We start from the raw sequence: 288,358 nt of genomic DNA on the forward strand, positions 1-288,358 counted from the left end.
CACTGATCCTGACAGTGTGTGTTTGTATGCGTGAATATAGCAGATGGTGAGATGATGTGAGAAACAATCTGGGCTGCCTTATCTACTGTGTGTGTGTGTGTGGGTGTGGGTGTGTGCATGTATAGTCTGTGTATGTGGTAATGTTTATGTTTGAATGTTTAGTTCACAATCATTTTTTCAGAGATTTAAGGTGTAATCATAGACCATAAGCTCTCTTGGAAACCTCACAACTTACAGAAAGAAAAACATTTCTGTAATTCTGTACAAAGCAAGCAAAGTATGTCACACCACCTTACTTTCTTCACTTATTTGACCTTTGACTTTTGCTGCTATGCAGTGTGGGGCAAAACATAGTCAACTGATGTGAATCTATTCTGTACATTATTGAAACAAACTATGATGTTTGCAGATAAGATTCAAGCAAACAGAACAAAAGTGCTTCATGAAGTCACGGGTAATTAGATCGGGTTGTTTGTATAGATGTGTCTTAAAAGATGATGCTACTGGCAGACAATCTAAGGCAGACCAATTACTGTGTATTGTTTATTTACTGTGAGAAGCGAAGAGAATACAATGTTTTCTTCTCCTTGCTCCTGGAATGATTTTGTTACAAACTGCAACTTATAAAGTGCTTTATGTGAAGCAACATGGGGAAAGAAACATTAACATGTCACTCCCCTGCTCTTCAAAATTCAAGATAGCTGCTGTGACTGAACGTACTTGTACCTTCCACTTATCAGCCCTATTTAGGGCACTGAAATGTTAGGTTTTGCCACAACAATAATTCGTCATATAAAGTTGAAACCAAGATGATGAGTCATCATCCTCATTTTTCTCCATCTTTAAAGCTCAAGTGTACATTTTTGCAATTCTCCCAAACTGAACAAATACAATCTACGATCTAGACATAGTGAACCTGGCTCAGGTGTATCCAGTGCACATTTGGTCCCATCATTACGGTAATACATTCATTAGGGGACATTAACTCCCTTTCTCTCCATGCACCTTTTGTCCTCTCGCTGCTTCATCAAGAGTGACCTATTTAGTTCTTCAGTGTTTGGTGGCACACACATGAACTAAGCATGCTGTTACTTTATGCTCGCATTATAAATGTTTTACATCAAAGGGCAAGTGATGAATATGTATGATCAGGACAGCAAAGGCGGTCACATGCTTCATGGAAACAGTGGAAACGTTGAACTGGAAAGACCATGCCGTGCGTTTGTATGCAGGTGCATGTGTGTGTGCGTGTGTGTGCGTGTGTGTGTGTGTGTGTGTGTGTGTGTGTGTGTGCTTTGCCCTCTAGTGCTTCTGGTTTCGGTTGATAAATAGGTATTTGGCTTGGATAACTGGTACCCACCAGAGAATATACCAAATGGGTCCATCTATCATGTAGAAAATGGACTGCTGCCTGGCTTTTACTGAAGTCTGAATCATTAGAACAGGGCAGCTTACCCTCATTGAAATTCATATTGGTATTAAGGTCCATAAAAAAATATGTTTTTTTCCATCGTCTTTTGAGGATTCTTCTGCCAGTTTCGAGTGAGAGGTGGCGAGGGGAGGAGATTAGCGGCATGGCTATGACCGGTGGTTTTCAAATGGCTGTGACGGCCACCTGGTGACAGACAGCGTGGCTTCAATTCGGTTTCCTGAGTGGAATTCGGAAGAGGGCGTGTAATGATTAGAGAATAGCCGGTGGGAGGTTTGTAGCTTTGCTGTGGAAAATGTTTCCTTGAAGGCTGGACTCAGTGTGAGTGTGAAATGGTTTTGTTAGTGTGAAGGCTTGTTTTTTATTTCCTCTCACCTACACCACTTTTGCATTTGTGTTGCTTGCTCTGATGTGCAATAAAAACTCATTTTATTAGGGATTTTCTCTAATTCGTCATGTGAATGTGTTTACATGCAGCAAGAAAAGAAATTCTAGTTTGGCACAACTCAAACTGATATTATGAAACGTATGGGCTTGGCACAAATTTAGACAACTCTTCCAAATATCAGCCACCATCACAAAGTTGGAGCAAACTTCATTTTAACATCAATTATCTGCAGCTCACAACTGATTGTGAGGAGTCCAGGGAGTGATGTTGTATATTGGTTTTAAATTCACAGGAAAACCTATGAGAAAAGTTTATTCGGCTTTTAGCCCAGCATTACTACAATGTTTCTATAATGGGCTGTGCTTATTCTGGGAGGATGCATTTGGCAAATGTGTTTTCTCCTCCGAGGCTAAACAAGTGTGAGGTGTTTAATCTTCACTCATTGTGCTTCTGCACCTCCCACACAATGAGATCAGCCGTTATGGCGGGTCGGCACTAAATTGTTGTCTTTCATCCACCAAACGGCCGGAGCACTATGGTGCATATTTTAGGCCCCGTACACACGAAGCAAAACAAACTTTTTTTCTCCGTTTTGCCTTGGCGTCGTTTCAAGAAAATCCGCGTCCAGACGAATCCACTGAAAACGACTCATCGCGCTGTAGTACATATTCCAGGCCTATATGTGGCGCTGTTTCTGCTACAAAAATGCAGAAGAAGAGACGGAGTGTGACCGGATGTTTGCCGTTGCTATGGCAACACGTGAGAGCTGGCTAAATATCCACCCGACCACCCGATCAATAAACACCCATAAGATGACAATTTGTCCCGTATAAATAAAACCAACAATAAGCACCAACAGCCGTCACCCTAAGGACCTTGACGAGGCGTTGTCACATGTTGGGATGGATTAATTAGACAAATAAATGCCTACATTCATGGGAAGTTAGCTAGCGGTTGTTTGTTAGCATCGTAATAAAGTAGCTTTTTCCCCGGAATATCGCCCCCTCTCTCGGCTCCGTTTTTTTTTTTCATACAGCGGCCCTGATACGCCGTCGTACAGACGAGCAGAATATCTGCTACGAGCACGGAGGCCGCCGTTATTGTTGTTGTTAGGAGACGTCGCGGGGGAAGAAGTCAGGCTCGAGGGTCGAGGAGCGGGGCGATGACGTCAGCGTATTCGTTTTCGCCGTCCACACGAAAACGATCACGAAACGGAGGGGTGCCGTTTTTTTCTTTTCCAACCTGAGAGCTGGTTTCAAAAAAGTGTGTTTTCACGCCGCGAAAACGCCGGATTCGGATGGACGGCAGGGCGAAACGCACAAGACTTCTGCGTTAACGCACTGAAAACGTTTTCGTGTGGACAGGCCCTTAAAGGGTCCAGGGAAATGGTATGTGCTGATGGCTCATGACTAATGGGCCTTTCCAATCCGACCTGTTTACAGTGCTGCGTGTGCACATATGCTATTTTTTTTTGTGAAGTATCAAATCTTTTAATTTATTTTAGAATCTAAAAATATTTGAAGCTCTATTTCATGATTTGTCACTGCAGCAATTTAAATAATAACCCATTTTGATACATACATGTTTTACTTTTAATCATACTAGCCACTGTTTGCTGTCGAATCAGCAAATAACCAGGACAGGTATCAAGGGTTTTGATACTCTATGTAGTTTCACTTCCCACTGTTAAAATATCTCCTTTTGGTTACAGATTTAACAAACATCCAAATAAATCACTAGATCCTGGTTTAATTCAGGGGTTGAAGCCACAATAACTGCTTGTCACAACATTCATCCATAATAAATCGTTTAAGGCCCTGTTGCCTACTATCAAATATACATTTTTTATTCATCTTCAGACAGAGAGTGTGAGTGGAAAACAAAACGTTAAAGGTCCCATATTATACTGTTTTTCTTCAATTCCACACAGCTGTCAGAGGTCCAACAACACTGTATTCGATATGCATTGCCTGAAACCCATCCGTGGTCCTGAATTTCAGCTGTCTAAAAGTTGCTCAAATGAGCTCTGCTGAGCATTTAAAGGTGCCTGCACCTTTAAATGCTAATGAGCTCCGTCTGTCATCGCCTACTTGGAGAGCCATGAGAGGATGCCGCTTATGCTAGCGGTAGCATGCGCCGATGTTAACAGTGGATGTATCGCTATGACTCGCCTATGTGGCTCAGGTGAAGTTGCTGGTCCCGTATGGTTAGGAGAGATCCTTTTACGAGGGTCAATGTCGAGGCAAAGCCAGCTTTATACTAACCCTTGTTACTGAAGCAGTCCGGTGTGAAGTAGTTAGCACACACATACAAGCTAACACAGACCGTAGCCGGCACATTGTCATTAAAAATGAAATCAACCACTGTCTCTTCTGTTCTTCTGTAGCTGGGACAGAATATAAGCACTTATGTTGATTTGTACAACCAACAACAGAGCAGTTCGCGTGTCTAGCTCTGAGCGACGACTTTGTGAAACACCGCTATCTCACTGCTATTACACCGCAGGACACACCAAACTTCACCTTGGTGATGAACGCCCCCTCTCGGATATCTCGTATCATCGGGCAGAGGAGTTCGGCCTATGCAAATGACTCCCTTTGTTACGTAACGACGGGAGCTGAATCTGAACAGCCTGTAGGAGCGCCGTTGTACCAGTGGGGGCGCTGCAGAGACCATGCAGGAGTCGCTTGTTTTCCTCATTCTGGGAGTTGACAGGCTCAGGGAGGACCAGTTTATAGGTGTAGAGACCAGAGAAAACCTGTTTTTCATAATATGGGACCTTTAAAGAATCTGTCACTATAAACAATGACCTCCACATCATATAGTGTAATCTCCCCCTGCTACACCCGACGTGGACGTCTCATTCCTTCTTATAGCGAGTGATTTCAAGCTAAATATCTCTGCCTGCCATAAATTAATCTAATCTTCGCAGTTCAATCTTCGGCGCATACATCAATGCTCGCATCAATCACGGCATGCATACTTCACCAGAGTCATTTGTGAAGGCACATAGTGAGTGGTTTTTCTATTCAGAGAAGCTCCCTCCACAGAGGAGCGTCACTCTTTCTTACAACCTACACATGGATCCGTGCTTCATCTTCACGAGGCACATGGCCCAGCATGTGGGCAATGCTGCAGAAAAGCAACTGGAGTATATATATATATATATATATGACGAAACACGTGTTGAAGAGAAATAAAAGGGAGGAGGGAAGACAGACAGAAAGAGAGTTTGATTCACATGAAGAGAAACGGTGCAAAAGGCAAGACAAAGACAGACAAAAGGAATTGTTAATGTGGCTCTTTTTTTGGCTCTTGTCAATACGCTGTTGCTATGGTGGATGTAGCCTACAACATGAAGGAGAAATCTTGTATTTTCTTGCAGCAGGAAAAAAAACCCCACACATAAACTGCCTGTACACTATCGCAGCAAGGTTTAAAATGACACACAGTTCTCTGCCTGAATAAGTTCAGGAAGGCCCCCTGTTTTTTTTAATGGAGTGGTAATTCACCATTATGACAAACAATTTCATTTTCTCACCGGAGAACAAACAGATGCAGTACATGGTGTTATCGGTTCATAGACGGCGGGTTAGAGCTGCGGCGCTTTCCTTGACAAGCCAGCAGCAAGACGCACACAATCACACAATCTCTCTCTCTCTCTCTCTCTCTCACACACACACACACACACACACACAATCTCCTCTCTAATCAGAATCTTAATTAGTCTGCTTGCAGCATCCCATTAACATATATTCCTCCTAATTAACTAGAGGCGCACACATACAGACGGAGCAGGAGGCTGAGACAGAGAAATTGAAGATGTTTCTTGAAGTCTCATAAGATGAGAAAATAAATTAACAAAGCAGAATAACAAAAGTAAAGCTTTAATCTGTCAACCTCGTTCTTCCACACTGATGGAAGGAAAAAATAAAAAAAAAGAAGCTCAGCTCGATTAGCTGTAGCGAGCAAAGTCAACAGAAATGAAGGTTTATCATTATAGCATGTTCCTGGCCTTGTCAAGTCGGCCATCTAGTCAGTTCATGTGTCGAGATGTAAAAGCAAAACAGACGGAAACAAATGCCAGTGTTGACTGAAAGGCCCAGGAGTAGGTGGACAGGTTAACATACCTTTTAACATGCCACAGGTGTCTTTTCAAAATAAGTGTCTGTCTTGGAAGTGTAGGTGTAGGCAACAAGACCACTTAGTTAAGTTAAGGAGAAGAGTGTAGTTGAGTCAACCACACTCACACATGACTACCGACTGACTCATGACTAACGGCGGAGGTGACAAAATGTCAACATATGCTTTTAATTTTGTATGGGACACAAACAGCGTTCTCCTGGTCTCCCGCTGTCTTGTAGGCTGTTCTGGACAAGGGAGGGTCTTCAGCCTGATTAAGCCCACCTCGGCCTTCCCAGCTGTTCCATATGCTCTCTCTCTCTCTCTCACACACCAAAATTAAATTTTTCTTTTACTGGAATCTTAGCTTCTTCAATTGCATCAGATGCAATTTCTGACAAGGTCACGCTTTTATATTGCAAGGATCCTTCCCAGGTGAGTCACCCTCCACCATAAAGCTGTTGTGATATCTTGGCTGAACAAACACCGCTTCCTTTTGTCGGCTTAATCTGAAACACTGGCTGATTTAGAAAACAAAAAAATGGCCATGTTCACAGACACACACGCTCACAGGCTGTGGGTGATGGCCACAAAGAGTGTTGTGGGTGAACGATGAAAAGGAGCAATTTGCATTAGACTTTAATGTCTTTGTTGTAATGCCAGGGTTGCCTACAGTTCTGTGTCATGACTCATGTCCTATTCGGAGCCACCAGAGCTGTGTTTCTACTCGCTGGCTTGGTTTCAAATTCAGCATCTCATGTTTGTCTGAAAAAGGCAATCCAAATTTGAAAAGATCTTTGTTGCTATGGGACCCAGATTCTTTGATTAAGCTGGCTTACGCTGAGCTACGTATGCATTTTGAAAATACATTAGAAGCTGCAGATGGCACAATATCTGCCAACAAACAACTTCCACTGGGAACTTTGAACTGTTTTTCATGCTTTGCCCGAAGGCACTCCAGTTTTTTTGTTTAAATCTCATTCATCCCCATTTCTTTAGAAGCAGAATTCTGTCAGATATTTAAAAATATGCTTCATATCAGCAGTCCATAGTGATAGCTGTCTTCCAGAAACCACATTCTCTCATTAACAGCGCCATGTCAGGAGCAGGATTTGAAGAGCACCGGGGCACGGATCTCTCATCACACTTTCACAAGGCCAAAACAAGCCGATTTTGGTTATGCATTATTCCCATTTGTCATACTGGGAATTGATCATGATTAGCATGGAGGATGGCCTCGCATGAATGTTGCACTCTTAAACAGACATAACTCCATCTTCTATTCGGCAATGTTGTTATTTGCGGCACTGCATTTTCTTTTAAATTATATTCTAACGAAGCAGCCGGAATTCACACTGCACCTTTATACACGTTCGCCTCTCTAACCACACTACCGTCTTCCTGCTGTGCAGGCAGATGACGTATGTCACAGCAAACTGTAATCTTATTAGTAACAGAATAAAGCAGAATAATATGAAGAATGCTTGCTTAATGGAAATATAATGAAATTAAAATATTTCCGCTTTGAGCACTTTATCTATTATAGCTCCATTAAAATGCACAGCGTCTCAAATGTTTCCAGGTTGCAACATGAAAAACACAGTTATGAACTTTTCATCTTGGAGGTCAACTCTCTAAATTGTTTCAATAAATGGACATATTTGTATACAATTATGCTATATTCTTATAGATTTAAATGAACCAGGCTCTGACAAGATTCCTTGTTCACAGCCCAAATCATGTTTTGTTCAAAGCTGCACTTCTCCTTTGACCTTAGACAGCCCAAAGTACACTAAATATTTAACCTTTGGTTCGCTGTAAAGCAAATGATGCTATAATGATGAGCTACTGTTGACGGGGCTAAATACTTGGAGTAATTTATTTATTTTTTGTTATAAAAGATTTTCTACGGCCGTTGGTGCAGCACAGAAAAGGTTTGGTACTAAAATAAATGTGTGGCAGGTCACAAGCTTCACCTTCAGCCCAATGAAAGGAATTTGTAGAGAACATTGCTCAAAAAGTTCAGCTAAATACAGATCAACTTGTGCGAGACAATTTGCTCTGTGACTGCTGCCCCTTTAATTATTAAGAGCATTACCAGGTTGCGTTTATTTGAACTGTTCCCATGCAAACTGTTAGGAATGTGCTGATCTAACACAACTCCAGCAGTAGCATCTCTCAGCACCAGATAAGCATTATTTCCCTTGACATTTTAATGTGTGTTACTGATCTGTGCTACATGAAGCCCTCAAATTGAAATGCAAATGCTTGAGCAGTGGTTTGGAAAATGTAGCCACTCGCTGCCAGCGAGTCAGTAGAAGTAACCTTGAAGCTACTGAGCTTTGGAATGAACTTATTTGAAAATCAGACAAACTTTGGCCATCAGCATCACATCCACAAATCATATAAGCACATTTAAACACTGACTGAACCAGAATGTGGTCTGTGGCCATATTACAAATGTTTTCCCATTAAAAAATAAAAATAAATAAAAAGCTTAATTTATGCTTAATGACATTTTAATCACAAATGTACAACAGCTTGTACAAAAACCTACATGTGCTTAATAGAAACATATTTTCTGCATATCGTTTTGGTAACGCTTCCTCCCAAGGGGATATGAAGGAGGGGAGACACATTGTATGTTGAACCACTTGTACAGATGAATAATGAGTAAGTGTCAGCTAAGACTATGAATTGACCTCAATTAATTGTGTTATTGGAAGTTTTTCAACCGTGCTACATTCTAGTTTTGGGTTCTGTTCTTAATGAGATTTTCTGCTGAGAAACAAATGCTGAATATAAATGTTCTCACATAAACCACATTTTTTAGAAACATTGTCACACCAATCAAAAGTTTGTTAACTTTTATTCTCAGTTTACTCTTCCTATACTTTAGTGCAACAATAAGCACTCAAAGATTTAGAACTGTATACAATATTTATTGACAATGTAATCATTTCCATAGGTTTTTCATAGTAAAGACAGACACTGACTTGTACAGGGCTTATCTTTGAGGAAGGTACAGCTCTGGGTTTTTCTGGGAATGTTCTCGTGAGTGGCACATACAAGGATTTTTTCAAGTTGGAGGGTGTTGAGAGGGTAAAAAGGATTGATGCTCCTTGGAGTGAAGTCCAGGGTAGCAGGAGGCTAAGGCTTCTTTTGTGAGTGTGTGCAAACATACACTGTCACCAAGATGTGTCATTTAGGCTTTTAAGATGTCAGTCTGTCCTTGCTCTCCAGAGAAGACTCTGCTGTCTGATGAAAACCTTGCATTTCCAAAAAAAAATCTTTCCAGGAATGAAGAGAAGAAAAAGCCATTTTCAAACCACGGACAACCATGTGTTTTTTTGTTGTTTTTTGTTGTTGTTTTTTTACTTTATACAAGGGATCTTGACAGGATTTTGTAAGCATACCTGTCATTAAGTTCCCTAAAGGACAATGTCATAATTCTGTATAGTATAAATGTGAAAATTGCCAAAATTGGATTTACAAGGTTTTGCCAAACAACAGTTTGCAGTTATTCTTTTTTTTTTTTACATGGGATTATAGAAGTATAAAAATATTTGAAACAAAAAAAGCGTTGTGAAGTACAAACATATATTCAAAGTGTGAACTTATGAAGCAGAGACTTTTTCGCCAGTTGTCAGTGTGCTTTGGAAACACATTACTGTCTGGCCAACATACATCCACGAACACACTCTCACACTCAAACACACCAAGTCATACCACATACAGCATTATTTGGAAGATTCCGAAATATATTTATATTGGGTCGGTTGAGACATATCCTATGGCTGAGGTGGATTAAGTACCTTAATGACTTTTTGAAATATTTTCGGTTTAGGTTCCAATGCTGAAAAAGTGTGCCATACTGCTAGTACTGTAAATGTGTACTGTGTACAGTATTATGAAGCTCTTTAAATGAACATTTCAGAGAAAACATCTGAAACAAGCCTATAAGGTACTTTTTCTTAGGTACAATTACTGAGTTGAAGTTGTACTTTGTGGTTGTGGTGTTGTAGTGTGAATTGTGCTGACCTGAGATGGTTGAATTCCGGGCTGATACAAAGGCGTCGCTAGCCTCGTTATCACCTGACCCTTTGTTAGTGTGTACATTTGTGTGTGTGTGTGTGTGTGTTTGGAAAGGTGGTGTACATTAAGCCATATTTAGCTGATCATTGGTACAAGAAATTGTAGTACTTTTGCTGACACATTGCAGCAAATACATGCTGCAAAAGAATATCAACTACATTCATGAATACAGTATACATTTTGGCAAAAACCATGAAATGTGCTTGGACAAGTAGAGAAACAAAGAAAGAAAAAGTGATCGAGTAACACTGTAAAATAGACTACTTACATCGTTTAACAACAGCCTTTGCATTCTCTTAACATTATAGTATAAATTATATTGAAATCTCCTTTTTTGTCTTTTCAGTTTAAAGCTTGTATGTATTTATTTACAAGAATAATACGTTCCAATTGATGATTTTTAATATATTATCTGATATATACACATTTTTTTCAATAGGTTTGTTTTGGGACATGATCCCAAATTTGAGTTCAACTCATCCTAATCTATAGAAAAATGTACAATGCCAATAACCAATAAGATTTCAGCATCTATCTGGATCTCTTTGTGTATGGTTTTTAAAACAAACAAACAAACATTCAAAACAAGAGAGATGAGCAGAATTTTGTTTGACGACCAGAACTATTAAAAAATCTCCAAAAGCAAAATAGAATAATTTACTTATTATGCGCAATTCTCAATACGGAGATCAACACAATGTGGACAATAGTTCATTTTGATGAGTAACATGTAAACACCAGTGAGGTTGTTAATAAATAACAACAATGCACAATGTTCAATCAAAATTTACATTTCAGTTGCTGGGCAGTGAAAATGCATCATTGTGTCAATCTTGAAACTTGTAACTGTTCCGTAAATGCTCTTTTATAAAAAAAAATGTAAATATTCTTAATAACATCATAAAGATTTAAAATACCAATCTGACATACTTTTTAAAAATTGTAATTACAGACGTATGTATGCTCATTAGTGAAGTGAATTTAAATGAACTTAGACAAAAGGGCAACGTACAAAATTAAACGATTCAGTGAGAAAGGAGAAAGTGTGCAAAACGGAATATAGTTACTACTGTACAAAGCATGCAGTGGGACGTAATTGTGTGTGGCTACATTTGAAATAAACTACAATATTAATGTTTCACGGCAACACACCTCCACAATCCAAATGGCAAACAAGGTCAAATTTAACCCTTTGAGTTAGATATTTGTTGTGAGGTAAACTCAAAAGAACAACATGAGACAAAGGCTCTTTTAAGGGTATTTGCAGTCAACATCTCTTCCTTTCTGTGTCTTCAGCAATGTTCTCGTAGGTACAATTTCACTTCTGAGCAGCGACTAAGTCCTTTTTGGAATGATTTTGGTACTTTGTGTAGAAAAGAGTTTGATGCCAGAGTTCATCCATTCGGACGGCAAATCTATGAGGAGAGGGATAGACACTTGTTACCGTATATTAATAAAGCTCCTCTTTTTAAGACAGCCCCCTTAAGCACCAGGTATTAGAAGAACTATGGTACAGCCTCTATGGCTTTTAAGAACTTGTGTGCAAAATGTTTTTTTTATAAAATCTACCTTGTTTACATGAAGTCCAAAGCACAGCATTGTTAGTAAATCATCTGTAATTCTCTCTTAATTATCTGTAATGTTTGTTTAGGATTTATGGATATGTCCTTTGTGATAATCAACCCATCTTTTTAATCTGGAAACAATTCACTACTGAATACATTAGCTGATATTTGAAGGCTTTTTTGTGCTTTTTATGAATTCTGGCCTTTCTGTGGATCTTTAGAGTCCTTTTAGCTTTATCACCTGTGTTTTTGTTGAACCAAGAAAGAATAACCAGAGCTAATAAAGTGCCTTTTCAGCAGTTGTGTTTTTCTTTTTCTTTTTCTATCTATCTGTAGTGGATATATATCCGAGAATGTGAGTACATACAGGGCTGAAAGTGGAGTTGTGTAGCTGACATTATACCTATAATAAATGCTATACATGTGATATTTTCTTACATAAACAAATAAAGTCTGAATTACTTTCTTCAGATACAGACACATACATCCATCCTGTGTATATGTGATTTGAGTAGAATCCAATATTAATAGTTATAACAATGCATTTGACTTAAAACTACTATTTCATGTTTTATTTCTTAAATATCTTTGTCTGATACTCTCAACATTTAGACCTAGTACACAATAATGACAATCCAAATTGGTTGTTATAGCTTTATGTTATTATTATTCATCATACCATTTTGGAACTTCAACAGACGTCTTGAGTGCAACATGATTATTATTTTTTTTGGAATGCTCTAAGTTGATAGTACTTAATGATGCTATATTAAAACGGTTCTGAACTGAGAAGTTGCTTAGAAATAAACTGTATAGTGCTCCCAGTATATTGAAGTAGAAAAAGATGGATCTGAAATTTCTCCCACACAACATTATATTGTAAATTGTGAACTTCAGGCCCAATATTAGTAGGAAATTAATTTGAGTAACAATACATATTGTGTCCGTATCTTAGAAAACCCTGCTGACCTGAAACTTGCTACAGCACTTTTAGTGCTAAGTAGTGTCAGTGAAAGGAAAAAGCTAATTTTATGTCAATTGGTTTCTAACTGAAATGATATTTTGGCAATGAATCATGTATGATGTAGATCTAACATAATAAAAACATAAAAAATATATGCAAACTCACATTTAAAAAAATGTCAAGATACACAATTCACAAAGTATGTACAATTTAAACAATGTCAGGAATAGGCACCTTATATGTTTGTAATCTCTCTTCTATAAGGTTTTTATGTGTTAGCCAGCAAATGTGGTATCCAAAGATGGATGGATACCGTCTTGGATATAGTAATTCAGTCCAGTTTTACAAGATCACAAAAAAATGAAACAAAACCAGATACAAAAAACAAAAAACAAAAAAAACAGATGAGCAACATATTTTGCTGTTTGTTCTTGCCCCCACTGTTGTCCTTTGTTTATTTTAATTGACGTAGTAAAGCCAGTAAACGATGTTGAAGAAGGAGAAGACGGTTGGGAAGATCACCCTCGACCATTTGTCAATAGAGTTTACATCAGTCAAGTCTGGGATGTTGATCTTTAGCTGCGAAGCGCGCCTCCGTAGCCGGCTCTTCTTTTGAGTCATGTGGCACTCCAGTGTGTTTCGGCCAAAGTTGTGCCTGGCCAACCCAGCTTTGCGATACTGCAGAGTCGAGCTGTCATACGTCAGCATGGTATTTCGGGGGTCATTGAGACCCAGAGCCAGCTCTGAAACGCCCATGTCGTTCTTGATGTCCAGGGTACCCAGAAGGATGTTTTCATGGGGGTCCATCTGCCCAAGACAAAAAGGAGTCAAGTTTGTCTTGTGTATTAATATCATGCAACAACATGTTTTTCCCTCTGAAACATTTTCCTAAAATTAACCCATAGAGAAACATTATTTATGGGGTTTTTGAAGACTGAGAATTGGACTTATACCTATGTTAACGTATAGCAGCAGTTTTAACCCTGTAAGACCCAAATATAGAAAAACCTAAAAAAAATGTACACTATCTACCTTATTCTTTTGATCACCGAGTCCAATTGCTGCGTCATCCACAAAGATCGGTTCCCACATCGAGTCGTGTCCATCGAGATCCCTTTGCTTCATTCTTGCATACAGGGTATCATCTCTGCCGACCACATTCCCCACAAGCCACTGCACGCAAACAGAAGCACAATGGTTTTGCAGTGAATCCTGGACAAGAACTGCAGTACATTTATTGCACTCATTTTTCCACACAGTATGGACAGTGTTTTGTATTCAACTAGCATGTCCCTGTTATGGTGGCCATTTTGCATCTCTGCTTCTAAGTATTTGGTTCATGTCATTTGGGAACACAAAACTAGGGAAGCGAATGCAACTCCGTCTATCAAGACAAAGAGCCAAGTGGCTCTGAGACCTTCTTTCCCTCCTGTTTCAGCTGGCAACAAGTCTCATTTGGATTTCAAACGGGGCTAGTACAAGCTTATTAGGCTGGTGTTCCTTGGCACAGTGAAGGAAAGAAACATTAGGTCAACCCTCCATTTGAAGTGGTGACATTTCTTTTCTTTGCTCGTAAATATTCTGAGCTCCTTAGACAGCTTTATGAATAATTAAATTAAAATGTCCCTGCAAAGTAAAGAAAATATGTGATTTTGTGAATCTAGTGCAAAGAAATCTGCTTTCACTTGAAAAAGTGAAAATGCGGAAACTCATTTTTTCAGTATAAATGGGGGCATTTTTCGAAAAAGTATCCTGAATTTGAGAAAAAATACTGGTGGACAAACAGAGGCAAGCTAAGATATTCTTACTTTGTTTGGATCCATCCTCATCTTTTCATTGTTGGCCGTAGTTAGTTTCTCAGCTGCCCTTTTCTGACGCTGAGGGCCCCGTCCAAAGAATATGTAGTTTACTAGCGCATACTCCAGCAGGGCCAGGAAGACAAAGACGAAGCAGCCCATGAGATACATGTCTATGGCCTTGACATAGGGGATTTTGGGGAGGGTCTCTCTCAGGTGGGTGTTAATGGTGGTCATTGTGAGCACCGTGGTAATACCTGGAAGAGAAAGACCATATTCATTCTTTTTTTTTTTTTTTTTTGGTTTTACTGTTGAAATATTTTATATGATACACATACAATTTTACTTCTTGCATTGTTCTGCTCATTACGTTGTGGTAGCACATTATTACATGCCACCACCATAAAACAACAAAGCATCCGTAATTCAAAATAACAGTGACTGGTTGTTTCACACGGGACACAAATTCTGGTGTCCTGGGTGAAAGTCCTGTATTTGCCATTCACCCAACCGCCTCCCTACGCAGACTTTGATTAAGATATTTCATGTTGAACCTGGGAATTCTGTGCCCACCATCATAATGTAATTTCCATCGGCATCGTTTAAGACATTCTGTGCCACCACCACGTCAACAGGTCATGGTCATTTCACGTAGTTCTGTGATATCGGCTGCAAGCATTTCTGTCCTTGTTAGTATTAATCACCTGAATTACTAAATGTGTGACCATGTTACATGTTTTAAGGCTTCTGACTGCAAGATATCTACGTGATCTACTTGTAACAACGCCTGTGCTTGATTAGGTCTGCCAGTAGTATCAATGAACCCAAGGAGGCTTTCACCCCATGACTTCAAACCCACCATCGGGAGACGAGCTAAAAGACGTGCACCTGAAGCGCTGCGGCAATTTGAAATTCAAATGTCAACCTTGGTCTTGTTCATTAGCAGAGAACTCCAACTGAGAAAAGTTGTAGACAGTTTTTAAAAAATCCTCGCCCAGCAAGCTGTGGGGATAGTTGCTGTCAGATTGACTGTGCATATCAATGCGTTGAGCTTCTGCTTATTATGAGTGACATGCTAACTCTCGCAGGTAGTGATTTCATTGCATAGTCTTGTCGCTTTCGCACTGGCTCTTGGATGCAGTGTGCTTATAATAGTGTGTGTGTGTGTGTGTGTGTGTGTGTGTGTGTGGTATTATCTATATGCAGGAATTATACATGGCATGAGAGGACTGATTCTAAAGCTTAAACGTGATTTTCTTTCCATGATTAAATAATTGTATTCTCAGCTCCTATAGCACTCACAAATCCACCCACGTGTACCTGTACGTTCAACTGTGAAAGCACACAAAGCACCATTATTTAAGGCAATTTCTATCGAGTCTCAGCAAACAATTACTAAATTATTTTTACAGCTGTCACAAAGCTGTCAGGTGACCACTGCTCAAAATAGGATTCAGGCAATTTCCCCAAGCTGTTGCTCCAAGAGCTTAACAATAACAACACATGATTCTGGCAGCACAGTGGCCATGTGATTCAGCCATTACAGGTCCACTTTAATGCCTGAAACCAGGTCAGAGTAAAGTGGTTCCTGAATCTAGTGTAGATCGGGGGGTGACCAAACATTTCCCAACTCTGCTGACCCTCCTCCATTATGGAGAATTACCTTTTTTTCATTAAATCCCATGCATGCCTTCCCCCCCTCCGGATCACTAAATGCAGCTCAGTCGTCAATCAGTGAAATTGCCTTGTCGACTAAAGCGAGGGATGTGTTGAAGGATGGATGAAGCTGGGTGGATGGTAAAAAGAAGACAGGGTGCTTCCAGTAAACATGGGTTAAGCTACAAGCTCAATATACCTCACAGGCTACATGGGGTTTACATAATAAAGCATGACAGGGGGAGAAATAGTGACTTCCAGAAAAAGCCCAGAGGCTCTGGAATCCGAGTGGAAACAAATCAAACGTGTCATCCATCATAATACAACAGTGGGATGCAGCAACATTTGTTGTGCTGATTAAAATGTGCTTTTCTGGTTAAGCCAGGAACATTTTCCAGATTTTTATAATTATGTATTTTCCTTGTCAAGTAAAGTGATAAAATACACTTGTAATACATATTTGTTGTTGTGGATCAGTGCAGTGTTATTATTTAATGACTAATTAATAAATAATTAATGTATTTATTTTATTTAATTGTTACACTTGATTTATTTATGGTAAAAAATGTATATAGAAATAGTTATATTTGCAATAAACTTCCACAGCTCGACAAAGTTAATGTGATCATGAATATTACAGGAAAAGCTGTAGCTATTACCCAGAAAGTTCCGATGCTACAGATGTTCTTGCCTGATTTAATGTGAAATACTATAATAAATCTTTTTTTTCCCTCAACTTGTCATTCCCAAGGTACCTTGTTTCTATTTCCCCTTCTAGCTAATGGCATGAGTTAAACTTGTGTGTTTTGGGAGTGTGTGGGGGGGAGATACCTCAATACCCTGCCAACCTGTCTATATTGGTAATGCAGGCCTCACCTAGAGCCACTCTGGCTGCAGAGGCATCGTAGTTGATCCAGAAGGAGACCCAGGAGAGGATGGTGATGAGTATAGAAGGCATGTATGTCTGCAGGATGAAGTACCCAATGTTTCTCTTCAGTTTAAAACTCAGGGACAGACGAGGGTAAGCGCCTACAGGGAAGAAACAAAAAACAAACGAGCAGACGTCATCTTAGGTGATGAATTTCCACCGTATTTGCCAAAACTACCAGACTGTGTCTGATTGTCCTAAAACCTCAGCTTTAGTTCAACAGAACATTTGTCAGAGAACATAGATGGCTTCTTCTCTAAAAGGTACAATGTACACACTAAACATTATTTGTTTAAGGTTTAGGAACATTATTTTTGATTATTAATAGCAACCAAAGATGGCCATTGTTAGGAGAAGGAGTGTGAATGCTATTTACTTGTGTTGTAGTCAGCTATTTTTGTACTCCTCAGTAATCATAGGTTCATAAATCGTGTACATGTCTTTTAATTTGTGAGCATGACTTATTGATTTCAGGTCCAGATTTTGAAATGCTTCCCTCAAAACTCCGTCCACAAACACAAACAGCCCTGATTGTGCTTAGATTTGCTCTGCTACTGCTCAAACTGTATTCTTGCACTCAGATATATTGTTGATTTCCTACGATCCAATTTCAGCCCTTCTCTTCAAACTCAGGCTTCTTCTGTGTGCTTGTCAAACGTCTCATATTTTTTATGCTTGAACTTTGACAGAATTCCCCAAACAATAGAATTCCAGGTGTAGTGTTGACCAATGAAATAACTTTGTTTCCTTCTTATAGCTTCCCTGAAAGGTAGAACTGGGTTTAGCCCTTCAGTTTTGAAATAAAATTACACTTTTTCTTTTAGTATATCAATGTCAAAAAGATGCCATTACTCAACCATGTCAGATTGCTCGACCACAGCTGGAAACAGAGAGCTAGCCATTAGCTTTTAAATGCTTAGCTTAACCCTGTAACGCCCCTTGTTGTAAAATTACAACGTTACCTTTAGCCATCCTAAAAAACAATCTGGTATATTTTATTTTGTTTTTTACCACATATACATAGTCATTGGGTTCTATTGTTCAGTCTCACAATGCTATTGGATCATACATTTGTTTATAAGTCCCGTTTTATGGCCATGAACTCACACAACCTCTCAACAACATCTCTCTGTTTCATTGGACTGGATTCATCAGATTCAAGTAAGTAAAATATATTTTAGTGTAGTAAGTAATCAACCTTGCAAATGAACCCTTAGTTGTTCTGAATTGTTGTTCAGACAACGTGAGCACAAATACAGGAATTCTGCTCCCATCTAAGCCCACTTTTTGCAATATTATTATTTATTATTATTATTCTCTAAAATCATACATAAATATATATATTTTTTAAACTCTTTAATTTCTGCATCAAAGGCCTCCTACAACAACATCTGAAAGGTAAAATAACTTTTTTTTTTAGGTTTTTCTATATCTGGGTCTTACAGGGTTAAAACCTATATGGTGATCTACCCTGTCTTCGTAATACATGATTATATTAAAGTTCCAAAGTCATAAAGGAAGCAAGGGAAGTAAACCTTGGAGGGCGAAAATGGATGAACCTGGTTAAAGAGACCATCCGTCAAGGACGTTTGTGTATGAGCTACATCTGTCATTCCGTAGGTTGGGGAATTTTGACATGATTATGGCACAGAAACTCAGAGACCAGAGGACGCTTCACAAGCACACAGAAGGAGCCTGAGTGTGAGGAGAAGGGCTGAAAGTGGAGCGCAGGAAATCTGTGCAAGCAAATCTGAGTGCAAGCATTCAGTTTGAGCAGCTAGCAGAGCAAATCCAAGTGCAAACGGAGGCTATTTGAGTGTGAAGGTTTCTGCTCAGACCATCACAAAATCGGAATGTGAAATCGGTGAGTCATTCTCTTAAATTGCAAGACCAGACTCTTGAATAAAGATGGGGGGAAAAAACTCCAAAAAGAAGCAACTCAGTAAAAAGCCATAGGTGTGTCCACTGAACTGAAGCATCTTGCTCTAGATTGCCTGTGTTTATAAAAAATAATGCAAGATGTTTGATGGTTGAGGGTCCTCTTTTCATGCTGATCTTGCTCTTTTTAAAATAAGGGCATTGGTTTTGGGTAGGGCAAATTGTATCAGTACACATATTTGGCTCCTCTTGGAATTTTGGTTCCAGTTGCCTTACAACTGAATGGGGGAAACGCTGCATTATACAGTGTATTGGGGAGTCATGCAGAAACAGCGGAGGGGCGATGGAGGAATATTAAGTCTTTCTAATGAAAGCACCGACAAACCCACCAGCCTCAGCTCCTCGTGGAACCTTACCACTTAGATCTGCTATTTCATTCAGCTAATCTTAGCATGAATCACCGAGAGAATCCCTGAAATTATTTCTTCATGGAGCGAGGGAAACAGCTCGGTTAGAAATGACAGGACGGAGGTGCAACGCTAAGTGTTCATTATTCATGAGGGCGGCAATGACATTGCTTATCCTTGGAGGGGAAACATGACACTTGTATCGAGTAAATGCCAAGGCACTTGTGCTGATGTTTGCATCTACGGCTGCCCCGTAGGTCATCCACTCTATATCGCAATTGGCAGCACATGAAAAGGGAATCCCCGTTAACCATATCTCTGCAGGGACACACTCGGCCAGTTAACAAACACATACACACACAAGCATTAAGAATTCATCAGAAAGTATTATGTTATATTATTAGGGTTACGCAGAACGTGTGACCCTGCAGACATAACGAGCCCCTCTTCTTGGTGGAGTCTCTATTTTCTTATTGCATTAGTGTTCTGCTCTTAGTATCCAGGAACTGTATTCAGCAGAACCGCTGTCCCGCTTACGATTGCTTGCTTGCATGACAAATTCATGAATATGAAAATGCGGAAAAGATTAATATTTCATTGTATCTGACAGCATTCTTTTTGTTTATTGCTGTTAAATAAATCATGGTGTCTTCTGTCTCCCAGGCCGGCACTTCATTTGATGGTTTGTGTGAGTGTACATTTACATAAGATTTTTGCATTTCCGGGAAATTAGTGGGTGCTATTGTTCTTATCAATCAAGTGCAAATTGTTAAAAGTGTTAATATTTATGAATTGGCATATTGCCCTCTGTGCAGCAGCATGATGATAATAAAATAAACCTGAGAGATAACAATATTAAAAAGGATATTTTAATGGAGAAAAAGTACAGTTGATTTGTGGTATTTATCTAAAATGGACAAACAGAGGAGATAATCTTTATTTTAGTGCTGGCTAAATGTTTTTGTGTTTAACCCTGTACATTGAACTATGATTACTGCTTTTTAACCTGTGCATTAGCATTACCTGTGGAGAAGACGACATTCTTGGAGATGAGCTTATGGTCCACGATAGAGAACTGGGGCAGTTCGATCTTGTCCACCCCTGTCACAGCGTTGTCTCCGCCTCGCCAGTGGAACTCAATGTCATCTGTAGTGTAGCCATCTGGGGAAGCGGACAGAGCACAGGCATTATTGAGGATTACAAATGGTCAGTACAGTACAGTATATATTTACATAATCATGTCCCATTGTCCCGTCTGAATCCTGTATATTCCAGTTAATTAATCACGTTGCGTGATTAGGTTTGCGTTTGTCAACATCTGCGTTCAGCTGACACCAAACACAGTAACTGGTCTTTGGTTGGCTCCAAAACAGTTCTATGCCTTCGTTAAGTGCACCATGAAACCAACTTCTGAGGTACCCACTAGCAAGGCACATGCTGATGTGTTGGTACTGTAAACAATAACTGAATTGTTTAAAGTATAAATTATGAAATTATGTTAAACATATGACATGATGGCTGACGGAAATCATCATAATTGAATTGCTCATGGGACAAAACATAATAAATGTATATATACTTTATATATATATGAGTCAACTTTATTATGTTTTGTCATGAGCAACTCAATTATTAAATACCAAGGCCAAGAATGATTAAATAACCAGGCCTGGAATCCATTTTCATCTCTAAAACCCAGTAAAATATGTAAAGAGACAAGAAGCAAGTCCATTAATATTAATCTGAACCAAAGCTACTCGCTCTTTTGCTCTCATTTTGGCCCAATCAGTGGAGACATGGACAGCAAGGCGGCTAGCGGGCAGGAGCAATAAATGATTGAGTAACTACTACTCTGTAGTTATAGCTGAAGACAAGTGCTCTTAAAAAAAAGCCAAGAAGAAAAGTAGAACATTTTCATTAGACCATGAAACTTGGCTCTTGCATAATCCACTGCCTACTGTCTGCTCTGGTGCAGCTGACATGTCTGCTGACTTCGGGGCATGAGAGTGTTGGTCTCGGAGAGGAGAGGGAGACGTGGAGGAGAGGAGGGACGGGAGACAGCCGGGCGACTGGCTCACCATCAAAGACGAGCTAAATCTATGTAAAATGCAATTAAAACAGCAGCAAAATAATTCATAAAAAGGGTATGTATTTTTTACCACGTGAACCTGCGTGCGTGCCTTTGAATGCCTCTTTCAATAATTAAGTTCTTTGAGGCCTTCCTTCGCCACAGCAGAAGTCATCATGATAATAAACCCTGGCAGAACACTGGAGGAAAAAAACCCCTCATGTACAGAAGACAAGCTTGTTTTTATCTGATTTCTGGAAACGTGTTTCACAAGGACTCACACCGTCACATTCACAGTCTATTGGGCCTCTGAGCAGCTCCACAGCAGTTCTGTGCTGATGGCCTTATTGCTTTTTCCATATTGGCATTCTTTAGGGCGACAAAAGGTTTGAGAAGTGACACAGAGCTAATTTTGAATTAGAATGCTATATTTGTACATAGCAAGCTAGCAGCGCGAGATTGCCTCTGACAGCTCATCACGATGAGTGTACCGAAGTGTGAACTCGCTCAGCGGAGAGGCAAGAGGCCGAGACTCGCAACACACTTTGCTACTTGAAGACAAACAACTGAATAATGTGGTATTTCTTCATAAACCATGATAGAGCTGCTTCGGTCTCTCCCATCGTGCATGTGTAGTTTTGCGTTTAGGTAACAGCATGAGATCTGCAATATTTTTCAGTAACTCTGCATGCAACATATTAATCAGTTGTGATGGTTGCAACAACTGCATGTTTGCTGCAATGGGGATTTGTATGCACGTTATTAGAATTAGCCTGAGCGATTATTGTTATAGAGACTCATTTGATTGAGTGCATGGAAGTTTTTCTCCACTTGTGTGTGTGACCATTACTGTCAGCGGGTGATGATGGGCAGATGTAGCAGGTAGAAAGTGAATTAAAATGTTTGAATTGCACGAATATGTATATATGTATATATATATATATATATATATATATATATATATATATATATATATATATACATGCATATCATTTGAGTGAACAATTTTCAGGAAACTCTCACACAGAAATGGTCCGTTTTGCCACACCTCCTCACTTTCCTACCGATTTTTCCACCTGATTACATCCCTCTCCTTCCCTCCTCTTCAAAATGTCTCTGTTATAACTAGTATTACGTGTCTGTCTTTCACATACCTTGCACCCTAGACCCCCCCTCCTCCCTTTGTCATACCCTGCTCTGCTTAATTAATACTTGTGTGACCTATTTAGTTGCTCTGAATTATTAACACAGACTCCAGTGGCTGCTCTCAACACATTCACACTCTGACATCTCTTGGTCCTCTTGAGTCGGGCGCCCACTCCATTCAGATATACTCCCTTGTTTCTCTCAAACATAATACATTTCCAAAACATTTACAGGAGCTGGGTGGGTACTCATAGGACATCATCATCATCATCATCATCATCATCATCATCATCACGAAACATAAGAGGTAATCAAGGATTCTCAAAATGTATTTCAAAGGAAATAAGTAGCCAAAGGAGGGATGGGAAAATAAGATTAATGTGTTCTCTTTTCTCAGTTCCAGTAAAAAAGCCTGGCAATGGAATTTTGAAACAACTTGCAGACAATGAAGTGCTTCTCGACTAAGTGCAGCGTACAAGGAAATTATATTAGTCGAGATGGGATGGAATAAAGGCAGGTCAGGTCAGGGGCAGACAGAAATAACTTAATTTTGGATACATTTCTTAAGTGATGAAACTGCGACTGAACACCCTCCTCCCTACGTGAGATTTAAATTTCAAATTTGAGTCAATGTGTTCAGCTCCAGAGGAACCTCCCCAGACCATGAAAGCTAATTATTTTATTGCTGCCCCCCCCTTATCTTTCCTCTTGTGTCACCACCAGGACCAAACACAGGAAACATCCATATGTAAGAACGATTGCCATTACTTTTACGACAATAATTCTCCCCAGAGGATGAACCATTTCTGTTTTGCGCCAAAATGTCAACTCTTCCAATGACCTCAAGATCTAGCAGGCTGAATGTAATGTGTTTTGTCCCAACGGGGTAAAACATTTTGATATTAATGACCCCGTGGCACCTCAGGAGAAGCAATTTACGCAAAGAGCAAATTTGTCAAAATACTATAGATTCCAACCAACATTGTTTCTATCATGGGGTGTAATGCACATAGCAGCCTCTCTGGGGGCATCTGGAGAGAACTGTACACAAATCAGAGTCAATGACTTCATCTCGCCCACATATGTTATATATATGTTCAGCCAATCCACTTCAATTCATTGTTTCTACGTCACTGAGGCAGAATTTGGAATTTTGCGTCATCTTGCTTTCATACTAAAGTTATTGTGTCTCTGTCTTTGGCACAAAAAGATCGTCCTGATTCCTATTGCATGAAATTGCATTGAAAACTGAAATGGCTAAGACTAAAAAAAAAAAAAGACACAATCTGCAATACATGACAGACAAGAGAGAGTCGACTGTAAAACGATTAACTATGAGACAATGAAATGAGAAAAGAGGGTATTAGCTCCTTGATTCCTCGGTGCCATGAGAGGAAAACTCATCCCTTCAGTACCACATATGTGTGACAATATGTATCTTACATTCGCACAAAGGCCTCTCTCATATATTCAAAGTCTGGGAGCGTTGGCAGTCCAAAAATAAATGAAATGTTCATGATAGCATCAGAGGAGATAGCAATACAATACTAAAGCTATTTAACTGGGACTCTGGCTTATCTCCCTGACCAAATCTGACTCCAGGCTTTTTTTATCAAGCTTATGAAATAATGTCTCAGTTGATTTGTTTTAATGGGCAAAGGCGAATTTTGGAGGGAGATAAAAGAAAAAAAACGGGAAAAAAACACCACTGGCTTTGATATTGCTGTGAGAAATATATATCAGGGAAAACAAAGTTTTTTGTTTGTTTTTTTTTTACTTCACCAACAATGAAACATTATTTTCCCAGTAATAAAACATAGAAAATAGCATGCAGTAATAGCACGTTTGTACCACTAACAACAATTACTAAAATTCCTTTTAACTGATTTTCTCCCCATCTTTGAGAATGGCTTTTTTACGACTGTAAAATAAAAAGATGTAACAACAGATGTCTAATTGAATCACCATGAATTTTGAGAAGTTTGGATGCAGCATCACCCAAGGACTTTGGAAGAGTTTGTGTAAATGATGAGACATGTAGTGTCTATTGAAAATCAAACTACACCGTTGTACCTAACTAGACCTGTAAAGTTTACAATGGATGCTTTGGGATAATTTCCATAGTTTACAGGAGCGAATGCATGTTAATACACTTTGTGGTGCATATCTACAAATACAGGCAAATTCATTATCACACAAGCCTACAAATGCTCGCATGGACACACAAAGACATCCTCCCACACAGGGATGTCAAATCAAACCCCGGAACAACTGCCTGCCTCCCGCGCTCCCCTGTGAGCTGAGAAGGCTACTCCACTCATAAATATGTCTCAGATGAATTTTTGATTCCACACAGTTCAAAGTGACTTTAATGTTATTCCTGGTGTCCAATTAAAAATGTCTTCGAAACTTTTGCGGTACACAGAAATGCTGCAGCTGACTGTGTGCCTGGACGGGGACAGAACATCTAAAGATAAGATAAATAAATAAGCCATGCAGGCCCAAGTGTAGAGAAACCATTCACACCCCAGAGGATGTGTGCGGTTTCTAAAAATGGGCTCTGATGGGCGTGTATAGCGAGAGAGAGATAAACTGAGGAAGTGGCTCCGTCCATACGATGTGGACCGCTGGTGCAGAAAATTTAACTATTACTTGGTAGAGATGCTGTAATGAAATGATAGTTTCATTGTGAGTGCACAGCAACTGTGTGAAATAACAGTTGTAATGTGCCCCCCCCTGCACAGAAATAAACAGGGGGATGTATTGTTGTTGGGGCTTGCATGTGTGCGGATGTGATTGTATCAGTGACTGCAAGTTTGTCTTAATCTGTGTTCCCTCTCAGTGCTTTTTCAGAGCACTTAAATTCCCAATTGTGTTATCTCCCGACGAGCCATCTGCAGTCACACATATGCTAAAGCAGCTAAACGGGGCATAATGCAACAATAGAGTATTCAATGTTTAACGACTCAGTGACCCTACTATCGTTATGATTTATTGAAAAGGTGCACGGCTACTGTACTTGTAAAGTCAATGTTACATCTTAAACTAGAATCATCTTGCTGTGAAAGGTAGGGCAACTGCAAGCAACGCACAAACTGTACAGTGTAAACTGCATTGCCGTAACCGTGACCCAGAAACATCAGGAGGTTTAACCCTTTTAAATAATGCACAGAAAGGTATTTCCTTGCATTGAGGTAAAACCTTGTGTGGCCTGCAAGGCCTGGATTACACATGCATTATACAGATGCTGAGCAAGTAGTAACAAAACAAATGCAGGGTGACGGGCCTTGGTTGAAGTGGCTACAACCCAACCCTATCCAATACTGCTGAACGTGAGGTTAAAGTAGTGTGATGTTCAAGTTGTGGCCTATGTTTTTATAGCTCTGGATGCATGGGCAAAGAGTTAACATACTGTCTGGACCAGTTGCAGAGTGGTCGAACCTGGAGGAGACTAAGGAGAACTTTGCTGTGCTCATAACACAGGATGTTGCTCAGAAATCTGATTACAGCAACTCATTAAACTCTCTGTCCGGATGTGAAAGTCGATATTGCTAGGCAACATACATTAACTGAGTAAAATCTTTCATTTGGCTTACTTTTTCCATTCAGTGTCAGATTCCCTCTCTCTCACTGTTGTGCAATGTTTATATTTTTACTTGTTCCTCTTTCTCATCCTTTTATATTTGCAAAACTCGCAAACAAAATTGTGGGTAAGCAATTTGTGATGCCACTAAACCATTAGTCACAGGCAGGGCGGGCAAAGTCCCTGGGCTTTCCAAAATGAATAATTTACATCACCAGCCCAGCCACTATAACCATAAGTTGTTTTTTGTTGTTGCTGTTTTTTCCCTTCCCTTCTGTGTGAACCTCAAATTCATGTCAAACGTGCTGCAAATGACAAACGCGACCCCAGTTCAAGCATCACGCCGTGATGTGACAGAAAATCATGAACGAGAATAAAATGCTACAAGGTGGAATTGCAAGGACTGGATTTCTGCATATTTTTGAATTGTGCGTTTGACAAAGGAAACTCTGCATGTAAACAGATACATTTGATGCTATTTCCCCCTCAGAGCCTCTGGAATATCCCGTGTATTCAGAAATGTTTGTAATATTGCTTCTATTCTTTATTCAACAAGTAAATATAAGTGGGCGACCAAGATGAGTTTCAAAAATATTCATTCTCCATTGAGATTTTCGGAGAGCATGAAATGAATGAATTTACTTTTACAATAGGAAACAATATGGTGGCTCCATCCCTCTTTGCATAAAATAACCATGCTGATACAGCAACCACCAAACTGAAAAAGCTCGTTATTGAGTGATTCAAAATTGGTAATTAAACCAGGGTCAGCAATTGAACTTTTGCCAGAATAATTAGACAAGCTCAGCTTGAAGGGATGAAAGCCTGATCCATAAAATTTCTTGGACGTTATTTTTCCACCTGTCAAATCTTAAATCACAGGTGGTCCAATGGTGGCGATAGTATCGACTGGAAACAAGCCAACACAGGAAAAAAACAGATTGAAGTTATGACACTGGCAAATGTGTGAAAAAAGATAAGCTGTTTAAAACTTTAAGCCTGTCACCACATTAAAAGAGAAGGCTGTATGCTGGGGCTGCCGATGAATAGCTGGTGAGCATACTCATTTGTAAACAGCCAATGTCCCTCTCCGTCTCCCCCTCACTTGCCTACTGTCATTCCCTGAACCATGTTCAAACAAGTAGTTTGAATGGACATTGCACAGCATGAGGTAACATTTGCAGTTGCAAGCTCTTTATCTTACCAGAGGCACACCAAGGCCCCAATTAAGTTTGATGAAGGCATTTTGAGAAAATATGAAACTACAGATGACAAGTGAGCATTCATGTTGGCATGACGGTCATCCTCTCGCAAGCAGCAGAAATGCACTACTCCTGCAATACTTTCCTTATTCCTCCATAGTGCAGCAATGGTGTTTTAGTTTTTTCCCTACCGATTATGAGAAAAAAACAATTGTTCTTTCACATATAGACAATGGAAATTACTTTTATATGTTAAATATTATACAAAATTGGAAAAACGTGTGTCATAGATGTATTATTTGTGCTCTGCCAAATATCCTTTTTGCATTTTGGAAGATCCCTAGTCTGTGTCTGGCAGTTAATCAATTATCCAAGTATTCCTGACACTGTCCATCATGTCTGACATCCCACTTCAAACAGAAAAGGTTAAATATTTGGAGAAATCAACTAGAAATGTTTGCTCAGAGGCCTCAGTGGTCCCTAATTTCAGGTTCACTGGGGGGATTAAAGATACGCGGGTGAGGTCACAAGCAGGAGTTCAGTGATGTTGTATATTTCACGGACCATTTCGATTTGATAAGGAGCTGTGATGTCAACTGTTATCGGAAATGAGAGGAGGCCTATGTAGCTGCCCTGAGGTCACCCTGTCAAACCTGCTGAAAAACAGGTTTGATTGGTTCCCTTCAACCATTTGGCCTTACAGCTTACACAATAATGGTTCTCATCCTATTTCACATCTCTTTCACACTAATGTCACACAACTTGATTTCAATTCCCTTTCTATTGACGTTTTCGTCCCTCTTCATTTCCACCTAACTGTACCTATCTCAAGGCCCAGATGTCCTCAATTGTTCCTATGGGGAATAGAGAATTTGGGGAAATATGTAATACAGTTGGTCCAATTGGTTTATGTGCAAGCACCAAATAAAACATATTCTAGTCCATTAGCAACTGTACACTAGAGCCTTCATGCTTCCCTGTGACCACCCTCTCAACTCAGCAGGCTGCTGCTGGACAAATGGCCTGTATCTGGGTACAGCACATTTTGTAATAGAGCTGCATGCATCCTTAGCTTTGCATCCAGAACGTACCAGGTTTTATTCTAACATTTAGTGAAGAGTTATATCTCCATAACCAAAAAATGACATGTGGACATTCTCAACGCAGGTACTGTTACTACAAGCACATTACTGGTAGCGTCACAACTCTGCAAACATTCACTACTCTACTGTGCAATCTCAGTTAAAAAGGAAAAATAACTCCTGAATCACCTCCTTTGCTCCTTATGCCTTATTTCCTTTTGTACACCAGCACCAGCTGTAGGCTTTCCAGCCCACTCACACAGGAACATTATAGATCTCAAGATAGGAAATGCAATTCACGAAAGAAGTAACAGAAGAGGAAAGTTTATAGTGAACGATTTCAGCACTCAGATTCAATGATGTCAGAGATTTTAGAGATTATTGTTGCCATCTAGACCATATTTTTCAATTTACAATCTCAATTTACAATTCCTAAATGGTCATTTGGTTGTCTATAAACTGGTTCTGAACTAATCTGTCTTTCACATCCATCACAATCCACAGTACGCTTTCACACCCTTTATCCTCTCCAGATGAAAACTACATTTGCAGTTATCAAGTTGAATTATGACTAAGCATGAGTAAGTTTATCTTTGCGCACAAATGTGATTTCCCCTGCGATGGTTGATGAACGTCCCTGCCTTCTACGCAATTCCAGACGATGACATTCATTTCAGAAATATAAACCATAAAGCTCTTGTAATGTAATGTGGAAAAACTGAAAAGTCCTGGGATGCAGTCACACAGCCTTACACCCAGCATGCTGTGGTTACCTAACCCTAAACCTAATGTGGTTATGTATGCAGTAGATGTGCCACATCACTTTTTATGATCTCTTCAATTATTATACTTTCAGCTTTGGACAGCATTAGCTACTTTATAATTTCAGCATAACAGACTTAAATGTTACCTGAATTCCCACAACTTTTTGGAAAGTGTGCCACAACAGTGGAGTTGAAAAAGACATTTCTATTTGGAACAGACAAAAAAAGGATTTATCTGAATAGGTGTAATATATGTTTCCTAGAGGAGCAAACTCTGCAGAGGGTATATTTAGGAAGGATATAATGCCTCTACTTTTACGAAGGGGAAATACAGTAAATTGGATGGGAAGGATTATGTTGAAAATATTAAAATTCTGCTTAAATCCTTGTACTACAGTAGAGCACAAATTGTTAGGGCCCAGTGTGGGCCCACTCACACTTAGCTCCTGACAGCTGACTGAAAAAAAAGAAGAAGCTGAGGTTATGCCAGGGAATAATGGTACAAACACTTGCGGCAGTCCAAAGATTTATAGTGTTGACAAGGAACAAATTAATGCATGACAGAAGAAATAATGAATGAATGAGGGGAGGAATTACTCACAACTCTCTATCTCGAGTGTGCAGTTCTGCTCATCCAGTGGATACCTTCTCAGGTCCATCATACAAGCAGCGGTGGTCGTGATCCTGAAAACATACAAACACGACATAATATGTTCAGTTCATGTCATTGCAGTACAATTTGATATATATTTGTAGGAGAAGCAAGGGTTCAGTTGTCGTCTTTACAGTGAACACAAATTAAAGTTTATACTTTTGTTAATTTCAATCACCTAAGCACTTATAATGACATCTTACAGAATTCAGATGAGCTTGTGTTAACGGCCGTGAGAAACTAAAGAATTTTCAAAACGTCTACATGTAAAAGCAGGAGCCTTCGGGGGTTTGGGGGGTGGTGGCAGCCTTGGTGGGAACTCCACTGGGGATTACAGGGCCAAAGCTAATCCTTATGTCCCAGTTTTAGCGTTGTTTGGATAATCCTGTGGGTCCTCTGTCAGGCCCCACCTGAGATGTGAGTCACAGCGGGGATCAAACTCTGTGGGACGGTGGTGGCAGCAAAAGGCCAAAGTCAACAGTGGTAGTGTATATTCTCTGAAGAGTACAATTTTTCGGGAAACACGTGTTTTACAAGCTGATGACAGTCCAAATACTTTACAACTCAAGACTATTGTTTGTGGTTAACACTACTACTACTCATAAGACTATAGGAAGAACAAAACATAAGATTGCTTCCATTTTTTATATGTATTATTCCTAAACAAAGCTGTCACACCAAATATACAAAAATACACTAAAAGCCTTATTATAGTATGTGATGTACAAGTTTTTTTATGGGTGTAGGTTTGACAGTTGTCCATCCCTCTCTCTGTTGATTTGACTGACAGTGCTTTGCCTGTGAACATTTTTGCCGAGTGTGAAACGTTGCACAACTAAACAAGGATAAAAGAGATTGAGGAAGCCGTTTTTATGTTTGTCTCCACATAGAATCAAAGGACTTTTCATGTTTTAACGTCTAACCCCTGAAATGTGACTTGAGAGGGTGTTTAGGTGCTGGCAGAATCCCATTTTAACATTAAAAACAAGTCATCAAAACAGCTACGGTAAACTCTTATTTCTGTCCTGCCAGTGTTGAATAGTTCTTTAGCATGGAAGAAGCTCAGTGGTGATTTATTTAGTGGTTTTTTTTCTCGATTTAGTGTTTATTTACAATGTTATTACAAATAGAAGTGGCCGAGGAATACCCTTCTGCTTTACTACCACTATCATACATCGTGTTTTAAATTTTCAGCATAATAGCATTTAGCGTTCCAATCTCTGTCAAAACAAATAGACAGGGATGGATAATACGAGATAACACCAGCAAGCCAACCGCGAGTCAATAGATAAGGAAACGTTGTCCATCAGACTTTGTGAGGGGAACATAAGGACGAGGCTTTGAGTAATGCACTGCCATCCTTCCCTGGCTCTGGTTTTGTGTGAGAACTTGACTCCCACTGAGGGAGTTGCCACAGAGCAGCACAGCATGGTGGGTAATCGTCTAGGAACACCTGACAACATAGATAAATTTGTGCCAGAGGAGAGGCTCATCTTGAGTCCAATCCTCTATGTTACACAGCAGAGATAATCACCCTTGTGTGTCTCGCTGCCTCTCTCTCTCTCTCTGTTGCTCTCTTGGATCTCTCTTTGTCACGTCATCATTCAGACCAACAACCACTGCAATGCCAATCTTTCTGCATCTCCTAATCTCATTGTTTTCTCAAATCCCAATACAACCAAGATTCACACAATTACATACTGGACAATATTTGCCAGCAAACTTCTGAAATGATGATGCAGCAATACTTTCACGAAGCTGTTATGGACAGTGTTCTATAGAGGCATCCCAATCTGTCTGTACATCATCATCTGTTCATCAGTGTCTCCAAGCAACCCGGCTCACCACAGGCAACATATGGCAACCAGGTGGGACCACACCTACCCCACATACCCAAAACAGTCCATGTGTTCAAACCAATATAAAGCACAAATCAAAGGTATATATTGTACAGGTATTTTTGTTGATGTTGTTTAAAGGAGTTCTGGGATTCACAAAAAAGGATTTGTCACCCTCATGGTTGGTTGTCTGTGTCCTCCTGTGCTAGAATTCAGTAAGCCGAACTCAGTATAAACTGCATTTGCATTTTTTTCACCTTGAGATCTATAATTTTTTCAGGTTTGGACAAACTGTTCCACATCATTGCTTTTGCTGGTGTTCTTTTAGAATAGTGGAAAAGCTGCAGTTGGTCATAATAAAATGTTGGGGACATTACACAGATTACAGTGCGTCACCATAAAGTCTTCTAAAATGGAAAACATTTAAATAAATAAATTGTGCTGGGAATTAAGAGACTTTACATTAAACATGTTCGTGTTTTCAGAGCAAGCAACCTCAAATAATGAATGTCCGCTGGCTGTTTGTTCAAAGGGCTTGTGCTTATATCAAGTGTCAGCAACTTCATGTCCCTTTCCTACCAACAGGTCACGCTGGTTTGTTTTATGATCCTTTTTTTAATTTATATATATTTTGATATGTTTACTGACAAACAGCCTATTCTGTTGTTTTGGTATGATGACTTGGGGGTCTGTAAATATCCACACGGTGGGAGGGCAGACAGGTAAAAGAGACCATGGGAGGAAAATGATGAAAAGAGAGGAGATGAGAGAAAATTAGAGGATGTCAGGTAAGACAGTGAGGGGACTATCATCACAGCGCCTTTTAATAGCAATAAAGAAGTTCAAAGGGAAGAGTTCTAGCATTAACATGCTGTTTCATATAACACACCTCAGGGGTTTCCACCTCCTAGAGTGAGACGAGGAGGTTGTTTGAGCCTAAGAGGTTTAGATGGATCCTCCTTTTTCTTTCATTCTTGTCCCCTGTCTTTGTCAGCATTTATTTCTCTCTGAAGGATTTGATGCCAGTGATGGGTCTCCGTGGCTTCCAAGTGTTTAACCAAGGAGTAAATTGCTGGTTACTTTCTGGCAACTTTCTGATCTCTGTGTCAAGATGGATTCAGCGGTGTAGAACTGAGAGCAAGAGCCTCTGGCAGCGTCTTTAAAAAGACTGTGTTGGAGAGGTAAAGGTTATGCATGTTTGTGTGTGGGCTTTTTTTGTGCTGCTGTGCATGTCTGTTATGTTTTTTTCACTCTGTGGATGCATGTGTGTGTGTGTGTGTGTGTGTGTGTGTTTGCAGCTGTCTCGCTCTCAATTTACCCTCACACACTTTCCCACTTCTCCCATCCATTAAATGATGCACAGCCACATTTTCTCACTTGTTCATAGTCCTTGGTTGCTTGGTTTCTGCCCGAGGACACTGCCAACCACAACAACTGAGCCCCATATGTTGCATCACCTGCAGTGACCCTCAATATATAACAGATTGTGCTCGAAGATTCTGTCTCTGAATGGATCAAACTTGTGAGGTCAAATCGGGGCCAAGTAGTCTTAAAGGGTTCCAGCAGTCATTGGGATTCAGCCCAAGTAAATTTGTTGACTGTTTATCACATACTCGGGGCAGACATGTAACAAGGTATAGGTAGATAGTGCTCATTGCAAAGGTTGTTATGTTCTTTTCCCAGAAAAATCGAATAATGCTACCCCATAGATATCTGTTTGAATACCAGTTTTTTTTTTTTTTTTACATATTTTCACTTTAATTTAGTAGTATTGTATGATACTTCATACCATTATTTCTACATTTTACAGTTATTTGAAAGCAATCTAATCTAGTTGTTTAGATTCTGATCTTACATATAATAACTAACCTATATCATGACACTTTAATCCCAGCTCACATTCCCCATTGTTCCCTATAACGTGTACTTTCAATGCAATATTTGTTTAAACTATTCATTTTCATAAACAATCTAAATACCTCTCCTCCAATGCTGGCATATTTTACATGTTTCATTCACACAATGTGTCATGCACCAGAGTTGCATTATTTGATATTTAAGATAATGATAGCATTCAGAGAGCACTCATCCCACATAGCCAGCTGCCTCACACCTACAGTTTACAACACATAGGGAGTAGAATGCCCGGATTCACAAATGAGTTGGATGCTTTCACATTGACATTTGAAAAAAAGTCACTCCTATTAAATGATGGAAGGCATATTCTTTTTGGCATTTACTGTAAATGTTTAGTCAGTTCATTGCTTGTTAGCTTTTGCACTGTTATCATTCTTCCTGCAGTCAATATCTCCTATTTGTTACTTCAGCTTTAGTTTTGAAGATCAACGTGGGGGTGTTGTTTGGGAAAAGAGTGAACACTAGTTTGCATGCCAACAGATATGTGCAAATAAATATCCGCCCACAAAAAACGAGTGGTCCACCACCACAATGAATCCCTGCCATGCAGTCAGGTAATACACAGTTTGCTTGACTAAGGACCCCACAATTCAGCAAAAGAATGAGGACCCCTAAAGGGAGGAAAACGTGTGTGTGTGTGTCTGCCTCTTGTTTTCTCTACTATCCCATTTCCTTTCCACTGTGATTCGTTTTTCCCTTTCAAAACGTCTCTGTTTGTCCAGTCAAAATAAATCTTAAAAACATTCAGGAACTTGGTTTCTTTAAAGTTGAGCTGACATGAAAAATGTCATTCTAAACTTTTTGGATCACATCCTCCATCATATTTGGAACTAATGACTTAACAATACATGACCCCAAAAATAAAACAATTTTAAATTCAATGTTTTATCCTTTCAAGAAAACAAAATATGACACATGCTTGCTCATATTAGCTAGTACCAATCAATTTCAACCAACAATATAATGATATTAATCCATCAATCAATAATTTTTCAATATGGATCTGCAGAGACCTTGAGAAAGTAACAGAATGGAAAGCAAAATACTCTTGAAATTCCATTTCAGCTTGACTTTAAGTTCTGAACAATATTCACTAGGTCTAGTCTGAGGTTGCTTCATAAAGTAACATTGTTGTCTACAAATCTATCATTAAATCTGTTACATTTTGTTAAACGTCTACAGAAAGTGACAAGATCAAGTTTCACATTGCCTTATTATAAGTTAAATGTAAGTTAATGCTCGTCATCACATTGGACATTTATTTTTCAGAGCACCCAGACAGCACTTGTTTCGGGGAGAGTTAGAGGCTGTAACTATTTCTTGATGAATAACAGTTTGTCCATCCGCCCACCACTTCTGTGCAGTGTCTCTGCTGGTTACCTGGCAACAGCATAGTGACAAGTGTGACTCTTGGGAGTCAAGATGCGTGACTGTTATTCGCCTAGAAATAGTTACAGCACACAACTCCTTATAAAACCACAGCTTGGATTTAATGGTTGTTTTTATGGTTGTATTTCTTTATGTACAGACTAAACAAACAAGACACAATGTGTGTGTGTGTGTGTGTGTGTGTGTGTGTGTGTGAGCCTTGGAGATGTGAAATTCAATCTGGTTCTAGCTTCATGCTGATGCACTGACGTGAGTGTGGCATTGATCTTCTCGTGTAATTCTCAACAAATAGGTGTATATGTTGAGAACACAATACAGCTTTTCCCCTGAGTTATAATACTCCATACATCTAATATTAATTGTAAATATTTTTATTCACATTTGTATATGTAAGAGTATAATTATACTTTGCATTACTCCTGGTATTGTGCATACTTTCTTTGGTGCATGGTTTAACCACTGTCTTCTGCAATAACCAAATTTTAATTTCATGGACCATTAAAATGTAATGTAGTCTATTCTAATTTATTGGCATAAGAAATTTAATAACTACATAATTTGTATTCGGATTTCAGTGGAGGGTAATATGCTGTATCTCCATGTGCTGTGTGGTTCTGTGTACACACAGACATGTGCAAGATCCCATGACCCAATTTAGGATTTGTAAAAAGTGAGTCATCCTACTTACATGGCATTGAGTGTAAAGGGTGATGGATTTCTTCTTCCAGTTTCAAATTTAATCCCACCTCATCCGAAGTAATATTTGTGCTGATTTACTGTGTAATAACTTCTGCAATGCACGCAAAATGTGTAAACCCATATTCCAAGTGATTATATTTTTTTCATTTGCATATTGAATTCAATGATACTGTAGGTTATCCGTTTTGACTCAAATGCTCACTGGAATTATTCTACTATTTGAGTTCTATTTCAGCATAATCTGACCCTCCCAATCTGCTGGTGCTTTATTAGATTTCAATGAGCACATTGTTTTTGACATAAAAGGGCAAAACTGCAAGGCAATGATCGTTCACTATTCTTATGAAATGAACAGCAGAAGCTGTGATACTATTAAATGTCATCTATTTCCTAAGGAACTAACAATATTTTGGTCACAGATTGTATATTTAATTTATTTCCGAACAGTTGCTTGATGCTGTGTTTATTGTCTGAAGGAATATGGCTGCGTAATGCTTTGCTTTTTTCATAAAATCAAGTGAATTACTTTAAACCCACGGATGATTAAGGAAGCATGGTTGTATCAGTAAACCAATTTTAAGTTTGACTGCAGTTTTTGTTTGTTATCAGGGGATTTCTAATTTAATCTGAAGGCAATAAAATGTATCGCAGCGTAAAAAATAATTTAAAAAAATCGGATTCTAATTCACTTTGCACTTGTGAATTCTCTGGCATAATTGGACACCCCGCTCAAGGGAAAGTCCCTTGCCCCCTGCAATAAAACACTTCAGAACTCTGCCTTTGTTTGGCAGAACATTTCGCAAGTGATTGATTTTAGTCAAGGGTATAGTGATAAAAGTAAAATGTGACTTATTTTTGCTATAAGATAGCGATCAGGATTTATATGAAGAAAATGTAATCTTCAGAGGGCAAGTAGCCGCCAGTAGGATTTTGTGTTGCACTTGTTTTCTATCCTTTATACTTATCACTTTCTTCATCTCCTGCTTTTCTCCATCCCTAAAGACTATCATTGCTCTTCCTACATCTCCCCTCCCCCTATTCTTGCTGTAAATAACACTCACAAAATCCCTTTTGTTGCCATTTAAGTGTTCAGAATCAGAAACACTTAGGCATTGGCCGAGATGTTTCTTTGCTTGACATAAAGGTAATTAAAGTAACATCATGTAATCTTATATGAAAAATCCGAGCAAATTACAACATGCGGAATACTATTATAGGGCAGTGGCTGAGTAATGAAGATGGACAACATTGATGATGATGACCGAAGAGAGCAATACTGACAAGACGTCTTTCTAATTTGCTCCCCTCAACAGCGCTCTCTCTCTCCTTCCATGTTTCATTGTCTCTCTCTATATTTATTTAATTTCATTCTCCCGCAGCACTGCCAATGTGCTACCATGATAGCCATAAAGATGTTATGGTTTTCAATAACTTTTTATAGTTTGGGCATCAGAGGCCTATTTTCAAAATGAACTGATGAGACATCAGTGAGGTGTGAGAAGTGCACTGTAATCATGTTAACTTTGAGTGGTTGAAACTCAGTGGGATGGGTCAATCAATTTATATTGTACATAAGGGGGTTTTGTTTCTGGCAACTGAAAAACAGATGGGACATGTCATTAACATATCAAACATGTAAAAGTCTCAACGTGGGGTAATATTCAGAACAGTTTCTAAAGTGGCCCTCAACAATATTTAAAAAGAAAACATCAACCTGAGGTTTTGTAAAAGTAATACTGAAGTCTTTGTGGTCTGAAAGTGTTAAATTACTTGATTTCATTGTTTGAATCCAACTCATCCATCACACTGAGTTCGAGAATATTGTAAAAAATGACAGCCGTATGCTGTTTAATTGTTCTTCGGTAGGAAACATGACTAAGATGAATGGGTGTTTCAATCACCTCACAGGATTTTACTCAAAGTCCATTTAAAATTGCAATTATTGATCACATTTTGCAGTCGAAGATAATGTCAGAGTTGATGTTAACAGTTTTTTTTTATAATTGAATAAAAGACAAGATATCTGTGAGGCAATAACAAAAATGTTATTTGTATTTGGAGGAGCGTGTCGGTGAATGCAATCACAGGGTAACAGAGAGATATTGAAGGCCAAGTGGTATAGAATAATCATAATAATCTGGAACTCGAAATATAAAAAACATAGCCTTAGATTCCCTCTCTCAAGTTGTGGTTCTGTTCTCCAAGGAGAAATTATACAGACACTTTGTCAAAGAGCTTAATTGAGTGTTACAGACTGTTTTAGTAGTCTATAAGGACATAAGTTAGCCTCTACATTATTCTAATTTTCATCTGGCTCTAATTACTTAATTCCTGACAGAGTCTGATGCTGCAATCATTGACTCAGTGCTCCATTAATGTTAGATTAAGTAAGATTTGTTCTTTTTTTCTGGGTTGTTTGATTTTTTAAAATAGAAAGTTCACTGTCAAACGACTATCTGTGAAGTGTTTGTCAACATGAAGTGAAATTACTACAATTTGTGCACCGTAGTCTATCATTATCTGGTGCCGTACTCATCCAGCATGTGGGAGATATTATGTCTTTTTTGGGTTTATTTGCACTTGTAAAACATCTCACACCTCTTGCTGTGTCGTACCAAATGTTATTTCGAGAGATTAAATCTCACCTTAGACCGTACAGTACAGTACCGTCCGGGTGCAGTCGGATCATTCTATTTTTCACCGTGACACCATGGACAAACGATTTCTTGTCATTGAGGAAGTAGGTGTCGGGGACCCAGAGCTGGTCAGCCACCCGGTTATCTAAGGTCAGGTTGAGGGGGATCTCAGAGTAGGACAGCCGTTTGTCTCGCCATGCCTGCTGAAAGTACATCGTCAATGTGTAGTCCTGGAAGAGCACATAGAGCGAGAAAGGAGGGCAGAGAGAGGGGGGAGTGAAAGAGGTGTAAAATCCATGGGGGGAAGGACGGGGTAAAGCAGAGGAGAAATGGGGAGAAGAGAGAGAGAAGACAATGTTATTCCAAGAAGAGACCATTTTACACAGCTGCTCTGTGATACACACTCTCAGATTAGACCAGACTAGGTTTCAATATTGAATGAAGTTCACTTAAAAGCAAATGGAACAGTAGGAGTACAGGCCAAAAAACTCTCGGTACAAAGCAATGGGAAATCCTTCTTTTCATAGAAGCATGAGGCTCAGACGGACGATGTTTGTGTGAGAGAGAGAGAGAGAGACAGAAACAGAGAAAGAGAGAGACAGGAAGAGAGAGAGCACATGTTCCAGACAAATGAAAATAACCTCCAAGCAACCTCAAAAAAACTGTTTTACAAAATATCTCCTATATGCTCTATTTGCTTTGACAGTAAGTGTCTTTCTAGGATTAAGTATTGCTTGTGAAATGAGCTCCCTATGCATAACATATTCACCCATTTTCCTCTGTTCCTGCATCACATCAAGTCATGCACGTAGCCCATAGCCTTTGAAGAACCGTATATGTCTGCAGTGGTGTCAGACATCAAAGTGTGTTCGGCATAATATGCATATTTTTCTTCATCATATGGATGGATGGAACGGAGAGGAAGCTTGTCTGTGCGGTGGTGTTACTGAGGCGAGCGTGTGGATTGATTTTATTTGCACTGCTTTGAGGTTTGGGAGTTTTTGTCCACTAGTTGTGCTATAGAGCAATGTTTTGATTGTTTTTCTGTATTATACTTCAAAGATATGTGCATGCGGGCTTTTCAATACACATTCATGCTCATGCCGTCATGCAGTTCTGCTGATTAACAGCTGGTGGCAAGAAATGTAGGCTAACACTGTGCCAGCAAAACATGGAGAACAAGGCTAAATTATTATTATGAAATTCAATCTTTTGGACTATACAAGGATACATTATCTCTTGTTATGATGACATACACACAAAATATGAAACATATAGGTTAGTCATGTATAAACAAATGCAGGACGTTTGATAATGTGCAGCAAAATTCCCAGATGCTAAATCTAGGACACGATAAAACAGTCCAGCCGGCAGTCAGATGCTCATGTAGCTCGCTGAAGTACGAAGCTACCAATCATCCATGAAAAAACTAAGTCAAATAAACTTGCTGTCTCTGGGAACTTTTTTGTCATGACTGGCACATCCATTTCCTGGCAAAGAGGCTGAACATGCATTTTTGAATATGCCCGTCGGCTACAGATCTGACATCCCACTGCACCTTGGGAACTGGAGGCTTGGATATTGACTGGATGGAGTCAGGAAAACAGGATCTCAGTGAAGCCCTTGTTTGACTTAAATAGCGTTGTTATTTTGTAGTTGTTGTTGTTTGTAGCTCATTTGGCTGCAGGTGCAGTTTGAGACATAAATAGTACGGTGGCAATCCTAGCATTAACGACTGTAATTGGATTTGTAATGGGAATAGACTGATTTCACTAAATCTAGGCTAAAAAAAACAGCATATTTTTCATATATGAAAGAACCGCTGCCTTATTTAAGTCAAATTTAACAAAAAAAAAAAAACATTTGAAAGGGTGTGTTGAGGCTTAATGACACACTATAAAAACATAGAAATAGCAGAATAAGCTCCTATTTATCCACTTCTAAACTGTAAAGATCGATAAATCTGGGTTGCTTTACAATTGCCACAATGGGTCCTCGGCTGCACACGCTGCCCTCCCCACGCTTTCATCAGTGGTTATGTAACGGCTCACACTCCTCTTTCTGACGCGCTGTGCAACGCAGCACATGTGGCTGAAGAGACGCTTGTTGCCATGTCGTCCTCCTAGACTACCGTTGCTGCACATCAGCCAACAGGAGGCTTTACTGTGATGTATGAAACATCAGATGGGCTTCTCTACATTTCTTTGATGTGGGCACACACACACCCACACACACACACACACACACACACACACACACACACACACACACAAACACACACACACACGCACACACACACACACACACACACACACACACACACACACACACACACACACACACACACATAAAGGAAATCGCAAACAGACAGAAAATCCAAATGAAATTCTTCATTATAATATCAGCTAGCAGCTTGCATTAGGACACACAACAGGTTGCTTATTGTAGCAGCCCTGAAGGACTGTTAATGGCGGGTTAGGGAGAATTAGCTTGGACGTAGAGGCGCAGCAGTGGCAGGATGTCCGCCAGGGAGTGGATGGAGAGCTCTGCTCTTCTGGCTCAGACTCCCAACAGCGGGACTACGGGAGCATGTGCCGGCCCGACACGCTGCTGCACTCGGCTCACCCGGGATTCTGTCCTGGGTGAGCGGATGTGGGCAACAGACTGACGCACGGACTAGACATGCTTCTGGTGACACATTATGCACACACGCAGTTCATTCCCATCCAGAGCCTGCAGTGATGGTCTTGTAAGCCGTTGTTTAACTGTTTAATTTTTCATTGAACATAAAGTGGAGATAAGTAGCCAACTAGTGAGGAATAACACAAAGCCACTGGTTGGCTGTCCTCCTTTACTCCCCTTGTTTTGAGTCAGCATTTTGGGTTATTGTTTGTTGTTAAACGTGAAATAATATATCATCTCTAGGCTCTAGCATAGGTGTCATTATGGTGTTTATTATGCTCTTAAAGGAGTCATCACCTGGTTTTATACGTATCCAGCCCCCCTTGGATCGCTTTGGATCAATTCGTAAAACTTATTAGAAAAAAAAAAAAAAAATTTAATCAAACATTGAGCTTGTTCTGACCCTTTTTCGTACCGCGATTTTATCACGCGAGATTACGCGCGAGGTTTTGACTGGTCCGGATGTGCATTGTATAATATGTAATGAGGCGCGCGTTGATTCGCCGCAGGAAGGACAGAGCCGGGGGGGCTTGCCTGCATGCAGACTCCAAAACATAATGGCGGCGCTTCGGCGATTTCAGGTAGCGGACGGGGCGGGGTTGGGTGGTGAAAGAGGGGTGGGCTTATGCAAGTAGCCGCCACGGTGACGTCACCGAAGGCGCAGAATCAAAATCTCGTGCTTTAGGAATGCACACCCTTGTGTGCTATTCCTGTTCGGAAAAAGAGCAGAAGCGAAAAAACGGCGCCACTTTCAAACTCCAGCCTTTCAGGCAAGTTTCAACTGAGGTCAAACACAGATATGCATGTTTTAACAAGAGAAATTGCGATTTCCAGGTGATGACTCCTTTAAGAGAATCCCTAACTTCTGTTTGCCATGTTTGCAGTCAAGGTGAAACAGAGTGGGACAGAGGCGGGAGTTGGTCCAGGATAAGCTAAATGTGTCTTTAACGACGACATAGCAAATGAAAGTGCTAGCCCAAGACAAACAGAGTAGCTACAAGCTAACAGCATACTGGAGTTGAAGCCCAGCATCCAAAGCAGAGTTGATTGAGTATGATTAGCAGCTTGTCACCCAACACCCACACCTGTACCCACTCTAATCAAGCACACACACACACACACACACACACACACACACACACACACACACACACACACACAAACGCACACACAGCACCTCTTCCTTTCTTGCTAGTGATATTAATTAGTTAGTTTATTTTTGTAGTAATTATTCATTGCTGATTTACTCTTTACAAATGCTGCAGAAAATTACATCTGCAGTCTGTCTTAGTACATCCCTCCTATAGATACTGTGTGTGTGTGTGTGTGTGTGTGTGTGTGTGTGTGTGTGTGGGTGTTGTGCTTCACAGATCACAGCCAGGGTTGAATAAAAGCAAACAATGCAGCTGTCATTTGTAAATTTCGCCGGACTACCATGAATGCAATATGAAATATTGTAATATGCACTTAATTGGCATCCTTTGTAAAAAAGCCATCACCCATCCTGGCTTTTGGACAGCTCTCCTCACAACAGAGTCCACTTTTTGAATTTGTATTATTCTTAAGTAGCTGTGAGATGTTAAAAAAAAAAACAGCTGACAGCCATGATGGAGTAAGAAGGTAGGCCAGTGTGCGACGTGGGGCGTAATTATTAAAGAGTGAATGTTTCCATTGTCATCCCTGAGAGCCTATTATTGCAGGCCCATCTACTTGAAGAACGTTGCGCTTTGCTTTGTGGGACGAGCTCTGTGGAGGTGCTATCGCGGCTAGTTTACAGTGAACATAAAGCGCTTGTCAGAGACAGCTATAGTGTGCCCCTCTTTTTCCTCTCTCTGCGGGAGGAGGAGGTTGTAAATCACCAGAATAACTGCAGCGGCTGTGTGCATGTAAGTGCAAGGGAGGCTGTCATAACAGCAGTCATAATGAGCATCAGTACATAAACCATGTTGGGGAGAGAGAGAGAGAGAGAGAGAGAGAGAGAGAGAAAGAGAGAGATGGAAAGAGAAAGCAAAGGAGACAGAGAGTGATGCAGGAAGAATGATGTTAGAGTGCAGGATATGCTGTGCAATACAAAGTGACACTCACACTCGAAAGCCATTACAGGATGCCGAGTCCATTATCCCTAATAACTAATATTCAGTTCCACAGCACGCCTCCCACTGTGTTAACGTTTCCTCATTTTTCATTATGTTTTTTTGTTAAATATATGTCTTACTGATCGTGTTAGGAACACAAACTATCTCATACAAGTCAGTCAATCGTTCCTTGAGGAGGTAGATTGACAATACAGTTCTGAATAAACACAAGAAAACAAGTACATCCTTTCTGTAAGCACCTGCAGACAGGACAGTTAATGTCACAGTTAATGACACATGTGCTGCAGCTGCATCTTCATCTTCATCAAACGCCTGCAAGGGTGCGCTCCAGGGGAGAATCTGGCACTCTAAGATCATCTGACATCGCTTACCTGACCCATTGCCGAAGCACCGTAATCACCACTCTGCACTAGCTGTTAGCTATCTGAGCGAGCGTGAGGAAAAAAATGAAACAGCCTGCAATTATTTGCCAACATGTATTGAAATTCTGACCTTGTCATCTCAAGTCATCTTACCCCGAGCTGCAACACGGGTGAAAAACCTCAATTAGTCATAATGACCAGGGTCCCTCCTGATATGAAAGCAGTCTGGGGCCAAATGTAAGCCTGTAGTATTTATATTGATTGGGAAATAGTTAGTATGCAAATCGTGGCCCATATATGAAAGACTGCTTAGTGAATGCACCTTTAGGCAGAGATGTTCAAGTTCAGCTGGAAAACTACACTCTGAAAGAGGTCTGAAGTATAACCTTTTTACTGAAAAATACACATTGGATGAAAGAACCTAAAAGCTAAAAGAATCAGTGTTCAAAGGAAATCAAATAAACAACAAAATCTGAACTGGTGAGTGGTGAATATCAGCTTAAAATGCAGCAACGGACAGGAAATAACAGTTAGATGTGTGGAGGTGATGTGTATCCGAAAGTATGACTAGTCCTGCTAACTTCAAGTTTGTGTTTTATTGCTGAAAGGGCACATTTTACCGCCAGAGTCACTGTGTGGGCAAATTTGTCAGACAGACGCAAATATTAAAGACCAATATATATGCTTGGCCAGTCAGCCTTCAGGCAACCAAATTGTGTGAAATCTCTTATTGGTATTCCATAACAAGGACGCTCAAATCTGAGTTAACTGCCAGGGAGACTAAAGAATGCCAAAAGTGTTCATAAATGACCATGACACATTGCAGGGATGAATGACAAGTTGCATGGTTTGTGTTCATCAAGACTAGTTTGTTTGTAGCATTATTGTCTCAGTATTGTTTCAATTCCAGAAGGATGAACTGCGATCAGTATAAACTGTGGAGAAAAACAAACAATTGGAAATCAAACCAAAAAGAAAGACTTTCCAGTTGCCCAGTCTGACCTGGTCAACCCCACTCATCCTCCGAGCTGCCTGTCCGTTAACCCCCAACATCTCACCTCCACCCTCCCACCACATGGTTTCTCTGGGGCTAGAACAGTATGAAGACTTATAGACTTATTTAGTTGGACTGTTTGAGCCCTTCTGACCCTACTTTGTCTATGATTTTATGTTCCAACTATGTTTCTGTCAATGGATTACATCACTATGAATACTGTGAAATGGGTCACCCATAATGACCAACCCAATTATAATGACTCTGCAGTTACCTTTAACTCTACATAGAGATTTGTTTGTTCTCAAAGCATCATTTTGAACCCACAGCAGGCCGTTGTTATGAGCAAACAGGCTGAAAACACAGACTGTGGACTACCTGTCCAACACAGATGGCAGACAGGCAAAGCAACTAGCTGGTGAACATAATGGAGCATGTCGATACTGAAGAACCAGATTTCCATCCGTAGTTAGCGGAGAGCAAAGACAGAGAGTGACTATTGGCCTTACATTCACCAGATGGCCAGAAACACAACGTAATGCTCACGTTGCTCTGTGTCTGCTGGATGTGGAGACGAACAACATACCAACCTAAAATGTGATGATATACAGATATTGTGTTCACAGCTTGTTTCCTGTGCCCCCAAGTGACCCGACAATATTATTTTTGCAGATTTATAGTTAGGTAAAGCTCAGCATTTGAGTGAAAAACAAATTGATTCAGCTCAGGAAATATTTATGGTCATATTTAAAAGAAAAAGCCTGTGAACTATCCGGTCCAACCTCTTGGATTGTAATTCTGTAACTCACTATTCTACTGCCACGTTTACTCCTGACAGGCATGGGTCGTACTTTTAGTTATTTTCAATTAAACATAAAGATTGTCACATTAAGCCTTTGAACAAATGATAATTTGTTGTTGTTCTTGGGAGGCAGCACAGGCAGAGCATGGGGAGGGCAATAAATTGGAGGAAAGGCAGAAAACGCTGAGGGACAGACAGGATAACAAAGATTTAGAACAACTGGGGAGCGATGGGTACAATGGGAGGACGACGGCAATAGTGGAAAGAGAATGGAGGATCGAGTCAATAAGGAGAGAGAAAAGAGAGAGGGTTCAACTTGAAGACTAGGGAGCACAGGTTATATATCTCTTTCTTCCCACTACCCTTGAAGCCAGTTTTCCATTTGAGAGCTGGAATGGTGAGTTTGTTGGAGGTGGGGGCTGGGGGAGGTTTTTAGAGGAGGAGTAAATGAGAGGCACTGGAAAGCTCAGTGGAGCAGTGATGCAAATTGCTTTTATTCTCGGGGCTCTCCACTTCTAGTCTCTGATTTCAGCACCAGCAATGACCTCCCTCTGCTACTTCCTCTCCCATCTCTTTCATTCCTCCTTCATCCTCTACCCTGTGCATTTTTTTTCTATTTCGTCTCCCATTTTCCCTTCATTCCTTTACATGAATCTCATTCCATCTACTTCTGCCTATAGCTTCTGCCCATTCCCTCTCCGTCTATCCATCTCAGTCTCAGAGGATCTCCTGTTGCATCTATTTGCATGTGGTAAAAAAATAACGGGAGGCAGGAACACATTAGGTGGCGAGTGTCAATGGCTTAGATAGTTCCCACTATACAGACACACGGGAATGAGCCATCTAGAGAACAAGACAGGTGTTGGATCGACCCCAGAGGTGCTTTTATGAGTGCTGAAGAGCCCTCTCCAGATTTGATTATCTACTCCTCAAAGCTCACCAACATGAAGCTTCCAAAAGTGGCCTTTTTTCATTCAGGTTGATTGATGAATGAATGATTGATTGGCAAAAACATGTCCTTATTATTTTAGAAATAATGACAAACTAGGTGATTGTCATGCGATTCTGATCTTGAATATTGACAGTTGCTTTAAGTATTTCCATCGTGTAGCGACCTTGAAAGGTAGCACTCGATCCAAAAGCAATCCCTGAAGCCTCTGAATGCACCTCTACCGCCATCTTTTCTGTGCCCGTCTTCCTCTCTTCATCTCTTTGAAATACCTTTGAGGAAATTTGATCCCTCCACCACTCAGTCATTCGTCCATAGCCCACTCTACCACCCCCATTTCAGTGCCTCCAAAAAAGCCCTCCAACAACAAGTGGCTTTCGATTTCCTGCCTCACACGGTCCTCATGCCGCCAGCGACAGGGTATGAGGAACCTGGCAGAGGGCACAGCATTTCCAAAGAGGCCTAATAATAAACATGCCTACCCCCTCCTCTCCCCCCAGAACTGACTGACATATATTCTCCAGTCTCTGGGGATCTGTGTATGGACTCCTTAGGATTCAGCCCTGTATCTGGAACAGATTGTGCGCTGCATGTAGTAAATCTGCAACAGGAAGGCATACAGGGGCTGCTGCAGGGGTTTCATTTGGCCTGTTTGCTCCAGAATAAATGATGTTGATATCTTTTATCCCAACAGTCAGCCTAAAGGTGGAGCATATTTTTCGCACAACGCTATTACATACAAAGTCAATGCAATGGCAATGAAGCGATGCTAAGGCATTATTTGCGTGAGTGGAAATATTTGAATTTGCGTGGTGCGAAATCCTTCCAGCGTTGATATTCTCGTTCTGTCATCATGGAATCAGAAATGGAGACAAAACATACTGTAGAGGTCTGTGGTCTCCCAGAGCTCTACGATAGAAGCTCACATTAGTAGAGACCAAACAAAACGATCTATATAGACTTTATACGGTACAAATTACACGGTGGCTGCTGAAATAATGCCTATATGATGTTATTTTAAGTGTTTATGCAGCAGCTGCGGTTCGTGCTTCATGTTTGTTGTGAACGAACCTTGAGAGCTTCAACGACATCTAAACTAAATAAAAAGAAAACATTTAAAGATTAAATGCTATGAGAGATATGTTTGAATTCACATAACTTTAAATAGCAACTATACTGGGTCAATATTTTGTATTTGTCTTCCCTCAAGACCATTTTCTTATTTTACAGCATGTCAGGACTAGATGAAGGTGTCAATAACCCCCGATTCTTGTTTTTTCATGTGTACTTTGTCTAACCTTTCCATCACACTGCTCCTCTCTCTTATACCTTTTTCTTTATATTTTACTCTGGACGTTGATTTCAAGACAGCTTGCTGCTGAAGGTGAATCACATTTAGAGGAACCATTTTCCCCCCTTTCTCAGAGCGCTGCCCAAGCAGAGGTTCACAGCATTGCCAGTTGGCAGTTGTGCAGCTTAACTGACTACACACCTTTTATTAGAGTCGATTGGAGCATCTGCAGGCGCTTTTGTGTCCTCAGAGAGGAGGAGAGTGGAGTCGCAATTCCAAGAGTGGAGCGGTCGGTGACGATGGGGAAGAGAAGAGAGGGCAGAGCCGAAAGCAAATTATATCAGGGTGCCTTTTGAATTCCAGCGGAAGACAGGGAGGAAGTAGATGGGGGTTACACTCTCAGTTGTCAGTCAAACTAGATAGGAGGTTAGCTGGCCAGCTAAAGATGTTTATGTTTCACCATCAACCAAATGTCCGTCTTGCTGGTTCTGTTAAAACAACAGCTGGCCTTTATCCCCACGTACATAATTCTCATATATACACATTGATCCACTAGAGGAGTCCCACATCTCATGCATTATGGAGGTCTGGGGAACAGAGGAAGAAGCTGATTGATATTCAAACAGAGTACCAAGAAGCACACACCACATACTGTATGTACACATTGTCAACAATGACATAATGCAATCTATAGACATCTGCAGATCGATTGTGTGCATACAGCCTCAGTGAGTACAGAAAAAAACGGTTATCAACATAAATCTGAACGTACGCAATTCATGCATGTGTCTCAATTCCATGTCTTTTTTCTTTAAGGAGTTTTGTGAGCCCAGATTTGATGCCCTGTATACAGCATCTCCTTCAGCAAGGACACCCTTGAAGAAGCAATATCTCCTCACAGTCGGCCTGACCTACAAGAGACACGGGGGTGGTCTTCAGCATGTGTGTGTGTGTGTGTGTGTGTGTGTGTGTGTGTGTGTGTGTGTGTGTGAATGGGGTATTCAACAGGCAACATACTGAAGCAACCTGTCTCCTTAAGATGATTTTTATGATCTGGATGTCGACGTCCTGTGTAGGGTACTGAAATCAAAGGCTACAAATGTGACAGAGGAATACATTTTTAAATGGTTGAACTACTCCTGAACCTTCAATTTCACATTGTACTCGTGATCTCAATCTACTCGTGGAGCAACATTCAATGAACCCTGAAATCTCCAGATATAAGATAAATTGTTGAGGGGGCAAGTGAGATACAGTCAGTGTAAGCATTAGCAAAACTTACCATGAGACATAGTCTAAATGGAGAAAGTTATCCCGATACTTACTTCCAGTGTTTTCAGAAGAAAGAAGTCCTTTTTTATAATTGTCGTTTAAAGTTTAATATTGGCAGACCGGCTACATTAAGTGCAGAATATGTACAATGTATAAATAAATGTTACCCCACAGAGGAAGAGAGGGTAATAAAACACAGGAGTTGGCTACCTCTCCCGCCTGTTCCTGTCGAGCTCTCCCACTACTTACCAAGCAATAAAACACTTAGTACCGCAATGCCACCAACAGTGCACAGCATATATAAACACAAGTACAAAAGGAGAGACATTTGTTCTATGCAATCTCCATGTTTGGGAGATGCACAAAAGGGAGGAACCTAACTAACCTCTCGTCCATGTTTTCTCTAATCTTTATCTTTTCCTTGAATTAACTCCCACAGCTGACAATATAGGGCTGACTAAAAAAAGGTTACATCAATAGCAGCGATGCTGATGTTGAACTAACAACATATTTTACTCTTGGCTTAATTTTCCAAACTGTACCCCTTCATGAAATCAAAAGACAAACTACAAAAGAAGCTCTCACTTAGCACCCAGAGCAACAGGGCTGTAAAGATAAAGGTTTTATTTTTTTCACGTTTTATTTTCTGGTTACACTGTAAGAAAGCACCTTTACAATGTAGCTCACATTGTGCTGTTAAATCACGGGTTTAAGTGCCGACAACTCGCCGCGACCCATTATCAGCTTTCACTGTCTTGTTCAGCTGCTGCGAAAAACCAATCCACACCTGCCGTCTCTCCTGTTTGGCCGTTATCAACTTCTTGTATTTTGACAAGCTGTGACAAAGCAGAATGTAATCTTGTGCTCACCTGACAAGCACCGTTAAATCTGTGTGATCGTTCCTAACATAAGTCAAACCACGGCGACCCACAAGACCAATTACCAGGCTTTAATGACGAAACACAACAGCAGAACAATGCTAGTAAATCCATTCAGCTTGTAAGAAACACACACTCTCACACTCACACTTTCAAAACTCCTGGCAACATTTAAATTGAAATGAATAATATTATTTCATAACGCATCGTTGGCTGTGTAATAAAATACATTTTCAAAATGTTCCCTATAAAATCTGCCATTATAACAATGATTGCGTTCATGAGATTTATTTTCGAGAGTTACTTTTGAAAACATTTGCATAAACAGACTCTGCCACAGTCTACATTTCATTGTCTGTGTGTGTGTGTGTGTGTGTGTGTGTGTGTGCTTGATTAGAGTGGGTTCAGGTGTGGGTGTTGGGTGACAAGCTGCTAATCATACTCAATCAACTCTGCTTTGGATGCTGGGCTTCAACTCCAGTATGCTGTTAGCTTGTAGCTACTCTGTTTGTCTTGGGCTAGCACTTTCATTTGCTATGTCGTCGTTAAAGACAAATCTTATCCTGGACCAACTCCCGCCTCTGTCCCACTCTGTTTCACCTTGACTGCAAACATGGCAAACAGAAGTTAGGGATTCTCTTAAGAGCATAATAAACACCATAATGACACCTATGCTAGAGCCTAGAGATGATATATTATTTCACGTTTAACAACAAACAATAACCCAAAATGCTGACTCAAAACAAGGGGAGTAAAGGAGGCCAGCCAACCAGTGGCTTTGTGTTATTCCTCACTAGTTGGCTACTTATCTCCACTTTATGTTCAATGAAAAATTAAACAGTTAAACAACGGCTTACAAGACCATCACTGCAGGCTCTGGATGGGAATGAACTGCGTTTGTGCATAATGTGTCACCAGAAGCATGTCTAGTCCGTGCGTCAGTCTGTTGCCCACATCCGCTCACCCAGGACAGAATCCCGGGTGAGCCGAGTGCAGCAGCGTGTCGGGCCGGCACATGCTCCCGTAGTCCCGCTGTTGGGAGTCTGAGCCAGAAGAGCAGAGCTCTCTATCCACTCCCTGGCGGACATCCTGCCACTGCTGCGCCTCTACGTCCAAGCTAATTCTCCCTAACCCGCCATTAACAGTCCTTCAGGGCTGCTACAATAAGCAACCTGTTGTGTGTCCTAATGCAAGCTGCTAGCTGATATTATAATGAAGAATCTCATTTGGATTTTCTGTCTGTTTGCGATTTCCTTTATTGGCCTGATGACTGTGCTGGTGGTTTATTTTGAAATCTGCTTTTTATGTTCCCTTTTTTATTTGACCTTCCTGTGCCCTGTTTTCTTGTATGATTTATGATTTTTTCCCCCTGTGTGTCAGCTATTGTGTGTCGATGATATTGTCAAGATTCATTATTGACTTGATTATTGATTTTGTTTCATCTACAATATAAATGATTGCCTTTCCCTCACACCTGGGTGTGGGCTCGACATCTCAAGTTGTTGTGGTGTTTTTATTGTGTGTCTTAAGATTGTTAATAAAACGTATTCCTTATTTATGGAATATCGTCTCTGATACTTGTCAGTGTTCTGTATATGATCCTGTGTGTCCTCACTTCATTTACATCTTCACTCATATCTTTTTAGTGCCAGGTTGTCACACTCGCGTACAACACAGTGGGAAAGAAATTGGAGATGAAATTTGGAAATGACCAAACACAGTGAGACCACCTCAATATTGTATTTTGGGTTTTGATTGGCTATCAGGGATGGCCTCCATTGGAGCATCATGTTTACATGGTTTGACCAACAGATGAGCATAATAAAATGAATTTTGATACAAGAGATCTGGCCCTAAGAAGGACTGCAGGAGCCTATTGCTGTTGAACCTTTGAGATCAGAATTTCAATGTTTTCTTGCCAAAGAAGAGTCAAACTATTTTATGAATGCTACTTACCATTTTTTAAAGCATAAAAGCTTATTTTAAACATTTTAAAAACAAATTCTAAATATAATTTTTTATATAATAGAGGCAAAAAGTGCCCCTCCTCTGCTGCATGCACACTCGTACACTACACCATGAATTTGACCTCTGTTAGGTCATTGCGGGTGGATGAGCCGGAATGAAGCAATCTCACTCTACTCACACTTTATGGGATATCATACTGAGTGTGTCAGTCTGAACATGTTACCTTGATTAACAATCTAAAAATAAGTCCCCATAATGAATGTTATCCATTCAACACAACACGGAGCAGTTGCTTACACTCAGGAGGAGGAAGGAGTGTTTACTGGTTTAACTTTGCTGGAAATAATGGGCTTTGGACTTTATGAAAAGCAGATCATTGTAATTAAAGTCGTCAATCGTGTCTCCTTCGTCTTTGCTCTGTCCCGGACTCTCACTGATCTCTATGTACTTCATGTTCTTTCTATTCAACTAATTAACACATTCATAAGGGTTTGTGAACAATAGAGTGGGTAAACTACAATCGATATATGTATATCAATATATTTTGACCTAAATGACGTACTGCACTTTCAAGTTATCATCCATGGTAATAACTATGCAGCAAACTGTGAGTGTCTAAGATAATGCACCACTATTCATACATAAATAAGCACCTGGATCAGAGCCATATGGCTCTATGACTGGAAAAAAGACCCCAGTCAGCACTTGTCAAAGCCATATAGCTGTCAGTGAATATTTAACACATATCAACACTGTATATGATGCTGTTTACAGAGACAATGAGCCTTTGGTTTAAGGCATTTGGGTTGTGTTTTTGTTCAGATGTTTATGGTAATGTGTGGGTTTACAATGATGACCATCATATAGTTCAGGAAGTGTGACTGGTTTTGTTCAAACTGGTCTCACAGCTTAGTCAGAGCCCCTCAACATCTGAAACTGTTGCACCCAACAACAGACTGGACCGCTCAAACAAACAGCACTTTTACCCAGAAGACCACTGTCTTTACCAAGCCTAACCAGGTGGTTTTGTTGCATAAACCTAACCAATTATTATTGTTGAAACTTTATTTATCCAGCAAAACAGCTAGTTATGTGTGAATCCAATGTTATATAAGACACACTCACCATTTTTTACAGTGTAGCAATCAGCACAAGGCAACATGCAAATAGGGGTGCACCGATAGGACAGCCAAAAAAAACTGTCAAAACCCTTGTTGCAGGAAGAAATGGCTGCTGCATACATATAACAGTGGCATAAGACTTAAACCTGTAAATCTGCGACTTTACGATGATGGTAGTGAACCAATAGCACCATTGAAACGGCTTCAGTCTGGCAGACAAACTGGTTTAGGATCTAAAGATCTGTTTTTGTAACACATCTTGGATCCCTGCTGAGAGGTAATCCATCTCCTTCTCGGAGGATGGATTCACCTCCTTGACAACCAAATGGGGCAGGAAAGCTGTAGAGCTGGAGAAAATATTGCAGTCAGAGTCCTATCCATCCCACAACTAAGTTAGAGGACAAGCAACAGCTGTGGGGCTGTACTTTCTTGCCTCAGAGCCGCCAGACCCTCCATAAATGGAAGGTTGGCCCATGGGGGACCGATATGAAAAAGTTGGAAAAGTAAAGAGAACTGGCCACTGAACACGTCACCGTTTGGCCCGCTTGAAAAGTTTACACTTCCAACACTATGGAACAGCACAAGCACAGCATTGTTCTTTTTTTACATTAACATTAACGAGCATGAGGAAGGGGTCGGAAAACCTCACCATGACAATGGGGGTCTTCGGCTATAATTGATAACCATTCAGATGCTATGGCTCCCAGATATGAACTATAGACAATATAACCAACAGGCAGCTTCCAGTCGGTTCAGTAATTGCTTTGATAACGACACTTTACAAAATGAGTCTCAGGTTATAATTGCCACTTTGTTGCTTTTACATATCCATCCTAGTTTTATTTCCTGCTTTTATCATCATGATCATCCCGGCAACACAGCCCCCACCTTCATTCACATTGACTTAATTGGTTCTGCTAATGAGTAAACACGTTCCCATATGTGATGTATTGTCATTGGTGACATAGAAATCCTCTTTTCGGTATACAAACAACCCACTTAATGTCTGTCCTTTTACTGCATTCAAGTGGCACACACTGTAATCTAAATGGATTACAAAAACTCTATAGGGAGCCACATGTATCTAAACCTACCAGCATGAATAATGCAAGTTTGGGGCATGAGTTGTTTCAGTACTCCACTCACACAATTCACCCACTCCTCCTTCGCTCCCTCCAACATCCCTTGTGACTTCCCTCTACTCAAGCTTCCTGTACTTTCAGTATTCGTAATGTAGACGACATGTGTGTATGCTTCATGTTTTTCTGTTGGTGATTAGCAAGTGGGAAAAACTAAGAGAAGCTTACCCCTCGGCAGAGATCTACACAGAGTCTACACTTCCTTGCACTGTACAAAAGTCAATCCAAAATATCCTGAATTCAGGTGCCACCAATTTGGGCTTTTGCCATCAATGGGAAGGAGTCTATGCAGTATGTGTTGATGTGCAAGGTAACATCAGGCTTGAATTAAACATTTCTTTCTTAACATTGTAACACAATATGACAAATAATTGGATATGCATAAATGCACTAAATTGTTATTTATTCAAATAATGGAATTCAATACCAGATTGGCCCATTGTCTGTCAAGATGTTTCAGTCAGTATCAGACCGATATCTGATCAGTATCAGTATTTTTAGAGCCTCACATTTCTAATCAAAAGCAAACTTGTCAGAAAAATTAACAAACTTCAGCATGATAAGAACTATCTGACATGACATAAGCCATATTTGGGAGAAAATCTGTTTTTGACGTGTTAACATGGAGGGGCCTTAATGACCTGTACTACTGCAACCAGTCACCAGGGTGGCGATGAAGATATTTTGGCTTCACTTTTCTTGACCGTCATGTCATCCATTTTTATTTACCATCGATGGTTTATAATAAAGAAAACCAATTCAGGTTACCCAAGTATCCCACTGTATGACATCCATGGTGGACTCACCAGACAATGTGCTACCATTCCCTTGACCTTGCTGTGCATACATACAGTATACACAGCAACCAAGCAGGACTTGCTGGATATAGGAAAATCAGTACCTCGTTCACAATGCAATCTTAACTATGTCCAATGCATTCAAAGTAGTTTAATTACATTAATTAAAAATCTACATATTGTGTATTTAAGTTGACCGCTTAAAGCTGTACTATCAACATCCGTTTAATCTTAAAAATAGGTCAAATGACTACGTGTAATGTGAAACGTGTCGCTCATAATGATAAATATGATCCCCCAACTCTGCGCTTTCCCTCAGCTCAAGGGAGAATTTGAGCATCAGCATTTTGGATTTACATTAATTGGATGCCCAGAGAAAGGACTCTAAATGAATGCTAATGCTGCTTTGTGTCTGTTTAATGTTAATCAGTCAACTGTTTGCCAACACATTTACCATATCAACTTTTGTTACGCAACAATACGTTGTGTTTTCAGGTTATTCTGCTGTGAAAGAAGAAAGAAAATAAACTTATTGAAGTTGAACATGTGTCTGTGCTTCCAGTTGGACATTAACTCTTGAGTATGTCCTACAGCTTTGCATCCTTGTGGCAGCGGAGTCAATATAGTGATTATATCAAGTTGACAGTTCCTCTAATCTTTCAAAAATAGGTGATTGTGTTCCTCCCTAAACTGTAATTCTTTTGGTAACATGCAGTGATTGCTTATGCAATGAGGTCCATTCTTTAGTGCACTGCACCACAAGTCAACTGATCTATTTCAAATCCTGTTCAAGCCTCTGATGAAACAGTCAAGGAGCAGGGGCTCTGAGATGAGTCTTATAAGTCAGACTGGTGTATCATCTATCCTAAGCAATGAAAACAAATCAATACCGTTATCATTAGAGCCGGGCTTTCTTCGAACATTACGTTCGCTCCAGCTCTCTCTCCATTGGAACAGCAAGTCAAATCCTCGCTGAAGCCCCGGTTCAGTTTGTCTCTGTTCTGTCTGTTACGTAATTCTAACAGCTACTTTCCTGGAGATTACATTTAGATACCAGTTTATGAGGAAGCATGAAGGAAAATAGCAAGGGATTAGGATTTTGAAACTGCGTGTACATACATGAGAGACAGAGAGTGAGTGTACATCCTCACTAGAGACATTCTAAGTGCAAGTATGCCCATGTCTGCCCTATATGGTGGCAGGCTTAATATAGACTGTGGGTAAGAAAAGAGACACTGCAAAAGAACACCCTGAAACTTTTAATGTAGCAGTTTTGAGTAATATAATAACCTTTTATAGTCAACTCAAGAATTTGGTTGGTATTGGTCGGTTTGGGTATCATGATTCACAATACCCAAACCGACCATCTACAGCTTTGTGTGTTACAAAAATACAAAAATTAAACTTTTCCAATAAATGTTTCATCACCCAGGATCCCATCCGGGGACTGAGGTCAACCCCTGTGTGCATATTAACTAGTTATGAGTTTTAAATATAGAGTGGAGATAATTTCAATAGTTTGACACTTCATTTACAATAGAAAACAAAAGGTTGTTTTGTATTTATTTCTCCCCACAATTGGGATGTATTTGTGACTCTTCACATATTGCCTCTACACTCTCATTAGTTACTATGCAACCATCATGGAGCAAGAGTTTAGAGATAATTTCTGCACTGACAAAGACTGCCTTGATGAGCCCTCGTGCATAATGTCGGTGAAACATGGCCAAACAAAAGTGTGTGCAGGGATAAAAGAGACAATAGTGTCTCTGTTTCCTTAAAAAGAAAATTACATTGCAGTAATAATCTTCAAAGATTAATTGTATCGTCCATCTGTTAATTAATGACATTAGCATTACTATGAGCTGATTAAGGTGGGGTTTCCCCCCATATTGCGATGATAAACTGGGCGTTAAATGTTTGAATCTCTGCCATAAAAAATCTATTTAAAAGGTATTGACTTACCATTTTTGACTGATGTCTCCTACTCATCAATTTGCAATTCTGCCCACATCAGCAATAGACTATTGAAGGCTGCTGTGAAATAGATCCAGACATGAGATGCAAACGTAATATCATTTTAAAGCTCTCAGGTATGGATGAGATATTTTGCAATGCCACCTAAGTGCTTCCACAATCTTCCTCTGCTGTTATTATCAAATAGAAAGCAGTAATCTCTTACCTTTCAGCCAACATCCATTTTAATGTAACCATGTGTGTAATATATAGTATAGACCTAGTTTTCAGTGTGATCTTGATGCATTTAAAGCAGACTTCCCATCACAGACATCTTCTAATGAGGTGGAAATAACTGGGTATAAAATTGGAGGGGAGCTCTGAACAGTCCTTCTCCAACGATCTATAAGCTCCTCTTGACCTTTGTGTTCATCAATAATGGAATTTCTGCCTTTTTGGAGGAGGATAAGAACTTTAGTTCATCCTCAGACAGGAGTATTTCTTCCCCTGCAAAAACTGTTGGCTTAAGTTTCGAGTGCTCAGGAGCTCAACCAAAAGCAAATATTGAAACTTAAATGGCAGTGGAAGAAAGTGCACAAAGGAGAATTGCTGGAAAGAAGGACAAAGAAAGAAATCATCCAATTCCTCTTTATGGCTAGTATACATCTCCATTATTCCTCTGACCAGTGGATGAATTAAGGCATGCCACGCTACTTTCCTTGGGTTGAATGTCTGACATGACATTGGTATTCAGTGTGTGTGTGTGTGTGTGTGTGTGTGTGTGTGTGTGTGCGTGTGCGTATCTGTACGTCCATTTCTGACTCATGCAGATTGAATCCTCAGCAGCACTCGGTACATGACCTTCTCTCCAGTACCAGCACTGCCTCTGGCCTTGCACATGGTAACTTGTTAATGTCAGAGCACGCTCTCTCCCTCCTATCTATCTCTGTCTCTCTCTGTCACATACATACAGAGGTGAAAAACTTGACTCCTAGGCTTTACACAATCAAATGGTATCACTTTTCTCCCTTGTAGGCTTTGGACTCTGGCCCTGACACCCAGGAACCAGTGACCTTTCATGGGTATGTAATGAACACCAGCCACAGCCTCCTCATACAGTCACTGGCTCCAGGCCTAACTGACATGTAATGTAGTTTTTTCTACATGTTATATGACTCGGTTGAGCCAGCTAATGGTGCACAGTTTTAACCTTAGATCATCTAAAAAGTAAACGGTTGCTAACTTTTTATCTTATAACTAAGAAAAGGTAGGATGGGATTTCAGGGTAAGGCCCTGCCAGGTCCAGGTTGCACATTTGGACAATCAGAAATGGTTATGGGACAGGAGAGGACTTCCTGTCCTCTGGGCCACTCACGCTTGAAGGCTTGCATACTTAGTTTGGTGACTCATCTAAAGTGAGCTTGAGGCCTGTTTTTGTTTCTAAATGGGCTTCTGCTCTGTGACATAGGCAACAAAGTACCAAAACAGATGGTTGAAGACAAAACTCCTAGTAGTTCCTTATTTTAATGGGCCCTCTGGTAAAATCAAGTATTCACTATGTTCTCGCTCAGTCATGTCACTGCTTTAAATGCGAGGCCTTCAACAGAGAGCAGTGGTGGGTGACACAAGAATCTATTTCTATTACACACCAAAGCATGGGTGTCCTGCTCAGCCATAATGGCTAATAGGACACTGCTGGATACTTCCCTCTGTGACATCTCTCCATTATCCTCAACCCTGTTTTTCATCTGCTCCCTAAAGAATGTACACAGGATGGTTCCATCCCCACACCAATATAAGTGGCAGACAGAGAGCCAGATGGGGGAGAGGAAATGGGGGGGAAAAAGGAAAGTGCTCCTACACCAGCTGCTATCCTGAAAAGTGGTTACATTTATAGAAAGGGGAGCAGATCAAAGATGCTGAAACCATTATGCGCACATGTGGCCCCTTCTTTTCATGAGACTCCAGTGGGTCAGGTGGTAATGACTCCCCTTTCACATTAGAGGGTGTTCCGTGGGCCAAAGCTGACAAAGGAATGGGATGATCAAAGAGGCGGCGCCGCATCGGCTTTGTGTGTTTGGTTTGGCCATGTGTGTGGGTGTGTATGGATACAAACCCCCAACCCTGACTCACTTCTGGGTGGGAGTAATGAAGCTGAGATAAACTCTACGTTTTTATCTCAAAACTGTAGCCCAGAGGAGAAGATAGCGGCCGAGAAAATAGGAAACAAACACAACAAACTTGGGAGTGTCCCATTGGCTCAGTCGTAGGAAATGTACTGCTGAATATGCAACACCATAGCTATTGCTTGTGCACTCTTCCTTCACTGTCTTTTTGATTTCACTCTACTTCATACTATCTAAAGAGAACAAATATCAATATTAATTGGTTTGACAGAAGTAAATTACTACATTCCTTTCTGCTTTGAAAAGCTATATATAAATTGCATGTCTCATATGCATTAGGTAATTGGGATACACATTTCATCTTACGTAATACTTCAGGATTTGATTCCTGGAAATGCATCCCGTGTCCACAATTACCATATATACATACCATACTTGCAGGCTCTTGTTAACACGCACACACGTGCACAATCACGATGCAAGGCCGCTTTGAAGCTCTCGCATCGGTTACACAGAGAGAACATTCCTGTTAATTAGGAATGTGAGGCCACTGGGGCTCTGTCGACCTGCATTGTGTATGTGTGTGTGTGTGTGTGGTTGTGCAGGTCTTCTGGGTAAATACATTATAGACATCAGTTCACTCGTCTCATCTCTACACGTCAACATAGTCCACAAGAGCACAACGATAACAATATGAGCAACAGCCTTTGGGTGCTGCTGCCAAAAATATTCCAGCACGTAACCATTCCCTGAGATCACAACATGACTCAGATCACAGCTCGAAACACCAAAACAACTGCAACAGCAGGAAGCAACTGTGCACAATGGGAAGAAGTTGAAAACAGAGGGTGTCAGCCACAGAATGAGACAATGTTACAAAAAAACAACAACATAGAGCTATTAAAATATAATGCATGTGTTCATAAATATACATTCTGGCTCCCCTTGTCAAATGTGACATCAGTGCCAACAGCCAACCTTCCATGATGATAAAATGCAGCCTTGAGTTCCTCCTGGAAACTCAGGTGCAGTTCTGTCATGTCATCACTAGGAGGTGCACTTGCATGAAGCAAAACTGAATCTCCACTCATAACCACAGCTCTCAAGTTCCTTCCACTGTCACCATCTCTAGTTAAACGTTATGAACCAACTATAACAGACAATATCAGACATCCAACATGAAGACACATACACGTCAGTGTGAAATATCACCAGGGGGAGACTAATCCTGTAACGTTCCCAATAATAAAGTGGTGATTGGATCGAGATGTTATTTCCCCAAATCGTGTTTTTGTAAAGTTAATGATGCTTGAATGTGTGCCAGCTCAGCAGATTTAGTAGCAATCAATTAAGGGGACCGAAAACAAGGGGGGGTAGGTTGAACTGAAATAAAACGACTGTTCCCTCTGAGTTCTGAAACCCAGAAATCCAGTGATCGGGGAAGAGCCACAAAAAGGGGTTTCCCCGGTGGCTTGGGAGGGTATTCCCCGGGTAGGTTCACGCTTAGCGGGGATCATTAGTCATGAATGGCCACCCATTGTCAAAGTAGAGGTGATAATGGCCTACTTACCATATTGACTTCTGATACCATGTCTATGCTGGCTATGTCTATATTCATCCCCACTCCAACCGGAGCACCTGGAACAGATCAAAACAACACTCAGCAACAGAGAGACAGGCTGCCGGGTGCAGTCTATGTGATGGACTGACATATTCCGCGATGTACGGTGGATAATGTGTGTGTGCTTGATGAAAACAAAGATTAACACTCTGGCAAATTGGGCTGTTGTCAGTCGGATAATAGTTTACAGTGTTCATTGTGCGCGCTGAGCTGCGGTGGGAGTGCTGGTGATTCCCCTAAAAGTTGACATGAAATCAACCTAGCCTCTAAACATGATTCGGTTGCAGCGAACCGCTCGATGGGACGCGGATATAAACAAGAATAATCTATTTGTTTAACATTTCAACAGGCGTGCGCTGGCTGTTGACAGCCACCCTTGCCCTTTTTTTCCATTCAAATAAATAAGCTAGTGCACTGTATCGTTTACTTTCATCCCTCGACCACATCACTCATGTCGCCACTCTCGGACTGTTTTGACACATATAGCCTCGACTATATCATATGAAATGTCACAGACCGTGGCGGAAACGTCTCTTTTACTTATGGAAATTGTAAATATCATTGAGTTGCCGAAGATTGAAACACTGTACTGTTATGCTGGCTGACAAGGCGCAAACTCGGACAGAGTTGGCGATGATACGAGTTCATTTACCTCCGAAATCTGGCCTCAATCGTATATCATAACCTTTCAACAGTCTATCCACCGTTTCTTTAACCAAAGACATATTGCTAGGGTCAGTGGCACCGGCGCTATGGAAGGAAGAGAGAGAGAGAGAGGCACACAGCAGGTTTTAAACACGAGACATTCTTCAACCACAAAGTGTCCAAGTATTTTGCATTCCGCCTGTAACACAGTCACACTTAGAAAAAAAACGAGTGGAGCATCCTCCGACCATGTCACTTACCTTTGGGCGCACGCCACGGCCGCTACGAGAGGCAACAACCAGGCGCAAAAGCACCTCATTCTTCGTATTCTGAACACTGCCATACTTATATTATGTGTGTGTTTCTTTTAGTGAAGGCAGACGAGGTCCAACTTATTCTTGCCAGTGCAGTAATTCCAATGCCGGGCGCATGCGTATTCCCGACCACAACATCAAGAAGCAGCGCTGCCGCTGCTGCTGATGGTAGTGGCAGATGTAGTATACCCAGCCACGGAGAGATTTAAAGGAGAACCAAGACTACGAGTTACCCAGGGGCACACGGGGGTCTCCCTGGTTCCTTTACACACACACACACACACACACGGTGTGACCGTTTCTAGAAGCGGTCACCGTGACGGGAAAGTTGTCGGTTCGAATCCACGGGGACGAGGAGGGAAATATGGGTGGAGTTTCCCTCTCTCGCTTCGCTCTTCAGACACCCGTCAGCCAAGTCATCTAGCAGTCCCTGAGCAAGGCACTTAACCCCGCTGCTCCAGCAGAGCTGCTCAGGGGCTCCCGGTTGAAATCTCTTCTCGACAGCTCTTACTGTAAATGTGTGTAACTTCTTGAGCGTGAAACGGGGAAGTACTAGAGCATTCAGCTTAACTTCATGACTCAATACGGTTTAATGCTGAGCAGCAAAGTGAATATCAATGTCTTCAAGTGAAATGCCTACGTCAGACGGTGAAGAGATGGATAAAGATCGTATCATTATTAGGCTTTAGGTCATATTCTGCATTTAGTTTGCATTTATTGCAGAATATTGCTTAGTGACATCACCCTCATGGGTGTGAACTTACACGTGATTCAGAAACAGAGCCAGGGAGATAAAACTGTTCTTAGATTGTAGTTCTTCTGAGTACTGCCAGGCGGTTCATACGTGAAAGCTGAGGGAACAGAACAGATTCACTGCTTGTTCACTCCTTTACAAAAAAAAACGGGGTTAAACTTATCTTTAATATTAGTTGGCGGCTCTCTCTATGGTGCTGAAATGTGTGCATTCAGTCACCCCCTCTCTCTGACTCTATCCATGGTGCTGAAATGAGTGAATTCAGTCACCCCCTCTCTCTGACTCTGTCCATGGTGCTGAAATGAGTGAATTCAGTCACCCCCTCTCTCTGACTCTGTCCATGGTGCTGAAATGAGTGAATTCAGTCACCCCCTCTCTCTGACTCTGTCCATGGTGCTGAAATGAGTGAATTCAGTCACCCCCTCTCTCTGACTCTGTCCATGGTGCTGAAATGAGTGAATTCAGTCACCCCCTCTCTCTGACTCTGTCCATGGTGCTGAAATGAGTGAATTCAGTCACCCCCTCTCTCTGACTCTATCCATGGTGCTGAAATGCATGCATTCCGTCACCCCCTCTCTCTGACTCTCTGTCCATTGTGCTGAATGTGCTCTCCTCTCTCACTGTCACGTTCCCTCCAGACAAAAGGGGGATTCCGTGCTATGAATGCATCCCCGCACACCAACAGTTGCTCACGCATCGATCACCAAGAATTCGGGCCTCTGACGATTAAATGAGAAGCGTGGCTTAATACTCTGAGCGGCGCAGCGCCAGTGGAATGCCTCGGGGCTGGAAGCAGGAATGCATGGAGCAGAGCGGAGCAGAGCAGTATGCACTGAAGCCTGCACTCAGCACATGCACGCTTGTGGCTCCGAGCTCTGGTAAGCAGGATATACACCACTGTGTAAACTCGCACACGAATCGTCATGGATATGTTGGGATCAGGGGCGGATGTTAAAACAGTGAGCCCTGTGTAGGAGTCCTATCTACTGCCTGAGAGAGGAGGGGGACAGAGGCGATCCCACCACGACGATGCTACTGTATTGTAAAAGCACAATTGGGACTTGAAATCTGTCCATTATATGATTCTGCACATGTTGGGTTTTATAGATTTGTTCACATAAAAAAAAAAAAAAATACATAATGAAATAAAATTCTGCACCCAATTCAACCTGATGGGGGCACTGTAAAATGTGAAGAATTTAAATGGTGAAGATAAAGATAAAACGAAGTTTGATTGGGTAATCAATATTTTATTTGCAGCCCCATTGCACAAATTGCCTCTGCAGGGGGTTGATATGAAATTGTTGAGAGGCAAATGATAGATTTGCAGCTGAATTTTTGGTTTTGAATTCATTTTTAAGCCCCCACACATATCCAATTAAAATGCATGTAAATTATATTTACAGTTGAATTCTATTACCTGTTTTTTTGTTTTTTTTGCATTGGTTTGAGATTCAAAAGTGTGTCATGTGTTTCTTCCAATAGTGTTATGCATAGCAATAGAGTGATTTAACCTAAGGACACAGAAAACAGTGTTTACTGTCTTGAAAATGCAGTTCGTCTTGGGTATATTGTTGTGTTTTCCAGTCTGCTTTCCTTGATTGATTAAGTCATTTTGTACATTCAAATGTATGCTCCTTCACAGAGGATTTGGCCCCTGCGTTGCTTTGAACACTCACATAAATGTGTGTGATATCAGACCTCTTTTGTACTTGAAAGTTGGCATTAAGCCCAATATGGCCTATCTCTGTATTGTTTGTTTTTGTGATTGAATTATTTGAGAGCTTAAGTACAATTTTACAATGATTAAATTACCCGTAGGCCTATATTCTGCTAATTACAAACTGCTGTAGTTATGTCAATTGTGTTGCACTCCATCCTCATAACTAGATTGAAAAACATGATGTATTTATTAGGCATTTCTAAACATTTGTTAATCAATTCGGCACACACTTTTAGCATTCCGTCCCTCTAAATACACCAATAAGATTTATTTTCTACACTCTGCCATGGTTTTACAATCAGGGCTTTTCAAGACAAAGTGGTGCATAGAGACAACACAGCAGTAATAAAGTGTGCATTCGGGATGAAGCTCTTAACCACAGTAAGTGTAGTGACTGTCGGAGGTGCTTCCTGATTACCTGCTGTCAAGAATAACGAGAACTCTGGAATGTTCTTTAGGACGTGCCTTTTGTCAGCTCCGGTGCGTGCGGTTAGGTCAGCACCACGGATAACAATCATGACATTTGGTACATCATGTCCTCCTTGGCCTACATCCATGTTTTATATTAGTTGTGTCACCAGCAAGTTTGGTTGTGTGGTACAGGTAGGACATGATCACTATCCGTCAACGCTTTTCATATCATGCATGACCTGTTTTAGCTTGTATTTCATAACTCACTAATATTCCTCCGAGGGCAAACCATAGAGGTCTTTACCAATCCCAATATTGTGAGTTTAGTAAAAAGTTGTTTTGTAACTGTTCAATGTCAGTGGGTAGATGTTCACATTCCCTCAAAACTGGCACTGAGGCAAGCAAAGAAATAGTCAGACCTGCTATGCTGTTCTAAATGCCTGATTTACTGACTTGTTAAACATTCCCAAAAGGGCTCTAGCTCTCCTATTTTCTCTCTCTATCTACGTCGTTCTGCATCTTTGCACTAAGAGGGAATATAAAGACTGCTTTTCTGAGTAAAACACCAAGTATTTCCAGCAGTGCAATATTCAGGTTTTTGTGTGCCGATGAACAAAAAAGGATGTCCGCAATGTCTGAAAAAAATGCATTTGTGTTGTTTCACATCAGTAAATGGGTCTGTTTGCTGGCATCTTTGCAAGATGATGGAAAATGTGCATGTGGAGAGAAGCTTGGTCTCTCTCTCTCTCTCTCTCTCTCTCTCTCTCTCTCTCTCTCTCTCTCTCTCTCTCTCTCTCTCTCTCTCTCTCTTTCATTCTGTGTGTGTGTGTGTGTGTGTGTGTGTGTGTGCCTGAGTACACAGATAACACATCTCAGTCCATTGTGTGTCATGACATTGACTTGATGTTGCAATAAATAACCAACATGATGTGGAAGAAAAACAACCCCCAAAAAAACTCAAATATTGGCACACAATGTCACACACTGAGTGTTTAGTTGGGCAGAGCATTTGATGTCAGCTTTAGTTCCTCGCACACATATACATATACACGTGGACACACTTTGTCGTGGTTTACCTTTGGCAGGCATTGTGAGTACTGAAGGTAAACACGCACACACATGCACATACTGCATAGTTCTAAAACCCTCAAAGTAAAATGTAAATTTCAATAAGAATTAAACTCACTTTTTATTCTTTTGGTCAAATATTTGGGGGCGAAGTGTTGAGACAGTGTTCATCTTATACATTTCTAAAAAAGAAACAATTTAATTACAAGAACATTTTCATATCTCTTATGATGTGAAATTTATCCTTGTTAAATGATGTGGCTATAATTCTACCTCTACATGTCTCATTTATGACTGTTTCTCCAGCTAAATCTATTGTAAAACCTCACCAAATATTGGAAAAACTAATAAAGCCACTGTAATCAGCTTTTATTTATTTAGCCATTGCAGGCGAATCCAGAGGGAAGGTGGTGAGAGAAGTGTGAGGATTAAGATGCAGTGCTTAATAAACCGCTACAGCTTGTGGTCTTAGTGGGGAGTTTGCACCTGGTCTGTTCTCAGCAGGTAACACCTCCCTTGGATCGACTGTCTGATATCCGTCCAGTCACACAGAGATGGAGCGGCAATATGCCAAAGCACATGGGCAAAATATAAAAGCGTCATTTCACCCACTTACTCTCAAGGCTGTGTCTATGAAATGGCCTTCAACAGTGTGGAGACACAATAGATATATAAATACATATACTGTATGCAAACATATATCATACATGTGGATTGAAGGTTGGATGTCCGATAACAATGACCAAACAACAAAAGCACCAACTGTTAACATAATATGTGTGGTATAATTGAACACACTGTTCCACTCTGCCTTTGTCTGTACTGTAATTAGAGCATTGACATCACTGATTAGAGCTCCTTAACTCTGCAGGAAAGCTCTATTAGAGGCCTGTGGAAGGCACATTCAAATGATGTCCTAATGATGTCCTAATGATTGACCCGGTGAGGATTTTAGGCATTCGAGACACAAAAGCACTTCAGAAACCACCCCCTCAAAAAAGTGTAGTGCAATTATAGATGTCTGGAAAATGATTGATTTTATTTATGAATTTACTTTTTTTCTAAATGTGCTTTTCCCTGGACAGGATATACACCTAACCATACATTTACAGCCATGTGGTGGTGGCAGAAATATACAATTACTTGGTCTCATGGTTGCAACTCTACATTGTAAAAATACCCCATCTCTAGTGCAACCTTACATTTAAAAAAAGAACAACTCAACTCAGAAGTAAGTTTTAATAGGAGAATGTAATTCAAGCATCAAAAGCAAAATAGTGAGTGCCCTCTATCAAACGTTGGGGGGTCATTGATGCATAACATAACTAAAATGTAAAATCCTACTTTGCAAATGAACTACAATACAATTTTCACATAAAAGATGTAAACTATTTTCTTTAAAATGTAATAGAAATGTAAAGGGGCATATGCAAATACAGTGCTAACTATCTCAAATTTATACTTAAAGGACAACTAGTTAAACATAGGTTTGGCTTAATAAATTATTTTGTTTCTGTAACTGCCTGAGGTGATTTGGCACCAAATAACTTTAAAAAGCTTTGTTTAGGAACCCAGTCGATAAGCAGGAATAGTGCAAACAAAGTGGCATTTACTTAAAAAAAATGTTTACTGAAACAAAGGACAAAATAAATGAAACCTGGCAACGTCAATAAAACGAAATTAAACTTACCGAAAAGAACACCAAACAAAAGTAAACATTCCAATAATTCAAAATCGCTCAGTTACTGCCGACATCTCAATCTATGGGCACCCATCCATAATGATGAGCAAACCAAATATAGAATTTCATTAACTGAAGAACTATGTTACCTATCTTCCTCCATCTTAACAATGCCCAGCCCTGCTCTGCTCTGAGGACATTAGCAAACAGCACTTTGCTTAATTGGGAGCCAATTTACGCCGACATCCCTGGCAGAACTTCAACAAAGAATACTATGAACCGGGCCTAGTGAAAAAGGAGAAACACTTAAGTAAATTACATTCTGAGATGTCAGGTTGTGTTGACATTGCTAAAAAAATTAATGGGGCAACAAACAAGGGTGGTCAAACAATCAGAGAGGTTGTAAACAAATTGACATGTAAACCACTTGATTTGGATGTAAGACAAAAATGATGTGCAGTGATTTGTCATCATCGCACGGGAAAACAGTGAGTGTCTGTGAGTTGAGTCGGACAATCCCGTCAGCTTGTTTGCAAGCTGTCTGATTGTTGCCCTGTCGGACCTGTTCGTTGTTGCTGTGTTACTGTATGTTACAAGATCTCCCCAATTACTTTGGACAGTTGTTGTAATAACCGAGAGAACCGATGAGTAATGCATGATATTACATCAAAGCACCTGAAACCCCTGAAAGCTCTCATTCAACCCAATTTCTTGAAAAATAATACAATTTAAGGGTAAAAAATAATAATAATCTTCTTAATCAGGACTGTGTCGATGTAGGTTGATCAGATTATTATGACAACTATTATTATTATAATTATAACTAACTTCATTAGTTCGCAGAATAATTGTAAATCTCCCACTGAAGAATCAGGATGCCAAAACAAGGCTTTGACCCCTGCATCCAGGCTGTGAGGATGTGACACTCTTAGCTTCAGTTAGGGTGATGACTTTGTCACCATGCATCATAGGTCCACAGTTGCACTCCATCCATCACTATTCACCTTTACTGGAGAATGTGGCCTCAAAATGCCCCTGGATGTGTCCTGACTGCAGGGTTTCCACACAAGCCCTAGCACCAGCAGAGGGCTGCCGTTGGCCAGGATCTCCACCTGTCCCTGGCAGAATGGCATGGTGGTGCTTCCGACCTCTGAGGTGTAGATAAGCAGGACAAACGAAGTCCATCAGCCAACCTTTATGCCTCATTACCCTCCCCCGACCAGAGGAGGCGCCACCTGCTACCTCCTCAAGGTCGTGGTGTCCTTCCTCACATAGTGACCACCAAAAAAACAGCAGATAGTTGGCATGTGCCTTGACTACATTCTCTCTCTCTCTCTCAGCTTTTCACTCTGTCCCTGACAGACGTTGGTCATCACTGCCAGAACTGCTGACAGGAGTCCAGGGTGAGTGTCAGCTTTAGCCACAGTTGGAACGGGTGGAAAGATGGAGGGAGTGGTGGAAGGAGGCGAACGATAGGAGGATTATATCGAGGGCCTCTGCCAATAGCCCCCCTTTTTGGTGTCTTGGCATCAGAAATTATGATTTAAAAGATGACACAGGATGATAACGCAGCAGTTGGCCCCTCGTGTCGCCGTTTCACCATGCCACCTGCAGATTGCAAAGATCAAGAGCTACTGTGACACAGCGAGGCCGATACTTGATGCCATTCAACGCGGCCCTTGAGTTTCAACTTGGCATCCAGTTGAGGAAGAAATGATACTATGTAGATAGTACAAAATGGAGACTTTAATCTCTCACTGGATAGGAAAACTCAATAAGCAATAAGCAGTTCAGTGGTGAACTGCCCCCCCCCCCCCCCCCCACACACACACACACACACACACACACACACACACCCTGCATGTATTCAGGTAATAAACCAGCTGTTTCTCCCAGACCAGGCTGTATCGGATCAACTCAGTTTGACACGACACCACAGAGTTGGCAAAGTACCACCTCTGCAGGCTCCCTGACTTTAACTTGACATTGATTTCATTTCCATAACTACAAGTGGTAACCATAGAGACTGAATACTAACGCTCTATTCTTACATCCGCTGAAGGATGGATATCTTATGCACAGCACAAATTTAGCATCGGCTAAATGATTTGTGTGATTTTTATAAAGAACAGGTGTTGAAAGAACTAAACTTTTAATTCAAAGGACCTCTCCTGGTAGCCCATCATTGAGTGTGTGTGTGTGTGTGTGTGTGTGTGTGTGTGTGTGTGTATGTGTCCAAGGGCACTTTTTGTTTCTCTCTTTAGCTTTGAGGTTGAATTTTAGATTTCATACTCGGGTTGTTTTGTGTCCATTCCAATGTCATTAACAGTTGCGATTTCCTTGACTTTTCTTGACTTCAGCTATGAAACGTGGACGTGTCATGTCGGTGGCAGTGATGCAGTCATTAATGAATTTCTGTATTTTGACACAATTAATATTTGTTTGTCATGCTGTACATTATGAATTCATGCAGCCATAGTGTTCCAAAAAGGAAAATGGTAAGCAGATTTTCATCCCAAACTGAAATGAAAATGTAGTGGTTACACCCACATCTTTCTAATTCATTCACACATTTTTACACATACATGCAGTGCAAACATATACACTATGTTAACTACATATAAAAACCCATGTGACACATGTCAAGTTTAAACGTGAAATGAAACTGAACGATAAATATATGAGCTGTAAAGTTGAAGATCCTAATCCTGAAGTACATTATCGTTGTTTATTTCAACTTGTGTTTTGTCTTCTTTGTGTATTTCACTGGAGGCTGTTGGCCTGGTTTCATGCTGCTGAAGTTTTCCTTCCCTGTTCGTTCTTTTTCTTCTAAAGTTTACAGGTCAACTCAGAAAGTAAGAAAATAAAGTTGTCTTAACAAATTGTGTTGCAGATAAAATGAATCAGTTGCCATAGAAATCTGATCTGATGTGTGTACGGGAATACATCTGTGCAATGTTGTGTGTGTGTGTGTGTGTGTGTGTGCGTTGACCGTTCTGTGCCATTTGGAGAAAAGATCAATTGTTCTGCATAAAATTTATATTGATAAACCTTGAGGCAATAAAGTTGATTAAGTTGACTTCCCTGTGTGTTGCGCTGCCTTCCCTCTCTGTGTTCTGCAGGCTGTTGGCAGATGTCCAGCACAGTTCAGTGTGAAGCCCTTTGGTTGCAGTCAGGCATAAGGTCAACCGAGGCATTGAGGACAACTGTTTTCTCCAAATCAACATTTATTTTATCTTACTATGATATGGTTTGGTCTCCATGGAAACTGCAGTGGATTCATTTTTTTCTTTTTCTTTTTTTCAAATCCACTGGAGGAGAAGCAGCACATCATGTCTGAGGAGTAGGGATTTTAGAGAACGCTGGTATATTGTATTATATGCGCCTATGGGGGAGTGGAAAGGGCTGTCCAAAAGTTTTCAAGCTCCTGAGTTTAATGTGGGTCTTAAACAATGAGGTCACTGATGTGGAAGCACTTACAAACATATACTGCAGCCAGCCACTAACCCATGCACAATGCATAACCTCCACATTTAAGTGGGGATCTGCATCATCAACATTTATCTTCCAACTCCTCTCCCCTCTCAAACTTTCTACCGAACCCTCACTCCTAAAAACATCACCAAATACAAGTCTTAACCCTAAAGCTTTTTGACCACCAGGTACAGACTGAACCTCAACACTAACATTCATTTTTACTGCTACACATGATTCACGTCACTTTCAGAAGCAATGTCCAAAAAATCTTCACCTTTCTATTCCAATGGAACACATTTAGTTGTTAATAGTCTAGAAATACACACACATTCCACCGCACATGCTGAGCTTCTTCTTCTGTAAGTGGTTACCATAGATACCACATGGTGAGGCTCATGAAGTACAGTGGGTCCATCTCACGTGGGAGCTATCGTGTATTTATAGAAGCACTGTGGTGTGGCCAGAAATGAGTTTAGACAATGCAATTTTTTTTGGGCAATAACAAGCAATGAAGTGCTGTAGTGTGTAAGAGTTAAAGTGAGTGAGGACGTACTCGTATGTTAGCGGTGACTTTGGATCGTCATTGCTTGTAGCGCTTCAGCGCAATAAGAATAAGTTGGATGTCGGAACTGACCGTGGTGCTGAAAGGATGGCGAGGCATTCAGAATATTCATATCTCCAACAAAAGGGCTCTTTCATCCGTCAGTTTCTTTCTCTTTTTTGTCATCAATTTGTGCAGCTTTTTTCTCTCTACCTCATGCATGTCTTTGCATATGTCAGCATCAGTCTGTCCACAGAAAGAATTAGAATGAGTAGCACTGAGCAAACAGCTTAACAAAAAAATCTCTTTCTAGTTCTACCATCTGAGAGCTCCTCTTCTTCAAAAGGTCAGCACATTTTTGAGAGATTCTTGCAATAATCTGCTAGCTCTGCACCAAGCTGCTGTTATGGGGAATCAAATACAGAGTACATATCATGATATGTTTAATTAAATCCTATTTTGTTGAATAATGAACTAATTAACAAACTCGTACTGAAGGCTTTTTTTTTTTCTCTCTTCTGCGAAACACGCTGGATTTCGAAGTATGTCCCCTTATCTTCCCGAAGTAATTGTACTTCCCAAACTGACATAATTGAATTGCTACCCATCCTGGCATGTGAGGTGTATTGTTCTCAAGGAATGAAGCAAACCCTAATTGCAATACATCACAATCACTGCGCCTTTTTCATCTCAACTCAGACTCAAGTCTAATGAATGGTTCAGTGGTTATAGTTTGTGGAAATATTGTCCATTATATATAATGACCTCCTTGTATATAACATTGTCTCATTGACATGGCCTTTTAAAAAACGAATGACCAATTACATAGAGGTATGAATTGGGCCGTATGGAATAGGACGGCTACAGCAAGATTATCAATAAAACTGGAAAAAAGGATTCACATGAGCTTACTATTATCTCCGTTGACTTTCAGTTAGCAGAGTTATTATTATCCGTCTTATATGATGATCTGCATTTACACAGCTTGCAGTGTATCCATTCAAACCATCTGCTTCTCTGCTCTCTGAAGCACTTATGTTTGGCTGGGTGCCTGACACTTCAAGACTTGGTAACCAGGAAGACAGTCATCCAGTCAGGAAGACGGTATTGCATTTTAATAGATCTTTTAATACTCACTTAATAGTCTCTAAGTCTTCCAGCCCTTTCAAGAGATGCATCTATAGCTGAAAAAAAATCTAAAAATAATCTATTGACAGGAAATCAGGTGGACTAACAGACCAAAGGTACACAGATGCATGCAATAATTCATATGTCAAATAGGTGACATGTCTAACAAGTAGAGATTAATGATCACATGGGTGCGTCCAGTGTGTGATTCCTACCAGCTATAGAGGTGGATTAATGGCATGGTGTGTCCACTATACATCTGCTTGCATGTGGTGTTACGGGCCATCACAAGGGGCGCTAAGCTGCACATTTGCACCAATGAGAGGTTCATTCTCTTCCTGGCTGATCTGTGACCTCATCTATTGCCAGCAAAGTGAATCAGGTCAGGGGCCTCTCATGGTCGGCGCGCTGTAGTTGGTCACATGAGCTGACCTCACGCTGGATAAGATGTAGTTGATCATAGCATTAGGGTCAGATTGTCTACCAACAGCAACTGAAACATCAACATGTTCAAACATGATATTAGAGTAATTCACAACTGCTACTACTCCAGTACTTATGTATTATTACTGTTGTTTCTCCTACTTGCTTGCTCCTGCTACTGCGTCTACCATTCCTACTGCTATTCTCCCAATACTGCTACTCCTCCTCCATCTATTGGTGCAACTCTTAGATTGTAGGTTGAAGTGGATCCTGGGGAAATATATATACAGTATGTTTTTTTTATTTGATCCCACAGCACATCCAACAAGGTCACATATCCCCCCGCACAACACACCACCATCGAGCAACTTTACCTTATGCAAACGTAAAATCTTACTGAAACTTCCACTTTTACTATAACTATAGAGATAAATCTGTCATTACCATCTCTGAAGAAGAAGAATCTTTCCATTCAGGCTGTAACGTCTAATCTTTGACAGGACTCACTCTGGATGTGCTTGATCCATTGTTTTACTATGTGATTTCAATCTTGTGTTTTGAGTACAAAGAGACCAGCGTTGAAAGATTAGCTTGCGTAATCTCCACATTTGAATGCTGTTTGAAGAATATCCTATATTTTTTTCCCTCACCTAAATTATGGATAACATGACTATGATAGTACTTATAATGAAAAAGTAATGAAACACAATAGAGTGGAATTACTTGCTGAAGTTGTCAGAAATCATTTGATCTTGATTATTATTATTTCATTTTTGATTGCAGGAAATGTTTTTGTTTTTTTGCTGTTGAAAGAGTCCGGTTAGGTTACTGTAAGTTTTGTGAAGTGCATGAGTAACAATCAATTTACAATTAATTAAGTCACACACTGTAGTGCTGTTAAAAGGTCCCTCCCACACAGTGTTTGCTTTAACGCTTCCTTGTTCACCAACCATTTTTTAGAAAAAGCTTCCCACTGAATGTACCGCTAGTGCATTTATTTTCACCCAACATTTACAAAAAATAAATACATAAAAAATATGACAAATTCCCCTTTAGCACTTGGCCAGCATTCCCCTGTACCTTCACCTGTCAGTTGATGCTTGTGCACAGTCGAGGTGTGCCACTGAAAGATCAACTTTACGAGCACCGGTGGCGAAATGATGCAATATTTCTTGAATTTGTGTGTTTTTTTTTTGTACATTTATAAACCTCATGTCAGTGCTGCAGGAATAGCTGCCTTTGTGTTTCCCCCTTGCTCCCTGTCTATGGATAGTGTGAGTTTGAAGTTGCACTAAATGTATCTACCACCTACTCCACTCAACCACCCAACCACTATATGAATCACAGTTCATCATGCTTTATCTCTAGTAGCAATTTTCTGTCTTTCTATGGCCAAGGCTTGTGCTTTCTCGCACACACACGTGCACGCACACACGTGCGCGCACACACAAGGGGAGAGTAACACACAGGGATAACAAAAGCTCAGAGGGTGGTCGATAAAAAAAATGACACTGGATTCAAAAGGTCACTTGTTTCTACTGTCCATTGATATTATAGTGTTGTGCACCCCCCCCCCTCTCTCTATTTCTCTCCATCGCGCCTTTTCTCCTCCTTTACTCAAACGCGCACAGTTGCCGTCATCATCATCATCATCTCCATCAAACAGAAACATGTTCGAAATATCCAAGTTGCTCTTGAGAGCGATGCATTCCTTGTAAAAAAAGAAAAAGAAAAAAAAGATGCCTTGTTCGGTTAATGTTAAAGCCCCCCAATCGTCCCTCCTCTTCACTCTCTTAAAAACTCTTCAGGTTTTTCCAACTGAGCGATTCTGAGGCGGGCGCAACCGCACTAGAGGGGGAAGTCAAGTCGTGCTGGACTGGCGCGGTATCCTCGCACGGTTCGCAACTCAAAGAAATACTTGACCCGCGTTTAATCATGCCGTTAAACGATGGAATATGCTGATTTTAAAAGTTGACCAGGGATTTCTAGTTGTGGGGTGCTTGCGAGGCATGGCTTTCCTTTTAACTTGCTTATTTCTGTCTTGGTGAGTATGACAACTCTTTTCTCTGCATGTTCTGCGACTTTTACGCACAGGGAAACCTGGACGGATGTGCGATTTGAGAAACTATGTGCTTTTGTTTTATCATCTGTTGGAACGAGATTGCATTAGTGCATATATCTGCTTTAGTTACAGTGTGAGCAGCGTTTGGGGAAATCAGCCCGGTGATACCAATATCTATTTGGATAACATCACGCGCATATTGGATAGATTACTGGATGGTTATGACAACAGGCTGCGACCTGGATTTGGAGGTATGCTGATGACCGTTTCACATTATATTTCACCGCCTCGTGCATGATTAGATTATAATGTATTCCATCATAAGGTCAACTTTAACTCCAGTAGCTGTGTGTGCCTCGTTTTCATTTAGTTTTTGTGATCTAATAGTTCGATATTACATTTTATTTTCTGGTCTACAATTAAGACAAAACTGCCAGCTGAAAACTGAGTTTGAGAATCAACTTGAATCACTTTAATTCTTATTGTCTGTGGTTATTTTGCTGTACATTTCATATAGCTTTATTTTTTCATTGCTTTATATTTTGAAAAACATTTAAATGTCTGATCCAAAATGGTTGTTTTTGTCTATATCAAGACAACTACTTATCTCTTTGCTGTAGGTCCCGTTACAGAGGTCAAAACTGACATCTTTGTCACCAGCTTTGGACCTGTGTCAGATGTTGAGATGGTATGTAAACCACGCTGACCACCGAGACGCTGATACGGGATGCACAGGATTAGTATCTGTCTGTTATACAAGTGCATGTGTTTCCTCACTTTTTAAAGTAAATGCCAATGTGTGCACACTAAAGAGAATATGTTCAGTTTTCCCGGTGCATATAGCATCAAGTCACTCTCCCAGCCTTCATTATTCCAGCATTTGGGCAGGCCGTCATTAGTGCAGCTTAGGATTTTAATCTGGTTGACAATCCCCCCGCCGGGGAAGGCAGAGAGACAGATATGTGGCTGATGTTGGGAGGGGATAGGTTTGCTACTCCTGTCATGGGATAGGCTGAGCGCTGAATGTCTGTTGTACTCCACGCTGTTCAGGCTTTAGGCTTTCAATGCATCTAAAGCCCTCTTGAACTGCCATGTGATACGCTGGTGGCGGTTCTACAGAGACGCATGTAAAAGCCTCTTCAGGGCAACATGGCCGTCCACTTGATATGAAAGCATACTAGACTTTATGATGACTCTGTGGATAAAATAAACTGTATTCACGTTTGTATGAGGCATCATCATGCAGCCAACAAACTCCCATAATTTCCATGAATGTCAGTCCATAGAAAATATGATAAAAGATAAGTTCCTTATAACATTGGAAATTATGTTTTATGTATTGGCATCTGCTGAATTTATTCAACACGACAAAGAAACATCATCTTGGGGCTATTTTGAGAAGAAAACAATAAATGTCTTGATTCTATATTTTTAATTGTGTTAGTATTGGCAGCAAGAGTACAATAGTGCAGAAATTAAAACAACAACTACATTGCCACCGCTCTACCCAGCAGGTCCAGCAAAAACCATGGCTCACAAACCCATCTGCCATGTCTCCGGGGGTAGTGGAGATGGTAGCGGGAGGAGCAGAAGCAGCACTGGAATTGGTAGGAATAGTTAAAAAAAAACCCTCTAACCTCCATCCAGGAATACACCATGGACGTGTTCTTCCGTCAGACATGGATCGACGAGCGGCTGAAATTCGAGGGCCCCATTGAGATCCTGCGGCTCAACAACCTGATGGTCAGCAAGATCTGGACGCCGGACACCTTTTTCCGGAATGGCAAGAGGTCGATCTCTCACAACATGACCACCCCCAACAAGCTGTTCCGCATCATGCAGAACGGAACTATCCTCTACACCATGAGGTAAGAGTGCTGGACGGTGAGCTCCAAACCCAGCCAAGACCGGAATAGAGCACAGGCCTGGAAAGCAAACCAAACAAACATGCGTCCAAGAATGTGCACAGACATGAAAAGAAATGAAGAGTGCCCACCCCCCCCCCAAAAACTGAAAAAAAAAAAACAAGATATGTGCCATCTGATAATGAAAACAGGCCTGGAAAGCAATTAAAACAAACATGACTCCAGCTCTGTTCCAATACAGCACGGGGGAAAAAGAAATCTGTTCGAGTTACTGATGGCACAAAAACTGTCTTTTAAGATAATTACAACTTTATTAAAAAATACTGAATGTATAAGTTCAAGACCTGTATTTTATCCATATTGTAAAATATTGTTTTGAACAATTCTTTTCTTTCTCCAGGATATTATATATAGATCTCTACAGAAATCATTGTTTTTTCCCCCTAGGGGGGTTGTAAGCCTGCAAGGCACCACAATGACTGGATCCAGCTCAAAAACACTAATTGCTGAGCAAGCAACAGTGTATGAAATATAAATCAAACACCCCTTCCAACCCATTCTCCATTCTGACAGATTAACTATAAATGCGGAGTGTCCCATGCGTCTGATGAACTTCCCGATGGATGGCCATGCCTGCCCGCTCAAGTTTGGGAGTTGTGAGTTTGTTCTCCGTTAAGCTTTACTGCTCTGACAGATGGTGTCATTCTCATATGATCGCTCTGTCACCGAGCAACTGACTGTCTGACAGCATACTGTATATTCAACCATTTCAGTTTGACACCAATGCAAGTTTGTTGCATGCTTGTTTATTTATTTGATTTGTTACTTTTGAGAACGCAGATAATCAGGTCAGTTGTGAAAAGCAGAAACCAGGCAGCAGTGATCATCGTTGTCCCTTTTGTCTGTTATGTAGTGTGAAAGATTCTTTAAGCTTTTGTTTTTAATGAAATAGTTCTATGGTGGATGTCTAAGTTTTAACACAGTCCTTCATCCATCCTGGCTAGATGCTTACCCCATCAGTGAGATCGTGTACACTTGGAAGAAAGGTCCTCTGTCCTCCGTGGAGGTTCCACAGGAATCCTCTAGTCTGCTGCAGTACGACCTCATCGGTCAGACGGTGTCAAGCGAGAGGCTGAAATCCAACACAGGTGAGGAAATCTTAGAAACCTGCAGTGTGTGATTAGACTATCATCGTTTTAAGAGTCTGTCTCTGGAGTTAGAGAACAATTGTGTTACATTAAAATACTTGTGGGTGTATGAGTTACTGATTTGCCACTCATAAAAATACAACTGTCTCCGGTGTTTACTCTTTCAGGGGAATATGTCATCATGACAGTCCACTTCCACTTGCAAAGGAAAATGGGCTTCTTCCTGATCCAGACTTACATCCCCTGTATTATGACCGTCATCTTGGCCCAAGTCTCTTTCTGGATTAATAAAGAATCTGTTCCAGCGCGGACTGTGTTCGGTAAGATTTATTTATTTATTTACTCATTCCAGTGGAAGTTTCAAGTTCATATTCAAGTGAAAAGCAGTGTTAATGCAGTCTGAAGCTAATGGAAGAAGAACACATGCTGCCATTGCCGTCCTGCTGGGATGAATTCATTTGGAAAATTCAAGAATCTTCTTGCTTTAGCTGCCAAAAATTGTAATACAACGGCTTGCCCATGATAGGGGGTTTTCTTCTAAAGCATTCTCACTTGTTAATTCCCTGAGTAGAAGCATCATCTCTAAAGCTGTACATGCATCATTCAGTCTGGTGCAGTTCTGCTCGTCCTGATTAATCTTAGTTTTCTATGTTGCAGGAGTTCATATTGAGTCCTTGTTTTGCACAAACTTTATATATTTTTTTGAGTATCCAAAAACTCAAATGAGAATGTATCGACTCACCACCCACTGCTCGACCCGAGTGTAAGTCTAGCTGTGCAAACTTTTAGCAAGCACAGTTATCTACTTACTGTGCTGTGAGTGGTTTGAACTGCACGGAGTGCTCCTTAAGATACAACCATCTGGGAAGAGAACAAAGACAGACACAGTCACTGCGATATATTTGAACCTTTTCTTCATTAGCCCTCTTCCTCCTTCACTGTGGTGCAGCTGAATTAATTGGGATGAACGTCCTTTTTTTTTTCAAATTGGTCATGCAAGGGCGGTAAGAGGGAGGATGTTTACTTGGCCCTCTCCCGAGCACTCACAGGTTCCGCTTGGTCACATTACATTACGCTACAGTTGCCACCGAGCTCTAGCCTCGGGAGCAGAGAGGGCGAGAGACACTGGAGAGAGTCAGAGCATGAGACTGAGGGGAATGAGAGACAAAAAAAGACAGAGACAAAGCAAAGAGGAAATACGTGGGCAAAGTGTGTCGCAATTCCTCTCCTTTTTTAATTCAATTCCCTCTTAGGTTAATTTTTCAACAAGCTGCAGCTGAGCGGAGTGACGCTGCCGGCCCTTGTAGATCATGCTTCTGTGCTCGCCTTTTGGAAGCGAGCCAGCGCTCCGACGAGCCTGTTCGCTTCTTCGGAGAATAGATCCCCATCATTAGTGTGAGCGTGGAAGTTAAGGCCCCATGCGGGAAGCACATCTGTGGCAACCCATCAACCTCACTCATCCTGCTGTTTTCATTTCACTCGTTGAGTAGAGGATAAAAAAAAGAACTAAAAACAAAAATCAAATACAATATATTGTATTTTTTATGATGAGTCTAAAACTCTAAAACTTGATCTGAAGTTTGTTTCTCAGATTAAAGTTCATGAGCTCTGGAAGTACTTGGAGTGACATTTTGTCGTTGCTCTCGATGGTGGACGTGAGGCAGAAAGCTGAAAATGAGTGAAAAGAAAATAGACAACGAAGCTCTATATGGAAGTGCTCCACCCCGGCAGTACATTAAGTCATAGTATGCTGTGAGCTGGATTGTCAACAACCTCTCTAAGAGCTGAAAGTCCCCTGAGCCAAAGTCTCACAGACTTAATTGAGTGTGGCCTAATTTGTACCTTGCTTTTTTCATATAAAAGCACATAAATGCCCCAAGCATTTCATTTTTATCCTGTCTTTATACTTCACCCCCCTCTCTCCTACACTCTTTCTTTCTTTCTCTTTCCCATTGCTTCTCCCTCCTACCCTCACAGGCTTTCTTCCCATGTGCCCCCCCCTCCCCCCCCTTGCGATCATTTAACTTGTGCTTGAGCATGAGACAGTCAGCGTTGGCTGGCTGGTTGTATTTGAGAGGTGAATTAAATCCCCCCATAAGTTCCTTTACGCTGCTAATAAAACGTACAAGAGTGCACATTTGGTAAAAGCACAGGCAGCAGCGTTCAATGGGCCCTTCTTCCCTGCTTGCTTTAGCTTGATGAAAGTGAATTAGATATGTACTTTGTTAATGGGCCATTAAAGGATATGATCAATGTCAGCATCTTTATCTCTCTCTCTCTTAACAAGGTTGGAATCTAGGTGAGACAGAGGAAAATCCTTTTCTAGTGATTAAAATCCATTTTTCTAGAGACACCTCATATTGATTCTTGTTAAGTTTTGATAGTTTGACACTTGAAACGTGTCTCTTAAATCAACCTGCCACGGACCTTTTGTAAATGTTTCTCAGAGAACTTATGAATGGCCTCAGTATCCCTTCTCTACTATGTTTTTCTTTACTTTGACTTGGTGTTCAAAGTCACTCCTGCACTCTGTGCTTCCATCTGGAGCCAGTAGTTTAGAAGACAGTCCACTTCACCTGGGAAAGATATAAAAAAGCATGTTTTCCCTCTCCTCACCAATCCAATGATGTATCATTTTTACCACACATCTTCTTAATCTGTTTATCTTTCTGTCATCTGACCCGTAGCTTGTACTGTGAGGTACAAATATTTGCTCTGTGGCTTGTGTCTGGGTCATCTTACTGGATGGATTTCTTGAGAATGTTTACTGACATTTGGTCTCTTTTATTGGCGTGCCAGTGTGGGGGCACGGGTTAGTCTGTTTATGGACAGATTAGCATCCGCTGAAGTGACTTTTTGGCAAAGCCTGCTGGGCTGAAATGCCACATGGCCTGATATTCTAGTTATATGCCATCAAACAGAGTTGCTGCCATGTGTCGAAGATAATCCCTGGGAAAACCAATTGTGTAAACATTATAATTCTTTTTTTTGTCAAATAAAATTACGTTAAATTGTGCAACATACGGGATTGGGAGCATTTCGAGTGCAGGCTCTCTTCATGGTGGCAGCTCACAGCTGACAATGCTAACAGCCCTAAAAGTGCTGACAGAGCTAATACTGTGTACCTGAGGGTGAACCAAAGGGTGGGTGTGCGATGATGCTGTCGGGCGGGACGTTTATCAGCTGTAACCGCTGTGTGAGGGCAGTACAGAGCAGAAACAAAACAAGGAGAATCTCTCATAACAACACACACAGAGGGAGAGCAAATTACTTCTCTGCTCAGGTCGACATCACTATCTTTTTACAGAGCAAAGTTGTTTGACACTGTATTAAAGCTAATGCTATAAATGCATGTTATACTATAAACAGCTTGGCTGTTGTGTTACTTTACATGTAACATAAAATTATATTAATACATTGCCTTCAAATGTATATTTTTTGTGTGCATGGATGTTTAAATCTCTATTTGAATCTGTCTTGAATGTAACACAGCGTATTGTATTTTATCGTACTCACTCAATCCAAAGCTCCATTTTGTATGTGATTACATTGTCCAAGCCGTGGTACTTCAACATGAGTAGGCATGACAACTTGAATGTAACCCTTATAAGAAGAGGTTATGAATGGTACGGATTCACCTGTGCATCTTGTTCATTTGTATTCACAAACTGATCACATCATAGTGTGTATAGCTGTCAGACCTGTATGTCAATGATTCAATATAGTACACTAAGACCTCATGTGGAAGTATAGCTTTGAATCATCTCTGCAGCATTTTGATCAAATACACATTGAAGCCACAATGTCTTCATCTGCTGCCGTCTAAGTGATCACAGGCGTTATTTGCCAGATGGTATATTTTGCTAAGAGAGTTAAAATAGCCTTTTTTCCCAAAGAGATGCTGCAAAATAACTTTGATGAGAAAGCCTGCTCCATGTGATCTATTGCTTTGAGTAAAGTAATGGGAGCTATTTATCCCTAATTTGTTTTCTATTATATATTACATTTGTTTGCAAGTGGCTTTGAGCATCTAAAACAGCGATATAAGTCCTATGAATTATTATTATTATAATTATTATTATTATTATTATGTGTGTGGAAACCAAATATAAATATGAGTCTTTAACAGTATAGCAGACAGTAGACAAACAAATAGAGACAAGCCTATCGGCCTCTCCCACAGTACGATGACAATGTCTCCTCCATGCAGGTATCACCACTGTGTTGACCATGACAACCCTCAGTATCAGCGCCCGCCACTCCCTCCCCAAAGTTTCTTACGCCACAGCCATGGATTGGTTCATCGCCGTCTGCTTTGCCTTCGTCTTCTCTGCCCTGATTGAGTTTGCGGCCGTCAACTACTTCTCCACCCTGCAGGCCAACCGGGAGCTGAGGAAGGCAGCCGCCATGAAGGTGGCGGCTCAGGAGGCAGCAGCTGCAGCTGCAGCTCCGACCGCCACCACGGGGATCGACGGAGACGTCTCCTCAGTAAGTCTGATCCACTGTTTCACTCTTATTCTGTTCACATGCAGTGACCAATCAGTTGTTGTAACCAGCGTAAACTCACACTTTAGAAAGAGAACCAGGATTTCAGCAACCTTTGTTGTCAAAGACATGCAAACCTTTCAAATATCCATCCAAATATCCATGCACCATCACATTGTTTCAGTCACAGGATGATTCCAGACAAAAATGAGGGCCAGTTTCTGAGCATAAATACCTTTTTTCTCAATTATTAAATCTGTAAACATGTCATGTTTCCTTTCAATCGTCATTTTATTTTTGTAGAACTTTTGGAAGATAATTTAATGCATTTCCATCAACTGGTTTTGGTGAATAACCAAGGCTGCATTGCTTCTCCAGATATTGGCGGTATAGACTATGATTAACGTATGGTTGTGTCTGTAAAAAGAGTAAAAGAAGTCAAAGTAGAGGCTGTAGAGGTGGGGATGATGCAACAACCCCTATATCCATTGGCTATGGCTATATACAGTGGTAGGAGTACTGGTTTTACAGATGCAGACCTTACAAATTGAGTTCCTGTGATAAATGATGATCAGAGCTGATGCTGCACTCACAGGAAATGAAAGGGCTTCACTTGGCCTCATTACATGAATCTACATCTCTTCATCAAACCACTCCACTGGCTCCACCACCTCTTTTTTTCTCACAAATCCAAACCGAGGTGCTAAAATTCTATGCAGGACTTTTTGGTCCATTTGTTGAAAGTGTGTCGTGCGTCCGTACCTTTCTCTCTAAAATGTATTTTGACTGTTTTGGAACAGCTCAAAAAATTAGAAAAGGGTTGAGTTGAGTCCAATTTGGGTAATGTTAGGTGACCGCCTAACACTTCTAGTTACACATCAATGTCGTACCATTGCCTTTACATTAAGAGCCAGTGAATCACATTCAGAAAGTGGTGGTTTTATTATCGACTATAGCTTTGCACAACAAAATCATTGAGTCCTCGGAAATTACCAGGAAATCGTTCTGTTTTTATGTGGATCACATCTGTTTTTTTTGTGAGGTTAAAGTCAATTGGTTATATTTTTGGGGAAATTGCACAATGAAAGGAGGTCCTGATTATTATTATGGTTGGACTGAGTTATGACTTGGAGAAGATGCTATGCTATTTCTGAGGCAATATGTGTCATTTTGGTGGCAAGGAAATTCACCCAATAAGGCAGCAGGCTGCCAATTAAGCCTGCAGAGGTTGGATACTATTCTGGATTTCTACATGTAATATTTCTGTCACTATCATCTCTCTACATATCTGGTTTCCATCTTGCCTTCAGTCTTTCTCTGGCTAAGCGTGTTTGTATTTCGCCTCCTGTTTGTCTTCTTCTGTTTGTCTCTCCTCCTTGTAAATCCATTCACAGCTCTTTGCTTTTAAAATAACAATTTCAATGTTCTCCTGGGTTTCTTTCTCCGTTTTCAATTAGCTTCATTAGCATAGCATGTTAACTAGCTGTGTTGCAAGTGCATGTGAAATAAATAGTGGATCAAGAAAAAGAAATCTATTAAAAATGTAGATATGGACAGTTAAATAAAATATCTTGTGCAAAGGCAGCCACTGTGACTGTACAAATACATGCATGTAACCAGCTCCATGCCGGGTTCATTTCATACATTATACATATGTGACTGTATAGGTTTTAAAAGGCAAATGTATGTTGACAGGCTCGTTATTATCAGTCTGTCTTGTGTTGCAGTATCAGGGAACAAACTGAGCTGCTGAGTCATGAAACAGATAAATTATAGCAGGGTCATAATTCCATAAGGGCTGGAATAGCTTTGACAAAACTTCTAGGATATTGATCTCTTGTGTTATTTTACTTTGGACACGAACAGAAGCAATCGGCTTCCACGTGTGGCAGTGGTTCCAGCATTTCAACCTATTGCAATTTAATCTTTCTCAATCGCTGTTGTTATTTTTACAGACCTTACCAGTTGTATACATTTGAGCCATCTGTGCTTTGTGATTTGTTTTCTTTTCTCTATTGTGCATTGTTCTTTAAAGTGTTCGGACCGGACCTTGGAGCTCCAAGGTCGACTTGTTGTACTCGTCACTGTGGCGAAGGTCACAGCCGGCTGCCTCAGTGGTTCCACGTCCACATATCACAGATTACTCAGAGCATTGCTGTATGAAATTACATTCTGCCTGGTTTTGATGATTTATATTCTTTAAAAAAAATCGATTTCCTTTTCTCTTATTTGAAGTCACATGTGTGTAAACAATGCACACAATTCGTCATCCTCCACCTCATCATTATCTGGCTTACATCCTATCCATACATCCACCCCAATTTCCTTTCTTCCCCCTGAAACACACACACACACACACACACACACACACACACACACACACACACACACACACACACACACACACACAAAACTGTACCAACATGTAACCATATCCCGCTTTTTTGAGGCTCTTCTCTAGCCCCCCTACTGTGCTATTCATGTGAACCCTCTATTCTTGACACTTACTCTCTCTCTCTCTCTCACACACACACACATCTCTTGGTCATCCCTCTCTCATTGCTTGGATGTGCTGTCCACATATAAACACTGAAACCTCTCCACTTTATCCACGCTCGTCCTCACACGCGTGTCCACACATAATCTGCAGCACACACTCAAACCCATATACCGACGCGTGTGACTGCAAACACGTAATCTGCAGCAAAAGATGCCCTCCACATCTATACAACGCACTCATCACTCTATGTGATGCCTTGTCCATCCATCCATCCATGTCATCGGCATATCTATCATCCGGCCATCCCTCCCTCTCCCCCGGTCCTCCATTCTGCCCTGTAACTGTGTGATAGCCACAGAGTGACGCGAGGAGACAGCCAGTGGCTCTGTGAACGATGTTGCTGCAGATTATGTAAGAGCCATAGATTAAGGGAATATCCAGCAGATCACTGCGGGCTCATGTGAAGGAGGGCAGCCAGTGGAGTGGGGGCCGAGAAAAAGCTGGCCCGGTCCAGTTTTGTGAAGCAAGACGGAGACGTGGATGTGAGGGGCCAGTGTGGATGGTTTTTGTGTTGTGTGTGTGTGTGTGAGAGAGAGAGAGAGAGAGAGAGAGAGAGAGAGACACAGTGAGAGAACGAGAGTGGGAGGGATGCATCATGGAAAATGACTGCTTTCACCAAATCTGTAGGAGGAAAGACTCTTCATTACACAGAGAAAAGGGGGGGAAAGCACAATGGTGCATCGTTGGGAGTAGAAACAGGCATCCGGCGGTCACGATTCACAACACTACGACCCGTTATGACGGCGGGGTAAAGCCACTACACGAATGGTCGAACGAGATAGATCTTTCCGTTTAATGGGTTGGATAAACAACTGTAAACACAAAGGGGAAGCGGGGTGTTTATCGGTGTGTGGAAAGGGTGCTGCATGCATTGTCGGTGGCGTGTGTGAGTAGGCGGTGCAGTATGTGGTGCAGGAAATAAACAATAATAAAAGAATAAAATATTGGTGGGAGGAAAAACAGGAGAACAGAGAGAGAGAGAGAGAGAGAGAGAGAGAGAGAGGGGACCTTTATTTATAGACCCAGCAACAGTTGCAGGCAATCACAGGATTGGGGATCACTGGGAGATGTCCCTTCGTCCCGGCGTCCTGATAATTAGTGCTTAGTTTTATGATTGTCAACCTCTGGTGTGTTTGTGTTTTGTCAGCAGACGATGTAATTTGTTGCACCCAGAGTTAAACCGTTGCGTTTTCTTGTTTACGTTCCCCGTGTGTCACAAACACATCGTGTTTCCTCGACGACTACAACTTTAACTGTGCTGCAGCTCAGTGGACTGGAGTGAAACAAAGAGACAGAGACAAAATGCCGGTTTGTCTCTGTCATCTTGGTGATTGATGGCCTGCACACACTACACATTTGCATCATAGACCCCAGCAATCAGCAGGAAAGGGTATTATGTCAGCCACCTGCTCATGCACATAATCACGCGTCTCCGACTGTGTCGTAGTAGAGAATGAGTTTTGAATAAAACGTGGAAACGCTCATCAGAAATAGCTCCATGACCTCAGAAGCTCCACGGGGTCTCTTTAATTTGCATACACATTCAAGAGTTGGGTTTTTAGCGATACACTGTGATAGACAGCACACATACATTCATCTCAGAAAGCATTAAACAGCAGGAGGCTGCAGCTTTTGAGGGTATGTTCATGGTTTCATAAGAAGCCATAATTAACGTTTTGATTCAGCATCATTTCAACGAGCGTTTGTCCAGCGAAGAAAAGGAGCAGAGTGGAGTGGCTCAGGCTGTGGAAATGGACTTAAATGCTGGTTTAGCCCTGAGCTATCACTTTATCATTCCAAATAGAGAGAAGGCATTTGTGAAATGTTTTGACTTTTCCTCTAAGCTTTGTGTAAGGAAGCTTATATGATGGCAAAAAGGGAAATGTTAATACTTATGAGGGCCTTAGCATTTTTATTTATAGCTCCCATGGACAAGTCACAGAGGAAGCTTGCGGCTACTGTTATACGACGGGTTAGAATTGGTGTATGAACTTATATAACAAAGAGGCAACATGTTTTCTTTTTCTTTTTGCATATTAATCAACAATCCTGAACGTTTTCCACTGTAGATGTTGAGAATATAGTGTAATATTTGAAGGATGTTGTAACAGTGTAACATTACATTTTATTTTTATGGTCCTGGTTCAACTCGTATTCTTGCAGCACTTATGAATTAAAACAATGACAAAGAAACACAAATTCATCAAATAATCTGTGTATTTTGCATTTTTACTCCCAAACAGTAATAAGTATAATTCACTTACTTTCTAAACCAAAAAAAGAAGATAATAAAAACTAGGGGTGAATATTGGCAAGAACCTCACGATACGATACATATCACGATACTTTGGTCACGATACGTATCACGATATCACAATATAAATAAAGATGAAAACACAAGAACCTGTATATGTACATCAGATGATATTGATCAGAGGAAAAATTCAGTCAAAACTATTTAATTCAAAACAGCCTCTCCATTTTATCAATTCCCATGAAATTCACTGGAATAAATATTGAAAATAAAATGAAAAAGGATAAAGTACTGCATTCACAACGCATCTAAACATTAATCTTTTTTTTAAATCGATCTTTGGAGTTGAAAAATCGATATTGTATTCGGCAGCAAAGTATCGCGATATATTGCCATATCGATATTTTTACCCACCCCTAATAAAAACCAAACATATCAAGCTGATATATTCAGGATCCATATTGCTTACAGTTCACTTCAAATGCATTAATACATTTACATCCACATCTCCACCGCCTAATGATCATCCACATCTGTATACACACCCACTCAACACCCACGTAGATGAACCTCCGTGCACTTATTCTCATGCCATATTGGTAGTGCACAGCGAGAGTAACCTTATTTCACACACATGCACATACAAAGAAGCTTCCACACACCCACACATATGAATACACGCACCCAAACAGCATCCATACATCAGTGCCCATCCTCCCCGTGTCAAAGTGGGTCTGATGAAAAATCTAGAGCAGTGGATAAAGAGAAGAGGAGCTGATCCCTCTGGGATTTGACCAGGAAGAAGCTAAGCAAGCACTGTTGTCATTATCAAAAATAGCATATCGGATCAGCTGGGCATAAGTACAGTATGCTGCACACGTTTAGTCACAGCATCATTAGATTGTGTATAAATGAATGCTCTCATAAACGGACACGATGGTGGAGTTGTCTCCTACTTCAGGGCCGTTCACTTCAGCATGTGGCTGACAAGCAGGACGCAGGAACGTGGCTTGGGTCTCGAGAAGTTGTCGCATTTATTCACCTACAAATTAATTGCACACATATTGCATTGCTACATCCATTGCTACATACTGGGTGTTCTGTTAGGCACTTCAACCGGAGCACTGCTTTGTGCAAGGCACTAATCCTCTCAGTTTACGGTTAATGATCAGATAACGAGGGTCGGCTATAGGTCAGAAAAAACGAGAAAAAGAAAAAGAAATTGGCATCCCTTCTCAAGAGAAAGTGTTATAGTGCACCAGAGGGCTGGTGTTGTGGGAGATTTTGCCTCCAACCAAACAAATAGATCTCATACCCTGTAGATGTCTAACAGCAGCCTGCAGTTTAACTCTCGCTGGTGTCATAAGTGTAATGCTGATTATTTTTAGATTGTTTTACAGTGGATTGCATTCTCTTAAAGAAACTGTCTCACACTAATGAAGCCTGAAGAGAATTGAATATATATATATATATATATATATATATATATATATATATATATATATATATATATATATATATACTATCATAGTACAACATTCTTCCTTCTCTTTCCCCTCTCTCTCTCTGTCCCTTTGTACTTGTCAACTATCAGTGCTATACCACAGGGAAGGATGATGTTGTGTTTTATGGATACCATGGATTATTTACCGTCATGGCAACATCTTTTATATCAGATTCACTTGTATGGCCAAGCATGTACAGGAGTTGATTTGATTCTGTCTTTTTTCAGATCACTTTTATTGCTATACCTATCACAAATCAAAGGTTTATCTCAAGGGGCTTCTCAGTCTGTACATCAACACACATCCTCTATCCTTAGCCCCTCGGCTCGGATGAGGAACAACTCCCAGGCTTTAATCTTGTCCTGCAACGTTCTCTGCCAATCTGCCGCCGCTCGTTCTAGATAGGATGAGAAGGTTTATCCAAGATGGCGTCGATTTTTTTTATCTTGCCCCCTTCCGCGCCACTGCCTCCACACTGCCAAGTTGAAACCTGATCACCTAGCTGGCCTTCCTTTACAGCTGGTTGAGTCTGCTAACATCCAAGCCTTGATCCCACCATCTCAGCATGTCACCGTGAAGAATAGAGCACCGGCTACTAAACACAGAACTGAGACCTGCAGCAACTTGTTGCATACAACCGGGCACAGAGGAGGTGTTGAGTCCATGCTTCCATCAAGGTCTACACTATTTTATATGAGCCTGGACAGAAATGAATGGCAACTGTATGAGGTGGACATTCTAGTTCAGTATAAAATATGAAATATGAAACATCTTAAAAAAGAAAAGCTTATCAACATGCAGTCTTGCAATCATAAGGTTTTCATATAATATGGCAAATAGATGATTCTTATGTTAGCATTCCCATAAAATGCTAATTTCCATAAAAACATAACTGTTTATGTGGTGGTTCAGGTTAATACAATCATTGAAAGAGTTTTTTTTATAAAAAGGGAATGCCGCTCTCTCTTTGCGTCTCTCCCAGGCAGCATGGTGTTGCCTGACCCATTTCCCAGATGTATCCTCCCTTCCTCTCCGTACATACTGCAGCTGATTTACAACTATTGGAGCAGGGAGCATGTGCTGAGATCACATCGCTTTACTGGAAGTTGATGAGACATGGCCATAACCATTTGTCGATATAGTGCAGGCCTCTATTGTTTAATATGTTTTGTTTGCTTCCCACAACTTGATCAATCTTCATGGAATGGTTTGATTGAAATTATGTAAAACCATAAACAAAATACCATTGATCCCCTTTGTTGAGCTTAATGACTTGTGTACTCATTGATGTTCTAGACAGTTCTTTGTACAAACACATTCCCCACATGCACCGATCAAGTCACAGCTGTGCAAATATGCCATTGATATCTGGTTGCATATTTATGATTTTATTTCTATTAATTATCTGTGTTGATATACATTCCATGATAACGTCCTTTTATATGCAGAATCAGTTTCTTCTACAGTATTAACATGATTAGCACATAATATATGACTGTTTTATGACTCTGGAAACAGCACAGCGGCCGTTTCATTATTAATACCCTCATATTACATCCCGCGCTATTCTCTTTAATGCCAATTTCCTCGTACCAATTATATGCATTTCCCTTTTCCCCTCTCCAAGCTGGATGCCAGCAGTGTGCTGAAGAAGAGGATGAACTCTGCTCCGCTGTTTGACCGGCCTGCCAAAACATTTCCCAACCCACCTGTCAATGCCCAGGCCTTCCTGCAGCAGGGCTCGGCCGTACCGGCCAACAACGTTCTGACCGGCACCAGCATCATTGACAAGTACTCCCGCATCCTCTTCCCACTCTCCTTCGGCGCTTTCAACCTGGTCTACTGGATCGTCTATCTCACCAAGGACACGATGGAGATGTCCAGGTGAACAGATGGCTTGTTTGTTACCAATCATTTGCTTGGGTAAATATTGCACAAACATATCCATAATTGCAGTACTATTTGTATATTAAGTAATAGAATGGTTATAACCCATCATTCCTACAGCACAACAGTATCTGTGGTTGTTTAAAAATGAATCAAAACCAACTGAAACAACTGCCTGGCCTATTTTCCCACTTAACATGTTTACAGAGATAGTTTTTAAAGGATTGCTTGGATGGAAAAGTTTCCAAAATGTGCTGACATAGTTATTTTTTGTCAGCTTACAAAGTTGGTGCTGGTGTTGATGAGCTGCACTAGTGTGTTTCTTCTCATTTAACATAATTATAGTGGAATGCCCACAGAGAGGTAGGCATGCAGTTGATTATCAGTGTATATATGATATTGCAGTTTGTACTTTTGGGCAAAAAAGGCCACATCATACATATACATATATATGAGTTTGAATTCTGAGCACAACGGTGCATTTAAAGACATTTTAAATCATACCACATGGTTCATTGTGTGTGTGTGTGTGTGTGTGTGTGATGGGGGGTAGTATGGGAATGTAAAGTATGCATTTATCCCCAGTATATATATATATATATATATATATATATATATATATTTATATGTTGTTTTGTTTTTGTGTGTTTGTCTGAGACTTAATATATTATTCAGCAGCCACACAAAGCTTCTACACTTTCAGCACTAATTATTTACCATATGGCTTTTCCAAATGCGTCAACACAGTTGACGAGTTGGTCACAGGCTCGAGGCTCAGAGTTCTAATTGCGATACGAGACCACCTCGCAACACTGGCATGCTCTGTATTTGTCATTCAATGCGTTCCAATATGTCCAGGACTGTGCAGTGCCAACGGGCTGCTGTACTCATGGCTGGTGGGCGTCAGGGCTCCTCATGTACAGTGTACTATAGCCTTGATGATGGCAAGAAAACTGAGTCGCGTTAGAAAAACAACGTTTTTCTCTTTGAGGCACCATTTGGGGAATGACTTAATGCACTAGCATACTAATATACAACTAGCTAGATATGATAATAAAATGCTATCACCCCAACTGGCCACATCCCTATCCACCAACACATTCTCACCCTAAGGTGTCAACTTACACAGCTTCAAGCTATGACGCTCCATGTACCCCTCTAGCATCAGTTTTACATGTGTAAGTGATGGCGTGTCAGAATAAGCTTGTTACATGGTGTCTTTTCAAAATAAACCTCCGTCTTCACCTAATACTTCAAGTAAGCTTTAGGCAACAAAATCACTTAGATTTTGGACTCATCCACCTCCACTCCCACGAGCCTTGGTTGAACTACCGTGCATGTCATACTACGTCAGTTGCTCTGCCCTTAATATCGCATGTGGGTGCATCGCATACACCTGCTAAATAAGCTTCAAGAGCACTGACCGAGCTGTGCTGTTTGACACGTTGGGAGTGAGAATGGTTGGTATCTACCGTGTGCTGCGGAACTGTATTTGTTGCATAATATGTAATAGCATACAATTCAAGGAATGCCACTTGGAACAGCACACAAACAAGATAGCTACTGCTGTTGCTGAGGTGAATTGTGAGGGCAGCGGGGCACATTAATATCATTTTCACATGTGGTGTCTTTCAAATGCGCATGATAAACTGAGCCATTTATTTGATTCACAGTTGTGATGCACAGCATCCGTTGTGGCGTTGTTATTGCCAAAGCACTATGTCTGTCAACAGACGGAATGCAGTGTTCTTATGACATCAAGAGATATACGTTACTCTCATACATCACCTCTGTGGATCCTATATGGTCTGACACTTTGACTGAGTGCTGATGCTTGAAGGAGAAAGCTCTATTGCTGCTGCAGGTTTGTGAGTTTGTTCTTCTTCAATCTTATGCTCTAAACAGATGCACGTGTCTGGTTGTGCATTTTTGTGCATGGCTATGGATGTGCTTCTCAACTCCTAACTCCAGGCCTTTTCATGTGGGTTCAGCTCTTTTCATTCCATGCCTGGCTCTTTCTCTAAAAAGGGAATATCCCCGAGGCCTGAGCTGAGACAAGTTAGATGACATGGCAGCGTTGGCAGGCATCAGGACAGCTCTGTGTGACTAACCTTCTTAGTGACACTGTCTCAATTGTTTCTATTAATTGATAGGGACTGTAAGCGAGAAGGCAGATCCTGACAGACCTAATGTAGGGAGGCAGCAGAGTGGTGGACCTTCAGGCCGTGGGAATCAGCAGGAATTAGAAATAAGGAAATAACACACAATTTAGTTTGCATGCGTGTTTCTGTATGAATTTGTGTACAAAACACAGGAATGTCGACATACATTCAAATGGCCTCTATGAGTGAAGAAGTGCAGTGAGTGGGGGGAGTGATGAAAGGAAAGAGGAGGTGACAACATGCCCCATGGCTGGTAACTGTAAATCCCAGTGGTGTTTGAACCTGTCGCTAGTGCAAAGAACAAGGTGGTGACATCATTCTCACTGTAAAAATCAAATCTAACATAAACAAACGACAAATGTCACGATGAGTTTGTTTTAATTTACTGCGTAACAACAAGCCTAAGAATCCAACAAATGAGTCTGCTTACTGCCCATCAGGACCAAAATCAATAAATGGCAACCTTTACTGACCAGATAGCACTGGCAATAGCCAGCATCCTTCCAGTCACATATGGACATAACATAATTCATACAGGAGGCGTAACGTACTAATGATCCGTCTCCCCTGATCTCTGATCAGTGCAACCCCCTGAATGATCTGTATGCATAAGGGACTAGGAATCTGCCTTGTGAGGGAGTTGTGTTAACCTGTGATGATGAGCAAAAACAGCTTCTGGTGCATTACCACATCCCTCCAGACTGGAGGATGGCTTGCCCTGATTTGCATATAGCCCAATTTGCATGTGATGAATTTGAGAGACTGGCTGCACACTAGAGTTAAGATCATAATAATGCACATATGATTGAGCTGAACGGTGAATCTGCACATAGTTTTGTAACAACCAGCTCTTGTGAAATTGAAAGTGTTCCTGCTCAATAATGTGGACCACAGCTGAATCACAGTCCACCATAAACTCTTCCATAATTAACACTTTCATTTCATAGTTTTTTTAGCTATTTTTTTAAATGCAGCACCACCCACACAAGTGACCCCTTGATTCTGCATTTAGAGCCACCATAAATCACATATCACATCCATTAAATGTCCAAATATCACATCCATTAAAGCCGTCCTTTTTACTCCGGAGACACGAATACACAGCTGAATTGCTCCCAACTGAAAGCAGGTATAGCAGCGCATACAACAGAGCACTTCTTCTCCTTTGTAGCTTTGCTTTTAATACAGCGGGCCCTCCTGCAAAGATGAGCTGGACCAGAAGAAAAGGGTATCTGTTTGTGCAAGTGTGTGTGCAGGTGGATGTGTATACTTCTGTGAGGACACAGGCGAACAAGTATATAAATGTGCCGTGGCAGCAGTGCCTACCGACTGGGGGCTATTTTTATGAATAGCACCATTCAGGGTGAGACAAGGAGGAAACAAATTTGCTAAAAACACTTCCTTCCATGAAGGGCCCCAGCTGTTTGGCTGACTGGTTGCAGGCCGGCTGGCTGACTGGTGTTCGTGTGTCAGAGTGGGTACAGTAGGTGATAAGACTTGCCCCCTCTTTATTGCCCGTCAGAGTGCCCCGGCGAGGAGAAACAGCTTCCCCATCGTTGCTCATAAATCAAAGCCACTAAATGCTCTTTCCAACTCAATTCCTATTTTCGACTGCGGGGCAGTAGCCATAACTTTGGTGTAATGATGATTCAATTACAGGCCGTTCAGACGGGGAGCGAAGAAGACCGATACAAGCAGCGATCCCCTATCTATCATATTTCCCGTGGGAATTGCTACGTCCGCCTTTGTCACCTAGCTTGCGCGTTTGCATGGATGCATTTGTCACACATCTACCTGTGTTTACTGTGTGCCTGCTCAAGCGTAGAAACTATTCCTTATAAGATAAATTATCACACAAGAAAAATGCCCTCTGCCCCTACTTTCCCTTCACGTATACATGCATTCTCTCCTCCACCATCCCTCACGCTCAATGGCTTTCTTCTTATTCCACACTTTATCTTAGTGTCACTCTCTCAGACCCCCCTAGACCCCCCAACCCCCTCTCTCTCTCCCATGGTGAACTGCCTGTACTCTGCTTCTTTGATAAGATGGGACAGCCCAACAGGCTAAGCAGAGTGATGTCCCTCCAACTCATCTACTCAGCATTAATCATCCAGTCATTCCAAAGCAAAGAGGAATCTCGTCTGCCGAGGACTTTGCAAATGTCTCTCGTCTATCAGCCTTGTTTACCGACTGAATAGATGCATATTGGCCATCCGGTTACTTTGGCAAATACAGTTAATGCAGCAGGGAGAAGAGAAACGATCCCATCGCCATAAGGTCACAAGTTCAGTTACTGCAAGGACTGTTTTTCCGTGGTTTCCTCTGCATAGGAAACCACAGAAACAACTTATGCTCATGCTTACACTTGAGTTTATCACTACGGAAACCGAGTATACTGCTAGTTAACAGCATAGCCTTGTGGATTAGTGTTTGAGATAACTTGGCCTGTCTCGGAGTTGGGTCTGGCACCCACCTTGAATGCAGGTTGTAGGTTACCACAAGAAAGCGCTGATGCTGGGGGATACCATAGAGTTCCCAACAGATCTCCACCTTGATGTATTCCTAAGGTGTGGGTGGCCACCTCAAAGGCTGTAGTGGTGGCGGCGGGACAATCTTCCCACAGATAAGGCAAGCAGTGCAGTCTTTTACCATAGTCTCTATGTCACTATCAATACTCCGTCACCATACTCCATAAGCCCCTGCAGCGTTGCTTCCCCTTCACAATGCATTGATGACCTTTGTTTGCCATACACATGCCGCAAGCTCTCAGGGTGTTGGGGACAACAGAGTTCCTGGGAAACAGACGTTGTTCCAGCAGGATATAGGTTGGTCCTGACTCAACAGAAAAGCTGAAGCTCTTATGGGACTTCTGAAGACCAACCCTCCTGCTTGAGCTGGGAAAGCATCGGGGAGCTTAGTTAATGCGAGCTGGAGGGCCTGAAGGGACACTGTGGCCTAGAGTGTATTGTGAAGCATATGAATAACCTCTCGTGCAGTTGTTCCTGGGCCCAGGTCTAGTGTGGTTTTGAGGGGCAGCTTGATAGAGCAGGTCCGCTGCCACATTCTCTCTGCCGGGAGGAAACACTGTGGTGAATTGATAACGTGGAGCCCCTCCAATGAGCAGTAGCTCTCAGTTTGTGCCCTGCCCCAGTACAACCATAGCTGTGAGAGTGTGGTGGTCCGTCCCCAGTGTGCAGTCTTGTCCATGTACATACATGTGCCACCACTCACATGTCCAGACGCAGTTCAGCGCCTCTGGGTACTGCCTCTGGGCGTCACTGAGTACTTGTTCACTTGTTGGCTAGGACCAAGAGGCCAAACAGGAAATGGGATGGTGGTCAGGTCAGGTGAAAATCCACAATTTAGCTCACAGGCACCCATTACATTTCCCCATTTAGGGTGTAGTTGTGGCCCTAGTCTAGGGCTTGTCATGGAGGGCCAGTGCCACGCCAGTCATCCAGGTAGATGCCCACTCCTGGAATGCCAGCAATGATGGTGGCCATAATGTTTAAACAAAAAACAGGGCAGAGTTTTCCCATGGATGGCCCCACCGTCTGCGGGTGAGAGGTGGGAACGGAAACTCCCCCCTCATCGCCAATGTTGTGTCCAATAACTTCGGACCACTGCTTAAGTTCACATGTTTAGCTCTATTGTAGGTTGTGACTGCTGCATCTGTAGTAAAACCACCATGGTTACCACAGCAACAGCCATGAACGGTGTGGCTCATACACAACGCTGCATACATCATGTACAATATGTACACTATTAAGCATATGGCCATAGCTACAAACGCACATATTCTGCAAACATTTGACAATTCATTTGTAAATTCAATTTAATTTTAGTATCTATTCTATGCCAAAATGTCTCTTTACCTACTCACCAACCGACACAGAAAGTTGTCTTTTTTTGCCACCAGCTATGTAAGTTCTCTGGCTGGAAATGACTCTCGATGCTGTCAAAAGTGTCTCCTGCTTTAACACATCTGGCTGAGGAGGTGGAGGTGTGAACTACCTGGCAGAGGTTTCTAGACGAGTCCCACAAGGTCTCTTTGAGCAGCATTGGCAGCGAGGGAGTGAATAAATTCAAATTTTAAATTCAGCCTTGCGTGGATGCCAACCTTCTTAGCAACACTGAAACGGAGCATGTCGTTACATCATACCAGTGTGCATTGTGCGGGCAGATGTGGACGCGTGTTAGATGGAGTAGGTGTGTGCGGAGGTGTATGCATATCGGTATGCTTGAATATGATCAAATATAAAATCCATATTCAAGGAGAAAATGTTTTTTTTAAGGCAGAATACCAGGGTGCCCCTCTTTCTCTCACTGTCTATCTATAACATACACACACACACACACACACACACAGTGTACGCAGCTGCATTTTTTTCACTAATTCCACCTTTATTTCTCTTCTTTCTGTCTTCCAGGGATACCGTTTAAGGCAAGAGTCGTCTTCCTGGGAATGATACATTCGGACACATTTCATACACCTGCACAGGCACACACACACACACACATATGCACAAAAAGTAGATGACAGATGCTTGCCAAGCACTCTTTTATGCCGCCTCAGTGCATTGTATTTCTTTTAAAGTACTCCCCTGGAAAGTGTGTGTTTTCAGAGCAGATGCACCAGCTCCTGTTGCCAACTTGACCCGGGCGCTCACAGTCTGTGCACCCCAAGTCTCTAGACTCATTTCAAACTATATAGCCCCATCTCTTCCCAATATACATTTTTTTTTAAGTTATAGGACACTTTTTCAGTGTCCATCCTGCATCCCCCTGGTCGAGTGGAAGGGGCAAAATGCAGCTAGGCTGCAGAACCAGAGGCAGAGCCACTACTTTGTTTTATTTATCTATTTCTGTATGCGTCCAAAGTGCATGCAGTTTCACACATAGTGATTTTGAATGTTTGTGTGAAATGACACTTTCCCTGCCATGATATTTAGAACACACTTGAGGGAATGAGTGTCTCTTGACTGACTGAACTCCCAGCCCCCCCACTCATAATGTTTTGGTTCATTGGCTTCATTTCCATCTGCTGATGGAGTACAGAAGATGTGAGACCAAATCTTCAAAGAGTTTTTATGGTATGTTCCACTGATACATTGGCCTGGTTGATATTCACTCACACGCACATGTGGATGGAGAAACGTGTACATATGGAATTATTTTCACAATGACAGGATTTTATGTCCTGGGCACTCTATAGAGGGAATTAAATATAATAATTAAACATTTGTGCATGATTGAATGACTATCATAAAATAATATCTGAAAGCTGTAATCCATCTGGTCTAATATTTAGAGAAGAAAATATCACAGAAATAGTACTTGCCTATGGGAACAATAGAGGAAGATGGCGAAAACAAATGTTCAAGTTTCAGTTTGCCAGACATTTTTTTACATTTGCCAGAGGAGGGATTTGACTTTACAAAATGTATGACATGCACAATACTTAATCACAATGATGGAAGTCAACACAATGGATGGAACGTGTGGGAAAAGAAAGAAAGAAAACATACGGTTACCCACTACTGCTCCTACACTCGCTAGCGTAATACAGTAGCCTGTATCCTGGCAACAACTAATCTTTCCCTCGAGAAGATTTAGGCCATTATATGCTGACATTGTTACCATTCTCTCTCTTTTGTATTGTTTCTATTTAATTTAGCGGTTTTAATTGAAGTTAAAAGCTGCCTACGTTGGTTGCCAATTATTTCTCGCGACGACAGCTCTGGCTTCTGCTTTTCTTTTTTTTTAAAAAGCAGCAAAAAATAGACACCTAAACCTATCATCATCAATTATATAAAAGGCCAAACATATTCATAAATAATCCACTTGTGTGGATTTGCATATGATTATGCACAGTTTCTAATTAAGCAGAGATTGTAACATGTTAAAGTGGCGTCTAAATATATTGTGTGTTTGCTTCCTCATGACATCCATCAACCGTGAGGATGTTCTCATTAAAGGTGTCTCTTATTTACACAGGCATCCTTTGAAATGGAAGGAGAAACTGCACGTTGTGCCAAAAGATTAGAGTAGTCATGAAAACTGTACACTTCCTGTGGTTGTGTAGGGGATATCAGAATTAATGGTACAAAAGCTGTACAATCAGTAGAAAAATACCCCTGTGTTCTCATTCAGTCTTGCCCTATTTATAGAAGTTGTTGAACAGCAAGCAACGCACTTCCCTGGTTCTTTAATATTGTGTTATGTTTTTTTTGTTTTCATTCTGGTTTGAAAAGAAGCTCTAACTCGTAATTTTGTGTTTTATGAGCACTTTTTATTTGTGTACAAACCAGCATGGTAGAGCTCAGTTCAACTATACTGATCAAATAAATAGATAATGCATGATTCAAATATTGTATCATAACATATTTTTTATAGAATAAAAATATGCAATGCAATCATACAATGCAATATTGACTCTGATTGGACCCCTAAAGTTGGGATCCATTGCTTAATACCATATTCTGAGGTCATGGTGGACTGATTGAAAACAAGCACATCACTATTTGTCAAGTCTGCACCACCTCCGACTACATCCAGTGCCAAGGATTTGAAATGCTTTTACAATATCTGTGCATGGCATTTACGGTTCGACTGAGTAAGTGTTATAGGTTAGCATAAGATATAAAAAGGCAAAGATGTGACAGGACGCAAACTCCAGTCACCAGCATGAAAATCTGATTTGGAGTCACGGGTTTACTTTAAATCTTTGGTCAGTCGACATTGGAATGAGGTGTAACTGTGGCCTCAATTATGGAATGCAACAGATTTGTTCATTTTAAGGGCTGTTGCATTTCGGTTTCTTTTCACGTGTTCACCAGAGGACTAAAAGAACAGTGGCGTCAGACTGTATGAACTGTGTATCCTCCCTCTTACTCTACTTCATTCATCATCCTCCTCCCCTCTGTATTCGAGGCAGAGGCTGATGAGACGGGGCATTTCAGCCCCTATCGCCCTCAATGTCAGGCTCCATTGTGGGGAAGCCTGACTGCCAGTGAACTCAGACTGCTACAGAACTGCTGGCTCAACCCCAATGGAGCTTCAGAGCACCGACGACCTCCCACCTCAATCTGTGTTTTTCTGAGGAATAAACTTCACCGAATAGTCAAACAGAAATAAAAAAGGGTGTGTATGAATGTGCACATGTGAGTGGGTGTGCTTTTTCTTTTATATGGTTGAGCTCGTTTGCTTTTATCAGCGACCCGATTGATCTGCCCTCTGACCCCAGCCTAGCTGCACAGCCCCACAGCACCATTGTGATAACTGCGCTTGCATGACCTACGACCCTTTATGTGCTTGTTAGGGTTGTTGAATGTAGAAGGTTGTGAACTCCATAGAATATAGAATCCCATTGCTATGGTGACTGGACATGAACTGCCCTTTAGTCATTTTGTTTCCTTCCACAGGCATGGGCTGTATTGATTCTTTCATTTAGTCAGCACTAATCTCTTTTTCCCCTTTTTTTTTAATTTCTACATTTCATCAGTCAGTTGCCTAGAAATTACGGAAACAATTTAGAAGACGATGAATGCTCTACGTTGTTATTTTATATGTATATTTTGTACATATGTTTAAGTATTTCTGTAGGTTGCTATTTGTATTCCACCTGTATTAACATGCTGTATTGGTTTGAATGACAGACCACCAACTTTTGTATTTTTTGCAGTTAAGCTCATCCACATTTGTTCCTTGCTCTCCATTAGTTTGTATTGTCATCAGGAAGGCCTGATATTTGTATTTTCAGGTCTCTTGCCCCTTGTAATAAGTGCACCCACTTACCTTTCCCACAGGATTGTATATTACTATGTTCAATAAAGCCAGATTATTGAACATTGTGGGACAAATACAATTCCTTTGTTGTCAGACTGTGAAGATGTGAACTCTGTAGCCCTATTAAGCACGTAATTTCTTCATAATTATTGACGCAATTTCCATATGACATGTAAGGAACTGCTTTCATCCAAACAGATGTGTAAAATTAAATTTGTGGCTTATTATTACAGTCCATCCTCATGTAGAAGATCACAATGGCTTAATCAAACCAGTCCTGTGTTACTTTTAATCACACAGTGTGAAGCCAATAATTCTCATTTCACACATGAATGCCACTCTACACTAAATGTGAGTCCTTTATTGCTCCCAATGAAGAAGTGATCTTATATGAGATGCTGTAAAACAGGAGGAGTGGAAATCTGGTTTTGGTCAGTCATTTATGCATTTATATAATTCAGTCTCAATATGTTCTACTCTGATTGGTTTGTACTACAGTTGACTGCAGATGATGACACTGAGCGCCTACTCACAAACTGTCAGTCCATGTGTTTGTTTTTAGGGCTCCTTTTACTTAAAGCACACAATGGCATGCAGGGAAGTGAGCCTCTAACCCCATCAGTGTTAACTTTCCATTCATCTTCCCAGAGTGGTGTCTGGGTCACCGTAGCCAATCATAAAAGGGTAGACTGCCACCTATTGGCGCACAACCTGAATCCTCGCTCCTCTCCCTCACCACCTATCCTCTCTCCCTCCTCCCACAGACACACTGGCGCAGGCCTCCTACACACTGACTCACCATATGTTTTTACACACGCGCTGAGAAAATCACAGTTTGAGTGCACACAGTAACCACACGCACACGGGGACTGACATGTAGGAATATCTTGACGTGTGTGCGTATGTGAGGGTGCACACAGATGCTCATGCATGCACAAATATGTACAGAATCGCAGCGCACGGACTCATTCATAATGCAAAAACTGACAAATATTCAGCAATAATAAAGAAGTTGCACAGCTGAATAATGTAACAAGTTTTTTATGTATTTATGAATTGTAGTTTGTAAAAACGAAGCCCCCTGGTTGTCGATAAGGGTTGAAAGTGTTAGCCAAGAATCACAATATCCCTGCTGTTTTGCATATTATTCCCAATCGCATAACTCCACCGTCAAATCTATGAGAAATACATGAAAAATTCCCCAAAATTATGTTTTTAAAAAAGAATAAATCAATTCGGCATGTTGAACCTCTAATTTTATGTTTATTACATTCAATTCTAATTTGTATGTGGTTCTTTGGGGGGAAACCCTGAGCTACTATTTTAAATATTAATAATATTGCTTGCTCTTCATGAAATCAAAATAAAAGAGAATATCTCACAGAATTCAAATAAATCAACTTTTGAAGGTAACATTGAGTGTAACCACCAAATATACTTAGTCAAACATCAGTTTTTGTTGCAGAGACAAGCTAGAATAAGGGAGAGAGAAGCAAGCCGTTTGTTTTAAGTATGAAAGAAAGAAAGAAAGAAAGAAAGAAAGAAAGAAAGAAAGAAAGAAAGAAAGAAAGAAAGAAAGAAAGAAAGCAAGCAAGCAAGCAAGCCAAAGTTACCAACGTCTTTGGAAACGACCTTGGTAAGTCATTATGTACCGTGAGTTTTGTGAGCACCTCCTTGGTTCCCTCTAAGCCCACCACCATGACGAGAGGTGAATCACTTTAATCTGTCCAGTGAAGCTCATAGGCTTTCACTGTCATGGTGATGTGAACTCTTGAAGGAATAGCTGTTAGAGAAAGGATGTTATGTGTGGGCAGAGAAATAGGAAGGCGGCTCATTCTGATGACCATTGACCCCCCCAAGAAAAAAAATGCATACGCCCACACAAATATGCTTACACACACACACACAAACATGTGCTCCCCCTACACAGACAGTAGCAGCGGAGTGAGTGAGGGCAGCTGGGCCAAAGTGGAGCTGTGTCTCAGTGCTCCTCCACTGAACGATTTCCACAGCGCTGTCAGCAGGCACCATATTAACCACATCAGATTCACTCAAATGCCAGACTGTCACATGCAGTCTGATTCATCAACTTTCCACACTGTCAACCCAGGAGCGAAGAAGATAGAGAGACAGAAGGCAGGGGAGAAGGACGGGGGCTGAGGAGATTCAAAGATGGGAGAGGATAGCCAGGAATAAACTGAGAAGTGGATGGCAGAAGGAGCTGAGATATAATAAAGGAGAAAGAAGCTTGGGAGATTTAGAGATGAACAAGATGAATGAAGAAAAAGGGGCACACAAGCAGAACTCCGGCTCTCTCGTGCCTGACATGCCGAGCTGGCTCCCGAGGAGAAACACGATGGTGCAAACCAGCCAATAACCCGGAACGCCGAGTGCTTCACAGATGGGGAACATGCTCAGACGGTGTCTGTCGCCGCGTGAAAGAGCCACAGAAACACTTGCCGCGGTGTTTTGTGTGGAGGTGCCGGCTCATTTAATGTTGTTCCATCTCCTTTTTCCTCTGAAAGATGTAATGCGGTGTGGCGTTCACTGACCTCCGATTCCTGCTTAGTGGCAGTTCGTTGCATGAACCAGTTATTGGGAGGTTTCACTTGATGGGGAAACATCTTGAATGGAACTATCACCAGACATATATTGCTCCTTATATTGAATATAAGGAGCAATATGGGCCTGAAGTGTTTTGAAGAGTGTTATCCGGCAAAGGCTCCTTATTCAGTATAGACTCAAGGAGAAAATCCTCAGTGTTAAGTGATATTATGCAACGTGTCACTGTTTGAAATGTAAATGAGGTTTGAAGAAGCTCATCACAGCTGGAGTGACTTTCTAACTGTCAACATGTTGCAAAATCATTTTGAACGGGGAGAGTTTGCTCTTTGGTGTGATGACAACATCATTGATTGTGTCCTTTCTTTTATTTACCTGTTCACTTCACAAACATTGACATTTTTACAAAAATGCAAAAGGATAACACTGCTCATACACCAGCAGGGAGGACATGTGGGATTACACTCATAGTTGTAGAAAACCTGAAATAACATAAATGTATCCACACTTCATATATCGGTGTGGCAAAATGCATTAATGTTACTGCATACAATCTATAATACACAGATTTTTGGTAATATAATGAATGCATTTTCAGTTTTTGTTGTTTTTTTCATGTATATTTCATGCTTAAATGGCGAAACAGAATTATGACTTCAAGACGAAGTCATAATAAAATGTGCAAGCAATGGACAACTGACTTGAAGCACAAGTACAGAGGGGAATTCTGCACATGAAGAATTACATTGTGTTATTGTGTAATCTTAGTTTGTGTTGTTGCATATTGTTGAATTGTGATTAAATGTCTGCAGATTTGTGTTTAAAAGTCACACTTGATGAGAATTTATGCTTTCCCTGATATAAATATATATTTTTTTCTGTGTAAAGAATGTATATAGTGCATTCCCATAAATTATTTGAAATAAATGGCTAAACACTTTTCTTTGCTTTCAATAAAAAAACAAGAACTCTTCATTGATTTTAAATATGACTTTGTCTGTGGTTTATTGGCCCATTAGGAAGTAACTAACAAGCTTAACCTCGTCTGATTCTCAGCTAGCAGAGAAATTGCCATACTCAACAGTAACCCTCTGTGTAATTGACCTTAGTCTGCTTCATCATGGTAGGGTCTATGTGCAGACCCACTCTCATTTCATGAAAATATATTCCTGGTTAATTTGATGAGGAACATCCTGTTCTGATTAGACCGGCACACGAGGGACGGTTAAAAATAACCACGGAATCAGTGACGAACGACCTCCTTCGACGTACTCCAGCACTCCACATACTCTTGGAACGGAAAGACCACACAGATGAGGAGCTTCAATGAGCATTTTTACATAAGATCAAAACCAGAGTCTCTAAAAAGGGTTACAATGAGAGCATTTTTAAAACTATTTATCTCTTTCAACACGATTGTGCACACCCTGTAGCTGTATTTGATCATTTGGTAAAATTTTGTTTAAAACTGAAATTTCAAAAAAGATAAAAATCTTTAAAAATCTCGACAAGTTCAAAAGAGATCTTAAGGATTCAGTGCATCTTCTGAATGTGTGTTGCCAGCGGGTTTTTTTCAAGGAAATCCCCAGAGAACCAAAAAGGAAATATATTGGCACTAAAGAGGTTGAGCTCCAGGACTCAGTGCTTCTACATCTGTTTATTTCAGAATGAATTCTGACCTGAAACCTGAAGTGGTTTGTTACTGGAATATACTGCATGCTCCTCAGGTGTGTATAAAAGTTAAGTTACTGACAAAATAAACATAATAATAAAATATATTAATCACATGAATGAATTGCTAATCCATGGATAAAATACCGGAGTCTAAATTATTTAACAGTGTGAACGTGGGCGTGGGCTCGATAGTTCGACTTGAAAAACGTGAAGGATGTGAAGTAACAGTATAAAGAACACCTATGATAATAATATATGAGGATATTTATCCTCACTGGCCTTCAGAGATCCTTCAGAGTTATGACTGATGAATAAAAAGCAGTTTCATGTCTCTGCTTGCATCAATCAGGTATTAAGGGGACAAAGAAATTACTGCTCGCATTTGTGATTTTTTTAAATAAAATATATATATATATATATATATATATATATATATATATATATATATATATATATATATATATATATATATATATATATAACACTTTTGGAATAAAACCCATTTTGGAATACATTATCCCAATTTCATCAGGCTTAATTTTGTTTATTCATATATTCCGTGCAATATCAATACAGATAGAAAGCAACATGCAGCACCACCTGTGCAGCACTTAAATCAAATTGTTAAAATGCAAATGCAATGTAAAAATAATCAATCGCGGCCGTAGGCACAGAGACATGGTGCACTCTTCCTTCCCTTATTCTGGTCTATAAAAGCCTCTACATAGCAACGTCATATCATTGAAATTCCTCTTGATACCATAGCAACTAAGTTTTTCTTCCTGCAAGAGTCGGAGCTTGTAGAGAAGATGGCCGGGTACGACTGGGTCTCCCACGCTAGCGGGTCAAAGGTCACATCTCAGTTTCTGCATCAGACTTGTGCTCTCCTCCAACAAATTATTGTGTATGAGTACACATCTGTTCCTCTATGTGTTACTTACGTCCCAGCTTTCTCCCTCTATGCCACATTCACACTTGTTATTTTGGCTCTTGGAGTGTTTCATCTTCACAAACACCTCTTTGCAAAAAAGACACTCTTTTGTTGTCAAGAAGATGAGGAGGTCTTAAATGATCTGCTCGCAGCAGTTTTAGGTCTCCTACAGTTCACTCTGAGATGCGAATATCTCACCCGCATATATCAAATTAGCAAGTCCCCGCGTCCATTAATCACACCCAAAGTATTACAAGTAGCGTTTGTATGTCAGGGCAACAAAATAACATTTGGTCACAGCGTGTAACACATTGTCTGAGATGAAGGCTACGCTTTAAAGTTGCTGCAGTTTGTAGGACCAGTGAGGAGAAATGAATAGATGCCATGCCATGGCGATGAGCCAATTGAATTGTAATCCAAACTGTCTTATTTAAAAAGGCATTACACATGAGTAAACTGTGAACCACCTCATCCCTTCTTTCACACACCACAGCCCAAAGTCCACCCAAGATGCCTGGGAATGACATTTTAAATAAAGTGGAGGTGCACACAGGAATAAAATTAAAAAAAAATGCAGATGCAAAATAAATGGGTCTTTTAAAAGTCGTGAGCAAATTAAAGCTATGAGGGGGTTTGCTGTAAAGTGTAATTAATTGAGCCTGAAACATTTGCGGCTGTGAGATTGGAAAATAAACTGAAAAATGATCAATTTGAAGGCTATAAAATATAATGAATATTGGTGATTTTTGATAATGTGCGATCCTAACTGTGCATGAGTCTCATCCCTCGTTCTCTCATGCAGACGCACACTGAAAACACAACAGGATGTCATTCTTTGTGAATAGAACCTTGAAATGATGTCTTTGTGCCAACCACCAAAAAGCTACAGTTGGCAGGAAAAAGGGTTGTTGGTGTTCTCTTTTTTTTCTAAAAGTCCATTTGTACACCACCTGCATTTACGTCATATATTCACTCATACGTCTAAATGGATGTTTGTATTCAAACATGATTGAGAGACCCGACCTACACAACTAAACAGCACTGCTGGATGAGCTGCTGTCCAGTCATGTATGCTTTCAAGCTGCCCCTGTCCACAAACTGGTACAATCTCACATCCATTCAGAGCACAAAGCGTAGTGTAACTGCTGACACAGCAGTTTAGGCAAAATAACATTCGTTGTGAGGATTACAGCAGAGAAGGGGGGGGGGGGGGGGGGGGGGTGATTGGAAAAGCCGATCTGTATACTTAGAGGAACCCGTGCTATTAAGCAGCTTGGTGTGACCTCAACATCTAGATTATACCGCAGATATACAGTACTGTGGATGCACTCGGCCATTAATCCACGTAACATGAAGCAAGCTGATGTCTCATGTGTAGTCATCAGTGCATGCATATGAACATGCATGAAAACATGGGGGGAAAAGACAAACATAACACATCCTATAACCTGGACAGCACTTACAGTAGATGAGCAGCTATATATGCAATTTATAGCCTGGAATTGTATATTCGCCGCTGTGATTTTTGCATTGAAGCATCTCTATACATCAGCTGGACTTCCTGGCATCATAAGGAGGAAAATTGTTTTATTGGCAGGAAAACCTTTTTAGCAGTTGGAACAACACATTGAAATCAATGCATCTTGCATTTATGTTTGTAGACATTTTGGTATAGGCCATAAAAATGCAGGTTGAGACTGAGATGAGTAAGAAGCAGACTGATGGAGGGGAAAACAGAGTTCCTTAGCCAAAATGTAAACGAAGCTAAGCAGCTCAGATTTAAGGTGTTCTTTGTACATTAGCAGTAGAACAGTTTATGTAAATACACTTCATCATTTTAAATCACACGCTTTAGTGGAAACAGAAATAATTTAAGCACATGAAGAATAATGACTTAATGATTCCTTTATGAAGCAGTTGCTCGCATTTTAGCCATACATGCTGTGGCTTTCTCATTATACTAGCATACTATCGTCTATATTTTGTCTATACAAAGACAAAAAACAGAAATGCAATGTATCAAAAGAATAAATATAGTAGATAATGGTTGATTCTCATGAACTACAAGGAGCACAATCAAGCTCGTATTATCTATGACCTCATATTATCAAGGATATGCACACACATCCAGTGTAAAAAAGATAGTCTTTGACGTTTGAGAAAAGTGTTTTTTTTCATACGATATAATGTTGTCCAAGATGTACTGTCAGATGCTTGCCCAACGTGTGCCTGTACCAGATTTCAAGATGCTAGACCAATCAGAACACATGCTGTGACATTTTCCTTCCGACTAAATATAGACATCGGGCACAAATGATGGTAATTCCCAAAATACGCCGATCTACTGCCAACCAGCATTAGACTCATTTCACATACAGTCCTCTGCCGACTGATTTTTTTCCTTCTCTCCCTTTTTTTTTTTTTGTTCCAAGTTTGCATATCTTAAGTGGATGATTGATGACAGGCCTCATGCTGTGGACAGAACCTATGCTAATGAGGAACACAGGAGACCTCCCCTGGGTTTAGAAAGCACGTTGAATGAAAGAGGCAACAGTGACTCTAAGCACAGCGTGTGCTGCCTGATCCTGGTGGGAGTAGGTGTGGACATACGCGTGTGGGCATAACGGATATAAATACGTCTTTTGTTGATGGTTGACTTAACTGTATGAATGGATATCCATACACTTATGTGTATAAAAGAATGGACATCTACGGCCACATTAAAGACATCATTTGGTTGCTGTGGGGAGGGTGGGTAATGGGGGTCAGTAGAAATATCAGACACAAATAAGGTCAAATCCACATTACCATGGTAACCCACCAGAAGAGACCAGCTGGTCCATCTGTTCTTCGGCTAACTTTGAGTCGGTTCTCCCACACCTCATACCAGCTGCTGTTGTTATAGTCATACAGGATCTGTTCACTCAAGCAGCAACATCATGTGCTATGCAGTTTCACTGGAATCCAATTCTGCAGAATGTATAACAAGATACAAAAACAAAAGAAGAAGACATTTCCACCCAATGATTACCGATGGAATCTTATCCGAATCCGTCATTCCTTTAGTCTGCAGCAGCAGAATCAAAACAAATCGGTTGTGCAAAACAAAATTGGGGTATGTGAGAGTGTGAGTTGTCTTCCTCTATCCTGCATGATGGTGAGTAATGGACTTACTAAAGTTATTAACTTGTTTTTCCAATATTGGCAGTACAATCTTTGGCTCAGCTATATGGTGAAATACATCCTAGTCAGGAAACTAAATCTCAAACGTCAGATAACATCGCAATTTAGTTCGCAAATTTGGAATCCAGAGTTGCTTTAGCTGATGCACATGCCCAATTTAGTTATTCAGTGGCAGCGGTAACGTGTTGCAATTAAAGAATATCTATACATCATCGGGGCTTCCTGCATTCCAGAAAGGGAAAATGGTTTTATTGGCAGGAAAACCTGCCTTCCTTGCAGTTAGAACTCCTTATTGAAATCAATGCATCTTGCATTTATCTTTTGGAGGGCATCTTGGTTAAGCCCATACAAATGCAGGTTGAGACTTGGATGACTAAGGAGCAGACAGATGAAAGGTAGAGAGTTCAGAAAAGTATAAATTGAGTTGCTCCCGATACAAATATACATTTATCTGGTGAATTTGATGCATCATTTGTAAGCCATTCATTTCCAGCTTGACTTCTAATGTATATTGTGGCACCTATTGTAAAAATGACTGTTCTATTGAGATAGTACATTAAGTATGGTCTTTGCTCTTTGGGATAATAGTCGTTAAATAAGTTGTACCAACTCAATATTGTCATATACATTTTGAGATATTCGGGGAAGAGTACTGTGTTGTAGTATAAAGTGATAATGAGTTCTTTGGTATTCTCTCTCTGGCATAAATAAATAGAGAACATGAAATGGAAACACTACTCAGCCACTCCCTCCCACCCTGCGAACCCTCTTCCCTCCAGTCCAAGTCACCTGACCTTCCCCACCCAGCTGATTCCCATTTCCCTAATCAGCCCAGTTGCACTTAAACCAGTCCATTTCCCCTCGTACCCCTTATCAGTTTGTCAAAGCTGCGACATTGACGCATCATGTTGTTGTTTTACCGGCCACATGAACCTGTTCCTGCCTATAAGTTTGCTTTAATACGTCATTGAAAACCTCCCTTTTGCAGAGAGTATCTGGATATTTGTCGATCCCTCTGCTGCCTCGATGCCACCCGACATGGCATTAATTAAAATTATGTAGGCACATATGGATTTTCTCAATACAAAGTACAGTAACTGTAAAAAAATGCATTTCTAAACATTATAAAGCAGTAGAATGCTTTTATATCAGGCATCTTTCTGCACACACTGACACATTAAGTGCACCCACAGTCAATAACCATTCCCATAACACAGGCAGTTTCCACAACATGCGCTCTATTCAACCACAACTGCTCTATTGCTTACTATTGCAAGTGACAGGTGAGGTACAGTAACAGCCCTCTGCTGTGGAATTAAATTGTATCATAACGCAGCGCTGGCTTCCCTAACCCAAATTTAGGAGGTGTCTCTCGTGCAGAAAGAGCCGGTTCAGAAGGGCAGTGAAGTAAAGCCCTTTTAATTAGTCCTTTCAATCAACTGAGTGGTGTTTCCTGCCCCACAATGCCGTCGCCGCGGCAGCACACGGAGACAGGAGGTCACAGTCGCATAATGTTTCCGGCTGGAGTGTTTTCATTCGTCAAATGGATATTTTTCTGGGTAATTTCTCACCATGGCGGCCACTCTGATTATCACATGAGTGCGGGGGGTCCAGAGCTGGGAAGCTAATGAACTGCTTGCATAAAGACTTTCGGCAAGGTTGTCCCTCTCCGTCAGGATCTCGGGGAGAAATGCTCACTGGAGCAGGGGTGCTCATATCATGGATGGGCTTTTTGGAGAGGGAGGGAGAAGGCGAGAGAGCGAGGGAGGGAATAGATGAGAGAGGGAGAAAAAGTGGGAGAGTTAGGAGCAAGCGGAAAAGTTGAGAAAATAAACAATTTGTTGCTATAGCTGGCTGGCTGGTAGGTGGATGAGGGGAAGAGAGGAGGATCGAAGAGTGGATGGATTTATACATTCCTGGATGTGATTCCTGGATATCATGAACAGTTGGGCAGTTTATTTTTTTTTATATTACAATAATTCTTTTGTGCGCTACAAATAAAACACAAAGGGTGAATGTGATCACGAGGCAGTCAATCTTGCCCAACATGAATACATGAGAGCTAATCTTACTGACTGAGAAGCCTTCAAGTGAATGAGGAGCACTGACCAGACAGTTGTGTCACATGGGTCAAGGCACAGTTGTTTTGGTTGACTGGTTTGCTCGTCTGTTTAGACACTTGACCTACTCTTGATTGGCTAACACCGATGACACGAAAAAAAGAACAAAAGTCTCAAGAGAAATTATGAAATGCAGAAAGTTTGAGCAGATAGTGGGGCATGCAGCTGATTCATGTAAGCTCCCTATTGCACACGCTGTCTATTTGTTTGTGTCTGACTGCGTCTCATTATTCAGGCTGCTGCTGCAGATCAGGTTCAGAAGAGACACACAACAATAAGTTACCTTCATCAGCATTGTACTATTTAAAGCACAGCAATGTAAGTGTCTCATATGACTGCAGAGCCCTAAGTCTTTGTTTACTAAAGTATTACGTCTCCTGAAGGATTAGTGCGGTGATCCAGGGAACACTTATAATCCGCAAATTAAAATAGTTCAAAATAAATAAATAAAAATGTACTTTTACCGTTTGAGAGTTGCCAAACAATACATTGCCCAGCTGTTTTAAATGTGACCCATGTTAAAAGATGTATGTCGTGGTGTGGTAAGGTCCCACACAAAACAAAGTAGTATTGTTATTTAGGGAGATTTATAATTAAAATAGATATACACAAACATGCCCCAGAATGCCATAACATCGACTAAGACGTTATAGGCTCCAAAGGGTTTAAGGTATAGGCTTGAATTTGTAATGTTTAGATTTACAGTTTTTTTTTTTTCAGATTTTTTACAGATTCCGAAAACTGCAAAATAATCTTGAACCCAACTGGATTCCCACCCACAGCATTGGACAAGTGCTGCTGTATCGCATAGCAGTATCTCAGCATAGTAATAAAACACGTACAAATATTCCATAAACACTTTAGTAAAGGGAAACCAAAAGTAGGCTTTTTTTAATCAAGTGCTTTTAAAATCAATTTGTGTTTTTTGCAAACTATCCACTACTGAAATGCATGGATGCATTTCCTGTGATTAGTGTGTTTTCTTTCCTGTACCTCATGAACGATGCAGTAGGGAAAAGAAGGGAAACAAGAAGAAAACATGGTATGCCAATTAGTTCTTGACAGTCTTCAATAAAAACAAATGATGATTTGCTTCTGACTAGCAATAAATCCAAGGACTTTGTAGACTTTGCGTGATTAAATTTGTCTATGCAGAAGAATGTTACCGTGGTGTAAGTCAATGAGTTTGCTCAATCAATTAACACCACTGATTCCTGACTACTTGCTGCAGGCTACACAGTCGATCTTATGTAAAAGCTGTGTTTCACACTGGTGGGTGGTTTTGCATGACCAAGCTGCAAGCAAAAGCTAAATAATCCCTGTTGAGCTTACAGTATGAGTAAGATTGATATTTTTCCACATTAATTGAGCAGCTATTTTTTTCCTGGCAATACATTGCTTGTGTCATAGTCTTTTCCCGTTGCGTGACGGGTTGTGTTTGATATGCAGGCAAAAAACATTGTGATTAGTGTTTTAAAATAAGCATCACCAGTTTAAAAAAAATGCTTTTTCATGCAAATGTATGAGTCATCCGCCAGCTAGGTTACTGGAAAAAGATTGCCTACAGATGAGGACATAAACCAGTGCTCGCTTTTTTAGTTTAGCTATGGTCTTCATTTATTTGTAGACCTTATTTGCAGGCATAAAATAATGTGCTTCTCTTGTAATATAACCGGTAAACAACATCCGCAAACTAATTATCTCAAATGAAACCACTGAATGGACACTAGGGGTATGTCTGATTGACCAAAAAGGACAGCAGGGGAGAGTATAAGAGTATAAGAGGAATGAGGGAGAAGTACATGGGCTTAATATAAAGTAAGTGAGAGGCTTGTAGTGGGAAAAGGTGAAGAGGGGCAATGAGGAGTTAATGTAGAATGATGAATAACGATATAAGGAAGAGGGAGACATGGGGAAATGTTAAAGGTGAACTGATTTGTGGGTAAAAGGGACCAAAAGTGTGAAGGAGAAAGGAGGACAAGCAGAAGAGGAGAGAAAAATACAGTCAAGCAGAAATATATATGTAATAGATGTGGGAGATGAGAAGGAGAAGAACAAAATCCAGTCATGGAAATAAAGAAATGATCAAGGCATGGGAAAAAAAACAAAAAGTAGTTGTGGAAAGAGACCAGAACCAAAATGGAGAAAGGGAACCGGGAAATCTGTCTTTTTGGGTGGTGGTGGTGGAGAGAGAAAAAAATCATATTCTCCTGAAATAAAAGAAAACCCTGGAAAGGAATGAAAAATTGTGCGAAGACGACACGGCCAGTGAAGAATAATAAGGCAGAGCGCCGAGCAAAGAGTGAATTGGAAGAAGATAAATTAGCATGGTGGGGGTGAAGGAGGAAGTAGAAAGATGAGAGATATAAACTGTAACGGCACAGGTGAATGCAGGATAAGGGATGAGGGGCGGATGTAATGGAAACTGTAAGAGAAAGATAAAGGACTGGCTGGATGGACATGGTGGATGGATGGCTGGATGGATGGAGAAAAGAGGAAGGCTGCCGGACCAAACATTTAAGAAGGAAGGCATTTGAATGTTGTCAGTGCTCGGCAGATAAGTGAGAGTGGAGAAGAGGCAAGTATTAAATGATAACCCTAACCCAAATTGATTAAAGCAGAGACACGTGACCAAAGAAATGTGATGCTGTGGATTTATTGGTAAACAACATTGATGATGACGATGATGATGCTTTATCTCATAAAGTCCAATTACTCTATTTTCTGTCTTCTCAGCATGCATGGCTTGCTGGTCAGAGATTGCTTCCCATAGAAACCCACCTAAGGAGTCGTGCAGCTGCATTCTACATCGACCAATTTATAGCCTGGTTCAATTTGCTGACGGTGCTCCAGTAAATACCTGCTCCAAGGAGAACCTTCAGGCCAATATTTTAGTTGACATATTTCATGTCAGCATATATCAGTTTAGGCCTGACAGTCAACCCAAACAAAAAGAAAATATTCCTTTTTCCCATAGCCCTCGGAAGCACAGCTGTCATCCCACAAAAGCTAGGCTGACAAAAGGTCCCTTGAAAATATAACTCCGGGGTAATGTCTTCCGTATAAAGTGGAGTGTAGTGATGAACGTCATGGTCAAAAAGAAACTACACTTTTGACCACCAAATTCTAATGAGCTCATCCTTGAGTTCAAGTGGATGTTTGTGCCAAATGTGAAGAAATTCCTTCAGGCTGTTCCTGAGAGATCACCTTCACTTGGAACAGACACGAGGTCACAGTGACCTTGAATTTTGACCAACAAAATCTAAACATTTCCTCCTTGAGTCGACGCAGTAACCAGCTCTCGTAATACATCTGTTGCTGCTCACCAAAGCATTGGTTCTTTCTGTCCACACCACGTTGTTTTGGCGTTGCCATGATAACAGTGCAACAACACCGACCACACAAATCTCCACATAAACATGTCTGTTGAATCTTTTTTACTCCAAAATAGCCACTGGATTATCTGTCAGCAGGAAGTTACAGTTTTGGCCTCGCCATTGGAGCTACAACTACAGAATGTACACCTGTCTCATCAAGTGACTTCCTAAATGATTCACTCCAACCTTAATCTGTGACTTTTCATGAATGATGGCTTTCTGTCCCTGTAAGCCAGTGTGTCCCGAGCCAGCATGCAGGATGCCTGGGCCCAATCCCAGAGTCCACAATGACGGACTTGCAGACTTTGAGGCACGTTCCGGCAAAGTCCAGGCTTAGGGGAGTCCCCCTGACAAATCATGAAGCGCTCGAAGGCTCCCTCATAGACATTTCAATCCTTTATGCACACTTTCCGTGAGTTTGCATTTTTGCCCGAGGGGGATTTACCCACAATTCATTACGTGAGATTAAACAATAGGTTGCCAGGAGAAGCTTGGAAGCATAACTTTTTTTTAAGTAAACACAGAGGACATGGATGTTCAGTCTGGCTTATTACATTTTACACAGTCACATTTACATTAAGGATTTAAGATACATACAACTTGAAGTCAGAGGGATACAAGCTGAGTCTAAATTACAGACATGGTTTATTCATCAATAATTCTTGACAAAAATGTCTTTCATCTGATAAGGCACAAGCCTGGGATATGTTTAAATCAGGCAGTTAAATATGTCAAATAAAACCACACAATTGTACATAACGGGCATTCAAGGTGACGTTATATTTCACTGCAAAAGTGCAATGCTATTTTTCATTATATTTCAACACCTTGCAGCCTCTCACACTCAACCATTTACCAGGTTGCGTCAGTTAAGTCCCCGAAGGTTCAGGCCTGAAGGCCTTAAGGGCAACATTGGGATTGGACCCAAGACTCTGAAACTGCTGCAACTAAATGGATTCCAGCCATTGTTTTTTATAGACCATTTCCTACTATGACATTTCATAATGTCTTCCACGAAAAAGAAGAATAAATAATTCATACTTATTTTTTCCAAATTGCAATTGCATTGCTTTGTGGGACAATGGCTTATGACCAAAGCAAACCTCAAATGTTTTTATTGAGTTGTGAAAAGGTTCCTTCAATACTAGGTTCCCTACATTTCCTGCAGCAATCACTGAGTCTTGCCACCTGTGACTTGTTAGCAACAAGGTGAGGCCATCCATTAGTTGATATATTTATAATTTAATCAATAAGACACGAAATTAAATGCATTTCCTAAGCCAGGTTTATGTGCTTATCTGTGCAGTGTGTAGTAAGATTGGTGTTTGGGATTTGCCCATTTTCTTACTTTAGGAAGTCTATTCTTGTGTGTGACCAGACACTGTTGTTAAGGCTGGTCGAAATAACATGTGTCCCAGGGGGAGGAGAGTTTATTAATATATTCTCATTTTGAAATATTGTTGGCATTCAAATGCTTGCTATGTTCTGATTAAACAGGTTTCAGTGGGAATTACCTAACCTCATGCAGTGGTTCAGTCCAGTTGGGCGGGGCCAGGAGGGGTATTATAGAAAGCCACTGAGGGCTTGACTGTGGAGGAGTTGTTATTGGAAGCCGCTTGACTGAGTTGTTTCAGTTATTTTTTCTCGAAGTTTGCTTTGTTAATGTTCCTGGGTTTCTTTCTATGTTTCATTGTGATGTTTTGTTAATAAACCGATTTTTTTTGCATGGATTGGATACATTTTAGTCCATAGCCTGCTGGTTAGGATCCTCTGATCAAAACCTTTCTCTTCCTGGAACAGAACAATCAGAATCCAATCATTCCAGGGCAAATTACAGTCGTCAAAAAGTGTTGAAATATTCCAACAACACTGCCTCAGAAAAGTATTGACAGACCATAAACTGGGAGGTTTAACTAAACCCCCATGTACTGGAATTTACCATCCACTCTGACACAAGTGCCATCACCATAAAGTGGATAGGTCGTTGTAGAGGGGTGAATGGCTCCAGGTGTCCTACACAAATCTATTCCCTCTTCAGAGATTGATGTTTCGGCCCTGGAGGTCATGAAAAGCATTAATATGACAATTCCAAATCATAGCTTGAGAAATGCCACAGGTGCGGGAACACACAGGACACAACTGAGGAGGATTAGAGTGTTTGCTTCAGGGCCGATGTGATATATGGCCAGTCAATCACCCCGGTAAAAAGGAGTACCTTTTTTTCCAGAGGTTCAAATGTTCCTCAAATGTGCAACGTTCTAACTGACAAAGCAGCAACAATTATTATTTCAAAAAAGCATCATACATTGGCTCTTTTATATCAGTATCTGAGGCTTAAATAAAACTATGTTTGAATATGTTAACTTCATTGTATGCCAAGAGTATCACATCCAGTCAAATCTAAAAATCTAGATAAAAATGACAATTTTTAACCTTTCTTTAAATATTAAAATAAAACTATTGGATGTTGTGGTTTCTTTCTTTCGACAAATGTACATATTGTAAGTCACTTTGGACAAAAGCATCTGCTAAATGCCCTAAATGTTAATGTAGATGTAGATCGACCCATACTTAATGAAGGGCAACATCAGTGAAAGTCATGCCATTTCTAAAATATCCCACGTGGATTTCAGTGTATCACAGAGGGGGAAAAGCAATGACAAAACTGCAAACACGCTCTGCCAATGACTGCATTTATCACTAGAAACCTTTCTGAGGCAAATCAACTGACCGAAGCTGAAAAATGTCAATGCTCCGAAGCCACGGAAGATTCTAATTCAAATTCCATGTATGAACTGTACCCATCTAACCATTCTAAAGAAATGGCTAAACCACAATGGGTGAAACATTTTTTTAAATGTTGGTAAAATGTTGAATAAGATGGAAAAATAGAAAATGTTAAATAACTCCATAATAATAACAATTGTTTTTTACACAAACTGACATAACCTAAACATCTTTGCAGCCATGCATGCTTTATTTTTTTGTAACGGGATTGAGGCTTGAGAGAACGTGAACCTACATCCTACTGTATGTGTCACTAATGCATTCACAGCCATCTCAAACACCATCACACCTTATTACCTCTTTAAGCTCCAATGGTTACCTCTCCCTCACTAACGTGGTCCAGTGCCTTCCATCAATCATAGTCAACTAGCTCCAGAGGCCAAATGGACGTGGGGGGGTTAAAAAAAAAAAACAATTGGTTCAAGCTAATGCTGCCTAAACACACAGCCTGTAAGCATTTTAGTTTAGATACATGACACCTGGTTGGAATTTAATTTAACTTCTGATACAGTTTCCGTGTCATGTAGATACTCTGCAAGGCTGTTTTTACTTGTTTTCTCATTACACACACACACACACACACACACACACACACACACACACACACACACACACACACACACACATTGTTGCACAGTCAGTGCAGTCAATCTAAGTCCACATCACACCAACATCAATCTTCATTAACCATTTAACCTTGGATGTGGCCTGTGGAGAATGGCTGATATCACCTATAGCACAAAGCCAGAGGGACATTGTTTGCTACATGGTGCTCGTGTGTTGTTCACTTTCCAGACCTGCATTTTTATGTCCCCATAGAAGAACTTGTTCTACCTTTTACAGAAGAGAAAAAACAATCTTGTTTACAGGACTATTACGCAGTAATGTTTGTCAAAATAGAAATAAGGACGCAGTGTGTGTCTAGAATCATGATTCATGTCTAACCGCTACGAGGAGTCTATTTTAGTGTTTATTTAACATGCAGTATTGTTGATGTGTCTACACTGGATGTTTGTATATTATTATTATTATTCTGTATGCCTGCCACTGGGTAGATCAGCTCATGGCTTTCTAATGCATTCAAATTAGGGAGCAAAAGCTGTTATTTATATTCCATCATCCCAAAATCTTATCAGAACGTTTACTTTATGGAGCAAATCTTTCCCTGGTTATTGATCTCTCCACAACAAAAGGTACTGCTGCGTACCTCATCAGCAAACAACACATTCTGTAAGCAGTTTATCTGAGAACACTCTTCTGTTTCCTGCCCTTCAAAACAGTTGTGTCTGAAGGTCATGGATGAAGGCTGCTCTTTCTGACACGAAGAGATGATGCTCGTACTAATCTTTAACGTTTTTGTCCACCGGGGCTTGGAGAGTCAGACAAAAACAAAAACTCTGGTTAGTGTTTTTTTCTTTTCTTTCTTTTTTGTCTTTTCCCCTGAATCACCGGCTGCAGTCTTTGTTATTGATTCGTGGATGGGGTCTGTTAGTGTTCTGAGACGTTTTTTTATTAACACGACTGCTTTGGAATAACATTTAAGCAGAAGCATTTGTTGATGGCTTGTTGCATTCTGTGATCGAATCCCTGGTAATGTTGTTGATCATCCAATGAGACGGAGATGTCAGACTTTCCAAATCACAAGTGGCTCCCGTCCGGCCTCATCAATGACTTCATGTTTCCAATAATGAAGGCGGAAAGACTTTGGATTCGGTCTGCTATTCACTTAATTTTAAACAACATAATTATTTCCACCCAAATTTAGGAAAGAAACCGGGAGGTTGTCTTCCGTCTCTAGTCGACAGAAGCTTTTAAAGGCAGATGTCTGAGTCTCAGACTCAGAGCCTCCAGGTGGATGTTAAGGTGGAGATGAGGCTTTCGAAAGGCTCTAAAGCAGCAATGACTGCAGCTGTAACCATGACAGCATAGTGGAGCAATGTTAGTTTGCTTTTCAAAGATTTGGAGTAAGCAGTATTTCTATAATGAAACTGAAAAACCTGCTTGGGTGTTCATTAAACTTGGATGGTATATCAAATGCAAATAGGTCTCATGATCCTGTTATTTGTGGCTTATCATAAATCTATGATCTTTCTCTCTCCACTTAACAGTGTCGACCCTCTGTTAACATGTAAAGATGGCGCTAAAGGCCAGACGCTCTCTCTGACAGAGAGCAGACACTTGTTTAGCTGTTATCCTAAATATAACTCTCTCTCTCTCTCTGTCTATTTTGTTACTCCCTTTACCACAGTCTGAGTGCTAAAAGCGAGAAAAACAAAAGCAGCCAGAAGGTTTTTTCCCCTTCTGTTCCTGCTAGACTCTGATCAAGGAGGGGTAATTGTAGGTTTGTGTCAGTCTGACTTTTTCATGCCAGCAACAAGAGACTAAAGTGACAACGTCTGAAGAATGACAGATCATAAGATGTGGGACGTCACATGGTTTAACTACATCTACTCTCTTGCCCCGGTTCTCTCTCCTCTTACCTTCTTTGATTAGCTGTAAAACTTAACCCGTCGTTTATTTGTTGTTCTGGCCCTGTTTGGTAACCTTTGCTCAACATAAGTATATGTATATATATATATATGAATATCACAAAATGTCTCAAACGGGTTCCTATCTGTTGTCATTACATCATTTACTTTACAGTTTACCATTTGACACGAGATGAGGCTGAGAACAACTCCTAAGGTGTTAACCATAATAATATAAGTCAGAAAGAAATATCCTCAATATTGGCTGCATGTTGGGAATTGATGAGAAACTTTTTTTTTTCTTTTTTTTTTGGGTGCAACCCAGAATAGCACCTCTGTAAGGACTGTGATAGGCTCTAATGAGGTAGGAGATGTGTGAAGAAGGTCTTTCTTTTTCCTCCATTCCCTCCCTCTATCTCTTATTCTGCCACTTTCTATCTCCCTCTCTCTCTCTCTCTCTCTCTCTCTCTCTCTCTCTCTCTCTCTCTCTCTCTCTCTCTCACACACACACACACACACACAGACTTACATACACAAATACTCCTACACCTCCAGAAATAGAGGCAGCAACAGTCTCACTGAATTTCTCAGCCCACATGTTGATAATGTCACCTTTTCAGTGTTTCATTACCTTGTGCTAACAGTCACTGAACATCTCTCTCCTTCTCTCTCTCTGTCCGTCTTTCTCTCTTTATTTTGGGACCAGTGGGCTGGTTGACAGCAACTTTCATTCCATATAATTACCATAGTTACATTAATGGTGCTACACTGCAATTTCTCCATCACATCTGGAGAGGAAAGAGAGTTTATGATGCTTTAATGTCGCTGTGACTTGTTAACGGCACTCAGAGGAAATATCAGACAAATGGAGGACACTGTGGAAGTGAGGTCCAACAAAGAGGAGGTTGAGTCACAACTACAGATGTAGAGGGCTCCTCCACTACAACTATTTATGGGTATAGGTGATGCTTGCAAGACTTTAAAATACACGATGTCTGTAGTTGACATATGTGTAATAAACTGAGTGTAGGTTTGCCCTCGAGTGTTTCCTACAATATATCATAGACCCTGGTCAAGGAAGGGTCAGCTAACATGAAAATAATGAACACCTCATAGTTTTTTTTTTCAGATGTGCGTTTGAGGTTGTAGCTCTGGAGCTGGCGGGGATAACATTCACTGATCTTAAAGTGTGCTGCCAAGAAGTCTTTGTAGGAATATAATAACCCTGTCAGAATTGAATAAACACGTCCTGCTAAAATGGAATGAATATGTAAATGGCACTGTAATAAATGATGGATAATAGTAATGTGTATAATTCTACAAAGACATTACGGAATCAATTTAACATATTAGCATGACACTTTAAAACATCTGCGTTAAATACCGTTTCATTTTGAAAGATTGGGATGGAGGAAATATGCTAAATATAAACATAGATGAAGAGAGAAGAACTATCCATGGAAAAATGTCTTTCTTCACAAGCTCAAACAACCATTAGATATAAGAAGGAATACATAAAACAAAGACAGTATATTAATTCTAAAAATAGAGCTCTTTCCAATTTTCAATCAGAATGTTTATATATATCATCAGTAATCTATCTGTTCAGACATACTGATCAGTTTTTGTATATATTTGTCTGTTTAAATGTCCATACATGTTTATTATTTACCCAAAGTGGGGACATTTAACTGTGCTAAGTCAAGGTACTTGTGAACACAAATCTGATAATTGAAGGCACATCACATTGACAGGAGCAAGCTCTTTTTGTCTCACCAGCTCATACTGATCTCCTGATAATTGACAGTCTGTCCTGTTAATCAACCAACATGATCCATCCCTGTCAAAAAATGTGTCTTCAATATCCAAGAACAATAAATGACATAGTTTGAGAGTGAAATATTGATAACTTTTTAAGTGCAAAAGAATAGAAAACTTTATACACAGAAGATAAAAACATTTGACGTAATATCCACATAAAAAAGTCAAGACTCGAATATTTAACAATGCAGAAGATAAAAACTACAACTTATGTCATATGAATGCTTGTGCTTTACAATAATCCTTCCTAACAATTTATTTCCATATTAATTGATATTGATAATGAATATGAGCTTCATACGGGATGTACAGTAGCTTTCCAGGGACATTAAAATACAAAACAAAACAAAAAAAACAACAGGTAATATCACATTATTGCTTTCTTGTGTTTTCAAGGCAGAAGCGTACAGTTTTACTAGGTAGAATCAGTCTCCAGGAAAAGTATTTGAAGGAAAGCAACTAAGCAGAGAAACAGATGGTCAGTGAGATTTTAATGCCCAGGCCAAACGAAACTGTTGCACGTCGGCTGGCTAAATCTCAGGGCTATAATCAGTGTTATGTAAACTGACGAGTGAGAGCGCTGCTGCTGTGCGTCCTGCCTCCGCTCAGTGGCCCTCCTCGCCTGCATCATCAGCACCGCTTGTGTGTATATGTTCAGAGTGTGTTCACTAGCAGACGTCAGGGTTTTTGAGAGGGAAAAGAGATGAGCCAGTATGGCCGTAAACCAAGAAGAAGGGTGAGATGGAGAAACCGAGAGAGAGATCAAGGCCAGCATGAAGAGAAAAAAAGGTTTTAATTGAATTTAAATATTTTACAGCAGAGGCCTTTTAGTGGTGTAAGTATGAGTGTCAGATTACACAGTACCCAACAAACCTCTATAGCTGAATGCCAGTGCAGAAGTCACCACCGAAGCAATTCCTCTAATGGCCACAAGAGGCTGGCTCCAAGAAGCTTTATTGAAGTGACGGTGGAAAATGTTTTCACATACACAAGCACATAGGCACAACATAAAGAAAACCAAAAGGAGCAAACTCATTTTAAAGTACTTGAATTATATGAAAAAAGTAAGTTTGGAGATGTTTTATTGTGAGGCTGTGGCATAGGCAAAGAAGAGAGGCTTAAAATGCAATGTCATTAACATTGTCAATTCAAATTATAGCCCTGTTTCCTGGTAATAATGAAGTTTTTTCTTTTCTTTTTTTAACCTTCTTCATCTATAGACAGATTACGTGACAGCAGGCCCCTGGACACAAACAGAAAAAGCCCCCTATCTCTCATACACAGAAGCAAGACACTAATGGCTGCATCATTTGTATCTTGGTGGTTGCATTGTGGCTCTTTGAAGTTGCTTTGCATCTCTTTGTGCACTGCGGTCTCTTTGTAGTCTTGTAGTAATTGTTGTGCCTCTTTGTCATCGCTTGATTGAATTCAAACAAGAAGTGATAACAGTCACTTCAAATAGAGGTTCGATCCAGGATCCAGCTAACTCTTGTTTCCTGTGGGTATGGTGTGCTAAAGTAAAATACAGCTCTAGACAGCTCCCTTTTTTAAAAGTTTGATCATATACATGTAATATATCCTTTAGCCGTCCCCTTACCTAGGGACCTAATTAATCAAATTACAGCTCGACTCCACTGAGATGCTCTGTAGTCCTATATCAATGGCATCATAGGACACTAGTAGAATTGACTTGCAGTGAATCGGAAACTAGTGCTTCGTATAAGATGAAGAGGCAGCGCTATATAAATGCTCTGAATGTTAATACAGCTCCTTTTGCATTGCCTTAAAAAACTGCTATAAGACTAGAAAAATATAAACATTAAAAATATATATTTTTGGCCTCTGTGCATGTTGGACGTTAAAATATACAAACATAACTGATAAAATAATTAGAGGAGTTACTTGACTTGGACTGGAAATAATAAGAAACGGAATCTTATTGCGAGCCAAGAGCAATTACACACATACATATAGTACAGGCATGCATTCATATGCCCACCCACACAGTACACATACATACAAGTATGACAAAGTAGTCACTTGGATGTAGAGAAAATCAATGACACCCTGTATGGACTTGGTGTTACAACGATGCAGCAGAGAGGCCTCTGATTTCTTTATCTCTGTTTAGCACGTTTATCTGATAGAGAAGTTATTTTGATATCCACTCACATCTTATTTATAAATGATGGTGTTTAAATCAACGTCAAGCCTGAATATTTGAGTGTGAAAAGATCAACTAGTTGCATAGTGCAGTTGCCTGCAGAGATTGCAGATTATTGCTGGCTTTAGCCTGTGATAGACTGGTGTCCTGTCCAGGGTGTACCCTGCCTTCGCCCAATGATAGCTGGGATCGGCTCCAGCCCCCCCGTGACCCTGAATACAGGATAAGCGGTAGACAATGGATGGATGGATGGATGCTGGCTTTAGCTTTGGATTTAATCGTGTGCTTTTGCAAAAACACTGCAGTTACTGTGCATATTACATCCTTGAGTTTATACTTAATTATTGTCCAATTTTACTAAACTGTCTTGTTTAATAAACTCCCCTCTGGGAGGGTTATCAGGACAAGTACGGCGGGTACAACTTGGGTCTCCACAAAGCACACACACTGAACATTCACAATCTGGTTAGCCTGTTAGCTACTCCGTTAGCGTTAGCTTGTTAGTTTTAGGTTGTAAACCTGCAATGTAAACACAAAACACATAAGGAATTATCTACCAAAATAATACAATGATCCATGTAACATTAATTCTAGTTTAGGAATACTAGCACTGCTGGTTATCACTCACCGACAAGGCATACCGGTTCTGACGATCAATTGAATGGAAATTAAACCAAACTTAAAACACCTGCCCTTCAAATGAACAGCGAATGCCCCACCCACAGAAACTGCTGGAACATACTGGAACGTTCTATAATTTGGCTGTGTAATGCACACTGTTGCAATTTTTAGTTTTAGTTGGGACATGAGTTGGGGAAAGTTACAGACTTACATTACACTTATTTTTTATCCTGACTGGAACAAAACGACCTGTCTGAGATCATAACATCACCCAGAGGTGCTCTGTGAATTTAATTGAGATATATTTACTGTGAATAGCAAGACACACCAAAACAAACAATTCTGTGAACTGCAATAAACGGATAAAAAAGATGCCAAAGTAACAACAGAATGATGACAATTTGTACAAATTCACAAGTCATGGTTTGTTAGGTGTGTCCACAAGAAATCAAGTGAATACTTACTTACTTCTAAAATGCTTATTTTCTGAATGGTGTTCGGATGTTAGCTATGCTAACATTGGAGCTGCGCCAACAACACTTTAAACCTGGGCATAAATAGGGCAGCGATCTTGTTGTTTGTACCACAGACAGTCTGTAGTTTATACACATAGTTACATTCGGTTTCTGTTCTAATGTCAGGTTCTATCGTTCTGTTCTCTCCATTTCTGATTCAGTGACGACAGGAGGAGAATCTCATCGCAGATAGGCTTTTGTGTCACAGCAAAATTAAAATTGAAATATTTCAACTCATATATTTAATTCACGGCGCCAGACACCAGCCTATGCAAATTTCTGTAGAAAGCACCACAAAATAATAATAATAAAAAAAATAGCTTCACCTTCATGTAAACGTACCTTAAGAATCAGAGATATATACGTTCTTACAGTGTGAATAGTGACAATACATGTGTATGTCTCTGTTATATAATGTATGTCTTTGATACATGTCTATTGGAAAATTGTATTTATTCAGTCCATTTACTTGTAAAAGTATACCATTTTACATGAATGCTGTTTGAGATGCAATCAAAACATACAGATGGAATTCTTCTTCTCTCAGAGTTCCACTGGGTAGCGGATTACACAGAAAAACCTGATTTCCCAAATGAAGGATACCATTTAATCTGTTATGGAAGATATTCTTCAAAATGTAATGATGCTCTCTGACTAAAGACAGACAAAGTTGCATACTAGAGGAGAGAAAAGGTGATTTAATACCCTGCTAGACTTGCATTTGAATACAAATCTGTAATTGTCAGAACTCAAAAGATTGTTGTGAAAGTGCAGTTCATACGCGGTTATAAAAAGTACAATCGGCAATGCCCACCGCTGGAACCTACTAACACCTCTAAAGTGATTGACAGGTCTTTTAATACACGAGTAAACAACAGCTATGTATGCGCTCCAGTGCTTTTAAATGTTTGTTTTTTTTTCACATCACTAATAACTGGTTTCTCCAGCCTGCTGGTTGTTGTAGCAAAATACAAGATGTGGGAAAGGATTGAGTGTTTATAAATGCTCTGTCAGCAGCATTGATGCAAACAAATTGCCTAAACTATGTTTAGTTGAACCTCAGTGTTCTGTCATTCCTTCAACATGTTTTTAAATCTATGATTTCAGACTAAAATTATACAGGATTTTAATAGCAATCTTGTTTTGTCAAAACATGCCAATCCTTTGTCCTTGACATAGATATCTGGCTACATTAATTTGTATTTATTTTTTGCCATCATTTCAACAAAATCATTTTTAAGGCATGACTCACCATTCTAGATGTTGTAATATTACCCATAGCAGCTGTACACACGTTTGTTTGTGTACAGGGTGTTTATTTAGACTAAAGTATGTATGCATGCAGGTATGCATATCAGCATCCATATATGGACATATACATGTGCATGTCTGCCTCCCAAGCGTGCATGAGAAGGTATGACTGTGTGCGCAGCTGTGCGTGCATGTCACACTGGACTTGGCCTGAATCAGTGAGTCAGAGGAGATGCCAGTTTCTAGCTGATTGCAGAGAGCTGTCACAGAGGGGACGCACTCTTTTGTCTTTTTACAACACACTGATTTATTCGTCCAAACGACTGATTGAGACAAGTCAACCTTAATGCTCTGTCGAAGGACAATTACAGGCTGTAAGCCACAGTGATGTGTGTCCATCATTAAAACTGCTAGAAAGGCAGCGATTAGGCAGAGTCAACATCTGACGGTGCCTTCCGGTGGCGTACGTTCCTTCACTCTCAGTGTTCCTCCTCCACCTGGTACCATATACGGGCAGCACCTCATGGGATATGTTTCCACAGATTCACCCACACACCTGTGGAAGGTCTCAATTAGCCTGCTCCATACATATTGGATGGATGTGAGATACCAGGAGCTCAGCAGCAGGAGGGACCTGAGACACTAAGCAGCAGGCTACCAGGTCTGGGTTCAAGAGCCAGAGCCGTATAGAGTGTGCAACCTGCTGGCGCTGTGAAACGCAAAAGCGGCGACAAAAAGGCAAGCACAAATCAAGCTTTACTGCAGTAATTGAAGTGAAGTACAGCACTTGGGTTAATCTATCTCTCTCTCTCTCTCTCTCCTGCCTCAGTTGGAGGCCAGATGGGAGCGCTGGCTGCCGCCGCCTGCCCATCAGTGTGGTCGTGAGTGACTTCTTGAAGCGAGCGGAGAGACTCGCAGGGCCTCAGGAAACTCCAATCGAGTGACATCACGCGGCAAATTAAGATATCCCTCCATTGATAAGACTGCTCTGGTCCAGTCCAAAACATAAATAAACCTGAAACAAAGCCCATCTCCCACCGGTCCTGCCTTCGTCGTCTGTGTGCTTGCGGACCAGGACCCTAAAGAAAATCCTTGAACTTGGTGCGTTAAGTGCTGGACCCAGGGGCCACCGCAAGGAGCAAATGGTTGTGTACTTGCATGTGTGTACATGACAACATGCGATAGCGTGAACAACTTAACTTTACAAAGCCTCGAAAAGGTCAAGGGTGACCCAGTAAGAGGTGGCCGTGGTTTACCGCAACACTGACTCCGCCGCGTGTTGCTTCCGAATATCAATCCCCCTGCTACTTTAAGTTTGTGGGAGAGGAAACTAATTATCGCCCCATGATGGATGCACAAACAGAGAAGTGTGTGTGTGTGTGTGTGTGCTTCCTTTAAGATTCAAAAGCATTGTTCCCAGCGAGTGATTATTTCTCCATAACCTGCACATCTCTCACCTAAATTACCGTCATCCATCTCTCTCCGTTTAGCTCTGCACGCGCGCACACACACACACACAGACACACACACTCACTCACGCGCCTCGCTCCGTTGCCGTCACGCGCAGAGACGTGGCTGCGAGTGGACAAGACGCCGTCGCGTGTCCGTGTTTGTTTTGAGCGGCGTCGCTGGATAGTCGTCGCTAATTGATCGCTCGCGGTGCTTCGGGGACGCTGTCGTGTGTTTGCCCGCGGAGCAGTCCTCCACTTTGGCGGACCGGAAGGTTAACGCGGGGAGGGCGGGCGGAGAGAGGGACAGAGGGAGAGAGAGATGGAGAGAGAGAGAGAGAGAGAGAGACACTTTTTTTCTTTCCTCTCTCTCTCCACTATCCGTCTCAGGCGTGCGCGCACGCGGGCACGTGTTGGTTATGCATGCTTGCACGTGCACGCGCGCCCAGGCAAATCGAGTCACATGCAGCGGTGGCGTCTGGCTGTGAGGGAAAGGTAGCAGCTTGAAATGATTCGCGCTCGCGTTGCAATAGCATTTAAACCTACGGGGGGAGCTCGGTGGACGGTTTTTATTTCCCTTAATGTCACGATTTAAAGATGCGCGTGCACCCGCAGCATCAGGTTATTGGGGGACGGAATGTGAGCAGAGCATGATAATAAGGAGTAGAAGTCCATGTGACATATTTGGGTTTATTTCTTGTGATTTTTGTATTGTATATAGATTGTTTCGTGGTGCGTTCATGTACCAGTTATATCATACAACGTCGAAGCATGACAGATACACAGATCTGTCATTGAACACAGAGGCTCGTGTGTGCCCCACGACGTCCCTCATAACTAATCACGCACATGCACTACTTTAACCACGCGTGAGGAGGCAACACACAAACACGCACACTCGAGAGGAAACGTTGCACTGCAGACCAGACTGACGTGACTACACTGCCAGCTCACTCTGCCTGCTCTGATGGGAATAAACCCCCAGTCAAAACTGAAGGCGAAAAACGAGTTGCTCCTCTGTCAAAAGCACCCCACAAAAACATTAATTAAAAAAATCAACAGCTGGGATTCATAGCAGGCTTATGCAACCGCGAATGTGCACTGTTTGTGCTATAAAGTGCCCATAAGAATGCCCTCGTTTTCCTCTCATGCCTCCCGCTGTAGTCCTCGGTGATGAAAATGTCTTCTGATTTGTAGTTTAACTTGAAATACGCAGATGACTACAAAAATATACGCTGGGTAGGTTATCATCAGCCCAATTTTTTTTCCTCCCTTGCAGATGCACGCAGCTCAGCGCTCCTCGCGTTCTGAGCTCAGTCTGGAGTGGCGCGGGCTGTAGCAGCAGAATATTTGGCTGTAAACAGAGACACAGTGCTGTCGCCTCGATGCGAAACGCAGGCTTTTAGGGAGACGGCGAGTGATTCGAGGAGGATTTTATTGCAGAGAAAGGCTCGTCTCGTCAGTGCCAGCTGGTGAGCGAACACGATTTTCTTAACATTTTTTGTGGAGGTGTCTCTGCCTCTTGCTTGTGTGCGCGCGTGTCCGAGCCGTGTAATCCATCCGTGTTTCATTCTGTCTGTTTGTTTTTGTCCGTTTCACGACTGCTGCTGTATACGATGCCCTAGCTGTGTGTTTTTCCCCTGTGGTCGCGAGACAGTGTTTTGATGCATGCGAGTTATTGTATCTCCTTGGAAAACATCACGTACAGTAGGAGCCGGGGCGCGAGACAGGGAGAGCGCGATGGAGGGAGAGAAAAAACAACGGCTCCCGGTTGAAAATGTAAGAGGATTTTTTATTTAGCAGCCACTGAAAAGAGATTAGGGCGACAGCAGAGGAAGTTAAATTGTGCTGCATGTAAAATGGGCGGGCTAGTCTTTATATTAGGTTGGTACAGCCTATTCCAAAATTAGATGGTCTGCGCTTTGGCACAGTCTGTTGGCCATGCACTTTATTTACAGGCACGAGCGATGAACTAAAGGCATGTATTTTGGGGTGAGGGGACCCTCGGTGCACAGACCAGATCTGTTAGTGTAGTAGAACAATATTATTATTATTATTTTTTTTTGCGTATTGTTCATGCTGACAGACTGAGAGTTGAACTCACTACAGCACCACCAATGAACAGTGAGAGAGACCTGCGCATATCGTCAGCAGCCGCTTCTCCAGCCTCAAGCTAAAATTCGTCAGATCTGAGATCACAGAGGATTTTTTTCTGCCTCATTCAGTCCGGCAAGAAAGAGATATTCTCAAAAGTTTGAGGATATAGCCAGCGGACACTCGAATATACCCCGGCTCATCTGCTGTAAGTGATTTCTCCATCTTTTCTCGCCTTTTTTTTTTTTTTGCTCGGGCAGAAGAAGGGGAGCGACACTCGGATTTAAGGAAAGGGGGTGATGGTTTGTGTTGCTGGACGCCGCTAGAATCGAAGACGAGTTTTATTGGGGAGAAGGAAGCAGGGGAGGGGGGGTTCCGTCGAAATCGGGACCGTTAAGGTGCATTTTACGGGAAACGGGAGCCCGTTTGACGCGTTTAACGGGAGGCAGCACCGCGGACAGCGCTCCGAATAAAAACGGCATCAACGCACATTTGCTTAATTACTCCGCCACGCAACGACTCGGATCGCCGTGCGTGCATTTGGACCAACCTTTGCAGGGATGCCAGTTGCATGCTAAATGCCAACCCGGCTCTGGTAAATATATATATATATATATATAAATATATATATCCGCGTCTGAGAGGGTGACATTTCCTCTGAATAACTTAGAAAGTGTGCTTGTGCGGGATTTTCTCTTCCCAGTCGTTAATCTGCATCATCCCCGCTTTGTCAAATCCTTGTCAACCAAAGGATTTATTTATTATTATTTTTTTATTTCATTTTAGCAGAGCATTGTACGCCCCCCCCCCCCCCCCCCCCCCCTACCCCCTCCCCTCCCCTCCCCAGCCCCCCCTCACCGACTCCCAGCCGCTCACAGTGCACCTTGGAACATCACAAGCAAGTAGCAGGGGCATTGTCTTCTACGTGGGCTGCGTTTCAGTGGCATGCTTTTTTCGTGCTCGTGTGTGATGCTGCTTTGACGCTTTCAGATAAGTAAGTCATCGGTCCTCTCGTACGCGCATCGATTACGCATGTAGAAAGGGGAAAATGGACCGTGGGTCTGAGCATCGTATTTTGCATGCACAGTAGTGCAGGCTAATTGCTTACATACTTTATGACCCGGCTGACATCATAGCTGTAATGGCTGAGGAGGATGCAAATGCTCTTATTTTTTTATTTATTTATTTTTGGTGGAGGGGTGGGGGTGGGGGGGATTTGGTTTGATATTGCGGTATTGCGCGTTTCACATTGCAGAGGAGGCTGTGTGCACAGGTGCTACGAGGGGTGTTATGTGGTCGATGGTGCGTTGCCTTGTTATTTGGTCTTAATTATTATGCGCTACAGATGCAGCCATGTATGGTATTCCAACTGGGTCCTGATCATCGAGAAGCAGAACAGCTTTTTAAATCCACCCCCCCCTCACGCAGACCGGTTAGGGTGCAGAATATGTCTCTGTCAATGTGACACATCATTTAAAACGATGATGTGGAATCTTTGAGGCATGTGTGTGTCAAGTGGCATGTGATGGCCCAACGCATGTGGCAGGGGCCATTTGGTTTGATTCATGTGCCGACAGTGAATCTGTAAGAGATGTCGAGAAGCGGGACCAAAAAAAGAAAAAACTCTGTCTCTGTAGGAACGAGCCTCCATCTCGTCTCTTTAGCACATCTACGTGTTTGTGTTGTCACTCCATGCTATGAGATTTTGGGGTTTGTGGTGGACCATTGACTCATGTTGTTTCATCCTCTTTCTCTTTGACCTCCAGCAGTGAAAGGTCCTCATATTGCAACTATGTGTGGACGGAGCAGGACGGCCTTCCTGTGTCTGTGGGCTGGCTTGCTTGTCATCAACAGCGTGCTGGGGGGGAAAAGGTAAGAACCAACTTTCAACTTTCTAACTCACAAATGCATTAGCACCTGTGTATTGCATGGAGCCATTGGATACATCTAAGTATGTGAAAGGCGCAAATATCATGCACACTGTGCATATGGCTTGGTTTGGAAGCTTCACGCAGAGTGCACTCTAAATATGACCCACATGATCAACATATCACTGGAACACTGCAATTGCACAAAGTGACACATGGAGGACAAACTGTGAAGACCACACTGCACTGGGCAAAATATTAAATTTTGTTGAAGAGGGCAATTATATTTAATGCTGGTCTTAGTGCTTGCCGAATGGTCAAGTGGACAGTAAATATGTCTCTAAATCAGCCAGCAAAGGGGAAAAACGGTACACCTGCTGAGCTGAAATTGTGTTCCTTCCTATTGCTTGGATTATTGGGTTACACCCTTACAGAGCATATTCACGGGTTGTAACTGGGGCATCCCCACGTCCCCTGCTGATAATTGCATGAAAGCAATAAGAAGTGAAACACAGAGAGGAAATGAAAAAAAACACTAGTTACACCGTTTTTTGTTTTTTTGGTGGTAGCCTCATAGGACGACATCTACATCCTCAGTGTTCAGACCTGGGCTGCGTACAGTACACGATGTGTGTTGCGTCGGGAGATTTGGCACAGATTTTGGGAACACGTGTTCCTGACTGTGATTGCGGGGATAGTAGGGTCGCCGTACGGACACACTTCTCAATGTCAACACCGAGGTATCGCATGTCACCTAAGCGGACGCATACAAAGACAGAGAGAGGATGATTGGATGAGAGGTGGCAGCAAATTGATCCACTGTCATGTGTCGTCAACTGCATTAATTCCCACAGGATTGGATGCTGGCCAGCCATCCATACGTATTCGTGCCTCGAATCTGACTCACTTTACTTTGACATTAAACCCGTTGGCGGTTACCAAATTAAAAACACCGAAAGGTACAATTCATTAGCTGTTCCGGCCGCTTGAGATCATTTCAGCTCTTGTCCCATTGTGGTTCTTCTGGAGAATCCTGAAGAGTCTCGAGAGATCAGGCTTTTTTCTGCATGGCTGAATAATTCAGTGGAACTGTCACAGACAGTTGAGTTGAATGGTGATGCCTTGAGATGGTCCAGCTTGCTGCTCTCTCGGTGACAACAGCAGCCCCGGCACACACACACACACACACACAGACACACGTGCACGTACATGTTTCAGCACACACACGCCCTGAACGCATGCGGTACACAGATGGACCGTGTCCCATTTTAAATGCATGATGCACCGCAATATGTCATTATTGCACACTGATTCGATCTAACTGATTAATCACGGCTGTGGCTGAGGTTTGAGATGCACACAAACGGAAGGTTTGATTCGCTGGGTTTGATGTGCTGTATGTTGAGCACATTAGAGGGAAATGTGAAAAGTACTGATGACTTTACTGAGGAACTGTCACTGCAAACGGCAAAGCAATTATCACCCAAAGATTTACTGTATAATCCAGTTCCCCCCTTTTGAAGTCACATAGAGAATCTCACACACACACACACACACACACACACACACACACACACACACACACACACACACACACACACGCACACACACACACACACACACACAGACACACCTTGGGGGATTTCTATGAGACACGGTAATCAGACCTAGCACTCTGCTACAGTATGTTGCCAACCAAGAGATCGCCTTATAATTAGATATCCGAGTGACGAGAGAGAGAGAGAGAGAGAGAGAGAGAGAGAGGGAGAGAGACATACAGAAAAATGATGAAGGAGAGAGAGGGACATTGGCAGAGTGAGTGTGAACGGCACTGTTGCTGTTCAGATGACCTGTAGATGGGGATGGTGTACAATGTTTTATGAGGAAGTAGCCCCTGGCTGGTAAACATGTGTATTCTTCCACAGCACCTTTTCCTCTCCATTTTCTTTACTTTTACGTGACATACAACCCTACTCGGTTGAGGTGAAAAATTCAACTCGATGTTAACTTGAATCAAGGTAAAAAATACAGACTATCATTCAAAATATTAAAGGTCAAAAAAGAATGCCCATTGATATATTTCTTCTTTCATGTTTACAAAAAAATGTAATTTTCTGCTTATTATGTTTATTTCAATTACTGTTGAACGTATAAGAGCTAACATCCTGGCTTGTTTTCTCTGTTGGTGGAGACTATAACACGAGGACTGTTACCCTCGGGGCAGATAAAACACTATTTTGGTGTCTTGCTCTGGTTTGGTAAATTGGAAATCCTAAATAAATGTAGAAAGTAGAAATATTAATTAGCGAGGGTAGAAGGGATTGTGTTTTTTTTAGCCTCTGCTGATGTCCCATGGATGCATTGCTTCCTGTATTTATATATAATTGGCTTCCCAGACCTGAACATAACAGATTAATTATTGTTTTGAATTTCAGTATTTCCAAGCTGTTACCTCCAAGACTGATGCAAAACAAAATAGCTCATTACAGTTTCTACACTTTTATTGCTGGCGTTGGTTTTCAGAGGTTTCTTTTTTCTGATTTATTTTTCTTGGCAGATAGAAGGACGCTTGCAAATAGAGGGGAAGTGGGAGGCACAGAGATGCGCATTAACCGTTTTTTTTTATACAAATCCATGTGTGAGGCGTTTAGAAAGCAAAACTGTTTAGCGGCTCACGTTGGAAGCTGCGGGATCGAGGCGGATCCTCCAGCTTTGAACGTGAGCTGTTGTCTCTCTCAAAGGCCCCTCCCCAGTTTCACTTTACAATTTCTTCACCTCTTCCCAACCTCGCTCCTCTGCCTTTTATCTCCCCCTCCTCTATCTCCATCTCCCCCCCCTCTTCTTTGTCTTTTCTTCTGAGCTTTCCTCGCATGTTTCCCCAGACACTACTCTCCCTCCAGCCATCCCTCCTACTTGTCCTTCCCTCCCGTCGCAGGTTCCTGCTAAATAATCTTGATGACCTCTCCCTCTCCTTGCTCGCTTCCAAACACTTGCTGTTTATTTAGCAGGCAATCAAAACCCCACGCTATTGGCATGAAGCTAGGGAGGGGATGATTGCTTCGAGGCACACAGTGGCATTGTGGGAGAGTTTCATCTGATCGTTATCTGCACTAATACGCATGCAAACATATGCATGAATGTGTACACAAGCTAGACCCCGAGCCTAGACTCCATGCAATGCATTGACTCAAGTATGCAAACACACACACACACACACACACACACACACCTGCAACCCTGTCGCATCCCACCTCTATGTGATATAATTAGGGGCTGTATTCCCGATTATGAGTGTGCTGAAATATTTATGCATCGAGACGCTGCAAACTCTGCTCTTATGGTTACTGATAGTGACTGTTTTCGGCATCGCTCGAGGCATTTTGTTTCATGTTGTTCAAAGAGCGCATTCAGCAAGGCCTTTATGGTCTAAAAGACCATATTAGGTATAAATAATGTATTATGATTTCTCTATTCTCTCTCCCTGTGAGATTGTGTCTATGTATATGTGTGCTCTGCATGGCCAGTTTTACATTTTGATGAAATAACTCCACCAAAGGGATAATACAGGATAATTTGGCTTTGTGGAATATTCTTTTCCTCATCACCTGCTCATCTCATATCAATATAATCAAAAACCTTGTGGTGACACACTGAATTGTTTCTGTCTGTATTCACAATGCATTCTGGGTTGCCGAGTTGTCTTTCTAACTAACAAGAGTTCCTCCTTTTATTTTCTCGTCTTTGATACATGATTCATATTCCGATTTGTTCTTCCTCCTTTGGCAGTTTTGACTCTAGCTTTTCAACGACTTTTAAATCTTCTCCTTTGCTTTGCCAGCTCCGGGCAGAACGGCATGACAGATGAACAGAAAGATAACACTACAGTGTTCACCAAGATCTTAGACAGCCTTCTGGATGGCTATGACAATCGCCTCAGGCCAGGACTGGGAGGTCAGTAAACCCAAGTCATTGAATGTCTTTTGTCTCTCGTGGTGATTGTTTGAGTCGCTTTTGTTTTTTGGTGTATATGCAAATGTCAGCCGAAGAACTCCTACAGCTTACTTTGCACATAGTAAAGTCCATGACTAAATCGTGTGGAGGGGGAGATGCTCTCTGTATCAGATTGTGTGAGTGATGATTGAAAAAAATAACTGCAGATTCATTATTTACCTGCTGCTTTGTAATACAGTCAGCACTTGTAATATAAACACAGTGAGTGACATTGTATTGTGTGGGCTGCTCCTCACTCTATTGTCAACTGTCCATTGTTCGAGAGAGAAACAAAATGGCAGGGAGACCGAGAGACAGATCCAGAAATGGAAAGAGAGAGAAGTGGAGAAAGAAACGGAGTGTAAAAGAGAAGCAAGAGAGAGAGATAATGTGAGAATTGGTGTGTGAAGGACACTGAGGATCGCGCAGTGTGATGCAGCGGGCATCAAACAAACGGGCGGATAAAAACCAGGCCTGCTAGAAGTTCAGCTGCCGAGGGGAAAAAATTATAGATTACGATGGGTATCGTTCATAAATCACGGCGTCACACTGCAGTTTCATAATCAAAAAGAAAAAAAACCCTCACCTACACCCAGACACACACATTGCCTCCAATTGAATCCCCAGTGGAGCCATTTCGGCTCTCGGTAGAGGGACCAGAGTGGCATATTTTCACTAACACAGCAACGCGCAAATTTATTAAGAGATTGAACCACTGGCCGGGTAATGGAGCTGACACTGAAACCAATGCCAGTAGAAATGGTTATCGACATCCAAAATGGGCATTTATATGGTGGTGTTTTTATTTATTTATTTTTATTTGTGTGTGTGAATGTGTCTAAGTGTTAAATATGTTGTTGAATAGATTGAATGGATCAGAGGCTGCAGCCAGGTGGTCTTGTATTAACAGGTAGTTAGGGTCTAATGAATGTCACGTATAGTCACTCACTCTGGCAATTTCCTGCTTCAACAGAGCGTGTAACTGAAGTCAAGACTGACATTTTCGTGACTAGCATTGGGCCCGTCTCAGACCACGACATGGTAAGACTCCTTCCGCCTCTGTAAATGTCACCAGTTCCCCCCTCCTGCCCCCGTCCCTCCACCCTCACCCCCATCATCTACCCTCTCTGGGCACAATGGTCTCTAAACTGTAAAAGTAATTATTAATTTGATGATTCATTCCATTAGCTCCTGATGTGTTAATAAAACTGTCACATGTGTGAAATGTTCTTTCTGGTGCACGGTTCGTAATCCCACTCTGCATAAATGCCAGCCCTCCTCATAAATATGAGTGCGTCTGACTTTTATGGTGGATGTGGGACCGTCTCCAACCACAAACTCTGTTTATTTGGATCAGAATATTAGAAACAGCCTTGCTTGTAGATAGAGCATTCACATATCAGAACTGCATCCATGCTGATCTGTCTTTTTCTAAACAATCTGGAGCAAAGACGCCTGCGGAGGTGTTGAGGCTCGGGGACCCAAGATACCGATCATTCTTTCAGTCCTGAAATGTAATTAAATTGCGGCAAACGTGATGATTATGACATATGGCACTGCGATTCGGGAAGGTCAAGCTCCTGCCACATCCAATTTTGAGATTATTGATAAGCACAACCGTGCGATGAGATGGTTTGACAGTAGGCGGCAATACAAAAAGCTACATTTCAATTTCTAACTAAGACGCAACGTCAAAATATGAATCATAATGTGTACGCTTTCTTTCTTCTTCAATATGGTGCTTAAAAAAAAGCCGTGGGCTGTCCGAACATGAGCATCTTGATCTTTACTCTGCGTGCTGGAAACCAATTAATCTCAAACAAATGTCTCACTGCCTCTCCTTCACCACTTGGATAAAAAAAGCCTCCTGTTATCTGCACGTGAAGTGTTGTACCCTATTTGACATAATCTCAGTTAATTGCACTTGCTGACATGCGGGCCAGGACTATTTTGCTGCTGCGTTGAGGCCAGAAGGAGAAGCTGAAGAACATTTTCTCCGGCTCCAGCCTTTTCCCGATCCCTCTTCTATTACCTTGAATCTCACACTAATTATCTTACTTGGGCCAAGTGAAAATGTGGGGGAACAAAAAGAAAAGAAAACAGGCTGTGCTGACGTTTTTACAGTCTCCCTTTACTCTGCCCGACAGTCATGCGGAACCATTAGAATCTGCTCTCAGCTACAGTCATTAGCTGCCTTCAAAATGAAATGTCCTTTTAATTTTGTGTCCAGCGCTTCCCTTTTCTGTCCAATGTAATTTAGATTACTGAGCAAAGAAGCATCCCCAAAGATAAATACAACAATCATTTTTGGCGCTTACCTTACAATGCAATACCTAATGGTGGTGGTCCATTTGGATATAGTGAATTCAAGTGACTAGACCACAATTATGTAAAAATAAATAAATAAATGGAATGAAAGAAAATGGACCTCCCATATGTGAAAACAATTACTACACTTAACAATGAAGGCATCCTTTTGAGAAAAGAAGCCAGCCACTAAGCCATGAACCTCCGTCCACTAGCTCCTCCCTGTATTTGCCAAAGCATTTAACAAGAAGAGGCAGTTACCAGCAGGGAAACTCGACTAAGACAACCATAGGAAAGTCAAAGTGACACGGGAAAAGAAAAACGAAAAAAAGTGAGAAACGAAAAAGGATAAAAATGAAAAATAAGGTTGAAAACTCAGCCTTCCTCAAGCTGGCTTTAGTAGAATTATATGGTTGGGCTTTTCCCTTTCTTTCTCCCTCCTGACTATTGTTCTCTACCTCGCGCTGTCCACCTGTAGGAGTATACCATTGACGTCTTCTTCAGACAGAGCTGGAAGGACGAAAGGTTAAAGTTTAAAGGTCCCATGGCTGTGCTGCGTCTCAACAACCTGATGGCCAGCAAGATCTGGACCCCCGACACCTTCTTCCACAATGGCAAGAAGTCGGTGGCTCACAACATGACCATGCCCAACAAGCTGCTGCGAATTACAGAAGAAGGCACGCTGTTGTACACCATGAGGTAGGCCGACTATATATGCACGATAACGGATTTCACAACAAGCCAGACATGGACACTATAACATTACTCAAACTGAAGTAAATAGCCCATTTGTTTGGGGCCTATTTTCTGCTGTGGCTTAATATACATTTGGTGCACTAGCGAGTATTTATATCCCCAGAACGGTGCATGTGGAGTTGACTCATGATACATGTCAATGCCCATGTTAATGGTAATGAAGGAGCATGTCATCCAGTCCAGCAGTGTGGCTGACTGATGTGTTTTTAATAGTTTTTCAGACATGATGGAGATCTGTGGCAGAGAGGAACACGCTTTATCAGGCTTTAGCTACACACAGGCAATTGATGTTAGTAAGAGCAATTTATTGTTGGTGTTGTTCTGGTTTTTTTCAAGGAATTGGTTGCCAATGAAGATAAAATAGAACATCACCAGCTTTATCTTTCAGCTATTAAATTAAACATTTTATAGAGTAACTTTAGAGCACTGCGGTGCATTGCTTCTATATCTAAGGCAAGACGGAAACATCCAAAATACACATTTAGATGCTTATATTTACTACACTCTAATCTATATATAATTGGCATATTATAACATAACATTTCTGAAACTTGGAATAGAAACATACAGATCTCTACGGTTTTCTCTAAGTATTTTCTTATTATACTCAGAGCCAGAAATTCAGTAGCACACATACACACAAAGCTTTCCAGGTTAATTCCTATCTCTATTCTGAATATTTTTAGAGCGGGATTTGTTCATATATCATTCATAGCCTGATGAATATAAGATTTTATTCCTAAAAACATGGCCAAAAATATATTTTTTATGGCTGTTGACAGTATTTTCTGATTTAGAGAGTGATAAAAAGACATATGCAAAATCCCCTCTGGGAAGAAAACCTTCCACTCTATTATGTCAACAACACAAAAGGAGAATGTTGAACCGGGCTTCATGTGTGCAGATATCGATGTCTGGAAATAAGCAGAAAATAGTGAACATGCAATCGGAAGATAGTGCAAAAAAAATTTAAAAAATGCATCAATATCATTAGTTTTATGGTGATATCGATTCTTTTTTGCCCTATTTACCCGGATGTCTCCCTTTTACTGTGCATACACAATATTGTGTTACATGTACCGTTGTCAGATGATTGACTGCACTACTACATTTTTATCTCTATTTATTTATGGTTATTCAGAGATCATGGTCAGCCATTTATAAGCTTGCTGCACCACATTCATTCATTGTCAGTGTGTCATTTTTCCCATTGTAGTGTTCACTGGGAAAATAAAATAGTTGTCTCCTGTCATGATTGATCACTTTGGAGATGGTACCTGACAGTTGCGAGCAGGGAGATAAGGTGTACGGCCGGCTGAGTAGAGTTTAGAACCAGTCGTGGCACCTCGGTAGCCTTCAGCGGCCTGGGAAACCCACGGCAGACTGTGGGTAAATAAAAGCCCTGCAGATGGTAAAAACCTTGATGCACACCGCAGAGTGACACTAATGTGGGATGTCTAAGGCGAGGATTGTAAAACATTTGTTTTAGCATGTTTACTAGCAGGGGGAGGGGGTAGAGGCGGAGCCCGTATTGCTGTCACAGATGAGCGAGATGAGGGATGGATGGGAGATTAGTGTGTCACGGGTGGCCTGGCGTGCTGTTTTTCACCAAGCTGTCAGGAAATAGAAACCCACAGCTCAGGGAGCTGGAGCGTTTCTGTTGGTTTGTGGGGGAAAGTAGCTGCAGTTTGACAGCATTTGGTGCTGAGAGACTCAGATACAACAAAAACACCCCATGTTCCTGGTGCTTCATTGATTTGTCATTCTTGTGCCTTAATTCTTCCCGTCCTCTTCCTGACCCCTCCTCCAGCACTGTCACTATTTTGTTCTTCCTGGCTTTGCCACATGCTGTGTTATTTCCGTGCTACTGTTTGTTTTTTGTCTAATTCATTATCCATGCCTGTTTGAATCTCTCCAGGCTTACAGTAAGAGCAGAATGCCCCATGCACCTGGAAGACTTCCCTATGGATGCCCATGCTTGTCCACTCAAGTTCGGCAGCTGTAAGTGGCCTCTGCGCTCACACACAACCTTCCATACATGCACTTATACGCCACACTGACACACACATAACTCTCTGACACGCTGTCACTACCTCATCCAACTGGAAGCGCGACCCCGGTCCCCGATAAGGGATGACAGCGTGGTAACAGCTGTTCGCCCAGAGGAACTGTCCGCCAAGGCCCCTCTGGTCCCCCCCCATTCAACCCTGCCAGGCCCTGTAAGACCCTGCAAGACCCTGGCAGGCATGCAGCACACAGACCTGTGTTTATCCAAGGCAGCGCTCTTTGTAACGTTTCCAGAGAATCACACCAGCTGCTCACCGCTGACAGCTACCCCTACCCGGCAACATCCTTGAGAAGACTTAGAAGAGATACAATGATGGAGGTCGGAGACGAGAATAGAGAATGTGAGGAAAGAAAAAACAAGAATCCATGCAGCAGAAGTGAAAGAGATAGAAAAGTGAGCGTGGCACTGTCTCCATGCTATTCTTTAGACAGATGCACAGCGTGAGTGAGAGGATGGAGTCCCCCCCCCTTTAAATTGAACTCACTCCCTAAATATTTCAGTGATGAGCTCTTTTCCTCATGCTGCAGTCTGCAGCCGAGCCACGCTTTCCTCTGCAGTGGCCGAGCCACACTGCAGCTTTGACAGGTTGGGTGGCCGGAGGGAGGAAAAGACTGACTGGGCTGTTTTAAGGTCATGTTGTCCTGTTGGGCTGTTGTTTATTTGTTTTTCTCACATTTAAATGCATGACATGACACGATGTGACACGGCATCACGTCACGTGTTGTAACGCCAAAAAGGTTTGAAAAGCAACATCAAGACATGAGACAATAAAACGCAGTTGATAAGTTTAGCAGGCGAAGGAAAATAATATGCTTAAATAGCAAATGAGACAAGACAGGTAGAAATGAGATGAGAGCGGAGTAGACGAGATGAGAGAAGACGAGATGAGACCAAGTGTGATGAGGTAAAATAGAACTAGGGCAGTTGAGTGGAATACCTCATTTCAGTATTTTTTTGTTTTCCAACTGGCATCCCTAACAGCTCCATAAATATAACCTGCGAGGCAATGCTTGACAAGAAACAAGGCCGCAAAATAATTTATAACTTTTCACTTTGTCCGTCCTCGTCAGATGCCTACACCCGAGCGGAGGTGGTGTATGTGTGGACCAGAGGGGCTGCACAGTCCGTGGTGGTGGCGGAGGACGGCTCCAGGTTAAACCAGTACGATCTTATGGGGCAGAGTGTGGATTCCGGTGTGGTGCAGTCCAGCACAGGTGGGTTTCAGTTAGGATACAACGTTGCTACGATACACTTGGTACTGATACTGGTTTAAATCATGTCTTTTAAGAGGGAATTTAGCATTTTCAAGTCATTAGTTTGACATATGTAATGTTCACTCTACCCAGTCAAGGCTACTGAGAAAGATAACAGCTCAGTACATCCACACTTATGTAGTCCCTTTCATGGCTCACTCAGTCTTTTTGATCATTCATCATCGAATAAACAAACTGAAACCTCCAGTTTTTGACACAGCTGCATCGGTTCATCTGCATCTTCAGTTTCATCAGTTCGCCGGTGCACAAATGACCTAGATTCATAATTTCCCTACTGGCCATTGTGTCTTTTCTCTACCTCCATCGATACTGGCAAAAATGAGTGAAAGCATAAAATGGGTGACCTGTTTGCAGTGACGCTGGCTGCAGGCAGAAAGCACTGCTAAAGGCAGCCCCAGCCCACAATCAGCACTTTGCTTTATGAGCAACAAGCTCCCAAGTGACTGCATCTAGATGCTGATGTATATGTGTTCTATGTATTTATTTTTTAATTTGTTCATTCATGTCTCTGGAAAGCCTCAAAATCACCATATTGTTATAACCAGATAAAACGGGAGTGCTTTTACTGTGACGGTCGTATTCTCTCTGCGGCTGGGTCTAACTGCACCGATGAAATGCATCATGCCTGTGTATTGAGTTTGTTGACAAATGACACCCATAACTATGCCAATAAATCTCAACCACAATAAAACTGAAGGCCAAAACACAACAAACCATTTATAAAAGAAAACGGTCTACAGGGACGCAAAGGATGTCCTGAATATATCTTTTTGAAGTGTAAAGTTTAGCTGTGCATTTTTCCTGACATCAAGTCTTTTTGTCCTCTCGCCACAGGAGAGTATGTTGTGATGACAACCCACTTCCACCTGAAGAGGAAAATTGGCTACTTTGTAATCCAGACGTATCTACCTTGCATCATGACTGTCATCCTCTCCCAAGTGTCTTTCTGGCTCAACAGAGAATCCGTCCCTGCCAGGACTGTCTTTGGTGAGTCGTCTGCTCCCCCTCTCCCCGTAACATCTGTGGGTCCGGAAATGAGCCGGTCACCAGAAGGTTTCAAATCTGTTCATGGAAAATAAATGTGGGCACGACATCAGGCACTCGCTCAGAACTACGGGTATGATAGTTAAGAGTGAGTGTGCGATGAAGCACCATACAATCAAATTAATAAAGCCCCCCGTATTGGAACAAATACATAAAATAGCTTAAACATGTCATTATTATGTTGCAATATGATATTACATAGGGATTTTAACTATTCCTATTACAGTTGTTTAGAATAATGTAATAAGATAGCTGCCTAATAGATAGAAATTATTAAGTTATATGATATTTAAGTTTGAATCCATAATATAATCTGTAATTAGCATTACATGGCATTAAAAAGTATGTTTAATACACCATTACATAATTATAATTTATAAAACGTGGTCCTAAATACATGAACTGATTTCAAAATAAAATACTTTTGACCCTGTGTTTTGAACTAAATAGAAGCAACTGTGAGAAACGCAGCTGTCAATAACCCTTGAATGCAACTTGAGTGCAACAAAACTGTCCTTGCTGTCAGGATTTACTACAGTGTGAATAACACATCTTAATTTGCAACACGAGACGAGACGTCAGTGGGAGGGAAGCTGCCGTGGTCGGTTGCCTCGCGGTACTGCAGTATGTTGGTTGAGTTTGACGGCTGTCTGATTAACAGTCAAAGCAAAGAGCGTGATGGCTTCACTCCATGCTGGAGAGACATTCATTGAAAGGAATGGTTCAACATTTTGGGGAGATGTGTGTATTTGCTTCCTTTTAGTGACAGTTAGATGAGAGCTGGAAGCAGGAGTCAATTAAAAGTACATAAAAACACCTAAAGCTCACTGCCTTCCATATTCTATCTAGTTTGTTTACTCCGTATGCAAACAGAAATAATAATAAAAAAAAGGACAACATGCTGTAACAATTTCATGAACAGTGGTCGGGCACAGCGTCTTCCTGGTGTCTCTGCTGGTTGCCTGGCAACCTTGCAGCCGCACCGTGATGGCGGAGTGGCATCCCATCTAATTCATGGCAAGGAGGCTAACGCGTGTATTTGCCAAAAAAGCCAAACTATTCCCTTCAAGGATATGAAATGGTAGAAAGACAATATTCCCACTCTGTTCTGTTCTGTCTCTGCACCAACGAGGCGAACAAGAGCTTTAATCAGTTGTGGCTGGCTGCAGTAGAATTTCAGGCACAAGGCTCAGTGTGAATTTACGTGCTCTGAATGTTTGCCCACAAGTGTGTGTGTGTGTTTGTGCACACCGATTGGCCTATGTGTGTTGTGCGCATGTGTCTGGGATTGTGTACTGGAGTGTGTGTGTGTGTGTGTGTGTGTGTGTGTGTGTGTGTGTGTGTGTGTGTGTATCTGTCTGTCACACTGAGGTCTTACATAATACCGCCCCAAAAGAAAAGCTCTTGCTAGTCTGCAGCATGCTCCGTAGCAGCAAAGCACAGCAGCAGGCAGAATGTCCTTGAGTTACCTCGCCCTACACTCGTTCCTCTTGTTTTTTCTTCCCTCTCTCTCTCTCTCTCTCTCTCTCTCTCGCTCTCCCCCTTCTCATGGACGTCAGTGTCCCCCACCGGCCTACTACTTAAAGAGCACTCGCAGAAACATTACGTGGGCACCTGGTTTTTTTCGCAGCTCCGCAGTCTCCAGCAGGTTTTTTTCCCCCACTCGGCCAGCAATGTTTTGGTGTCTGTTTGTGTGTGGCATGAGTGTCTTCATGTGTCACAGCGAGCTACCTGCGGTGCTCGTCACGTGTCGAGGGGAAATGAGGATGGCCTAGATTAGATTCGAGCAACTATCTAGGGCATGTGTGTCTCCCTCATGCTATCATTGCTGGTTCTGCTTCATGAGATTACATGCATGCAGTGGGAGCACACACACACACACACACACACACACACACACACACACACACACACACACACACACACACACGTGCACTTGAATAAGCGCATGCAAGACGCAGAGCAGCGCAGCATCCCGCTATACTAGCTAGGTAGGTCATTCATGTGATTAATATGCATCATCTGAGACAGCGGATGAATGAGGACGTTCTTTAAAGAGGTTACCATGTCTATATCGCTGTAAAGGAATCATTAAAAAGACATAGTGGACAATCAGCATATTTCATTGCCATCTAAGTCAGGGATTTATGTGTCACATCAAACCGCCGTACATGCGTTTAGTGATAGAAAGATGAGAAAGGACACTGAGCTGTGTGACGCTACTGCGTAACAAGCTACTTGGCAATATTCAGTGTAAACTCAGGAATAATGTGTTCCTGCTAGACAGGGGTTACGGTCTCACTGCTTGCTATGTTTGCTGTGGGGGGGAATGTGTCCCGGCACCTCCGGTTCTATTTGTCTTGCCGGTGACTTGATACGGTTGTGTACGGAGATTATTCTGAAAGCTGGGCTTGTAAACGATGCTTTTACATTCAATGAGTAGGATGCGATGCAGACAGGAGGCAGCTGAGGTCTCGACTGGAACACAACGCTGATAAACACAAATACCATTTGATGTACTGTAGTGGTTTAGAAACGCACCTCAACCTGAGCGTTCCATCTTTACAGCATGTCTAAACAGTAAAGTCTAAACTGAATGTCACATTGATGTAAAGGCTACTGTTAAAGAAGGTTAAATACACAGAAGCATATTACATTTGCATATTGTTCTACTATATTACACGTATCAGTCTCATTCCAACTCGTATTGGTCAGTGGAACGCTTCAAACCATGATGCGCTAGTTGCCCCTCGAGTGCACTTTTGGATGTGACAGCATGTCAATTTCCACCTGCTTTTCAAAATAAATGTCCAATGGAGGTTAACTTATTTTTCAGGATCTGGCAACAAAAGTTATTGGTTAGCTTTAGGGAAAGATTAAGTATGTTTGTTACATTAAAAAAGTATGCTCAGTAAATAAGTGGCATAACAAAACTGAGGTTAAATAAGTCAATGTTGGTCTCCTGGGTGATGATTGAATGAATATTCAGCTTCAACATACGGATACGAAATGCAAATACGGATTAAATGACAGCCCCAACTTAATGGCCAATGTCAGTCTTTTTATAAAGTAGGCAGCATCATTATATAGTAAATGATTAAATGAATGAGATTTCTTTCAAAATAATAATAATGCTATTATTATATACAACCATAGTTACTGTATCCCTTGTCAGAAAATGGCTCTAGGAGTAAAATAATTACATAAATATTAAATCGGTAAAGAAGATATATTTACTGCGAGAGCAACAACAAAATTGCACAAGCGCATATTAGTCATTCCTGCTGCAGACACCTAGTCACAGCTTGACTTCTCATTGTTTTCATCTCAGAGCAGAATCACACAAATGGTGCAGAGATACAATAATGAACAATGTGGCAATAGTGCGTGTTCTCTTGTTACTACAGATGATCAGGTTTGCAACACAGATGTCCAAATCCAAACCCCATTGACATGAACAAGCGCAGCATTGGAAACCACTGTTTAAATTACATCGTGACCATGAAGCAAAGCTCTTTTTTTGTTCTCCCGCAAAGCTTTCCCTGTAGATGAGTAGGCAATTTAAAAACACAGCAGTGGGTAGAGTTATCTTATTTATCATTGTGCCGATTAAGAGGCTGATTAGTTCATAGCCAGTTTGGTGTAGTCGAAAACTGTGGGCAATGCATTTATTTTCAGTCCAAATGGAAACCACGAGGAAAGAGCCACTGATGGTGCTGATATGGTGCTCTCCCTCATTTCCGTGCCGTCTCTAAGCTGTCAGGGACAGCAGCGCCCGCAAGATTATCTCGCTTCCTTCTCCCCTCTCTTGGCTGGGTATTTATTGGTTCTCCCATGATCCCGTTTAATGTATCTGCTCATTAAGGAATAACCTGCGAGTGTGTGTGTTTATTTGAGTTTGTTTGTCTATGTACACAATTGAGATTGTATAGTGTTTGCTATATGTGCTCATAAATTCCTGATTTCTAGCTGACAACATTGTAGGCAGTGTGTGTGTGTGTGTGTGTGTGTGTGTGTGTGTGTGTGTGTGTGTGTGTGTGTGTGTGGTGTGACACAATCCTCACAGCTGTGGCGCTGGCACAGTCATTTAACCCACCCGCCAATCAACATGTCAATTTATTTCTTCATTTATGTAAATCAGAGGTGACGTAGTGATGCTGAAGGGGATGTGTTCCTGAGTCGGCCCCCCTGATGCTTCTGTTATTGATAAGGAATAAATAAGTAAGTAGCTAGCAGCACAGTGGACATTTTGATAGACATCCTACAAAGACAGCTCCACTCCTGGGACCTTTTCAGAAAATATGAAAAGTTGTTTGACAACTCCCAACACAGAAATCATGTTCTTCCATCATTACAAACAGTAGTACCCTCACTAATTAATAAGTATTGGGATCTTTGCTGTGAAAAAAATACTCAACTGTGACTAAAATGATCTGTGATATGCATTCAGCCAACCCCATCATTTTTCTGTCAAAATCCAGACGATAATTTGTTTTTCCTGCCAAAAAAACATAGTCGGTCTCATTGTGTACCAATTCAACAATATATGCCCCAAAAAAAGCAACACAAATTAATACCTGTGTGTTTTTTCAGCTTTTGCCAACCAATTTTAACCAATAATGTCATGACATCCATCCATCAATCAATCTGCAACTTCAGCACCCCGAAGAGCGAGAGAAGGTCATGAGCTAATCTTTTCAACAATCAAATCAAATTCCTTTCAAACTTCTATCCTGTTTCACTCTGAAATGCGTCACAGTACAGAAGACGGATGCTCTTGAAATGCTGTTTCAGCTCCACTTCAAATATTGAAAAAGCCAACACTGACTTGAATCTCAAGGCAAGGCACTGGCATTCAATACATCTTTACTCATTTAAAGCTTTCTCAAAGACTAAAGTATTGTGTGTACTGACTGTCCTTGTGCAAGTGTAGTTATGTGTGCCGGTGAACCGTTTGTGAAACAGTTCATTATCAGCAACTTTATTGCAAGCCCTCTTTAGCACCAGGCGTTAAGTCACACAAAGGATTACGTATTCTTTGAGTGAGCAGGCATCCCACTTCACTATGTACTTTTGACCTCGTCCCACATATTGATTGTCATGTTTGATTGGTTGCCTACTCAGTCAAAATGATGTCAGAGGCAAATTCTGCCTGCAAGGGGGGGGGGGGGGGTAAAGCATAGCCATTTTGCTGAAGGCTCACTCTCCCCCACAGAGATTTCAGATCTGTGGCATGGCTGCATTTCAATGGCCAAGAGGTACATTTTACTCACAGGCTTGGGATTGGTCAGATTAGCTGAGGCCTGTCATTCAATGGCTGTCAAACTGTAAATTGTCCGAAAAAGAAAATCAAACATTTAGCATCTTAGTGTTAAGGAACAAAGTTGAGCTAAGACAAGAAAAAGCCTATTCATTTATTTTTAGCTGTGCCTGGAGCAATTTATTTTTTAATCTGCAGCTTTTTACAGGCAGCCGAGCACTAAATGTCTATCAGACTGATTACCCCGATCGACATTAAATCAACTTTCTATAAGCTTCACCTTGCTCTGTCAGAAACCCATTAACCAAGACATTATGGTATTCTCCATTCTCTGCACATTTCAACTGTTTTCCTGTGATTAGTCATACCAAACTTTTCCTCGTCTGAGGCAGAAGTGAGAGATTTCCCCCTCAAAATAGTTTGCCTTTCCCTGTCATTCATCACCTTATATCTCTAATTTAGTTCCCCCAAATGTCCAACACCCTGCGTGTGTGTGTGTGTATGTGTGCTTTTTGCAAGTGAGTCTGCAAACAGAGGCAAAAACCCTGCCGGACGATATGTATCATATAAATCGAGTGTCGGCGCATGTGCACACGGAGCTAAATTGAGTGGAAGGGACTCTCAAGAATTGAGTTACGCCACTATTAATCCAGTTAGAACTTTCCAGATCAGTGACTTAGTTCATTAACATCCTTGAAAGCCTCAAGTCTATTAGTTACAACATGTCAAACGGAGTCGTTTAAAAACCAGCTCTGGAGTTCTTGTTCTAATGAATCAACTTACTAGTGTTCTAAATTATTCCTAAGTAGGCTGTACACTAAACAGGCGCAAAGGGGAACCGCTCTTCCTGGAGGTGAGAAGCGAATACCTGTCCACCTTGTTAGCACCACACACACACACACACACACACACACACACACACACACCAACACACACACACACACACACACACACACACACACACACACACACACACACACACACACACTGCTGGAAACAAAGGCACACATACAATCCTCAATTCAGTGTGTGCAGCAGACCAATCTAATAATTACCGTTCAGTCAGATCCATGCACCGTTCCAAATGTTATCACCAAGCCTTTTTTTCCTTTTTCTTTTTTTTTTCCCTCCCTTGCCGTATCAAGACGTTGGTGGTGTTGCAAGACTTGTTTCCATGACAACAGAGCTTGTCAAACACAGCAAAGTATATATAATTCCGAGCATCAGGGCGCTTTTGTGAGGACTTGTGTAATACCCAGTGGTGCTGCAGTCCTCCTCCCCCACAAAATGTATCTGATTTATTGGCAAACGAAATTCCTGACATGTTGACACGACTCTGTCGCCACCCATCTTTCCGCTCACCTTCCCCCCTGCCAGCCTCCATCCTTTTCCTACTGCTGTTCCCTGCATATCTTCTAATATATGCCCTATTTCCCCTCCCACACATGTATTTGGGTTATATAGTGTTTCCCATAACAGATGTCCCCTTATTCACGTTCCTTCAACCATCATTCCTCCGTAGAGAGGGATTGGATGTGAGGTGGCGTGCATCGCTGAGGCCGTAAGCACACATGATTGCTGGCAAAATCATTTTTGCGCTGGCTGTTCTCCAATGGAGAATGTTCCGGCAGCAGACTCAGAAGCAGTGACACCTTGGCGTTAGAGTTTCACTCCACTGGAAATCTCACGACACTGTTCTTGTACCTAAAATGAATTAGACTGCGACACTAAGCCGGTGCTCCCAGTCAAATATGCTTAACGTGATGCACAGTATGTGTGGATTCTACAACGTGGATCTGCATGCAACTAATTTGCAGCGATAATTGAGGTAAACTGGCAGCACGTAGTTCCATTTTGAGAGTGTTTTTATGGCTTAGTGAAATGTTGCAGGGAGGAGGTACAAAGCTTTGGCCTGTTGACGTTGGAGTTCATTCTTCATCTCCGACTTTAAGCGTTCACTTTTAATTCATTATTACCAACACTACAGTTTCCCAGTTTTTTTCTCCTTACTAACACGATCATGTTTAATGTTGTTGTGTTTTTTTTGTTGTTTATTAAAAAAGTTCCGGGACATTTTCCTTCAAAACGTGTTCCGTCAAAATGTTATTTTTTCTAATACAAACGAGCTGCATATGAACATAATTCTGGGTTGAGATGGAGGGTGTGAAAATCTGGTACGAATACGTGACTAAGCATCATTTCATATCTCCTGCTGCCATGCATTCCCATAACAATATATCAACAAACCATTCAAGGCGCTACTTAGCAGGGGGTGCAGAGCAGAACATGGTCATGTGTGAATTTTATTACATCGCACAACTCTATTACATTTACTGTAGCATAACAATGCTTCACATCTGAGTCATGCTCATGGGATGCAGGTGTTGTTATTCCTGTATAATTTTTGGTGTCGTAAACAAAATATCTATCTGGGACATTTGATTAAATAACATGCAATGACAAATTAAATCCAAATAAGTCATTCTTACCTAATTATTTACCAGTCCCTTTAGCCAGAAATGGATATAAGAAATGTCTATTCTGTGTCGATCCAGTAAATCCATCAGATGTGTCTTGTTCAGTTATGGCTAATGATCAATCATTTGTTTGGCTCTAACTAATGAGAACATAACAATCGGCCATTATGCTTCAGGTCACAGCACCAACTCAAAATCTTTGTGAAAAGAGTGGGAGGCTGAGGAGCCTGTGATTCATCACTTAGCACTTACATCATTACCAAGGAGCAAGAAGGAGAAGAATTCATAATTCAAAAGTAACATTTCAGGACACATGTAATAACTCAATACCAGCTGCTTTTGCAGCTTGTAGGTGGCGGACACAATAACAGGAACGCCGTACAATATAATACAAAGCAAACACTTACTGTTATCTTTAGACCGTGTAAAGAAGAACAGCCTTCTGTTAAACTGTGGGTGGTGATTTTGTAGAGCAAGTTTTATAGGATCACCAGGTGGCAACCTTTTATAGTTGCATAAGAAGACAAAGGACTGTTAAAAGGCCACTCGGTTAAGATTGACATTTTTTCAAGTTTAAAATGAAGCTTAAAGACGATTTCAAGTCGTGGGTGTATCTTTTGATCCTGGAAGTGTGTTTGTGGGAGTACCATGTACATGTTTTTACATAAACACCTCGTTCCACATGTGTGGGAGGGTCCTCTCTGCATATTTTATCATGTGTGAGCCAGCTGTTCTCCAGCACCCTTCACGGTAACCCAGGCTGAATTGGTGGATCGCTTGCTGCTCGGGCTGATGTTATTTGGTGTGTAAACATCTGCAGCCGCCCTCTCTGTGATGAGCGCCGCATCGTTAGATCTGCTCTGACCCACTTCCTCTCCCTCTCTCCGTACCGTGTCTCATCTCAGCTCGCTTTAGCTCCATGTCATAGCTTAGCGCTTTGCTTTTCAAGGGTTGCCCCTCAATATGAGGCACTTCGATTAAAAACGTGCATGGGCTGTATTAATTCATGCGTTTTGTGTTGCTTCATAACTGACTGTGAATCTGCGTGCAGGTCAAATGGAGAGAGAAAGCCCATTTTGGCTGTTGTTAGTCAGCAGCACTATCTCCGAAGCCGGCTGCATCTTCCAGCTGCATCTGTGGAAATCTCCCAACCTCGGAGTCTATTAAAAGCACAAGCTGCAAGACTGTATGAGCCGCTCACAGAGATTAATGTGAATGAACTGCTTGCTCATTTGATTTAAGGGGGGGGAGGAAAACTCCTGCAAAGTCACAATATGATGGTACATTAAGATTGCTCCATTTTAGCAGATATAGTTATATGTGCTGTTGAATTTCCTGCTTCCCGCACAATGTTGGATTATGTAACACTCTGGAAATGTGTTATTTATGAAACCACTGAAGGTGATTGTGTCTAGCTACTTATTGTGCAGTGTTTCGTTCCTCCTGTTTGATATACTGTGAAGCTTGCACATATTTTTCTTTTTCATATATTTGTGGTACACAGATTAGTTATCATATCTACTGTCTGAGGTTTGATGTGTCTTGTCTTGTCTCCCTGCAGGAGTAACCACTGTCCTGACCATGACAACACTCAGTATCAGCGCCAGGAACTCCCTCCCTAAAGTGGCTTATGCCACAGCTATGGACTGGTTCATTGCTGTCTGCTATGCCTTTGTGTTCTCGGCCCTCATTGAATTTGCCACAGTCAACTACTTCACCAAGAGGGGTTACGCCTGGGATGGAAAGAGTGTGGTGCCAGAGAAGGTATGAGAAGCTTTTTATTGAATAGAACTTAAACTCCTAAGTGATCCACATTGGATACTATAGAGATAACGAGGAGAAGCTTTGAGAAAATACGGCTTTTTAGGCAATTATTTAGAACATAACTGCCTTGATTATCCCCTTGTCTTGTGCCTTGTTTTTACTTAAACAAAAAAAGTAATGACTTCACATTCATTTCTTTTGCTCACAGTTATCACTTGAGGCAGCCAGACCAGGCAGGGAACATTTAGATGTTGTCTGCAGCTCAGCTCGTCTCATCTCAATTTGCAATTTCAATAACATGACACGGACATTAATATTTGGATGTTCATCTTATGCTCCCTGCTCTTCTTGTGTCTATGCTGCAGTTAGCAGCACCATGCTCTGTAATCTCCTGCTGTTTAAAAAAAAAAGTCCAAGTCCAGAATGAATTCCTATGTTTTGAGTTTAATGCTTCTTAGAAATATGCAGAACTTAACATCCATACTTTTGACATTAGAATAGTCACCAGGCTGCTGAATGGAATATTCTCACCAGTCACTGTGCAAAGTGACTGGTGCATCTTTAAAATGCATCTTTAAATCATCTGAAATGTATCCCTTTTTACTTTTCCCAATGCTTTCTCCAACAACAAACAATCAGCAAAAGAAGAAGAAGGAGTCCCTCCTCAAGAAGAACAACACTACAGCCTACCCAGCTGCCACTGCTACAGCCTTCGCCCCCAATATTGCCAGGGACCCTGGATTGGCCACTATTGCCAAAAGCGCCCCACCACCCCCAACTGAGCCCAAGGAGGAGCCAAAACCCAAGCCTCCAGAGGCCAAGAAGACCTTTAACAGTGTGAGCAAGATAGACAGGATTGCCAGAATAGCCTTCCCACTGCTCTTTGGAACCTTTAACCTGGTCTACTGGGCAACCTACTTGAATAAGAAGCCCAAATTGCAGGGGATGGATCCACACTAATCCATATTCCATTCCTTTTAAAGTTATACCTGTATTTTTATTTTTCATTTTCTTTCTTATTCCTCCTAAAACAGGTGTTTATTTTTTATTTTCAGACAAACATGGTGTCCATGCTGGTTTGAACTCCCAGTTGTTGCATTGCTTCTATGTTTACCTAAAGTGAAGATTTTGAAAAAACAAAATAGAGAAAAAAGAGAGTTACCGATACAGGCTTTTGAAAGGATGTTGTTCAGGTCTCGGGTGATACTACTAAAAAAAATAAAATAAAAAAATGCTACTATAAATATATAGCCAAGAGAATGCTATTCTACAATTTCACATAGCCCAAACATGTTAAGGGGCTTTTGTTTCTATGTTTGTTTTCTTATTTTTTATATATATATATTTTATTTAAACATGGAATCACAGACACGGTAAAAGACACTTGTGTATATGCATGGGCAGGGCATCTTTTATTTATGTTTATTCATCCAAAATACAGATCCACATTGATCGATCGCTGAGTTTATTTATTATCAGCAGCAAAACGCTACGCCCATTCTTTGTCAAATATCTTCAATTCTCTGTAATGTTTTATGAGATTAATTACGTCATTCTACAAAACACATTAGGGTTTCTGCAATAGCAATAAAACATGTCTCAGTGGACACACCATTTATTTAGGGATAAAAAAATAAAAAAATTCAACCATCTCTGTGCTCGACATTTAAAAACATTATTAATTTCCTGTCACAGCATTGTAAATATGAGTGTTAGAGATGTCAATATTATGTTTAAGCTTTGCAAAGTGTAACTAAAGGGTATGATTATTGAACACATGGAACTTTTTTTTAATTTTATTTATTCATTTTGGTTCCCGTTTATGATTCTTTCTACCAAAAAAAGTAGTATATACCGGTCTAATTCACGCTTAAGTGACTGTTTCTCGCCAAGTTTGCGTTTCATTCAAAGCTGCTTTCACGATGAAGTAAAATATTATTCCACGGTGTGTTTGTGTACACACTGACGGCAACAACAGCAACAACAGCAACATCAACGGTGTAATCTTAAGATTGGGTAGTTATGAGTAAGAATGTAAGAAAAATCATCTGGAATCCTGGAGTGCATTTGACATTTAGAATTAAATCAATCATTATTTACTTTGTTTGTTTGTTTTATTTACGGTGGGGCCAAAAAAAAAAGCAGCCATTTAGAGCAAAGTACAGTTGGCATCGCTTAAAGACGGGTGGGGCACATAGAGAAGGAGAAGTGCCTTTTTTCATTTTCAGAGTTGAAGCTGTGACGGCTACTACTTTGTTGATTGATGGCGCCTCTGTATTTCCCACTGTGTCCCTTGACCCCGTTTGCCATAGTCTCCCCCTCCCCCATCTCCTTTCAGTTGAAAATTGAGACATAACACTCAGAAAGTACCAGCTACACTGCCTTCAGTATCACATGCCCGTTTGGACTCATTTGTTGCTGCTTGTTGGTGAGCAACAGCGAGAGACAGGGACAGAGACAGAAAGAGACAAAGGGAGAAACGAGACGTTGAGTTGAAGTGGCACTGTAATCTTGCTTTAGCCGGAGCTGTGTTTCGCACAGAGGACTTGTCTTGTAGTTTCCACGATCGTGACGAAGATGAATATATTTTTGTAGCATGATGTCAATCCCTCTTCCGAGAAAAAAACCAACAGAAACTAACGCAAATGTGAAAAAAAAGAATGCTTTTTGTTTTTGTCTTGAACATTGCTTGCTCTCTTATTCTTTTAACTTATGAACAACAAAAAAACACATTTTAAGGACATGCTTCTTCTCTGATGTGGCACGCTGAGATTTCTGAACGGTCCATTTTAAATTTTGTTAATGTAGCAATATTAATTAGCAAGGGCTTTTCTTAGGACCTGAACCTGACGTTCAGTCTGGGGGCGATATCCATTGTAGCTTTACATTGACCCCTCTCTACTTGTAGTTTCATCGACATACATTGGAAATCTAGGAATTATGTAGATTCAGTTAACGATAACCGGCATCGCATCGTGTCCATCTTTGGGTTCTGAAGCCTTCGGCTCCCACTCTAACCTTGTTTCATGAAATCTGCATTTCTTGTCGGGGGAGTGGGGGGGTGCATTGTGTTGCATTATGGGTTCGGGGTGTGCTTTGTTGAATGTGCATCCCTGCAGAATTCTCTGTGTGTTTGTGCACCGGGGTGAAGAGATCACGCTATCGCCAGAGGAAAATCAAAACAGAGATCGGTGGTTGTTGCTATTGTTATTATTTGCATTATCATTATGACCAATGCTGAACCTATCCCCTAATGGCAGACGCCTTTCGCAGGCAGATGCAGTCTACTGTTAACAGCCACTTAACCTACAAGCAGAGGGTCACGAAACTGCAAAGTTCAGGATGAAGAGTTGTATAAAGATATTTGAATTCTAAACTATTGTATTTATGTTTATTATCATGAAGAAAAAATATATATATACATATGTAAAATACATAATGCATACAGTATTTGATTCTATTAATGAAGATATTAGCTAAGATGATGATGAATATTGTTTGTATTATCAACCTATTGTTATGCATTTTGCACATTTAGAAGAACAATAACATTACATTTATGTAGTCAGCTTTTGTGCTATGCAAGGACAGCTTTGAACCACATCATTGACCTTCTCTCCCTGACCATTGTGTTTCAGATTTACAAGCTATTATATATTTAAAAAAAAGAAATAAAAAAGCTTAGCTTTTTCTATCAGCTGCACACCCACTAGCTTTGTTTTTTTTCTTTCAACCATGGCTATACAGGGTGACTTCAAAGAAAACACTGGATTATCGCTTTTGTTTGCGCTTTGGATTTGTCTGTGGTTGAAGGGAAAAATGGCTCTCGTTGTTGATTGCACTTTTTCTCCAGAGACATGCAATAAAGAGATTGAACTGGAAAAACCAGGAGCAAAACTGTAACAAGATCACCTTGTCAACAATATTTCTGTTCATTTCTTGAGCTTGTTTGTCATAACAAATATGGAAGCAGGTGAAAATGTTTCTTTGCTAAATGGAATCGTTTTTTGTTCATCTTTTTTTGCGTTCCAAATCCCAATGATACTAACAGGGTGCGCCACAGAGTTTGACTTTGACAGCGTAAAAGGGAATTTTGTAAACCTTTCAGTTTGGGATATCTTTGCTAAGCCCATATACTCCAAGCAGGATCACACACATGCTTTAGACCGTTTTTAGAAATATCTTTTTGAGCCAGGACTGGTTTTGCTACATTTAATGCTCTACAGAGAGAATACAAAATATGAGGCACAGTGCAATCATGAGCTTCCAACGTTTACCTTCACACTCATATGCAGAACATTACATGTAAATATCACATTTGTAGGCACGTCATTTATTTCATTATGTCCGATGCAAGGTCCATCGCAGTTCTCAGCAGCACTTGCTTTTCAACATTGAGTCTTTGGTTATTCCTAGATACCTACTGGAGTTTTTTCTTGTATTTTTATCAAGCAAAACATGTTCTGATTTTCACTGAAATTAAAAAAAAAAACAGAACAAATTTTCTAAAGCACAAAAGTTGATTAGGGTAAGAGAAACTAGATTGAGACTCTATACACATTAACAAACTCACTTTGAAAAACACACGCAAACACACATGCCCACATACAGTACACAGGAATGTGTTGGTAGTCCAATGATACTGACGTGAAACGGGTTCTGATGGATGTAGAAATGGTGAACCTTCTGTAAATGTTTTCTTTTGTTTCTTTTGGTTATGATATGGCCCTGTAGAATCTGATTCTCTGCATTAGTCTTTAAATAAAAAGAAAACAAATGAAAGTCGTGGCTATACCTCTGTCCTTGTGCTACAGATTTACAGACAAAGACACGTAGATATCGTTTGCCGTTTGAATTATGAGTTTCCATGCACTGTTTACGTCACAGCTAGTAAGGAATAATAAGGCATATGTTTTTAAAGAACTTCCAACAGAGGGCTGCACGGCGGTGTAGTGGTCAGCACTGTCACCTTACAAGAACAGGCGTCTGGGTTTCTTCTGAGTAGAGTTGGCATGTTCTCCCTGTGTCGTGATAGGTTAATTGATGACTCTAAATTGCCCCTAGGTGCAAATGTGAGTGGATCAGCTCCAGCACCCTGTGACCTTGAACAGGATACGCAGTGATTGATAATGGATGGTGGGTGGAATTTCCAACACATTCTCATCACCAACTCATCAAATATTGACACTTTGTCATGACCCTCTGCGTTACTTTCTAATCCACCGGGGTTGCCCACTGCATCACGCTAATCTGCTCCAGTATGGTTGCACATTTTTAATTCAAACAAAACCACTTGTTACGGTTTAAACAGCAAAACCACTGAGTTAGGTTTGGAAAAAATTACTACATCTCTAAAGTCAAACTAAAAACACATATTGGACAAAGTATTGGTATTTGATGGAACAACTTTTTTGTTGTCACGTCACACACACAACAGCCTTGCTGAAAAACTTTCACTGGATGGATGGATGATTACAAAAAAGATAAGCAGAAGATAAGAAAATAATATGCAGGCTTTGTTAAGCAACATACAGTATGGTATCATACATTATGTATTATAAGTCAATAGCTGCATTTACACAAAATAACGGAGCCATATGGGATCGTCCCGAGTGGTTCAGGTGCCCCAGATCCCTACAACATGACAGAGGAGGGTTTATATATGTGTATGTGTATATATGTATGTGTGTGTATGTATATTTATATATATATATATATATATATATATATATATATATATATATATATATATATACCTATCCAGGGTGTACCTTGCCTTCGCCCAATGACAGCTGGGATCGGCTCCAGCCCCCCGCAACCCTGAATACAGTATAAGCGGTAGACAATGGATGGATGGATGGATGGATGGATGGATATATATATATATATATATATATATATATATATATATATATATATATATATATATATCCACAGAGAGAGAGAGAGAGAGAGAGAGAGAATTGCAAGTATGCATTGATACATACAGTTAACATTACATAAAAAAACGTGTCTTCCAAAAATATATGTATAATTTTATTTTAGATTTTGTTATGTTATCTCTATAGTTTTTTTATTATTATTGTTAATATTATTATTAATATTATATTATTACTATCAGTGACAGTAGCGTAATCAACTGACATTTTGCTCATTGCTTCCCTCCTCGCCCTTCTTGTTTTGTTTTGCCTGCTCTGCTCTCAAGCCTCCACCTCATCCCCATCTTCTCCCACCCTGCCATGAGATTTCAGGTGCAGCGGAACGTGTGCTTCTTCCTTAAAAGCATGTGAGCTGCCAAGCCCTGAGACTGTTATGTAATAAAGCTGCTTCTCGCTTGCAGAGGCGCAGAGAGAAGAGCATTTCTTTTGCTCTCTGCTTGGTTCTACTCCTCTCTCTCTCTCTCTCTCTCTCTCTCTCTCTCTCTCCCTCTCTCTCTCTCTCTCTCTCATATAGAGGAGACATGTCCCACTCAGTCTTAGGCACAGAATGAATTGTACTTCAATTGTTTCTGCCTTAAATGCCTATACTGTGTTTTACTGTTGATCTGCACATTGCAGTTTTAACAAAAGCGTTGTGTGGATGGCTATTGTCATAAGTACAAACCCTGCTTTTGCTTTTAAGAAAAGAACGTCCTTCTCCTCGTTGGCTAGAACTCCGTTTGGAGTCACATTAAACAGTCTGTCCCTGAATCGTGCTTTTGCAGGAATAAATGGCAATTCTACCAACGCAACCTTCATACGGCTCTAGTCAAAACGTAACAATGGCTGCACAAAAAAAAAGGTCAGATCATCTTTTGGAACAGAACATAATCCATCCCATCTCTGCTTTGAGTCTCCTTGACTATTGGGATCTATTGTGAGTGTACTGAATCAAATCTGAATAAAGCTGATGATGTCTGAAAAGGAAAAAGCTCTTTTTGTTGTTTTCTTTCTGCTCAGCTTTCAGTAAATGTACTAAATGTGATTTCTATGAGTTCTCTCCTTACGTACCTTTTTTTCTGCCCCTTTCCTTAAGCATCTTTTTCATTTGGCTTCTTTATCTCTTTCCTGAATTCTCATTTGGAAGAGTCTGCATATCAATTGGCCAGGTATCAGGATCTTTTATATGAAAAAAAAAAAGAAATAAGGAGTCATTACTGGATTGGACTCTTCAAGTCTCCCATTGTGAATTCCATCAAGTGTCCGAAGCTCCTCCTGAATAGAAGCTAAGATAGATTTAAACGTCTGGTCTATAAGAGAAAATTATTAGGCACTAATGTGAGATAGTATTATGACACAGAGTGCCATTATCACCCGGTGAGACATATTGGCATAATCGGGAGGCCTCAGCAGTTTTTGTCCATGTGCTGTCCTTCACAGAGATTAATGTAACAAAAAAGTACATTAACTCAAGTACAGTAGTCAAGTAGAAGTATGAGGCACTCACCAGCCTTATGCTATACTTCTATATCAAGTACAATTTACTGACAATACTTATATATACTTATCAGAAGTATATATTTGAATATGCTGTAGTACTACTGTTACCTAAAACAACACATCATGCCTTTGTTTGACCACTTGAGGGGGGCCAAAGAAGATTTCCACTAAACAATGACATATTATGATTCTATCATGTATTAGTATGACATGTCACATTACAGAGTCCATATAACAATATTCTTTAGCAAATATGTTTAAATACAAGGACATATGGTACCCAAACGCTGCAGTGAGAGCAAATTGCCATCACTGACTGGAGTAGCCACAGGGATGGAAAACTTTTGGCTTGTGTTACTACAATAATAACTACTTCAGCAAGCAACTGTTCTACTATGTTATTACATCACGCATGCTCTCCGTCAATGACATTCAACCCCAAACTGAACTCCAGAACTGGGCTTTGTTCATTTCAACCTCTCTGGATGTCGGCACAGTTCCTCCCTAGGGGCTCTGGCGCACTGCATATTCACAAATTGCAAAGACAGAAAGCAGCCCCTTAAAAAAACAGTATGAGCCTCAGCCCCGCTTAGATACGACTACTACTACAACAAAAAAGAAGTCCCTCTTGGGGGATGTTACCATTTGGAGCCATAATGTTGCATAGAACACAGAAAATGACTTGCTAAACTTGGCCAGGCAAGCTTGTGTAAGCAGAGCTTTGCAGACTTTAGCCCACGAGCTGTTCCTTTGCAATAAGGATAATGTTAGTCATATAATATGACATTTGCAGAGCCACCACAGTGGCAGGTTTATCGAAATGAGCTAGTCGTTAAGTCTTATTAGAAGGCTGCAGAATATTGGGGCATCGGCTAATGATGGCGGAAGCAGCCAAAGGCGAGACTCGTCAGTCTAGAGGAAGACTGGGTGATGGTAGGGAGGAGGATGGGACATATACTCGAAGCCGTCATGATATCATCAGCCTATTGTCTTTCCTCCCAAAGCTCATATTAGAACCCAAATGTCCTGGTGCGTCTTATATTATCTCCTTTCTCCCTTTCTATCGTTCACATTTAAATCTACTTTCCCGGACTAGAGCGTATTTGTCTGCACAGTTTTGTATCTCTGTTTTTCTCTCGCTCTCCTTGTCTCTCTCATTGTTTTGAAGTTGACACCCAGGGTCAGCCTGACCACTGAACCATTGATCTCCTATTCAACCATCGCATCAGTTCTGACAGCAAGTTGATGTTTTGTTGCTCTGCTCTCCCGAAGAAGTGAACTAGCGCCGAGACTGAAACGAGACAGGGCAGACGGAGGAGCGCAAGAAACTAAAGGTGAGCTGAGAGGATAGAGGAAAAAGTAGGGTGGGAAGGAGAGGAGGGGAGGGGAGGGGAGGGTGCGCAACGGCATGTAAGAAGGGGATGGGGGAGATGATCAACAAGCGTGAGAGATGGTCCAGAGGCAGAAAACTTTCCTTTTTAATTTCAGCATTTTTTTTAAGATGTTTGAATTAAACATCTGTTCTTTTTCAAATGACAAAATATGTCCCCCTCCTCCTCCTGCTCCTGCTCCACCACCCCCACCTCTAAATATGTATGACAGACTTAAATAAGACAAAAGCCGCTTTGTCATCTACGAAATTGCTTTCGTTTTTCATGGTATACACATTCAGTTGTGTCTGAAGGGTTGCCTTATATAATGACAGTTACGTAACATAATTAAAAGTTGCTGTTTTATCATCACTGGATTACTTTTGTGTGCTCTCTCTCTCTCTCTCTCTCTCTCTCTCTCTCTCTCTCTCTCTCTCTCTCTCTCTCTCTCTCTCTCTCTGCCTCTCTCTCTCTCTCTCTACTTGCCAGCCAAGCATCCTGCATCGGGAGTCGTCTTAAGCTTGTTGCAATCCGCGGTTATATTTAATACCAGACAACAGAGGGCTAATTTATTTGGCTTACATCACCGAATGCATCATGTTCCGTTAAATTGCAAGTGAGGGCTTTAATGTGGAATTAACTAGTTTTCCTGCTAACAGAGACACCACTTCAACCCCACCGGTTAATGGAGTCACAGACATACATTAGGCATATGGAGCTCATTGTTATTTTTGGAGCACTGCTCAAACACAATTAGTTTTGCCCTTATGAAATAATGGAACTCTAATCGTTGCATTTGTTAGCTGCGGTATAATCTTTCTTGTTCCACCAAGGTGCATTAATGCAGCCAAGTCCTGTTTGCAGTGCACTTTCTCTCTCTTTGTGCAGCAGTAAGGTGGTGCTTGTGGATTCAGTGACCATATCTGCAGCACACAATCCACTCTTTGTAGTAATACAACTGGATTTATGTGGAACAAATTCAACCCGTTTGCGTTTTTCTGAATTCCTTTATCCCAAACAATGGCCCTGGCCTCAGTTTTGCTGCAGTAAGCTAGTTGGCTATGCAGTCAACACTGGCTAATTCTTGAAGGTCAAAGCATAAATACTCTGGGATCCGATGTGGACGTGGCTGCGTTTGCATGGTTCAGTGCAAGGCTATTTGGAACTTTTTGGCCTATTTTTGTTTGTTTGGAAATGACTTACTTTACAGAGTATTATCAGGATGTGTGTGCAGTCAGCTGTCTTGCATTAATGTAAGCTCCCTCCAGTATTTCTCCACAGGTATGTAGGAAGCTGACAAACCAAATAGATTATAAATCTTCACCTTGGCCGGTGTGATTTTGTTTCTATGTCCCTTTGTGTGTCTTCTGTGCTCATGCGTTTCATACACATACATGTGTGTGGATGTGCATGGGCTAGTGTGTCTCCCACCTACAGCTGTGTTTCTCTCCTCTTCACTGCTATAAATCACAGTGTGTAAACCCACATTTACTGCAGCCAGTGTGAGCCTCACTTGGTCATGGCTTGTCTTAATCCTGTGCCCTCTTCAACCCCTTCACTGTTTCCCATTCAGGGATTCAGAAGTATGTGTTCATCCTTCTCTACTAATACTATTATTGAACCCTCCCCCCTCTGCTATCTCTTTCCCCTTCTCTCCATCTGTTTCCATCCCTCCCAGTTCTCCTTCCCTCTTCAAGACCTTTCTGATGTCAAAACCAATCGTTCCTATGCATATCCCTCACTAACAAGCTCTGCAGTTCAAAAGGATATGAAGTTCACTTCTGCTCGGCCACACATTGCCATTCAATCATATCTTGTTAACATGAAATGCCCCTTTTGAAACCATCTATTTTGGGAAGAAAATCAAAGTGCAGAAGTTGAATAGAAATCAATGACACTAGCGTATCACTTTTTCTTATTCTATATAATTGCTCATGGACTTTGAGGCTTGCCCTGTTTTCAACTAGGGATTACCCTGCAAAACTGACTTCCTGAAAGTATGACATAGTGTCAGATCTAACCTTAATAAATGTATTGGCTTGTACAAGCACAGAATACGATTTCCTCTCGAGGGCGGGGGTTTTCCGATCTCAAGAGCATAAATCAATAAAGAACTTGCAAGATAACACGGCGTGTGGCCAAGGAAGCACAGGGCGCAACATGGATTTGTAGTACAGTTTAGATACGTCATGCTTTTACAAATGCAATTATGAGTCATCTCAAGAAAACCAGGTTTAAGGGGGACACACTTTTCCACTTCCATTACTGTTGTCATATTTTCAAATAATGCCACACAATGTCAAAAGCCCTCCTGACCAACCTGGGCCTGCACAGAGCCTTTTATCATTTAGATGTATGGTTTGGCTCTCAGTCTGCTGGTCTGCATGTGATAGCAGCACATACTGCAGTTTCTTGAACCATAAATCAAGCCTTGATAGACTCTGTACACCCAATCGACACATATCTCACACCATCTCCCTCGGGATGCATGGGAGCCTAAGGCATCCATCAACGGTTAGCAGGTTAAATGCAAATGGCGGGGAAGGCAAATGGATCCTGATCAGACTAGAAGCAAATCATAATGTATGGTGCTGTCTTTCAGAGTGCATCTAAACAGGCCAAATAACAGTTGTTACAAGGTATAGCGTGAACATATAGTGTCAGCGGGGACACGACAAGGCTAAATATGAAAAAAACGTAACCAGAGGATTTACCACAAAGAAGGACTCAAAGCCACAAAAATCAAGATTTGTCTTGAACTTTACTGCTATGACACTTGAGTAACTCAACAGGATACCCAATGACTTGACTGAATTTCTTGAAAATACAACTAAAATACACTAAAATACGCATGATGAAATTTAAAAACATATATTCAGCCGGTCTTCATTTTTAGGCCATGATTACTGTTTACATGTAGATTGTTTTACTTCAAACCATTATTTATCTCTATATAGTCAGATGTGCTATATTGAAAGATACAGCGGTGACTATGCTGATTTGTATGCAAATGAGAAAAATAGATTTCTTAGTGTGCAGACATCATGCTTACAAAAGAACATGAAGACTGAGTTTTTTGCAGTGTGGTGCCTTGTCATTGCATGCATTATTTTTACCACCTGTGACAACGATGCGGTAGTGTTTTGCTGGAATCTTTTTCACCTTGTGAGTCTGTAAACTGTTGTCATGGAGACATCTACTGGAGCGAGAACTAACACAGAGGTGGTTTTGAGGGAGCCTACTTCGCTAGGTGTTCATATGTCTGTCTGTTAACAGATTCTGTAGACACAAGTGTCCACAACCATGCAAGATAAAGTCGTGAAATGGCAAATGGGCTTCCATTAATAGCATATTGCCTGTGTTTCTACCACTCAAAGGGCAGTACACTACATGTTAACATTCCCACATACATTCATACACTGATGGCAGAGGTGCCAACCTGCCCATTGGGATCTATTATAAATACTCATTCGGGAGCAATTTCGGGTTCAGTATCTTGCACCTTGCATGTGGACTGGAGGAGCTGGGGAACCAACTGCATGTCTTAAGATTATTGGACGACCAGCTCTATCTCTACCTCTGGAGCCACAACCTTTGTATAAGCTTTTATCAGGTCTCCTGAGCTATTGCACTAGTTGAGGTTCTTCAGCTATTCTGATATTTCAAGATGCACTGGACCATAGAGAGAAAGATAGGAAAATCATGTCATTCTGTCATAAAATACAGATGTACTGTTGTTTTTTGGCAGCAATTTCATATTCCATGAGGGTGCGCCTGAGGCTCTCTCTCTCTCTCTCTCTCTCTCTCTCTCTCTCTCTCTCTCTCTCTCTCTCTCTCTCTCTCTCACACACACACACAGACTGCTAATACCAATGCTATTTGTTTATGTTGACATTTGTTCAACCCTCAGGCAATGCATTGTCTGTCTTCATCCACCCCTTATTGTGTCATCTGGCATTGTGAGCCATAGATAGATAGATAGATAGATAGATAGATAGATAGATAGATAGATAGATAGATAGATAGATAGATAGATAGATAGATAGATAGATAGATAGATAGATAGATAGATAAAAGCATTTTAAAGAGCAAACATTTGTATCTAAGACTAATAAGAGAGAGAGAAAGTTTAAGATGGTAAGACTGGTGAGACTGAAAGGATGAGATCGGGAGAGATAGGGAGAGATAGAGAGAGTGCTACCATTATTCTTCTGCTCATCTCACTGCAGTAGAATCCAGCAGGGGGAGTTGTTGTAATATTTGGTTGGTTGCTGGCCGTCTGTTGCAAAAAAACAAGCAAATCAGCGTTCTCTTAAGAGAGATGCAGAAAACTGAACAGGGTCCTTTGATATCGAATGGTAGTAGATATGTCTTTCATCAAGTTCATTCTCTCTCTCTCTCGTTATACTGTACATCTATATATATGTTGCACTCTCTTTCCCCCCTCTATTTGTGTAGAAAGTCCAACTCACTTGGCCGGGGGAAAGGAAGGCCTACGTGTGGAGCGGGGTGGTGAAAGAGCTGTTCAAAACCATGAAATGTCTCCCCTCCCTTGGGAGTTTCTGACATTTTGGAGGCAGGGAGAGTGGAACGGAGAGAGAGAGAGAGAGAGAGAGAGAGAGAGAGAGAGAGAGAGACAGAGAGAGAGAGAGAGAGAGAGAGAGAGAGAGAGAGAGACAGAGAGAGAGAGAGAGAGAGAGAGAGAGAGAGAGCAGAATGGGATAAACCCAAACACACACAGTATGATTGTTGCATTCAGTAGGTGGTCATTATCACAAAACAAAAGAATAATAAAAGGTTTGGGATTATGGTGTCCTGTCAAACTGTATAACATTGTACTATAGCGCGTGGAGGTTTTTCTATATTTTTAGTACTCCTTTTAGTCGACTACTCCAGGTCGTTCTTGGCCACTTTTAGCTTTATCTTTAACACATTTTGGTTTCTTTTGATTTACATTTGACTTTTAATTTGGCAGTCAAATATATCACAACAAAGGTTGTTATATAACTGCCCGGCCAAGCTAGTGATAGGCTATCTCGAGTCACCTCGCAAATACATCATTTCTGGGTCAGTATTTAAACACCCATTCATCTGCAGTGTCTCGGTCTTGTGTAATTTAAACACATTCTATATTAACTAGGCATAACTATATTTAAGAATATGCACCAAGTGACAAGTGGCATTATTCTGACTAATTCCGACTCCCCATTAGCATTTCTACTGTCTTCAACCCATTTTGTGTGTATGAGTGTACTAGCATGTTAGTAGAGTCCAGCCTAACTGTTTAAACCGCCGTACACTGCCATTCCTGTTGAAAAGGTGTTATATAAAAACATTCAATGAGACTGTTAGGTCGCTAGGTTTAGGTTATTCAACGTTGGGGAAATGACCGTGATGTTAATTTAACCTAAAATTAATGTATTACTGTTAATCAAAAGCCGGTAAAATCCGTGCATTGATATAAAATCACGTCTGTGTCCAAGCGAGAAGCAGGTTCCGGGTGCACTTGTTGTGTTCATCCGGCTGCTTCCGGTGGCCCGGGTGGAGCTAGCTGGCAATATCAAGTTCATGAGAGTTTCATTTTGGTGTACGCCGACCCAAATAACAAGCTCACTCTCTCGGCTAGGTCTACCTTTCAGCCAATCGTTGACCTTCATTATACTTTGGTTCCGCCCTCTGAGCTGTCAATCACAACCGAGCCCAGGCAGCCGTTGGACTGAATGTTGTTACGCCTGGAAAAAATGTTTCTGACAAGAACTGAATTTTGGACTTGAATTTGAGCTAGAAGGGGGATTTTAACGGCGAGGTGAGTTTTGACAAACTACACTCTGTAACATATTGAATATAAACAAAACGTAAACAAAGAAATGATCTCAAATCTCATTAATAGGCTATTGGTAAACACAGTAAAGGTATGCTAGGTGGCCGATGTCGATGGACCACACAAACGTCTTGCCAGTTATCACCCATTCCATCACCAGTAGGTCATTATATAATGAATAACAGATGTTGTTCTTGCTATTTTCTGGGGCATGAAGTCAGAATCACATCAAACAAGCAGCAGATTATTTCTTTATGGGTGGCAATTTTGAGATGTCTTATTTTCTTCTACATTATTAACACGTTGCCCACAGCCAACCAGTGGTGGTGGTGGTGGTGGTGGTGGTGGTTTTGGTGCCAGCTATTATTCATTTTGAGACTGGCCACGTGTTTGATCGTGATTACTTACACCAAATAAATCATTGTATTTCAAACCTGACCACTGACAAATCTCTCTCTCTCTCTCTCTCTCTCTCTCTCTCTCTCTCTCTCTCTCTCTCTCTCTCTCTCTCTCTCTCTCTCTCTATCTCTATCCCCTCAACCTATTTATTATTCTGTTCCAAAGTATGTCTCAGAGCCAAACTCATAACACTCTTGCATTTGAATTTTTTTCCTTAATTGGTGTTTTGTTCTGAGAGGAACTGCTCCCTCTGACGGAAATTAAATTAGGTAAACCAAGCAAATTGTGTTTCATAAACATGCTGGGCAACCAAATGTCTAAACAGATGGGTGCGTGTCAACATAATGGGATTTTTATTAATTCAAAGTGCCAATTAACTGTCACTGAAGGTGACAGATTCCGTTTAAGGCCGCTGAACCATCGTTTACTGCTTATTTGCTTTCATAGAGCGTTCTGTTGAACTCTTTTTAGTTAATTAAGATCTTTATTCGTTATTTGCTGCAAATTGCAAAACACGCTCTTGGTGGCGTATGTCTTTCATTTTCCTCCAAAACTGCAAAAAGAAAAGTTAAGTTTTGATAATGGTGGACAAATCATTACATCATGCCTGCAGTCATTTATAAAAACGGTACTTTTGCCTTTTTGTGACTCCATATATTGCTTGTCATTTACATCAGCTCAAAGATTGTCATACACATTCACCTTACTGTATTATGCTCTCCGGTAGACAGTTTAGATACAGTAAAATAAATAGCATGGCAAATCCAACCATGGCACAGCACTCCAGGTGACATCCATGACTCGGTAACATGATATTTTCACTTCCCATTGCCACACTCAAAGAAATCTCAATTTCATTGAGGAGTAGAGACATGTTATGGTGTTGGGTGGGCTTCACTGTCAGATTAAACCTCACATTGTTCAATATGACACAGTAACACTGTAACAAAGCTGGACAATTGTAATCCTTTTTCGATTCCTCCACCTTTTATTCATATAACCCGACAGCACAGCTGTATTTACTACCTGCTCTCATCCAGGCTGGTCACTCTTCACGCATTTACAGTACATGTGGTTTCACTCTTTGAACCTCTGCACATTTCCTCACAGTTAATTAGTTAAAGCCACTGAAGCATTTTTTCCCTCTTCACTGGAAACAACAGTGACAATATTGTTAGCAGAGCACTCTCTGATCTCGCTGTAGTGTGATTGTTCTGCACACCTTTTCGATGTGTGGGAAGTAAAGTGAACTAACTGAATGCATTTGAAATTATAATTACTGCAGCGCTGCATTTACAATCTTGGTCAAATTGTGTGTAAAAAAACTGTAATACCTCCTTAAGCCTGCCTGTGAGGCATTGTTCTCTGCATTGTTGTTTTGTCCCAGCTGTGGTGGTCTAGCCGACTTGTCGTATCCCTACCTTAAAATGCCTTTTTGGACTTGTTGCCTCCCTGCTATGCTTTGTTGAACTTGGTTGCCTGATGTGACAGCGTACCTTTTACTGAACCTAAAGTCTTTAAGTCCTCAACCTGTTTTACTGAGCTGTTACATGAGCAAAATTACATAAAGGCAAAAATCCTTGAGCAGGAAAATAACCTCAAACCGCAAACGGTGTATGGCAGTGTAATCTGAAGTTGGCTTTACACTGAACCTCAAGCAAGGGTCCACGGTGGGCGAGCAAGTGATTGACAGAACATTAGATATTCAACTGATAGGGCAAAGTGAGACCCCCGTTATCTCATGTACCTTTTTCCCGCACTTCCACGCTGTCTCGCAGCCTAAATGGCACCATGACACCAGGGGAAACACACAGAGGCAGACGAAGAGATACGGGGTGAGGAATGAGGGAGAGAATGTTACAGATGGAGGGAGGAGGAAATAATCCAATAGAGGTTTTGAATGCTCTCCAGAAAGGGCATTAAGAAGTTACTCAGCTATATCCATTATGGTGCAGGATGTGGCTGCCCTTCTGCTCTAAATCAGATCATGTGTCCAGGTAATTGTTCTCACATTGGAAAAAAAAATAATACATCCCACTTCCATCCCCTGAATGCTCACTCAGCCTGCCTCATCTGTCTGAGACGGGGCTGGATGAAGTGTGAGTCAGATGATGATGGTTATAATGTTGACGATGCAATGAACACTATGAGGACAGTGTAACCAATAGTGTGATGATGAGACACAATGCTGTCTAATGAAGCAGAAACAACAAGAGTGATGACGAGGATGACAACAATGATGGTGATGATGATGATGATGATGATGTGATTATAAAGGCAGGATTGACTGATTGTGATTCTTCTGCAGGTTCTAAGCTATGCTCATGTTATACATGGACTATTCATATTTTTATATACTGATAATGTTGTTTCATGTAACATTTACCATTAGTCTACCTCCCATGTTTTTCCGCTTCCTCTGCCAGATTGTCATTGCTTTCCAGCATTTCCTACTGTTCCTTTGGTTTTTGACGTTGCCTGTTCCCTGCGTATTGGATTTCTGCCTCTGGATTTGTATACTCTGTTAGAACTAATGCATCTTTTAGAAACTCATATCAGTGACCACTCAAGGTGAGTTTGACTGTCCTCCCTACTTGTGGGTCTTCAGATGACTGTGGAGGCATTTCCACACACTTTGGTGCAGACTGGACAGGCATAAGTTGTGGCGGTTGAGTCCTATTTTTTTTCTTTTTCTCTGCTGCATGGCGGAGTTGCATTTCATGATGTGCAGCTCCTTCCTGTACAGATTCCTTCCAGAGGTGCCTGTCCAGTGCAATGTGCTCCCAGTTGGTTGATGTGATGTGGGATTACTTCAGACTGGTCTCTATACTGTCTTTGAAACGTGTCTTGAGCCCACCGGGGAGCTCGCTGACCTTCCTTCAGCTGGGAGTAGTGGATCTGTTTGGGATCCACTACGTGTGAATGTAGAGAACGTTGATGTTGGTTCCTCCCAGCTGTTCCTCAGAATCTTCCATAAGGATCTTTGATTATGTTGTTATAGGGTAATCAGGACTCTGCTGTAAGTGGTTTATGATTTGGCTCCATACAGCCGGGTGTGGAGGAGAATGGCTGTGTAGCACATTCATATAATATATATCATATTAGCGCACAATTTTAGAATTTGCAACACACTGCTCCGGGCCGCATTAGTCCTCATTCGTTCTGCTGCAAGTAAGAAAAATGACTGCGCCACAGCAAATGAATTACTCAAACCTCCAATGTGTGAAGCCCAAATTGACCTTTTACATGGTGCCTATCAAAGGGGTGCAGTGCATAATTGAAAATCTTTGAAATATAAATGGACACCGAATCTCATCAACCTTCAATGAAGAACATCAACAGACGGAGTGGACTCATGGACCGCCTCTGTGCTTTGAGTTCAGTCCAGGTATTCCCCCACACACACACACACACACACACACACACACACGCACAAACATACACAAATTGCCCACCCATTCCATTTTTGAGATTGCTAGGAGGTCGCTGCATTTATGGCTGAACTATCCCTTTTCGACTCTTCATACAAAAACAAAATGCTTTAAAGGGATATCTTTCTCCTCTTACACAATATTTTGCTCATAATCTTCTTCCACTAATAACTATTATGGGATTTCTACCAGCATGTTTTGTGTTTAGAAGAGCTTTTACAGGATGTGCAGTTTAACAGAACTAAGCTGTTACACTCAATAGTAACAACATAAATAAATTGACAATCCGACCCTGCATACGGAATCTTCTGAAGCCATCAAAAGCATAGTTGAGTTGAATTAAATGTTTTTAGTCAAAGTGTACACTATACCTTTATGACCTTGGCTTTGCAAACATGAAACACTCTCTGGAAGTCGCACATAAGAGAGTGAAGACTAATCCTTGATGCCATCAAGCGACACCTCCTGGAGCCGTTCCGTTCACCGCCGACGGGCCGACTTTGTGAATAGTGTGACAGCGCCCGAGGCTATTTTCTGGGGATATAGGCACATCTTTTTGATTCGGAGCGCTTATCAATTTTAAAAAATGAAACCCATTTGGGTGTAAAACACCTATCAGTTATTCTACAGAGTCAGACTTCAGTGTTGGCCCCTTCATTTTTAAGAGAGAAGGTTGAGTGATGGGATGCTGATAATTGATGGCTGATGATGGATTTTAGCTTTGGGGTGTACTTGTTCATGTTCATAAATATGAATTGAAGTATCCAAGATGATGAGTGTTGGGATTTAAGTCACGTTTAAATACGATGCTCGATCTTTCTTGAAATCAACATGTGATATTTGATAGTGTAATTAATGAGTAAGAACTGCACTCTTTTATACCACTGTGTGCATTCTTCTAATCATAATATTGTATTTTGTCTAAAACATATATTTCTTTAAGAAGAGAGAAGAAATATAAATTAAGGAAGGCTTTTAGTAGAGTTTAACGATAGAATTTTGCCATTTGTTGGGTAAACGTTTTGGCCCTGTTCCATTTAGGTTGGCCTGGACCCTGGTACTGTACATGAAGGGTCACTGGAAGGACTCTGACACACTCTGCTATGACGTGCCAAAATGGCTGCTGTGAAAAGGCCTATAGTTGTTTTGCTGAGAGGTTTTAGTCTCAAACAAACTTTACAATTAAAAGTGAGCACAAATTAACTACAACAGTTTTGGAGGCTTTTTGTGAGTGCGGCAGCTCATCACCTGAAGCTTGTAAAAAATAAAACGTAACGTCGTATGGCTGTGAACTCAAGCGCACTCCCAAAACGAAGTCCTATTTTCACCAAAGGCATCGCTTTCAGCCCAAGGCACTTTGCTTTCTATCTAAATTAGACACAAAGCATGTTTCGGCTCCCCAGGTAAGAGCAAATGGCCTTGGGTCAGGCAGCATTCATGAGGAAACTCCTGCTGTTCCACAATACATTTGGCTGCTTTATAAACAAATATGTATTTATAAACTCTTTGATGTATCAGAGGAGTCACACTATGAAGTCTGTAGCAACTGATATGATCTTGTATCGTCAGGAGGGATCTACCAACAAGAGCCGTTTCTTGTTTATCTTGCACTTCTTACTACGTTCTCTTTATCGTAATTCTGTGTCTCTCTTTTTCTGCCCCCCATTCATTTTTTGGGTGGATTTCCTCTACTTAATAATCTCAGAAACCATAGTCCTGTCCTTGCTGTGTCTCCGAACATCAACCCAGCAGTGCACTTCACCTCTGTTAACTCCATTGGTGGTATTTATGCTTGAGGAGCCCAAGGATCTAAACTCATAGAGACAAACACCACACGGTTATAGCATTACTGTCCAAGTAGCCGGGGCTCCCACCAGGGCCTTTTCAGGCTGCTGATCAGAGGAGCAGAAAGGGATTAGTTGTCAAAGACTCCCCACTGCTCACTGGAGAGGGATGAAAGACAGAGGCAGGCAGACGACCTGCACTTACCGGGTTTACAGCCAAATCTCAGGGTACACATGTGTGGCCAGAGTTCCTAGCATGTTGTAAAAATGACAGAGCTGATTCTGCATGTGAAGACGGTAGAAGCTCGGATAAAGCCACTCCCTTCATGCCCACCACCAAACGGCAGCCAGTAGATTCCTAGCTGGTGGACACCGTGGAGCGTTTAGCAGCTAACGAGTTCTTGGTGGAGACCAAAAGAGAGTAAAATATGGAGTGAATGTTGGACTTGCATTCATCCAAATATATGCTCATGTTTCTGCTGTGTCTGCTGGGAACTGTCAAATGTTAAATTCAACAATTTATTTTAGCTATTCTAATGTTTTGCCCAGAAAGATACGTTAAGGTAAAACAGGTTTAAGGACATGTAAATGTTAGGTTTAGGGTAAACCTTGCAAGTTCAGACATCCGACTGTACGAATGGAATTATCTTGGATTTTGGTTTGGCTAGCCCCTCCTTAAAGGAAGACATGTTTTGGTTTTTAATACTGCTAATTGGTGGAAAGAACTTAGGAAACAATGCAGATTATTTGTTATTTTTGCATTATAAAGTGCATGAGAATGTCATCCGTAGTGCATTTGTAATATCTGACAAAAGGTACTTTAATTGTGGCTTCATAGCTATTGGGACCTTTTAATTTATTTTTTGATACTTGTGGGAGGAGTTTGTGGGGTTATCAGTGGTCAGTCAGGCAAGCTGATAGCGGAGCAACAGTTTTTTCTTTTGCTATGAACCTGAATTATTGTTGGATTCCAGTGTAACTGTTGTGAATGCAGCCTGACTACAGATGCCATCCTCTTTGAAGAAGTGAGAAACACATTTTTCATAGCCAGCCTTCAAGCCTTCAGAGGAAGAGTTTTCACGGAGCAATGTTTCATACAGAATGTGTTTGAAAAAATGAGTTAAACCAGATGGATGTGTCAGCCCTGGTGGTGTCTATCCTCTTAGCCACCGACAAAACCGGATGCCCCCCCTCCACCATGAGCAGAACGAGGCCGAGTAAATAATCAACTGTTGTTGTGAGTTACCAATATGGCTGCTCTGCACAATGGGAGTGCTATGGCCTTGGGTTGAACAAGATGTTATATAAGCATCCTGGTGGAGACGCAGCAAAGAGTGATGAGCTTTTTGATAAAGCCTTCTCCCTCGCAATGAATTTAAATCAAAGGCATTAAAAACCACCGAGGTGTGTGAAGATGTACTGCACTGATTAGGTGAGCTAGGCCTCGTATTCATAAAAATAAAACTGTTATGCTGAATTAAATTAATATATTTCTCCTCTAGTCCTTTTGAATGTCATTGTAAAGTAAAAGGGATGTGTCGGTCTCTCCTGTGAAAATAATTGTTCCAGTGAAAGCCACAGTTTCACTTCAATATTTTACAGGTAATACTGTTTGATGACTAGTATTTCACAGTAAATGTTGGGCCGTCACGTTGTAGGTCATCTCTATAAACAGATCCAGCATATGAATGCAGACTTTAGGTAACGCCACAAGATTTTTGGATCATACATTTTCTGGTTTCTGTTTGTAGTCCGTTCGTTTTGTTTGAGAAGTATCGACCAATCACGATTGAGCAGGCTTTGGTTGCATGCAGGTAAACAGTCTGTGTGGAGAGCAATTTGCCGAGATGTAATCTCCGAAATGATCGTCTATCATCTGACGATGATTTAGCTTTTTATTAGCTTAAAATTAGGACTCGGACCGTAAACAATAACGCATGAAGTCTTGGCTGATAGCCGATGGCGTCTGCAGTCACAGCCTTTGGCCACAAGTATAAAAAAACCCTTTTAGATTATCAAAGTGAGACATAAAAACAATATAGCCTTCACAATCAATGCCTCTGTTTTCTGTATGACTTAGGGACACTGAATGTACAGTATTCTACCCTGAGTAAGTGGACTGAATGGATCATTTCGTCGCGTGGTGCTTTGGATGCCATTAAAACACAGAGACGAGAGTTTATCGCTGATGGCCGACGTGATGGCGAAGTGTTCCCTGAAGTGATTATCTATCCAGTCACTTGGTGCTGGCAGCCTATCCACTTTTTGACACAGCGCAGGCTACATTAGAGCTGTTTTTATTAGCTGTCATCAAAGTCCATATGGGTCTTTAAAGCTGTTTCAGCTTAAAAAAAAAAGGGGGGGGGGCAAGTTAATGGTGATTCTCAAGTTTTGACGTTTTTTTGGGAAACTCAAGGCTATGAATAATGGGGGATGGTGAAGCATGCAACTTCTTTAGATGACAAAGTGGTGCTCTGGCACATCTTCAAAAAAAAGTCAAATTGAAACAGAGAGGCCACATTGTAGGTGAAAATACCACCAAGACTTGTAACTTTATTTTGGATACATCAGGGTGCAACGTAGACCACCGGCAGAAATGCATCTGATTATAAAGTTGTTGTCTGCAGCACTGACAGCATTGCTGGAATTGTCAGGGCGTTAGCCTTCTCCCAGGGGAACCGCTAATAATGATGGCAACTGTAATTTTTTTTTGCTTGAAAAAGGCATTATACTGTAGCTACATCCCAAAGCAGATAAATATGTTGGCATCTAAACCCAGTGTATGTGTCGCATTTCTGTGCTGCAGCTTTCTCCTGCTGTTTTTTTTTTTTTTTTTCCTCACAAAGAGGCTTTAGAAAAAAAAGTAGACAAATTCCAGAGGGTTGAATGCAGAAAATAGTCCAACACTCTGTCCACTCCCGCTCTGCATTAACTAATTTGGCAGGCCCCGCCTGCAACTTGCACCACGTCTCCATTTTGGTCTCCATTTTGGCATTTTCTCCCTCATATGTAATCTGTAGTATCTGCATCGCTGACTTTGGGCTCAATTGTGGTTTGTTTGATAAAGCTGTGACCCTGTAGAGAACATAAAAGCCTGAGAAATAATACCAGAGCTGAAAGCAGAAACTCCCTGTGATCTACCTTTGGGAGTGGAGATTATACCTGCTTAACGTCAAACAGACCAAATACCATATAAAGAGGCTATGAAATCAGCCGGCTGAATTTCCCTCTAATCACAGTGGAGGGGTTCGATGCTGGCAGGCACCTCGCAAGCCACAGTTCAGGAACATGTGTGCGAGCCTCATGGAAAGCAGACTGAGCTCGACTGTTACAGGCTTAGAGCAAATCCTTATGGTGTGTTCAATCCATATACAATGGACGGTTTATTGGATCAGAACAATTCCGATCGAGCCAGATACCTTGTCTTTTTGAACTTTCTTTCAACACAGTGAATGAAATGTTAACACTTAAATGAAACCAAAGATATATATAATTCTAAAAACAGCCTTCATGGTTTTAAAACACTCTAAACATACAGCATGATGTAAGTCCCAAACTTATATTCAAAAACAGTTATTATTTCTGTAATATTTCAAAGCTTCTAAACCCTCAAATGACTGGCCTTTGGTAGATGTACTGTCGATTGGATTGCACTTTATTGGTTCCTGTGGAAATTGTGTTGTCTAACGTGCACATTATCCAAATGGGCTGAACATGTCGGCCATTCATCACAGACTAATTTTCCTCAAAGACCAGCATTTCAAGTGAGATCCACCTACAATTCACGCACAGTCCACACAGTTGGCCAGGTTAAATGCGTACAAAGTGAGGGTAAAAGCTTGTTCAGGCCTACCGTTCTGCCTGAGAGGTGATTGATTTGGTGGTTTGTGCCCCCTTCAGGTTGACAGATCTGAATGCCCACAAGTCTGAAACAGTTCACACCCTCTGCAGCTGCTTGTCCACAGTGAGTGGGCTGTTGGCATCTCATATCAGACCTATTCTAGTGGTATTATTCCCTGTGGTGATAACATGGTTGTTATTCAGCTGCAAACCTCTAGACTCTCATGCCATTTTAGAAAAGGAATGTCGTTTAGATTGGAATAGCAAGACGAATATGTAGCTACTGGTGTAGTGTGATGTGGCAGTTGTTTTGAGGGGGCAATAGTCGCATGGAAGGGCATGTTTGCAAACCACAGAGTTGGGTGTTGGTTGACACCCAAGTTCCTCTCATATGCAGTTAATATCTTGGATCAAGGAACTCCATTAGTTATTCCTGTAACAACCTTGTTTTTCTAGTTAACATTATGAATAAAGCATGACAGTAACCGTTACCAGCTCAAAGGTAAAAATGAACTGCAGCAAATCAAAAGATGCAGAGGTTTCTCTTTATGGGGGCCCTCATTAAATCAGCAGAGAGCACCGAATGACTCGGCATGGCATGTTGTTAGATAAAGAAACGATTTCTAAATTGGGTCTAATAAAGATAGATACCAAAAGAAAGTTGCACTATGCGGCAGACATGGAAAATAAAAGGCTGGTTTCAATGGGACTGAGGACCATTCAGGGACAAGGTGCAATCCAGTCTGGTAGCATTAAAGATGCGTTTTAAAATTTTTAGTAATTTCAGCCCACAGAGAGTGCTTTCTCGTGTCCGCGTCCAAAAGCTCTCAGTAAGGAGGGATGTGTGCACATTTGCTATGTTTAATAAACACACCACCTGGCCTCATACTGCATCCGCCTTCTCCAGTTTCAACGCTCCTTCGATTGTATTTCTTGTCATCGCTGCAGCAGAATCTTCTCACAAACATTTCAAAACTTGTCTTGTGCAAACTTGTCTTTCAAACATGCATCTCATAGTTTTGGATTCTGGATTCTGATGTAACTCCACTGTGGTCAGAATGCCAGACTGGTTCTCATACCCAATAGTGCTTACAGTAGATCACTCTGCTCCCACAGCTTGATGCTAACCGAGTGGGGCTGTGACAGCATATGTGTGGGTTGTAAAACTGGAATGATAGTGGAACTGGGCATCTGTGTGTTCAATGGTGCCATTGTAGAAGACTATACACCCCCCCCCCCCACCCCCCTCACTCTTATCTAAAGATGACACAACACATCACCACAGTCAGGCTCACACATGACACCCTGTCGGCAGAGAGAATGGGCGCCAGGGTAGATGAGGTCATCATTGAAAAGCAGACATGTCACTAAACTAGGCCTTCACATGCCAGCACTGTCACTGCCCACAATGTACCCAATCTGTTTGATTACCCAAACCCTGGATGCTTTGGAACAGACTGCTGTAATTTATAATAAGCTGCATTGTAATATACTCAATATATTTCATGCACTTTCACTATAAATACTACAACTCTCTAGTTTGAGTGATCTGTCTGTATAACACTTATTCCATGTGGAAGGCATGGGCCCTATAAGAATTCTGAGTTGATGCCAAAAAATGTTACCTGCATGTATTTTCTCAATGATATCAACACACACACACACACACACACACACACACACACACACACACACACACACACACACACACATGAAAGCGTTTCTGGAGGTAGGTCAATGCATGAGAGACCAGGTGCATCTATGACATCAGGATGCGCCAATTTGGCTCAAATATCTGCTGTGACTATTGGACCAAATGGATCTAACCTGACATCTCTCTTTCTGTCTCACTCTGTCAGTGTGTGTGTGTGTGTGTGTGCGTGTGTGTGTGTGTGGGTGTGAGAGAGAGAGAGAGAGAGAGGAGAAGAAGAGTATGGGGGGAAAAGGAGGGGGTAATAACTGGCTGCCTTTTATCATCAAAGTAGATGCTCCGTATCAACCGTATAGATTACAATTAATGTAATGGCAGTAAACAAATACCTCTACCTCTGCACAATCTAATTATCATCCAACTGTGGAGGTCTAGCACTTACAAAATACACGTACATGGGTTCATTAACGGTTTCAACCTAGTAGCCAATGGATATATTCCCATTTATCTAAATTACCTCTTCCCTCCTAGCTGGATCGATACCTCCTACCACTAACCAGTCTCTCTGATGCTGAGGTTTGGGGTCATGACCTGCGTGGCTAGAGTCTCTGACAGCTATGGTGACATGGCTGCAGGGCAGAGGGAGATATCTGTCCCTGGGGGGACTGACTCATATGGGCCACACATGTTTGTGTGTGTGTGTGTGTGTGTGTGTGTGTGTGTGTGTGTCTGTTTCAGTTTAATTTAGAGAAAGTGATGAGCAAGGACTAAATGTCCATTTCTATTTATACTGCTATTGACTAAGCTCATACCAGCGCAGTTTTAACTACACAAATATAATTAAAAAAGATTATTAAGATTAAAAAGTGTTGTAGTCATAATTATTCAACATAAAAGAAATGTCAAAACATGATTATGATCATGTGTTTCCTGTTTGGCTTGGTAAACCTATATCCACAGAAACATATGTTTGATGGGTGGCCTGGGAATGTGCGTTGCAACCTGGTTATAAGAATATATATTCAATATTATGAGACTCCCTCTCTTTATTTACGCTGTATCCCAGAGCAGCTGCTGGTTTAGTCTGCTTTGAGGCGTGCCGCATGCCTGATGAAGCATCTGTCAATTTTCTTAAGATGATTAACCTACGCTGAGCCTCACTTGCCACGAACAAACATATGATGGTGTTTTCAGATCCGCTCATCTTCCATGCGTGTCACTCTTAGGCAGCAGCCGCTCCAATCAACTTTGAATGTTTAAAAAACAGGAACCAGGCAATGGCTCATTGTCGTTGAGTCTATAAGGTTACAAACTTATTAAAAAAACTGTACCATGCAAGCATACCATATACATAATGCAACTTGTTAATGGCCTGTTTGCCTATGGAATTCATGTTCAGAGGGGAATTTTGTCAAATTTTACATTTTACATTACATGAGAATCGAAGCTCAGATGAAAGCACACTTGCAAATATAAACTTGACAGATGTGTCCTTGGGTCAGTCAAAACCGAAGACGGAACAATGCTGCTGAGGACACGTGACCCACTTTGCTCTTGACATTCGCATCACACACACAGTCTTTACAGGCACCAGTTGTATGTGTTTTTATATGTTTTTTTAAATTCTCTTGACTTTTTTTATTTAAAGATATTGCAATTCAAGCACTGTGTGTGTGTAACGAGAGAGAGAGAGACAGAGAGAGAGACACAGAGAGAGAGAGAGAGAGAGAGAGAGAGAGAGAGAGAGAGAGAGAGAGAGAGAGAGAGAGAGGGAGAGGAATTGCAAACAGCCGTTTCAACATAATTTATGAAACAGTGTGGGAATGGCTTCCATTTTATATTTTAGATTATGAAGACATATTTTTTTCTCAAACATCCCCTCAAGGAGTCCTTGGAAAGAAGTTACACCCCACCAAAGCAGGAGCATTAGCATACTTATATAAGGATGTTGAAATGGGTACGAGAGCCTCCTACAGAGGACTATGCAGCCCTCAGAATGCTGTTTCTGAATTATGTCACAAGACTTGGAAAAGCACATATATCATTGACGAATTGGACACAGGGTACTTAACCGCAGTCAAAGTCAAACAATCAACTAAAGTGAGCATAAACGGCAAAGTAAACTCATCAGCTCCTATTTTGGAATGGCGTTATTTACTTATCATCAAAGAAACTGGGTTGTGAGAGGCAGCATCCTCTGATGTAAGCAACAAAGTGACGGGAGCTGTCCTTGGTGCTGATTGGTGGTTTGTTACACAGATGAAAACTAATGGAGCTGTCCGAGGTGCTGAAAGCGTGACTGGACTTGACTCAGGCCTGCTCATAGAGGATTCTAGGCAGATCTGTTTGGTGTCAATGAATATGCATACATACACACACACACACACACACACACACACACACACACACACACACACACACACACACTGCACTTAAAATAATGTGTGTAATATATTATAGATATTTTGTCTTTGCACTGAAAATGTGGACATGACACATGATCACTCCTTTTGGGACCTCATTGTGTCTCAACACATTATTTGGCAGCAATTCCAAAGTTGTACACAGTCACTATATCGACATAGTATCACAATAGTATCATATATATTCATTCTTCTGGGCGTTATGGGGTTACAGCCCAGAGTGCTCCGATTACAACCAGTACCACTGATGCCTTTACTCTCCGCATATTTTCTAGCTCCTCTTTCATCCCTTGGTATTTTTGCAGCGTCTCATGTTCTCTCTTCTTGATGCTGCTGTCACTTGGGATCGCTACATCTATCACTACTGCTTTCTTCTGTAGTTTGTCCACCCTCCATGGCGTCTTGTTGCTTAGCCACCACCAGTTTATCAGTCTGGATCTAGCGTTGTCATTCTCAACCACCTTTGGAGGTGTCTTCCATTTTGAAAACATGTGTAACTATCAGACAGAGCCCCAGGTGCAGGCTGTGCAAAGATGCCCCTGAGACAGCCCAGCACATAACAGCAGGGTGTAAGATGCAGGCAGGTATACAGCGTACATGGGGCACCACAACCAAGTGGCTGGCATAGTGTACGGGAACATCTGTGGTTCAAGATGGAAGACACCTGCAAAGGTGGTTGAGAATGACCAAGCTGAGATCCTGTGGGACTTCCAGATCCAAACTACAGATAAAATAAATACACACACACACACATATACACACATATACATACAGGTTTTTATACATATATATATATATATATATATATATATATATATATATATATATATATATATATATAAATATTTAAAAAAAACCTGTATTCATCCTCATCGTAATTATGATGTACATTTATACACACTTTTTTAAATATAAAAAACAACAAATAAAACCACCATTCCCCCCTGTAGCAGCAGGCTAAGGCTTCCCCCCGTTCAGTGCAGCCCTGCTTCCGCTTGGTGAAACCACGCATGTGTTGATCCGTGCTGCAGCAACGTGCATCAGTTCCTCTCTGACCCCACTGTTAATCTGCATTCAGACTGAGGCTCTACTTTGTGTTTTTCTTTTTTTTTTTTTTTGGTCAGCTGTTCGATATTAGAGTAGCATATTTCGGGGGGCTTCACCGTCTGTGGTGGGGTTTTTTAAAGGGGCCCGCTAGTCTGACGATTCGCCATCAGACACCAGCAAAAAAAAAAAAAAAAAAAAAAACAAGCGACGCGAAAATCAGGCTTTCTACTCGCATCGATTTTGTTTTGGCTGATTTCGCTCCACCGCACGTCCGCCTCGGGTCTAGGTTCGCAGACCCCGCTACCGCCGACGTACGTAATGCATCGTAGAGAGGAAACCCAGTAAATAGACGGATACGTCCATCTGCAAAAAGAGAGGAAAACGAAGATGGTGATGATGGCTTCACCGAATTTAGCCTCCAAATGCTCGACGGCAATGGCGAAGCCTTCCCTCCCCCTGAAGCTGCTTCTCTGGGCGTTTATTGTCGTTAATCTCCCCACAAGGTAAGAGCCCGATGCCTTCTATTCCCCCGTCTAAACCATGATTCTTTGTCGGCTTTTGTCGAGTAGCGTGTGTCTCATTTTAACAATCCATCATTTGGCGGTGCCTCCCATCTAATGCCGACACAAGCCTGCTGGATGAGGTAGCCGAGGGTAGTTTTATAGAAACCCGACGCATGCAGTGTTTATATACATATCTGTGTATATCACACCTTTTTCATCTGTGGTTCGACGGGGACGTGTCATTATTTAAATAGCCACAACGACACATGCATCGCATCACTGGGACATTTCCTGCATCACAATGTATTATTCGGAGAAAACAAAGGCGAGATAACCATTCTGGACATCAGATGATTGTAATACCGGGCACCTTTTTTAATGATTTTTGGTCTGCAGATGAACATAAGAGACCAGCATCTCACCACAATCTGCCCAGCGCTAGAAGTAGCACAGTGACAGGCTAATTTGCTCGAAGCTAAGGCTACATATAGTCTCCTCTTAGCTGTCTTTAAGGATCAAGTCTATTCTTGGAGCCAAAGCCTGCCTTTTCACCTCCTATAGCTTAATGCAAACACTCGTTTGGTAATAAAGACAACTTGAGTGTGAATGAGGGTATGTTTCATTCCCACATATTTGGGGAGGGGGAAAAAAGCATTTCAAAATGGCAGACAATCACTCAGAGAACACAAGTGTAAAGGCACAATAAGGACAAGGAGAACACATATGGACTCATCTTTGTCTCACACACACACACACACACACACACACACACACACACACACACACACACACACACACACACACACACAAAGGACTGCCATTTCAGCTTCAACCGAGGTGCAGATTTGAGTTTGTTGAGAGAAGCTGCTCGCTCGTCCCCCCTGTCAAGACGTTATTGTCGTGCACTGAGGCGTGAGGAGACAGGAGGAAGGATGGCCGGACTCCTCCGTTGGCTTCCGTCTTGTTTGCTGCTGGAGGGCGAAGAATCGAGAGCAGATAAATCAGACGCCGTTCAATCACCGTCATGCTGATCGTAACCTCGGGGCCCCTCTGCTCCAGCGGCCCAGCCTCCATGGTTGCGGCCTGTGCGTTTCTTAATTGTATGCACAAGAAGTGTTCACAAGGTGCTTGGCTAACACATTAAAGAACATGCATAATTGAGATGTATATGCAAGTTATGGATTTTTTAAACTGCATGAGGGATTAGGATGTAATTAACCGGGACATATGGATGCTTCTTAAATAAACATAGCAAGACCAAATGTGCATCTTCATGTAAACACCTGAGCGATGTGGCTGAAATCTATCCACACCTCAATGATAGCAAGGGCTATTCTCTCTTCAAATAGTAACCATATAACATACATATGGTATAGTAATTACAAAATGGCCAATTGTGTGTGTAAGTTGCGTTGTGGCGTTTTGTGATTCATGTATAAAGACTTCTTATGTAAGACATCTCTCAAGGCCTCGGGCATGCTTTCAGTAATCTATGCTACTTTGTGACTCATTGACAGTTACTATGTGTAGTGATGTCTGATTGCATCACTGGTCCCCCCTCAAGTAGGAAGTGGGAGACGTTAACATGCAAAATGTTTTGGCGTATCGTCAATAATTAGGCCCCGGGTCCACGAGCGGAGTTGATAAACCGTGGCGTTCTGGCCCGTCACTGGAGGAAGTGATGTCAGAGGGAGGAAGTTTTCTATTATGCCGAGTGGTGTGTTTTGTGTTCTGCAGAGTCACCTTCAGCATTGTAGGCGGTGGATAAAATGCACGATACAATAATAATTTGGGACCCATTTTAATGATTTTTTGTATATTCTGCTTTTATTTTTCTAACCATAACTGTGCCAGTATATATTAATACTAATTCATATTCGCATTAATTGATAATGGGCTTAGATTGATTTGATGGACATGCACACTGGATATACATACGTGGGACATTAAATCAGATTTAATGTCTTTAAGTTTGACTTTCCATCACACCATGTCCATTTCTTTTAATGTCACCGGGAATGATCACATTTGTTGAAGGTAATGTGCACGTTTTCCCTCTAATGTCTGCTAAAAATAGTACAGTTCTTGTCATCTGACATATACAGAGCTTTTAGTCGGTCCAGTGGGGAAATAATAATAACAGATTTTCTCCATAGAATGTAGTGAATAATCCCTGTTATGGCATATTTCCTCTAAATCTTCCAGGAATTACACCATAATATCTCTCTGATGTGTAAATGTTGTGTTGTGAATTTAACTATATCGCCTCTCCTCTACCTCCTCATCACCTAAAAGCTTAATGTTGGACATGTATAGCTCGTACAGTGCATGATTCTAGTAAGGTTGCTCAAGCGACACGATGCCTAATGTAGCTGTGGCTTAAGAGAAACATCAACAACGCCAACCTAACACACAGTCCTCTTGCTAAACAAGCAACAAGCAAGTAACAGATCCATTGCCAGCAACATGCACACCCACACACGTATCTACAGGTGGCATATTTGTATATCAAATACTAATGATAAGGTGACTTACATCAAGACACAAACAAAACATGACACTTCTTTATCTGCAGAGGCAAACTCCTGGCTAAAATTAGCTTGTTAGCAATAATATGCTATGGACATAATACATTAAATGAAGATGGTGTAAACCATAATCATAACTGCAAAGACAATTTGAATATAGGTTTGTAGTCTTTTTGAGCTGACTTCAATCCTGAATCTGCCACTCGTTGCATCCAGTTATACCCAACCCAGTAAGTAAGTGCAGTTCTTTTAAAATACCATCCATTTAAATATATTCATATTCATCACCCAGGATTATTAAGGTTTCAGAGTGATTTTCCGATTTCTGGAATAGAGAATGTGTGAATCAACAGCAGTGGTCATAATAACTCTCATTTCCTCAGCCCAGTAAGCACCAGGAGAAACCTGAAGTAGGGTCATGGATGTTGGCACCCAACACGCCTTGTTGTTTTCTGAGCGTCCTACCGAAAGTCTTCTCTCGCTGACTTCATTCTAAGAGGCCCTGTGGATAAATAAAGATCTACTACCCTTAGTCCAAAAGGGAGCATTTCTATTTTAAGGACACAGGTACACAGCAGACGGATGAGGACTCTGGAGTAGAGAGAGGATACGTTTAAAACTAGTCCTGTGATGTTTACCTTCCATGCTAACATACAGAATATGGCCTGATTTTACATGCATGGAGGGTTTAGGACCGAACACTCAATGCTGCATAGATTTGAACTCACTGTATCCTCGTTCAGCTCCAACAAGCACAGATATTTGAACTGGACAGGTCACTTACCTCCAACCAACATTACACAGCGATGTACTGGCTACTTCCACATAGTGCCTCATCGCTGAAAGAAACAAGTCAAACTCCCATGTCAGCATCGACTAATCTATGGGGCTCCTTTTAGATTGACTGAGTGAAGGCTGTAAATACACTGGTTCTCACTCCCAGAGGTCCGTTACTGCAGGAAGAGCAGGCTGACATAGTCCAGCTGGCCGTTCTATGTGAGTAGCATAACTGCAGATGTTCATTTTTTTTGCAAAGACAGCCTGATACATTGAGCAGAAGCACATTTCCATTTTGAATCCGCTCTTGCAGCAACGCAATGCAAGAGTGGTTTGTTGTGTGGTTGCCATAGGTGCAGGACCAATTTCATGTTGGTTGATAATAACTAGGAGGGTCTATTCACTTTTATTAGCTACAATTTAAAACATGCAACGATGATAGAGCCAATGTGGATGCACGTAGCTATTAGCGGGTGTTGCTGTCATTAGCCTACTTGGACCAGCTCAGTGTGTACGGGGCCGTTCGTCCACTGCTTTGTGTGGAACCTGCGACGAGGTTTTAATTGAGCTCTGTTTTGACGGCTGCACGCCGAGCAGATGAGAGTGTTTGTCGACGATGGCGCCGAATGTATGAAAATATCCAACCGTCCTCAGCGAGAGTAGCTGCGAACGCAACACTTGACTCCAGTGCTCTCCAGCGACACATGCGCAGCCGGAGACATGCATATGCATGAAAAACAAACACTAACAGGCACGCACATGCACAGCAGCACGCAAACACGCTGCACCCCCCCCCACCCCTCCGCTCTGTGGACCTTCAGGTACCAAATTAGTAGGCTAAACACATGGTGCTTCCTTTTGATTAGCTTGTCTTTGGAGCATTTCCACATGTGCTAAAGGGCTGTGAAATGAAAGCCACAACCTAAAAAAGCCCTGCTCATCTGTCCATCTATACATATCTGTCTATCTATCTATACATCTATCTGAACATCAAATGTGTCTGCGCAAGAGACCGATATTCCAAGCATACATATATATTTTATAACATCCAGTAAGGCATGTCTAAAAGGGTCCAGCTGAGTAAAATTATTAAGATTTAATGATTTAGGCACTAGTGTTTTGGTGGAGATGGATGGCTTAATGGCACTTAATGCAGTCTGAGGAAGAGTGCTGGTCAAAACATTATTCCTCGCACCCGGGCTAAAAACACGAGAAAGCTATCAGCTACCCTTCTCCTTGTGTTTTACCATGGAAACCGTCCACCCCCCCTTTACCATTACTGATTCTTTATTATTTCATTCAGCAGTGTCTCTTCCTCTCATTGCTCTCAAGCTTTTCAGAACGCTCCCTTCAGAACTGTTTCACTCTTGTTCTTTTGTGCTGTTGGCAGATTCTCCAAACCCCTTTTTCTCGCATTCTCTCTCTCCGTCTATCTATATCTGTCTGTATTCATCCATCCTGTTTCTCTATACTCCGTCTTGTTTCCGATGCATCGTGTGCCTGTACACATCTGTATTATTCATCATCTACGATTGTTGCCATCCGAGGCACAACTTCCACGTGATTAGCGAAGGAGGCTTCTCTTTAATGCGTATGCATGTGAGATCAAGATCACACACATAGCTGGGGATGTGGAACGTGAGGTTGGTTGCTATTAACCAGGTTTGCATGGAAGATAATGTGCTGATTTACTCTAGTAGTGGGGGCAAGGACATTTTAATTATCCAATTTTACAAACCACAATCGCAAACAGCAATGATCATAGGCTTTTTCTAATAAATATAAAGGATGGATTTTGAACTCCCATAGTTTGTCAGCTTGCGTTTCTTTATTGCTGAAGATGGCGAGCCGGCTGTGAAGCTCTGCAGCGCGTCCTGTGTGAAAAAGCCTAATTGGTTTACATGGGTGCCGAAAGGACACGGGCAGCACTTCTCCGTGACAAAAATCGTGGCATCGCGGCGCTCCCGTCTTCAGTGTGTGAACCTGGCGTTAATAAATCACACACCAATTACACTCAGTTAGCTGGAGCGCAAATTGAATGAAACTATGCACTTATAGGCACATAAATCTGGCCCGCGGTCTCTTTCACTAACAGTCACACATCACGTTCATGCTTTTCTTTTTGGTCTACTCTTCTCTTTCTTGTGCTAAGCCTCCTAAAATACTGGAGTGCCACTCGATAACAAATTGTTGTTGCAAGTCTCTTTTACGTCTTAATGTGTTGTCATACCTCCATCTTCTCTAAAAGATCTATTGTAACAGCGACTAAAACTTCATTCCAGAGATATAATTAACACTTGGCTGTGGGAGCAGAGGAAACACATTTACGGCCCCGCCGTGGTGGTATCTGTGGTCGGGGGGCTCTTGAGACATCATTATCCTTCCAGTTTGAGACGTCTGAAGTGAGGAAGTAAACTCACGAAAATTGGCTCGTCTTCTCCAGCTCTCACGGAAGCTTTGGGGGCCCCTAAAACCCCTATTTACACCTCGGCAAACAATTCTGCCATCAAGTTCCTCAACTTAGGATTTATTCCTAAGTTTGAAATTGGAGGAGAGCTTTAGCTGTCAGTTGCTTTTTAGGGGAAACGGAAGTCAAAACGTCTCACTTTGAAAGAGTGACCATTATCAAGCTTATTTCAATCTTAACAGAGGAAGAAATTCACGAATCCGTGCGATGAATCTGTCCAGGTTGGCATTAAACGTGCTCTCTAAATTTGCAGTTTGGAAGATGGATGCAAACAAAGTTAGTATCTAACCACCTTCCTTAAATTCAACATGGGGAAGAGGGTGTGTACAAGGCCTCCAGGAGGACAAGATAAATGATGATGGGAGCTCTCAGCTGCACACTAATGTAGCAGATGTAGGTTTTATTGGAAATAAAACTCAGATGATGAGTTGTCTTCCCTTTAAAATCATCTAACGGTACGTCCCATCAGAGGCAACATAATTCCCATAAAGTCTATATGTCTATTTCATATCATTCCAGATGAGCTTATGTACAAGCCTTGTGCTATTTACAGGTCGTGATCGCTTTGTGCTTTCGTTACTTCTGCATCTGTTAATGGGTTCTATGGCACGGAGCCTGAGAAACATGGGATTATAAAAAAAAAAGTCAAGAAGTCATGTATTCTGGGAATGCAAAGATCTGACGATAATGAGTTCAGCCTTTTCATCTCATTTTCACTACATCAAATAGACTTTTTTCTGTTTTATCTAATGTGCTCTAAATGCATGATGGGATTGGTCTTGAAATGCGGGTCGTTTTTTTTCATCCAAACCTACTAGATGGTCTAGGATGTATATTAAGTTTGATCTGAATCAAAATAAAGGAGAATGTTACTAAACGTATGCACAAGATGGCATCGCTGCAATGATTCATACATTAGTGGGGAAAAAATTAATCTGGTACGTAATGGATACAACAGGACTTTAATGGACCAAAACATCATCAATATTTGATTTGCGACCTTTTGTTGTGTGAAAAAAATTGTATGTGCACTGAATGTGTATCATAGATGATTCATATGGTAATCATAAAAAATGCTCCCATCATGTCACTCTTCTCTGTGACTCATTAGCATTTTTCAGTGGTTAAAATACCTTATTTCGCAAGCAATGACAGAAGCAACATAGAAAGGGATGATTTATGGGATACTCTATTTTTCCGTTTGTCTCTAGGAGTAATATTGTGATGATGAAACGCCTTGAAAATATCCCAAGTTCATCTCCTGACCTTGGAATGAGGTCTTCAAAAGACTTTTATATTCACTGCATCTCTAATATTTCTGTATAAAGAATGCAGAGCACTTAAAGAAAAAGAAAACACGGCTTGCTCTCCGTTTTTTAAAAAGGAACTATTGATTGCACACATTTATTTTCTCTCTCCTCCCCGCAGCTCCTTCCAGACCGATGACGAGGATGAGGTTACTAACAAGACGTGGGTGCTGACTCCCAAAGTGTACGAGAGTGACGTCACGCACATCCTCAACAGCCTACTAGACGGATACGACAACAAACTCAGACCTGACATCGGAGGTGGGTGCCGATTCCTCACAGATGATCCGTTTAGTCGCGGAATCACAAAGAACTTACGCCCACATTTATGGCCAAATGTGTCATCAAACACGTATATGCACTCATTAACTGACAAACATGCTTATACCCAAGCAGTTAACACATTAACTGTGGAAAATAGGATGTAGCATAGAGCCTGCCATGTTCTCAGTCATTGGAGATAAACTATGAATGAAAGGCACGTTAGTGAAAGTAAACCAACCCCAAAATACAACCTGATCAGACGTCATATCATTGTAAATGTTGTCCCTAAGAAATACATTCAATTAAGTGTAAACTTCCTCCTTTATTTGGAGATGGTCATGATTTCTGGAAAGAAACATTGGTTTTGCAAATGTGAGTGCCACATAAGCCATATTTCCATTTAAAATACAATTTGAAGAGTGTGTTTTTTGGCCGTGTCTCATGCTGTCCAGAGAAAAAGAAGCATTGGCACATTATGCAAGTACCCGAGAAGACGGCAACAGCAGAAAACAGCTGAGTTTGATCAGAATTTATTCGGCAAAGACCTTTCCATAATCCATTTAGCACATTAACACTTTTTTGGTCCATTATTTAGGGGGCTTTTTAAATGATTGCATACGCCCAAGAGGGCAGACGTTTCACTCAACAAGCCATTGAGAATCATTGGGTTCTGAGTCAACAACAGCGTTCGGGTCCGGAATCTGACTTGAAGATTTTCCATTTGACCTTCACACCAATGATTCATTACTTTATTTGGACTCCAGCCGGATGGCTTGGAATGACTCGATATTCTCCAAGAGCCCGAAGGAAAAAAAGGCAGTTATACAAAGTACTGGTTTACTGGTAATCTGACAGCAGCCAAATATAAGGGAATGTTCTAATTTTTAGCTGAAGCTGACCATCGTTTTACCTGGTTAGGAAAATGACACATCACCAGTGGCAGATTATATCACATGTAGGTACCGAGTTAACAAAATACAGTTAGTTGCTGAAGTTAAAAACCTAAATACAACTAGTCTGTTGACTAGATTTGAAACTGGATTCAATAAAATGCTCAAACACCAGGAATAACATACCAAGGCCCACCTCGTCAGCTTGTTATTTAGTGTATTTGAAAGATGTAAATACACACTAATATAATATTCACTGTTTATTTAAATCTACGCTTATTTCAAATTCTAAAAACGTGTGACCTAGTTGACTTGCCTTACCTCTGTGTAGCTAGTTATAATGTTGGTAAAGCCACCTGATGCATGCCCTGAAATATCCCTGCTGCAAATTGTAAAACAATAAGAAATAATTACTTTTTAATAGCACTAAATGAAAATGGTAGGCCAGCTGCACTGGATGGCCTCTTCGCTGTCTGGAGAAATTGAACACGGAGGATTTAATATGCACGGCGGCGAGTTCATTATTGCACTGCGCTGGGTAGTGCAAGGTGTCCGTGTGTGTGTGTGTGTGTGTGTGTGTGTGTGTGTGTGTGTGTGTGTGTGTGTGTGTGTGTGTGTGTGTGTGTGTGTGTGTGTGTGTGTGCTGGCGTCCATTCTATGTTGGCGTCGCGTGTCGTCAGGAAGACTATAAATAACGCATACCTGTGTACACGCATGCATTTTTTGGGCGGGATGGCGGTCCGTCACGGCCCTGCGAGCGTCCTTCTTGTCGATGCGAGGCGGAGACAAGCAGCTTACACCCTGCACTGTGACAGACATCTGGCCAGGGCTGCCTTGTCTGCACAAGTGCGCGTACATCCTAAAGCCTGTCAGGTCCGTCTGCAAGAGCAGAATAGGGAGATATTCAGAACCCTTGAATATTTGATTCATGGGCCGGTATTCTTGTGGGGAAAAAACGGGGTTTAAGTCAGAATCCGTCACCTACTCCTACAGAATAATAAAGATGTTACCATTTAATATGCCAGCAGTGAACTGCTTCTCCATATGCCGGGGGGGGGGCAAAGGTTAGTGCTGTATTAAAATGGTGAGGACGGACTGGAAAAGAAAGCCCATGTCTTATCAGGCTGTAGTCGCAGCACAGGAACACAGGAACAAGGGAACAGCATGACATCATGCAACCTGCAAGCTAAATAGCAGCACCTCCCAAAGGAAAAAATGATGATGAGCTAGCTTTAAATAATTTATCGAATTAACTATTTATTTATGATATCAAATAATACATTTTATTTATGGGTGCCCTTCAGAACACTCAAGGTCACCTCACATGTACACTTAAAATAATAAAAACTTTTTTTTTGGGGGGGGGGTGAATTTTTGGCACTCTTCTCTCACGGTCCTCCCATATACTGCACAATACATCTGGATGGTGACACACTTTATGAAGGGGCAGCATGTGAGACTTTCAAAGTGGGCTTCAGCTGGAGAAAGAGCAGCTCTCCCGTTTTTGCTTTGAGGTGCGACTTCAGCCCAGAGAAGCGCTGCGTAGCCGGGCGGCTGGCTGCCACCGTCTTACCCGTCATCTTCAAACGCGCTGTGATCTCGCTCGCTCGCTGGCTGGCTGCCGTTCCAGCTGCTGCCGAGTTACACAGCTACAGAGGGGTTATAATTAGCTTTTCTATACTGTCATCTGATCCACCAACCAATCAACCGACCAGCCTTACCATGGCAAGAGCAAAAACATTCTCCTCCGCTGCTCGAAATGCTCGTGGATTTAGATTCATCGCTGATTGTGCCACATGCCTCCCTTTGAAGTCCATTGTGATGCTCGTTTAATTTTTAATGCCCCTGGAGTCTACTGTACATATGAAAACTGAGGCAAATAGGACGGAGACAGGGAGAGAGAGCGAGAGAGACTTAATTCTTAAACCATCACACATCCATGGCTTCGACAGAGAAGTTCTTGCCTTCTGCAAAAGACATTGTTTCATAGAATTCGCAAATTGGAGAGCAATGGCAAGGACATACACAGTGAGTTAAATGAATAGATTGCTCATGCCTGGCGCTGTATTTGGTCTGTCTATGAGCTCATTGGATCAGCCATGTACCAGGATGCCTGCGGTGGGTGTGTTGGCATCTTTTACATCAGCTCAGCTCGCAAGTTAGAATTCTGAGCCACTTTATGTTCCCTGGCATCTCCGTATAACGTTTCCTTGGCATCTATTTGTGCGTTTCTGGAAAACATCCACTTTTCATTATGTTGGCTGCATGAACCCCAAAAATTCTGTTTTTATTTATTGATTTTCTATTTACACCATGCCTTTTAACTTTCTATGCAATGTTGAACCGTTGATCCAGTCCAAGGTTACATATTTTCACTCTACATGAATTCTAATCATGCCAACGCATTTACATGCATTATGCACTAGTATTTATAGCCACTGACTGATCTATCTGTGTAGCCGAAAGGAATAACATTATGTGCGATCAAGTATAAACCAATAAGAGCTTTGTGCGGGAGTTTGTGTGTGTGTGTGTCCATGTTTGTTCAAACATGACGTCTGTCCTCGCTACGTGAAGGTTAGATGCATGGCGGTGGACAGATGTAACAATGCAGGTGCACAAACGGAGAACATTCATTAACACGTGAGAAGATGTGCACATGATGCAACATTTAATAGATGAGGACAACACTCCTATTTGACAGTTTTATTATATTGTCACACGAGACGAAAGGTCCATGTTTCACTATATGAAAAAAAGCAAATTGGAGTTACTTTTTTATCATCTTCATGAAGGACCCAGAACCAAGTCTTCAAGAGACTTGAGCACATTTAATAGTTTCCAATGTAACTGCTGCTCTAATGTGGCATATTTAAAAAAAGGAAGATGCACTTCTAACCTGAAAGTGTGTCTCTGTGGGGGCGGCAGGCAGCAGCAGGTCTGTGAGAAAAGACAGCCTCTGATTGGCTCTGGAGAGAAGCTGACAGGCCTGAAGCATAGAAAGACAGGAAAGGGATGGATGGGATGTTACAGAGGGCACTAAGGTATTGTGGTGAATGGGACGGGAGTTTGGTTGTAAATAAGGACAAAGCGTGTGGTTTTCTGACGTCGACAGGAAGAAGAAGAAGACGAAGTTGGCCCCCGAGGGCTCGCATGTCGTCTCCTTGTAGACAAAGGAACAAGTGTTCTTATTCCACCAGCTCCGTCATGATGCTTGAGTGAACTGAACGTCATTGGCTTTTAACAGCTGACGACAAATGAATCCAGCCAGAAGTTTAGCTAGAACATCTGTTAAGCCACAGGATACAACAGCGATTTGAAAAATCAAACACTAAATTACACCCGAGACGGTTACAACATCAATATTTGATTAAGAAAACACTCCTGAAAGGAGAAAAAACAATAGACATCTGAAGTTAGTTTTGTCTTTATTAGTAGTGCATTGTGGGGGCTGCACGGTGGTGTAGTGGGTAGCACTGTCGCCTCACAGCGAGAGGGTCCTGGGTTCGATTCCCGGGTCGCCCCCCTGAATACAGGATAAGCGGTAGACGATGGATGGATGGATGGATAGTAGTGCATTGTGGAATGTGATATAATTAACATTTTCTTTTTTTTATACCATGTTTTGAAGAAATTTCCAGTTTTGATGGAAAACAGTTTGTTAGAGCCCCCAACCTCTTCTCCTCTATTTGTTCTATTGTGAAAAAATCCCTTTTTGTTGAATTACACATGTATTTGTTTTTCTCTAACATGGGACTAGAATAAAACCACGTTTCTTATTGTGAATTTGATGCCTGATGAAGCTCTGCGACGTATCACGACATGACTGAACTTAGACCAGACAGTTAGCAATAATTTAAACATTTCTCATGATTTCATCACACATTCCTCTATCAGCTGTGAATTTCACTGAAAGCTACAGGGCGATTATCTCCCTCTTTTTCATTATGGATGATGATGACGTAGGCAAAAAGCAAGCAACAACTTCCCGAAGTGAATATGAAATAAATGCTCATCTCTGCAATTGGCTTTCTTGTGTTTTACAGTGAAACCGACCGTGATCCACACCGACATGTTCGTCAACAGCATCGGCCCAGTGAATGCCATCAACATGGTGAGTACTACTAGAATAGAAGCTGCGTGTCTAACTAAAGGAGAACGTTCCAGAGGGCGGCTCTCTCTCTCCGGAGCTGGCAGGGTTTCAGCGTCTTGCTCAAGCACCCTTCAGCAGGGCAGATGCTCGCTGTCAAGGTGGATCGGCTGCGTCGCCTAATCACTACGCTGTCCCACTGGCCTTGTCGTGTAGCGGTACAATGCAGGTGTCAATCAGCTGCTGCACCTCTGCACCCGAGGGCACAAATGCCGTCGCATTAAACGCCACTTATTTCAACTTAGAAAATTAATACGGATTAACCTTTGATGAATGTTTGCATATAGCAGCATATTTGCAAATGGCTGGGTGAGTTGGCGAATCTGAAGATGTTTGCACTTTGTAGTTGCCAAGGGTTTCATCAGCGAGGATCTGAGGTGTCACCTGTTTGAGCTCGTTGTGTGTTCAAATTAATAAATCATGTTTGTCATTTTCCTGGGAGGGTTTGAATACAAGGTTGTTATTTTTTGGGGCCTTTTGATCACATCTGTCTGCAGTTGACGCATTCCGTCCTGGTTGCACTTAATGTATTTGTGTTCACCGACTGCAATGTTTATTTTTAATGCTCAATTCTTTTAATAAAAGTGTTCACATAAAAGCATCCCTGTTGGACATATTAGTATGTTTTTGTCAGTGTTGTTCTGCTGGTGTTAAAGATGCAATAGAATAAATCAAAGCATGTTTTTTTAACTACTTTATTACATAAAGAAGCTTCTTATTAATTTGATCAGCTTCAGCCAATGTGTGTGGGAGAACTGCTTGTGTGTACAGTACCAGCTTCCAAAAAATCTAAGTTTTGGTGTATTTATATTATTAGAAATTCCAATTTGTGGTGTTGAAAGTGAACTCTATTGTTTTTAGCGTTGGCAATGTTACATCGTACAGGAACTCATTAATTAGATGCATGAAACACAAAGGGATGGTAACAGAAGAGGCAGCGACGACCAAAAGAACAAGTTCATCTGATGGAGTGGAGGAGGGAAAAAAAAGGTCTCGTTGGAGAGAAAGAAGGATTTAGAAAACGAGACTCATCTGGCATCGGTGTTGTTTCATGTGTCATTGTTTTCCGTGGCAGCGTACCCGCTGAGAACCCACTTCTATTGTAATGCCGCAGAGCAGTCTGCTGTACGCGGCGGTGGCGTTCCGTTTCACTTAGTCTTAGCTAAAACACCCACTCTCTCAATAACGGCAGTCACAGCGAAGTTGGAAGAGAGAAGCACTGATGGGATGGGTTAGAGAATGTGTGTGTGTGTTTGCGCTCGCATTAGGGAGTCTGCATGTGTGTGTGTGTGTGTGTCACGCTGACACGAAACAATGACTGATTGCTTCACATTCATGCGTAATTGCCGTGATATGGCCGCCGCCTTCACGCCACGACATGATAAATGTGGTGCGGTGGCTGGATGTTCTGAAGAGCGTCTGAGCATTAGCAAAATTTAGAATTTTTTTGAATTTGCGACTCGTGTTCGAGGGGATGAAGGAGTTTGACGGACTAACTCAGAGGAAGAGAGGGAAAGATTTGAACAAGGAAAAAAGATAAATTGATGCTTTGTAGCCGTGTAGCTGTTTGAGTTGATAGATGTGCGTCTCTGTGAGAGATCTCGGAGTGTATATAGTTTAAAAAAAAATGTATTTCCATCCCACTCAGCACGGCCCAGATGGAGAACCCTAACCCTAACCCATCATTAGAATTGAACCTGTCTGTCCTTTGCCTGGTGAATACGTTGTTTTTCAAATCTCGTTTAGGACTCTTTGGTGTGGATTTAGGTTTTATTGTTGGGCTTTGTGAGGAAGTTAATGCCTTCATGCCCTCTTGCACACAAATCCTCAGATCCCCCCCTCCCCCTCCTGCTATACTTCACTTTGAACCTTAAGGCTCAACCATTTCAAATAACGATAGCATTTAGCACCCTCTCCCATTAGACCACATCTCACCTTTGTCTTCGCTCTACGACTCTGCCGATGCCTCTTTTATGATCCCTCATGTTTATGCTGTAACACGTCTCTCCCAGGGCCTGAATAGGACACAGAAGTCAGTCTCAGGACAGAGGTCTGTCGAGGCAGCAGGTTACGAGGTTACATAATACTTGAGCCAAACAAGGGGAATTATTAATCGCATCCCGTTGAACATTTAATTTTCAGGTTGAGGGCGTCAAGACACTCTTTTCCAGCCGAACCCTTTAGTCGGGACAAAAGGACTTGTTGGCCTGAATAGAAAACCATCTTGTCTGAGGATGGAAATGTGTTCCAGCATAGAAAAGGTTCCCCCTAGCCGGCAGGAACAGAGAGTGGAGTACTTATGCAGCTCGATTTGATCTCATTGCATCTGACAGTTTAAAGCCAGACATCAGTGACAGCTCTGGTTGCCAACAATTGCAAGGTTTCCCCTGACAAAGACAGACTTTTAACGAGTGTTGCATAAAGCATGTTTGCATAATGCTGTGTGTTTTTTGTTTTTTTCTTTTTTTATCCGTCGCCAGGAATACACCATCGACATCTTCTTTGCTCAGACCTGGTACGACAGGAGGTTAAAGTTCAACAGCACGATGAAGGTCCTGCGTCTCAACAGCAACATGGTCGGGAAGATCTGGATCCCGGACACTTTTTTCCGCAACTCAAAGAAGGCCGACGCCCACTGGATCACCACGCCCAATCGCATGCTTCGGATCTGGAACGATGGTCGGATACTCTACACCCTCAGGTATCACGTCGGAGATGAGATATTAGGAATGTCATTGATTTGGGTATTCACTCATTCATCAGCCCCGCAGTCTGTGTGTCTAAACGAAAATATTTATTAAAAAAAGAAAAATGCTTCCAATTTTAGGTTTGGTGGGAAAAGAGCATGTTCCCTATGTTGGAATGATAGCGAAGACAATGGGGAGTTCAAAGTATATTTACATAAACATTTAGTTCTAGTGCTCTACGCTGAATAAACCATAAAGCAACACATAACAGTGGAAATACATTGTTACTGCTCTCGACTCAACAATTATGCATTAAAGCTGGACTAAGCAATAATAACCGTTCGGCATTTAATTTAAAATTGGGATTTATGTCCATCACATGCAGTACATGTACATTAGAAAGTATGACGCAATACTCAAAATGATATTATTTAACACCATATTGTTTAATGGCCTTTTCCTGCCTGAAGAGCGATTGAATGGACGGAGAAGACGGACTTGACGGGAAACGCTAATCGTGCTCACCATCATCTTTTGCACACCGCCATAAATACGGCGGACGTTTACGCCAACGCCGCAATATATCACCGGTGATAATAAAGAGGGGAAAGTGACCTATTATGGACTCAATCAAGCCCTGATGGATGTGCTGCTATGCAGAACGCTACCCCTCCACTTCATTAATGTGTTAAGGAACTCACAATTTAACCAGTGGTTAATTAGAATGGCTGCCGTGATTGGGAGGACAATGATACATGACAATGGTGAGTGCATGGATGGGTAAGGTCATTTAAGGTCATCCTCTCATTAAGGGGAAGTTTAATGACTTTGCCTTCAAATTCCCTCACGTGTGAAAAAAGAGAGACATCTGTGTGTGTGTGTGTGTGTGTGTGTGTGTGTGTGTGTGTGTGTGTGTGTGTGTGTGTTGAAAAACTTCAATGTAGTTTGGTGAAATTCAAAATGACTCCTTGTGTTAATACCGATAAAGACAGTGGTGTCATTCTGACTTTCCCAACACCCTGTTAAATATAAAGTGTTATTTTGTGTTTGGTACGTCATTTGAAACCTATATAAACACGTTTTACATTTTCCCTGCAACGACTGAGTCAGCGGATCCCAACATTGTTGTCTCCGCAGGTTAACCATCGATGCCGAGTGCCAGCTTAAACTGAACAACTTCCCAATGGATGAGCACTCGTGTCCCCTGGAGTTTTCAAGCTGTAAGTTTGGCCATATGCTGATCCCCCGCTGTTTTACCTCTCTCTTCTGTTTCATCTCAGACACACACACGCTGTGGCCTCGAACGAGCAACATATGAGCCTAGCAACGACATCATTTAAGGCATCATTATGCAACAGGCACGGGATTTCTTTCAGACCCCTCCAGTCAGTTAGATGAGTCACATGTGTGTGTTTGGGTTTAACAGATGTATGTATGCAAGTACAGTATCTCAGACATATCTCGCTCTCTTCGCCAGAGAAAATGCTATCTCTGTCTAAAAACAGCTGAGGAAAATACAACAATAAGTAGTACTGGCATTCTGTAAAAGGGATTTAATAATGGGTGTCTTATTATATATATTATAACTCGACCAAAGGCAAAGTAGTGATTGATTTTTGTTGTCAATACTGTTCATTTCAAAAAGTGACACGAGTCCAAATGAGTCGATCTCCTCCGGGAGGTAGGGGGGGCGGGGTTAAGTTATGCTAATGAGGCCGCTATGGATCTACAGAGAGGTGCACCATGGGATATTCTCCAGAGAGAAGGCTTCCTAAACAGCTCCAGAGCAAAGAAGAAAGAGAAAGCGGAGGGGTAGCAGGCCTAAAAATGGAACGGAAGCATTCATTTAAATTTGATGAAAGCCCTGGATGTTTTCAGAACTTTGAAAACCGCTTGATGTACAGTGCATGAGCTCCGTCTCGGAGGCGGCGGGGCGGAGCACTGAGTAGCGTGAGGCAAATCATTATGCCGACATAGATTCCTCCACACGTGCCACGTTGTGGGTCGCCTGAACCTTGCTTCTGCAGCAGTTGTGGAGAATGCTTCTTCATTATTTGGGTTTGCTCAAAGTGAATTCAGAATTCGGAGCTTCCCATAAGGATGCTGAATCAATCATTTGCCCATGATGCATTGGAGGAGGTGCAGACTGCCTGCCTGCCTGTAATGTTGCAAATCTTCCATCCCCTTGCCCCTCTGAGGTCCAGAGTTACTGGATGTCAGAGAGCACTTAAGTAATTAAGACATCTTAAAGTTCGAACCGAGGAAGAGTGCATTATTCAAGCCACTCCCTCGCCGACCGCAGACGGCTCCGAACTAGACTGAAGAGAACTCTGGGCCATCCACAGGATACACTTACTATTAGTTTAAAAGCAGCTTTACTATGTATTTTTGTTCCAAATTTGGATACTAGATGTGGATTAAATACTAACAAATTTTGATAATGCATCTGTATTATAAGTGAGTCGGCATTAGTTAGATTATAACTGTGTTTCCCACGACCAGAGAGCGTCCTATTGATGTCATGAAATGATTGGAATCCAGCTCATAGACAGATATGGATATTGTATTTTTTTTTTCTTTTTTCCCACAAATATTTGTGTTCCATATTTAGTCAGGAGTCTTTAAATGATGAATTTTTCATGCATCAGTTCATCTGCAAGCTTGCGGACATTGTGTATAGATTTTTTTTGTTTAATGCTTATGTTTTATATTGACTAGTGTTCCAACACTTTGTTTGATAGAGCAGAGAGCGTAACTAATGAAGATAACGGGATAAATGTTGGTCCTTGGACTACATGGCACTGAACGTCTCTCCTCGTCCTAACCGTGCTCCCTCTCCTCCAGACGGATACCCCAGGGAGGAGATCGTCTACAAGTGGAAAAGGAGCTCCGTGGAGGTCGGTGACATCCGCTCCTGGAGGCTCTACCAGTTCTCCTTCGTGGGCCTGAGAAACACCTCTGAGATCGTCCGGACCGTCTCAGGTAAGAAAACAATCTAGTCGACTGAATATGCACGTCCTTCGTTCGTGAGACAGAAGTGATTTCTTGAACGTGCAGAAGCAGAATGGTAAATCCACGGGTGCTGCAGTCACACAGCATTCGTGATGCATTTTAATCTGATGGAGGCAGGAGCGTGCAGGCAGCATCACCTTAATGTGATGATATGGTGGAATTTCATACGTGAAAACACGAGAGGCATTTTATGATCGGGCTTAATCACGCATGCCAGTTTTTTTGTTTTTTTTGTAACTCCACACACTGCTATATAAAATGATTTTCTGCAAGAATGTTATTATAATCTGTACATACATTATTTAGTACGGATAAAAAATAATGTGAAGAATCATTAACAAGGAAGTAATGCACAATGATAATTGGTTTTTAAATGGTATTCTACATTTTTAAAGCTTTTATTTGAAAATGAGAAGTAAAAGTTAACTTTGTCATTCAACATTCAAGACATTTCTTCATGACTTCTCTGCTGTCATAGTCCTTCATGGCATGCTCTGACAAGGTTGGGTGAATTCAAATCATGTGGTGCCTTTTTTCAAATAGCAGAGAAGGACAAAGTGCATCAGTCATTATGGCGTTCTGGCTGGATTCCATTCAGAGTGATGCTGGAATATAAACGTTTGCTTGAGGAAAAACAGCTGCCTTCTCCTAACGGTGCTGCATGTTTTAGGGCCAACGTGTTTGCATGCATATGCTCGTTTGTTTATGCTTTATATTCGTCATATGTCGCTTAATAATGTATGGAATGTTCTGCAAGGAATCCCCGAAGCTCGTCTGTGGTGAGAATCCAAGAAAGCCGGCGACGTCAACTTTGGCCAGAGGACAGTTCATTCTCATTAGCGGAGCTGCGTTATCAAGGGATGGGGGGCAATATATGACGAATATATAAAATAAGGGTCTATTACAAGTGATATATCTCCTCATTAATACTGTGGTTAAATCGCTCGGAAAGAAATAAGGGAAGCTTTCATTCCCTTAAACGTCCAAATTAAGAGGTGATTAAAAAAAAGAAAAGCTGTCATATGTTTTACTATTAACACCGTCCACGGTTTAAATCCATTCACTCTAGTCCACCGGATATATGCGAGTATTGATCAGGGTTATTGGATGTTTTTTTTAATTGTTTAGAAGATGCTAAAATCATTGTTTCATTAATTGCATCGTTTTATTCTTTGAATCATTTACAGCTTAATGAAATCCCAGACCGCACATAACGCAGCGACACAGACAGCGAGTTAAGATTTGAATGTTTCTTTTTCATGTTTTTTTGTTTTTTTTTGTCGGTGCAATTTATAGTGTTTTAAAAGCTGTATGTAAATGGCTGTTCAGCTTACTTTAAATGTGGCGGCTGAACAATGCTCTCCTATGAAGAACAGTGAAGTTGAAGGTAATATTGTGTTTGAAGTGTTTGCTGACGGTGTAATGGTTCCCCGTTAGATCATTTGGTGATCTGTAATGGGACAAACAAAATTCCTCCACCATCGGCTTCTGCAGAAAACCCATTTTGGGGACGGTTGATGTTTTCCATCACTTTTAAGGGTTGAGGATTCACGATGCATTCGGGGATGTGCGCAGTTGGCAGTTTGGCAAACGTTGCGGTTACAGATACAAATGAGGGAGGCTAGAGAAAAGTAGAGAAGAGAGACGGAGAAAAGCAGCTCGAGCCGGCATCTCGTAGTAGTGCGATAAATAACAATGTTTTTTACTATTTACTTCTCCCGACCTATTTCCTCAAGTAACGTAGGGGCAAGTTCCTAAACAACATCTCCCAACAACATCTGAAGGAATGCAGAGTGCTGTTCTGATTCCAAATCAATCGGTACTTTTAATCCATTCAGGACCACCTCAGTAGCATCATTAATGTTTCCTGTAGTCTCCACTGAGGTTAGTACTCCTTGGCAAGGTTTGACAATGGCTGGACGACAGCATTAGCCACTCGGCGAGTCGCCAGTGGTGAGAGGTGAGTGTCAGACAGCCGGACTCTAATAAAACATGCTTCCGACAAACGATTATTAAAGGCGGCCGACGAAACAAATTGCTTAAAAGTTTGCGTCCCCCCGGGGGGCCGGCGAACCAGACATGCACAGAAACACGCTTGTATGCACTCACACACAGAGTAGCCAAGGGAATAACTGAATTCAGCCAGTCGTTCTGTAATTCGCCACAGTTCACCAGAGTGTCACCGCTAACGTGCACACACACACACACACACACACACACACACACACACACACACACACACACACACACACACACACACACAGCCTGTGTGCGGTACATATGTGTTGGGAGACCCTGCTGGATCAGCAGCGGTGCAAGTTGATTTAAAAGATTTAAAAAAACAACAACAACAAAAACATTTATATCCTTCATGTTCCTTTTGTTTGAATCAGAACATTTTCAAGTGACAACATGAAAAAAAAAGGCAATCTGCGTAGGAGGATGAGCTGGAGAATGTGCGGCGTGCTCTGACTCTCCCTCTCTCTGATCTGGTTTGTTATTTCCACAAACAGCCATCTGCTCTCTCGTCAGAGCCGAGAACCTTATATGCGGCTGAGAGACCTCTTGTCTCATTTTGCAGTCGGTTTGGGTATCTGACCTGCTTCAACATTCACAAACACAACATCTGTCTCAAGAATGCAGTCAGTCAGGGCCTTTATAATGAGCCAGTCGTCTCACGTCCTCGCCGTGTCGGGTCGTAGCGCTCCACGAGACGTACGCTGAAAATATATGGAGATATTCTTTACTATGCTGTATAATCAGCAGCAGCCTTTTCATATGTCAAAATAAAAATAATAAGGTGAATGTCTATCAATATGTTAAACTATCTTATATCTGAATACATGAAAGCTTTGTTTCCCAAATTTGTATTACTTTTTCATTCTGAAGGACAAACACTATTTTCATTTTTGCAGTTTTTCTTTAAAAGAATATGCCTTTTCACAGTCACGCAGTTCCCTCTGCTGAATCACCATGTAATCGAGTTGAAATGGGTCAGGTGAGGCAACAGAGGGACACATAATGGTAAGCTAAGCAGACAGGCAGGCAGGTGAATTGGCCGGATCCAGACAATGAAGACTGTAGCAAAATAGTCGGAGGAAGAGATTCCCTCTCATTCTATGAGACAAGCCGGTCTGTCCCAGGCTCAACTTGTACCACAGGGCCACTCCCGCTTTAATGCATCTGTGCTTCTATTCTTTGACTAGCATCTGTGTGATTATATTTATATATATATATATATATATATATGGACAGAATAGAGAGACGCCCTAGAGATGATTTTGAATGGAGCCAAGGCACTAGATAGAAAGCTAACGTTGCTGTTGATCGAGATAAATCAAGAACAGAGTGCGAAGAAAGGGAACGCAGGGGAAGAGTTAAATAAAATGAAAAGGGGACGCTGGTTGTGGCAGTTTGTCGTTCCTGCCGATGAAAAGTAGAGAACAGAATCTGTGTTGCCGGTTTAAAGGGGTCAAGTGTGTCAGGATGTGAGGCTATGATGAAAAAGTGTGGATTTACTGCATCTGAAGCTCATGGCTCTGTCACTATAAGCAGCTATATTTAAACGTTTACTCCCACTGGGCTATTGTTTGTTTTTTTGCAAGCAAATAATCTGGAAATTCAGTTTTCTTTTTTGTGCTTTTGACAGTGCTGTTTTTTCTAGTACAACAGCTTAAATTGATCACATTTGTCTGGTTCAAATGGATTTCTTTACTGCTGTTTTCTTTTTTGGGTTTTATGAAAAGAATCATTTTGTTGGAGGAATATTCTCTCCGTAGTCTTTAGATCCATTTAAGTGGTTGATCACAGTAAACCTGATCATTAACAAAAGTAATGATGTTATTGTCATGGCAACTAAAAACACCAATTTGCATCCAACAACAGCGGTGAGGTCTCATTAATGCAACACAGGTGCGAGTGCTTGCTTGATACCGAGGAGGTGAATGAAGATGTATTGTGAGGGCAGAGCCGGGATGAATGAGCGATTTGTTTTATCAAGAAACGGGTGATTTGTCATTTTCTCTAAAGCCACTGATTAATGTAGCCGGTGCGTTTATATAACTATCGCACACTACCACGGGGATCTCTCTGAGGCCGTTAACCATCTCCCCAGCACATTAGTGGAACAAATGAGCTTAGAGAAGCATTGTTTAGATCGCCAAGAAGTGTTTCCTCTCCAGCTGAAAGGGAATCGATGCCATTTGCTTTCTTTCTTTCTCCCTTGGCTTCTAGCCCCGCCTTCCCCAGCAGTGAATCGTGGGATGGGTTAAGCAGGACCTGTGCTTAATTTGCTGTACGCAGCCTTGTCCGTCCTCCAATGCTACAAAATCTGTGTTCAGAGTGCTTTGGTCTCCGCGTCCATGAATGAATGCATGTTTCTCTGTCTATATCCTTGCACATTTCTGTGTGCTCTTGCTTTTTTTTTCTCTTTTTCTTTTAGTATCGAAAGCTATTCTTAGAGTGACCTTCCAAAAGCCATGCCGTGCAGCCCCGTTGTCTGTGTGCGTCCGCCTGTGTGATTCAGTTTGAGTGGAGAAAGCCCAGGGACACATCAGCGGACTACGGGGCTCCGCGGGTTTGCAGATGATTCTTTGATGGGGCGAATCTGGAGGCATTGCAGTTGAAAGGAAGTGGGCCGACGAGAGGAACCTCGTGCACACAGTGTGTGTGTATATATAAACACACTCATGGAAGCACAGTCACTCTGACATGCAGAAGGATTCCCTATAGAGCACAGATACAGATGTGCTGCGACAAAATTGTAGTCATCTTTCTTTCTGATATGTGGGTCCATATATCTTTATAGAGGGTCTGAAGATGAAGAAACATGGCTATGGATCACACATGCAAGTGTGTCAGGAGCGTGCAATGATGAGTCAGGTTTCATCAATGCTGTGTTGCACTGTCAGACAGAAAAGCTGTCCCTTTAAGGGGATCCACTTAAAAGAGAAGTGGAACAGACATGTGACAATATTCTGTCTTGGCGTCAGGAGGTTTCGTGAAATCTTCCAGCGGTGGCGTTGTAACGGAGCTCGCTACATACGAGTTCAATAGCAAATTAAAGGGAGAATGTTATCAAATTCAGTCAAAATGATGCCGCCGAGGCAAATACGCTCGTCACCACCTGCCTGGTTTAATCAAGAAAAGATGGAGGGAGATGAAAAGCAATAAAAACCAAAGTGCCAATAGTTTTTTTAGTTTTTTTATTGTGTCTGAGACATCGCATCCCTGATCAAATAAAACGCCAGCGAAAGCTCGAGCATATTGCGCAAAATAATTCCAGTTTTCAGCGCGTACGCCGTCTTGATGAGTAACACTTCAGTCTGATGGTAATTTGCACAAAAGGGGGACGCAATATGAGATGGAGGAATGTGCAGATGCATACGGAGCAGGGAAATGTTCAAATATGGCTTCTTTGAAAGTTTCAGTGATACGGTGCATAAAAATGTAAAGAGACTAAAAGTGAAACAGTCTTAAAGTATTACCATATAAATACTACACAATAGGTGACCTATGACTTGTGCTGTATATGAAAACAGTAATTTAATTACGATAATAATACGCCGTTTTTTTTCTTTTGTCAGAGGACGATCGCTCCATCTTTGCTGAAGGATAAAGGTTAAGAAGCACCGAAACAATCCATTAGCCCTGGTGCGACTCTGTTGCTATAATAGCTGCTCTCTCTAATCTCTTCCTCCCCACTCCCCCTCTTTCTCTCTCTCTCGCTCTCTCTCTCTCTCTCTGTGTCTCTCTGTGCGTTCTCCCTCTTGCTTCTGGGTGATAGTTGTGATGGGCAGGAGTGGGAGGCAAAATGCTCTGACTCAGCCAGAATCCTCCTTTTGTGAAGTTAAATACCAATTTAAACTCCTCCCCATCCCCTCTCCGATCTTCCACAGACGCGTCCTAACCCGCCCCGTACACTAACGGCATTCACGCTTACAAGCGGCGGCTCTATACCACCTCCACCCCTTCCTCGCTTCATCCCGGCTCACTCTCACAAAAGAGATGTTTTTTTCATGTTGCGGCCGCTGTATTCCTGTGTCCTACTTTTTACACCCCCCTATCTCTCTCGCTCTCTCTCTCTCACTCAGTTGACAGTCTAATAAGCCAGTAATTAAAACCTGAAAACAGAGAATGGTGATCGCCCATAGGAGAAGAGATTGCTTTGGGAAAATAAGGCTCTTGTTTTCCTCCCCATCGACCACCACCTGCATATAAAAGAGCGCCTGTGGTGCACAGCAGAGGAGCACAGATTCAGATAAATAGATTTTATTTTTGTCTTTGTGCAACGTTCGACTGCAAGTGCAAATGTCTGTTCTTTTTGGAGGAAAAACCATAAAGCATGCAGGAATATGGATCGGAGACAATATTATTCAGAGCTCCAGTCTTGCAGCTTGCTTCAGTTGTATGAGTGAATTTTTACTGTCCCCACTTCAGTAGCACCGAACCTCACCGCAGCACAACGGCATCTGCAGCACCAGTTTCAGAGTGATAAACTAGGACACTGAAATACTTTCACTACAACATTAAAATCATCTAATTTGCAAGAGAGAGAGAGAGGGATGGGGGGAGCGGGCGAGCAAGTGGATGTAAATAAGTGAGGTCGTTGTTTTTTCAGTTGAGATGCCGGTAGGCAGAGATGGAGGTCACGGGGCGGGGAGATGCGAGGATAAAAAAAGAAAAGAGAGAATGAAGAAGAGGATGCTCAGCCAATACCAAACCAGGTCAAAGCCGATAGAGATGCCGTTGCTCTTCCTCCTCACTTCTGCTGGTGCAGCTGTCTTGCTGAAAGTGATCCTGGTGTCCCGGTGTGCAGCACTGAAGGGGTTGGTCTTGGGTTTTGAGGGGAGAGTGAGGGACTTTGTCAGCTTGAAGGTGCAGGGAGGGAGATAGTCACACATACTGTAATTTAGAATGCTCTGTTGGATGCTTGGACCAATATTGCTGCTCCTGCTGCTGCTGCAACTACATTTGCTGCTACTGTTATTATATGCTGCTTCGGATTGGCTCCTACTTCTGTTAATAATAATGTTACCACTGCTCCTTCCATTATTAGATTTTAAGTGCATTACAGACTGGGCTTTAGTATTCCCCAGCCTTAATACATTTGTATCAGGATATGTTCCTTAAGACCAGTGAAATAGCATTATTGTAAATGGTATATTATTTTATTTATTTTTACTGGTGGCTTAATCGATAAACAATGTTTAAATGTTGGAGTGAGATGAGCTGCTTTACTTTATATACAGTTGGAAGAATGATTTATGACGAAGCATCATATTTAATTAACTGATCATAGACATTTTGTGTGTAAAATACAAAATAAAAAGTGACTTTCAAATAAAAGGCAAGTTAAAAGTATAATATCTTATTGTGCAATAAAAGGTGATTATGAAGTATTAATAATATGATAAAGTACAGGTCCCTCAAAACTTTCACAAAGCATCCGATGTACTTTACATTCCACCTCTGAAGCAAACAAGCCTTGAAGCATTATGCATACTTTAAGATAGCTGCAATATGAAAGTGCTTGAACTGCAAGTGTTACGTATAGTAGCGAGTGTGAAGCTCTTAGAAAGTACACAGTATTTTATAGTGGAATAAGAGGGCTCATTTTGTCAGTAAGATGTTAAGAATAAGGGATTTGAGAGGTCTTACATTATAACAAAATCAACTCTAACAGCGCTGGTTTGGAGGCTAAACGTGTTCAAAGTCGATGACACTCTGTGGAGCAATTTTTCCGGGGCCAAGCCCTCAATAAATTGCAGCAAAGTTTTGCTTCTAGATACTCTTCTCACTCGGCTTATTGGCCCTGCGTAATATTCTGCAAGCCAAGGTTTCTAAGTAATTAGCTATATGAAATAAGTAAAGAGTTGTGGAACATCCTCGTATGTGGCTGGTTTAAAAGAGCAGACACCTCCGAATTGCAATAAAAGCACAGTGAGTTTCACATGAATCATAATGACGCTGTACAGCAGATCACATGACTTCTAGGGAAGCAGATAAAACGGCATAACTCTGCAGAATCTGTTATATTACATCCTTGCATGTTATGCAAATACATGTTACATATATTATAATGTATCAGAGGGCTGTGTCCAGTAAGACATTGGAAATGTATTACATTCAATGAAACTCTCCATGAATCCTGATAAGCAGATGCATTGTTAATATTTATGTTGGGATGATATATGTAGTTAAGCACAACGTGCACGTTTAAGTCTTACTGCAGCGAAAATATCTATTTCTTCCATGCAGTCTACACAGGATTTTTTTTTTTTTTTTTTTTTCAGGGAGTGCCGTTTTGGCAACGTTTTGTGATTACTGAGGTACTTAAAAGAAAATGTTACTTAGTCTGAGTATGCGCCGGCATAAATCAGTGGTGTAGTTTGGACGATTCCTTCAGCGTGTTGAATATCATTAATTAAAATAATAAAATGAGGGATCCGACACTCTAATCTGCAATAGCACTAAGCCAAGTGGGGACTGATTGTCTTGGTTTATACACTGATTGTCTGAGCTCATCCCATCTTCAGAAATAACAGGAATTACAATGCAAGTAAACCTTTGTAATGCAGCAATTGGTCTAATCCTAAACGGGAATAAATATTCCAGTGCAAAGTATATATTAACATAGAACTGAATAGATGGGCCCTGTTGTCACTGATTCCAGTTCTTTCTTTCATGATTTAACTTCCTAACATGACGGTGAGCTAGACAGCTTTTACTCATCAGAGGATATTCCTGATTACCCCGTTTCATGGAATCCCGCCACAACTTATCATATTAAATGTCCTGAAACGTCATATCATAACATGACAAAGTCTATATTCTGTTTGTGTGATTCTTAAAGGGGCCATGTGGGAATTTCTTTCCCAAGCATAATTTAGGATAAACTGCAACAACTGTGAACAAAATCATTATTCAGTTCTAAAACAAAAAATATGGCCCGCCCTGTGAAGATATCGCCGTGCATCTTCAATTAAAAACCAATCGCTGTTCCTGCATTTATGTTTTCCTGAAGGCTGAAAGCTAAAATGTAAAATGTGTGAAGTTGAATCACTGAAAACCACACATTTATACACTGTTGTATAAAGTTAAATATGTTGCTTTCAGACACAATCCCCTATTTCAATGCATCAAAAATCCCTTTGGACCAGGTGGAATGATTACATTATGTGTCACAATTACCCAGCCGACATGAATTCATGCATAACATTTGACATATTGGGACATCTGTCCATCCATCTGTTTTTTTAGGTTGTCCGATCCCCATAACAAGAGTCCCTACAGCTTTTATTCTTGTGACTCTTGTGTATCTTGTGTCATCTGTGCTTTTCTGCCTTACAGAAAGCATCACATTCTCCTCTCCTTGCTTTGTGCTTTTTTTAAACGCAGCTCCTCTTTCCTTTTTAAAAGCAGCACAGGAGAAACAAAGAAGTCTAGCCATCGGTGTCGTGACTTCAGTGAGTAAGTCCCGTCACCTGGCCAAAATAGTCGGAACAGAAAGTATGACCAAAATATAAAAAGAAATCTGAGGTGATATATCAAACACGGGGAGAAAGTGAGAGTGAGAGTTGAATTTTAAGAACTGGGAGCTTATGTAAGCGAGTGTGAATAGCATCTCTCCTCGGTGTGGGACTGTGAATAAGAACTAATGGAGCCATTTTTAGACGAGGTAAGCTGGAACGCGGATAACAGACTGAGAGAGAAGAGGCCTGCGAATGTGCCTGCCTTGTTTTTAATCACGATGCGATGGAAATAAACTCACTAATGGTGTTGTTCTCTTATTTCTGTCGAGTGGAGACGAGGACATTGGATAAGATGTTTGCCCATGGCCTGAAATAAGACGCAACACCAGAAACAGTATTTTTTTTAGATGGCTGGCCTGGAGGAGGGGGGGTCCTATGGTCTGTGTGATGAATATTTTTGGCAATTGGAATACGCACTTCTAAATCACAATTAAAACTCAGCCACAATGTGGCTGCTTTTAATCATGAGGCCAATCACGAGGCCATTTTAATCACGATGTTCTACCTCATCTGCATCCACACATCTCCTCAAATAATGGTACATGAAACGGTTTTGACAGATTCTTACTACCTCTCATAAATCCTATAAACAGCCCCGCTCTCAATAATTTCAGATCTATTAGTGTGTGTGAGCGCGGGATGATCGTCCGTCTCTGTCACATTCAACGTTAACAACAAGGCAATCAAAGTCGACGGACTCCTGTCTGCTGGTTAATCACGCTGCCGTGTCCCCGCAGTTACTCACCATGACAATGCCATGCCATTTATTTGTTGCCGTGATGTCATCTCCCCTCCCCCCCTGGGCTTGAATTATTTGCAGTCGTCCATTGAGGCAATGCAAGTAAATCACTGGTAGCAGCCCGCTAGTCATGTCACTGAATGTGGTGAGTTAACATCCTCCATAAGTAGCGTTGACCCCGGCAACCAGTCATGGCATCACCCTGGTTATTAGCAACGCTCCTGTGTTTTGTCACACACACACACACACACACACACACACGCACGCTCGTGCACAACAGCATCCGCTGTCACCTCGGATTTGGTTGACCCTTGACAGGAGAGGAGCTCAGTAAGACAGCTTGTCAGCAGCTCTGCAATGTGTCTGGCTCGTCTCCCTTCATTGGATGGCCAGCATGTGCCTCAGGTCTCCCCTGCCCATCCATATCCACGCCAATTTAAAGCCTGGCTGCCAGCAGAATGATATTCTCATGTGACAGTTTTTTTTCTCTCCCCCTCCCTTCTGGTCAGCAATTCTGAATAACCATGTTTCATTCCCACGAACTCCACTGTGGCTTTTCCACAATAATGCGCAGCCACATTTGGATCAACGTTGGATCTCGCAGCTTCAGTCCTCGCCCGTCAAATACAGAATGTTATACAGAACTTCTGTATTCATATAATGATAAAACAATCGTTTTATTTGTGTGTTTTTCCACCGTAGTAGACGGCTCATACACCACCACCCCTCCCCCTAACTCCACTGTTTGTCTTTAACAACAAAGCAACAGGATTGTGATGAATGATCATCCCCGCCACGTTTTTATTGCTTTTTCCAGATTACATCAGCTTGTAGTAAATTGCTTTAGCCGAAGAAATGTGTGATCCTAATAAAATACTTCAAACCGCGTCTTAATGCAAAACAATCAGTTTTGAGCTTGTCTGCATAGTTGATTTATTCTCTTTTTTCACACGCTCGTCATCAGCATTTTTCACTCATGAATTAGAAACAGAAAGCATCGGATTGAGTTGATAGTGATTTAATTATACTGAAGAGATGATGGGATTGGAGACATCTGAACTTTTTTCTTTTTTAGGAATTTTGATATCAAGGAAGCGGAGAAAATGACGTGACAGAGATGTGAACTCTGAGTGAGTTCTTGTTACTGGAGAAATTGAGGAGTTGATGATTATGAAAAGGCTTAGGATGGAAGGTGCCTGGAGGATCGCGGGTGTTGTCGGAAACATACGGAAAGGCTGCAAGAGTCTCTTTTGACAGCTTCTTTATATTCATTGTTGATCCAAAGGGTGTAAATTCAGCAGCCTTGAAAGACAGAGTTTTATATAGACTATCTGAAAAAAACGTGTGAACACGCCCTCAACTGCCGGCGTTGACAGATGGGGAGTCCTAGCTCGGGTTAGTTGGGTTAGGGCTCCCATTAGGTAGAAACGCAGCCGCGGCCTTATTAGAGATAAACATGAACTTTCATCCCACACATACAGGCGAGAACCCCCACCTTTTACACACAGGACATTAAAGGGAAATTTAAAATTCAGTCCGAGGCCTTAACGATCAGATTCAACTTCATAAACACTTGCGTTGGAATATTTCAAAAGGTGGAAGAATCCGATGAACATTTGACACTGTAAGAGTCACTGAAACAGGCAGTCAAATATAAATAAAACACTGGAAACCGTTCCACACAGCCCACTAATTGTGTTGGGACTATTCAACCGGAGCGCTGAACTGAATGCTCCCCGCGCAGTGATGTTGTGAAATCCCGGCCCGGACACTTAAACCGGCGAGGGAACTGGAAATGATTTTGTCTTGAGTGGAATCAGGAAGTCATTAACAAACTGATGTATTACAGAGTCGTAATGGCAGGGAGAGCTGATACAGATGCATCGGCCTGCCAGAAAGGAGGGCGCTGGTCGATAACGCCTCCTCCCAAAGTGTCTTCCTGGCAAGTGGCGCGTGCCTGTAATGAAGCGGATGAAGAGATGCATACGGCAGAAGGGGGTCCTACGCCGGCCCCACCTCGCCCCTGCGACGGCAATCCCATTATCATTAGGAGTCCTAGGAAATGTGAAGGAGGCTTTGTGCTGCTGACTGAGCTGGAATAAGTGTATTGACCGGCAGTTTCTCAGCTGTCAGGGGTCTCGGCTTCGGGGGCCCCTGGTAATGTAATGTTAATAAAAACAAAATAGCGATCTGTGGGACCCCTGAGAGCAGTGTCTGCCGCGCTCCTACAAACCGAGGAGGCGCGGCGTAATGTACCGCACACCTGCCTGCGTCAGCAGAAAACGCTGCGTGGCGATATGAGCAGGAACGCCGCCGAGGTTATTGCACTCGGTTTATTTAATGATGCTGTCGATGCCCGGGCGAACGGAGGTGTGCGGTGGGGGACTTCGACCTCGCGGCAGAGACTTCGGCTCCCTGTCCGGACCGCTATGTGGACTCGACTCGGGAGGGGGAGGGGGGGACGAGTCTTCACAGACGTGATAAACACTGACGGCCTCATCTCTCTCCCTGTCTGTCTCTCATTAGACACGCACACACACAGATGTCGGCTGTTTTTCAATAAACCGCAGTGTGTATTGTACGCATGAGAAAAATGATTAGCCAGCTGTTCCTTCCCCAGCTGCAGAGACTACTGTGGGTGTTTGAACACACACACACACACACACACACTCAGCCGAGAGAGAGAGAGTAGGTTTGTGCCCTGCGTGTTACCAGCCACAGCGAGAGGCCAGGGGAGGTTTCCGACACCGTTAACAGTCTGATGTTAATCAATTAGCAGACAACTGACTGAGCTGGAGGCCGGCAGTGAACTGCCATTAAGCCCAGGGAAACAGACAGACAGGTACATGTGTAGACCACTCAAGAGACAGTAATTATTGGCAAGCATTGCTGCATTGTCAAGCTGGCAGAAGTGCTAGTGTGTGTGGAGTGTGTGTATAATGAGTTTTTCCTCTACATGCTCATCTTTCGGTTTGGTTTTTCATACAACGTGTCCTCTTTGCGAGAGTGTTAGGAGCACATTGTGTGTGCAGTCGTGCTCAGCATGCATTTTCAAACAGGCGGGCCAGATGATCCATATTGTCAGGGTCAGGACTATCTGGGCTCGGCTAACCTCAACCTCTTAACACCTAACATCTGCCGGGGTCGGACAGGCCGAAACCCAGGGATGGCTCATCATCAGCTGGACGCTACTGTTCATGGTCCAGCTAACTACTGGCAGGAGATGAGGGTGTGTCTGTGTGTGGGTGTGTGTGGGTGTGTGTGTGTGTGTTGTGCGTATCGAAGCAAGCGAGTCTGGCTCCAGCTCTCTGAAACACCCCTGATTCATATTTAGATCTATAGGTGCCTTTTGGGCAAACTGTGGAGATTTGGGTTACGCAACATACACATTGATCAGCCCGTGACATAGCAGTTTATTTAATCCACGCTTGGTGTTTCTGTGTGAAGAGCCTATCATAGTAAGATAATGTGCTGAGGTTTTTCAGGATGGACTGTGAACGTCAATGCTCAGCAATGATCCAGAATAATCTCTTTGCATTTTTTCCGTTCAAGCGATAAAGTATCTTCTATCCCGCCGTTACTTTCGTCTCACATCCCGCATTTCTTAACTCTTTCTTTCCTCCTGTTCTCTTCATCTCTCCAGGAGACTACGTGGTGCTGACCGTCTTCTTCGACCTGAGCAGGAGAATGGGCTACTTCACCATTCAGACCTACATCCCATGCACCCTGATTGTCGTCCTGTCCTGGGTCTCCTTCTGGATCAACAAGGATGCAGTACCTGCCAGGACATCATTGGGTAAAAACAAGTTATTTCTACTGCAGTGGTTTTGCCGATTTGCTGCACAAATCAGGTAACAAAGAACATTACTTGGCAGAAATAATTTGAAAAAATACGAATGTATTTTCCATTTATTTTTAGACCTTGTATCCCTCTCTGTAGCCGCTCACGATGCCCAATGCTCCAGTTCATTTTATTATCAGTCCACCTAGTCCAAACACACACATGCTGCAGTTATACCAGAGAGGTTCATTAGCCATTCTGACCTTAATTACTCTCTGCTGCGAAACACATCAAGAACCCTGTGGTGGTCACACAGCACCTCAAACTGAAAAGCAGCCTGCGTATGCTTCCCCTTTCCTGCCGTTCTCTCCTTTTGTCTTCTCCTTCACCATCCTTCCTCCTCCTCCTCCTCCTCCTCCTCCTCCTCGTTCCCCCTCTGAGACAGGGCAGCTGCTTAGGAATCTAGTCCATCTTGATTAGAAGGGCCTTCCCTGGCACATACGCTTTCATGCATGCCTTAATGAGGCATTAATTATGCAATACAGCAGGGGAGCTGCAGAAATGCAGCCTCAGCACAGTAAGAATGCAGGTGGTAACTTCACCGAATGCAATGAGGGGACACGTGATGGAAAAAAGGGGGCAAAGGGTGAGGATTTCAAGGAAATTTGTCAGCTTTTGAACTTGCCCTTGGCGTCTGGTGGACATCCTCAGAAGTTCACTCTGGAGGCAGTTCCGTATATATTCCTTAGTCAGCTTTCCTTTTGGGCCCCGTAAGGCTCTAAATTCTGACCTCGAGTCAGTGTGATGTGATCATTAGCGAGCATAACTCAAAGTAAAACAATCCCTCTGGGAAGTAAACGCTCTATTCTATCTCACTATCATTACTTTGTCCATCAATCTCTCTAAAAATAGGTTGTTTTGTTTTCCTCCTGTTCGGGCGCCTTTGGGCTCCATTTGCAGACTAAATAACAACACTTTTAAGTCCCCTGCTAAAAATCGTGCCAAGAGTCGGATATCTTCATTTTCCTTTGGAAGATGATGCAGGAGGTGCAGGAAGCCAGGTGGTTATGAAGCGGATTAATGCAGATGACATCATTCTTAATCCTTCTGTGCCATGCAGAAATATATCAATCCACTCACAACAGTGCCGTGTTAATCTTGACTTGGACTTTCAATCGGCATTAACTTTAGACATAAATCATCTCCTATATACAACGCAAGGCCCTTTTTACGCATGTTAGCTGCTTGTTTGGGGGTTGTGATGCTGTACAGATGTTGTAACTGTATTTAGAACCACATTTCCTCATCATGCGCCGTCACTCTGGAGGCAGACGGGGCGGCTAAAAGCGGAGTGGGTTACCAGATGGTGGATAAAGGCATGTTGTATGTCAGATTGGTGGTCAATGGCAGCTAAACCGTAAACCTGTAAAGTATGTGGATAAAAGGGACAGTAAAACAGCTGCTCACTCTGGCCTCATGTGCGTCTAACTGCAAGAGCTTGCGATTAAATAGCCGGCATTAATCCCCTCTATTTATACGTATATCTATATATCTATATATCTATATGTCTATATGTCTATATGTCTAGATAGATAGATAGATAGATAGATAGATAGATAGATAGAACTATTTAGGAGAGAATATCCTGGCTAATGCAGTCCTTTCTTATTAATTCTGCTTCAGGCACCTGAATAAATATTCAAACCATCATGCACATCATTTTCAACATAATGATAGACTGAAGATCTTCCTCTGTCCTCTCCGATCTCTCACCAGGCATCACCACCGTGCTGACCATGACCACGCTGAGTACGATTGCTAGAAAATCCCTTCCGAAAGTGTCCTACGTGACTGCCATGGACCTGTTTGTGTCCGTCTGCTTCATCTTCGTCTTCGCCGCGCTTATAGAGTACGGCACGCTGCACTACTTTGTCAGCAACAGGAAGCCGAGCGCCAAAAAGGACAAGAAGAAGAAAAACCCGGTGAGCATCTCTCTAAAACGATTTCACAACGTAGCTACGATCAACTTTATTCCGATGTATGTACTAGATATGTGTCTTATATCTTGGCAGTGTTTACAGTTTTCTTATTTAGGTGAAATGTCAAGTTCTCCCTGCGCCCCCGCTGCCCCTCCCCCACTATATAGTACAGGGATTAAACCTTTGAAAAAGGGCTAAAGCCTGCATCCTAAGGGAGCATCTTCCCCGGGGGGCCAACACACAAATTACTCAATGAGCGAAGCACGCAGCTCGAACCGTTCACCTAATCCCCCACACATATCTGCTACCGTTTTAATTTAGACCAGCGTCACGTGACGGGAGACTTGGGGGTCATGTGACGTGACCCTTAAATCCCTCAAGTGATCATGGCAGTATGTTGAAGGCCATGATCTCTCACTATATATGTGCACTTACGGAGCCAAGAAGGTTTACCCTCGCCGGCGAGACTTGGCCTTTATCAGACTGAGTCGCCGGACGGTTCCAGAAACAAAGATTTTGCATTGAATTAATTCAAATCTTCTACTTGAATTGTACTTAGGAAAAAAAAGTATATTTTAATTCTTTTTTTATGACTAAACCAAGTTGCGATAAGGGGTTTTAAGGGATTATAGGTAGCTGGAATCATTTCTTTGTTTGCAGGGGGGAGGGGGGGTTGGATTTGAAAGATATTAAATCTTAAACCTCTGCAGTAAGTATGCTGTGCTTGGCTGAACAGGAGTATTGAACTGGAACTTTTGGGGGGAAAGTGGGGCGCTCTAGTTTCAGCCTCTCCAAGTGAGGTTCTGCACATGGTCTGACTGTCTCGTGGACGAATGAATGACTAATGAAGTGGAAGGTGTAATGCCAGTTTGCCATCCTCAGAGGGGCTTTTCTACATCCTCTGCATGACTTGCTAAGTTGCAGTGAGGAAGAAGCGTGCGAGAAAAGGGAGGTCTTTGACCGGAATTCCTTTTGATATTCATGAATTGTTAAAAGTGCGCGGAGAATAGGAAATCGAGGAAATATAAATAAAGAACTTCAGAAAGTTTCTCCTGCTACTTATGAGCTGTTATTTTTCTTGTGATGTTCTTAAAATGCAGAGGGATTTCCCACATTGGATGTCCTACTATCACTTTTTTAAATTTCTTCTAGATTACTGTATTGTTACATGGTATTTACTTAACCCCTCCTGTTTGACATGTGTAATATATGAACCTAAGGTATAAGAATCATGTGAGATACATGTATCCCACCATGCATCTCCCCTGTGTCTGTTCATAACATGTTTGTCTCTACAGTATATTGCTTCTATTTCCATTTTGAGTAAAACAGTAGAGTGATTTGTAAATTTCACACATTATCTAGTGTTTCTTTTTTCTTTTTACTGTTGTTTTTTTTTGTTCTCTGTTTACATGTCTTCTTTGTTTTTGTTTGTCACTCTCTTTGAATCCTACATATTCTTTGTTTCCCGTCTGGACAAAAGCTCCTCCGGCTCTTTTCCTCAAAGGTATATTGCCTGTGTCTGACTGCATGTGTCTGCTGCACTTTTGGCTCTCTGAGCCCCCCAGCACCTCACTGCTCTTTCTGTCCTGTTCCACAGCAGATATGCCTCTCTTTGTTCCCTCTTTATTGACCTGCATTCTTGCTGTACTCCTCATCAGTTACTAAATAGGTGTCAGAGATAACATTAAAATGGGGGGACGCTCTGCAGTGCACAGTGCGGAGGCAGCCAGCCAGACGTACTAATGCAGTTGTGAAAAATGTAAATAAGAATGTGTTCACGGGGTCCAGAGGAACGTAATAGTCCGGGCCCAGCGTGGACTCACCCTGGCTCCCTCTGTCCTGTTCCACTCTTGTTGTTGTCGTGACCACAGTGACCACCGCTGCAATAGCTTCCTGTTCTTTCCCTTCTCCTGCCAGTGAACCCTATACCTGTGTGTTTGCTGGGCTTCTCAACCTGACGCTTCCTACAGAGTCAGCAGAGCCTTAACAGACTGAAACAGACAACCCCTGCAGTGTGTTGAGTCTAATTAGAGCTGGAAGTCCATTCAGATGATTAACACATGCTAATCTCAAATCATGCAAAAAAAAGAAAAAAGCATCCAGGATGGGAAGGCGTGAGCAAAGATCTAAATTTAATCCCAGCAAACATGTCAAGACAAGATATTCTGCTTTTCCACATAGTGGTACATGTCAATACTTTACTGGGAGGAACATTTTTAAGGTCACACCAGTTTGGTTTCCAGCCTACACATGGGTCTAAATGTACTGCAGAAAAAAATCCACCTTTATTTTAGCAGGACCATCAAAAATGCAATGCTCTGGCAATGTTCCTGAATGTTTGTCTTCTCTGAGAGGTTGTCTACTTTCAGCCAGTTAAAGTTGCCTTTGTCGTTGTTTTTTTTATTTTATTGTATTTTGTATTTTTTTTTGCTAACACCGACGCAGCCCGGCTTGACCGAGGACATGCGGCAGGATGCTGTTAATGCTCCTCCTGCTTGAGCTTCCTCCAGTGCAACCGATCCCCTTTGAGAACCGAGTCATAACCCGTTCTGCTAATCCCCTCATTACCTCAACATGCTAAACTAACCCGTACGTCGTTTTGCTTGTGGTTATGTATAGTTTCCAAAGGGGCCGCTAGGTTTGTGAGCTAGTGCTGGGCAAGATGAGAAGTTAATCAAGTTTGTTTTATTAAGCTTGTTTAAGAATGCATGCTTAAATATCATTTGGTTTTCAATCTAAAACTGCAATGACTTATTTGACCTTGAACGCATGCCTATTGTAGATACATAAAAATGGAGCCAAAACATCTGTGAAAAAAGGATTTACTGCAACAGAACCGAATTGGATTAACACAGAGCATGAATACGTGCTGTAAAACATATTCAGAGTGCAGTCATTTATACATTATTGTTCCTTATGTTATGAATACAAAACATAAAAGAACAACATGAAAGGCACTTCTGCTACATTCTTACATATTGAACTTTGGAGTATGCTCGACTCGCTGTGTTTTTTGTAAAATGATGAGCTTGACACCCTGATTATCAGCAAGGTCGTGGAACCTCTGCCTGGGGGGGGGGGGGGTGTTAATCTGCCAAAACAGCCAGAGTTCCAAATTGTGCAAAGGTGGCACGGTATTTCAAGATAAAAGCTGATGAAAACAGACTGTTTGAATACTAATTGCCCTCCCTTTAAAATGGCAGGGCCACAGCGTCACTGATGTCCTATTTTAGGAATCTTCACAAATAAAAGGCCTGTGCCCTCCAGTGACGAGCAGAGTTTGAAAGGGAGGTTTATTTTAACCTGTTTAGTGACAGGAAGAGTGGGCTGCAGAGATATTGAGCTGCGTATCTGCCAGCACACGCTCTACCCCAAGCTTAGCTGTATGATGCATCATAAGTCAGTTACAACATATTTTATAAATGCATTACAGAGGTAAAAAAGAAGCTTACAACATCCATTCAGGTCCAAATGAGGACATTTTGTTGAGTCACTGGGCTTTGAAAAAACTGCTTAGAACAAATGTTGCACACTCATCTGTATGCTAGTGTTATCACTGCATTATTACGATATTCCGAACATTAATATAGCATCAAACTTCTCTGTGTTTTGTTTACACAGCCGGGTCGCTGGCGCCATTTAATGCATGCTCGTGTGTGTGAGCTATCCCATTGGTTTGTGTTTAGTGCAGATAACGCCGTCCCAACCGACCGCGTCGCCGTGGAAGCGTACGCGTTTAACACTGTTGGCTCAGTTCACACTGTTACCACTCTTAGCACCGTTAGCCGCAAACCGCTTGCTCAGCTGTTGCCATGCAGAGGCGAAAGATACTCTGAATTTTGAATTGACCTTTAAATGTTGTGCAATGAAAATGAGAAACGAGGGCATTGCCCAGCACTAGCTACGGGAGCTATACAGCTCCTAAAGTGAGCAATATTGAGTAAATATATGACACCAGCTATTCCCCCAGACCAAAAAGTGCGATTTGCATCATGGGTTCCACAGGGACGACCGACCCCGTGTCACTATGTGACTCACTAATTACAACTATAGGTGGTAATTATGGCTCAATTTGTATTTCCATGACATTGAAAGGGGCCCATTGTGCAAATTGAAGGTGCAAATTAAATCACGGAAGTGTGAGACAGAAAATGACAGCTCAGATTAGGTCCCCCCGGTGTGTCAGTGAGGTGCTCCATTACGGCACTCTGGCGGCTAACTCTGTCATTTTTGTCCTGTTCAAAAAAAAAAAGCAGACACCCACGGTAGACATCCGTCCACGCTCGGCAACGGCCATTCAGATGAACAACGCCACGCACATGCAGGAGCGGGACGAGGAGTACGGCTACGAGTGTCTGGACGGGAAGGACTGCACCAGCTTCTTCTGCTGTTTCGAGGACTGCCGCTCCGGAGCCTGGCGGCACGGCAGGTTGCACATCCGCGTCGCCAAGATAGACTCGTACGCACGCATCGGCTTCCCAACTGCATTTGGCCTCTTCAACCTGGTCTACTGGGTCTCTTATCTCTATCTCTAGGCCTGGCTGTGTTATCCAGCCTCATCATTACAGCTCATTACATTCTACATATGCTCTGTGCCAGCAAAGGGACATCTTGAAGGAGGGAGACCCACTGAAATACCCACTGATTTTGATTTAAAGCATTCACTTTACTTTGAATTTGAGTGATTTTATTTGATAACTTCGACAGACACTGCAAATGTTGTAGCATTACATTTAACTAGTACGGAGAGGTTTGTAGATGTGCCGTGATTACGTTGATTGTGTGAGCAATTAAGAGGTATCATCAGATTTTTTTTTCTTTTTTTTTTTCATGGTTTGATTTAAAACTTTTGTTTGGAATTTCCGGTCCATTTCGTCTCAATGGGATTTTTACAAATTGCTTTATTTTTTAGACAAATGCATTTGTTCCATAGAAAATAATTTAAATAAATAGCAATTCAGATCAAAGCAAACGGCTATCGGAACAATCTAAATGACATTAATTATGTCTCATTTCTTTTCCCATGCATTTTTCACTTAACATACTCAACACACAATCTGAAGCACTTTAATAGAGCTATGTTAGAATGTGATAATTTATCTTTTTATTTATTTAGCTTAAGTGTTGGCACAATTAACGATTGCATTTTTTTTTCACGTGTGGTCAGAGAGAGATGATGCTGTTTATGGACAATGCTCAGCTGTACAGACACTGTATATATTTTACTATTACATAGTGGTTTACATTTATTGCATGCACCTTTCCGGCCAAAAATCAACATCTTTTATGGTCTTCTATTGTTGGCTATGGAAAAATAAACAAAAAAATGAGCATTGTTGATTAGCATTCAAGATTTAATTATACTGTTTTCTAGGAAAATTGGAAAATGAAATGATAAAAATGTGCCCGGTTTATCCTTTTTAATCATCTTTGCATACAGGTAGGATGATCAGCCCAGCGTTTCGGGTCAGGCAACTGGTCTAATCATTTTCCTCACAGCTATTCGCTAACAGTAGAGATGACACTGACCTCCCATCCTCTCCTCTGTTTGCTGTTGAAAGTGTGCATTTACATAATGACACACCGCTGTCGTATTTTGGTCGTGAAAGCTTTTACAAGAGAAACTGTACTAAAACAAGTTAGGTTTCACCATAAAAACATTTAGTTTGTTGCCCTTTACATCAGCAGAGCGATAGCTGCTAGGGCAAAGCAAGCGGGTGAGTTTCAAAAAGTGGAATTCTCTCCACTTAATGTGAATGTCAATACAGACAGCTGTTGGGTATTTTGAAATCCCTGCAGTGGGACAGGGTTCAGTTTATGTGTCATTCTTCTAAGATGAGCAACAAAATAAATTGATATCTTATAAACTTAAGATAGTCTTTCAAGGTTAAATAACCAAAAGTATCTGCTTGTGTCAAGAAGAGATGTGTAAGCCTTATTATCAAGCATCTCACTTCCTGAATAAACGCACTGAAAATGTCAATTATTACATAGTCAAGAAATGGATTCACCGGCTGAGCAGAATTTCATATTTTTTTTGTATTTGTTTTGACATTTTTCTCTCATTTACAGTTAGCTTAGAACGCCACAATGTGAAGAAAGCAGAGCACACAGTGAGAGCATCCGAATTGTAAATGTTGTGTATGATAACATGTAATGCACATGAATTACAAACCCGTTACAGATTATACATTTTGATAGACGCCAGTATGCAACAAATGGACAGTGTTTCAGTATGATTTGTAAACTCACGAGCAAAGGGTGTAAATCACATTGTTTATGTACATAAATTATAAACGGAGGAAAACACTCCACCAGCTGAAGCTGGACCATGTAGAATACTATGGGGGTAATGGGGTATTTATTTATTTATTTATTCATTAATAGTATTTATTTATTTATTTTATGGAGCAAAAAAAAAAGTATTTTATGTTCATATAGCCCCTGAAAAGAAACACAGAATGTTGTCATTTATATCAAAGATACATTTTTTGTTTGATGTGTCAATGGAGCTTGAGCTTATTTATCTTGTGTTTTCTATGTTGTGATCGATGTACACTACTCTCACAAAGGCCTGTCATACTGTTATATCTGTTGAATTAGTGAGTTGCAACATTACCTGTTGTACAGCTTCTGAGTAGTAGACTTGATTATTTTCAGGGAGAAAAAAAAATGCATTAAATAGTTCCCAAGCCACCAGAAGAATATTTGCTTGTCTCAGTAACTCTTGATTATTTCCACCTTTTTCCACGTCCACAAGAGTTTTCATTGGTCTTGATATTTGCCATCTTATAATAAAGCATCAGTGACAATACTAACATGCATTTACCAGATTATCTCATATTTTCTGAATTCCTTTCCCTTTTGTATTTAGTGGTGGTCCTGTTGTATCCCGAAGCTGTCACTTCCGTCCTCAGTGTGCACATACTCTTTATCTCTCACATTATAGGGACGTGTGTCATTAACAATGTAGACTGGTCATTATCAGTGTTCTGTAGTTTAAAGAAGTGTGAAAGAGTGATTACATCTTGTGCCATGCTGACACACATTCGAAGGAGAATATGAAACTATAATATCATCTGTAAATCCACTTCTACTGCCTTGATGAAAAAAAATGACGTGCTAAAAGCAAGTGTTTTCTTGAAGGAAATGCTATGCAGCAAAAGCTGGTCACAACAATATTCCCTCAGCCATTTTTTTTGGTATGTTTTTTGTTGTTGTTGTTTTGAGTATGTTACAGATCCAAAAGCATGAGGGCAACCGTTGGAATGTAGACCGGATCAATGAAAACAAATCACTGTATCAGAAAGGAAGACATTTCTGATTTAGACTGAATCTGACTTATCAGACAACAGTGGTGCAAAAAAAAACATACTTTATGCTATTTCATTTTTCCTATTTATTATATTTTTGTGCACTCTACTATAAATGCAGAGCTATGAAGGTGTATGGGAGATGCGATTTATATTCAGTAGTGTGCATGTTGGATATGTTTTCAGAATTGGGACTAATTCAAGCACTGTTCATCCGGTCTCAGTCCTTTTACCTGCGTTGACATGGACTTTTATTACACTGTACGTGTACGCACACTTTAACTGTTTTTGTCAGAGTGATTTTATTATTATTATTATTTATTTTGGGACCCACAAATGAGACATTATGTGAGCAAATGTAGATATTTTCTATTATGTATTTGGCAAACTGCAGAAAACAAAACGTTACACACTGGAATAACAGAGCTCAAAGGAACAAAATGCATTCCATATGATCGTCCTGCATACATTATGTTAGTTGTTTGCCATCTATGTATATTTGAGTATTGTATAAAAAGGGGCACTGATCAATTCTGTTAGGGTCTGCATTATATACTATACATGTACTGGAAAAAATATCCTTTTCATAAGGGAATTGCACATAGCTGTGGAATTTTACAATAAAATGGTTGCATTAATCAGTGTGCATAGGTTCATTATTATCTATCACTGCATGCATGTTAGTAGATGTGGCAGTAATTTTTCCGTGGCATGCTGTGTTGTTACAGATACGTGACATTATGCACAAACAAGTCAAAATCATACTTGGTAAAAGTACCGTTTCCTGCAGTGAGTTTGTTTCCCTTCCAAAGTGTCACTGAGGAGTCATGAGATGATTCATGTGGCAGGGAAGAAGAACTTCTTCTTTTTAATATTGGATCATTTTACTGCGTGAGTTATTTAGGGTGGATCTTGAAAACATCTTATGGCCACCAGCTGGTATGAGGCCACAAATGATGGCACAGCTGGGTTTGGCTAACTGCTAACTGCTAACAGAACTATGTATAGCCTAAACATTGATGTGAGAGGTGTTAATAGAAGATAGATAGAAAGATATTGAGAATATAGATAATATCAACAGAGTAGAGAAATCACTGACTTCTTAAAAGCCAAGAAATACTGATGAACCAAAAAAAAAACAGGCAGGTAAAACATGAAATATGCATCAAGCACAAGTCCTGGCATGGATACTAAGATTCACAAAAAAAGAAGAATAGAGAGTTTACACCCATAACATCTTCATGGCTACAATCTTCAGTCCAATTTACTCTCTTGAAATAATATATTCCCAGGTGAAGAATGGTTGAACAAGCTGTAATCAAAGTAGACTATGACAAACATGTATTTTGGTCTCATTTGATATACTATCGAAGGTCATTTTAATTACGTTACAAATTACAACTGACACATTGAGTCATTTTAATAGCTATGTCTGTTGATACAATCATTATTTTTTTGTCCCCCTTGTGGAAGCAAAACACATAGTCCCACCCTCCTCTTCCTCATTTGGCCAAATTTACACTTCAGCTCTTGCCACTCATCTTGATGCGATGTGAACATCGAAACCGCGTGAAGTAACCAGCATCGGTGCAGCCTCCACAGGTTTAGTGTGAAGCAGAATGCTGGAATGATGATGTGTAATGAAGCTGCAAAAATCAGTGTTTATTTTTGTCAACTTTTGAAGCATAACTGCAAAATGTGTCACTGAGTAATCTGATATAGAAATAAACAAAGTGTATTAGTACTTACCTGCTTTTAAGGAAATGGCTAAGCAAATTTGTTAAGGCATGAGTTAACTACCAGAAAAAGAAGACTGTATGTAGGAATAGCACAGCCTGTTCTAGTTTCTTCCAGTGACTTTCTTCCTTCCAAGGAAGTGCACTTGAAACAGAGCGGCAGTTGGCTGATGGAACCCTGTGTTGGCACCTCTCCCTCCACTGGGCAGTGTGGCAGCTGCAAAGGACAGACATGTGAATCCCTCTGATTATTACACAACCGTCAGCAATGTACCACAGCACCGTGCCGTCACAGCCCTTTCATCAGCTGAGGTGCAGGCTCTTCAGCGAGTACAGAGCTGGGATTGCAGGGACTCCTGCATGAATAATGCAGTCTGCACACGGTTCACGTTTTAGAACTTTGCCCTCATGCTTTCATCACTGTGTCCAATGAGACATCCAGAATATGGATATACTGCCTCCTATTTTGCACCTCTCCAGCAATGTTTTCAGGTTGGCCATCTGTTCCATTCTCGCAAATGCAATATCTCAGGAACGCCATGACGGAATTTCTTTCGAATGGGTTGCAAACCCTCACTTGGAATCTAGGATAAACTTGAAGAATTTAGTGGCAAAAGGTCCCTGTGACCTTAAAAAACATATTTCCGTCAATAATTCAACAATCCATACGTTAACTTCAACTAAAATTTAAAAGATCAAACTGTACTACGATCTAAAAAAGTCATAGTGTAGTACATGGAAAAAAGTATAAAGAACACTATAGGTTAAGGGTAAGGGTTAAAGGGTTAGGGTTAGGTCTTAGACCAATGTTTAAAACTTCAAGCAGACAACCACTCACTGTGCCAGCTGGTTCTACCGGGTAAGGGGGTTAGGGTTAGGGTCAGATCTTGGACCAGTGTTTAAAACTCACAGCAGACACCCACTCACCATGCCAGCTGGTTCTACAGGCCTCGGACCAGCATTTAAAACTGCCAGCCGACACCCACTCACCCTGCCAACTGGTTCTACAGGCCTCGGACCAGTGTTTAAAACTGCCAGCATACACACACTCACAGTGCCAGCTGGTTCTACAGGCCTTGGACCAGCGTTTAAAACTGCCAGTCGACACCCACTCACAGTGCCAGCTGGTTCTACAGGCCTTGGACCAGCGTTTAAAACTGCCAGTAGACACCCACTCACAGTGCCAGCTGGTTCTGCAGGCCTCGGACCAGTGTTTAAAACTCCCAGCAGACACCCACTCACCCTGTCAGTTGGTTCTACAGGGTAAGGGGGTTAGGGTTATGGTCAGGTCTCTGACCAGTGTTTAAAACTTCCAGCACACACCCGATCACCCTAACAGCTGGTTCTACAGGCCTTGGAGCAGGGTTTAAAATTGCCAGCAGACACCCACTCACAGTGCCAGCTGGTTCTACAGGGTAAGGGGGTTAGGGTTATGGTCAGGTCTCTGACCAGTGTTTAAAACTTCCAGCACACACCCGATCACCCTAACAGCTGGTTCTACAGGCCTTGGAGCAGGGTTTAAAATTGCCAGCAGACACCCACTCACAGTGCCAGCTGGTTCTCTAGGGCTCGGACCAGCGTTTAAAACTGCCAGTAGACACAAGCTCACTGTGCCAGCTGGTTCTACAGGGTTAGGGGTTAGGATTTGGGTTAGGGTTTAGGGTTAGGGTAAATATAGAAGTTTTCTAAATTTGAATATGAACAAATGCGTTGGAATCTAATTATTTGTGATTTTATTAAACCTTTGAAAGTGTGTTTTGGATGGTAACTGCTTTTATGTTAGAGTGCATGTGTGTCTGTGGGTTTGAAATACGTTTTAGTTAGCAGATGAGTGTGGGTGTTGTTGGATGGTTGTAAGAATATTGTTGTGTCTAGAAGGTTGATGGGGTCCTGGCTTATGGTGTGTTTGATTTTGATAGATGGATGGTGATTGTTGAGGGTAGGGATAAATGTGTGCAATTATTTTCATTTATAAACATATGGTTCAGGTTAAGTTATTTCAAACAATTCAAACAATATTAAAAGGGATTTTGTACGTTTTTCTTTATCCAACGGCGAGTCCCGGGACAGTTGAATCGACAGCTTGTTAAGCCCTTTGAGGCAAATTTGTGATTTGTGATTCTGGGCTATATAAATAAAATTGAAAATGTAATTGACTGCTGTGTTTTAAGGTTTGAAAAGTCTAGCCACTAATTAAGCCTCTGGTGATTCAGATTTTTTTTGAGAACAAGAATTACCATAGGCATCTTAATTCACCATTTGCTGAACAAAGATCTGGCTGATATAAAAAAGTCTTACTTGCTCTTCTTTTCAAAGTAACAGTGCAGATTTAACACAGTATGACATCTGTGACGACCCAGCTCGTAAAAGGGGAAGAGACGTAACATACACCAGATGTTTTTGGTAACTTAAAGTTGTTTAATAAGCAACGGAAAAATGGAACAACAACAAAATACAACGATAGAGGCAACTCCAAAAGAAAAAAGGGCCTACGAGTGCTGGTTAACTCAAAGAAAATGAATAACCAAAAGAGGGCCGGCAAACGGTGGGCTACTAGACACACAATGAATTAACCTTCCCTGTCAATTCCAAACGAAACAGAGCACAACCAAAAACCCAGCACTCCTGCACCATGGGGCTAACAATGAAAAAGCTAAGTGTTTGTGGTCAGTACTCGAATAATTGCTAACCTGGCCCAGTTCCTACACGTAACCCTAGTGCCTCGTAAACACACAATGAGAGACACGTTGGCAAGCTGTTCAATGGGAATCCCAGCCGCCAAGACTAAAAAAACAATTTGGCCCCTTTGTAGTCTTCTCCCACAAATTACGTCTTCTGATTGGAGAGTGGCTTCTGCTGCTGCCCCCATCCGGATCCTCCAGAGGCCGGTCACGAGGTGGGGGAGGGGGAGCACCCGAGTCCTGACGTTGCTCCCTGCTTGACTGACAAAACATTACACAACCCAAGGAGAGACTGGACTTTGGTGACGGCCGTAACAACATCTTTGAGCAATATATTTTTTGTAGTCAAGGTACATTGACTGGGACGTTAACATACCATAAACCAGAGGCTTTATGGGCAACTTAAATTCAATGACCCTTGATGCTCGGAGCTGCACAAGAGGCTTCCTGTAGTCTTTCAGTAAAGTCGCACCTTGATTTTAATCTGACCTTCCTGAATCTTTAGAAATATACAAGTATGAGTTTGATTGATAAGAGATGTTACACATCATGGTGCCTGGTTACTAAGTCTTTCTCTACCACCAACAGGAGGCAGGATGCCATGTGTTCGACCAGTTTGTAGATCTGTTGGAAAGGGGGGGGGCTTGGCAACCGGAAGGCACAAACAAAGGTTGGAACGAGCACCGTCTTGCATCCTTAGCAGAATACTCAACTCCCACACCCTCGAAAGTTATCACCTTCATCGCTCTTCTCATCCCACAAAGGCGCAACTTTGTGCATTACACTTTTGCCAGCAGTAATAAGCCCATACACCTCTTCCCAAATAGTAAAGTTGGAATGCAACCAATGTACAGCATGTAGAACTACTCTTTGCATTCAATATATTCTTTAGCACACAGCACGGCACATTTCCGTACTATATACAGTGTATATAGTACATATATATATATATATATATATATATATATATATATATATACTTGTGTTTTCGCCATCAAAAAGAGGTGGCTCAAGGTGTTGTCTCGACCCTGGAAAACAGAGAGAGCAGGGAAACGTTATTTCAGATTATAACATTTACGTGAATCGTTGGCAAACTTCAAATAGGATCTCACAGTATACATGTGTATTTATATCACAGTGATAGCAGCAACTAAGTGGCAGGTTGGATTTCTTACATGCAGCCAATTCCTGTCCGGACAACAACATAGAATGCAAATCTCAATTTAGATGTCAACTGACAAATGCTGCAGGATTTGAGGAAAATATAGAATTGTGATTTCTTATGCATCCAACTGAATTCCAATTGGTATTTTTGTCTGGAAGTTAAGAGATTAATGATTCAATTGCTTGTTGTTGTTGACCTCCCTTTTGGGACATTTATGGGCTATATAGCTGATTACATTTCCTTGTTCTTTGACAGTTGTCAGCAGCCAACGGAAATTAGTTAAATGCTTTCATTTAGAAGACTAGTCACACAATGTAAATTATGTAGTAAGTAAAATCCTGACCCTTATGATTTGAAAATCTCTTTAAAGTATCAGTTTAGTCAGTATTAGTTAGAATTTAATTTGGAGCAAAAGGGTTCTGTGCTGAAGGAAATCACCCATTTAGTTAAATGACAGTACAAGACTTTATAATTACAGAAACATAATGTCATACCAATAAATTGAATAAGTCTTATGAATAAACCCTTTTTTTTTTTCTCAAATAAAACTTTCCACTTTCCTCCCAGCCCTCACAGCAATATGGTTCCTGTGCATCTTGTCTGTTCCTTTTTTAGCATGCTGGCCCTGCAGAGAGAGAAAGCAGCAGGTATGGATATATTTAAATCTCAGATCTCTCACAGTGACTGAATTCATCACTGTGACTAAATCTGTGAAATTAGAACACTCTGTTTCTTTGGGTTGCTCTGCAGATAAGAGAACAGGCTGACTGATGATGATAAAAACAGCCTATACAAGTTTCTTATTAAGACAGTATTCTTTTCATCGCTTCATAAAAAATATGTTTTATGGCTATAAGATTTAAGAGTTTTTTTGCTGTGATTTCAAATTATTCACGGCTTACTTGCAGCAGAGATGCGTTGGCTCCCAGTCTCCCTGAGGGTCAGCCACCTGCTCTGTTGCTTCATTTCACCTGCTGCAGATTCTCTGGCCTTGAAGGCATCCTCATATTACTATTTATGCCTTGTTGATATTAATGAGTAATACAGTAACACTAAGTGAAACATGAGACCCAGGTCCTTTGCATGGTGGTGCATGGGAGGAGTGCCGTCACTCCTGATAAATCGAGCCAATACATTACCTGGCCTGTTTGGTTTAAGATAAACACACACACACACACACACACACACACACACACACACACACACACACACACACACACACACACACAGGATGGTGATAAGAGGTCTGTTCGCCGATACAATAAGGAACACTTTTGTCCCAGACTGTACAGCCAATTTACAGAATATGGGATGCTTGGATGATCTGTCCTTGAACATTACAAATCCATAAAAAAAACACTATCTTTAAATCAGTAAAAAGGACTGAACTACAGAACTGTGAACACATATATAGTGACTACTGTATAGGGAGTAAGAATGATCAATGTCCTCTTGTCTTATCTTTGTGCTTTTTCAACCCACGATCCCTAGAAATAAGTTCTTTACCTCATAATTTTTATCCAATACCAACAATGATTGTATTAACCTTCATCCTTCCATAACTTTAAAAGAAAAAATGTCTTTTGATGCAATCCAGGGTTACTCCAAACCGTCCAATATACAAGACTAGACCACTAGGGTTGTTCCGTTTCCTCTGGTGTAATGTGCAGAGATCCGCAGAGATCCACTAAAACATGTGCAACATGTTTCCCACTGCAAAACAGATAACGGTATCACATATTCCACTCATACCCATAAAGTACTAAAGACTTGATGATGGAGAGCACTGGAGTATCAGAGCGATGAACACATGAATTAACCATAACACACAATGTAGCCCTTAAGGTTATATTACTTCCGATGTGTTTTCAGTCATCTTTCTTTTCTAGCTGCTATCCAGTGGCAAACGTATGAGCACTAATTCAGACAAAGTCAGATAAATACTGCACACACTCACACCATCTGCACGCGCGATGACAAAATCATATGGAGGCCCTCAAAAACGCAAAATAAGCCTTTGAGCATATGTGAATATAAACACTGTCATGTTGTAGGACTGAAATATGATGTGACAGGAGGGGCATGAAAGATATGTTTATACTCCGCCACATACACATCAACAAAGCGCGCACACACACACACACACACACACCCACAGTCTGCCGTTTGTTTTACAGTACCTTCGGCAGCTGTCTTTTCTAATCTATCAGTAGATGAGCTGATCTGTCTGACTTTTAGTGTGTTTTCAGTTTCACTTCATCAGACATTTATCAAATAGTGGGGGACGCCGACGTTTTGGTGATAAAGTTATTTTAGAAACAGCTTAACAGTTTTCAAGCTCCCAGAATATGAACGAATGAGGTTTTAGCTCCAGGCTTGTCAACTGGTAATCTCGGAACCCATCGGCTATCGGACGGATGCTGGATAAGCCTCTGGGGGGCAAGGAGCATTTTTACGCTGCTCATTGTTTACTGTCCGATTTGCAACGCCCGGTGCGAGACTGGAGTTGGAGTTGAGAGACGACATGTACGACTGGATCGGTTCACAAGTCGCCAGTTACAAAGCCAATTGTTGAAGCAATAAAAATCTTAATTATCGCCTTACGAGAGCTGGTGGATTGCACCTTTTTTTCCAATACTAAAATACTAAAATGATGTCCCATGATGAGATTAAACAGTTAGACTTCATAGAAGAGCAACAACTTCAGATGTTGAGTCATCCATTTTGACATTGAGGTAGATTTGAATGTTGTGCTTATTTTCTGTATACTATAATGTAGACATACTGTATGCAAGGGCTGCATGGTGGTGTAGTGGGTAGCACTCTCGCCTCACAGCGAGAGGGTCCCGGGTTTGATTCCCGGGTCGGCCCCGGGTTCCTTCTGTGTGGAGTTTGCATGTTCTCCCCATGTACGTGTGGGTTCTCCGGGTTCCTCCCACAGTCCAAAGACATGCAGGATGGGGATAGGTTCATTGATGACTCTAAATGTCCCGTAGGTGTGAATGGTTGTCTGTTTCTACATGTCTCCCTGTGATAGACTGGTTACCTGTCCAGGGTGAACCCTGCCTTCGCCCAATGACAGCTGGGATCGGCTCCAGCCCCCCCGCGACCCTGAATACAGGATAAGCTGTAGAAAATGGATGGATGGATACTGTATGCAGTAAATATTTATGTTTTTCAAAAGGGCTTAGTGGATTGTCACATTCAAGTGGCTAAAAATGAAAAAACGAACCCTCAAGTGAGACAAATTATTTTGTCCATGTGCAGTAGGTGTATTTGTACATTTCGAGTGTTGTTGGCGTGTACGCACATCCTCCCGAATGAATAAATACACCTAAATGTGTGCGCATGCATTTTACAACTGGTGGAGCACACTTCCCGACCACGCTGCCCTTGACACTACCTCTCTCCACGTGACCGGCCCCTGCCCGGGCTCCCCAAGGCGATGTCGCTCCAGCGTCAGACCTGTCTAGTCGAGAAAAACTGGATCTCTCTCTCCCCACGGGGCTGGAGGCCCATGGTTGCGTGCCTTAGATAACTCCTCTACTGGCTGTCCATTCCCTGCAGGTCCCAGTGACTCACCCAAGCACACAAGCTGAGTCACTGAATCAGACAAGACACAGGCACAAACATACTGCAAAAGTAGGTTACATATATTTTGATATATTTAGGAAAATATTTTGAATATGTGTTGACAGAAAGTTGTATATGTGATGACATTCCCTGCAAATTGCATTTTTGAGAGGTTGATATATCATAGTTGGTGACAAAAGGACGATGGGAGAATGTGGCACCAGGGACAAAACTACATGTCTGGGTGAGCCAAGATGCTTACCCAAAACCTGGTATGCATCCCCCCCCCCCTGCATACACTCACTCCTCCTGGAAGTTCCTGAGACATATAATCCCTCCAGCTTTTCTGCCCTAAGGGTTTGGTCCCAGTGGATGTTCTTGATCAGATGCCCGAACCACCTCAGATGACTCCTTTCAATCCACTGAGGCAGGAGTGCTACTCCAAGGTGCTCACAGATGCCCAGGCCTCTCATCCTATGAGGTAAACTAATTCTAACCCCTTGCATCGTGATCTCAAACTTTTCCCGGTACAAGGATACTGAAGGAATAAGGACCTGTTCCAACCAACCCAACTGTAATCAGCCAGGGGCATAACCATCACAAGAAACAGAGGGAATGCAGCCTCTAGCCCTTTCCAGGGTGATTTGGCAACTGCACACATGGATATATGGTCAATTCATACAGTACATTACCTTAGACAAACATGCACACACTAATATATCTAACATATGACAACGCGTAGATTCCCTAATGAACATCCCATAGTGAATGATCACTCTTTCAGCTCTTTTGCTCCACTAGAGACGCCATCTATGCCTGCATACTCCATATATACCATGGACAAAACTCACAGACATACAGTGCAGTATGCAAACATCCTAATGTGCACACACACACACACACACACACACACACACAGACACACACACACACACACACACACACACACACACACACACACACACACACACACACACACACACACACAGTAGATGAAGCAGAAGCATCATCCATGTGTTGTTCCAGGAATTTCCTGTCCTGCAATTTGGCCTGGCAGGGAGAGAGATGAGGGGGAAGGCATCCGGAACATTTGCTCCTTATATAACAACTGGATAGTTGGGTTCCCTATCAAGCCTGCTTTGCTGTATAAGTGTGAGTGTTGGTTTCCTCAGTAGCATTTTGAACTAACAAATTGTGGGGATTTGGGGGGGGGGTTGATTATAACTTGCATAACCTGGGCCAAAATGAAGGGTATCCCCATGTATTCATTGGGGATACATGCTGTATTGTACATTCAGCCTAAATTAAATATGTCTGTCTTCTTGAGGTACAGAATAGTGGCTCAGTGAGTCTTGTCACTTCACAGCAGATGCATGGGTTTTCTCTGGCTGCTCCACTTTCTTCCTTGAGTCCTAAAACAACACTGACTCTAGATTTGAACGAGTATGAATATGCCCCCATTTATATTTGATTCAGGCTGTTGAAGATGTAACTCTCTCCCACTATGGCAATATGCCAACCCTGAAGAGGATACGCTTTAGAAAATAGATGCATAGATGGATGTTTTCATTGGCATTATGTATGTGTCAGCTAAGATTAAGATTGGCATGAGCCTCAATGTAATACGTATGAATACAAGCAATGTAGTGACCAAACCCTAGAGGTGAGAATCCTCACTGGCCTCACCATGCAATTACAATTCACCTGTCAACAATTTGAAAACACTATGATTCTCAATGCATCATCACATTTCAATATTACTGCACACGAGTACTTTTTCATCAAGTAATAAAAGCAAACAGATAAATCCAAAGTCCTTTTTTATTAAGAAAGTGTTTTCAAAAATCATTCTATAATATAAAAAGCTGCATCTTTAATATTATCTCTGTGATCTCAACATTAGAAACTGCAGTTCATCACAAGTGTGATATCATTTATAAAAATATGGTTTTCACGTAGCAGCTCAAAGACAGGGCTCTGAATGCCTACAGCATTTTACACTGCAGCAATTACCCTATAGCGGCTGGTGGCATTTTCCTTAACTGAACTTTTCCTGAACTTTGTTACCAATTTTGCAAAAAAGTAAATATGTAAGTATATGAATGATGACGACACCAAAACACCAAGGTCAATGAGTCACCTGCGATGTCCCCCTCATTCAAATAGCGTTATCTTGAAGCGGCTGTCACAGTCATGAGTGAAAAATGTGGTCAGCTGTCTGATATAATCGTTTATAAATACAAATGTCACAGCAGACGCCGGGATGAGAGCAGTCGTTGAATCCAAATGACTCGTCTGCGTCAAGTCGGGGGATAAATCACAGGCATCGACAAAAGGTCAGGGGTTTAAGGAGCTCTTTATTTCATTATTTACCCTCGACCTAAAAATAAACCCACAGTCCTTGAGTGTTGGATGGCCTTTAGGAGCACGCTCGGGAAGGCGGCATTGATTGATGAGATTCCCCCAGATGCAAATGTGAGTTTAATCAAATTTGCTTCGATTCGTTTCTTGATTCTTTTTTGTTTTCCTCCCTCGTTTTACTGTATGGCTGAAAAAAAAGTGACCTATTGAATTAATTCTCTTAGTTAGATGTTTGGTTTACCCAAGTGAGAGAGTGTGTGTATATATATATATATATATATATATATATATATATATATATATATATATATATATATTAGAGAGAGAGAGAGACATGAATAAAAATAACTTCTGCTGCCCGATGAACCTTTTAAAATAAATGCCAGATGGAAATGCCAACTGTTATGTTGAACCTATTCAAACAGCGTAACATGACAAGCATTACACAACTCTCACAACAATCAGCTTTGACTCAAGCATGACTTTGTTTAACTGAATCACATCAGTGCTCTACAGTTTACCCATATGCTGTTTGTTTCTGATGAGAATCAGAGTGCTGCCAAAGAAGCCAAAGGAGCGTACAAAAAAAAGGGTTATGAACTATGAACTTCATCAAACAGCTGTTCACCCTCACCCTTGACTATTATCAACGTGTATTAGCTTGGCCAACAAACAAGAAAACAACATCCAGACCATGATGGCAAAAAAAAAAAAAAAAAATTCTGAGTGATGACAAAACATATCGTGAAAGCAAGCATGAAAATAAAAGAGCAAAAAGAGAAGACAACTAAGCCAAAAAAAGTTTGAGGGAAATTGAATGAGCCAGCTGTTAAAGCGTGTTTTGTCATGCGCAACCAACAAGCATTAAACTTCAGCTCATATTTGCATTGCTTGAAACAACCGGGATGAATATAACAGCCAACATTATATAAGAGAGGATAACACATTTCTGCTGAAAGTCACAGCAAGTTGACCGACCGTATTTGCTCTCCCGCTAACTGTGTTTACATGCGTCTGAGTCCACATCCACACCTGGAAGCTGCCAGTGGAGCTGGAGCTCTCCACCGTTGATGAACCGCTCAGCCGGGGTAGTTAGAGATTTGGTGCTTAACTCAAGGACAAACAGTAGAGGAGGGTGTGTTGCAAATGGCAAATTGGAAAAGGAGTATCTAGGTGATTACATACTGCAAATAAAATGCTAAACAGTCAATCTGCAGCATTTAAATAGGATACAAAGGAAGGAAGAAACAATCTGTATTATATATATTTATATTTTCCATGTAGGAGATAGTTATTTTTAAATTGTTATTTCCCATCCTGTCAACCCCCACAACCGTTACCTTTAAGACTTTTCTATATATTATATATTAGTATATTTTGCACACTTACAGTTCCAACTGTGTTACTAGATTTCCTGAACTTAAGTTCCCAATGACAACTTAATAAAAGAAGAAAAGAAGAAGAAGAAACCCACATTTTGGCCGGACATTAAGCCCCAATTAAACTGAGTGAATGTGCAGCCCACCTCCTCGCTGTGGCTGGGGTTCAGCTGCATTCAGTGGGTGGATTAATTGAATTGACTGTGCAGCATCCAGACTGAAACAGTGAACTTAGTTTACAGAGTTTCCATACACACTGCTACACTAATGACTCATTTGACTGTAAGCTGGATGTCAAACTGCAGCATTTATTTCTCAAGTTAAGAACTTGTGTTGTTGGAATGGGTTCCTTATCGTGAAAGCTTCCTGTCTTCCCCAGAGCGGAGGAAAATATGCAAGACTCATTGAAATGTTACACCTCTCTCCCTTTTATCTCTTCACCTTCACTTTTCCCCCATAAGACTTTGCAGTAACGGTGGGCTGCAGCCCCCGAGGTGCAGGCAGAAAGACACCACATCTTCCCTGCTTTGTGTCCTTCTTTTGTCTACTTAACCTCTCTTGTGAAGTTTCAAGATCATTTTGATATTATTAAACGTTTCACTCAGGTTGGCCGGATTCTCTTCACAAAGCCCTCTGGTCTACAACCAAAACAGGTTCCGTCAAGATCCAATGATTTTTGGCACATTTTTATGATTTAAATGATTTCAGTTAAACCTATCAAACCTATTCCCGAGCAACCGAAGCAACCGTCTCCTGTTTGAAGACCGAATGAAGGTTGAAGAATGAAATAGCTCTTCCCAAGTGTACAGTTACAGCTGGGACAACTGCGCTTCATGGTAATAGAAGAAAATCCTCTGGTTCTGAATCACCTTGTTAGTCAATGTTGTGTTATCACTCCATGCACAACCACTGTTGGTTTTGATAGTTCCGGTAATTAAACCAACAGACTAAACATGTGAGATTTGTGTACTTACGTAATCACCCGTGTGAAAACCACAACAAAGACAAAACATTGCAGCTGACATGTTGCACAACAGCACCATGCCGGTCGGCTACAAAAGAGACCATTTGGGTTCGAGAGGCTGCCATTTAATTACCTTAAATGCCTTTGTGTCCCAGGCTGGTGTGTATTACATTGCTGTCTGTTCTCCAGATGGCTGTCAGAGCTCCATTTTATCCTCTCTATTTGACTGATTCATCTCTGATGTTGAGGAGGAGGACGGTGAAGTGGACAAAGATTCTGCTGACTCTCCCAATGGAGGCAGTATGATTGATGCTATTTTCAAACCAGTGATTAAACACTATTGCATCTGTTTATCCTCACAGCACCCCTCTCTGTGTGTTTCTCCTTCTGTAACTCTACAAACACTTTGCCACACGTGCATTTACTAACACTGTAATTAAAAAGGAGACGCTTAAAAGATGGTTTCCTCCCTCTGTGGGAATAAATAATCATTACTGGTGGCACAATTAGTCAGTTTACACCTGGACTCTGTCTCTCTCACTAAATAGCAATATGGCTGGCTGTGATGGATTAGAAATGGCTGTTGCTGCTGCGAAACCGTAGAAGGAGGCATTTATCTTGGCTGCTAAGTTTCTGGAGTCTGGACTATAAACCCTGAAATATAAACAAGTGCTTGGGATTAAACATAAATTGTGAAACAGTATTCACATCTTAACTGAAAGCAAATCATGAACCACAAGTTATGGGTATTTCCAACTATTCTTATTTAATTTAAAAATGTACAAACTCACAAGTGCATGATGGTCAAATGTGGCATTATATGACGAATGACCGCTGCTTAAACCTCCTTTATTCCCTTGTCCCTTGCTTGTTTTTCTCGTTGAGTTCAATATCATCCAACTCTCTGTGGGTTCCTTCAAAATGCAAGTAATCAAAAAAAATCCCAGCAATACCATATATGGCACCCCACCAATATATAATTTTTTTCATTTAATCCACTAGAAAGCCCACCAGACCTATATCATCATGGTTTCATGCATTTCTGGGCAGCTAAGGCTAGAGATGCGGAGGTGCATTCGCCTCCAGCATTCACCGCCGCCCCTCTGGGAACGAGATTCAGCACATCCAGAAGGCAGGCAATGGCTCGTATCTGAATACAACACACCTCTTAGATCCCCGTTGCTACCCCGGATCTTACCTCTGCTGCAGCTGCTGGAAGGTATCTGAATGAATGATACCGCTGCCTGTGCTATTGCTGGAGTTAAAGGCATTTAGAAGAGAAATGCTAATGTATAATAAGTCAACAGTGGTCTTGAAGTTGTCATGACACTGTTGCGTTGCCATGACGTGTGGGGAAAGTGAATAATGCACGGCCTTCGAAACGGGTTCACCTCACGTATGTGTGGCTCAATGAAAGGCTGAGCATTGTTGAGCTCCAATAACAGATGTTGTATGTGTTAAGGCAAGAAGGGCAGACATCCATACAAAAACAGCAAACCGAGATGATGGCACAGAAGTAGGAAGTGCTGTTGTTGGGATTTCTATAGCACCTCTTCTGTTTTCACTAAACAACCTGCCTTCATGCAAATGTGGTAACATTTCTGGGTGTCTTTAGAGAATCTCTCGTTTTAAAGCTGCAGGGTCTGACAGTCTGCCGTGGGCAGCCCTGGGTCTCCTGGGCCTCCCTTCCAACCAGTGTTCCCAGTAAAATGTCGTCCAATAGCAGGGTGTGTTGGCTCATCGCAGGAAACAGGCGAAGGTCTGCTCCGGGCCGGAGTAGAAGCTGTTGGAGCCGGGCGTGAATTTATTTACAGTAACTTTATATAACTTTCACATAATGTAGTACACTTCAAACACAATGAAGAGTAAATCATGATTTGCCATCTTTTCGTTTTCATAATATTCCAAACTAAAATAGGTCAACAGATGAGTAAGATGTGCTCCACAATGACCACAATTAACCTTTGCTACTTGCTGTCAGTGGTCCGATTTGCTCCATATAACAAGCTTAATGTTGACCGGAATTTGGAGTGATATGTTATAAGACCTTAGGTAACACAGAATAAGATATATTAAAGTGGAAAGACCAAACATCAGAGAAGAGAGAGTCCCTGAACCTTGTTAACATACAGACACACACACCCATTCAAACACCACCTGTCTGGGCCTAAAGCTACAGCCAACAACTAGCACAGGGATACTACCAGTTCACTGAAGCCGTCAGAAGCTTTGCTCCACCCTACAGATGTGAGTGTGTGTGTGTGTGTGTGTGTGTGTGTGTGTGTGTTTGGGTGAGGGAGCTGCAGGAGGGCTGCAGTGCAGGAACAGGGATGCTGCAATTTCAATTCTTTGGTGAAGATCAAAGTCGAGCTCCTGGCACTAACGATCTGATGTGAGCAGCTGGCTGGTTACTGCTGCTGCCACTGACCTGACTGAAAGTTTTCACTTGGACTAAGATAAATGACCTTATTTGGATGTTCTCTGTTAGGATGCAGGCGGGTTAGCAAACAGGACATCAATTGGGTGTCTGGCAGTGTGCTAAGCTGTGGCCGACTGTCAGTTTGATGAGCGTACAACAGAAACAACAGATATTAAGCACACAAAATGTGATTTTGCAAAGGTAATTTAATGCCATGTTGTGGAGCAAGCCTTGAGATTGCCTGGCTCCCTGTCCAGAGTTTAGCCCCCACGCCGCCAATGTCAGCTGAAGAAGTTAAAGGATAAGCAGCTGCAGATAATGGATAAGTTTGTAAACTCAAGAACACCTAATCAATACATGGCTTTGTCTTTTCTGTATGAATAAGTACCTTAATGCCTAAGGCCAACATTGCCTACCTCTGTCTTTTATTTAACACTATGTTTATATTAGTTACTCTTATCAAGGCAAATACATAACACAAAATACTTTCTTGTGATATCATCGATTTTCTTTTTGGATCCCTGTGCTTCATTAAACAATTAAGATAATATTGCCAGTCTTTTGCAAAAATCACTATCACACTATCAAAACTTTTTTTAAATATCCTGATTGACAATGACCTCAAAGTGACACCTGCACACACCAGCAAGATAACGGTTTATTTTCCCTCACTCACTACTTACAAAAAACTGTTTTTCCTTCCTTCATCCCTTTCCTTTGGCCAGACAGAGTCATACGAGCACTGCGATTGTTTTCAATGCTCTGTGGCAGTTGGACATCCACTATCTGCTACCAGCTTTTGTGAGTATGACAAAGAGACCTGTGCCTAACCGAGAACCAGGTCTGCCCTAATGGGGCTTGTCTGGATTTACAGAGGCTTTTGATTCCTGAAAATACACTGCAGTCGATTTCAAAGACATAGCAGGTGGCATTGCAGCGGGACAGCCACTCCCCTGGAGGGTAACATGTTAACACGGGTCAAACATAGGTCAGTAGTTGTCAATACATCTTTGTGCTTAGTGGCCTAGTGAGAGTTGATTGGATGGCAATAAGAACAGCATTACAATTTAAAATTGCAAACTTGGATTGAACTGAAAACTGTGACACAGTCATCAGACAGTGACAGCTGGGGTAAACTAAAGCATCAAGAGCCCCGTGTCGGGGCAAAAAGACCAGGCACACCTTCAGTGTTGCAACCATGAATCAAGCAGAGAGAAAGAATTGCCTCAGATTTCAAAAGCCTCAAGACCAGCCAACACTCCGGGAGAGAATCAATAACCATGAGGGGTAAATCTAGAACTCTCTTACGGCCAGAAAAGCTGGATTGACGATAGAGAGCTGGCACACAAACAGTCTCTCACTTAAAGTAACATAATATTGCATTATCATAACCACACATTAATACATGTATATTTCTTTCACTTGTATATATTGTTTATAGGATTATTTCACCATATCTATTGTGTATGTGTATCTGTATGTGTGTTCTTTTAAATCTATCTATCTTCCATCTATCCTCTCACACCTTTGGTCAGTCCCAATAAATCTGAAATATATAAATACTTGAGAGATATGTATATTATATAATATATAACACACACATTTCACAGTCACTCTCAGTTACATTTACAGGAAAGTATCAACCCCAGAACAAACAGTTTTTAACAGTTTGAAAGAAATTAACAAAACAAGACAAAATATGCAACAAAATGACATAGAATTAGGTTTTTGGTTTGGTTAGTTTGAATAAAATACATCATGGTTCCAGTTAAAACAAAAGAAAAAATGCCACAAAAGTACTTCTTTCACATGAACAGCAGCATCCTGGATGAGAACCCTGTGTTTTTTTGACCCATCCACGACCCTGACCTTCCTTTGAAAAGTAATTAAAAATGCCATTTCATTGTGCTGGAATGGAATTTATTTAGGCGACCAGGCTGTGAATTATTAATAGGATATACACGGGGACAAGTATGAACCTGAGAATGAGCGTGTGTCCCATTTAACATTCCTCACACTCCTCAATGGCAGTGACCTTTGTGGTTCATGTTGTTTTAATGTCATCACTTACTGAAATCTCCTAAAAAAGAGATTTATTTTACATTGGGCGTTCTCATGCCGTGTGCTCAAGCTTCCAGGACCATATTTCCCCGGGGTCCAAACATAACATCTTTTTGAGGTGAGAATTGCGAGTGGCCTAAAATGAATGAGGCCCATATGGCCTGACAGTTTGCAAGGAACGGCCAACAATATTTCAGCTCTAAAATAAGAAGTGTTTGTGATCCAAATTAACAGCTCGTAGGACCTGTTAATAACATGCAGATTTGCAAATGCAGCATGCCTACAGGAAAACGTTATTTATTTAAAATCTGAATCTAAAAATCAAGTAATTCTATCATTCATTAACCAATATATATTAACCATTATATGGTATTAACCTATTTAGAAGTGAAAGGGTTACCAGCTACATCTACCCATTTGAGTTTCCCCATGAAATTGAGTATAGAAATGCTTAGAAATTGAATTCCTTGTCTGTTAAAAACATGTTTTGAACGTACAAAACGAAAGAAAAAGCGCGTTGTGGTGGAGCCTTAAACATTCTCCACTATAATGTGCACCTCTATTGCTGCTATTATAAAGGCATACCATAAAAAAATGTTTTAGAATACTTTCAACATCCCAGTTTTCAGCGATAAAACTATTTGTGTATAACTTTACTCTATCAACAACCCCGACGTGTAAATAGATAAGTGAGTTGGAACCTGAGTGACTGCTCGGCAATATAGAGGGAACGGATGTGTGTAGGGGAAAGGCGCTGCTTCTATTTTCAACACCTATAAAGTTTTCAAAGTTTTTCCACTGGTAGCCTGTCAAAAAGAGACTTGGTGCACCTTCTTTCTTTCACGTCGATGTTTGGAGAATGACAGAATGGAATAGAGAAAGTCAGATCAGAAGACCTTCATTCTGAGTGGCTGCTGGAAATGGCACTGAGGGACGGGGGGAGGGGGGGACATCAAAGTTTTAAATGCTAGCTGGAAACGACACTGGGAAAGAAAGCAGCTCTTTTTTTGTGTGTGAGCTTGATAGGGCCTGGGAAAACATGGCTTCTAGGACATCTAGGTTTTCCAACACTGGTGTCAGGGGAGATGAGCCTCTCAAGCTCTAGACAGCAATTATAGGAAACCTTGCCCCAGTAGGTAACGAATGGAGTCATGCTCCTCGATGCTAATGAAAGTCCTAATTATTTCAGACAAAGCAGCCAGGGTTGACACGGATGGTTTCTGAGGGGACTGACTCCCTACACCTTCATGCCAAACAGTTGACAGTAGCTTGAGAAGAAATCTTTGGACTGATAGGTTCCCACAGGGCAGCTAAGGATCGGGTGGTTATGGAGAGATGGATAGAGGGATGGAGCGAGAGGGGGACAAGAGGGGTAAGGAAGATGGGATACCCTGTGTCACTGGAAAAGAAATGCAATAGGAGGTAATCTGTAGTCATGAAGAGCCCTCTGCTGAGTTGCACTGAAGGTCCCCAGGGAGCTGTCATGCCTTAACCGCTGCTGTTGCCTTCTAAAAGCTTAATGCTGAGGAGGAATTAAACCACTGTGTGTGTGTGTGTGTGTGTGGGGGGGGGAGTTGGATGTGTAAGTTAGTGTGTGTATGATGTCTCTGTTTGGCATGCTTGAACAGGCAGAGCAAATAATCAAGCCCATTAACAATGACTTCCTCAATCACGTCCATTATTGGCTCTGAAACCGGGAACCGAGCGTGGGTCAAATGACAATCCTTTCACGGGCCTCGGAGGAGCCACACAATACTGCACAGATGAGCAAACAGTAACTCTGCATCCAGACCATTACCAAGCCTGTGTGAAGCTACTGCCTATGCACACTAACGCTGCCAAGCTAATTACTAAGAGCCCAGTACCAACTATTGTTCAGAGCGGTGGCTGTCGTAACTGTAACTGTTTACAGAAATGTGATTACTTTCTCCAATAATAAGATGCTCTTGCACAAAGATATTTCCCTACACAGAAATTGATGCTTCAGCTTTGGTGTTTTTGGAATCTGTGATGTAATGAGATTGTGAAATGGATGAAATGTCACATATCCTTAATTGTTCACTCGTGAAGTGGAGAAATGGTTGCATCTTCATAAAGTACACACACACACACACACACACACACACAGGCGGTGTCGTTGCTCACATCACCACAGCTTATTTGCAGCATTAGCTATCAGCGATTGCTCACTTTCCCCTGTGTCTATACCTCAGTGGCTCCCAGATTTCTCCAGGTATTTCCCTGCGGAGTATTTAATGGTCGACCTGGCCAGTACTTAGCACTTGTTATGTGTGCATTGAGTATGTTGGTGATTAATTAAAGCCATCTATCCGGCGCTCCAGAGGGGAATCAAAGATGTTGGAAAGATTAGTGGATGGAGTAGTTGTAGGAAGCCTCTAGCACTGCCGTTCCTTCAGGATAAATGCTGCTCTGACAAGTTGAGAATCCTGCAATTTACAACACCGTGCCACTTCCTAGTATTATTCTTATTTTAGTTTCCATTCAAACTGTATCTTATTAAATTCATATTTTACACAAGACAATAAAAGCCCAGAAAAGAACATTAGGCAGCAATTATCTGAAAAAGTGACAGCCAATTTGGCAGATTTGTAAGAAGGGCCTTTAATTTAAAAACAGGTCACCAGTTGGCAGTTAGGACAAAATTTCCTGAAGCACAGTATGTGCCCTGTAATTATCTGTATTATGTGTTTCTCATGACAGTCTCTCTTTGGTAGTTTAAGGGATAAGAATTTAGATTTAAGGGATTTTCAGGTGGTAACAAGGTTCCTTCGCCTCATGTAAGGTTGGCGTGATGAGAAATATCTTACTTGAGATAATCCATAACAGATTTGAACAAAGTAACGTGGGAGAGGGCGTTACATATCATTGAAAATGTTGTTCCGTACAGGTTGCAACCAAAATATGAAAATAGAAAAATCTCTTTCCTGTCTTTCTGTTCACTCTCTCTCTCTCTCTCTCTCTCTCTCTCTCTGGCAATGCAGCAATCCCATTCCAGAGTTAATTCTGTTCTTGTGTCCTTTCATCCATAATTAAAATAACAAGCAACTAATTACTTTTGAATAATGTCAAGTCAGTCAGGCGGGTTGTACAATCCCTCTCCATAATTAAAGTGCACCCAACAGTTTTGGCAGACATTCCCCTCGTAGCCACATCACTTTGCATTGTTTCAATGAACCAGTGCACGGGCCAACCCTGGAAAACCTTTGCGATGCTGCGGGGTCTTAATGTCAGCTTGCTTTCGCATGCTCTGGGCTCGAGTTATTTGAGGTTGGGAAATACAACATGGCCTCTTCTGAAGCATCCCCGAGGGCAAAAGAAATTGCAGCAGGAAGTTGGGGATCTCTTTGCTGTATGTCAGCAAAAGAAAGAGTGAAACGTTCGACCGTGAGGAAGACACTGCGTTATAGTTGCACTCTGTCCAATCTTTAAAAGCAATGCTATCTGGGTCTCCAATGAGATGAGAAAGACTATACAAAAAAAGGGGCCTTTTCTTTATTTCTAGGAAAACACACTTTCACCCCCACTCTGAATTTCATCCCAGCACACTTTACTGGGTCCAGTCTCCATATAAAAATAAAAATATGAAATGTAAACAAGCAGCTCATTGAATAAAGACATGATTTTCACATAAAAGAGTATAGATAGAGTGATATTTAGTTTGATTGCCTAGATTTGATTGCCTAGATTTGATTTAACGGCTGCACACTACATGATTTAAGCCTTGCTTGTCCATTCTTATAACAAATTCCCCCGCTTTTACTACCTTCCCACAATGCTGAGGCTCTAGAACCTTGCTATCAAAGACCTCGGGGAACAACCCGGTGTATAATCGTGCCAGGAAAGGCAATTTATCAGACGATATTGCTTCTGTGTGGATCGGGGGTCCCAAAGCTCCTCCCCGGCGAGGACTATTGGGTTTGGACCAGCGGCAGAGAGTGGGGGAGGTCTCCTTACTGATCTGTGCTCTGCCACAATCAATCTTACCGAGATCCCAGTGCTTCAATGGACACAGCTACACGGGGCCCTAATGAAGGCCTCACACTGCCCGCTGTCTGCTGCAACAAAACATGTTTATCTCTGTCAGAGTGTGCTGGGTTAAAGATTAAAGGGTGGATAGATAGCTTGGATTATGGTCGGCACGTTTTCATATGCTGGTTGTGTCACTTTGTTTACAACCTACCAGATACCATTTTATTTATAGTCTATATATGTTTCTTTTCTCTGTGATACAATATGTAATATATAGATTAGGGAAGTTGTGCCTCTCCATATACAGGAATGTATTGTTGTTTGACTGTGAACTTTTGACATATCCATGTAGGACTAATTCCACTCCAGCCAGCATCCTCTCGTCATTCAGTACATAATTGATGCAGCATCTGCAGGAAGTCCTCTCCCGCCATTGTGTCCCTCCTTCCACTCTTATTTATCAGCTATATTGGGACAATAGTTTAAAATGAAGATTGCTTATGTGAATCAGTTTACAATAGATATGCAATATATTCCGATGTTTTAGTATATTTGCATTTTCATTGAGTTGCCTTTTATTTACTTTGATACTCAGTTGTTTTTTTCATTCTGGGACGAGGCCAATTACATGTAAATCAGTTGGTTATAGGGTATCAAAGTAATTCAGTTTTTACCCCGGACCACGAAGAGTGTAATGATGTATCTATATTCACTTTACTGTGACACTGAGGAACATAATTTGAAACCTGGTGGAATATTATCTTTCTCAGCCTTGAGTAAGCAATCATTCCTCATCCTAAACTGTAGCTCAATGTAAATTAGGTGATAATGACATTTACTCAAACTCTGAAAGGCACAATAAAACTGTTGAGATTACATCTGACGTTATTGAATGTTGTGGTATTCTCTCCTTAATTGTGTGTCATCTTTACTTACCGTTAAATTGAATGGATTTGGAAGACTGACACTATTGTATTTGTCACTAACATGTGGACTAATATAGACCCATTTTGAATGTGGGTCCATTTAACTGCAGACTGCACTGAAATTACTATTTTGATTCAACAGATATGCTGTATCTCTGCTGTTAAACACAGGCATGGAATTCCATATTAAACTGCATTTACCAACAACAAGCTTTTCAGATGGGGGTCACTGCTATACAATATTTGACGAGGGCAAAGATATATTTGTGTGTCCTAAAAAAACAGAAATCCCTTGGGATTGGTGCTGACTGCAAACTTGCAACGGATGACGTCCCCTCTGTGTGAGCATAAACAGCTGTGGGAGAAGTGTCTAAGTGGTTTGCTGTAAGATGTCAGCTTTGTTCAAGGAAAGTAGGTTGACTCATAGATGGCGATGGCACTGTGATGGGCAGACAGCTGTGGAGTTTCAGGAGCAGGATGGAGACTGAGGAATGCCAGCTTCTATTAACTGATAACAATAGAAAAGTAAATATTCAGCTATCTTTAGCGTCACACAAAGAAGTTTCTTGAGTTATTCCGGTGTATTGGTGCATCCATCCATTATCTGTCACTGCTAAGTTCTCGGAGAGAATCCACGCTAACACGGACAGAACTAACAAACAACACAGAAGAAGAAGAATTTTTTTTCATTTACATAAAGATTTACATAAACATTGCATTACAATCAGTGAAAAAAGGTAAATATCAAACTATAAAGATATGAACTGAACTGAATTAGCGGCTAGGATAAATAAATCCACTTATTAGGCATGTCAAATTCACAGGCTTGGATACATTAATTCCCAGTCATTTATTAAATAATATAATTTACCCTCATCAAGGATAATTGAAAGAGTAATAATTACCGAAAAACAAAGTGACATCTCCTTTGTGGGCTTGTGAAGAGCTGTGAAGGAGATTGCTCAATTGCTTTGTGTTAACGTCTGCTTGGTTTCTGTCACCTTCTAATTGGTTTATAGTGCTGATAGTTGCTGCTTGTGTACTGTTCTTTGCTAATGTTCGGCTGTCAGTGGCTGTTCTGTGCAAAATCCCAGTGCTGCAACGTCAGGATTTATTTTCTCTAACTTACTGCCCAAAGCTCTCTGAGGTATACTCTCTTTGCTTTTGTCAAATTTGTTTAATTATTTAAAGCTCTGTAGAATAATTAAATTACAGTGTGTTTTTATCTTCGCAAATAAATTACCCAGATGCATTGAGGAAACTCTGTATAATCCTCTGTGTTTCTAAAGATCCCCACAACACTTCTGCTGTGTTTCATTTAAGGCCTGGGCTAAACTCCGTGACTTGATCTGACTTCTTTGGTTCCAGAGTTAAGGGAGGTTGAGGTAGTTTGACCCACGCCTATCCTTTCTGCAGCCAGGGCCTCATTATCTCTACCTATGACGGCCAAACAGACAGGGTAAGAACATTTTTAAACCTTTCAGATCCTCGCTCGCAGTGTCCAAGCCTATTAGATCACCGTGACACATGGAAATGAGGTCATGTTCTCTCCGTGGGGCAATCCTTATCCATATTCCTGGGATTTCTTCTCTGAGGGGAGTGGGAGACAGAGAGAGTGAAAGCGAGAGAGATTCCCAGAGAGGATCATTAAAATGTGAAAAAAACCCTCTGACCAACTGGTCCTTTCAGCCCTTTGCGTCATGACAAATGAGTATAGATCTGAGAGGCACTCCTTGTTCCCTTCAAAGAGATGATGAATCTCAAACTTTGTCCACCGCTCACACACACTTCACACATTGTGCTGCAAATAGCCTTTGAGTGTAATATATTACATTATAATTTGTGTGAATATAAGACAATAATTCATTTAAAAAAGGCCATGCAAGTAGTTGAACTGCTGTCACCTCTGACTTTGATGCCTCCGGCTATTTCTGCCTTGCTGCTTCTTCTTCTGTAGGAGGACTGTACAAAGATACAGCGCTATGCGGTGGGAATATGGCCTGAGTGATGGTCGGGCCACTCTATAGTCTACTTTGAGTCTTTTTGAACTGAAGAGAGCAGATGCGTAACACCGTCGAGCACTCTGCTCTAATGCAGCAGAACACATCGTGCAACTGGACCTTGATGGTGAAACGCTCAGGAGTAATTATAGTTTAAGAGGTGGGGCGTTGCCCGTTGGAGCATGTTTTGATCTCCATCATTTAGAAGTTTCCTTTCGAGCCCTTTCAGTGATATGAAACAAGACTTTCTAAAAATCCTTTGATGTAGCACGGGGGTGTTTCCTGAACAATAAAGAAGGGACTTGAGAGGACTGTTTGGTTGAAGGGGTCTAGTTCCAGCAACTTCATTCACTCAATCAAAAAGGAAAAAGGAAAAAGGACCACTATTCATGTACCGTATATATAGAGTATAAAGAACACAAAACATTTTTTGTACCAGCCTGTAAACATGTATATTTCTGCTGTAAAGTTGGACATTTTAACATAAGGGTAGTGACTCACTTTTAGAGGGAGCCTCAAGTGGCCATTCGTTATTTTGACGTTTCATTTCTCACCACCGGAGGTTGCCGCTTGTTTTACACCTTCTCCTATTGGATCTAAAAAAGGTACAAATTACATATCTAGAGAATCATGGCTTGTCGCCGCTGAAATATGATAAGTGATGAGTCATTCTGTTGTGGAAATTACATGCACTCATAATCATGTTTGATGGTAAAAAAGTATTCATAATAGATCTGTGAAAATGTTCTCCCTCTATGACGTAGTCAGGATTTATTACCATGATAACCAAAAATAAGCATATAGTATGCTTATTTTTGGTAATCTGCATATGATAATTTATTCGTTACACGGAAGCACAGATGAGTTTAAAGATGAAGTTACTTACTGAAGGTAGCTGGGATGATTTATTTAAAAAAAACACAACTTAAGTTTCAAAAAGCTCATTAAGTCAAACAGTGTGATAAAGGAAAAGTGACCCCTGTAAATGATTTTACTGATCATAGAGGGCAGCATCAACGGTGGCAACCATAGTTAATGCAATGCTGTAACTTTAAATGTGTGATACAGTTAAAACAAGCTCTTCACCAACAGCCAAGCAGTTATAAAAGGGTTTGTATTTTACTACTGCTTCAGAGCCTTGAGAATTGCTCTATCGAGTCTATAAGTAGTTGTTGGTATAAAACACCAAGATAGGTGTTAACCCAACTCAGGTGGTCAGTCTTGCTTTGCCTAAATGGGTCAGATTGTAAAATTCACTAGATTCTAAAATTCGGATGTACAATGCTGTGTGTGGTTTTCTCACTATCTCCCCTAGGATTACAAACAAGTCTTCTCATTTCATTTGAAAAGTGCCAGACTTTACTGACATTGAGCTTATTACTTGACAATGTAAGCATTCAACTGCAAAGACTCTTTCAAGGAGCTTCTGCAGGAAAATAAAAGCATTGAGGCTGCCTCCACATTTAATGCTCTGCAAACAACTTTTTATTGCTCCTTTATTCTTCTATGAAGTAGTGAACCTGTTTGAAAGTGATGGAAATGGCTATAAATGTGAGGGTGCACCAAAAGCAGAGAGAGCTTTCCTTTCTACGAAGTGAACAGTTTCCTGCTCTATATCAAGCAAAACCTACGCCTCGTTAAATTGACCAAAATCTGCGGCCGTTCATTCTTTAATTTAAAGGCGAACCCAAAGATGGTTGCCCTTCTACTTGCATTAGAAGCTTTTGATTATGCAGCCAGTCATGTTTAATTCACGGCATATTCCAGTTTAAAAAGATACATTGCACAGTCATGAAATATTAAGAAGGCCCCAAGAGGCAAAGATCGCAAGCTTGCTCTCTCAAAAAGATTTAAAAAAAAAGGGGGGATAACACGCCAGCGCACATCCAGGACAGCGGTGTGTCTTCTTGATCCTCTTATCTCATTCTGCAGCGCAACACGCTTCATTGACAGAGCATGACCAGCACGTAAGTCAGAGGAACTAATGCTCTCAACGTAACGGTCATAGAGGCACATACATCCACCAACACACGCACTTCTATGAGGTTTGACACTAATGAAGCTGCGGAACATCAAATATACAAACAGCTCTTTTGATTCAAATCAGATGCAGATGAGATGCAACGAGAGCAGCATGGTTTTTGCCTCACAGCATCAATCACGTATCAAAGAAATAAACATGACACAGCAGAAATTGCAGCTGAGGCCAAGAGTGCAGAGTTAGAAATGATGCAAAGATACAAAGGGCACACTTTGACTTCAGTCCACACAATATAGATCACCACAGATTCATTTCAAATCTCAACTATACCTGAAGATGTGCTCTCCCTTTGCAGTTACTTACTAAATATGTAAAACCGAGTTTTGTCTATTTTTTTAAGAAACTCTTAATGTTTGCTAAATCTTACTTAGTCATGATTTTATGTTAATTGTTAATCATCTTAAATTATTAAGAGGTCATAAGGACAGAAAAGTCACATTTTTAATCATTTTTATTGAATATGTTATTTTGTAGGTAAACGTGACAAGCCTGTAACAAGTAACAAGTAACAAGCCTGTAACAAGTAACAAGCCTGTAACAAGTAACAAGTAACAAGCCTGTAACAAGTAACAAGCCTGTAACAAGCCTGTAACAAGTAACAAGTAACAAGCCTGTAACAAGTAACAAGTAACAAGTAACAAGCCTGTAACAAGTAACAAGCCTGTCATACATTTCACATTAAATACCATGCAGCATATTTCATATTAACAAGCTTCTTGTACATAAGATCTTGATTAAACAGCTCCACGAATCACACAATGTCTTGTTTGATATGTTTTACTTGACCGCATGGACTTATTCAAACTCTTACATCACACGAGGCGAATCGCTATCCATAGGGTTCAAACGTTCCATTCAGGTGGTTACATAAATTACTTTCTTGTTACGGCAAAGTAATTCCACCACTGCTGCTTGATCCATTCTACCTCATGTAATCCCCCGGGGTTGATTGTATCAACAGATAGCTCTCTGGCAAAAGCCAATCTCCACACGGTCTGCTCTTTTCACAGAAACAAACTGATCTAAAAGCTTTGCTTCCCCCGAAATCTCCACTGAAACCATGTGTGAAATTGTTTTCAATCTAGACTGTGTAAATTGACGGCTTGTAAGTAGGATTTTTGGGAGGGTTTAGAGGACAGATTATACCTGTCTAAACCTCTAACATGATTGAGATGTAAACGTAAGAGGAGGTGACGGGCAAAGTAAACTGCGGCCACGGGGGGACATTAAAATACCATAAGACCAAAGTGACATCCGATTAACGTTGTCATTTCTCTTGGTTTAGCTTGACCTTTATTAAAAAATCTGACTGCAGACTTTCTAGCAAAAGGAATGTGTTCAACGGGTTGGAAAGTGGGCTTTTTTGAAAAGGTTGCTGTGAAGGTCAGGGAAGCTTTTCATGAGGCTGCTGTCGTTCCCTCTGAACCGAACGTTGAGGGAATATTCATCATCAGAGAATTCCTTAACATAATAGAATATTTATGACATCTATTTCCACCTGCTTTAAGAGAAAAGATATTGACCAGGCAGTAATCTATCTATAGGTGCAGCAAGGCCCCATTGGGAGCAAATACAGGTATATTATATGTGCAAGTGAGAAATGGAGGAAGAGGGTAGCCAACACACATTTCAACATATGCCTGTGATTTTCTGAGTTAATGGAGTATACTGGTGTTCAGTTTAGATTACAAGATTGCTTCAAATTCGAGAGGGGAAGAGCTTTTCTCTCTCACAAATGTTAGCATAATAGCATTTCAGTCGATTCTGCATCCTACTTTTTTTTACCATTTACACTCCGCTGAAAAAGGGGACAATATGTAGAATTTCATGGACCGCTAATATTATGTAAAGTTAGATGAAGGCAAACATGTAATTTACATTACGTTAATGCAAAAATAATCAAGGTTTCAATGATCACTGATTGCCACTGTGCATCTGCTACACAAGAAAAACATGACAATTAAAAAAAAACATTTTCCTAGTTCATTGTTTGAATTCGCATCAGAAGGAATGTAAACAGCAGCTACTCAGAAGGACAAAGTGGAACATCTGCTGAAGACGTTCACAATCCAAAAATACAAATCCATTTTTCAGGCACTGATAATAAAAAAAACAGGGATTGAAGACGAATTAATATCGTATCTGTCAAAAGGTTATTGACATCCAGGTCATATGTCCAAGCGTTCGTACAACACAGGAATTAACTTCTGTGTAATGCTGAACACATGCATGTGTTTGGGATTTGGACAGGAAACTACTACTTCCCTCTCTGCGTGTTGCTATTAAACTACCAACCAAAGATCCAGTGTACTAACCTTTAGCCAGAGATGTTCAGAATGGGAACAAGTGGATATATGATGGTATGGAAAGTCACACTGTCAATGGGGCATCGCACATAATCCTTAAATTCCATCACTGAACACCAGTCGAGCAATTTACATACGCAAAGTCCAAGTCTCGGCCTAAGCTCCTGCTGCTCATGCACTACTCTTATCCTCTGAAGTCATTGGGCGTATAGAGAGAGACAAAACAGCTCCTGATCCTGGACTCAGAGGGGCCGAGGCTATTCCATCTGACCCAGCCCTGTAGAGTCTGCTGATTGTTCTAGCGGCTTTAAGTCAGCATGGCATTGGCCCCTGGGAGGTGACACACACAGTCTTCCTCAAAGGCCACAAACAGGTGAGGAGACTTTATTTGGCTCTGGCCAGAGGGTGTCTGTCTGCTGACACGTAAGCAGCTGCATAAGGACCCATGCACAAAAACGCCGATATGAACGCTCGCCGACTCCTGCATCTGCATGCGTACACACACAAACACACACACACACACACGCACACAGTCTCTTTGTCTCCTACGTGCACGTACACACACACACTCACACCTGGAATGAGTCAGGGCTGTAGAGGAGCAAGAGGTAGTTGGGAAGGACAAACTTTCCCTCAGGTCTCCCACTGTCATGGCAGCAAATGGGCAGCTCAAAACAATAGACTTGCACCCCTCACATTAAATCTCGTCAGCCTTGTTCATCCTCAAGCGGAAGAACAAATATGACTTTGTTGTTTTGCACAATGATCTGTCTAAAGGGCTGGCAATTACATGAGCTATTCTTTTTGAAAGCATGTCCATGTAATATTTTTTTTTTTTTGTTGGTATTAATTCAGATAAGATAAGCCTTTATTAATCCCCAGAGGGGGATTCAGGTGTTGCAGCAGAAGAAAAACAGAAATAAGTACAGATAAATGGAGAATTAAAAAATTGCATATAATAGTGAATGAATAAATGATAGTAATATGATGAAGTAATGACACTATGTCTGTATTATATACTGTATTTATATGCCTCTTCTGCTTGCAGAAATTAACTGGTAGCATACAAAGTAAGTTTTTTTTTTTGTCTTTGTTATGTTTTGTTTTTATGTCATCGTCTCCCTCTCTCCAGATGTCCTTGAGCAAGCCCTTATGTACAGCTCCAGCGAGTGCAGCCAGCCTCTGTGGCCAGACAAGGGAGAGCTCTCATTTGTGAATGAGTGAAACTGTGTATATTAAAAGTAGGTCAATGCTACAAAGACAATGTGAATTTAAATGCTTGAATAAATAGCTTCAGCTGTTATTGGAGAAGGGGAATGTTTTTTTTTTTATTTGTCTGCACAGACATATGCATCTGGGAACACAAAATAATAAAGATCATCTGTCACACCAAACAGTTCAAAACCTGATATAGATGTATATGTATTATTTACTTTAGCAGCCATGAAACATTTCAGTATTGTGTGACATCTCAGCACGTCATCGGAATCTTTACAAAGACTACCCGTTGTCCTTATTTACAATGTTAATAAAGCTTTTCTAATGGCCTAGTTGACTGCTGCTCCTCAGCTGTGTGTAATCCATCAAAGAATGATGGATTAGAGAAACACACACACACACACACACACACACACACACACACACACACACACGGATCTACCCCAAAGCACGGATGCTATTATGCTAAAAATGTAAGAGGCTCTCACAGGCACACTAAGATTAATAATTCAGTCTTTTAATAACATAAGATTGTTTAAATGATAAATGCTGCTTTTATTGTCATGACATATTATCACACCCACTATTACGGTATGGGCACGCACGTTTGAACATGTGCACGCACACACACAGCGCTTCCCAGCTTAATCCAATCTTAAATGTCAACTTCCACATCAGCAGCGGGAGGGGCTCGTTCCCCAAACTGTCATCAATGTGCAACAAACCAGAAGGAGGATGTCTGTGAAGGCTCTCAGTCATCCAGGTCGCGGTAATCTTCGGAGGCTGTATCGTAGGCGACTGGTCTTGCTTTTGGTTTTTGAAGATGCTTCGCCTCTCATCCAAGAGGCTTCTCCAGCTCTAAAGCAAATCCAGTTGCAATGGATTCTATGCATCTGAACACATTTGCTGAACACGGTCCATCCACCCATCTTCATATTTAATCAGTTGTGAAGAAGAGCCCAAGACACTTCACCTAACACCAGGAGGCAATTTGCTCCCATCCCTGAGGCGAGGTCACATTTCCTGTATACCTGGATCTAAATGATGAATGTAATCGAGGTTATAATTCTTCTTTAGGCTGAACCTGACTGGACCTCAGGCTATTAGACTTACCACAAGATCTCCCTCCCAGGTCTGACTTTAAGAGGGGCTCACAGCACCCTTAGCCTCGGGGAAGTTGCTCTTTCCTATCATGACTGAAAATATTTCCTTTCATATTTCACTGTCGGGCCTTTGTCCCAAACGTGACCTGTCCAGACCGGCTATTGGTGGTTGATGACGTAGGAAATGGCAATGCTGGTCAGTCGATCGGTCTACCAGTCAGCCTGTCGGCTCAGACAACCATCCAGCAACTCGTTGGACAGGTTTGAAATGTGTCATTGTCCCCAGAGGAGACAAACCTTAACGGATGACAACACTAAGTACAACTCATGGAATATAAAAATCTCCGGGTAGTTTGCCATGACTGAACACCTTCATGCTCTCTAGTTTTCAATTTTCAAAACACACAATTTATCTTCTAGCGCCAGTTGTTGTGTTTGGGAAAGTCTTCAGGACGGATGTTCCAAAATACGACATAAATCACTACAAAATACAAGCATTTTTCTTCAAATATATGAATTAATCTTCTGTTTTCTTTGGGCCTTACTGAGATTTGAAAGCTGCTTCTTTTTTTTTGCTTTGTTTAAGGTGGATGGTTAGATGTAGGTTAAGGTTAAGCACAGGCCGGAAGTTTAGTGATTGATAAACAGCAATCAATTGGCCAGAAGTGTTTATCTATGCTCTGTAGTGACCTGATAAAACACACACACATACACACACACACACACACACACACACACACACACACACACACACACAAAATCCTAGCTGACTCAGTGGAAATGCTGATCGGACGCACTTGCCAGAATCAGATCAATGTATCCAAAGTAATGGGAAGAGGCTCCTGATAGGAATCTAATGGAGGCTCACTTATTTATACTTAAACATGCTATTACACGCCGTTCCCGTAAAAGCGGCACTTTACCAGGAGACAGCACTTACTATGGATTCCTGTACTTGTTCCCCCACAACTCAACAGATCTGTCCTTAAGTTGGTCAAAGGGGGATCGGAATAGACACGCATTATATTTCATTGTATTAAGTTCATCATGTGCAGAATTGTATTTAAAACAATGAAAATGTTTTACTCAAGTCTGAGATGAGGTCAACACAATACATTTATTTTCAGAAAGCATAAGGCTGCTTCATTGACCAGCAAGCTTCTGTATTCGAGTCTGGAAAATATCGACTGAATGAATCGAGCTCGATGAGTGGAACTCACGCATGATGACGTGAGATTTTTAATTTAGACGTTCAAGATTGACAACGAAGCATGACTGTGTAACTGCATGACCTATTTCTCACTTTTAAATGTATTCAGAAAATACATCACTGACTCAGGGATAAAACACACTGCCTATAGAGTTAACGAGCACGCAATTTTGTGAAATTATTGCAGCACAGAGGCTTATAATTTATGACGTAATAGATTTATTTATACATTGCCCCCACCAGGAAATTGCAGGATCTGTAAATACCAACACTACAAACTATATACATATCCCCTCTCTCCACAAACTGTGTCTTGTTATCCACAAAGTCTTGGGAAGGATGAAACCTCATTAAAGGGACAAGAGTTGCATGAGACAGCACAGAGAAGCTTTCTTAAACCCTGCCTTTGAAGTTGAATCAGAGTAACGAACACACACACCACACAGACACACACACAGCAAGTCTTTGCATATGGGGAACGCATACACCCAAACACACACAATGCATGCCACAAAAGAATACACGACAGAGCAGACGGCCGCACAACAGCAGCTAAACAACAGCTAAATAGATACCGCTGCCCGAGTGCCTTGGGAGCAGAGCCGAGAATAAATGACTCAACTTCAAAACCCCTCACATCTTCCGTATCCCCGCTGACTCTTCACCAACCCACCCACCCGACCGAACAACCAGCCAATGGAACAAAAGCATTGTGCTCCGCACAGAGGCTGTTCATTAACAGCTCGGTTTGTGTGTTTGTGGCACCCTCCACTTCAAAGCCTCGTCTCATTCCTCCCACCATCGGCGAGAAAGAAAATAAGCCCTTTTGTCAAAGGGAGAAGGACAGCGGAGCATCATCCACAAGTATACATTTTGGGTAACAACCATCAAACCCTGACAGCCTTTATAATGAAGTGTTGACCTGAGAAGGAAAGCGCAAGTTGGTGAAAACTGCAGGAATTATCTGTGGTCTGACATAGAATGCAGAAAAAAGCTGCAGTCAAATGGATGCTTATGCATAAAAAAAAGACTAAAGTAGATAGAATTTAGTAAATAAAAAAGTATGAAATAAATCGCCCTTAAACTCTTGGCTTGCTTCCTGTAAATCAAGATACATGAGATGAAAGAGAAGGAGAAATTAAAGATTAGTGAGAAAGATAAAAACAAACTAACTACACAGACAGATCAAGTATTGCAGACAGACAGACAGACAGACAGACAGACAGACAGATTAATCAGGACCACGCTTCCTTCACCTGCAATCAAGATGGTTTCACTGACAGTGTGAGGATGAACACCACCCCCTGCTGGTGACTGTTCCGACCAGGTATTGCAGTGCATTGGAGACAGCTTGGAGCACAGGTGGCAAACCGAATATGAATGGCATATTTGGAAACAGCTTTGATAGGGTTCTCTAGTCACACTTGAGGAGAATGATGAATTCATTTGTCATCCGGAGAAGGAAAGAAGAAACGGCTGTCTCTTTTCACCTTAAATTCTGACTTCATTAGCCTGAGGTGACCTGCATGTTTGGAAAACAGGGAAAGAAACTTTGTCTTCAAGGTGCAACAAGTAAGAATACTTATAAGTCCAGGCCAGACAAAGCATACTACTGTTGAAACTGTATAAAAGCCAGTAAAACCCTATCAATAACAATCCAGAACACAGGGATTTGGTGGTTGGCTGGTTCAAGGTTACTCCAATGTCAAATAACTACAAGCCAAATTATACTAATTTACAATGACAAACAAGCTGGTGTGCACAGATTTTTAAGATTAAATCCTGAAATCGGATCCTCTGTGTGTAATAGAAGATAAATTAGCAGGAGAGGATGTACCCTGATCCAAAGGGCTGGGTAAAGTCCACTAAAGTCATTATAGCGCCAAATTTAACAAAAAGTGTCAAGACACACTCTGTTCCACATAATGCCGATATCCGCGCGTGACACAAAGCGCTTCCAGATGATAATCTGCTTAAAAATATCTGCTTAAACAAGCATATCTGGAGCATGAGATGTGATCACATTTTGTAACATTTTTTTTGTTTTGTAAATAATTACAACCACTCGTCTTCATCAGGGCAATCATTTTCATGCAAATCGCAAACCCAGAGGAAGAGAAATTACATGTGCCTGTCTGCTCCTGTTAACCAGACCACAATTTGAATCTGTAAGGTGTGAGGTTTTCTTTTTTTTTTTATATATAATGTTTTACATAATTTTTCTATATCAATGACAGACAAGGTTTGGGAATATAATTTCAGCTAATTGGGTGTTTTGAAAAGATGAAGATGAAAGAGGAAAGGAAGGGATTTCTGATGACACGGGGATTCACTGGAGAGAGAGGGGATGTGTATTGTCTCAAAAATAGAGCCTTAAGCTGCATGCTTGCTGTGTAGGCAAAATAGATTTCCTGTCAGGAATCATTCTTATCCAGATCTATAATGCTTACTGCAATTAGTGTTACTTATACAATAAATATGGAAGGGATTACCTTCCCCTCCATTGGCAGCTGCACACAAATTTTAGTGGTCTGCCTGGATGGACACGGAAGCACATTTTGCCTCATGAAAGTAAAAGATGGGATAGTTGGATGGCTTTTTCCAACATTTTAATGTGTTGCAAAGGTTTGTGGTGGGATTAAAAAAGTCATATATGGAATTCCACCATTTATATTTTCATTCACTGTTTCTAAAACACTCCATGAGAGCTAAAAAATAATTGTACTGTATCATGAAACATTCCAAAGCCATTTTTTTTCATATCCAAATTTGTTAGCTTGTAGCCTCTCTCTTCACTGCCTTTGTGCATGTGTGTTCATGATCAGGATACAAACACAAGCTACTGGTGGTGCACATACAGAAGCAATATAAGTAGTAAAAAAGACAAATACAGTCAAGAAGTAATCAGTCAAAATGTCTCACTTGACTCGCAATGAAATGAGACCCCAATATTGTTCCTAAAATGAATCAATTTGATGCTGGAGAATTTATAAAGCAATGTATGTCTTCATGTGACCATGAAAGCAGCTTCAAAGTTGTTTCCTCTACTACAAACTAATAATGAAACTACTGTTTTACGGAAAGTGAAGATGTGCAGCTTCATATTTTGTCTTTAATTTACCAAACATCCAAGGTGTTGAGGAAAAGAGAAAACAATTACCTCCTCCGCCCACATGATTTCCTTCCTTTGTCAGCCAGTGGCCTGTCCTTCTGGATGGATAAGCTGAGAGGTAGCATTCTCCTGCAAGGTTTGATACAAAAGGCACTTATCTTCTCAAGGATTTCCCTGTCAACTCAGCATAATCCATCACTGGACTTTTGGATGCTTATGAACCTCATAAGCCTATTGAATGATAATCTGTCAGGTTGTCAAGTAAAGGCAAAAATAAATACAGTGATGAAATGGGTGATGATGATTGTGGATATTATTGAATAGATCAAGGGGAATAGCAGTAGGACAAACAACGAGCCCTATTTAACTGCTCGATCACAGCAAGGACACTGAGGAAGGATGCACACTTGGTTCTTTTAGCCATGCTGGATGGATGGCTGGATGTCTCGCCTGTAAAGTATCTCAACATTTACTAATGGTTTCAGATAGAAAGAAGTTTGTCACTGTACTGGCTTGAAAACAGCTGAGGACGACAGACGGGAACTTGCGCAAGACTTGCATTGTTTCGCCACACTATTTGAGCTAAACAAGCGCTGTCGTGTCTCGTAAGGACCCATCCTCTGTTGCATAGATTTGGAATTATTTTCTGAGGCCCAGAAAAGCAGACAAAACTTGCCCCTATGGGTTAGCATTGGAGGGATTCTGGAAGGCTGCCAGACAGGTACAGATCTCCGGCTCGGTCAAGTCAATTTTTGTCGCGTTCTTTGCTTCTAATAAGTCGGGATGACCCTGGGGACAACGACAATGGGGTCAAAAATGACCGGATTTCTCCTTTAAGCACAAATGCAACGTGAATTCATCAACTGTCTCAAGTAGACTGAGAGCAAGACACTGAACCCTCAAACTGCTCCAGATGAGCAGCTCACCGCCTCGCATGACTGCTTCCTGCCATCGGTCCGTCAATGGTTACACGAGGCAGCGAGTACGGGAGACAGAACGAACGTGGGCCACGGAAGGGAACGCTTGCAGTTCTGAAAAGATTATCCTCTCTGCGCCAATTTGCTTCAGGACGAAGTGTGTCAGTCACCTGAAATATGCACAAGAGCCCCCTCTTACGAATTTGGAGACGTTTGTTATTCCAGAGTAGGTTTAAAATGTTCAATTCTGAATTGAAGCTTAAAGGATTCAGCTAAAAAAAGGAAGCTAAGAATTGCTCGGGGGAAGAGTTTGTTTATGGTTGAGAAATGAGAATGCAAGCGATTAATAAGCAAGGAAATGGAGGCTTCTCGGCGAGCAAGCTGTTGGTTTGTGCTCCGTCTTCTCCTGGGCCTGTATGCAGCAAATCTAAGGATATGAGATTACATGCTTTATGTTCATTGTCAGTGTATGAATCCTACATATGTTTGTGTAGGTATAAAAAAAAAGAGACAGGGTTTTATCAAATGTGTGTGTGTGTGTGTGTGTGTGTGTGTGTGTGTGTGTGTGTGTGTGTGTGTGTGTGTGTGTGTGTGTGTGTGTGTGTGTGTGTGTGTGCAGTTATTTTCTCAGTCAGTCTGCATTTTTACAAAATGCAAATATGACCAGAGGCTCAACGGCAATTACCATCACTGTTGCAGCCTTTTTCATGTTGAGGCCACACATGGACTAACCCTAATATTAAACAGCAGTAAATAAATAGGCTCCCCTATAGTTAACTATCTATGCATATTACTCCAAACCTCTGATCTCCTCTGTGAGTTATGAGTGCAGCAGAAAGGGCAGAGTGGATGAATAATGAATGCTGTGCCTCAATGGAGCTCATCCAGTTATGACAGTGGAACGGGTCAAAATTCTTTGATAAAATTATATATATTTTTTATAGTTTGTTATTATTTTAGGGATTTTCTTGCAGTATTTGTAATTGGGAGTGGGATTTCTACCCCTGAATGTTACCTAATGCTTCTCCTGGACTAAACCCATGTTTAATGAAGTCAGTAAAAAAAAAAGGAGAGAATAGTCACTTTTTTCATTTTTCTTCTCATCCTAAAATATGAGGCACACACCATTAAATATTAAAGCATCTGTATTAACAGCTAAATGAGGTGCAAAATGGCCATCGTGCAGACTGCTTTATGTTATGAAACAGTGGCTCAATTTTCAGTTAGCACAGATAAAGTACATCTAAAGACTAAAGACTCCCCGCAGACACCCAACAGAAGATATATCAAAGAACTCCATTCGTGAAAACTGGTTGTTTCCGCCACCTTTAAGTTATAGTTGTGTTCCTCACACCGTTCTGTGTTTGCAGCACAATCTAATAAACTCTTGTTTTGTAAATCCATTAACACACCATATATTATATAAGAACCCTTAACTCCCTTTCTGAACTTTGGTTTGTTTTTTATGTATTTGTAGGTTCACGAGTTGGTTTATGCATTTGAAAAGTCATTGTTAGTCCTTAAATTGTACTGTGCAACAAATGTCAGGGACAACAAGGCTAATTGTGACACATTTGTGTACACATACATACACAAAGGTTCTCACATCTACGTTCCTCTGACAGCTCATGAAGAAATAAACTAAAGATAACAAAGACAAAAGGGCGGGGGATGAATGCTGGCTTAGATTTCAGACACTGAATGTTCTGCAGATCACGGACTATATGCAGCTGGTTTATTCTATTGATGTACAGCCGACAAACTGACACTCCTGATCTAAAATTCATTGTATTCTTTCGATCTTTCCGGGGCATCTGACTTTTATATAAGTGTGGGGTGGCAAGTCGCTTCAAGCTTTTATTTCCCAGTGTTTGTAGCTGGCTCATCATGGTTAAGGTATAACCATGAATATTATCTTCCTTAGACCTCCCTCTTCAGATTGTTGTATCGAGAGGTTTCCATAGAAGCAGAGTGACACCAATCCGGCTCATATGACAGCATTCGCAACCCGCTCCCAAAGACCCCTAATGCGGCTCCCCAATCAGATGATAATGAATGGAGCAATTAGCTGTGATTATTAAGTGCTTTGTGAGGCTTACCCTTGCCAATTTATAATGTGGGCATGTTCGATTTATCAGACCCCCCCTCCAGACATATGATGATGACAGACAGCACATACATACACTGTCTGCGTGCTCCCCTGCTACACTGCTACAGAAGACTTGTCTATGACGTGGCCGGCATTGAGGATATCATGCTCGCCTCCCAACACCGACACTAAAACACACACAGTCGCAGGTCAACTGCAAACATGGCAAACACAATGCAGCATCCTATTCCGTCTGCTAAATGAGCCTTGATGATGAGGAAGGATACTGCCACCTCATCCAATGAAAGATAGTATTGATTTAGTCATACCTTACTTGTCCACTGCACGCACGGTTCATTACGCTACTCAAACACTCTATGAAGGCCTCATTAGATCCCTCTACTCGTATAATTCATGTTGACTGTGGACTCTGGACACCCTGAATGTCAAGGTCATTTTTGTCGGAGCTGTGACCCAGAAGGACCGGCTGCCCCGAAGGATTGGATATTTGTTTTTGGAGTGCCCGTTGTGTTTGATCGGAAAGGGGGGGTGGAGAACAGATAACAGGCACCGCAAATGACTGATTACCGTCCTCTTTTTATGCCGCGTCTGGCCTCTTAAGATAACGCCACATCTCCTCCTTCAAAATCAGTTTTATTGTGTCATAATCTCATTTGATATCAGTCTTGGTGACTAGATAAGGAGCGAAAGGGGTCGTGGGAGAGTTTTGATGTAACCGCGGTGATTCCAGATTAAAGGCGAGCGGTTGTGGTAATGATACAGACTTGGCCATCCATCAAGGGTTGTTGTCTGGCAGAGGCACATCAAACTAATCACTCTCAAAACCGTCCCTCGTCGCAGCATTGGCAATATCCTGCACAATAACACGGATCACATTTTAATGTCTCGCCAAGAACTTTCAAACTGATACTTTTCCTGTTTAAAAAACGTCAAAGCGTTTCCTTACAAAAACACCGCTCATAAAGGAAATCAATTCAAGGGCGACACATCGTTCTGATCTCTTCTGCTCAACAATAAGTGCTGAGCCAAGCCATGAAGGACCGCATGCTCGGATTTGAAGACTTTCTTGGGAAAGAACTAGATAAAACACAATTGTGTGGAGAGGTAATTCAGTAAACAGTCTATGAGGGCACTGTGTCAGTATAAAGGTAAATTCCGGTTTTGATCTAATGCATTTTGTTGGAGCTCTTTATTTTGTGAAACTGTAGATTAATTCTAATCACTACCTTGCTCAAAGGCAGGTTGACATGAGCAAATCTGAGCATTTGTTCAACCGCTCGCAGAAATAGAAATGCTGCTATCGTAATTAAACCAAAGCTTGCACTTTCATGTCAAGCAAATGCCTCCTCTATAGACCGCGGCCGAACGGGCTGAGAAACTCTAGGGGCAAGAGCCAACTAAGCCCAGTGGACAAGATCAAACCCTTAAAAATCCATCCTTGGATATGTTGGGGATCATTAGAATGTTCATGCTTCATGGTCATGTACTGGGTTAGTAGTCATGCAGGAAGGGCTCATACCATAAATTCACTGGCTTCGATTGGGGTCTCAATGTCCATTTCTGATAAGACTTAGATATGCCTAGTTTTGCTATAATGACTAATGGCATGCTGGGTTATGAAAATGAACCAGACAGGATACTGAAATGTTGCTGCTTTACAAATGAAATGTGTAATGACCATGATGCTCAAGCGAGGTTGTGATTTAAATGAATCCTGAGTTTTTGTATTTAACTGCATATTAGGGCTTGTATGTGTTTGGTAATTAATAACATTTTGGCAGGACTTGGGGAAAAAAGATGCAATAAGAAGGAACGTGTTATATCAGCAGCATGTAGAGGCTGTGAGAATATGAGAGAGAGAGAGAGATAGAGCCGTTGGAGGTAATACATTTTTTAAAATACCAAAGCTTCAGACAGGCATGAAACAGATATCACACTGTTTCAAAACGTCAACTGTGAGGGGAGCAAAAGGAAAGAAAACACTCAGCTTGCACTTGCCAAGACTTGCTGGTGCAGGCCATACTAAACATGCTTGACCTCCATCATTTCCCTTCTTCTTACACCCAGAGGTGCAAAGTTGAAGTGAAGTTTGGAGAGCCTTCCCCTACTTCATAACCCTTCTCTTGGCACTGTGACAATGCTTGGTCAATTCTCTCTGCATAATATTTTATTAAAACAGTATAGTGTTCATTTAAATAGTTAGTAGTTAGTTAGTAGTTGGCAAAAATGGCTGGTTCAAATGTACATGCAAATGAACAGGTGACTGCATTTAACCAGTTGTTTACCTTAACGTTAGTTTTCTAATGAGCTTCAAAAGTTCGACACTAAACAATAGATTGTGTGACATGATTCAACTTTTTTCATATGAGGGTGTGAGAACTTTTCTTTGTACTTGATTCATGTCCAAATCTCATTTACATGTTCCTTGATCCACTTCAAAGGAGGCTTTCACTTTGATGAGTCTTAAGGAGTTAAAGTCCTTAAAGTTTACTGTGATCATTGGATTCTGACTTTTGCTTTGGCGGGTATGGAGACATATTAATAATGCATCGAAGAATCATCTTTATGCTGTGAGAAATTTGCATATATATTGGCTTATCATTAGATTATCATCTCGGCAGCCATCGCGGCATTCATATTCAACGGGTAAAACATTACAAAAGTTTGGATCACATGACACAAGTTGAGAGATATTAGCTAATGTAAGAGGATATTGAATGCAAATTCTTTAATCTGTTTTATTCACCTTAGTATTATTCTCGAGGCCCTGTGTTGCACACGGATCATTGTAAAATGTAAAACTCAAGCTATTCAACTTTGAAAAAAGGATTGGTTTAGATTTATTCAAATCTGCCATATGGTATGTTGAGGTAATGCTCACTTTAATCATTCTTCATGCTGACATGACCACAAAAACCATTCTGCAGTCACAACCTTACAGAAAAACACAGATGCCAACCATGTACAATACACGGATACCAGGAATGCACCGATCCAACATATTTGGTCCAGTACGTATACGTGGCCTTTGAGTTTTGTCCCATACTGAGTATCAGTGTTTGGTTAATGAGCTGTATACCTCACTTGGTGGAAGTGACTAGAATCATTCTTGTACATGCAAGGCAACACCAGCCTCATTAAACTAAATTTAGCAAATAAACACATAGATATAAATATAGTAAATTGTTATTTATTAAAATAATGGTATCTGATACCTGATCAGCTCATTGTCATTGTTACCGGACCAAGCTATTTGTGTCAGTACTCAACCAATATCACTAATGCTATCGGAGACTGTCCTAAAAAGACCAACTATTAAATTTGGGTTAATTCAGATTGCTGAAGCCTCGTATTAGATCTATCTAATTTCTAAACTCTTCAACACAAAACAAGGACTCTAAAGTATTTATGGCTGAGTTACGGGCCTTATACTACTTCTGGTATGAAATCTGTTTTGGTGCTGACGCCTATAGTAAAAAGGGAAATGGCATTGCCTTGAGGAAAACCCTGCAGAGAGAGTGAAAGGGAAAGGCAGCATAATCCTCAGAGATTATGGCTCAGTATTAACTTGGTTGAGGTAAGAGTTCAGCCCAAATTGAACTCTGAATTAATGCCTTTCACCAGGAAGTGGGTCATTCAACTAAACCGCGAGGACACATTTTCAAACACATTTCAGCACTAAGATCATCATTACTGCAATGTGTGAGGGAAAACAACATTTGAGAGCTAATTGCATATTTGAGGGGTGGGGATTTGGACTGAGCCGGGGCTTCCCTCTCTGAAATGGAATATCCCTTAAATGATTTTTCCGTTGTTCTTCGATTTCTAACTTTTTGCTAACTTGTAGCCCTTTTCCAACCAAAAAGTTCCAGGAAATGTGGATCCAGAGCATTGCATTGCTGTATCAGGACTCACTGTTCAGTATGTTTGGTCATTTCCTCTTGCAGGTTTTATTAAAAAGGACCGAAAAGTTTTGTGAAGCGTAAAATCCGCTTTGATCCGCATATGTTCTACTCTTAAATGTCACTTCACAGACGCGGTACATACAATGCAACCGAGTGCAACACCCGATTTCGACTCTTTCTAGACTCTTTTCTTGGCCCCCTTCTCTCACCACCCAAGGTTCATTGTAACAGCACTGTGACAAACTGTCAGCAAACATCAAATCCACCGTGTGCCGTTGTGCGGTGTCAACAACACAGAAAGCCCCACTCGCCCACAATCTGTCAACCGTGACGGAGGGACATCAAATACCACGGCGGATGCCACATTCATCATGAACAACCTGTACGGGGAGAGGACCGCTTCAGCCCACCTCTCTCTCTCTCCTCCCACCCACCGTTGCTCTCTCACCTTCATTCAGCCCGAGTGGTTGTTTTCCCTCTCTGCATGCCTGTCACCGCATGTGTGCATACATAAGTGTGCTTGTGCAGATGTGCGTATACGCTGACGACAGCGCTTTGTTTCAACATGTCCCTGCCAGTTGCGGTGTCATGCGCAGGCACAGAATACTCACATCATGCCATGTGTGCAGCGTTTGTCCCTTCACATGACAGCAGCCATTGAGCGCTACTGTATTAGTAACCCCCTCAGATGTCAAAAGGACTGTGGCTCTGTAACAGTGAGCTAAGAACCAACGGGTGTAATAAAAAAAAAAAAAATCTCAAGAGCTGCAGAGACTGTTCCATGGGCCATTGTTGCATTATTGTCTAAGCTGATCTTACAAGGCTACTTAAATGTTTTAAAAGGCATTAATGTCCTCATTAATGTGTGTTTTGCAAATGAACTCCAAGGACAAAGGTCAGCTCCAGGCACAGTACACAAATATCAAAGTTTATAACTCTTAGGAGTGACTGTGAAATGAGTAAGCAAGGACGGGGATGCTTATTTCACCAATAGACAATGTTAATTGAATCAGTAAAAGTGAAACTGGCCTCATTTAACCCGATGGAGGTGGTCTGCTCTGTCTGTGACATTTGTATCGGGCAATAATTAGAGTTGTGGTATTTATTATCCAAACACTCATTTGATCCCATGCCGATGTGCAGTCATGCATAATTTGTCATTTTCCTTCATATTGCTATATTTTTAGGGTGATGTGGAGCGTTCAAATCTGTTGTTTACTCGATGTGACAAAACCGATTCGACACAAAAACAGTCCCATTCTTCAAAATATTGCCATCGTCTCCTGGGTGAAGCATAGCCATTCTGCTACAGCTGACCTGTTCTGACATAGGGAGGAGTCTATCGAAGCATAAGGGGCTTGTTATTTTCCCAGCAGGCACCTCATTAGAGTCCCTATGACCTTTTACAATTGAACAGGCCATTGGTCACATGAGGCTTTGAATACAGATATCCATTCCACTGACATTCCTTACGAAAGAAAGGACACTCTGCCCTGTTTGGAGAAAGTGCTGCCAACCTGAACATTGGTTCAGCCCTGCATGGATCAATTATGCTATGCCTCTGGCAAGTTTGGTTCTTGTTGGCAAAAATATGTCTCAGGATTATTAGACATGTTGTTGCTTTTCTCCCTTTCCTTGACACTTTTCTGATCTGTCAGGTATTTCGATACAGTCATTTACTGACGCATATTAATGTGTATTCAATATAGATTACAGTATACAGACAACCCAACAATATATTCCACTACTCCTCTTTTTCTCTTAATTTATTGAATTGTACCAGTGGATGAAAATCTATATTTTTCTTTTCATTTACTTTAATTGGAATTGAAGTTAGAGGACTATCATCTGTTTTGTTTCACGTAAAACCTTGTTTAAAGGGACGATAAATCGGGAAGTCAATAAAGGTAAAGCTGATCTTTCATGCTCAGTAATACGAGAGATGAATTGCCCTATTCCTCCCAAAACCCTATTTTAATAGCTGTAATGAAACGCTCGATTCTTGGCGTGCATGCTTGTTCTACGATGAAGAATGGCTGAAATCCAGTCTAATTATCTCCACGGCTGCTATTGTGTCCTGTCTGTGTCCTTGGTAGGCCTGCTGCTTTGCATCTTGCATATCATTAGGCACAAGAAGGTACTTAACAGTCTCTGCAGAAAAGGTTTGTAACCTACTGCATACAACCTTCACCTAAACCAAGTGCATATCTGCACATCTTGGTCACTGTTTTAACCCAGATTTTGTATTCTTCTCATACGCCTACATTTCATTCTCTTTTTTGTTTGACTGTACGCAATGTAAAACGGATGGCTTTTTTTGCCATCATGTGATAACAAAGGGCCAAATATGGACCCAAGAACCCACTAGTAAATCAAAGGTTGTCAAAAATAATTTGATCACGTCTTTGACTTTTCCGGCCTAATGTGTAATAGATACAATACGTTGCTGGAGGGTGTGTCAGCAGATTTATCTCACTGAAGGATGGTGTCCCCGTCCTTGAGCCAACCTACACCTGCTTTCTGAACCTTCACTCTCTCACAACTAAACCTGCAGTTTATCTGTCGTGACTTCATACTGCACCTCTCAGTTCACCTCTGCACTGCTGCACACCGTGTTAAAAAAAGAGGTAATGGACTCAGCCAACAGCCATTAAAAGACTGTGTGATTTGCTCTCCGTTTAAGATCTCTGATATGGTGGAATGCACACATAATTGCAGAGATCGGGGACAGTCGTCTAGATTGGAAAAAACGATGCCCTTGGCTGAGTTGGTTGACACTAGTCTCTCTATCGCTTGCTTCTTAATTCCACATTCTCTCCCTCTGGCATCAGCAATAATTGACTCTCAACCACACATTTGAAAGTTTCCGTAACTTTTTTTAATCGCACATTTGGCTCATTGGCATTCCAGCAGGATTTCAGGTATATGGACACGAGTAGCATTCTATTGGTTACATAATCACATTACTGTTGGTATATATTAATCCAGGTGATTTTTCTTTGGACAGTTCAATTGAGCCAAATGTTCTGGCCCTTCCCTAAGTATAAGGTAAGAGGCAAGTCTATTCAGTCTATATCATATGTTGTCCCAGAGACAACTAGTGGATCACTGGCTGACCTGGGTATCTATCCCGTTGACACTAGAATCGATCTTGAAAACTAGCAAGGTGTCGATAGTATAGTTATTTGTGGATGGATCCACCCACCCTACTATCAGCCCCACACATGTCCCCTGATCCCATCCCACACTATGCAGCCATGAATTGTTGAATTTCTTGAAAATGCCGGGAGGAAATGTTCAAGCAGAATTTGAGGTTGCAGTTACTCTTTGAAGTGCCACGGAAACGGAAGTTAGAGCGTCTTTGTCTTTTGTACTGTGAGTATTCCCCAGTGGAATATTTGAGCGCCGTACATTTGCAAGACGTAGTTTACAAGAAGCAAAATCAAAGATTAAAATCTAATAATATGCATCCACACAAAAGTTGCAGTAAACCACCAAAGGATGGAAATAGATCAATATAGCCAATGGTTTAGTTTCAATTTCATGCTTTTCATGAATCCCATCCTTCTCTACTGCAGTGTCGACGGGATTTGCTGACTGAATCCAAGCTGTCATTCTTACATCATAAACATATTAAGGATCCTCATTTATCCTCCATAATCAGGGTCATGACTTCGGAGTAAAATGTGACAGACGGTGGAAGTCTTGCAGTTGATTTTCATTCGGGGCGACGTGACGACGACACAAGTGATTCTGATGTGATATAATAAAATGAAACTGATGTCTTGGGTGTTTTTTTAGTGAGTCACTGTGTCACTGAATACAAGTACCTGCTTTATTAATAGGCTTAACACATATGTATACGGTAAAGTTCACACCCTCACGGAATTACTTGAGAGGCTTGCAAGATTTTTTTAACACACGCTGGTGTAAGAGACTTATTTAAATGCAAACAAGCTGATTCACTGCTTTCTCTCCCCTCAGATATGCATGTTTAAGGCAAAGAAGCACAACTAAGTTATTCACACCCTTGGGACACCAGCAGACTTCAAAAGAGGGAAAAGAAGGATTTACTCGGCCATTTCCTACTAAAACTGAAACAAAAAAGACAACATTTGCGTTGCATTGGAATGAAACAAACTCTATTCCTCAACTTGTTTTCACACAGAGAGGTTTGATTCTGCATTGGGAAACTTTTATAGCACTTTCAATGACCCTATGAATGATTTCCCCTAGACCCAAAGCAATATTGTTGGGACAATATGGCGACCCAGCAGATGATGGTTAATTAAAAGTGAATCAACGTGTTCGCCTTTCTCTGTGGTCTGCTTTCCGACAGAGAAACGGAGTCCTCGGCTGACTGGAGTGACCCTGCCTTTCCCATGGACCGGATGAAAATGGGCCTTGACCTGAGGCCAACATTATGATGATTAGCCTGACAAGTTAAATTCCTCTCTAGAGGTCCCTAATACAACCTCAATTAAACCGTCCCAGTCCTTGGACAACCAGAGGCGAGCTGGACTCGCGAGTTGATTACAGCTCATCATCATGTGTGCGTGATTACGCCTATTTTCCCATCTCTGGACATTTTAATTTCACACGCTTTCAGTTTTTGCTGTTAAAATCCACTCTTTGATTCATGAGATATCTAACGCATCAGTGGAGAATGTTCATTGGAAATGCGTCTTACTGCCGCTTTCCATTTCGAATCGCTGCAGAACGGTTCAAGACGCCCGTGACATAGAAATAACAGCATCATATTTGGGCAGAAGGGGTGATTTTTAATTTCAGCCATTGCAAGAGTCAATCCTTTACAAAACGCCGCTCGTATTATCAATCCAAATATTTTCTGTGAGGAAATTAAACAGCATCTTTCCCCATCTACCCCTCTACTGAATTAAATATATGAGTATTGTTTTATTCACTGCCGTGGCTCATTTTACATCCGCCCTGGAGTTTTAATAAACCCAGCTGGAGGTAAGCATTGTTGCACTTGAGATGTGTTTTCCTCTGTTCGTATTAACACCTGCAACCCACTCACTTCTCAGGCTTCGTTTCAAGAGCAAAGGAGAGCAGAGAGGCAGCGAGAGGAGAGAAAAGCATTATACCAAAAGAAAAAAACTAAACAGAACAAAAAGAGCATCAGCACAAAAATAACTGCTTGAATAACAAATAAGGGAGAGATGGTGAATCCTACAATCAGCAGAAAATCATTAATTAAATCTCTTCTCTCAGGTCAGGGGGGTTGGTGAGAAAACAGAGTGGTAACCTGGTGTGGGAAGAGGCATCTCAACAAGTCGTCCCCAAGACAGTCACACATGCAGGCGGCAAATCAAAGTAAAAAGCAAAATAGTGTCTCAGCATGCACGCTAGTCCGCCTTGGAAGCCACGGGAACAGATTCACTGCTCCTCTGCATATTCTACAAGTCTCTGAACTCGACTGGAGGGATCCAAAAGATACTCCCTCAATTTGGGACCCTCCATGCATCCTTCAGACCAGACGTCCACTTCATTTCTCTGCCCTTATCAGATGTGAGCTGAATAAATAAGTAAATGAGTTGACAGACTGAATCTAATAATCTTTTTTTTTTTCTCTCACAGCGATCTGTAAAATCTCATCAGAGGCACATTTCTTAACTTAATTTAGATTAATTACTAATGAGTGATCTGTGTAATCTCTCTTTTATATGCACTGAGGCATCCTTTTCTTTTCTTCTCTGCTCTTGTCATCTTATCGGTTTAAATGTGACCGCTATTAACTAAATCATTGATTTACTTCTCTGATGTTTAACTGGTACAATGGGGTGATTTAATGACACCAGGGCTATAAATAGCCAGACCCCTGATATGTCATGCCTTGTTATGGAATATTTGAAGCCACACAATCTGCGTATATCTATATGTCTACTACACATGTTTAATCAGGTTGAAATCGACTGTATTGGGGCATTAGCATATGATTCACATCTTTTTCATCAAAGCAGTCAGTGACCCTTCACGCCCCGAATGGAGGTATCAGTGTTTGTTAGGTTTCTCCAGCAGCTAAAGATAAATCTGACGCTGGAGGAGCTTTCATTTAAAATAATGCCTCATCAGCCACACAAGCACAGCGGTTTTATGTTAGCGTTGGGAGTATTTAGGGGAAATTAAAGGTTATTTGTTTACCACTAAGTGTTATGGCACTGTAACCCTTTAACATAGAAGTTCAGAAGGAAATCATTAAAACCTCATTTGTATTCTCCGCTCCACTGCATTGCAAACAATGCAAACAATGCGGTGAGGCGAGGCAGGCTTTTTTTTTTTACTGGATTTGAACAGTTTTTAGTTAAACTTCTGTTGATTGTATCGTATTCTTTATACGAGTAATATAATCAAAGCAGCATCATGTAATTAATATCCAAAGACCAATGGGGAGGAATATCACAGCAAGATATTGGTTTTTACCTCTCACTCTGCAGTGACTTATCCCATTTCCTCATTGTGTGTGGAGCCGCTCTGAGGAGGAACTCTGGTACGGTGCTTTGCATTGTAATATATTTCCAGGTCAATTGATATTCTGCCTGAGCCTGGGCGTAAACAGAGCTCTTGCTGGCTCTCTCATTTAAATTCTTGACCAGTTCAGAATGCGCTAAAGAAAAGAATCTGTTTGCATATGGCGACCGGATAAGTTCCCCCTATCAGTTGCAGTTTTAACTCTAATGTTTTAATCAGTTATGATGATGTTATTACCCTCCACACCCCCCTCCCTTTTCCCCATCATCATCTGAACAACTGGTAACCCTGTGCTGATGGTGCTGCTCTAAATGGGACACAGTCACACTGACCCTGGAGGACCCGTCTTAATTACTCACTCAGTGTTTGGAAAACGCAAACAGCCTGTAAATGCCTGTGAGGAGATTAAATGTGGAAACTCGTGCTCGTGTTTAGGGGAGTTTTTTATTTTGCGTGTTTCATAAAACTCCTGAAAAATGTTACTCACTAAAGGCATATTATGCAAAATGTCCCTAAAAAGGACAATTTATGGACTGATTCCTGTTGATCATCACTCATGAATTACACATCGCAAACGTGCCGTATATTGTTATTTTAAAGATGAGTTATCATTTGGTAAGAAGTATTCTACAGTTTAATGCCAGCATTATTTTTTATTTGTTCATAAAGAACTTTTTTATCTACCTTTTGCTGATAAAAAATAAATCATATACTTAAAGGCGATTAATATGGCTGTGTGTGTCCCACAGCTGCAGCTAAATACACTAGGCTTTATATCTCCTTTATTAAATGAAGCTCACAGAGCTGTCCTATTTTGCAAGCAAAACATTTTTCCAAAAAAGGAAATGTCGGCCTGCATGCGAACAATGAATTAATGAAGTTGCCTTTATTCAAACAACAGATAAGGACTGAACGAGCAAAATGAAATGGAATCAAGCTGTCAAACTGTTTATGCTGAACCCAAAGTAATAAAGCAGCACCCACGGGACCGTGTCCGTACACGTATTCATCTCTGAAACCGCAGCGGCAGAAGCGAGCATGAAAAGATGGACGCAAGATCGAGAAGAGCATCTGTGTGCCAGACGCTGGGACGCATGGACAGTTCAACCGCTATACATACACACCCTGGCTTGTTCAGTGGCACATGTAAACACAGTCCATGCACACATGAACACACACATGCATCCTCCAGCGCCTTGGGCACAAGCCACATTTACACATTTTGTGTTCAAAGGAAACAAACAGGTCATCCAAACAAACATTAAAGGCCAATTTCTGTGAATCCGTTTAATCTCCTGTATTTCACCAATCACCCCCCTCCTCCTCCTCCTCCTGTGTGGGCAGCACTGAGGCAGATATGGGGGACAGGCGTGAAAAAATTGCCAAGCTTTGATTCCTGCCTTTTGTGGCCACTACTACTGTAGTCGAGCTTCACAGATGTCAGCCGCTTGATTAATCCTCCCGTTGGCTTACTCCCTCCCTTTTTAGCTGTGCAGTGTGTGTTGTTTCAAAAATCCACCCCGTCTTCCAAATGTGCAGCACATAACAGCAGCAGCAGCAGAGGTGTAGCCTTCCACTTAGCAGCAGAACATGATCAAGGAAAAACATTCATTAAATAGTGTGCGAAACATTAGAATATTTGGAAATTGTGTTTCAGGGAATTAGCATAAACTCAAAACACTTTATTCTGCGTAATCATGGGATTTCAAGAGTCCGTTTGAAAGAAGACTGATTGCATCATGAAGAGCTGCCTATGAGAAGTGCAATTTGGATGCTTGGTAATGAATCATGAATACATAAGCCCACAATGAGCTGCAAACCAGTCTTCTGTTTTTAGGGGAAAACAAAGAAGAGGCCCCGAACAGTCTCTTGGTAAACAGTGGAGGGCATTTAACGAGAGGGACTAATCATATGACCCAGCAAAGATGTTTACTTGAACCTTTTAACCTTTCATGGATGTATGCTACGAGCTAATAATGCATCTATATGTCTGAAATAGCACATACAATTGAATGAGTCACACATTCTGCAGGGTAAGCAATAGCAAGAGTTGAATTGTGTAGGGTGTATTGTGCTTAAAGGAATATAGTGTTACCGTTCTTTCCGATTGCTAAACGACAGCGGGCACCACTGCAGCTACATGTGCAAAACTCCCCCTCAATATATATATATATATATTTTATTATGTGCTAATGCTATTGTTGACAACAACCATGTCAACTCATCTGAACATATCCTTCCTCTTCCTCCTGCTGGGGGCAGCCTTTGGGTCCTATTGTAAAATTACTATATCTACATGTTCACTACCAAGTCTAAAACAAGACACCTGCTCCGACTTTCAGCTGTTGCAATCATCAGTGTTTTAAGTCACCAGGCTGAACTGATCCTGTTTTGAATGTGTAGTTTACCGTTTTGATAGCGGTGTGTTTAGCATTTGAACAAAGTGCTGCAAATTCAGTGTTGTGCAGGTGTTGGTTAAAGTCAGGAAAGTGCCCGTCGTTTAGCAATCAAAAAAATAATAATTTCATTGAACAACACGCTACACTGTAAATAGACTACCAGGAAACTTGAAGATGCAATCAAAGACAGACGGAAGAACTGCAGTGAACGTGAAGGTTTGATGTGGTGTGATCAGAGATAAGTGTGTGTGTGTGTGTGTGTGTGTGTGTGTGTGTGTGTGTGTGTGTGTGTGTGTGTGTGTGTGGGTGTGTGTCTGCAGGGTGCAGACAAAGCAAAGCAGAGGTTGGATGTGGTGATAAGATTTGATTAGATTCTGGGGCCTGCTTGTGTGTCTAAATTAGCGCGCCTGTGTGTGTGTGTGTGTGTGTGTGTGTGTGTGTGTGTGTGTGTGTGTGTGTGTGTGTGTGTGTGTGTGTGTGTGTGTGTGTGATGACATGTGGTGAAGATGGAGTGAGGCTATAAACCAGGTGGCTGTGACTGTTGGAGTGTTTTAATATATGTGGGGAAGCTGGGAAGACAACAGGGAGCTTAGAAAGGTGGTATTAAAAGGGCGGGGCTTGGATGGCAGGAAGAAGTCAGAGAGGAAACACAAAAGTCGGGTTTGTCTCAGTAAGGGCTTATTGTTTTCCTGCATTAATACTGTTGCTGGGAATAATCACTATTGTGTGTAACAAGAGAGGAAAGAAATCCACTCTGGCAGGGAAAGGAAAGTGTGCTTTGCCAAGACACACACATTAGGGAGCGTTGTTTTGTTTTTTTTATATAGAAGTACATTATAAATATGCATCATTTGGAGATGAAAAAGAAAATGAAGTGTAAATAGCAAAAGGAATTAGAACAAACAGGATGAAGCAAATATTTTTGGTCCCATTAAAATGACTGTTTTCATAGGAGCTCATCTCTTGATTCCCCATAATTAGCCTAATGCGGGTCAGCTGACATTTGCTTGAATAAATCAAAATGCATATGTATATGTTGTTTTGAAAAGGCCAAAGTAAATCAGATTATTTTTATTCATGCCAGGTGCAATCAAACAAGCAGAAATATGTTGTCTTAAGCTGCATTACACTTGCTGTAATACTGGCAATTATTATTTGCCAGACAATAAGATAATAGTGTGAACAGAAATGGCCATTTTAACAGTCAAACTGATGCATTAGCAGCAGGTGTGCAGGTGGATGAACCTTTAAAACAAATGAGAGCAGTTCAATGTGGGGTCACAAGTCTGCCTGCCTGCCAGCTGAAGAAAGTCTTATTAATAAAGCATAAAGACTGTGATATTAATGATAGCTAATAACAATAAGAATGGGAATAGGCTGGAAGTGAGCGCCCACATGATGCCCCCAACACATCCGGTGAAGTTTGAGCTCAGGCAGGAAATGCTAACAGGGAAGGATATGAAGAAGGGTGTTGTGGGATTTAACTCGTTTGGGAGAAGGGTCGAGGAGAGGCGAGTGGAAAATCGGGAAGTGATGAAGGAGTGGAAGGAAGTGGGGGAGGGATAGGGCGAGACATAAGGTGCGGCGGAGGGAGAGGTAGGGGTGTTGAGAGGTGGACATCGCTGGCACGGTGTAGCTGTGTGTCCTGGCACGGCTGCAGGACGGAGCAGTACACCTGCTCTCAGTCCAGTCCCTGTGGATCTACAGGCAGACTGTCATCTCTCACACTCAAACACACGCTCACTAATCGTATTCAGTGCACAGAGATGCACTCATGCATATATTTGGATTTTGCATCCATGAGTCCTCTAAGGCCACAGAAAGTGTTTTGGGTTTTGTTTTGGGTTTTCCCTAAGGCTGTTGCTTATAAAATAATTAATTATTAGTGATAGCAGTCGCTAAAACCCTAATAATTAACGAATCCTTTATTCAAGCAAACGTGTTTCCCTTTCTGCTCCTCACAACTTGGCTCAAAGCATTCTTTGATTTCCTTACCTTGTTTTAACAAAAACACTAATGAATATTTAACGGCCGTCGTAGCCGGTTGTCTGATCACATTCCCGTCCCTGCTGATGATAAAACGCTGCTAAAAGTTGACCCCTTACACCCCAGTTGAATAATAACAATTACAAAAAGCCTCAAAACACTGAATTCCTCTATAATGTTTCTGTTCTGTAACTCGTTCTGACACTGATTGCAACTAATTGCATTTGAAAACCTCCGGTGTAAGATATTATTCTCAAACATCTTGTGAAATATGAAATAATGATTGTAATCTGCATGATTAAATGACTATAGAAAGTACACCCATGCACATTACTTAACATGCACAACAGTAATTCTAACACTTATTTATACCAAAATAACATGCAGGATGCAGTTCTATGAAGTATATTTCCTCATTAAGATGTAAACATGCACAATGCACCGAATCCCGACGGGGAACGTACGTTCTGTCGTGAACCGTCCCCCAGCCGCTGCTTCACAGGGATTCACACACCGACACACGGATGATGTCACGTCGAGCGTGTCGTGTCGGAGATGAGAAAACCGAGAGCGAAACAAAGTTTATCAGAAAGTCTTTGTTTTCATTCCCTCACCCTTAATGTCACGCTCCTTTCAATAAGGAGAAAGAGTGACACTGCAGCGTGCTGCCTTGATGGCCTCTCGCCTCGAGCCGAGCCGGAGGAAAATGACCATTGTGGACACAGGTTGTTGACCAAAGGCAATCTCCCCATTGTGGCCAAATAGCCCACAGAGATGTAAACATTACATGGAAGAATGGCCTACTGATCGACCTCAGAGATTGCAAAGTGAAGGTCAATGGTTTGTCCGACAGCCTATCAGAGGAGTGTGTGTGTGTGGATGTGTGTGTCGGAGTGGGGGGATGAGGGGTAAATTGAACAACCCAGTTTCGAAAAGGACTGAAAAGTGAGTGTCACAAAGGATAAGCTTGATCTCTTCCCTGCCTCGTGTCCGCGGGTAAAACACACAGCTGTGCATCGGCGCTCACACCTGCACGGCGGCCATAACGGGCCGCAGGTGTTCACCATGATATCTACTTTCCTGATCGGACACACACACATGTGTTTGCAACTGCGACTCTGCTCTGCCTTGTTCACCTGGTATTAAGTCTTTCAAAGAGTGAGCGTGGCTTTTTGAAGTTAATCTTCACAAAAACCAACAGCAACGCCAGTTCTTCGAAATATAGTCCGAAACATCCACAGCAGTGTTTTTGTGTTTATTCTCTTTGCTTCTTCTTCTGCTTTTGCCTTCAGGGACTTTTCTTTTTCCACCTAAGTGCTAGAAACTTTAATCTAGAACAGCAATTACAGAAGCGCTACCTTATGTTTAAGTTATTAAGACATTGTATGAATATGGGTAGAGGCTAAGTCACTTCAAATTTGTGGGGAAATGAGCACCATTTGCATAACTCGCTTGGCCGTGCTTTGCAATTATGCCCCCTGTTCCAACACATGCTGCATCGCTCTGCATGTAAATTCAATTCGGGTGATAAGAGTACCTTATGAATATACAGTTAATTGGAAACAAAGTCCCCAGTTCAATTTTCAATCGTTCCGCAATTACCGGAGGAATCACAATGACGTTTTTTTTTTTCTTCTTTTCTTCTCACTCGTCCTTCTCTCTCTTTTCCAATGTCACAGCGAGACAAATAGCAAAACAATTGTTTTCTGTGGGCAACGATCGTAAATAGAAAAAGAAGGGAACGTGGCTCTTGCCTCGCAGTGCCGTGTGCACACGACCGATTCTGAAGGAGATTGCGGGCGACACGGTGGCTATGAGAGATCAAAGAGGTTCCTTGCTTTGCGTTACATACCTCAAACACCATCAATAATGCATTTGCTTGCCCTACCTGCCGAGCGCAGGGCACCCGGGTGCATGTGAGCACACGTGCACACAAACAAAGGCCCACAGCGGTTCCTGGCATTTAACTACGCTGTCTGCAGAGCAGTTCAGGTGCAAAGATGGGTACGGGTCGACAGCTACCCGGGGGCTCGTGAAGGGTGGTGAAGGTAGGTGAGAACTCTGCATTTTTAACAAAACACGGTTCCGTCACCAGAAAGTAATTTCTCTGCGATCAATCGATTGCCTCATTCATCGCTATACACGCCATCGGGAACTAAACTGCACTTACTCAAATTCTTCAGGGGAGCAGAAATAATAGGTGGATTTCTATTCATATTATTCATTGCAGTTTTTGATACATTTTCCTGAGTGATCATGAACGATACAGCGGACGTGGGCACAAATAAGGCCGGTGGTACTTAAGAGAGACAGAAGTTAAAACGTTCATGTCCTTGGACTGGGTGGGAGAATTTTTGAATAAATAACTACTTTGCACAGCCATTATTGTTGAAGTGACCTTGAAACGACTTCACCCAACTGTTTCCAGAGCAGCTACTCAGTGGCCAGCTGGGCTGCAGTTGACTGTTAAATACAACTTTAAATGGGATCTGAGGAGGTAAATATATATGTTTTTTAAATTAGAAGACAAGAAGCTTGTACTGAACGTATGCATGCACCTATTTAAGGAATAACATTGATTAAGTATGTTTGGCTAAAGGATCCTTTGTCCGTGCCAACTTGTTGATGGTCCGGTTTATTCTAATTATTGAGTCGTGACCTTTTCAGTATATAATTGTTTGTCTAACTACCCAACCTCCCCGTCACCGATGGTGGGAATTCTCATTACTGGCTTCTATACTGGGCCAACAGTAATGAGCGGACTGTGATCAATACATTCTGTGCTTCGTTTTGCATGTTTACAGTCATTTTCAAATTCATATTGGTCATCAAGTTGAAACTACCTAATAGTTTATATAATCTTAGCTTTACTGCCAAAAAACAGGAGAAAAATAAGATATTTGATGGCCATAATGAGGGGAGAAGTGGCTCAGATCCTTTTTTTTTTGTATCCATCAGGAAATAAGGTAGCATCCATTAGGTGAGCTGATGGATGACGCTCCATTTCCCTAATTCTTCACTTTTAATGTGGCTGCAATAGTAGGGAATCATTTTATCCTTAGCTACTGTTAAAACTGGGCATTAACTGTGAAGATTAATTCTTAAAGAAAAAAATATATAATCACATGAAAAATAACGCATGACAAAACATTTAATCCTCTCAACATAACTTTGAATGGTCTTTTTGTTAAAAACAGCATACTGAGTCTAAATCTGCATCTAGTGAAGGGAATTATTCCAACAATTTAAGGAAGACGGATCTGACCGTTGGATGACTGATTCCCTCGTGCTCAGCTCCTCCATGAAGGGATTGTTCAGATTTTTAGAGGTGGGATTGTAAGAGGTACTTTTGTCATGGTCAGTGTATTACCTAGTTGATGATGGCCAGTTTGGAGAAACAGACGGGATTAAAGCCATGTCCTACTGTGGATGTGCAGCATTAAAATGTATTTCAATCACTAAAAAGGCCCATAAATCAACATCAGTTTATGTGTATTCTATATTCATATCTTTACAACTTTACCTTGCTGACAGACAGCCCTTTCTGACTGGAAACTGAAGCCGTTGTATCCATCCATGCTCGCTACCAGCACCTTGATTGGTTGGTTAGTTTCCCAGCTAACCCCATGTTCTTTGAGGCAAAATTACTGTTTTTGTCAAAGGAGTCCGGTAGCTTTGAAGCGATCACGGATAACGGCTTCAGTTCCCCCGTGGATATGGATTAGAGCAACCCCACTTCAAGACATATTAACTTTACCTTTAAGGCACCGACATGAAAATGGCTCTCTGTGAGAAACCATGTTGCAGCTTGAGTAGAGAGGTGCATGGGTCGCTGAAGCATTGAGGTGCTTGAATAAGCAAACGCTCAAGCACAATGTATAATATTTGTTGAAACCATACATCAATAAGCATGGCCACAGTCCGACGAATCCCACTTTGCATGAATGTGTAACCATCAGGACCGGAGTTTTCTATCAGAGCTTTTTCCCCCATATTACCATAGATACATATGGCTATAGATATGAATCATAAGCACTAGAATACATAGTTTTCATGTAAGCATTGGCTCAGACCGTATGTATTTGGCATTCATCAGTGATGCAAGCTATATTTAACAGCCATTAAACTGCGATAGACGGGAAACACCTTCATACACAATTAGAGGCTCCTCCGGTGTAATGATGAGGTCATAAAAGTGATGAACCTGATAATGATTAGACTAATTTGTTTCCTAAATTAATGGAGTGGAGACATGCAGTCTAAGCAACAAAAGAGGCAGACGTGTAATCAGAAAAAGTCTGAAAGTGCGGCGATAAGGCAGTATCTTGATGAAGAGAAGGGAGAGAGAAGTGTGCCTTTGAGATATTAGTTTTGGTGCGATAGCTGGAAGGCGCGCTTTCGAGTTTCATTTCATTTCAGATGGAGTTTCATGGCGGGGAGAGCAGAGAGGGAGCAGATCTTTAATGTCAAGGTACAGTATACCACCGTGACATTTTGAAATTTTTTTCTTCGTCTATCATTTCTCATCATCAGGGAACTTGTCACCTCACAGAAAATGTTTGCAACGGGCGAAAGTGTTCCACCTCCAGCTGCAGGACTTTAACACACTTTCTCTTCTATATACTGTATATATAGTTAATACTTGAGAAATTTAGGTGCAAATTCTGTAATATTGCTGCATTTTGTGTCATCTGATTTACAATGATTGTTTACATCATCTTGTCATTGGTCTGGTTTATGAATTTTCAAGTCTTTATGTGCCCCTAAATCCTTTTCCAGGATAAATAAGCCACATGATAAACAGTCACCTTGCGATGAGTCCAAGCAGTCAGTCCGGAGTCAGGGGATCTGGACTTCCTCCAGAGAATCACTTCAACAACAAGTGATGTGCCAAACTGTCTGACGGTTCAGTGTAATCTATCAATCACACCATGGGAATGCCAACCATGAAGGTACCACTGGTGCTACTATTACTCGTTTGAGTTGAAGTGGGAGATCAAGCAGGATCCGCTCAATTCAGTTAAATGGGAATGAGGTTAAACACAGATTACTTAACAAAATGGCAATCTCATTCCCAAATCCCAATCAGATCGCATGAAGAATATTCCTTCACCCTTTTAACAGTCGGCTGCTCTTTGTAATAAATTAGTTGACTTCTTGCTATCACAATAACAAGTACCTTATAGATTGCAATAAGCAGCTGGTTTTAGATTTAAAGGGTTTTTTGGGGGATTGATTTTTTTTTCCTCCAGCACATGCTTTAAACATACACTCTTAAAAACCTTAGTGTCCTTCTCTTACTTGGATGTGAGAGATATGCCTTATACATATGGTGTATTTACATCCCACAATGTCTAATATTGACTTTAAGCAGATATTTCCTTATTCATTTTACACACTTGACTTCACAGTTTCCAACATGACCTTAGATTTCATCACAGAGCCAGCCGCATGTGCTGGAGAGCACACAGAAGACACACACACACACACACACACACACACAAACGGAACAGCAGACTATACATATTAATGAGAGATCAACATCATCTTCTGCTTTACCCCACTAAGCTTTTGCCCTTTTCTCATGTACAGAAAAGGACAGAGACTTGCCATGCATGATGAACACACACACACACACACACACTCACACACACACACACACACACACACACACACACACACACACATAGCATTAACCGTCACAAATCTGCAGCATTGTTGTTCTCCTTCTGCCCACTTTATTCACACACAAGCTGCCAAGGACAGCAACAACTGGCAGTGGAGGCTGAAGAGTGCCCCCTGCTGTTACACTGAGACGGAGGTCAGTCCACCAGGTCCTGGTCATTCCACTGCTCTGTCTCTCTATTAGCAGAGGCTTACTTGGAGGTGGAGGGAGGTCGATATCATACTGCAGCTGCCAGAGTAATAAAACTACAGGCAACCCCGACTAGGCGAGAGAGGCAGTGGGGAGCGCAGGACAAGGTTGGCAAAGTAGGTACGAGGATTTATGCAATGGCCAGAAATAGCGAGGGCAGTGAAACTCCAAAGAGAGGCGAGATAAAGTAAAGAAAGAAGAAGTATAGGTAATTCCATGAAAGAGGGGGACGCCTTGGGGGAGTAGAGAGACGTGCTGAGAAACTTGGCAAGAGGGAAGGGGATCTGTTAAAGAAGATGAAGGGGTCTGGAGAGGAGGGGGAGATCGATGAAGGAAAAAGGCTTTAAGTTCAGAGGTCTAGAAATCTATGGGCTAAATTATTGCACGGTATTTTATACTTCAAAGATTTTGTCAAAAACATTTAATGTAGGTTATATTTTTGTACAGCAGTGGCTTTCAGATACATTTTTAAAGCCAACAACATCCCTCCCCCGGAAAAAAACATGTTTATCCAATTCTTCACATGTTCTAAGTACAGCATGAGTTTCATCTAGATGCTTCTCATCAGCTCCAGTAACTTTTCCTCAGCACAAACAACAAACTAGCCCTTAATTAGATCAGAAATATCTCAAACACGTCATTAGCAAAGGGCAGAGAACATTTAACGTGTTGTTGCAGAACAGCAACAAGAGAGGCTTGCACACAGCCCCATACAGGCTGGAACAAACATCACAATAAACGTAAGATGGAATATTATAGTTACAGACACATCTCATCCAGTTTCAACCAAAGCAGCGTCAGTTGGTTTAAAGCAAGTGGGCTCTAAGAATTCCTGACATTGTTCTTAGTCAACTCTTTGTATGGTCTTTCACGTCACAAAGGAAAGTAATTACATTTATATTAACAATAGATCAAATTATGTGTTATGTGCAAACCAACAAACTCTGCAGTTCATTCTTATCAACCATGTGCAGTAATAAAAAGCTCTGATAAACGTACTGAACACCTTCCCAGCACCAAAAAGCAGATAAACAAAGGCCCTGTTGGTGAATATAATGTGCCATTTGGCAGCTAAAGATCAGATACTGCCCTCTGAGACCAACCCAAAGTTAAAATGAGAGTGAATATTGGGCTTACAATGCAAAAATCATTTTTGTAAAGTGTGAATAGGTGTATATTGTGCTTAGTTGCCCCCAAAGTGGTCCAAAAACAACATCTGACTAAGGCAGTGTCTAATTAGTATTTTCCTCTGGCTGAAAAGTTCAGAGATTTTCAACTATAGAAGTGCTTTGGGCAGCCGCACCAAAAAAGCTGAAGCCCTCTGAAAAAAGCCCTTGGTGCAGCTCTTTATATGCTCTCTCCTCATTGGGAACAATTGAAAAAAAGATGCTGACACAAAAAAAAAGAAGAAAAATAACACAATATGGCCACCATTATGGCTGAATTCCAGTTAAGCTCTACAAGGCATTGATATTGTACATGCTGGCTCACTGGCATCACTTACTCAGAATTTTAAATGCAATATGAAACCATTATTAATCCCACTAGTTACACAGTCATTTTCCTGTTATGACAAGTCACAGTGTCTAAATAGGCCTTGACATCAGTGAAATAAGTCCCACCCTTCCTAAATCCTTCACATATTACAACTTCTTAAACCTTCAATGGAGCAGCAATAAAACATTAAATAAAAAGCACATCAAGCAATCAAACCCAAATGAGTTCTGATGAAGATAGAAACAGGAGGAGGGAGTGTGAGGGGGCAGGAGAGGATGGGAATACAAAACAGAAGGTGGGAGAGACAATATCACCCAATATCTTGGTAATTGAAAGTCACAGAGCTGGAAAGAGACACGCATACAGGCGTAACTATCAAAGATCAATGAGGGGGCTTAAAGGGCAGCCAGAAACCCAGAGTAATTGCGGGGGATCAGAGAGGTTATCATCTCAGGTCTCCCCCCTCTCCGACGCCCGTCCTTTCCCCTGATGGATGAGAGACTTCTTGGCTGGCCAATGGACAACACGGCCAAAGACATTGATCCCATAATAAAAGGACCATTACTTGTCATTGGCATGAGGGCCAATCGTTAAGGCTTTATGGCGTTTCTTTTGCTTTGCAGAGTGATGCTGCCTCGGGTGCTAGTCGGAAGATCCTACTTCCCACTGGTGAAGTCGGAATTACGAGAATGTTTTGTTGAAGGGTTTTGTTGTCGGGAAGAATTGAAAAAAATGGCAGACGTAAGGATTGGGTAAATCCTTTTTTGATTCTATATTCCATGTGTTATTTTTTGAGAGAAGGATAAATCATTGATTGATCTGCTATATCAAGTGTACATAGATTACTGATTAGAATTATGTACACAAGGAACAGCTAATGCTATCCATTACTGAATATGCCCTAAATGTTTCCGTGTTGAAAGGTTCTGCTCACCTCAACTCGGATATCAAACTTATATCCGAGTTTCCCCACTCCAAACCACCTAGAGGCAGCATGAGCTCCACAATTAGGAGACCCGGGGTTCATATGTCATCGCCAGGCCAAAACAGTGGAGATGGAGACAGGGATGATAGACAGGGCTGACGAAAGAGAGGCTCTGGAAAAAAGGAGAGGGGGAAAGAGAAGTAATTGACAGAGCAGGAGGATAGAGGAGTGGAAAGATGGCAAACCAGCCATGTTGAAGAACATTTTTTTTAAATGGAGGAAACTAGTGGGAAAATGAGGAAGGAAACGTTTTAAAGCGAGAAGAAGAGATGGCTGGCTGGCTGGAGGGTTGACACGGGCCCTGTAGTGTAGACACCTCAGTAGACAGCTCTTAAATGGCTGTCTGTCATAACAGCAATGGCTTCACTCTGTTCCACTCCTTTAAATGAGCTCGTTATGGTTCAGGCCATTCCAGCACGGACCCTCTGTTTGAAAGAAGCCGAGATGTCATTAGACATGAGTGAGGTGAGAGAGAAAAAGACGCAACGAAGGGAGAGTCAGCAAAAGGAGGAGCTGTGACAGAGTGACAGAAACACAGACGGAAAGGCAGATGAAAGGGGAATAAACTAGCCAAATTGAGACCAAGAAGGGAAGAAGCCGTTGTAATGAGGGAACATAGGATGAAAGAAGAAGTAAGGGGATAGACTTACAGAAAAGAGGGGGTTTCAATTTACATAAAGCGGCCACAAACTTTCCCAGCTCCACATTCTGTGTGAAGTAAGTGGGATATTGTGTTACAGGGGAAGGCTTTCTAGACCGACGGAGGAGCTCTCAGTATTCGAGTGGCTTCGGCTATTAGCTCAAGAGTCTGAATGCAAACCTGCCTGTGCAAAATAAAATGTAATAAAAAGCAGCCTAGCATGAACATTCAGTCACGGATACGTATAATATGTAATGCAACAGAGCACGTGCGATATAATATAACAACCCATTAACACTTGGTGTATGGATGTCGCCAATTAAATGTTAATGCTTTTTTCACATTTATGTGCAGCTCCCTCACCAGTTAACAGAACTCAAGATGACATTTTCAAATTGCTTGTTTTGTCCGACCATTAAGTTTTCAACTTACAGTGAGACTGAGAAGTTGAAGTGAGTAAATGTATACAGTTTGTGCATATCTATGTTTAGGTCATAATGCACTGCACCCTTTGCCACAGCCGGCAATGAGCCCTTTTCCTAATTGATGCTCGCCACATTGCTGATAGTTGTGTCTCCTTCATGCAAGACTTTTGTGGCTGGAGGACATTTCTCTCACTTTTCATCCACAGAGCATATATTTGCATTCTAATACATCACTCCATTTAACTACATTTTGGTAGACCAAGATTTGCGTATGGAAGCTCAGGGCTCCTTACCCCTGAGGTCTACACACACACACACACACACACACAAACACACACACACACACACACACACACACACACACAATTCTGTACAAACAAATGGGCCAATGCGGAAAAACAGACATGCAAACAAACAGACCTTTATGGGTGGTTAGACAGTGAGCCAACTAAATGTCATGATTGGCAGATGCTCCATCTCAGCGTCTGGCTCCTTTGATTTTCATCTGTTTACCCTATTGCACAAATACAAAACATGCCCTAATCAATTATGCTCCAGCCAAATGGCACATACAGGTGGAATGCTTAATGACACTTGGCTTAATGATGGTTTGGTTTCAATCAGATTGATTGCGAGCCTGTGAATGTTTGACGATCATGCTGTTCACGTTCGCCGATCAAGAGACATGTTTTACAGTGATTCTAGACACAAATCAATTCATCAAATATGTCCCTATTTAATAAGTTCTAGGTAAATAGATCCCTGTTTATTAAAATGCCAGGTGAAAAGATGACAAAAGCCAATCATAAGAGATCTTACAAGTCAGACAGATATATACAGTAAATGGAAGCATGAGTTTGGCCATAAGGCAGAATCCAGTTTTAGCATATTGATGTGTAGATGTTCAATAAAAAATAAAACTCTGTTTATACTTATGGTATGTCTTAAATATTCTACATGGGTGCTTTGATCCACACAAAACAACCGCCTCGGCTGTAACTGAAGGCTTTATAGACCACTTTTGACTGAGGAGAGAACATTTCCCATCAATGAGTGTCCAGTAACTGCTCACGAAAACGTGATTAGTTTTTGTCTTAAGGCTGGTCAAAATGGTAAATTGAAAGTTTACTGGAATAACATAATGGTTATGGTTATGATAACGGTTATGATTATGATACCAGTAGCTATATTTTAATGAGCTTCTCCTCTGTTCCCTGCTAGCTATACAGATAACGATAATATATTGAGCTACCACTGACAAACTAGAGGCTGGACCGATTCACTGTTGGTGGAGATGCAGTAATAAAACACAATCTCTAGGTTGACTCATAATTAACACATTTTCGGTTCGGCAGGTTGGTTCTTTCTATTTGTCTCTCTTCTTTGCTGCTACTATCTCACTACAGCAAAACTTCAAATAATCCCCATCTATTCCACTCGCCTCACAGCCCCACCCACTCCCCTGACTTAAAATGGGAGCCACAGGCAAAAAGCGGAACATCAAGCACACTGTTATAAATATGAATACACTGTATTGAGTATTAATTATTCAACTTTTCGTATTAAGATCTAAACGTTGGGACCACAAAACAACAAAAGGCAACACGGCAAAAACGAACTGACATCTGGAGACAAACGATGCACTTTAACAACAATGTTGCCGTTAGTCCCTCAGGCCGTAACTCCAGCCAGCTCCCCAAACATCTGCTGTACCCCCACTGCTCAGTCGATCAAGATCCATGGGTTCACACAGTGCTACGAGGTCGCTGTGACTTTATGGGCCACGGGGGTGGTAGGGG

General features: G+C 41.3%; 4 protein-coding genes across 8 annotated transcripts; 3 read left to right on the plus strand and 1 right to left on the minus strand.

The window, feature by feature from the left end:
- Nucleotides 1–12,739: 12,739 nt before the first annotated feature.
- gabrb2b (gamma-aminobutyric acid type A receptor subunit beta2b) lies at nt 12,740–217,319 on the minus strand. Its single transcript, XM_084028045.1, has 10 exons — nt 217,315–217,319; nt 60,911–60,996; nt 60,208–60,275; nt 38,214–38,434; nt 29,675–29,757; nt 20,252–20,389; nt 16,892–17,044; nt 14,372–14,616; nt 13,596–13,736; nt 12,740–13,370 (listed from the first exon to the last, which is right to left on the minus strand). The coding sequence occupies exons 2-10, from the start codon at nt 60,981–60,983 to the stop codon at nt 13,023–13,025; spliced, it is 1,470 nt and encodes a 489-aa protein (XP_083884171.1). The 5' UTR covers nt 60,984–60,996; nt 217,315–217,319; the 3' UTR covers nt 12,740–13,022.
- Nucleotides 74,176–100,475, plus strand: gabra6b (gamma-aminobutyric acid type A receptor subunit alpha6b). The gene is made up of 10 exons (XM_084028055.1): nt 74,176–74,467; nt 74,612–74,736; nt 75,106–75,173; nt 76,133–76,353; nt 76,924–77,006; nt 77,355–77,498; nt 77,666–77,818; nt 81,709–81,986; nt 89,930–90,186; nt 96,785–100,475. Exons 1-10 carry the CDS (start codon nt 74,379–74,381, stop codon nt 96,795–96,797), a joined length of 1,431 nt encoding a protein of 476 aa, XP_083884181.1. The 5' UTR covers nt 74,176–74,378; the 3' UTR covers nt 96,798–100,475.
- Nucleotides 128,378–156,748, plus strand: gabra1 (gamma-aminobutyric acid type A receptor subunit alpha1). 2 transcript variants are annotated; one of them, XM_084028059.1, is made up of 10 exons: nt 128,378–128,536; nt 130,925–131,030; nt 134,865–134,977; nt 135,990–136,057; nt 137,802–138,022; nt 139,998–140,080; nt 141,218–141,361; nt 142,256–142,408; nt 151,764–151,966; nt 152,606–156,748. In XM_084028059.1, the coding sequence occupies exons 2-10, from the start codon at nt 130,951–130,953 to the stop codon at nt 152,924–152,926; spliced, it is 1,386 nt and encodes a 461-aa protein (XP_083884185.1). In that variant the 5' UTR covers nt 128,378–128,536; nt 130,925–130,950; the 3' UTR covers nt 152,927–156,748. The 2 variants fall into 2 exon arrangements, with proteins under 2 accessions (XP_083884185.1, XP_083884184.1); XM_084028058.1 differs by having other exon boundaries at nt 130,928–131,030.
- gabrg2 (gamma-aminobutyric acid type A receptor subunit gamma2) lies at nt 181,385–223,719 on the plus strand. 4 transcript variants are annotated; one of them, XM_084028051.1, is made up of 10 exons: nt 181,385–181,653; nt 188,854–188,993; nt 193,933–194,000; nt 196,517–196,737; nt 197,861–197,943; nt 199,568–199,705; nt 213,651–213,803; nt 215,565–215,770; nt 217,251–217,274; nt 220,024–223,719. In XM_084028051.1, the coding sequence occupies exons 1-10, from the start codon at nt 181,538–181,540 to the stop codon at nt 220,303–220,305; spliced, it is 1,431 nt and encodes a 476-aa protein (XP_083884177.1). In that variant the 5' UTR covers nt 181,385–181,537; the 3' UTR covers nt 220,306–223,719. The 4 variants fall into 4 exon arrangements, with proteins under 4 accessions (XP_083884177.1, XP_083884178.1, XP_083884179.1 ...); XM_084028052.1 differs by having other exon boundaries at nt 220,027–223,719; XM_084028053.1 differs by lacking the exon at nt 217,251–217,274.
- Nucleotides 223,720–288,358: the final 64,639 nt, after the last annotated feature.

The sequence above is a fragment of the Eutrigla gurnardus genome (assembly GCF_963514095.1).
Source record: "Eutrigla gurnardus genome assembly, chromosome: 15".
Classification (NCBI taxonomy): Eukaryota; Metazoa; Chordata; class Actinopteri; order Perciformes; family Triglidae; genus Eutrigla; species Eutrigla gurnardus.

Coding starts and splice junctions, on each gene's coding strand:
- gabra1 (XM_084028059.1), top strand. CDS start 130,951: ATGTGTGGACGGAGCAGGACGGCCTTCCTGTGTCTGTGGGCTGGCTTG. Junction 140,081..141,217: donor TCCACTCAAGTTCGGCAGCT/GTAAGTGGCCTC, acceptor CGTCCTCGTCAG/ATGCCTACACCCGAGCGGAG. Junction 141,362..142,255: donor TGTGGTGCAGTCCAGCACAG/GTGGGTTTCAGT, acceptor CTCTCGCCACAG/GAGAGTATGTTGTGATGACA.
- gabrg2 (XM_084028051.1), top strand. CDS start 181,538: ATGGTGATGATGGCTTCACCGAATTTAGCCTCCAAATGCTCGACGGCA. Junction 188,994..193,932: donor ACTCAGACCTGACATCGGAG/GTGGGTGCCGAT, acceptor TGTGTTTTACAG/TGAAACCGACCGTGATCCAC. Junction 197,944..199,567: donor TCCCCTGGAGTTTTCAAGCT/GTAAGTTTGGCC, acceptor CCTCTCCTCCAG/ACGGATACCCCAGGGAGGAG.
- gabra6b (XM_084028055.1), top strand. CDS start 74,379: ATGCTGATTTTAAAAGTTGACCAGGGATTTCTAGTTGTGGGGTGCTTG. Junction 75,174..76,132: donor CTGTGTCAGATGTTGAGATG/GTATGTAAACCA, acceptor ACCTCCATCCAG/GAATACACCATGGACGTGTT. Junction 76,354..76,923: donor ACTATCCTCTACACCATGAG/GTAAGAGTGCTG, acceptor CCATTCTGACAG/ATTAACTATAAATGCGGAGT.
- gabrb2b (XM_084028045.1), bottom strand. CDS start 60,983: ATGTCTTTGGTTAAAGAAACGGTGGATAGACTGTTGAAAGGTTATGAT. Junction 17,045..20,251: donor GAATGTCGTCTTCTCCACAG/GTAATGCTAATG, acceptor TCTTCCCTGTAG/GCGCTTACCCTCGTCTGTCC. Junction 14,617..16,891: donor TGCAGCCAGAGTGGCTCTAG/GTGAGGCCTGCA, acceptor TTTCTCTTCCAG/GTATTACCACGGTGCTCACA.